The sequence below is a fragment of the Oncorhynchus keta genome, chromosome 18, assembly GCF_023373465.1.
Source record: "Oncorhynchus keta strain PuntledgeMale-10-30-2019 chromosome 18, Oket_V2, whole genome shotgun sequence".
NCBI lineage: Eukaryota > Metazoa > Chordata > Actinopteri > Salmoniformes > Salmonidae > Oncorhynchus > Oncorhynchus keta.
In genome coordinates, this window is record NC_068438.1 from 30,491,996 (window position 1) to 30,748,299 (window position 256,304).

The window sequence follows — 256,304 nt, forward strand, 5'->3', positions numbered from 1 at the left end:
TAGAAACAACATCCCCAGATAGGCCAGTAGTGTGAGAAACAACATCCCCCAGATAGGCCAGTAGTGTGAGAAACAACATCCCCAGATAGGCCAGTAGTGTGAGAAACAACATCCCCCAGATAGGCCAGTAGTGTGAGAAACAACATCCCCCAGATAGGCCAGTAGAAACAACATCCCCCAGATAGGCCAGTAGTGTGAGAAACAACATCCCCCAGATAGGCCAGTAGTGTGAGAAACAACATCCCCCAGATAGGCCAGTAGTGTGAGAAACAACATCCCCCAGATAGGCCAGTAGTGTGAGAAACAACATCCCCCAGATAGGCCAGTAGTGTGAGAAACAAATCCCCCAGATAGGCCATGAGAAACAACATCCCCCCAGATAGGCCAGTAGTGTGAGAAACAACATCCCCCAGATAGGCCAGTAGAAACAACATCCCCCAGATAGGCCAGTAAGAAACAACATCCCCCAGATAGGCCAGTAGTGTGAGAAACAACATCCCCAGATAGGCCAGTAGTGTGAGAAACAACATCCCCAGATAAACAACATCCCCCAGATAGGCCAGTAGTGTGAGAAACAACATCCCCCAGATAGGCCAGTAGTGTGAGAAACAACATCCCCCCCAGATAGGCCAGTAGTGTGAGAAACAACATCCCCCAGATAGGCCAGTAGTGTGAGAAACAACATCCTCCAGATAGGCCAGTAGTGTGAGAAACAACATCCCCCAGATAGGCCAGTAGTGTGAGAAACAACATCCCCCAGATAGGCCAGTAGTGTGAGAAACAACATCCCCAGATAGGCCAGTAGTGTGAGAAACAACATCCCCCCAGATAGGCCAGTAGTGTGAGAAACAACATCCCCCAGATAGGCCAGTAGTGTGAGAAACAACATCCTCCAGATAGGCCAGTAGTGTGAGAAACAACATCCCCCAGATAGGCCAGTAGTGTGAGAAACAAACAGATAGGCCATGAGAAACAACCCCAGATAGGCCAGTAGTGTGAAAGAAACAACAGTGTGGGAAACCCCCAGATAGGCCAGTAGTGTGAGAAACAACATCCCCCAGATAGGCCAGTAGTGTGAGAAACAACATCCCCCCAGATAGGCCAGTAGTGTGAGAAACAACATCCCCCAGATAGGCCAGTAGTGTGGAAACAACATCCCCCCAGATAGGCCAGTAGTGTGAGAAACAACATCCCCCAGATAGGCCAGTAGTGTGAGAAACAACATCCAGATAGGCCAGTAGTGTGAGAAACAACATCCCCCAGATAGGCCAGTAGTGTGAGAAACAACATCCCCCAGATAGGCCAGTAGTGTGAGAAACAACATCCCCCAGATAGGCCAGTAGTGAGAAACAACATCCTCCAGATAGGCCAGTAGTGTGAGAAACAACATCCCCCAGATAGGCCAGTAGTGTGAGAAACAACATCCCCCAGATAGGCCAGTAGTGTGAGAAACAACAATCCCCCATGAGAAACCCCCCAGATAGGCCAGTAGTGTGAGAAACAACATCCTCCAGATAGGCCAGTAGTGTGAGAAACAACATCCCCCCAGATAGGCCAGTAGTGTGAGAAACAACATCCCCCCAGATAGGCCAGTAGTGTGAAAGAAACAGAAGGCCATGAGAAACAACATCCCCCCAGATAGGCCAGTAGTGTGAGAAACAACATCCTCCAGATAGGCCAGTAGTGTGAGAAACAACATCCCCCAGATAGGCCAGTAGTGTGAGAAACAACATGAGAAACAACATCCCCCAGATAGGCCAGTAGTGTGAGAAACAACATCCCCCCAGATAGGCCAGTAGTGTGAGAAACAACATCCCCCAGATAGGCCAGTAGTGTGAGAAACAACATCCCCCAGATAGGCCAGTAGTGTGAGAAACAACATCCCCCCAGATAGGCCAGTAGTGTGAGAAACAACATCCCCCCCAGATAGGCCAGTAGTGTGAGAAACAACATCCTCCAGATAGGCCAGTAGTGTGAGAAACAACATCCCCCCAGATAGGCCAGATGAGGCCAGATAGGCCAGTGTGAGAAACAACATCCCCCCAGATAGGCCAGTAGTGTGAGAAACAACATCCTCCAGATAGGCCAGTAGTGTGAGAAACAACATCCCCCAGATAGGCCAGTAGTGTGAGAAACAACATCCCCCAGATAGGCCAGTAGTGTGAGAAACAACATCCCCCAGATAGGCCAGTAGTGTGAGAAACAACATCCCCCAGATAGGCCAGTAGTGTGAGAAACAACATCCCCCAGATAGGCCAGTAGTGTGAGAAACAACATCCCCCAGATAGGCCAGTAGTGTGAGAAACAACATCCCCCAGATAGGCCAGTAGTGTGAGAAACAACATCCTCCAGATAGGCCAGTAGTGTGGGAAACAACATCCCCCCCAGATAGGCCAGTAGTGTGAGAAACAACATCCCCCCAGATAGGCCAGTAGTGTGAGAAACAACATCCCCCAGATAGGCCAGTAGTGTGAGAAACAACATCCCCCCCAGATAGGCCAGTAGTGTGAGAAACTCAACATGCAAGCGGTCAGACAAGTGAAAATCATGGTCAGTAAAAGAAAACTTTAAGCTTGTCTCTCAATTTAAAAAATCGAGTCAATACTTTGCCCCTTGATAACCAGCACACTTCTGTATGTTGTAAAAGCATTACATGTTCGCTGCCCATATCATTGCATAGTGCAGAAAATACACAAAAGTTCAGGGGCCTTGCTTTAACAAGAGCCTCTCGGTGGATGCTGCTGTGTACCCAAGTGGCTTCTGGAGCAACTGCTTGCATGCGTGTTACCACTCCACTATGTCTCCCTGTCATGGCTTTTGCGCCATCAGTACAGATACCAACGCATCCTGACCACCAAAGTCCATTTGATGTCAGAAAGCTGTCCAGTACTTTAAAAATATCACTGGCTTGTATGCAAAGTAGTAATTGTTTCAAAACATCTCCTGCTATGTCACTGATGCGTCGTGAAACAGTGTTGTTTAATGAAGTTGTGTGTGTGTACAGTTTCTTTGGTCTTTTCCCCCAGCATTGTCCCAGCCATATCCGTGGCAGCAGGAAGAATGAATTCCTCCACAATAGTATGGGCTTGCCTGTCCTAGCCACTCGGTAGCTCACCATATAAGATGCTTCTAGCCCCTTCTTATGAATGGTACCTGATGCTTTTATACGTCTTACTACTCGAAAGTCGTCTTAATTCTCGCTCCATAAACTCCAGTGGCTTATTTTTCAATTTGGCATGTTTTGTTTCTAAATGTCTGTGCAAGAGTGAAAGTTTCATTGAATTGTGAGATAGTACGTTTGCACAATAAACACACTGTGGCTGAGGAAAGGCACTACTCCCAATGTAAGTGAAACGAGGCAGTGAAACGAGGCTACTCAGTTGAGAAAAAAAACTCACCCAAATGTGTAGCCCTGTTGGAAAATATAAATGGACTGTTTGAAAATGTGAAGGAAAAAAAAGGTGGATTTAAAAATATATATATATATAAGTAAAGAAAAGTATTGCGCGTACCCCAGTTTGGGAATACCTGCTCTAGGGTAAACCTTTTACTCTCTTTCTCACTCTGTTTGTTTTCAGTACTACCCAAACACTTGTTATAGGGAAATTACTTGTTCAAAAGAAAGATGAGGTTTTAATGAAATTCATTCACTTAAATCCATCAGTCGTGAGTGTGTATGTGGAGGGTGTCTAAAACGTCAGTGAGTAGCCCTTAATCATGCTATTTTCTCAATAGTCCTGTCTGCCGAATTCCCTGTTCAAGTCCACTAATCCATCCGGTGTGTGTGTGTGGTTGTCACGTTGTAGAAATTATTGGAGACAGGCGTAGGAATTCGTAATACGGGGGTTTAATACTCCACCCAAAATATACAACATGCCATAAAAGGCACAGGGACGAAGCCCAAAACAAACACATATTCAAAAACACAGGGATGTAACCCAAACAAAAGAGCCAGGTTAAACCTCTAATAAATACACAGGGATGTAACCCAAACAAAAGAGCCAGGTTAAACCTCTAATAAATACACAGGGATGTAACCCAAACAAAAGAGCCAGGTTAAACCTCTAATAAATACACAGGGATGTAACCCAAACAAAAGAGCCAGGTTAAAACTCTAATAAATACACAGGGATGTAACCCAAACAAAAGAGCCAGGTTAAACCTCTAATAAATACACAGGGATGTAACCCAAACAAAAGAGCCAGGTTAAACCTCTAATAAATACAGGGGATGTAACCCAAACAAAAGAGCCAGGTTAAACCTCTAATAAATACACAGGGATGTAACCCAAACAAAAGAGCCAGGTTAAACTTCTAATAAATACACAGGGATGTAACCCAAACAAAAGAGCCAGGTTAAACCTCTAATAAATACACAGGGATGTAACCCAAACAAAAGAGCCAGGTTAAACCTCTAATAAATACACAGGGATGTAACCCAAACAAAAGAGCCAGGTTAAACTTCTAATAAATACACAGGGATGTAACCCAAACAAAAGAGCCAGGTTAAACCTCTAATAAATACACAGGGATGTAACCCAAACAAAAGAGCCAGGTTAAACCTCTAATAAATACAGGGGATGAGACCCGTAATAAGAAGTGCACAATACACGCAGCACGCAAGCCACAACAACAACGCACAGCTACTCACAAGACCGACAGACATGGGAACAATAACCCACCAATCAATGGTGAACAGAGGACACATATATACAATTACTACTCAGGGGGACTGGGAACCGGGCGTGTGTATTGAGACAGTGCAGTGACGCCTAGAGGCCGGTGACGTAGACCTCCGGTACTGGTGCACAGAATGAGCAGCAGTACCGGGGGAATCCGTGACAGTGGTGTGTGTGCGTGGGCACGTGTGTGCATGTGTGAGTGACTTACCTCACTCGATTAGTGATATCTAATGCCTCATTGTTGTACACACAACAGCAGCACCCGGAAGATGGATACGACTATTTGTAGTTGTGCTGATTTCATGACTTAATATACAATAATTTCCCTCCACTTTCGAGTTACCAGTGCTCTATTATCTGTTGATGTTGTATAGATGTTCAGATGGTACCTGTGAGACCTGTGACAGTGGCGTTTAAATAGAATCCCTATCAAATCCCTCTCAAAGATACAGAAGAATCGATGGAAGTCTGTACCTGCTCATAACATACTGTAGCAACAGGGAGGATGTAAGAACAAGGTCTGCTAAGACAACCTCTAATAAGTTCTTGGGTGCCTCTTAGAAATGTCCTCTTAAAAGTCTAACTCCATCATGAAACTTCATTCCAGAGATAAGTACTCATCCATCCCTGAAAGAGATGGAAAGAGATAGAGAGAACCAGGTGCATTATAAACGTTAGACTCATTTTGACATTCACTCTCTCATCCTAGAGATGAGGGTTCCAGCTGTTCATGAGAGAGAGGGAGAGTGAGGGAGAGAGAGAGAGAGAGGGAGAGGGAGAGTGAGGGAGAGAAGGGAGAGAGAGGGAGAGTGAGGGAGAGAGAGAACCGGGTGCATTATAAACATTAGACTCATTTTGACATTCACTCTCTCATCCTAGTGATGAGGGTTCCAGCCGTTCATGAGAGAGAGGGAGAGTGAGGGAGAGAAGAGAGAGAGAGAGGGAGAGAAGAGAGAGGGAGAGGGAGAGAGGGAGAGGGAGGGAGAGAAGAGAGAGAGAGAGAACCGGGTGCATTATAAACTTAAGACTCATTTTGACATTCACTCTCTCATCCTAGAGATGAGGGCTTCCAGCCGTTCATGAGAGAGAGAGGGGGAGAGTGAGGGAGAGAAGAGAGATAGAGAGGGAGAGGGAGGGAGAGAAGAGAGATATAGAGGGAGAGTGAGGGAGATAAGAGAGATAGAGGGAGAGTGGGGGAGGGAAGAGAGATAGAGAGCACATGTCTGTCCCTGAGCGAGAAAGAGAAAACTTGAAAGACAGACAGCATAGACAAATAGCTGCTTTAGCTGCTTCATATGTAGGAATCACTAGAGAAATAGCTGCATTCACTGCTTTGCATGTAGGAATCACTATTCAATTGCCTCAGAGGAACTCTTTTGAAGTGTATGTCTGTCTCCTCCATGTGTAGAGATGACCGTCTGAGGGCTAAAGTGTTTTCCTGCTCCATAGAGATGAGAAGAACAGAGAGGTCTCTTCTGATTCTGCACTGCGCTACACAGAGCTGGAGGGATTTGAAAAAGAGAGAGAAAAAGTGAGAGAGAGAGAGAGCGCATTGAAATACTAGATAACAAATGACACTGGTGGCTGCTACATTTACGGGGCTTCTTTAATTTTTAAACACCCCCGTCTCGATAACGTTGCTCTCTAAGACCTCATCACTTTTATGGCTCTGGACTTCCTAGCCCTCATACTACCGACTGGGGTCATTTTGACCCAAAGGTGATTTATATCATTCTTCAAATTTTCATGACTTTGTCAATCAACTTGTTCTTAATAAATCTAATTGTTTAGTATTTCTGTATCAATATGGACTTTTTTTTAAAAAGTTGTTCATGGTCAATTTGACACAAGCCAAAAACATCTAATTCTGCTTATAGTAATTTGATAGATTGGATGTTTATTTGAATCCTGGTTTCTCTGGAGACATAATAACAAGTTATCCATACCACCAGAGTCTGGAGGGAGACCTGTATCAGATAGACAGGTCATCTGGAGAGATATAACTCCCCATGTACTCACCTACCACATATCATATGGCTTTGTAGAAAACCAAAATACCCGTATTTATGTGCATATAAAAATCTGACTATGGTGTATAAAGCCTGCTAACAATATAAATACCTGATACAACTGCAATATAGAACTCCGATACACTCTGAATCTACCCTGTATAATTGGTGTGTATTCTCTAAAAGGTAATAATTCTAGGGCAAATCTAAAAAGTATATTTGAATCCAGGTTTCTTTGGAGACATAGCATTAAGTTATCCATGCCATCAGAGGTATGAAGGGGGATCTGTGTCAGTGATTTTGACCAGATAGACAGATCACCTGCAGAGATGGCGCATCCTATGTATTTACCTATGGTTATAACTTGGTTATAAAAGTCAGTGTTATGAATACTTGGTAGAACTGTAATACAGAAACCAGCTACTCTCTGAATGGACACAGTACGGTATTGGTATGTATTCTCCAAATAGTTGTATTTATTTTACAGAAATGTTATATAAATACCGGAATTACTATAATATCCTCCAATATTCTATATGTGCAACTTGTTATGGTATATGGGTTGCTAAACCATTTGGTTTGAAATGACTTTGAGGATTTGGGCATGGTTTTTGAATCATCCTAGCAATGCTAATGCTGGCTGGGGGGTTAGTAAATAAAGAAAACTAAGCCATATTTTTGGTAATTGTCTCTCAAGATCAATGGATGAATCACTTTTTGTCAATACAGTTAGATATATTTCCAATTTCGGTGTACCACCCCTTTAAATGTCTTGCTTGTCCTATGTTGCTCTGCGTGTGCTCACTGCTCAATGATTGTCTATATTGTAATTGTTGTTAATAACCTGCCCAAGCCGGCTGGCTAATACCAGCACTTTTACTGAAACGTTGATTAATGTGCACTGTCCCTGTAAAAAATAAAATAAACTCAAACTCAAATGGCAGTCGTTTTCACCACATACATTTGTCAAAAAGACCAGCATCCTGGAGTCGCCTCTTCACTGTTGACATTGAGACTGGTGTTTTGCAGGGACTATTTATTGAAGCTGCCAGTTGAGAACTTGTTTCTCAAACTTGTTTCTCAGCGTTGTAGGAGATCTTCAGTTTTTTGCCAATTTCTCACATGGAGCAACCTTCATTTCTCAGAACTAATGATGTTTTGATAACAATTAAGTTGATATTTTGCTATGATTATTGGTCTTTCTAATAGATGACCCCAGTTGGTAATCCATGTATGTAAAATATGTTGATAATATGAGGGTTAAGTATGTTTGGGAAGCGATTGTCATTATAGATCAGTTTGTTTATGGCCTAAAACTTTATGTTTTGTTTGGTTCGGTTTCCAATATGCTCCATCATGTTGGTTTGTTTCTGCAGAGGTATGTTGGAGACCCTCAGTAGCCACAGTCATTACTCAGAAGGATTTATGAGTAAAAGGGATGCCTACCTGCCTACAGGAATATGAATGAGCTTCCTGTAAAGTATGCAGGAGTTTGTGGTAAATAATACTAGAGTTTACAAGTTTGGACACCAAGACAAACTCTCTCTCTCCCTCCCTCACACACGCACACACACACGCACACACACACACACACACACACACACACACACACACACACACACACACACACACACACACACACACACACACACACACACACACACACACACACACACACACACACACACACACACACACACACACACACACAAGTGGTATGGAATTATAGAACCTAAGTGGCATGGAATTATAGAACCTAAGTGGTATGGAATTATAGAACCAAAGTGGCATGGAATTATAGAACCTAAGTGGTATGGAATTATAGAACCTAAGTGGCATGGAATTATAGAACCTAAGTGGTATGGAATTATAGAACCTAAGTGGCATGGAATTATAGAACCTAAGTGGTATGGAATTATAGAACCTAAGTGGCATGGAATTATAGAACCTAAGTGGTATGGAATTATAGAACCTAAGTGGTATGGAATTATAGAACCTAAGTGGCATGGAATTATAGAACCTAAGTGGTATGGAAATATAGTACCTAAGTGGTATGTGGTATTATATGCAGCCAGTCACCCGTGATACAAGTCAGTTTTAAACACCATGTCTGAGATGACGTGGAAACCGGCCACTAGGGTAGGTTTCGGTCTTGCTTGGGACGGGGATAGGCATAAGCACGGCATGTTTGAATCCAGAGATGGAAAGTTGCTTTTGAGATTTTGGAGAATTTGAAGTTAATGCGACATTTGGAACAATTTCAAGAAACATGGATGAACAATTGTTAGTAGTTACTGTCTTGTCTCATCACTACAACTCCCATAAGGGCTCGGGGGAGACATGCATCCTCCGAAACACAACCCAACCCAACCAAGCCACACTGCTTCTTAACACAGCGTGCATCCAACCCGGAAGCCAGCCGCACCAATGTGTCAGAGCTGGTCAGTGTGCACTGCACCCTGCCCGCCACAGGAGTCACTAGTGCGCGATGAGACAAGGATATCCCTACCGGCCAAACCCTCCCTAACACGAACGATCCTAGGCCAATTGTGCATCTCCCCATGGTCCTCCAGGGCACGGCCGGCTGCGACAGAGCCTGGGCTCGAACCCAGAGTCTCTGGTGGCACAGCTAGCACTTCGATGCAGTGCCTTAGACCACTGCGCCACCCATGAATGTCTCATTTTGACGTGAGACTGTGAGAGCTGGTAGATTATATGTGAACGAATACCACTTTTTGCTAGTGAATATCTGTGTGAATTAAGCTTTGATTCTCAATTAAATAGAGTCCACATTATTCTCCATCCCAGCATACCACACACACACACACACACACACACACACACACACACACACACACACACACACACACACACACACACACACACACACACACACACACACACACACATACTGATATGACACACAGGGTAGTGAAGAACACAAATAAATTACTGACTCACAAGAGACACACACAGACTGAGAGACAGAGGAGTCAGAGGAGGAGCAGGGTAGTGAAGAACAACAAATAAATTAGGCTGACTCACAAGAGACCGAAAGAGAGAGACAGAGAGCTGAGGAGAAGGAGAAAAGAGAGAGACAGAGAGCTGAAGAGGAGAAAAGAAAGAAACAGAGAGCTGAATAGGAGAGAAGAGAGAGAGAATGCCACAAGAGAGAGACAGAGAGCTGAGGAGAAGGAGAAAAGAGAGAGACAGAGAGCTGAAGAGGAGAAAAGAAAGAAACAGAGAGCTGAATAGGAGAGAAGAGAGAGAGAATGCCACAAGAGAGAGACAGAGAGCTGAGGAGAAGGAGAAAAGAGAGAGACAGAGAGCTGAGGAGGAGAGAAGAGAGAGACAGAGAGCTGAGGAGAAGGAGAAAAGAGAGAGACAGGGAGCTGAGGAGGAGAGAAGAGAGAGAGAATACCAGAAGAGATCAGACTGGAGAACTGGACTGGATAGCAGAGATAGGACACACAAAAGCAAAGAGATGGAGGGAATGGGTCAGGGAGGGAAGGAAGTTGGCCTAATGGATAAAAGAGAGATGGAGGGAATGGGTCAGGGAGGGAAGGAAGTTGGCCTAATGGATAAAAGAGAGATGGAGAGAGTGAGTAAATGTTGCCACGAGCAGTGTTAAGTGTTGGTGGTTGCGTGGTTATTGTTGGATCCACAACATGAAATTAGTCAGCCACCTGTCTGGCACTCTTTAGAGGAAAAAGAATGAACCAGGGGGGACAAGGCCAACACAGGCACCGTCACAACCGAGCACGCTCAAAACCACTGTTCCTATAGAGTTTTCTAATTGGCAAATGTTTCCCAGAAATCATGGTGACAGAGTGTGTGTTGCCCTCATTTGCAGATCTAGGATCAGTTCACCATCCCCAAATCAGACCCTTAACTAATAAGGAGGAAATCAGAAAAACAGCATTTGATCAATATCCCACAGGGTTGGGGACAGGGTCAATTCCATTTCAATTCTAGTCAATTTTCAAAGAAAACCACATTACAATTACAATGACTAATTTTCTTTATTGAAGAGAATTGGAATTTCAGTGTACTTCCTGAATTGACTGGAATTGACCCCAAACCTGGTGTCCAAGGGCATCTCCATCTGACTCAGAAAGAGAAAATTGAGAGAAGTTTAAATTCGTATACAAGTTTGTTATCCTTTGCAGAAGAGGAAGTTCATTGACTTTAGATTAAAAGGAGAGAGGCAGACAGACCCATTAGTTTGGGGACATAAATGATCTTACATGTCAAAGTTACAAAAACATTCAACAAAGACCCATTGTGTACTCAACTGGATCATTCATGAATTCATTTTTATAACACACTGTAGAGAATACTGTTAATTCTGTCTCAGACTTAAGACCAAGCTTTGTTTGACATATCTTCTGTTGCTTTCTTTATCTTTGGGTATCCTGTGATGGGTACATTGTGTCTCACAACAGACAAATTCTCTCATGCCCTTTGTGCAGACTAAGCCATAGAGCAGCAACACAGGTTTTTATCTCTTCAATATCCATCTCATATGTGTTTCATCTATAAAACATAGTATGTGTGATTTGGATTTCTGTGACAATATACTTTTGAAATGAAAGATTGTTTGTCATTGTACCGCCCTCTCCTCACTGAACGCCATTGTCTACGGGCCAACCCCATTCTCTCTCCATAGATCCCATCAAGAGTTTTGTGATTTATGTCTTTAAAATGCAATTCATTATGAATCACTCTGTGTTTGGTTTAGCTTTTACCTTTACATAATATTGACCATAGGGTATTGAACCATTCACTTGAGCATTTTGCTTTAGTCTAACTTTGTAAGTGGAGTGAATGAGTCATTGGAAATAAACATGAAATTATTCAGTTAAACACACACACACAATTTACACCCCATACACACGCCCTCACACCCTAAGTAGAAAAGAGTAATTAACTATCAACAAGAACCCATTTCTAGGTAATAGCGGTGTAATGCTTTAGTTGTAATGTAACATTCTGCAGGTGTGTCCTCTCCTGGCCCATGGGGAGGCGCACAATTGGCCCATTGTCGTCCAGGTTAGGGAGGGTTTGGCCGGCAGGATGTCCTTGTCTCATCGCGCACTAGTGACTCCTGTGGCGGGCCGGGCGCAGTGCACGCTGACACGGTTGCCAGCTGTATGGTGTTCCTCCGATACATTGGTGCAGCTGGCTTCCGGATTGGATGGGCATTGTGTCAAGAAGCAGTGCGGCTTGGTTGGGAGGACACATTCCTCTCCAGAGGTTGGGAGGACACATTGTTTCGGAGGACACATTCCTCTCCAGAGTCCGTATGGGAGTTGCAGCGATGAGACAAGACTGTAACTACTACCAATTGGATACCACAAAATTGGGGTGAAAAAAGGGGTGAAAAAAAACAGAAATACCGTATTGTCAACGTGAGTATATGTAAGTATATAAGAGTACATAAGTATTCAAACCCTTTGCTTTGAGTCTTGAAATCGATCTCAGGTGCATCCTGTTTCCATTGATCGTCATTTATATGTTTCTACAACTTGATTGGAGTCCATCTGTGGTAAATTGAATTGATTGGACATGATTTGGAAAGGCACACACCTGTCTATATAAGGTCCCATGGGAGAAAGGCCTTGGTCAGGGTGACCAAGAACCCGATTGTCACTCTGACAGAGCTCCAGAGTTTCTCTCTGGAGATGGGAGAAACTTCCAGATGGTCAACCATCTCTGCAGCACTCCACAAATCAGGCCTTTATGGTAGAGTGGCCAGACGGAAGCCACTCCTCAGTAAAAGGCACATGACAGCCCACTTGGAGTTTGCCAAAAGGCACCTAAAGACTCTCAGACCATGAGAAACAAGATTTTTTTATTCACCTTTACTTAACTAGTCAAGTCAGTTAAGAACAAATTCTTATTTACAATGACGGCCTATCCGGCCAAACCCTAACCAAGACAATGCTGGGCCAATTGTGCACCGCCCTATGGGACTCCCAATCACGGACGGTTGTGATACAGCCTGGACTCTAACCAGGTCTGTAGTGACGCATCTAGCACTGAGATGCAGTGTCTTAATGCGCTGCGCCTCTTCATCTGGTCTGGTGAAACCAAGATTGAACTCTTTGGCCTGAATGCCATGTGTCACATCTAGAGGAAACATGGCCGTGGGGATGTTTTTCAGCGGCAGGGACTTCAACAAATTACTGAGTTAAGTGTCTGAATACTTATGTAAATGTGATATTTCTGTTTTTAATTTTGAATACATTTGCAAAATGTCTAAAAAACATTTTTTCCTTTGTCATTATGGGGTATTGTGTGTAGATTAATGAGGGGGGGTAAAACAATTTAATCAATTTTAGAATAAGGCAGTAACGAAACACAATTTTGAAAAAGTCAAGGGATCTTAATACTTTCCGAATGCATTGTATGTCTTGAAGGTGCTCAGAAATACGTAAAGTATGTTTCGTATGGCTCTGAGGCCAGGCTGCACTGGTACATGCTGGAACTATCAGGTGTTCTGAGTGTTTCTCCATAATCTCCGAAGTCTTCTCCTTCAAATGATACCATGCCTATGTATACCCATCTCATATTTGCTATGATCTTATCATTTACAGTTGTGTGTCCTTATAGGTAAAACGTCCTGGAGGCTATGAATGAATGAATGGATTAAGGATTTAGGATTGTGTTGGCAGTAACATTTCAGAGGAAGCTCTCACCAGAACATTGGATTCCTGAATAACTGAGTCAAATTCCAGGGTGTGGATTATTGTCCCTATGTTTTGTGTTCCCAATTTAAACGTTATAAGCATTTGAATGGAATCACCTGGCCATGCAATCCAATGACACATTATAAATGCTAAAAATAATGCTTACATAACATATTCGTTTTTTCTAAACAATAAATTATTGTGGGGTGGGGTTATTGAACTATAAAGGAAGAAACGAATAAGCTTTTAACAGAATGATTTCTATCTATCGCACGTGCTCTGCAATAAAAACGAAATAGTACATTAGGACACCCCTAGAACGGTATCTTCAGACACTCCCCTCGGAAGTTACCTGCCACTGAATCTAGTAATCTGCCCAATTAGCTGATTCGCTTTCCATACATCCACTTCTGTTGATCCTTCCCTTTATTTTGCCGAGCCCACTTTCAGACACTCCATGTATGACTCCACTGAATTGACATTCAATGTACCTGGAAAATAAAAAGTATTTCAAACCAGACACACCGGCATCTAAACAATTCAGAACAGCGTAGCAGAACAGAACAACAAAGTATCTTCCAACGTTATATTTGAATGACAAAACCTCAAGGTGCAAGATTTTGCTTAATTTAAGCAGAACCTTGAACTTTTGCAGTTCATAAAACTTCAGAGGACAGACTGTACCATTTGAACGCACAAGAGGGGCGTGTCGTACAACTCAAAGCCATACAAGTCCCGCCTCTGTGTGGATCCTGGAAGAGATTTGGGGATATAAAATGAAGGAACTCTGGCATGCAGCACTTTTGAGTTCATATTATGAAAGTCATCAGCTTCATGCAACATTAATTAGACTCATAGTGTATTCTAATCACTCGAAAACAAGCGAGAGCGTTTGTGTCTCACTGCAACCTCAAAATAATTCCTCACCCGGTCTCTTTGGCACTTCTGTCTGTAGCGCGAACCTCACAGCGCAGCCATGGCCGGCGACGATCAGCGGGCGCTACAGTATGAACAAACTTTGGTAAGTTAACTAGTTGACACTTCAACTTCACTTCGTTACAAAGCGATAGCGGTGTGTGTTGTCCGTCGTTGCCTGTTTTAACGTCAAGAACGGGTTCAAAGTCTTGGGCCCGCACATAGGGTAGCTGAGAAGCGCTCTAGACTAAGTTTGGTAAAATGAGAGGTCACGACATGCTTATGACAGGTTTATTATTTCACTCTGACAGTTGGTCAAAGAAAGAGTATTTTAAAACTGCATGTACATACAGTAAAGACCGTTCTTGTCAGGCGTTATTTTGAAATCACATCTGGATCTGGCCAGAACAATTCTCTCTCTCTCTCTCTCTCTCTCTCTCTCTCTCTCTCTCTCGCTCTCTCCATCGCCAACGCTTAATGCATAGGCTACACTAGGTGTACATAGTAGAAGTAGTAGCGATCTATTCCGTGCACGAGTAACTGTTGTTCTTATCTTCATACAAACAATACAGTAGTCAGTGCACCTATGTGCCTAGTGCGATTGTGTGCGTGTGTCTATGTGCCTAGTGCGATTGTGTGCGTGTGTCTATGTGCCTAGTCCGATTGTGTGCGTGTGTTGGTTGCCATCGACATGTTCGACCCAACAATGGGTACCTTTATTGTTTCGTGGTGGTGGTGGTGGTGGTGGATGGAGAGCCATATTGCAAGGAGATTAACATGTGAAATATGAATATATTAATTAATGATGACCTGTTCTAGGGAAGTGAGTGTCGATATAGTTTCGAATAGGTTATTTGACACGTTCTCCTCTGATAGGGGCTCAAAGGTTGGTTATCACCAGCACACCTGAGGCGAAATGTTTATTAATGGATGCTGCACATATCTGAGCCCTTTCACCACTTTGTTTAAGCTATATAACCAGTGGAGTGCTTTGCCTGGGTGCACTGCTTTGAATAGAAATCAAATGCATCCTTTGCTGCTGATTGGTATGGAAACCAACAACCCTTATTCGCACTGTGGACCACCTAGACCTATTATATGGCCCCGGATTGAATGAGTGAAGTGGATCGAGGGCAAAAAGTGGTTGTCAGCCATGCTTGATGATGTTTCCCGTGAAATGTAACCATAACAGCGCTAACATATATTTCGCATAAAAGCACTAACGGGTCATTTTTGACCCCAAAATGATAATGATTGTAAACAGACAGTCAGTCAATCAAGCAGTAACATTTTGTTTTATTAACCTTTTGTAACACAGGTAAATGGTTTAAATTTCCCCAAAATAAGCATTTATTTGAACATGTTCGCACTTTTATAGTCAACTTGTTGTGCTTCTGTGATACTCAAAGGCTGAAAAATGGTAAATAAAACTAATCTGACATACCGATATTTAGGCGCTGGTGCCATAAGACTTTTAGCTCCAACTTTGGAATGCAATGGGGTATCAACTCGTCAATTAATTGACAATTGAGATTTTTTAGGGACACGTATGCAGTAGGTGCGAAACCTGATTACGGCGTCCACTCATGGTGCTCAGAATGACATAAATCACATTTAAATTATGGTTATTCATCTTAACATGCAACTCGAGGATGCGACGCATGTGTCCTTCTTACCGAATTCCAATGCGCACGTTGAAGAAGTTAGAACAACTGCCACATTTACTTTTCCTCAGCCAACAAGACCAGTAACGAACAGCAAAATCGCTAGCCTACCTCAATCTAATATCCCCCATAGTAAAGTTGACCTATTCTATTGATCATCTTGTCGTTCTGTGCGAGAAAGACAGCCTATTCTAAACAGACTCTGGGAATGATAGATCCCAAAGTCATAAAACCAGTAGGCCTAGGCTACATGCGCACAACGCAGTAGGCTAAGCACAAATAGTAGTCTTAGGCTACATGCGCACAACGCAGTAGTCGTAGGCCACATGCGCACAACGCAGTAGTCTTAGGCTACATGCGCACAACGCAGTAGTCTGAGCACAAATGTTTTCGTTCCATAATGCAATTGGGGGGAAACTGTCAAAAGCACACATGCTAGCGGTTTCATGTGATAGAGATGAACATATCCATTATAAATGTAGAAATAGAGGAGATCTAAACATGCACCAACTAGCATGGGTTGCTAATATGACTAGGATTGTAACTTTGGCTACAGGACAATCAAACGAAGTTGGTTTGAAAACCAATGAGAGAAATAGGCTACTGGTTTCAATGGCATATGGAAGTCTCCACTTTGCCTCCACGTTTCTGTGGTCGGATTTGACTTTGAAGCATGCCAAGACATGCATCATAATATGAAGTAAAATGTTCAGGTTTAAAACAATTATGTTTTCAAAATGCATACTGCCTCCAGCTCATTGCAAAGTGGTGTGACGTGCTGAAGCCGAACTATCATTGCTTATATATACACTTGAGTGTTGAATGGGAAGCATGCTTCAATTACCAGTTGAGAAATAAAAATGGCTATTTTTAATCGTGGCCAACTGGCGATCAAAACTGTTTTTAACACCCTATCGCATTTATAATTGTTTTGTAGTGACTGGGCTTATAGATGCACGTTTCACAATGGACTATTTGAGAAGCTTTAGCTCTATCTGGCACATTTTTGGCTTATAGGTTCTGTGTTTGTATGCTTTGTTCGTGTGATAAACATAACGATCAACGAAAATACACACGCACCAATTTAATTATAGTAATTATGCAAATGTTGTATAGACCAACAAGCATGACCGGTCAATTATATTTACATCATCTGTTTTTCCCGTCAATGAATAGGCTGAAAAGCATTATTTTGCAATGGGTTTTATTTTCTTCAACAATTGGCTGGCGCCATTTTTATGTATCGGCTTAAAGAAAATTATCTGTCAAAAGCCGGCTATTACCGGCTAACGGAAGACCTGCAACTCAGTTCCAATTGCATTTGAAAGATGAGACTCTTGGTATGGTATGAAGACATCAACTGGAAGCTAAATGTGACCGACCGGCTCGATTCAGTCTTTTACTAGCAAAATGTGAAATTGTGTTTTTTTACATTGGATAAAAGTAGAGACTCAGCGCTAGAAAATGGTATATCATACACTACAGTTGAGGAACAATGGGAAAGTAATTCTGCTTTGAAAATGGATAAACTTGTAACCTCACTTTGACAAAATTGCCTTTGAATGTTTCGGGACACCTACTGGAGATCTCTTCTTTGTCAACACCCATTCATCATCGTTCACATCCTCTTAAGCTTTAGCCCCACCCATCTCTTTAAGGATTCGTATGTGAGGCTGAGGAGAAGGGTTGTTCCGAGCGTTCTGTCCTAACAGCAGTCAAGCACCCAAGCTAACATTGGCTAGCTTGCTAGCTACTTCCAGAAATAAATGCAGGAACAGCTCACACTGACCATTTTTACTTGCCCTAGCAGAGCTTGTTAGGCTGCTTTTATGTTATCCAGAGCTTTGGTGACTGCAACTGTGCTGCTGGCAACAATATAATTATGCTTTTCCCCCAACGTTTACTGACACCGGCCATATTCAACGGGTGTTGAGGGTTCATAAAGGAGTTATTCTGCGCTCTGGCACACTTAGACGAGAGTGCTCTGAAATCGGAGTAGATAGCCAGAGCGAATTTACCAGCTACATCTATCAACAGTTGCTGCAGTGACATCATGAACACTCTATTGAAATGGTTACTTGCATAGTGGAGTCTTTTGTTAAGACATGTAGCTAGCTAGCTAAACAATAAATCATAATCCCAAGTTATGACGTTACTACCCTGCATGAATAACCAAACAGGTTCCAATATTAGCTAGCTAACATTAGTCTATAACTAGCAAAGCAAATGGCTCTGAGATACAAACATTTTTACTACACAGATCATATGTGTAATGTTAGCTAGTGAGCCAGCCAGTTAGCTAGCTAGCTAACAATACACTTTAACCTGAAATGAAAACAACTTTCTGACCAAATTAGAAGCATGCAATATCTGAAAATTTAGCTAGCTAGACTATCTTACCTGTATACATGGATGGCTGCTTCTCCCTCTCTGTCACGGATGCCATGGCTTCCCTTAGTTTGAAGATGTAATCCGGAGACATGTGTTTTCTCCATTCCCTTAGCTCTCATACTCTAAATCCACGGATTTCAAAACGTGGTCCTCCAGAATGTGGAGAGCAACACTTATACAGTTCTACTATGTGATATCTTTAAAAAAAAGCAAAGTTAGAAAGGATTACTTACTCATACTGACCAGCTCAAATAGACAGAAGCGTGCTACATAGCAGAACAATCCGAACTCTCTCTGCATGTCCAGCCTATTCATTATCTCAGCCAATCATGGCTAGCAGGAAGGTTGCTGACTTTTTCTATAGCTAAACCAACTAGGCTCATAATTTAACAATTTCATTCGTATTTACAGATGGCATACAAGTTTGTTATTAAATAACATTAACATTCACATGTTCCAGAAGGCATTTCTACCCAAAAATGCATTTGACAAGAAAAATGTTTACGTTCAAATGGCTTTCCTGTGAAGTAGTGACGCGCGACATTACATTACATTACATTTAAGTCATTTAGCAGACGCTCTTATCCAGAGCGACTTACAACTTGGTGCATACACCTTATGACATCCAGTGGAACAGCCACTTTACAATAGTGCATCTAAATCTTTTTAGGGGGGGGGGGGTGAGAAGGATTACTTACCCTATCCTAGGTATTCCTTGAAGAGGTGGGGTTTCAGGTGTCTCCGGAAGGTGGTGATTGACTCCGCTGTCCTGGCGTCGTGAGGGAGTTTGTTCCACCATTGGGGGGCCAGAGCAGCGAACAGTTTTGACTGGGCTGAGCGGGAACTGTACTTCCTCAGTGGTAGGGAGGCGAGCAGGCCAAAGGTGGATGAACGCAGTGCCCTTGTTTGGGTGTAGGGCCTGATCAGAGCCTGGAGGTACTGAGGTGCCGTTCCCCTCACAGCTCCGTAGGCAAGCACCATGGTCTTGTAGCGGATGCGAGCTTCAACTGGAAGCCAGTGGAGAGAGCGGAGGAGCGGGGTGACGTGAGAGAACTTGGGAAGGTTGAACACCAGACGGGCTGCGGCGTTCTGGATGAGTTGTAGGGGTTTAATGGCACAGGCAGGGAGCCCAGCCAACAGCGAGTTGCAGTAATCAAGACGGGAGATGACAAGTGCCTGGATTAGGACCTGCGCCGCTTCCTGTGTGAGGCAGGGTCGTACTCTGCGGATGTTGTAGAGCATGAACCTACAGGAACGGGACACCGCCTTGATGTTAGTTGAGAACGACAGGGTGTTGTCCAGGATCACGCCAAGGTTCTTAGCGCTCTGGGAGGAGGACACAATGGAGTTGTCAACCGTGATGGCGAGATCATGGAACGGGCAGTCCTTCCCCGGGAGGAAGAGGAGCTCCGTCTTGCTGAGGTTCAGCTTGAGGTGGTGATCCGTCATCCACACTGATATGTCTGCCAGACATGCAGAGATGCGATTCGCCACCTGGTCATCAGAAGGGGGAAAGGAGAAGATTAATTGTGTGTCGTCTGCATAGCAATGATAGGAGAGACCATGTGAGGTTATGACAGAGCCAAGTGACTTGGTGTATAGCGAGAATAAGAGAGGGCCTAGAACAGAGCCCTGGGGGACACCAGTGGTGAGAGCGCGTGGTGAGGAGACAGATTCTTGCCACGCCACCTGGTAGGAGCGACCTGTCAGGTAGGACGCAATCCAAGCGTGGGCCGCGCCGGAGATGCCCAACTCGGAGAGGGTGGAGAGGAGGATCTGATGGTTCACAGTATCGAAGGCAGCCGATAGGTCTAGAAGGATGAGAGCAGAGGAGAGAGAGTTAGCTTTAGCAGTGCGGAGCGCCTCCGTGATGCAGAGAAGAGCAGTCTCAGTTGAATGACTAGTCTTGAAACCTGACTGATTTGGATCAAGAAGGTCATTCTGAGAGAGATAGCGGTAGAGCTGGCCAAGGACGGCACGCTCAAGAGTTTTGGAGAGAAAAGAGAGAAGGGATACTGGTCTGTAGTTGTTGACATCGGAGGGATCGAGTGTAGGTTTTTTCAGAAGGGGTGCAACTCTCGCTCTCTTGAAGACGGAAGGGACATATGTCTAGTTTCCTGAAACGAGTCACAAATATGAATTTACATTTGTATAGTGGCTGTCACGCCCGACAGGGGCCACATCTGTGGTCCATATCAACCTCTGTGCCAAATGTGGTGATTTTTATCACAGTTTACTATTGAGACCAGATTTTCAGTTTAGCCATGCACCACTAGTATTCAAAATACATATTTTTTTATTCCTCCATATTAACACAGAAATCACGGTAAATAGTTTTTGTTGTTGTTGTCTGTAACTAATTGCATGAGTGTCCTAACATTTCAGAAGGATAAAAATGGTTTTGAAATGGACATTTTTGACCCCTTGGGATAGAAATGTACCCCTGTCCGGGCTTTTAAGGTTAAAGTATCTCCGCTTAACTTTAAAGTATCTCGCTAATGTGTAGTGGGCTACACATTAGCGCAGATACTTTAAATCAACAAATAACAATGAAATGAAATATCCTTTATAAATAGCTAGTCATGTTAATTTTCCCTCATTAAAAACTCTTACATATCTGTCTAGGTTGGAACTGTTGCTGTTAAAATTCAATAAATAATTTTAATTCTGAATTGGAACAAATTGATTGATCATATCACACAGATGCATAACAGAACAGACACACAGGCTTTTTGATAGTGCAACCTTAAGTAACAGTACAGATGAAGATGAAAAATGATCAGGCTTACTGTACATCTCACTGTAGAAATTGTTGAAAGAAAGTCTAGATTGGAGCTGTGACTGTTAAAATTCAAGTCATAATTGTTTATTCTAAACTGAAATAAACGGATTGATCCAGGCTGTATCACATCCGGCCGTGACTGGGAGTCCCATAGGACGGCGCACAATTATCCCAGCGTCGTCCGGGTTTTGCCGGGGTAGGCCGTCACTGTAAATAATAATTTGTTCTTAACTGACTTGCCTAGTTAAATAAAGGTTACATTTAAATAAAAAAAACATATTTTTAAAAAACAATCACACGGATGTAGACCAGAAAACACACACAGTTCTAATGAGAGGTGTGTGGCTGGTTGAAGTTTTCAACAAGCAGGTCTGTTCTGGGCTCAGTTTTTGACAGTACAACACTGAGGTCAAGCTCAGCATTGACACTGTTTCTGGACTTGCTTTTTAAGTAATCCGGAGTTGAGAACCCTGACTCACATAGGTATGTGGTGCCAAACTGGATCAGAACATCTACTGCTTTCTCAGTCAGGCAGGAGACTGATTCCTGCTGTAGATGAGCAACCCAGATCTGTGTGTGTGTTGGCCTTTGGTTCCAAAATAGACTTGTTTTCAACAATAATTTCTACAGTAAGATGTACAGACAGTAGGCCTGATAATTTTTCATCTTCATCCGTACTGTTACTTGGGGTTGCACTAACAGTAGCTAGCTAACTTTCTTTGGCTAACAGTAACTATTAGCTGTGTACAAGGCCAGGGGATTGTTTTAAAGAGAAACTCACATCTTCTACTATGAGATACAGTACTCCCTTATTTCTGCTGATCATCACCTGTTATAAAATGACAACAATGCCTTGCTAGCTGACTTACTTTTCCACTGTCGAAGCACTGTTTCCTGAATCCCTTTTTCCTGAATCCCTGTTTCCTGAAGCCCTGTTTCCTGAAGCCCTGTTTCCTGAATCCCTGTTTCAAGAAGCCCTGTTTCCTGAAGCCCTGTTTCCTGAAGCCCTGTTTCCTGAAGCCCTGTTTCCTGAAGCCCTGTTTCCTGAATCCCTGTTTCCTGAAGCCCTGTTTCCTGAATCCCTGTTTCCTGAAGCCCTGCTTACTGAAGCCCTGTTTCCTGAAGCACTGTTTCATGAAGCCCTGTTTCCTGAATCCTTGTTTCCTGAATCCCTGTTTCCTGAAGCTCTGCTTCCTGAATCACTGTTACCTGAAGCATTCTGCCCTGTTCTGAAAGAACTACCTCTGTATACCACCATGCTCTGGATGTTCGGTCAGGACGTGTCGTTATATGTATTTGTTCGTTTTGATTGACTCATTACTCAGCACTTCCCCGCACAAAGCATATTGAGGGAGCTCCTCGTTAATTCTCAAAGGTTATATGAAAGCGAGAAACTTATCGGTGTATTGGCTTTTCATGACGATTGAACTCAGTCAGAACTTGTTGCTAGCATGAGTCCATTTGGCGAGTGGGAATGACAAGTCAGTGGCTGACAGCGCATCATCTGCTGTTGAACGACAGCGCTGCAGCGTGTGTCGTGGAGTGATCTTCAAGATAACTCCAGAAAACTAAATCTGGTAAACTGCGAAGCACACAGGCATCTCGCTCTCCCACTCGCACAGTTGCCAAACTGAGCAGAGAGGGCACTTATACATTTACTCTGACACTTCTCAACACACCATTAACAGGTGCGCGACCCAAACCCATACTTTAAGAAAGGCTGCTTTAAATGTAAAGGCCCATTGAAGTGTGCAAATGTAACTTCTGAAAAGAACAGTTGGGCCTGTTTTTCTTCGAATTAAAGTTTATTTTTACTGAGAACTTCCCCTCGCTGTTAAGCTGTGTGTGTGTGTGAATGTGAGGGAGATTACACAATGAGTTGCCCTCTGATTCAGCGCTGGGCACTCTGTCACCCTTGCGGGTCTCCAACAGGCTCTCTATGAGCTCCAATCTCTGAGGAGTCACTGAACCGATTCATTTTCCAGTCTCTCTGTCTCTGTCTCTCTCTCTCTCTCTCTTTTTTCTCACTGACTTCCTCTCTCTATTCCCCTGGTCTTTAGCTCCACCGTGACACTGTGCCTTTGTGCCACATTGGCAGCGGCTGTGGTTGTGTGGGCATCGTATGTGGGGTAGAACTGAAAGAGACTACTGTAGCTATATCAGAAAGACTAGTTCCACACCACCACACCACAACAAACAGCTATAAGAAACAAACCAGCTGTCCCACATGCAGTACCAGTCAAAAGTTTGGACACATCTACTCATTCAAGGGTTTTTCTTTATTTTCTACTATTTTCTGCATTGTAGAATAATAGTGAAGACATCAAAGTATGAAATAACACATATGGAATCATGTAGTAACCAACAGTGTTCAACAAATCTAAATATATTTTTGATTCTTCAAAGTAGCCACCCATTGCCTAGCTAACAGCTTTGCACACTCTTGGCATTCTCTCAACCAGCTTCTTGAGGAATGCTTTTCCAACAGTCTTGAAGCGGTTCCCACATATGCTGAGCACTTGTTGGCTGCTTTTTTTTCACTCTGCGGTCCAACTCATCCCAAACCATCTCAATTGGGTTGAGGTTGGGTGATTGTGGAGGCCAGGTCATCTGATGCAGCACTCTTCTTCTTGGTCAAATAGCCCTTACACAGCCTGGAGGTGTGTTGGGTCATTGTCCTGTTGAAAAACAAAGAATAGTCCCACTAAGGGCAAACCAGATAGCATGGCGTATCCCTGCAGAATAATGTGGTAGCCATGCTGGTTAAGTGTACATTTACATTACATTTAAGTCATTTAGCAGACGCTCTTATCCAGAGAATTCTAAATAAATCACTGACAGTGTCACGAGCAAAGCACCCCCACACAATCACACCTCCTCCTCCATACTTCACGTGGGAACCATAAATGCAGAGATCATCTGTTCACCTTCTCTTCGTCTCACAAAGACACGTCGTTTGGAACAAAAATCTCAAATTTGGACTCATCAGACCAAAGTACAGATTTCCACCAGTCAAATGCCCATTGCTCGTGTTTCTTGGCCCAAGCAAGTCTCTTATTCTTATTAGTGTCCTTTAGTAGTGGTTTCTTTGCAGCAATTCGACCATGAAGGTCTGATTCACACAGTCTCCTCTGACCAGTTGATGTTGAGATGTGACCTTTGTCTTAATGATGGACTCGTTTCTCTTTGCTTATTTAATCTGTTCTTGCCATAATATGGACTTGGTCTTTTACCAAATAGGGCTATCTTCTGTATACCACCCGTACCTTGTCACAACACAACTGATTGGCTCAAACGCATTAAGAAGGAAAGAAATTCCACAAATGAACAAGGCACACTTGTTAATTGAAATGCATTCCAGATGACTACCTCATGAAGCTGGTTGAGGGAATGCCAAGAGTGTGCAAAGCTGTCATCAAGGCAAAGGGTGGCTACTTTGAAGAATCTCAAATCTCAAATATATATTCTCCAATGTAGAAAATAGTACAAATAAAGAAAAATACTGTAATGTGTAGGTATGTCAACTTTTGACTGGCACTGTATATTGAGTATTGTATGTCAACTTTTGACTGGTACTGTACATTGAGTATTGTATGTCAACTTTTGACTGGTACTGTACATTGAGTATTGTATGTCAACTTTTGACTGGTACTGTACATTGAGTATTGTATGTCAACTTTTATGTAGTAAGACTGCTAATAAATGATTGTGAAGCAGCTATGATATAGATTCAATAAGGAATGCTTATGAAGACTATATGCGTGTTCTATATACGTTTTGGTGGGACCATCACCGACAGAAGAAAATGGTGATAAACAGCAAAGGTTGGCCCTCAGCTGTCTACCTCTCCATTTAGTGCATGGCATTCTGCCACACTTGTTTTTCACATTCCCCCCCTCTATCACCTTGTCTCTTTGAATTCCAGGTACCATCCCTCTCTATCCTCTTGTGACATCTCACACAGTCCACTCTCAATCTTCCTGACTCCTCTCAGTCATACAAATGCATGTGCGTGCACACACACACACACACACACACACACACACACACACACACACACACACACACACACACACACACACACACACACTCCTCTCTCTCTGTCTTGCTCTCACACTGTCACTTTCACAGCAGTTTCTTTGGCCCACTTTGACCTGCATCTTTTAATGTGACTATTGGCTAGCTCCAGCTCAGAGCCTATCCATAAAGAATAAGCGGAAGTCCAAGCGCTCCGGCGTTCGGGATGAACGGGACAAATGGGGCATTAGTGTGTTTAGCCCGCAGGAGACGCAATGTCCCTGGACATCCCTAAATGTTTGTTGTCCCTCTCCGACCCCCCCTCCCTCTCTGTCTGTTTTCCCACTGTATTCTTCGGATGTTCGCTATTCCGAAGTAGGCCACAGGGGACTACAGCGCTAGTGTTCTGAGGCCTGTGATTTTTTTATTTTGGAACGCTGTTACATTCTGCTCGTGTCATTACCCCTGCAACGCCCCCTCGTTCCCAGGAGTCTTAATTCATTGATTTTCCTGTTCTTTATTTCTCTCCTCCCTCGCTCCCTTCCTCTGTGTCCCTCGTTTACAGACAGCAGATTGTCAGGGCCTGTTCTCTCTGGCTGGGTTTAATGGCTTGTTGTTATTGTGGGGCTCATGGCTCGACCTGGCTAATGGGCTGTGGTTGGGAGTGTGTGTGTGGGTTGGTGAGAGAGTATACTCCTGTGTGTGTGTTCGTTCAGGTAATGAATCGTCACACAACCCTGATAGAGGCTTAGAGCCTGATGAGGTGTCTTTTTTTGTGTGCGTGTAGAGGAAATTGTTCAGTTTGTCAGATAAGAGCTCTTAGAGCTGATGGATAAGGCAGGACTGAGCCACAGGACAACCCTGGGCCACGCTGACTGATGTTTGATCTTTAGCGCTGAGCAATAGAGCTGTCGTATAGCTGTCGTATAATTGTCATAGCTATCACAAACTGACAGGCCATCTTGGAACTTTGCATGGCTGCAAATGTGGAGGAGGCGTGAGAGAGGTCATTGTGATTTGTACATGACTTAAATTTCATTAATTCAATGAAATAACTTCTATGCTCTCTTCGAGGCAAGCAACACTGAAGCATGCATGAGAGTATCAGGTGTTTTGGACGACTGTGTGACGACACGCTCACTGGACGACACGCTCCGTAGCTGATGGGAGTAAGACCTTTAAACAGGTAAACATGTACAAGGCCGCAGGACCAGACACATTACCCCGACGTGTACCCCCGAGCATGCGCTGACCAACTGGCAAGTGTCTTCTCTGACATTTTCAACCTCTCCCTGACTGAGTCTGTAATACCAACATGCTTCAAGCAAACCACCATAGTCCCTGTGCCCAGGAACACTAAGGTAACCTGCCTAAATCACAACCGACCCGTAGCACTCACTTCTGTAGCCCTGAAGTGATTTGAAAGGCTGGTCATGGCTCACATCAACACCATTATCCCAGAAACCCTAGACCTCACTCCAATTTGAATTCCACCCCAACAGATCAACAGATGATGCAATCTCTATTGCACTCCACACTGCCCTTTCCCACCTGGACAAAAGGAACACCTATGTGAGAACTCTATTAATTGACTACAGCAGACTCTGCGTTCAACACCACAGTGCCCTCAAAGCTCATCACTAAGCTAAGGACCCTGGGACTAAACACCTCCCTCTGCAACTGGACCCTGGACTTCCTGATGGGCCGCCCTCAGGTGGTAAGGGTAGGTAACAACACATCTGCCACGCTGATCCTCAAAACTGGGGCCCGTCAGGGGTGCGTGTGCAGTCCCCTCCTGTACTCCCTGTTCACTCATGACTGCAGGCACGACTCCAACACCATCATTAAGTTTGCTGACGACACAACAGTGGTAGGCCTGAACACCTACAACTATGAGACAGCCTATAAGAAGGAGGCAACAGACCTGTCCGTGTGGTGCCATGGTAATAACCTCTCCCTCAACATGATCAAGACAAAAGAGATGATTGTGGACTACAGGAAAAGGAGGACCGAGCACGCCCCATTCTCATCGAAGGGGCTGTAAAATGAAGCAGGTTGAGAGCTTCAAGTTCCTTGGTGTCCACATCACCAACAAACTGTCATGGTCCAAACACACCAAGACAATTGTGAAGAGTGCACCACATAGCCTATTCCCCCTCAGGAGACTGAACATATTTGGCATGGGTCCTCAGATCCTCAAAGTTCTACAGCTGCACCATCAAGAGCATCCAGACTGGTTGCATCACTGCCTGGTATGGCAACTGCTTGGACTCCGACCGCAGGGCAATACATAGGGTAGTGCGTACGGCCCAGTACAACACTGGGGCCAAGATTCCTACCATCCAGGACCTCTACAGTTGAAGTTGGAAGTTTACATACACCTTAGCCAAATACATTTAAACTCAGTTTTTCACAATTCCTGACATTTAGTCCTAGTAAAAATCCCTGTCTTAGGTCAGTTAGGACCACTTTATTTTAAGAATGTGAAATGTCAGAATAATAGTAGAGTGATTTATTTCAGCTGTTATTTATTTCATCACATTCCCAGTGGGTCATAAGTTTACATACACTCAATAAGTATTTGGTAGCATTGCATTTAAATAGTTTAATTTGGGCCAAACGTTTCGGGTAGCCTTCCACAAGCTACCCACAATAAGTTGGGTGAATGTTGGCCCATTCCTCCTGACAGAGCTGGGGTTGCTGAGTCAGGTTTGTAGGCCTCCTTGCTCGCAAATTTGTTTTCAGTTCTGCCCACACATTTTCTGTAGGATAGAGGTCAGGGCTTTGTGATGACCACTCCAATACCTTGACTTTGTTGTCCTTAAGCCATTTTGCCACAACTTTGGAAGTATGCTTGGGGTCATTGTCCATTTGGAAGACCCATTTTGCAACCAAGCTTTAACTTCCTGACTGATGTCTTGAGATGTTGCTTCAATATATCCACATCATTTTCCTGCCTCAATGACGCCATCTATTTTGTGAAGTGCACCAGTCCCTCTTGCAGCAATGCCCCCCCACAACATGATGCTCCCACCCCTGTGCTTCACGATTGGGATGGTGTTCTTCCGCTTGCAATCCTCCCCCTTTTTCCTCCAAACATAACGATGGTCGTTATGGCTAAACAGTTCTATTTTTGTTTCATCAGACCAGAGAACATTTCTCCAAAAAGTATGATCTTTGTCCCCATGTGCAGGTGCAAACCGTAGTCTGGCTTTTTTATGGCGGTTTTGGAGCAGTGGCTTCATCCTTGCTGAGCAGCCTTTCAGGTTATGTCGATATAGGACTCGTTTTACTGTGGATATAGATACTTTTGTGCCTGTTTCTTCCAGCATCTTCAGAAGGTCCTTTGCTGTTGTTCTGGGATTGATTTGCACTTTTCGCACCAAAGTACGTTCATCTCTAGGAAACAGAACGCATCTCCTTCCTAAGCGGTATGACGGCTGCGTTTTCCCATGGTGTTTATACTTGCGTACTATTGTTTGTACAGATGAACATGGTACTGTACCGGTCTTCTTCCTCCTCTGACAAGGAGTAGTGGGAAGGATCGCAGCGTGGTAAGTGTCCATATTTTTAACAAAGAAATTGAACACTGAACAAAAACAACAAAGTGAACTAACAAAACCGAAACAGTTCTGTCTGGTGCAGAATACAAACACGGAAAATAATCACCCACCACTCAAAAGTGAAACCAGGCTACCTAAGTATGGTTCTCAACCAGGGACAACGATTGACAGCTGCCTCTGATTGAGAACCGTACCAGGCCAAACACAGAAATCCCAAATTATAGAAAAAGGATAATAGACTGCCCACCCCAACTCACGCCCTGACCATACTAAAACAAGGACAAAACAAAGGAACTAAGGTCAGAATGTGACAGTACCCCCCCCCCCCAAAGGAGCGGACTCCGGCCGCCAAACCTAAACCTATAGGGGAGGGTCTGGGTGGGCGTCTGTCCGCGGTGGCGGCTCTGGCGTGGGACGTGGACCCCACTCCACCATAGTTTTTGTCCTCCTCTTCACCTGCCTCCGTGGCCTCTTTAGAGCGGCGACCTTCGGCGCTGACCTCGGACTGGGGACCCTAGCCCCGGGTCCCGAATGGACGGGAGATTCCGGCAGTACCGGACGGACGGGAGATTCCGGCAGCAGCGGACAGGCGGGAGACTCCGGCAGCTCCGGAGTGAAGGGCGAATCCGGCAGCGCCGGAGTGACGGGCGATTCTGGCAGCTCCTGGCTGACGGACGGCTCTGGCAGCTCTTGACTGACGGATGGCTCTGGCAGCTCCTGGCTGACGGGCGGCTCTGGCAGCTCTTGACTGACGGGCGGCTCTAGCAGCTCCTGACTGACGGATGGCTATGGCAGCTCCTGGCTGACGGACGGCTCTGGCAGCTCTTGGCTGACGGGCGGCTCTGGCAGCTCCTGACTGACGGATGGCTCTGGCATCTCCTGACTGACGGGCGGCTCTGGCAGCTCCTGACTGACGGACGGCTCTGGCAGCTCCTGACTGACGGGCGGCTCTGGCAGCTCCTGACTGACGGGCGGCTCTGGCAGCTCCAGCCTTCCTAGTCATAGACTGTTCTCTCTGCTATCGCACGGCAAGCGGTACCCGGAGCAGCAAGTCTAGGTTCAAAAGGCTTCTTAACATCTTCGACCCCCCCAAGCCATAAGACTCCTGAACAGATAATCAAATGGCTACCCAGACTATTTCAATCACATGTTTGTATCAAGCCCTTTTTCATCAGCTGATGTCACAAAGTGCTGTACAGAAGCCCAGCCTAAAACCCCAAACAGCAATCAATGCAGGTGTAGATGCACGGTGGCTAGGAAAAGCTCCCTAGAAAGGCCAGATCCTAGGAAGAAACCTAGAGAGGAACCAGGCTATGAGGGGTGGCCAGTCCTCTTCTGGCTGTGCCGGGTGAAGATTATAACAGAACATGGCCAAGATGTTCAAATGTTCATAGATGACCAGCAGGGTCAAATAATAATAATCACAGTGGTTTTTGAGGGTGCAACAGGAGTAAATATCAGTTGGCTTTTCATAGCCGATCACTCAGAGTATCTCTACCGCTCCTGCTGTCTCTAGAGAGTTGAAAACAGCAGGTCTGGGACAGGTAGCACGTTCAGTGAATATGTCAGGGTTCCATAGCCGCAGGCAGAACAGTTGAAACTGGAGCAGCAGCACGGCCAGGTGGACTGTGGACAGCAAGGAGTCATCTGGCCAGGTAGTCCAGCTAAATGGTCATAGGGGACAATTTTAATTGTCACTCCCCCTCTTTTACGCTGATGCTACTCTGTTTATTATCTACACATAGTCACTAACTCTAGCTACATGTACGTATTACCTCAATTACCTTGACTAACCGGTGCTCCCGCACATTGACTCTGTACCAGTACCCCCTCTTTAATTATTTGTTATTTATTTACTTATCTATATTTTACTTAACACTTATTTTTCTTCGCTGCATTGTTGGTTATGGGCTTGTAAGTAAGCATTTTACAGTAAGATATACACCTGTTGTATTCGGTGCATGTGACAAATAAAATGTGATTTGATTTATGTCTGGTGACAACCAAGGTCTATGTACATTCAGAATAAATCAAGAGATTGTTGATGTTTGTGTAAATATTATCATGATGACCCCATGGCTTTATAGGAAGTGAGCAGAACGAAGTGTCGAAATCTAGTGTGTGTGTGCGTGTCTGCGTGTGTGTGTCTGGCTGTGGAACAAGGTAATTTGTAACCGAGTGTTCTTTGCCTGCTGGTCCTTTCTTTGGTAATCTGGCTTTATGTAGCCGCCAGCTCGTTTGATGTCAGCTCCTACAGCCATAATGGAATTTTCCCTCTGTATCCCTTTTTCTTTGTCACTCTTCCCCTCTCTTTAACTATCACTACATCATTCCTTCTCATTAAATGATGGTTGTTTTGTCTTGTTGTCAACAGGGCACGTGTGTGTGTGTGTGTTTACTGCCAGGAGAAAGGGAACCTTGCATAAATGTGTTAATAAGGCAATAGAGGATTCCAGATAAGATCAAAAGCCAATCCAGCTTTACAAAAGGTGACCCTGTTTACAAATGAGCAGGGAATTTCCATGTAAAAGGACCCATGAGCACCAACTTGAAGTTCAGAGGAGCATGTCAAATGAAAGAAGTCTATTTTTGAGAAATTAAGGCGCATGTATCTTTTTTTTAAACCATTTCTAGGGTAGCACATTTTGGGGAATATTCAAAGGTGGAAACTTTCCATGGGAATTAACAGGAATATATGGGAATTAACGGGAATATATGGGAATTACCGGGAATATATGGGAATTAATGTAAATATATGCACATTAATATTAATACCGTTTAAATGTAGATGTTTTTTGCATTGGATATATTGACCATATCATATGGAGACAGAAACAAATATTTTACCTTATCATAAGTAGACATAATTGCAAATGATAAAATCCTTCCAATAGAAAAAAAACTTTAGTTACAAATTGAACTTTAATTAAGTGAGTTGACTCTTCACATTGGATGATTTCACTGAACAACAAAAGGGAATATTGAATGATCCCCAATGATCCATTGCATCTCCCAAAAACGTTTTCAACATACATCTGTAAAATGCTAGTCCAGGAACTAAAGCTTTGGTTGTCTTCCTCTCAGGTTCCATGTCTTCTCTCTGGACCTCCTCAATGTCCACCTCTTGAACATCAGACTCTGAGGCATCATCCTCACTGTCACTTTACAACCTTTTTGAGGATGGTTCGTTATCAGGCTCAAAAAGACAAAAATGTGCCTTTATAGCCAACCATTTTTCAACCCTTGTATTGGTCAGCCTGTTGCGTGCTTTGGTGTGTGTGTTGCCAAACAAGGACCAGTTGCACCCTGAGGCGGCTGATGTTGCTGGGATTTGGAGGATGATGGAGGCAACAGGGGAAAGAGCCTCAGATCCGCAAAGTCCCTTCCACCAGGTGGCTGATGAGATATGTTGGCACGACTGTCATATTGTATCTCCATCCCAAAGCCCTTGCTTGGAAGTGTACTTCGCCAGAACCTTGCCCTCATCCAGACCAAGGTGGCGAGACACAGTAGTGATGACACCATAGGCATTGCTGATCTCTGCACCAGACAGGATGCTCTTGCCAGCATACATACTCCTCTGCTTGGAGCAACAGTGAAGTGGGCAGGGCAGTACAGATTTCTTCTCTTACATCTGCAAGCAGATTCTGAACATCAGACAGGATGGCATTGTCTCCCTCAATCCGTGCAATGGCTACTGCTATAGGTTTCAGGAGTTTCAGGCTGCTTACCACTCTCCCAAAATACATCATCCAGGGGGATCCTCTTGATGGGGCTGTCCATATCGGCAGACTGTGATATGGCCATTTCTTGGAGAGACTCCTTCCCCTCCAGGAGACTGTCAAACATGATGACAACACCACCCCAACGGGTGTTGCTGGGCAGCTTCAATGTGGTGCTCTTATTTTTCTCACTTTGCTTGGTGAGGTAGAGTGCTGCTAAAACCCTTCACATACCTAACCATTTCCTTGGCTCTTTTGTAGAGTGTATCCATTGTTTTCAGTGTCATGATGTCCTTGAGGAGCAGACTCAATGCATGAGCAGCACAGCCAATGGGTGTGATGTGAGGGTAGGACTCGTCCACTTTAGACCAAGCAGCCTTTATGTTCGCAGCATTGTCTGTCACCAGTGCAAATACCTTCTGTGGTCCAAGGTCATTGATGACTGCCTTCACCTCATCTGCAATGTACAGACCGGTGTGTCTTTTGTCCCTTGTGTCTGTGCTCTTGTAGAATACTGGTTGAGGGGTGGAGATGATGTAGTTAATTATTCCTTGCCCACAAACATTTGACTACTCATCAGAGATGATTGCAATACAGTCTGCTTTCTCTATGATTTTCTTGATCTTCACTTGAACTCTGTTGAACTTTGCATCCAGCAAATTAGTAGATAAAGCATGTCTGGTTGGAGGGGTGTATGCTGGTCGAAGAACATTCAGAAATCTCTTCCAATACACATTGCCTGTGAGCATCAGAGGTGAACCAGTTGCATACAGTGGTTGCTCCACTAAAAGTTTTCAGATTATGCTACGGTATTTAGAGGTCATTTGTGACCTGATTCAGGAAACTAGGCATATGTCGCAAGTCATGACTTCACAGGAGAGCATTTTCAACCTAAAAAAATATATTTGATCAAAATGCGTTTTTTGGGGCAGAAATGCCTTCTCGAACTTGTGAACTTTCACGTGCCTTAATATCAATCTTGTATGTCATTGTTCTTGTTGTTTTCCAACAATTGTTTACAGACAGATTATTTCACTTATAATTCACTGTTTCACAATTCTAGTCGGTCAGAAGTTTAAATACACTAAGTTGACTGTCCCTTTTAACAGCTTGGAAAATTCCAGAAAATGATGTCAGGGCTTTAGAAGCTTCTGATAGGCTAATTGACATCATTTGAGTCAATTGGAGGTGTACCTGTGGATGTATTTCAAGGCCTATCTTCAAACTCAACTCCTCTTTGCTTGACATCATGGGAAAATCTAAAGAAATCAGCCAAGACCTCAGAAAAAAATTGTAGACCTCCACAAGTCTGGTTCATCCTTGGGAGCAATTTCCAAACACCTGAAGGTGCCACGTTCATCTGTACAAACAATAGTACGCAAGTATAAACACCATGGGACACGGAGCCGTCATATCGCTCAGGAAGGAGATGCGTTCTGTCTCCTCGAGATTAATGTACTTTGGTCCGAAAAGTGCAAATCAATCCCAGGACAACAGCAAAGGACCTTGTGAAGATGCTGGAGGAAACAGGTACAAAAGTATCTATATCCACAGTAAAACAAGTCCTATATTGTCGTAACCTGAAAGGCCACTCAGCAAGGAAGAAGCCACTGCTCCAAAACCGCCATAAAAAATCCAGACTACGGTTTGCAACTGCACATGGGGACAAAGATCATACTTTTTGGAGAAATGTCCTCTGGTCTGATGAAACAAAAATAGAACTGTTTAGCCATAATGACCATCGTTATTTTTGGAGGAAAAAGGGGGAGGCTTGCAAGCCGAAGAACACCATCCCAATCATGAAGCACGGTGGTGGCAGCATCATGCTGTGGGGGTGCTTTGCTGCAGGAGGGACTGGTGCACTTCACAAAATAGATGGCATCATGAGGACAGAAAATTATGTGGATATATTGAAGCAACATCTCAAGACATCAGTCAGGATGTTAAAGCTTGGTCGCAAATGGGTCTTCCAAATGGACAATGATGATGGACAATGACCCCATACTTCCAAAGTTGTGGTAAAATGGCTTAAGGACAACAAAGTCAAGGTATTGGAGTGGCCATCATAAAGCCCTGACCTCAACCTTATAAAAAAATTGTGGTCAGAACTACAGGTCGACCGATTATGATTTTTCGAACCACGAACATATCGACAACAGCCACCCTCGAAGCAGCGTTACCCATGCAGAGCAAGGGAAACAACCACAGGCCCAGAGCGAGTGACGTTTGAAACGCTATTAGTGCATGCTAACTAGCTAGCCATTTCACATTGGTTACACCAGCCTCATCTCAGGAGTTGATAGGCTTGAAGTCATAAACAGCGCAATGCTTGACGCACAACGAAGAGCTGCTGGCAAAACGCACAAAAGTGCTGTTTGAATGAATATTCTCTCGCCTGCTTCTGCCTACCACCGCTCAGTCAGATACTTAGATACTTGTATGCTCAGTCAGATTATATGCAACTAGGCCAATTGTGCGTCGCCCCACGGACCTCCCAGTTGCGACAGAGCCCAGGGTCTCTGGTGGCACAGCTGGCGCTGCAGTACAGCGCCCTTAACCACTGCGCCACCCGGGTGGCAATCTCCCCTTAATTTGAGATGTGAGAACACACGCGCTGATCTACAGATTTCTTGGTCCATAAACATGCAGTTAGATTGTTAGGTAGCTAAACCTATTTCCAACCTTTATTTTGGCATTTTATAACACTTTCCCTATTATGACAATCATCTAATCCGAATATCAACTTTCAATTTATGGATTCGATTGTGGCCGGTCAGATCTGCACACCAGTAAATAGCAAACGTTACAACGCAGGTCAGATGTTGCCAAAAAATTGATAATCTTCAAAATGATAACATGCAAATGTTAGCTAGCTACATTGACTATTAGCTCCTAGCTGATATCTCTTAGCACCATGTTTATTTAGCCAGCTAGCTAGCATAGTAGTTAATATACAGTAACTAGCTAGCTAACATCACAGATGAAAGGGTTATCGTAATCTTTGCGAGAAGGTCACATAGCCGTCTGCTTAGCTAGCTTGCTTATTGCATGTATGTCTGGGCACGTCCACGCATGCCTTATTTGTGAATTAACTAAACAAATATTTGCAACAGGAGTTTGATTTTGGTCACTGTCAATTAATAAATCTTTCAATACGGCACATTTCTGTTGGAGAATGAGCTAGCTTGCTGCTGCTGATTTTCCCAGCTTGACATTCTTCTGCATTGTGCAGTTCTCGTGGCTCAGGTGGTGATTGGAGGCTGGCATAGCAGCAGCTTTGCTATTGTCAAAGCCGATAGAGAAGGGGCGATAGACTAGAAAGGCCAGTATCGGCCCGATATATCGGCACAAACGATTATCGGTCGGTGTAATTGTTGACAAGGCTGTGTGCCTCACATTTGTTTAATAAATAGAGCACTCTAAAACACTCGCACAAAGATCAAAATAGAGACAGTGGTGGGGTGGGTGGAGGAAGATATAAGAATGTGTGTGTCGTAGAAGTTTGTTACTTGGAGAGGGCATTGTGTGAGGCTGGCCCTTCCTCTTCTTGTCCCAGTGACACCACAGTGTCAACTATCCTGTTGTCTATCTTTGGGCAAGTGTCACCCAAGTGTGTCACCAAGTCACACACACACACACACACACACACACACACACACACACACACACACACACACACACACACACACACACACACACACACACACACACACACACACACACACACACACACACACACACACACACACACACACACACACACACACACACACACAGCTTTGAGGATGTGACCCATCATCTATATCTCCCAGCAGTCCTGTGACCAAACAAATAAAAAGTCAGTGTTTCCATGCACAGCCCAGGAAGAACTAGCCTTCATTAATTGTGGAGCCATTTTGATATCACAAGAAAAAGGGTGTTGCTGACGCATGCCAGATCTTACAATGCCTGAATAGGTATTTTCCCTTTCATCTAACCACATCATATTATAGAAATCTAGTGCCCGACGGCACAACTATTGGTTGATATATGCAACGTCTGAGAAAGGGAACGCAACCAAACTTTTCAGTGAACAATTGTGAGATATTCACAGATGTCTTACTATGACATCATCATGGAATCCATGCAAGACATCACATATCTCTTTTTATGACATCTTCATGGAATCCATATAGATGCGATAAAGAGGTTAATGGAACTCGACCAAAACAATAGAAATGCCATGGAAACGTGTGGGGGGTTAAGATGCCTTGGGGGAAAGATCCCAAATCTCCTCATTGCCCTCCAGCAAAGTTAGTCTACATTTAGACTATTGTTTATGTGTATTTCACACTATGTTGAGTTTTTTTTTTAAACATTTGAGTAATTTAGCAGACACGCCAGAGTTACAGTAGCAAATGCATACGTTTTCGTACTGGTCGCCCGTGGGAGTCAAACCCACAACCTTGGCATTACAGGTGCCATGCTCTACCAACTGAGCCACACAGGAAAAGGTGAATACAGGGAACACAAATGATTAGAATCATTAGAGAATGCACTCTCAACTCTAATGTAATGATGTGCTCTCATCTTGGATTTGTAATAAAAGGATTCTAACTGCTGTTAGAGTCCAGGCTCAGGGTATCAGGTTAGAGTAGAGCAGGGGTGTAGTGCTGCCGAAGTGTCGGAGGGGCGGTGCTCCCTCACTTTTTCAGTTTGAGAATACACAGAGATGGAAAAACTACAGAATTTCTGGAATTAAATTTAAGTCTAATACATTCTAACCAGATAATATTTAATTAGCACAAAAATTCTATGAGAAATGATAGAATGACAAACCAAATAAATATGTATAGTAGCCTAAAGGGAGGTTGGTTTCTTCACTGTCATCGCTCTGGAAGTGACTACGTGTGTGCACTGCAGAGGCCTGTCGGATGCTTGACCACTTTGGCCAATAAGAACTTTGAACAAAAATCCAAATTCACTGTGTCTGCCTTGATGTTCATAAAACTCCATGGACCCCTTCTTGCACAGTGGAACCCAGAACCATATGTGACCATTTGGTTACAGCAACACCGCTCTGCCAAGGACACTCAAACTAGAGTGGCCACTGCAAAGCCCAAGGAGCCTGATCCTCTCTGGAAGTTGCTGTAGCCCTGCTTGGGGTATTTAACTTTCATTAGTTGAGACGCAGGGCCCACACCAAAAGCTGGATTTTATGGCTGTTTAAAAAATGAATTTCCTGAAATTCTACATGGTAATGAATTATGTTCACTACTTGGTCAATTGATATGATAGCATGTTTAATCTATGCACGTATATTCAATCAATTGATAGTTCACCTCTCTTTTATTTGATTCTGTAATAGGGTTATTGTAGAAGTTAAAGCTAAGCAAATCAAACTATGATACAGAGTGTGTTCGAATACTAACGTCTGTTTGGATATTTTAATATTTGAATAACTGTGCACATCCTTGGAATGTACATCTGAGTACAGTTTGCTGTGTGGTGTTAGGATGGCTAGGCTGTGAGTATAGTTTGCTGTGTGGCGTTAGGATGGATAGGCTGTGAGTACAGTTTGCTGTGTGGTGTTAGGATGGATAGGCTGTGAGTACAGTTTGCTGTGTGGTGTTAGGATGGATAGGCTGTGAGTACAGTTTGCTGTGTGGTGTTAGGATGGATAGGCTGTGAGTACAGTTTGCTGTGTGGTGTTAGGATGGATAGGCTGTGAGTACAGTTTGCTGTGTGGTGTTAGGATGGATAGGCTGTGAGTACAGTTTGCTGTGTGGCGTTAGGATGGATAGGCTGTGAGTACAGTTTGCTGTGTGGTGTTAGGATGGATAGGCTGTGAGTACAGTTTGCTGTGTGGTGTTAGGATGGATAGGCTGTGAGTACAGTTTGCTGTGTGGTGTTAGGATGGATAGGCTGTGAGTACAGTTTGCTGTGTGGTGTTAGGATGGATAGACTGTGAGTACAGTTTGCTGTGTGGTGTTAGGGTGGATAGGCTGTGAGTACAGTTTGCTGTGTGGTGTTAGGGTGGATAGGCTGTGAATACAGTTTGCTGTGTGGTGTTAGGATGGATAGGCTGTGAGTACAGTTTGCTGTGTGGTGTTAGGATGGATAGGCTGTGAGTACAGTTTGCTGTGTGGGGTTAGGATGGATAGGCTGTGAGTACAGTTTGCTGTGTGGTGTTAGGATGGATAGGCTGTGAGTACAGTTTGCTGTGTGGTGTTAGGATGGATAGGCTGTGAGTACAGTTTGCTGTGTGGTGTTAGGGTGGATAAGGCTGTGAGTACAGTTTGCTGTGTGGTGTTAGGATGGATAGGCTGTGAGTACAGTTTGCTGTGTGGTGTTAGGGTGGATAGACTGTGAGTACAGTTTGCTGTGTGGTGTTAGGATGGATAGGCTGTGAGTACAGTTTGCTGTGTGGTGTTAGGATGGATAGACTGTGAGTACAGTTTGCTGTGTGGTGTTAGGATGGATAGGCTGTGAGTACAGTTTGCTGTGTGGTGTTAGGATGGATAGACTGTGAGTGCAGGGCCGGCAGAACAGAGACTGTTTAATAGGATGCGGCTGGTGGGGAAAGAGATTAAGTTGGAGCGTTTGGCTATGAGTTAAAATGGGCCTGCAGCTACACGCACACACTCACGCACATACACACGCACACACACTAGCACACTCTTCTTTCATAAAACACAGTGTTTATTTGAAACCACAGTGTGTGTGTGTGTGTGTGTGTGTGTGTGTGTGTGTGTGTGTGTGTGTGTGTGTGTGTGTGTGTGTGTGTGTGTGTGTGTGTGTGTGTGTGTGTGTGTGTGTGTGTGTGTGTGTGTTTGTGTGTGTGTGTGTAGTTGATCTACATTAATGGACAAAAATGTTGTCAAGATATGAAGACTGCCACTGAACTCGGTCAGTATAGTGGCTGTGTGTTTTGGGGGTAACCGGTGAGTTTGCAGAATATTTTGGGGAGGGATGAGGTGTCCTGGTCAGGTCGGGATGTGGTCAAGAAAAACTTGTGACCCCAATTTTCATTGTTTCCTTTTGCCTTTGTTTTTATACTTCCAATCTCATGTACTGGATTTAGGCATCTCGCTCTTTCTCCCTCTTTCTCCCTCTTTCTCTCTCTTTCTCCCTCTTTCTCTCTCTTGCTCTCTCTTTCTCCCTCTTTCTCTCTCTTTCTCCCTCTTTCTCTCTCTCTCTTCCTCTTTCTCTCTCTTTCTCCCTCTTTCTCTCTCTTTCTCGCTCTTTCTCCCTCTTTCTCCCTCTTTCTCTCTCTTGCTCTCTCTTTCTCCCTCTTTCTCTCTCTTTCTCCCTCTTTCTCTCTCTTTCTCCCTCTTTCTCTCTCTTTCTCCCTCTTTCTCCCTCTTTCTCTCTCTTTCTCGCTCTTTCTCCCTCTTTCTCCCTCTTTCTCTCTCTTTCTCTCTCTTTCTCCCTCTTTCTCTCTCTTTCTCGCTCTTTCTCCCTCTTTCTCCCTCTTTCTCTCTCTTGCTCTCTCTTTCTCCCTCTTTCTCTCTCTTTCTCCCTCTTTCTCTCTCTTTCTCCCTCTTTCTCTCTCTTTCTCGCTCTTTCTCCCTCTTTCTCTCTCTTTCTCTCTCTTTCTTTCTCTTTCCTTTTTCTCCTCTTTTTCTCCCTCTTTCTCTCTCTTTCTCTCTCTTTCTCCTCTTTCTCCTCTTTCTCCTCTTTCTCCCTCTTTCTCTCTCTTTCTCCCTCTTTCTCCCTCTTTCTCCCTCTTTCTCCCTCTTTCTCTCTCTTTCTCGCTCTTTCTCCCTCTTTCTCCCTCTTTCTCTCTCTTGCTCTCTCTTTCTCCCTCTTTCTCTCTATTTCTCCCTCTTTCTCTCTCTTTCTCCCTCTTTCTCTCTCTTTCTCCCTCTTTCTCCCTCTTTCTCTCTCTTTCTCGCTCTTTCTCCCTCTTTCTCCCTCTTTCTCTCTCTTTCTCCCTCTTTCTCCCTCTTTCTCCCTCTTTCTCCCTCTTTCTCTCTCTTTCTCCCTCTTTCTCCCTCTTTTTTCCAATTTGAGTTTGTTTTCTCCTGTATTTTTTTCTCTCTCTGTGGATGAAAACAAATTGAACATTCCACTCCTTTGAGAACAGACTGTGTGGCTTTGAATGCCCCCTCTCTTTCCGACCACAACATACGATTACATGCACGCATACACACACACACACACACACTCACTCACGCAAACACAGACACACGCAAACACACATTCTCACACACACACACACACACTCACGCAAACACACATTCTCACACACACACACACACACACACACACACACACACACACACACACACACACACACACACACACACACACACACACACACACACACACACACACACACATTCTCACACACACACACACACACACACACACACACACACACACACACACACACACACACACACACACACACACACACACACACACACATTCTCTCTCACACACTCACACACACACACACACACACACACACACACACACACACACACACACACACACACACACACACACACACACACACACACACACACATTCTCTCTCACACACACACACACACACACACACACACACACACACACACACACACACACACACACACACACACACACACACACACACACACACACACACACACACACACACACACACACACGATTGCTCACGAGCACACGCATGCGCTAACACACATTCACACACATAGGATTGCTCACGTGCTCACACATAAGCCGAGGTCTACCCACACAGTGCTAGTTACAGTGGAGTGTGTGTGTGACTGGAGTGCTAACTGGTCTACTCTGGATTTGATCCAGTACTGACCCAACAATCACAAACTGGCCCCTCTCACTCTCCCCACCCCAGGCATGTGTGGGCCAGTAGGATGTCTTGGTAACTGCCTTTGGACTTTGTGCTATGATCCTGCTACTGAGGACTGCTCTGTACTGGGGACACTGTAAATGTGTGTGTGTGTGTGTGTGTGTGTGTGTGTGTGTGTGTGTGTGTGTGTGTGTGTGTGTGTGTGTGTGTGTGTGTGTGTGTGTGTGTCGCCATAACTCTTTCCCACAAATATAGAGAAGTACAGTCCGAATGGCTAAACATTGGAGTCACTTGTTGGCCCCCCAGATGGCCCTGTCTTTGTATGACGTAGCCCCATAAAGGCCCATGAAAGAAGATGGCTAATGGTACTCATTTCAATGATTACGATGGTGGTGTTGACAGTCATTCTACCCCCCCTGACAGACACATTGGCATAGGGTCACAGAATGAGCATAAAGAGTTTGGCTGGGTGACGTGGGCATAACCCCCTGTCTCCTGTTTCCAGTGGTATTGTCATGCTAACAGTGTTATCCTGTAGAGATCTGTGTTCTGTCTGTCCCTGGCTCACTGTCACTAACTGATGACACGGCTAAAGTGATATCATTCTATGTGTGAGGACACTGAGTGGCCTTTTGGTAACCATTGGCATGGAGGGTAAGGGGACGGTGGGTAGTGGGGGACAGGGTTGGCACTGGTTGCTTGTAGTGCTTTGAGAACACCATTCACCCAATCCAATACGTTCTTTATTTGTGGCTAGTCACTGACCAGTCCCTTTCATAGCAGATTGTTGATAATAGCCACCGTTGGCATTTGCCAATTAAGTGTTTGTGTGAATGGGACAGACAGGTTATCCATTTATCCAGTCATCCTTTCATTTCCCTCCCTCATCACTCATTTAACAGGGAAAGCATGTGAAGGGTCTAGGAGGGCAGAGGCTTGGGCACTGATGGCGTCACTGTGCCACCTGTAGACTGGCAGGCATTTCAACGCAGTGTGTGTGTGTTTCACACAGGAGTGTGTATCTGAGGAGAATCGCTGGCATTGTGTTCCAGAACAGTGGGTGCTACCTGATGCCACTCCACCCTCTTGCCTGCACTGACAAAGGGGGTAATGACAGGGGACAGTGGGGACACTGATACTAGGGACTGGAACTGGCCCCGTATTTTGGCCCCATAGTGTGGCCCCTGGGGTGGCTAGTAGGTGGATGATAATACACACTCACTCACGCCACTGCAGTCCCTCTTTGTTCTGTCTCTCTCTTTTTTACTCCCTCTCTAGTTCTCTCTCTCTCTAGTTCTCTCTAGTTCTCTCTCTCTAGTTCTCTCTAGTTCTCTCTAGTTCTCTCTCTCTAGTTCTCTCTAGTTCTCTCTAGTTCTCTCTAGTTCTCTCTCTCTAGTTCTCTCTAGTTCTCTCTAGTTCGCTCTCTCTCTCTAGTTCTCTCTCTCTCTAGTTCTCTCTAGTTCTCTCTCTCTCTAGTTCTCTCTAGTTCTCTCTCTCTCTAGTTCTCTCTCTCTTGTTCTCTCTAGTTCTCTCTAGTTCTCTCTCTCTCTAGTTCTCTCTCTCTAGTTCTCTCTAGTTCTCTCTCTTAGTTCTCTCTCTCTAGTTCTCTCTAGTTCTCTCTAGTTCTCTCTCTCTAGTTCTCTCTAGTTCTCTCTAGTTCTCTCTCTAGTTCTCTCTCTCTCTAGTTCTCTCTCTCTCTATTTCTCTCTAGTTCTCTCTAGTTATCTCGAGTTCTCTCTAGTTCTCTCTAGTTCTCTCTAGTTCTCTCTCTCTCTAGTTCTCTCTCTAGTTCTCTCTAGTTCTCTCGAGTTCTCTCTCTCTCTAGTTCTCTCTCTCTCTAGTTCTCTCTAGTTCTCTCTCTTAGTTCTCTCTCTAGTTCTCTCTAGTTATCTCGAGTTCTCTCTAGTTCTCTCTAGTTCTCTCGAGTTCTCTCGAGTTCTCTCTAGTTCTCTCTAGTTCTCTCTCTCTCTAGTTCTCTCTATCTCTAGTTCTCTCTAGTTCTCTCTCTAGTTCTCTCCCTCTCTAGTTCTCTCTAGTTCGCTCTAGTTCTCTCTCTCTCTAGTTCTCTCTCTCTCTAGTTCTCTCTCTCTCTCTAGTTCTCTCTCTCTCTAGTTCTCTCTAGTTCTCTCTCTCTCTAGTTCTCTCTCTCTAGTTCTCTCTAGTTCTCTCTCTCTCTAGTTCTCTCTAGTTCTCTCTCTCTCTAGTTCTCTCTCTCTCTAGTTCTCTCTCTCTCTAGTTCTCTCTAGTTCTCTCTCTCTCTAGTTCTCTCTCTCTAGTTCTCTCTAGTTCTCTCTCTCTCTAGTTCGCTCTCTCTCTAGTTCTCTCTAGTTCTCTCTCTTAGTTCTCTCTCTCTCTCTAGTTCTCTCTAGTTCTCTCTAGTTCTCTCTCTCTCTAGTTCTCTCTAGTTATCTCGAGTTCTCTCTAGTTCTCTCTAGTTCTCTCGAGTTCTCTCTAGTTCTCTCTAGTTCTCTCTAGTTCTCTCTCTCTCTCTAGTTCTCTCTAGCTCTAGTTCTCTCTAGTTCTCTCTCTAGTTCTATCCCTCTCTAGTTCTCTCTAGTTCTCTCTAGTTCTCTCTCTCTCTAGTTCTCTATCTCTAGTTCTCTCTCTCTCTCTAGTTCTCTCTCTCTCTAGTTCTCTCTAGTTCTCTCTCTCTCTAGTTCTCTCTCTCTAGTTCTCTCTAGTTCTCTCTAGTTCTCTCTCTCTCTAGTTCTCTCTAGTTCTCTCTAGTTCTCTCTCTCTCTAGTTCTCTCTAGTTCTCTCTCTCTAGTTCTCTCTCTCTCTAGTTCTCTCTAGTTCTCTCTAGTTCTCTCTCTCTAGTTCTCTCTAGTTCTCTCTAGTTCTCTCTCTCTAGTTCTCTCTAGTTCTCTCTAGTTCGCTCTCTCTCTCTAGTTCTCTCTCTCTCTAGTTCTCTCTAGTTCTCTCTCTCTCTAGTTCTCTCTAGTTCTCTCTCTCTCTAGTTCTCTCTCTCTTGTTCTCTCTAGTTCTCTCTAGTTCTCTCTCTCTCTAGTTCTCTCTCTCTAGTTCTCTCTAGTTCTCTCTCTTAGTTCTCTCTCTCTCTAGTTCTCTCTAGTTCTCTCTAGTTCTCTCTCTCTAGTTCTCTCTAGTTCTCTCTCTCTAGTTCTCTCTAGTTCTCTCTAGTTCTCTCTAGTTCTCTCTCTCTCTCTAGTTCTCTCTCTCTCTATTTCTCTCTAGTTCTCTCTAGTTCTCTCTAGTTATCTCGAGTTCTCTCTAGTTCTCTCTAGTTCTCTCTAGTTCTCTCTCTCTTTCTAGTTCTCTCTCTAGTTCTCTCTAGTTCTCTCTAGTTCTCTCTCTCTAGTTCTCTCTCTCTCTAGTTCTCTCTAGTTCTCTCTCTTAGTTCTCTCTCTCTAGTTCTCTCTAGTTATCTCGAGTTCTCTCTAGTTCTCTCGAGTTCTCTCGAGTTCTCTCTAGTTCTCTCTAGTTCTCTCTAGTTCTCTCTCTCTCTAGTTCTCTCTATCTCTAGTTCTCTCTAGTTCTCTCTCTAGTTCTCTCCCTCTCTAGTTCTCTCTAGTTCGCTCTAGTTCTCTCTCTCTCTCTAGTTCTCTCTCTCTCTAGTTCTCTCTCTCTCTCTAGTTCTCTCTCTCTCTAGTTCTCTCTAGTTCTCTCTCTCTCTAGTTCTCTCTCTCTAGTTCTCTCTAGTTCTCTCTCTCTAGTTCTCTCTAGTTCTCTCTCTCTCTAGTTCTCTCTCTCTCTAGTTCTCTCTCTCTCTAGTTCTCTCTAGTTCTCTCTCTCTCTAGTTCTCTCTCTCTAGTTCTCTCTAGTTCTCTCTCTCTCTAGTTCTCTCTCTCTCTAGTTCTCTCTAGTTCTCTCTCTTAGTTCTCTCTCTCTCTCTAGTTCTCTCTAGTTCTCTCTAGTTCTCTCTAGTTCTCTCTAGGTCTCTCTAGTTCTCTCTCTCTCTCTAGTTCTCTCTATCTCTAGTTCTCTCTAGTTCTCTCTCTCTCTAGTTCTCTCTCTCTAGTTCTCTCTAGTTCTCTCTCTCTCTAGTTCTCTCTAGTTCTCTCTCTCTCTAGTTCTCTCTCTCTCTAGTTCTCTCTCTCTCTAGTTCTCTCTAGTTCTCTCTCTCTCTAGTTCTCTCTCTCTAGTTCTTTCTAGTTCTCTCTCTCTCTCTCTAGTTCTCTCTAGTTCTCTCTCTCTCTCTAATTCTCTCTCTCTCTCTAGTTCTCTCTCTCTCTAGTCTCTCTCTCTCTCTCTCTAGTTATCTTTCTCTCTAGTTCTCTCTAGTTCTCTCTAGTTCTCTCTCTCTCTAGTTCTCTCTCTCTAGTTCTCTCTAGTTCTCTCTCTATTTCTCTCTCTATTTCTCTCTCTCTCTCTAGTTCTCTCTCTCTCTCTAGTTCTCTCTCTCTCTAGTTCTCTCTAGTTCTCTCTCTCTCTAGTTCTCTCTCTCTAGTTCTCTCTCTCTCTAGTTCTCTCTAGTTCTCTCTAGTTCTCTCTAGTTCTCTCTAGTTCTCTCTCTTAGTTATCTCTCTCTCTAGTTCTCTCTAGTTCTCTCTCTCTAGTTCTCTCTAGTTATCTAGAGTTCTCTCTAGTTCTCTCTAGTTCTCTCTAGTTCTCTCTCTCTCTCTCTAGTTCTCTCTAGTTCTCTCTCTCTCTAGTTCTCTCTCTCTCTAGTTCTCTCTAGTTCTCTCTCTCTAGTTCTCTATAGTTCTCTCTCTTCTCTAGTTCTCTCTCTCTCTCTAGTTCTCTCTAGTTCTCTCTCTCTCTAGTTCTCTCTCTCTCTAGTTCTCTCTAGTTCTCTCTAGTTCTCTCTCTAGTTCTCTTTCTCTCTAGTTCTCTCTAGTTCTCTCTCTCTCTAGTTCTCTCTAGTTCTCTCTAGTTCTCTCTAGTTCTCTCTCTCTCTCTCTAGTTCTCTCTATCTCTAGTTCTCTAGTTCTCGCTCTAGTTCTCTCCCTCTCTAGTTCTCTCTAGTTCTCTCTAGTTCTCTCTCTCTCTAGTTCTCTCTCTCTCTAGTTCTCTCTCTCTCTCTCTCTCTCTCTCTCTCTCTCTCTCTCTAAGTTCTCTCTAGTTCTCTCTCTCTCTAGTTCTCTCTCTCTCTACTTCTCTCTCTCTCTAGTTCTCTCTCTCTAGTTCTCTCTCTCTCTAGTTCTCTCTCTCTAGTTCTCTCTAGTTCTCTCTAGTTCTCTCTCTCTCTCTAGTTCTCTCTAGTTATCTCGAGTTCTCTCTAGTTCTCTCTCTCTCTCTAGTTCTCTCTATCTCTAGTTCTCTCTAGTTCTCTCTCTAGTTCTCTCCCTCTCTAGTTCTCTCTAGTTCTCTCTAGTTCTCACTCTCTCTCTAGTTCTCTCTCTCTCTAGTTCTCTCTCTCTCTAGTTCTCTCTCTCTCTAGTTCTCTCTCTCTCTAGTTCTCTGTTCTCTGTCTCTAGTTCTCTCTCTCTAGTTCTCTCTAGTTCTCTCTCTCTCTAGTTCTCTCTAGTTCTCTCTCTCTCTCTAGTTCTCTCTCTAGTTCTCTCTAGTTCTCTCTAGTTCTTTCTCGTTCTCTTTCTCTCTCGTTCTCTCTTGTTCTCTCTAGTTCACTCTCTCCCTCTCATTCTCTCTCTCTTTCGTTCTCATTCCCTCATATTCAGTCTGTTTGCAGCATAAATTGTGCAGGGTTTTTATAGCAGCAGGTGGGTGTATGTTGGTCTCTTGCTTTAGTGTGTGTTGTCAAATGCACTGGTGCTGTCAGAGGCTAGATACCGCATGAACACGTAGGAGGCATCTAAATCCCCTCTCCTCTTTTTCCTCCAACCTCTTTCTTTTTCTGTCTCTGTGTGTCTGTCTCTGCCAGTGTGTTTGTGAGCCAATACTAACTGACTCCCCAGGTGACATGACCAACCCAATAAACCGGAACAATCTGTCTGCAAACAATCTCCAGTTATCCATCAGGGGGGCAGAGACCAGTGTGTGTGTGCATGTGGTTGTTGCTGAACGAGTTTTGTGTGTGGTTTTTGTTTTGGTCTGTGTGTGATCTCTGATTTCACGTTTGAATGAGTTGAAAACAGATGGTGCTGCAGCATTTTTTACTCTATTCTAGTTCAAGTCGGATCAAGTCGGATCAATACGGACTATTTTAAGCCTCCTACTGGCCTCTGTCCCTTCCTCCCTCGCTTCCTCTCCCTCCCTCCCTCGCTCCCTCTCCCTTCCTCCCTCGCTCCCTCTCCCTTCCTCCCTCGCTCCCTCTCCCTTCCTCCCTCGCTCCCTCTCCCTTCCTCACTCCCTCCTGCTCTCCCTCTATCCCTAGCTCCCTTACTTCATCTATCCTTCCCTCACTGCCTCCCTCTCTTAACACAGTCTGGCCTGCCTGTCCTCCCACTCCCTGTGCACATGGAGCCCTCCCACATCGATCTCTCTCTAATAAGTTCTCCACCGCCTCAGCACTTCTGCAAGGGAGAGATAGATGGCGGGAGGGAGAATGACGGCGAGAGATAGAGGGAGAGAGACACGTTTTAGTGTTAGCTGCTGCTGCTGTTTGGTGCATAACACAGAGCTTATGGTTGATATTAGTTATTGGATGCACAAGTACACATGCACACAGACACACACACTTGACCGAGCACATGTTTGACCTTGAAAACCACCATCTTGCTTCTTCAGTGTAGGCTTTCCTCTGATGTGTGTTTTAATTGGAGAGAGGGATCGACAAAGTGCTCTCTCTCTCTCTCTCTCTCTCTCTCTCTCTCTCTCTCTCTCTCTCTTCCAATTCAAATGACTTTATTGGCATGGGAAACATATTTACATTGTCAAAGCAAGTGAAATAAATAATAAACAAAAGTGAAATAATCAAAAATTAGCAGTAAACATTACACTCACAGGTTTCAAAGGAGTAGACACGTTTCAGGTGTCATATTATGGCTATATACAGTGTTATAATGATGTATAAATAGTTAAAAAGTATAAAAAGGGAAAATAAATAGACATACCGTAAATATGGGTTGTATTTATAATGGTGTTTGTTATTAACTGGTTGCCCTTTTCTTGTGGCAACGGGTCATAAATCTTGCTGCTGTGATGGCACACTGTGGAATTTCACCCAATAGATATGGGAGTTTATCAAAATTATATTTGTTTTCTAAATCATTAAGTCTGTGTAATCTGAGGGAAATATGTGTCTCTAGTAATATGGTCATACATTTGGCAGGAGGTTAGGAAGTACAGCTCAGTTTCCACTAGAGGTCGACCGATTAATCGGAATGGCCGATTAATTAGGGCCAATTTGAAGTTTTCATAACAATCGGATAATCGGAAATCAGTATTTTTTGCGCCGATTTAAAATTAATATATATATAATTTTTAACATTTTTTATACCTTTATTTAACTAGGCAAGTCAGTTAAGAACACATTCTGATTTTCAATGACGGTCTAGGAACGGTGGGTTACCTGCCTCGTTCAGGGGCAGAACGACAGATTTTCACATTGTCAGCTCAGGGGATCCAATCTTGCAACCTTACAGTTAACTAGTCCAACGCAATAACGACCTGCCTCTTTCTCGTTGCACTCCACAAGGAGACTGCCTGTTACGCGAATGCAGTAAGCCAAGGTAAGTTGCTAGCTAGCATTAAACTTATCTTATAAAAGACAATCAATCATAATCACTAGTTTCCTGCACATGGTTGATGATATTACTAGATATTATCTAGCGTGTCCTGCGTTGCATGTAATCTGATTGAGCATACAAGCATACAAGTATCTAAGTATGTGACTGAGCGGTGGTAGGCAGAAGCAGGCAATTAAACATTCATTCAAACAGCACTTCAGTGCGTTTTGCCAGCAGCTCTTCGTTGTGCGTCAAGCATTGCTTGAGATGAGATGAGATGAGGCTGGTGTAACCGAAGTGAAATGGCTAGCTAGTTAGCGCGCCCAAATAGCGTTTCAAACGTCACTCGCTCTGAGCCTTCTAGTAGTTGTTCCCCTTGCTCTGCATGGGTAACGCTGCTTCGATGGTGGCTGTTGTCCTTGTGTTGCTGGTTCGAGCCCAGGGAGGAGCGAGGAAAGGGACGGAAGCTTTTCTGTTACACTGGCAATACTAAAGTTCCTATAAGAACATCCAATAGTCAAAGGTTAATGAAATACAAATGGTATAGAGAGAAATAGTCCTATAATAACTACAACCTAAAACTTCTTACCTGGGAATATTGAAGACTCATGTTAAAAGGAACCACCAGCTTTCATATGTTCTCATGTTCTGAGCAAGGAACTGAAACGTTAGCTTTCTTACATGTCACATTTTGCACTTTTACTTTCTTCTCCAACACTTTGTTTTTGCATTATTTAAACCAAATTGAACATGTTTCATTATTTTACTTGAGGCTAAATTGATTTTATTGATCTATTATATTAAGTTAAAATAAGTGTTCATTCAGTATTGTGGTAATTGTCATTATTACAAATAAAAAAATTGTTAAAAAAATCGTACAATTAATCGGTATCGGCTTTTTTGGTCCTCCAATAATCGGCGTTGTAAAATCATAATCGGCCGACCTCAAGTTTCCACCTCATTTGGGCAGTGTGGGCAGTGTGGGCAGTGTGCACATAACCAGTCTTCTCTTGAGAGCCAGGTCGGCCTCTCTCAATAGCAAGGGCATGCTCACTGAGTCTGGACATATTCAAAGATTTCCTTAAGTTTGGGTCAGTCACAGTGGTCAGGTATTCTGCCAAAGTGTATTATCTGTTTAGGGACGAATAGCATTCTAGTTTGCACATTTTTTGGGGTAATTATCTTTTTGTTTTCTCATGATTTGTTTGGGTCTGTTTGTGTTGCTGTCCTGGGGCTCTGTAGGGTCTGTTTGTATTTGTAAACAGAGTCCCAGGACCAGCTTTCTTAAGGAACTCTTCGCCAGACTCATCTCTTTGTAGGTGATGGATTTGTTATGGAAGGTTTGGGAATCGCTTCCTTTTAGGTGGTTGTAGAATTTAATGGCTCTGTTCTGGATTTTGTGATTTCGTGGGTATTGGCCTAATTCTGCTCTGCATGCATTAATTGTTTTTTTACGTTGTGCACTGGGGATATTTTTACAGAATTCTGCATGCAGAGTCTCAATTTGGTGTTTTTCCCATTTTGTGAATTCTTGGTTGGTGAGCAGATCCCAGACCTCACAACCATAAAGGGCAATGGGTTCTATAACTGATACAAGTATTTTTGCCAGATCCAAATTGGGATGTTAAATTTGATGCTTCTTTTGATGGCGTAGAAGGCCCTTCTTGCCTTGTCTCTCAGATCGTTCACAGCATTGTGGAAGTTACCTGTGGCGCTGATGTTTAGGCCGAGGTATGTATTGTTTTTTGTGTGCTCTATGACAAAGGTATCTAGATGGAATTTGTATTTGTGGTCCTGGCGACTGGACCTTTTTTCTAACACCGTCATTTTTGTCTTACTGAGATTTACTGTCAGGGCCCAGGTCTGCCAGAATCTGTGCAGACCTGATTTGATGTGCTGCTGTAGGGCCTCCTTGGTTGGTGACAGAAGCACCAGGTCATCAGCGAACAGTAGACATTTGACTTCAGATTCTAGTGGGTGAGGTGCTGCAGACTGTTCTAGTGCCTCGCCAATTCAAAGATATATATGTTGAAGAGGGTGGGACTCAAGCTGCATCCGTCTCACTCCATGTCCCTTTGGAAAGAAATGTGTGTTTTTGCCTATTTTAACCACACCCTTGTTGTTTGTGTAAATGGATTTTATAATGTTGTATATTTTTCCCCCAACACCACTTTCCATCAATTTGTATAGCAAACCCTCATGCCAAATTGAGTTAAAAGCTTTTTTGAAATCAACAAAGCAAGAGAAGACCTTTGTTTTGGTTTGTTTGTTTGTTTGTCAATTAGATAATGCAGGGTGAATACATGGTCTGTCGTACAGGAATTTGGTAACAAGACAATTTGACTTTTGCTCAGTACATTGTTTTCACAAATGTACAAGTCTACTGTTAATCATAATGCAGAGGATTTTCCCAAGGTTGCTGTTGACGCTTATCAACCTTGACGCAACTCAATCAATCAATCAAATTTTATTTATATAGCCCTTCGTACATCAGCTGATATCTCAAAGTGCTGTACAGAAACCCAGCCTAAAACCCCAAACAGCAAGCAATGCAGGTGTAGAAGCACGGTGGCTAGGAAAAACTCCCTAGAAAGGCCAAAACCTAGGAAGAAACCTAGAGAGGAACCAGGCTATGTGGGGTGGCCAGTCCTCTTCTGGCTGTGCCGGGTGGAGATTATAACAGAACATGGCCAAGATGTTCAAATGTTCATAAATGACCAGCATGGTTGAATAATAACAAGGCAGAACAGTTGAAACTGGAGCAGCAGCACAGTCAGGTGGACTGGGGACAGCAAGGAGTCATCATGTCAGGTCGTCCTGGGGCACGGTCCTTGGGCTCAGGTCCTCCGAGAGAGAGAGAGAAAGAAAGAGAGAATTAGAGAGAGCATATGTGGGGTGGCCAGTCCCACACACACACACACACACACACACACACACACACACACACACACACACACACACACACACACACACACACACACACACACACACACACACACACACACTGCACACTGATATGGACATTGGTCCCAGTATTGCATTCTTCATGTAGAGGGCAACAGCTAATATAGAGAAGACATCACTAATATCAGTGTTGCACACTTTCTCTCAGGTGAGGAGAAACAACATCCGTTGTTTTGAATGTTGTAAACAATGTGAATTTCTGTTACCTTTATCTGGTGGAGGTGATGTTAGAATGGCTGTTTTCTTTTAGCTGGGAGATCATTATATTGGCTGGTTAGATGGTGTCTAAACACACATGCTCTCTGCTCTGCTGAATCCAGCCACATTCCTTTACTGCTTCCTTCATACTCACTTTAGAGAGAATTTCATGGAGAACGAGTGAGATGGAGAGCAAGAAATGGAGGCAGTTTAGTTTATTAATTCCATCATAAAAATAAAAAAACACACAGAAAACTTAAAGCCATACATGCACATGAGTAACATCATGGAGCAAAACACAGGGACTTATTTCCATTACGGTCCTCTTGAGACAAGATGGCTGGGCAAGATCCAACACGGTTGAACACAGTAAGGCAGCGAGATAATCAAGTCTAGAAACCAAGAAGAACAACATCTATCTGATCAGTTACATTGTAGGGGACATTCATATTGGAACAGAAGCCATCAAACAGTGTTACTTTAGATTTAAAGCTGTCCAGAGAAGGTCGAGTGAGAGGGGGGAGATGGAGGTAGAGAGGGAAGCGTAGCTGAATGTGATAGTAGGGTGATTGATTAGCATTGATTGGTCCCTGGTGTTGATGATGTTGTTGATCACCGTCTCTCTGATACCCGTGTCACCACACGGTTAACATGACCAGAAGATTACGACACACGCTCACAAATGGGGGAGGGAGAATTCATGAAGGGAAGCTACAAGGGTGGAGAGACGGTCCTTCTGTAGCTCAGTTGGTAGAGCATGGCGCTTGTAACGCCAGGGTAGTGGGTTCGATTCCCGGGACCACCCATACGTAGAATGTATGCACACATGACTGTAAGTCGCTTTGGATAAAAGCGTCTGCTAAATGGCATATATTATTATTATTATATATAGAAAAAGGATGGAGGGAGGAATAGATCATTTGGGAGGAATGGGGTAGTGAGAGAGGGAGTAGGGAGGGAACGGGGTAGAGAAAAAGAGGGTGAAAGGAAGAGTGAGTTAGTAGAGTGGAGGAGTAGTTACTAGTTAGTTTTATTGGGTTCAAAGACTGCTGTCCTGTTTGTTAAACATATAGAATATAATGTTATCTCTCCCTGTCTAGAATTACCTCACAATCAATATTGGCCCTCGTAATATGTGAAACATTCACTCCCAGTCGAGGTGTGTGTGTGTGTGTGTGTGTGTGTGTGTGTGTGTGTGTGTGTGTGTGTGTGTGTGTGTGTGTGTGTGTGTGTGTGTGTGTGTGCTGCTCCAGTCCTCTGAGGTTAAGTGAGCTCCATTGATCTCCTGCAGTCCTCATTAGAAGTGTATTAATCCTCTGAGCCAGTAGAGATATTCTCTGCCGACCACAAAACAACTAACTCCATTACCACAGATTCAGTAGGTATTGGCAAGTGACTTGGAAATAACTTCAGTCCTGTTCTTTGAAGCCAGTCTCATTTATGTAATTTGTGTATATGAAATATCAAACTGTCGCTGCGACAAAACACTTGGTTAGTTAACTTTTTGGTGACATAACCCAGGAGGGATTTTATAATGTCCTCTATTTGAGAGTCATCAAGCGGCTGCTGGGACCAGACATCCTTTGATCAGTATCAGCCAGTATTAGTTACCAGAACCATGTAGGCTACTGTTTTATAACACGTTTTTTACGAGTCGAGGCAGCTATGAACGGTACAGAAGTGTGTGTGTGTGTGTGTGTGTGTGTGTGTGTGTGTGTGTGTGTGTGTGTGTGTGTGTGTGTGTGTGTGTGTGTGTGTGTGTGTGTGTGTGTGTGTGTGTGTGTGTGTGTGTGTGTGTGTGTGTGTGTGTGTGTGTGTGTGTGTGTGTGTGTGTAGCATGTCAGAAGACTGTGTGTATGGCAGACAGCATGAGGTAGTCTTGGGGTGTGTGTTCTCGTGTTCAGCATTAAGGTTGTGTGGTAAGATTTAGATTAGGTCTGTGACATTACGGTAATCTCTGAAACTGATGACAATCTCTAGAAGTGTTTTTAAAGTCTAGTATCCAGCATTGAGTTGTCTCTCTTACGTAACGTGTGTGTGTGTGTGTGTGTGTGTGTGTGTGTGTGTGTGTGTGTGTGTGTGTGTGTGTGTGTGTGTGTGTGTGTGTGTGTGTGTGTGTGTGTGTGTGTGTGTGTGTGTGTGTGTGTGTGTGCGCGCAGAGGCACCATGCTGCTGGAGTCAAATGTCATGTTATCGTTAGCTGCATGAGTGACCACAGCTGGTGAACTCTGACCCCCAGGCCAACCCCCACAGTTGCCCTTTAGAACAGCTGTAGCACCGATCTAAACCTTCACCATTATAAGTGGAGCCCATAAAGTGGCCCTAGGTCAATGTCTAGGTAACTTCATCCTTCTCCAGACCCCTCTGCCTGCAGCTGGAGGCCTGTCTGGGCCCGGCTTTAAAACAGTTCAAATGCGTCCTCTTGTCTCTGTAGTAATCACTGATCTGATTGGATATGTGAAACCTGTTGTTGAACCTTTCCTACCACCTACTGTTTTCCATTGTGTTAGATCAGGGTGGGGTTCAAGTAAGAGAGGAGGTTGGAAGGGATTTTTACAGGAACAGGGCCCAGCCACAGGAGGGTTGCCAGATCAGCAATTGATTGTGGTTGCCAGGTGTGTTAGTGTAGATTGTCTGGGTCGCCAGGTGTAGATCCCCCTGGCTTTGGTGTGCGGTCCTGAGAGGATATGAGACGAGAGCTGATCTTATTGACCACCTGGGGAGAGTTTTGGTCAGCTGCACTTCCCTGTGGACTGGACACACACAGTTTAACCATCAGATCCCTTCCCAGGCTCTGTGTATCCCAGCGATGTGCCAGTCTAATAAACAACAGCTTTCTCTGAGCTGAAGTTTTCATCCTCGTCAACACTCCAACACACTGAGTGATTTAGCTTGTGTTAGGAGATGTACTTCCTTAGCTTTATCACGAGAGATGAGATTTGAGTATTCATCCACATCATGAATGTGATCTTCGTCATTCCTTATACCATCATACCATCATCATTTTCTTTTCATCATTCAGACTTCCTCTATCACTACTCTTCTTCATTTTACATCTCTCTCTTTCCCTATCCCCTTCCCTCTCTCTAATCTCTGTCCAGTGGCTGCAGACTGCAGTGTGTTTGAGTTGTAAACTTGGTTGAGTTAATCTAATTTCATGTGATAAAGCTGAGAAGTTAATCTCCTAAAACAGCCTAAAAGTCATTCCCAGTGTGTGTGGACGTGTGGCTAGAGTTTCCGCAGGCCTTGAGAGGGACCGCAGGCCTTCTGACTGTGTGTTAGAGGCTTCAGATTGTACACACACACATTATTTGAGTCTTTGTCAGCGGACAATATTGTCAATAGCAGGGAAGTGAGGCACACATTTGTCTGTGCTGCATATCTCTTACTCAGCAATATTGCGAGCGAAGCCAGCTCTCTAATCCAGTAGAAAAACTCCTCATTCATTTCCTCATAGGCATCAGTTCAGATCTTAGACAACAGCATTATCTCCCCTAGCCACATACCTCAGCCCTGTGTCTGCTCTATAGTAAGGTGAGAGGGCATTTATTAAGATAATTGCCAAATTGGGTGTCGGGGGGGGGTTAGCTGATGGCTGCAAGTTTAGACACACACGCACACACACACACACACACACACACACACACACACACACACACACACACACACACACACACACACACACACACACACACACACACACACACACACACACACACACACACACACACACACACACACACACACACACACACACACACACTCGCTACAGTTAATTGGATATTGTCCCAGCCTTTATTCCATTACAGATATTGATACAGGCCTTTCTGGCACCTCCTGATTCTCCTCCTCCTCCTCTCTCTTTTCCATCCCTCCTTCTGTTCCCTCGCTCTCTCCCCGTGTCTGTTCTTTCTCATGCCCCCCTACTCGTCCCCTGTCCTCTTCCCCCTCTCTCAGTAGGTGTTGTCACAGCTGTAGGCTCAGTGAGTCACAGATGTCAGTGTTGAGGCTGCTGTGGACAGACTGTCCTGTCCCGTTCTCTACTGCACTGCAACCCCTGTAATACTGACACTCAGCTTTGTGTGTGTGTGTGTAATTCCCTGCTGGTACGGAGTGGTGCCGTGCTGATGCCTTGCCACCCTGCTACAGAGAGCACGTGTGTTAGAGGGGAACAGTGTAGTCCTCTATGCCCACTGCCCACATCCTCTCAGAGTTCTCAGCTCCAAGGACAGGCCCTTACTTTGTCATCTCATTCCTACTCTGTGTTTCTGGCAGGTCAGATTTGATGGCTTGAAAGAACCCCTATTCTGTCCTTTTGTGCAGATGTGAAGAGGGAGAGGGAGCAAAGAAGACTGGGATAGATAAAAGCCCAGTGGGGTGGACAGAGTGAGGGGAGAGCGTGCCAGAAGTGAAGAACGTGCCCAGGCAAATATGGGTTTTCCTAATGAGGCAGAGAGAAGGGGGCACCTGCTGCTAATTCCAATGCTGTCAAACACACACCTCCACAAGTTTCGCCTGCATCAGTTCCTCAGACAGACAGGCATTCATGGCATGTTCCTCCTCTTCTCTTTCTCTCCTTCCATCTCTCGATCTCTCGTTCCAGTAATCAGGCAGTGCCAAGCTGCCAGCTGCACATTGGCACAAGTGTCACGTTCAAACCAGTGGCTTCAGTGCCAGAGGGAGACACCAGGACAGGGCAGAGCACAGAGCGCTACCACACTCACCTGGTGTGTGTGTGTTTGTAGTGTAGGTGAAGGATCTATTTTCCTTTGTGTATTGTAGTGCGGTTGACAGTGGTGAGGCAGCAGGGCTGTACAGGGAGGGAACGGTACGACGGGGGTCGGTACGACGGGGGTCGGTACGACAGGGAATGGCATGACGATTCTGTCTGTGGGACTAATGTTGCACGGTATACCAAAACGTTGGTACTTTTTCGATACTAGAACATGAAAAACGATTCGGTACTAGCATTTGTTACTTTTGGTTCTTCTCTCAAATGTGTCTCGCACCATCTAAGGATTGAGAGGATCGAGTCTGTCTTGTTTAAATCTTCTCAAAGGGGCAGTAATAAGCTAGCCAGCTGACACCGCGCAAGCCACTATTTAAGAAGCAAGCAAGAGGAGAGAGAAAATGCAGACAGCATGGCTTCTGCAAAAGAAAACAGCATACCTCCACGCCCGCAGCTCGTTGACAAAACTGGCTGCAGGGGTGAACTATGGGAATACTTAGCTTGCAGAGCAGATGTGGGCATGTTATGATTTATGGTACCCTACCCTTCAAGAGGGCCACCATTGTTCCTGTTCCCAAGAAAGCTAAGGTAACTGAGCTAAACGACTACCGCCCCGTAGCACTCACTTCCGTCATCATGAAGTGCTTTGAGAGACTAGTCAAGGACCATATCAGCTCCACCCTACCTGACACCCTAGACCCACTCCAATGTGCTTACCGCCCAAATAGGTCCACAGACGATGCAATCGCAATCACACTGCACACTGCCCTAACCCATCTGGACAAGAGGAATACCTATGTGAGAATGCTGTTCATTGACTACAGCTCAGCATTTAACATCATAGTACCCTCCAAACTCGTCATCAAGCTCGAGACCCTGGGTCTCGACCCCGCCCTGTGCAACTGGGTACTGGACTTCATGACGGGCCGCCCCCAGGTGGTGAGAGGAGGTAACAACATCTCCACCCCGCTGATCCTCAACACTGGGGCCCCACAAGGGTGCGTTCTGAGCCCTCTCCTGTACTCCCTGTTCACCCACGACTGCGTGGCCACGCACGCCTCCAACTCAATCATCAAGTTTGCGGATGACACTACAGTGGTAGGCTTGATTACCAACAACGACGAGCCGGCCTACAGGGAGGAGGTGAGGGCCCTCGGAGTGTAGTGTCAGGAAAATAACCTCACACTCAACGTCAACAAAACTAAGGAGATGATTGTGGACTTCAGGAAACAGCAGAGGGAGCACCCCCCTATCCACATCGATGGGACAGTAGTGGAGAGGGTAGTAAGTATTAAGTTCCTCAGCGTACACATCACAGACAAACTGTATTGGTCCACCCACACAGACAGCATCGTGAAGAGGGCGCAGCAGCGCCTCTTCAATCTCAGGAGGCTGAAGAAATTTGGCTTGTCACCAAAAACACTCACAAATCTCTACAGATGCACAATCGAGAGCATCCTGTCAGGCTGTATCACCGCCTGGTACGGGAACTGCTCCGCCCACAACCGTATGGCTCTCCAGAGGGTAGTGAGGTCTGCACAACGCATCACCGGGGGCAAACAACCTGCCCTCCAGGACAGCTACACCACCCGATGTCACAGGAAGGCCATAAAGATCATCAAGGACAACAACCACCCGAGCCACTGCCTGTTCACCCCGCTATCATCCAGAAGGCGAGGTCAGTACAGGTGCATCAAAGCTGGGACCGAGAGACTGAAAAACAGCTTATATATCAAGGCCATCAGACTGTTAAACAGCCACCACTAAAATTGAGTGGCTGCTGCCAACACACTGACTCAACTCCAGCCACTTTAATAATGGTAATTGATGGAAATTGATGGAAAATATATCACTAGCCACTTTAAACAATGCCACTTAATATATGTTTACATAACCTACATTACTCATCTCATATGTATATACTGTACTCGATACCATCTATTGCATCTTGCCTATGCCGTTCTGTACCATCACTCATTCATATATCTTTATGTACATATTCTTTATCCCTTTACACTTGTGTGTATAAGGTAGTAGTTTTGGAATTGTTAGGTTAGATTACTTGTTGGTTATTACTGCATTGTCGGAACTAGAAGTACAAGCATTTAACTACACTCGCATTAACATCTGCTAACCATGTGTATGTGACAAATCAATTTGATTTGAAGAAGAAAAAAATCCTCAATTTTAATATAAGGCTATAACTTAAGAAAATGTGGTAAAGTGATGGTGTCTGAATACTTTCTGATTGCACTGTATATTCAGCATGACACTTCAGAAAACGGCTTCAGTGTTTTTTTCATAATTTCTGTTATTTAATATGCCGTTTTATTTTAGCAAGAAATTTAATATAGAATAGGAGATATTATATTTGTTATTTTAGTTGTTCTAGGAGTTATCAATATTAGAGGTCGACCGATTATGATTTTTCAACGCCGATGACGATTATTGAAGGACCAAAAAAGCCGATACCGATTAATCGGACGATTTAAAAATATATATTTTTTATTTATAATAATGACAATTACAACAATACTGAATGAACACTTATTTTAACTTAATATAATGCATCAATAAAATCAATTTAGCCTCAAGTAAATAATGAAACATGTTCAATTTGGTTTAAATAATGCAAAAACAAAGTGTTGGAGAAGAAAGTAAAAGTGCAATATGTGCCATGTAAGAAAGCTAACGTTTCAGTTCCTTGCTCAGAACATGAGAACATATGAAAGCTGGTGGTTCCTTTTAACATGAGTCTTCAATATTCCCAGGTAAGAAGTTTTAGGTTGTAGTTATTTTCGGAATTATAGGACTATTTCCCTCTATACCATTTGTATTTCATTAACCTTTGACTATTGGATTTTCTTATAGGCACTTTAGTATTGCCAGTGTAACAGTATAGCTTCCGTCCCTTTCCTCGCTCCTCCCTGGGCTCAAACCAGCAACACAAGGACAACAGCCACCATCGAAGCAGCGATGCAGAGCAAGAGGAACAACTACTAGAAGGCTCAGAGCGAGTGACGTTTGAAATGCTATTAGCGCGCGCTAACTAGCTAGCCATTTCACTTCGGTTACACCAGCCCCATCTTGGGAGTTGATAGGCTTGAAGTCATAAACAGCGCAATGCTTGACGCACAATGAAGAGCTGCTGGCAAAACGCACGGAAGTGCTGTTTGAATGAATGTTTACGCGCCTGCTTCTGCCTACCACCGCTCAGTCAGGTACTTAGATACTTGTATGCTTGTATGCTCAGTCAGATTATATGCAACGCAGGACACGCTAGATAATATCTAGTAATATCATCAACCATGTGTTGTTAACTAGTGATTATGATTGATTGTTTTTTATAAGATAAGTTTAATGCTAGCTAGCAACTTACCTTGGCTTACTGCATTCATGTAACAGGCAGTCTCCTTGTGGAGTGCAACGAGAGAGAGGCAAGTTGTTATTGCGTTGGACTAGTTAACTGTAAGATTGCAAGATTGTATCCCCCGAGCTGAGATGGTGAAAATCTGTCGTTCTGCCCCTGAATCAAATCAAATCAAATTTTATTTGTCACATACACATGGTTAGCAGATGTTAATGTGAGTGTAGCGAAATGCTTGTGCTTCTAGTTCTGACAATGCAGTGATAACCAACAAGTAATCTAACTAACAATTCCAAAACTACTGTCTTATACACAGTGTAAGGGGATAAAGAATATGTACATAAGGATATATGAATGAGTGATGGTACAGAGCAGCATACAGTAGATGGTATCGAGTACAGTATATACATATGAGATGAGTATGTAGACAAAGTAAACAAAGTGGCATAGTTAAAGTGGCTAGTGATACATGTATTACATAAGGATGCAATCGATGATGTAGAGTACAGTATATACGTATGCATATGAGATGAATAATGTAGGGTAAGTAACATTATATAAGGTAGCATTGTTTAAAGTGGCTAGTGATATATTTACATCATTTCCCATCAATTCCCATTATTAAAGTGGCTGGAGTTGAGTCAGTGTCAATGACAGTGTGTTGGCAGCAGCCACTCAATGTTAGTGGTGGCTGTTTAACAGTCTGATGGCCTTGAGATAGAAGCTGTTTTTCAGTCTCTCGGTCCCAGCTTTGATGCACCTGTACTGACCTCGCCTTCTGGATGATAGCGGGGTGAACAGGCAGTGGTTCGGGTGGTTGATGTCCTTGATGATCTTTATGGCCTTCCTGTAACATCGGGTGGTGTAGGTGTCCTGAACGAGGCAGTTAACCCACCGTTCCTAGGCCGTCATTAAAAAATAAGAATGTGTTCTTAACTGACTTGCCTAGTTAAATAAAGGTATATAAAAATATAAAAAAATATATTTTTTAAATTGGCAAATCGGCGCCCACAAATACCGATTTCCGATTGTTGTGAAAACTTGAAATCGTCCCTAATTGATCGACCATTCCGATGAATCGGTCGACCTCTAATCAACATATTGTTCAATGTTTAAACATTCTGTGACTTTAGATAATATCCTTTCTTTTTTTTGCCATGCTATCGTTTTGGTATTGAGTATCGTTTTGGTATTAAGTATTGTTTTGGTATTTAATATAGTTTTGTTATTGAGTATCATTTTGGTATTGAATATCGTTTTGGTATTGAGTATCGTTTTGGTATTGAATATCGTTTTGTTATTGAGTATAGTTTTGGTATTGAATATCGTTTTGTTATTGAGTATCATTTTGGTATTGAATATTGTTTCGGTATTGAGTATTGTTTCGGTATTGAATATCGTTTTGGTATTGAGTATCATTTTGGTATTGAATATCGTTTTGTTATTGAGTATAGTTTTGGTATTGAATATCGTTTTGTTATTGAGTATCATTTTGGTATTGAATATTGTTTCGGTATTGAGTATTGTTTCGGTATTGAGTATCGTTTCGGTATGGAGTAGTTAGCTGCACTCTGGTAGTTAGCAGACCCCTAGCAGCCCAATGTGCAGGTGTAAGACTTACATCATTAATCACTGATGTCCCAGTGTTAACACAGCTGCGCTCTTTCCCTCCCTTCCCTCCCTCCCTCCCTCCCTCCCTCCCTCCCTCCCTCCCTCCCTCCCTCCCTCCCTCCCTCCCTCCCTCCCTCCCTCCCTCCCCCCCTCCATCCCACTCATCCCTCTATCCTCCCTCTCTCCTTCCTCCCTCCCCATCCTCCCTCTCTCTCGCCTCTTCCTTTCTAATTGCCACATTTACATTTCGCTCACACAGCAGAAGTTCTGTACATTCTGCCAACTGCTCCAAACACTCTCTACACGTCTCTTCCTTCCGTTCTGTCTTCCCCTTTTCCTATCTAGTCCCATCCATCTATCAACCCGCCTCTGTTTTCACCCATACCTCCTGTTGAGCTTTCTCTCTCTCTCCCTCCTGTCTGCCCTTCCTCTGCACCACTCTTCCTTCCCTCACCACTGTTTTCACCCATACCTCCTGTTGAGCTTTCTCTCTCTCTCCCTCCTGTCTGCCCTTCCTCTGCACTGCTCTTCCTTCCCTCACCACTGTTTTCACCCATACCTCCTGTTGAGCTTTCTCTCTCTCTCCCTCCTGTCTGCCCTTCCTCTGCACCGCTCTTCCTTCCCTCACCACTGTTTTCACACACTAACCTCCTGTCATGCTATCACTCCTCCCACTCTCTTCCTTCTCTCGCCTCTTTTTTCTGTCCGTCCCTCTTGTCTTGTCTGTTTGTCCTGCTCGGTACCCATGTTGATGTGGCACACAGAGAGGGGCCCTTGGGTTGGCATGGTACCCTGGCACATGCTCCCAAACCTTCATTACAGCCCCCTGCGTTCTCCCCTTCCAATGAACACCTCTTCATTTACAGTACCTCTTCCTATCATCCATATTTTATTTCTCCCAATGTATCCCCCCTCTCTCAATGTACCCCCCCCCTCTCTCTCTCTCTCTCTCTCTCTCTCTCTCAATGTACCCCCCTCTCTCAATGTAACCCTCCTCTCCCTCAATGTAACCCCCCTCTGTCTCTCAATGTACCCCCTCTCTCTCTCAATGTACCCCTCCCTTTCTCTCTCTCAATGTACCCCCCTCTCTCTCTCTTTCTCCCTCATTCCCATGATAACATAGTGATCTTTTTGTATGGGTTCGAAGCTTGGTCGTTCCACACTGACTCAGTCTAGAGTGGGCTTCCTCTCCCTCTTTCACGATCCTCTCTTTCTCACTCTTTCTGTTATTCCTTCTCTCACATGCTCTACAGATTCTCATATATTTTATTATTCTATGTTTGCTTGCTCGCCATCTTTTTTTTTCTCTCCCTCTCCTAGACTCATGCAGCCCCACCCCCACCCCCACCTCCACCCCCACACTGTAACAGCAGGAACATGTGTTCTACTGAAATCCTCTACCTGTTATTGTGCAGTTGTATGTTATGTTAAGGAAGGTCGCTGATAGAGGAAAACATACATCTCAGACTCTCTTTCAGACTCACTTTACCTTCTCTCTTTCAATAGCCTGCATTTTTCTTGACTCTCTCTCTCCCAGATGAAAGAGAGCACACACTTATCGCTCATGTTGTCTCTTCAATCTTCTGTTCACTCACACAGTCTCACACTCATTAGCTGCAGTAAGCGATAGCGTGCTGGGTCAGTGCTGTGCTTGGTCTTTTAGGGTTGACCAGTTGAACCACGGCCAGCTCATTAGGTGCCCGCTGTGTGTGTGTGTTTAGGTCTCCAGTGCTGGCCCTGCATCCTAAGCCCCTCATTTGGGACCCCTCACTGGCACTGCCAGCCTTGTGCTGTTGGCACGTACCACACAGAGTTGCATGCAATGCAACACACACACATACCAAAGGGGTTATTTAAGGCCAAAGTGGCCTCACTGTACTTCTGTCAGTAACTTGACATACAGGGATGCAGGACTGGGACAGGACTGGGACAGGGACATGTCTGGGACAGGACTGGGACATGACTGGGACATGTCTGGGACATGATTGGGACATGTTCCGGGTAGCTTCAGAGAATAATATTGACGTATACGCTGATTCGGTGAGTGAGTTTATCAGGAAGTGCATTGGAGATGTTGTACCCACTGTGACTATTAAAACCTACCCTAAACAGAAACCGTGGATAGATGGCAGCATTCACGCAAAACTACATCACTGCCTGGTAAGGCAACTGTACCGCCCACAATCACAAGGCTCTCCAGAGTGTGGTGCGGTCTGCACAACGCATCACCGGGGGCAAACTACCTGCCCTCCAGGATACCTACAGTACCCGATGTCACAGAAAGGCCAAAAAGAGCATCAAGGACAACAACCACCCGAGCCACTGCCTGTTCACCCCGCTGTCATCCAGAAGGCGAGGTCAGTACAGGTGCATCAAAGCTGGAACCGAGAGACTGAAAAACAGCTTCTACCTCAAGGCCATCAGACTGTTAAACAGCCACCATTAACACAGAGAGGCTGCTGCCTACATACAGACTTGAAATCATTGGGCACTTTAATAAATGGATCACTAGTCACTTTAATAAGGCCACTTTAATAATGTTTACATATCGCTCATGTTTATAATGTATTTTATACCATCTATTGCATCTTGCCTATTCCACTCTGTCATTGCTCATCCATATATTTATATGTATATATTCTTATTCCATTCCTTTACTTAGATGTGTGTGTATTAGGTAGTTGTTGGGGAATTGTTATATTACTTGTTGATATTGCTGCACTGTCAGAACCAGAAGCACTAGCATTTCGCTACACTTGCAATAACATCTGCTAACCATGTGCATGTGACCAATAAAATTCTATTTGATTTGTGTAGAACATGGCTGGTAGCTCTTGGGTGGAGAGAGAAAGAGATTGTATCTCACCACAGCAGGTCAGGAACAAAGAGAAGAGACTGATTCTGAGACCCCTTTATATCATCTGAGTTGTTAAACATGATTTACCAATATGCAAGAGACTATAGTTAAGTTACAGGAATTGGTTGTCTGTTGTCTGTCAAAAGCAAATAGACTTAATATCATTGTAAAATGAACAATACATTATACAAGGCATAAACTTAAATAACAAGGCAATACTGACTTGAACAGAACATTAAGTATCTAAGCATGAGCAGAGCTGGACACAAGGATTCCGTGGCTTGTGCCATGGCTCAAAGCTCTTGGAGGAGAGAGAGTAAGAGTGTATCTCACCTCAGCAGGTCAGGAACAAAGAGAAAGACATTGAACCTGAGACCCCTTTATAACATCCGAGTTGTTTGGATTCAAAATCTTGAGTTGTTGACTGTTGATTGCTGTTGAGTTAACCTCCAATCAGACATCAGACCTACAGTATGTTATCACAACAGAACCTCTGCTAACCAGAGGTGTGACAGAATGGGGGATGGAGAGAGCAACACAGAGAAGGCTAAATTCCTGAGAATACAATAAACTCTGTTGCATACAGTTGAGTCACTTTGGGGGCTGGGGCGCCCTACAGCGGTGGAGGTGGGGATAAAAATGGGCCTCTCTATGGCTGCCTGAGACAACAGACAATTTTATCCTCGTCTTTTCCTCTCGGCGTCTCTATGGCCACATCTTAAAAGACTGTTATGGTCTCCTCTGAGTTGTCAGGACATGACAGACAGATGAAGGCTAGTGTCTGTGGTGGAATCAACCGCTCAGTTGTCCACTCTAACACACTAACAGGTCAGGGTCAGAGTTCAGAGGTCACAGAGAGAAGCAAATTCACACTCCTATTGACCCTGTTTGATTTGGTTGTTTGTGTTTGGTCAGGGATCAGTGTTCGTCTGATCCTTGTCAGACACTTGTTTGAAAGGTGAAGATAAGCTTCCATCAATCTGTGTTCATGTCTTATAATTTTCTTCTTCATATCTATATCTTCTTCAAATCTATATACATTTCTTACTGCCTCTGCCACTGTCCTGTGTCTCAAACATTGTTTGGACACAATGAGGCTTGGGCAGTATCCAGATTGGTTCCTTACCGACCTTGTGCCATACCAGGATATTCAGTAATATGGTACAGATCACAAGGGGCGCTGTTTTCAAACCCCACTGAAATAAGTTATCCAAAGGTTAGCAATGCTAACAAGTACATGTAAAATCCCATAGAGAATTCTAACTAAATGCTAACAAGCGCATTGCAAACATTTTGTACAGTTTCTGACCTAAACTATACAGGTAACTCAAAAATGCTAATCACATTTTGCGGCACACACAAACAAATATTAGCTAACTAGCTACTAAATTAGTATACTTTTAAGATATCTAGCTGGCAAACACTTGTGAATACCATACTGTAACTAGATTACCTGGCACGTGCTGCACAACAGCAACAACAAGGCTCCGGTCTCTTGTCGTTGTGTGCTTGTAAACAAACGCCATGTGACGTGACTAGGGACTACTGTAAGCATCATAATAATGTGTCAGGTAAAATGAAGAACGAAGTCTTCTTTTATCTCCTAACGTATTGCACAAATTGACTGCAGGTATTTACGTAATGTAGCTACAAACATTCACATTTTATTACAATTTTTTAAATAAATAGTTTCAACAGTATTGAATAACCATCCTGTGGCTTTTTCCACATACCCTAGTATACTGTGCAAGCCTAGACCCAGTTAGGCGTAATAACCTTGACCCAGGCCCAGACTCTGACCCAGGCCTTGTCCTGCCTCCTGTCCCATCTAACTCCTTGGTCAGGGGGGCGAGTCGAGCACATATCTTCAATTCATATGGGATCAATTAAACCAGCCAGGCATGCAGAGCCTAGTGCCTATTTCTGAGCTGACTATACTTGCCATAATGATAGGTTTTCAACTCACCATGCCTTTGTTCTGCAAGTGTGTATTTGTTTCTTCTTTGGTCTTCTTTGTACATTCCAGTTTGTTGAGGGGCGTCCACAGCCTCATATGTGAAAAGCTATTCCAGACATATTTCTTTCCGGGCCTCTTATTGCTTTTCTGCCGCGTTTTTGAAGTTCCTTTGCTTAAATAAAATGTTGGGCTGAAGATCGTCAATGTAGCCGCAGAGCGAGCTTGGAATCTTTTAATGGCGGTCAGTGTCTGAAGTCAAAAACCAAAATCTCTTCCACTCCTCACCCATTTCCCCTCTCTCCGTTCTCTTTTCTTTGATTGCTCTTGCATTCTTTCCAATCTTTCTCTTTCTCTCCTGCTACAACTCCTTCTCCTTGGATGTTCTCCTTATAGATCAGGTGCTTTGTAAATCAGTTAATGATTTTTCCAACAAGTAATGCGGTGGACTTGTAGTGTAGCACAGACGCACATACTGTACATACACACACACACACACACTGCTCCCCCATGTAGATTGTTCAATTCAACCTCTTATCCCTCCATTTCACCCCCTCTAAACTCCATCACCTCCTGACCCTGTACCATTACTGTATGTCTCGGTGCTGATCTGATAAGCCTGGGACAGGGCAGACCGTCTCAAACGGTCCCAACTGCTCCGCTGAGCAGAGGCACATGCTCTTATCTGTCAAACACAAATATACACTCTTGCACATACACACACATACGCATCAGACTAGCATACACACACATGTGCAGATTACACACATCAAACTACTGTAGTATTCAGGCATACACATACACAAACACATATTTTCTTCGACAGAGTACTCAGCTGCCTATCTGAACATCAAGCTACTGGACCTAATACACCATAGGTTATCTAACTTTAAATCTGTGTCTGGCTGTCTATCTTATCTTTCGATCTATACTATGTATCTCTTTCTATCACACTTTCGATGGCTATCGCTCGACCTTGCTAAAAGCTGCTTCCCTCTGTATCTGTCGCATGTCTTCCAGTTCTCTGTTCTTTTTCTCAGTTTCTCCCCCCATTTCACTCTTTCTTTCCTCCTCCCACTGTTTCTTAGACAGTGTCACATTCCCAAACTGAGTGTCTATAAATAGCTTGGTGGTATGGCTGAGTGTAGCTTGGTGCCAGCTGTGTTTACATGGGGCTAAAGGTGGCTAATGCTGGGTTCTACCTCCATCTCCACCCCCATCTTATCTCCATCTCCACCCCATCTCACCTCCATCTCTACCTCCATCACCTCTACCTCCATCCTTTCTATCTCCATCCTTTCTACATCCATCACTTCTACCTCCATCACCTCTACCTCCATCATCTCTACCTCCCTCAACTCTACCTCCCTCATCTATACCTCCCTCATCTCCGCCACCCTCATCTCTACCGCCCTAATTTCAAGCTCCCTCATCTCCACCTGCCTCATCTCTACCTCCCTCATCTCCACCTCCCTCATCTCCACCTCCCTCATCTCCACCTCCCTCATCTCATCCTCCCTCCCCCTCCATCTCTACCTGCCTCATATCTATCTACCTCCCTCATCTCCACCTCCCTCATCTCTCCCTCCCTCATCTCCACCTCCCTCATCTCTCCCTCCCTCATCTCCACCTCCCTCATCTCTACCTGCCTCATCTCCACCTCCCTCATCTCTCCATCCCTCATCTCTAGCTCCCTCATCTTCACCTCCCTCATCTCCACCTCCCTCATCTCCACCTCCCTCATATCCGCCTCCCTCATCTCCACCTCCCTCATATCCGCCTCCCTCATCTCCACCTCCATGTTTCCCTGTCATTTAAGGGTGGATGAGGATCAGCTAGTGCCCAGTGCTATCTCCGGCTATCTGTGTTTAGCCAACAAACACTGGGCTCACACTATAAGGGAGATATTTTTAGGAATGTTCTACCTGTTCAGAACATCCCTGTTCAGGAAGTAACTGTCCAACCCTTCTAGGAAAGCAGTTGCATACACTGTGTGAGATCCGGTGTATCTATGTCTTGGACTACTGCGTATGTATGCATGCATATTAGACTGGTGAACTGGTACTGATATTAGAATGGTGTGTGTGTGTACGTGTATGTGTGTTAATGGGTACAGGTAGTGGAAAATAAAGTAAATCAGTGAACGTGTGTGTTCATATTAGACTGGTGAACTGGTACTGAGTGCCTGTGTAAATTGGTGAATGTGTGTATGCTGCATAACTAATGTGTATTTGCTGCAGAAATGCCCTGTGATAAAGGCTGGTTCCAGCAGTGTGATATCTGTGATGTGACTGTTCAGACTGGTCAGTCAGTCTCTCTGGGCTGGGGTGGGGGAGTTTCCACTAGGTACAGAGCTAGGATCAGCTTACCCTCCCCAATCCTTATCTTTACCAAAATGTACCCAAAATCTGCCACTAGGGGCAACTTCACTCTACTCCCAGTCAGTCAGGAGGAAGTCCTTAGTGTTTCCTGTATGCCACACCACCCAGGGGATTGGGGTAGGACTGAGGTATGGATGCTAGCTGCTTCCTTTCTGCAGGAGATACTACTTCCTGCTGACTGTGTGTGTGTGTGTGTGGTCAGTCTGGCGGGTCAAGCCAATAGAAACAAATGGTCGTCCAGCTTACTGCCAAGAAGGGGGGTCAAAGTGTACCACAGGACAATGGAAAAATAAATCAATGATTGATATCTTATGCCCTTGCTTTGTGTAATGAGTTTGTGTGTGGGTGGGATAAGGGATGTTTTTATGGAGAATGAGATTAAAGTGAAGGTCCTCTTGTTACAGGAACCTGTGAACCTGTGTGTGTGTGTGTGTGTGTGTGTGCGAGAGATAATGTCTTTGTGTGAAGTGATTGATGTGGTGACCTGTAAGTGTGTTGTGTTCTGGTTGTGGATGAGTGAGTGTGTAAAGGTGAGGAGTGAGGGCGGTAGCTTCAGAAGCATGGCGGCAGACTCCGATGACCCCTGACCTCTTACCCCTAACCTGGGAGGAGGTCCAGTCAGTCAGGGAATAACACAAACACACAGTCAGCACAACTAGCTTGGCTTGCACACTCCCCAACCCTGTTTCGCTCTCTCCCTCCTGCTCTCATATATACAATCTGTCCTTAGGCCTGTTGTTCTGCCTGATACAGTCCTATACACTGTAGATAGGGCCTGTTGTTCTGCCTGATACAGTCCTATACACTGTAGATAGGGCCGGTTGTTCTGCCTGATACAGTCCTATACACTGTAGATAGGGCCTGTTGTTCTGGATACAGTCCTATACACTAGATAGGGCCTGTTGTTCTGCCTGATACAGTCCTATACACTGTAGATAGGGCCTGTTGTTCTGCCTGATACAGTCCTATACACTGTAGATAGGGCCTGTTGTTCTGCCTGATACAGTCCTATACACTGTAGATAGGGCCTGTTGGGTCCTATACACTGTAGATAGGGCCTGTTGTTCTGCCTGATACAGTCCTATACACTGTAGATAGGGCCTGTTGTTCTGCCTGATACAGTCCTATACACTGTAGATAGGGCCTGTTGTTCTGCCTGATACAGTCCTATACACTGTAGATAGGGCCTGTTGTTCTGCCTGATACAGTCCTATACACTGTAGATAGGGCCTGTTGTTCTGCCTGATACAGTCCTATACACTGTAGATAGGGCCTGTTGATTCTGCACTGTAGATACTGCCTGATACAGTCCTATACACTGTAGATAGGGCCTGTTGTTCTGCCTGATACAGTCCTATACACTGTAGATAGGGCCTGTTGTTCTGCCTGATACAGTCCTATACACTGTAGATAGGGCCTGTTGTTCTGGCTGATACAGTCCTATACACTGTAGATAGGGCCTGTTGTTCTGCCTGATACAGTCCTATACACTGTAGATAGGGCCGGTTGTTCTGCCTGATACAGTCCTATACACTGTAGATAGGGCCTGTTGTTCTGCCTGATACAGTCCTATACACTGTAGATAGGGCCTGTTGTTCTGCCTGATACAGTCCTATACACTGTAGATAGGGCCTGTTGTTCTGCCTGATACAGTCCTATACACTGTAGATAGGGCCTGTTGTTCTGCCTGATACAGTCCTATACACTGTAGATAGGGCCTGTTGTTCTACAGTCCTATACACCTGATACAGTCCTATACACTGTAGATAGGGCCTGTTGTTCTGCCTGATACAGTCCTATACACTGTAGATAGGGCCTGTTGTTCTGCCTGATACAGTCCTATACACTGTAGATAGGGCCTGTTGTTCTGCCTGATACAGTCCTATACACTGTAGATAGGGCCTGTTGTTCTGCCTGATACAGTCCTATACACTGTAGATAGGGCCTGTTGTTCTGCCTGATACAGTCCTATACACTGTAGATAGGGCCTGTTGTTCTGCCTGATACAGTCCTATACACTGTAGATAGGGCCTGTTGTTCTGCCTGATACAGTCCTATACACTGTAGATAGGGCCTGTTGTTCTGCCTGATACAGTTACACTGTAGATGTTGTTCTGCCTGATACAGTCCTATACACTGTAGATAGGGCCTGTTGTTCTGCCTACAGATACAGTCCTATACACTGTAGATAGGGCCTGTTGTTCTGCCTGATACAGTCCTATACACTGTAGATAGGGCCTGTTGTTCTGCCTGATACAGTCCTATACACTGTAGATAGGGCCTGTTGTTCTGCCTGATACAGTCCTATACACTGTAGATAGGGCCTGTTGTTCTGCCTGATACAGCTATACACTGTAGATAGGGCCTGTTGTTCTGCCTGATACAGTCCTATACACTGTAGATAGGGCCTGTTGTTCTGCCTGATACAGTCCTATACACTGTAGATAGGGCCTGTTGTTCTGCCTGATACAGTCCTATACACTGTAGATAGGGCCTGTTGTTCTGCCTGATACAGTCCTATACACTGTAGATAGGGCCTGTTGTTCTGCCTGATACAGTCCTATACACTGTAGATAGGGCCTGTTGTTCTGCCTGATACAGTCCTATACACTGTAGATAGGGCCTGTTGTTCTGCCTGATACAGTCCTATACACTGTAGATAGGGCCTGTTGTTCTGCCTGATAGTCTGATACAGTCCTATACACTGTAGATAGGGCCTGTTGTTCTGCCTGCCTGATACACTGTAGATAGTCCTATACACTGTAGATAGGGCCTGTTGTTCTGCCTGATACAGTCCTATACACTGTAGATAGGGCCTGTTGTTCTGCCTGATACAGTTCTGCCTGATACAGTCCTATACACTGTAGATAGGGCCTGTTGTTCTGCCTGATACAGTCCTATACACTGTAGATAGGGCCTGTTGTTCTGCCTGATACAGTCCTATACACAGGGCCTGTTGTTCTGCCTACAGTCCTATACACTGTAGATAGGGCCTGTTGTTCTGCCTGATACAGTCCTATACACTGTAGATAGGGCCTGTTGTTCTGCCTGATACAGTCCTATACACTGTAGATAGGGCCTGTTGTTCTGCCTGATACAGTCCTATACACTGTAGATAGGGCCTGTTGTTCTGCCTGATACAGTCCTATACACTGTAGATAGGGCCTGTTGTTCTGCCTGATACAGTCCTATACACTGTAGATAGGGCCTGGGCCTGTAGATGCCTGATACAGTCCTATACACTGTAGATAGGGCCGGTTGTTCTGCCTGATACAGTCCTATACACTGTAGATAGGGCCTGTTGTTCTGCCTGATACAGTCCTATACACTGTAGATAGGGCCTGTTGTTCTGCCTGATACAGTCCTATACACTGCAGATAGGGCCTGTTGTTCTGCCTGATACAGTCCTATACACTGTAGATAGGGCCTGTTGTTCTGCCTGATACAGTCCTATACACTGTAGATAGGGCCTGTTGTTCTGCCTGATACAGTCCTATACACTGTAGATAGGGCCTGTTGTTCTGCCTGATACAGTCCTATACACTGTCGATAGGGCCTGTTGTTCTGGCTGAATGTTGAACTTTTGTTGCTCACATATCCACAAAAATAGTTGGATTACATAATGAAAAAAGTTTGACTGCAGGATTTAATATGCAGCATTGATGCAATAATGTTGTCGGTCTGATCGAGGCCTTAGACTGCCATTACAATGTGCCAGTGTGACTCATTCTGTCTAGAACCTCTACAGTATGTGTAAGTAAACTAGTGTTGTAGTAAGTAGGCTAGTCTAGTGTGATACCCAGTACTTGTTGTAAGTACATGGCATGTTTTGTATATGTTTATGTGTGTGTTACCTACTCCTTAATAATCCTTTCTGTGTGTTCTTCCAGATGTATGGTCGCTACACACAGGAGCTGGGGGTGTATGCTAAAGAAGAGGCAGCTCGCCTGAGGGAAGAGGGGGGACGGAGGCGCTCGGTCACAGAACGCTCACGCTCCCTGGAACTCCTTGAGTACGACAAGGGCCGCTGCGCCAAGTGTCGCAGTGAGTACCGACCAACACTGACCACTGAAGCTGACCGGGTTGTAACCAGACCGTATTCTCTGACCAGGTCTTTCTCTGTTTCTTACTGTGAAACAAGTCTCACCTTTCCCAGATACAATGTTGTTACATTTTTACTAGGGTTACACATTTTGGGGACTATTCAGAGGTGGAAACATTCCGTGGGAATTAACGGGAATATATGGGAATTACCGGGAATATATGGGAATTAATGTAAATATATGCACATTAATATTAATACAGTTTAAATGTAGATGTTTTTTGCATTGGATATATTTACCATATCATATGGAGACAAATCTTTTACCTTATGATAAGTAGACATAATTGCAAATGATAAAATCCTTCCAATAGAATTTTTTAAAATTAAATTGTTTTACGAATTGAACTAATTAAATGAGTTGACTCTTCACATGGGATGATTTTACCGAACAACAAAAGAAAGGGAACATTGAATGATTCCCAATGATCCACCGCATCTTCCAAAAACGTTTTCAACATACATCTGTAAAATGATAGTCTAGCAACTAAAGCTTTGGTTGTCTTCCTCTCAAATCAAATCAAACCAAAATCAAATGACATTTTATAAGTCACATGCACCAAATACAACCTTACAGTGAAATACTTACTTACGAGCCCCTAACCAACAGTGCACTTTCAAAAATACAGATAAGAATAAGAGATAAAAGTAACAAGTAATTAAAGAGCCTCAGTAAAAAATAACAATATACAGTTGAAGTCGGAAGTCTACATACACCTTTGCCTCATACACCTCATTACGGCACACACCTGTCACCATCTTTACACGCACCTGCGTGTCGACTCACCTGGACTCCATCACTTCCCTGATTATCTTCCCTTTTATATACAGTTGAAATTGGAAGTTTACATACACCTTAGCTAAAAACATTTGAACTCAGTTTTTCACAATTCCTGACATTTAAACCTAGTAAAAATCCCCTGTCTTAGGTCAGTTAGGATCACCACTTTATTGTAAGAATGTGAAATGTCAGAATAATAGTAGAGAAAATTATTTATTTCAGATTTTATTTCTTTCATCACATTCCCAGTGGGTCAGAAGTTTACATACACTCAATTAGTATTTGGTAGCATTGCCTTTAAATTGTTTAACTTGAGTCAAATGTTTTGGGTAGCCTTCCACAAGCTTCCCACAATAAGTTGGGTGAATTTTGGTCCATTCCTCCTGATTTGGAACCGTGCTTCACGGTTAGGATGGTGTTATTCGGCTTGCAAGCGTCCCCCCTTTTCCTCCAAACATAACGATGGTCACTATGGCCAAACAGTTCTATTTTTGTTTCATCACCAAGGACATTTTTCCAAAAAGTACGATCTTTGTCCCCATGTGCAGTTGCAAACCGTAGTCTGGCATTTTTATGGTATTGGAGCAGTGGCTTCTTCCTTGCTGAGCGGCCTTTCAGGTTATGTCAATATAGGACTCATTTTACTCTGGATATAGATACTTTTGGGATTGATTTGCACTTTTCGCACCAAAGTACGTTCATCTCTAGGAGACAGAACGCGTCTCCTTCCTGAGCGGTGTGATGGCTGCATGGTCCCGTGGTGTTTATACTTGCGTACTATGGTTTGCACAGATGAACGTGGTACGTTCAGGCATTTGGAAATTGCTCCCAAGGATGAACCAGACTTGTGGAGGTCTACAATTCTTTTTCTGAGGTCTTGGCTGATTTCTTTTGATTTCCTCATGATGTCAAGCAAAGAGGCACTGAGTTTGAAGTACGGCCTTGAAATTCATCCACAGGTACACCTCCAATTGACTCCAAGCTGTTTAAAGGCACAATCAACTTAGTGTATGTAAACTTCTGACCCACTGGAATTGCGATACAGTGAAATGTAAGTGAAATAATCTGTCTGTAAACAATCGTTGTAAAAATTACTTGTGTCATGCTCAAAGTAGATGTCCTAACTGACTTGCTAAAACTATAGTTTGTTAACATGAAATTTGTGGAGTGAAATGTACGTACATTTCTGACTTCAACTGTATACAGGGGGGTGCCGGTACAGAGTCAATGTGCGGGGGCACCGGTTAGTTGAGGTAGTATGTACATGTAGGTAGAGTTAATTAAAGTGACTATGCATAGATGACATCAGAGAGTGGCAGTGGTGTGGAGAGGGGGGATGCAAACAATCAGGGTAGCCATTTGACTAGATGTTCAGGAGTCTTATGGCTTGGGGGTGGAAGCTGTTTTGGAAGCCTCTTGGACCTAGACTTGACGCACCACTACCACTTGCCGTGCAGTAGCAGAGAGAACAGTCTATGACTAGGGTGGCTAGAGTCTTTGACAATTTTTAGGGCCTTCCTCTGACACGCCTGCCATAGAGGTCCTGGATTGCAGGAAGCTTGGCCCCAGTGATGTACTGGGCCGTTCACACTACCCTCTGTAGTGCCATGCGGTCGGAGGCCGAGCAGTTGCCATACCAGGCAGTGATGTCACCCAGTCAGGATGCTCTCGATGGTGCAGCTGTAGAACCTTTAAGGATCTGAGGACCCAAATCTTTTCAGCCTCCTGAGGGGGAATAGGTTTTTTCATGCCCGCTTCACGACTGTCATGGTGTGCTTGGAACATGTTAGATTGTTGGTGATGTGGACGCTCTCAACCTGCTCCACTGCAGCCCCGTCGATGGGAATGGGGGCATGCTCGGTCCTCTTTTTCCTGTTGTCCACAATCATCTCCTTTGTCTTGATCACGTTGAGGGAGAGGTTGTTGTCCTGGCACCACACGGCCAGGTCTCTGACCTCCTCCCTATAGGCTGTCTCGTTGTTGTCGGTGATCAGGCCTACCACTGCTGTGTCATTGTCAAATTTAATGATGGTGTTGGAGTCCTGCCTGGCAGAGCAGTCATGAGTGAACAGAGTGTACAGGAGGGGGCTGAGCACGCACCCCTGAGGGGCCCTTGTGTCAATTTTCCAACCCTTGTATTGGTCAGCTTGTTGCGTGCTTTGGTGTATGTGTTCCCAAACAAGGACCTGTTGCTCTCTGAGGCAGCTGATGTTGGTGGGATTTGGAGGATGATGGAGGCAACAGGGGAAAGAGCCTCAGATCCGCAAAGTCCCTTCCACCAGGTGGCTGATGAGATATGTTGGCACGACTGCCATATTGCATCTCCATCCCAAAGCCCTTGCTTGGAAGTGTACTTCGCCAGACTGCCAACCAGGCCAAGGTGGTGAGACACGGTAGTGATGACACCATAGGCCTTTCTGATCTCTGCACCAGACAGGATGCTCTTGCCAGCATACTTGGGGTCCAACATGTATGCTGCGGTGTTTATGGGCTTCAGGAAGAAGTCTTCATGCTTTTTGATGTATTTCAGAACTGCAGTTTCCTCTGCTTGGAGCAACAGTGAAGTGGGCAGGGCAGTACAGATTTATTCTCTTACATCTGCAAGCAGAGTCTGAACATCAGACAGGATGGCATTGTCTCCCTCAATCAAGTAGCAATGGCTACTGCTATAGGTTTCAGGAGTTTCAGGCTGCTTACCACTCTATTCCAAAATACATCATCCAGGAGGATCCTCTTGATGGGACTGTCCATATCAGCAGACTGATTAGTCATTTCTTGGAGAGACTCCTTCCCCTCCAGGAGACTGTCAAACATGATGACAACACAACTCCAACAAGGTGTTGCTGGGCAGCTTCAATGTGGTGCTTTTATTCTTTTCACTTTGCTTGGTGAGGTAGAGTGCTGCTGTAACTTGACCCTTCACATGCCTAACCATTTCCTTGGCTCTTTTGTAGTGTTTTCAGTGTCATGATGTCCTTGAGGAGCAGATTCAATGCATGAGCAGCACAGCCAATGGGTGTGATGTGAGGGTAGGACTCCTCCACTTTAGACCAAGCAGCCTTCATGTTCGCAACATTTTCTGTCAGAAGTGCAAATACCTTCTGTGGTCCAAGGTCATCGATGACTGCCTTCAGCTCATCTGCAATGTAGAGACCAATATGTCTGTTGTCCCTTGTGTCTGTGCTCTTGTATAATACTGGTTGAGGGGTGGAGATGATGTAGTTATTATTATTATTGTCACGGTTTTCATGTGGTGAAGGAGAGTCGGACCAAACTGCAGCGCGTATATTGTCATCCATGTTTATTTACACAACGTAACACGAATCCAAAACACAAACTCTACAAAACAATAAACATAGTGAAAACCAAAACAGCCTTAACTGGTGCAAACTAACACAGACTAAGGACATCAAGACACTCAGGACAATCACCCACAATACAACCAAAGAATATGGCTGCCTAAATATGGCTCCCAATCAGAGACAACGATAAACACCTGCCTCTGATTGAGAACCACTTCAGACAGCCATAGACTCTCCTAGAACACCCCACTAAGCTACAATCCCACTAAGCTACACACCACATACAAAAACCCATGTCACACCCTGGCCTGACCAAATACATAAAGAAAAACACAAAATACTTCGACCAGGGCGTGACAATTATTCCTTGCCCACGAACATTCGACCACCCATCAGAGATAATTGCAATGAAGTCTGCTTTCTCTATGATTTGCTTGACCTTCACTTGAACTCTGTTGAACTTTGCATCCAGCAAATGAGTAGATAAAGCATGTCTGGTTGGAGGGGTGTATGCTGGGCAAAGAACATTCAGAAATCTCTTCCAATACACATTGCCTGTGAGCATCAGTGGTGAACCAGTTTCATACATTTACATTTACATTACATTTAAGTCATTTAGCAGACGCTCTTATCCAGAGCGACTTACAAATTGGTGCAAACACCTATGACACCTCATACACAGCTCTAACAAGACATTCATCTGCATTTCTCTGACTACGTTCCTCCAATGAGTCAAAACAAATTCTGATTCCAGAAGGACCATGAGATGTTGCTATCGATAAGGTGTCTGATTCATCATTTTCACCTCGAATAGAAGTAGAGGTTGCTTCTTGTGAGAGCTGAGCGAACTTTATGCACTTGGTCAGATGATTCTGCATCTTTGTTGTATTCTTCACTTATGATTTGGCACAGTATTTGCAAATTTACACAGCTTTTCCTTCTACATTAGCTGCAGTGAAATGTCCACACATCATGTGGCATTTTTTTTTAAATGGTTAAAAAAAACAAATATAATTCCATGGACAGATTAATGGTTAAGCAGTTAGATTAAACAACTTATTTGTAAGATAACTGTTTTAAAATGAAACATGTATGAAACAGCTGAATTAACACTCCTCAGTTAGAAGGCTCAAGCAAGCTAAAATCCACATGGTAGCAAAAACTAACCATTCATAAATGGTTAAGAAGTTAGAAATTATTTAAACGCACTACGCTCTAGGCACCCAGTATTGTAAACCAAATTTACCATGTAGTCCTTGGCTCAGACAGTGTAGTTGTGTGGGCTCAATAGCATCTCATTAGTGTGCAAGATCTTGAGAATCAGCTGTACATGTGATGGAAGAGTACACTGTGCATGCAGAGGGTTGCATTTCCATTGAATTGGGGATAATTTAACCAAAATATGCCACAAGACCTATAATTGCCTTATGTGTATCCCACGAAAAAAGGTTCACTGTTATAATCTGATGTTTTTGATTAATTTAAGCAAAATTCTTAAAATTCCCGGGTTTAACTTCCCATGAGAAATTTCTGTGAATTTACCGGAAAGATCCGACTGTTTGCAACCCTAATTGTTACCAACAAAAGACAACTGGAGAGCATTGTAAGAAGGGATTTGAGGAAAGAGCTTTGGAGTGCTTTTGCAGTCAGTGTATGAATGTCCATGTGTGTTTGCATGTACGTGTGTGTGTGTGTGTGTGTGTGTGTGTGTGTGTGTGTGTGTGTGTGTGTGTGTGTGTGTGTGTGTGTGTGTGTGAGTGTGAGTGTGTGTGTGTGTGTGTGTGTGTGTGTGTGTGTGAGTGTGAGTGTGAGTGTGAGTGTGAGTGTGAGCGAGAGCGAGAGCGAGAGCGAGAGCGAGAGCGAGAGCGAGAGCGTGTGCGTGTGTGTGTTGTTGATGGTGATAATAGTGGTTGTGTTTGGGTGACTGAAAGGGACATCTCCACTGTGTACAAGGACACTCTTTGTACTGGGACACCAAACAAGACGCCACAACAGTCTAAATGCTACAGGGGGTTTAACCGGGGGTCCGCGGAGGTACTGCAGGGGGTCTAGAAAGAAATGACACTACCAGTAAAACGTTTGGACACACCTATTCATTCAAGGGTTTTTCTTTATTTTTACTATTTTCTACATTGTAGAATAATTGTGAAAATATCAAAACTATGAAATAACACATATGGAATCATGTAACCAAAACAAAGTGTTAAACAAATCAAAATATATTTTGAGATTCTTCAAAGTAGCCACCCTTTGCCTTGATGACAGCTTTGCACACTGTGTTTTGGTTAACTTTCTAGCTAATAGGCTATGTTAGAGTTTACACTTCCTCTTCCAATTATAATGTAGGGAATTCAAAATAATGAAAAACTATCTACCAAATATATTCATCTCTGGGTCCCTGGTCAAGAAAAAGTTGAAGACCCCTGTAGGGCTGGGTGATATATCAAATTCATTTCAATGTACTGTATGTTTTAGCGTGAATTTCGAAATGCCTGTATCGCCAGAATCAAGTTTTATTTCTTCCGTTTTTATGAGAGTTTGTCCGTTTGTTCTCATGTTGTCTTTCTGGTCGGTTTCCTGTCCTCCTTCTGGGCTGGGTGCACCTTCCCACTCATACACCAAGTCCCTCCCCTTGCTGACATTTACAACAATGAACAAGAAAGACCACTTCTTTCTCTCTGACAAGCAGTTTAAACTCGCTATTTGCATTTGAGGTTTGGTCCATCAGAATTGGTCATATGAACACTGAAACACATTGAGACATTATTTTACTGTAATAGAAGACTTAACCTTTCTAACCATAACCTTTTTGTGTATCAACTCCCAAAATGTACAGAGAGCAGACCCTACTAAAGTGAGAGTATCGATGACAGTACCGCTAGCAGCATTTTAGCCACAGACTTAACTGTCTAGTGTGTGTTTTATAAATGTGCAATGAGCATAAAAATATGCATTTATATAATTAATTGGCATTTCAATCTGAGAAAAAAGCTTATTCTTATCCAGCGAGGCCACTTAATTTCAACATCTAGGCAAAGAGGACAGGTTAGTATGGTGTTTAAACAGTTGGAGACAGACAGGGTGTGTGCATAACAGTTCAACAGTTCTACCTTGTTAGCTAGCTAATGGATCCAAGTTGGCTAGACTTGAATATAAAGATTAGCTGGGTATTTCACTTGCACGTGGGCTTGTGCCTGAGATTGTTTGAGACCTGTGTTCATTTTCTATAATGCCTGCAACAAGAAGTTGGTCATTATTAGTGGGGATGTGCCTTGTGAATGGTTCTGGTAAATTTGTTTACAAAAAGGCTATTTTCATAGACTGGCATGCAAACTAGATCAGTGAAAGCAGGTTAAACTATTTTGAAAGATAATGACGTTATTAGTGAGTGAGTCTTATGGTAGTGGAAGACTTTAGCCTTTGTACAGTATAATTTCACAAGCACTGAATTCATTAGCTTATTGATGACTGTTTTGAAATGCAGTGTATTGATTTTTAATTGTGCAACAAAGCTTGTTTGGAGAAAACATAGAAACAAATGGAGATATACAATGAGTGTACAAAACATTATGAACTAATCTTTCCATGACATAGACTGACCAGGTGAATCCAGGTGAAGGCTAGGATCCCTTGCTGATGTCACTTGTTAAATCCACTTCAATCAGCGTAGATGAAGGGGAGGAGATTAAAGAAGGACTTTTAAGCCTTGAGACAATTGAGGCATTATGTATGTGCGCCATTCAGAGGAGGAATGGGCAAGACAAAATATTTAAGTGCCTTTGAACAGGGTATGGTAGTAGGTGCCAGGCGCACCAGTTTGTGTCAAGAACTGCAACGCTGCTGGGGTTTTTCACGCTCTACAGTTTCCCGTGTGTATCAAGAATGGTCCTCCACCCAAAGGACATCCAGCCAACTTGACACAACTGTGGGAAGCATTGGAGTCAACATGGGCCAGCATCACTGTGGAATGCTTTCAACACCCTGTAGAGTCCATGCCCCAATGAATTGAGGCTTTTCTGAGGGCAAAAGGGGATCAACTCAATTTTAGGATGAAGTTCTTAATGTTTTGTGCATGCAGTGCATACTGTGAATGAGTCATAAGTTAGAAAAAATGTAGATATGATTTATAGGCCATATCGCCCAGCCATAGACCCATGCTACAAGGGATTAGGTGTCACATGTTAAATTTGTTCCAGGTGATACATCTGTGACATTCAAATGCAGTTCATGTCTTTGGACAATCAGGTGTGTCTTGTGCATGTTCATGAGCTCAGGACTAATAGAGCAGGGCAGTTGACATGGAAATATTTGTTTACACTACACACATTACCAAAACAGCAGAAAACTCCTATTTGTGCATGTCAGAGTTCAGTCCCATATCCCAGCTCATTACATGTGAATGGAGGGCCCTCTACTGTTAATACCTGCTCATTGCAATTTGTTTCCCTTTCAAATCAAATCAAATCAAATTGTATTTGTCACATACACATGGTTAGCAGATGTTAATGCGAGTGTAGCGAAATGCTTGTGCTTCTAGTTCCGACAATGCAGTGATAACCAACAAGTAATCTAACTAACAATAAGGGGATAAAGAATATGTACGTACATAAGGATATATGAATGAGTGATGGTACAGGGCAGCATATAGTAGATGGTATCGAGTACAGTATATACATATGAGATGAGTATGTAGACAAAGTAAACAAAGTGGCATAGTTAAAGTGGCTAGTGATACATGTATTACATAAGGATGCAGTCGATGATATAGAGTACTGTATATACGTATGCATATGAGATTAATAATGTAGGGTAAGTAACATTATATAAGGTAGCATTGTTTAAAGTGTGTGTGTGTGTGTGTGTGTGTGTGTGTGTGTGTGTGTGTGTGTGTGTGTGTGTGTGTGTGTGTGTGTGTGTGTGTGTGTGTGTGTGTGTGTGTGTGTGTGTGTGTGTAAGGCTGAACATCTGAAATACTGCAAGAGAAGTTGAGGGAGATGTGTGTGTGCGGGTGTGCGTGCTTCTCAGCTCCCATCTCAGTGATTCGTTCCCGGTGTTGTGGCTGCATAGTGTTGACTCAGCCATAGCTATCTCTCACCCTCCCTTCAACCTCACACCCCTCTGTTTTGATCGGGGACATGATGCAACTGATGAATTCTTCATTCCCAGTTAACACCAGATATCTTCCATGTAGACTCTGACTTTTCCCCTGGAATGACAATAAGGGAACACACACACACACACACACACACACACACACACACACACACACACACACACACACACACACACACACACACACACACACACACACACACACACACACACACACACACACACACACACACACTGCTCTGTTCTGTGATGGAGGTAGGTGGTTTGTTCTGTCATTGTGTGTCAACACTCCACTCTAACGCGACAAAAGACACCTCTGCCTAGCTCGGCAGAATCTCTGTTTTCATTATTGCTTGCGTTCTCACAAGAACACATACACGCACACACATTTTCTTTCTAGGATACACACACTCTCTCTTCCTCACACACACACACACACACACACACGCGCGCGCACACACACACACACACACGAACACACACGCACGCACGCACGCACACACACACACACACGGATATAGATGTTGCTCATTGATTTCCTCCTGGTAAATTAAGCTGAATGTTGTAGCAGTGTCTCTCCCCTCATCACACTGTTCCATCCTAGTGCTCCTGGGAGGCATGTGTGTGTGTGTTGATGAGCTGCAGTGACGGGCCACTGTCTATGCGACAGCTCTATACTACAGATAGACAATTACACACACCGAGGCTATCTAGGGGAGAACGTTTGGTAATGACGTTTTTTAGAACAATGCAGCATGGATCATTTCTTCAAATGAGCATTATTTCAAGAGCACACTGAACCCCAGTCAATCAGATGTTACTTCTACATGGCACATTTTACAAGTACATTCTATCGCAAAAGGAGTCTTGCTATAATAAATGATAACTGTAGTGGAAGGGTTGCTATTGCATGGATATCCCAGCAGGGGGCAGAGTTGAGCTATAGAACCAGAGATAAAGAGCAGGAAGATGGAGAGAGGAACTTATGTTTGAAAAAGAGAAACGGAGGGAGAGTGAGGCTGAAATATATAGGCTGGTTCTGTGTTACATTACGTTACGAGCAATACAGGGTGAAATCTCAACCACAGAGGTTTGGTTACGGTCGCTAGGTTTGGTTACGATTGCTATTCTCTGGGTTTCTCTCTTTTGACATTATTAGGATAATTTGATAGTTTGATTTTGTCTTATTTGACTGTTTTACTAATAAAAAGTTCACAACAGATTTAATTCCGTTCATTATTTTAGGACATTTTGGAGATGTAATGAAAAGCGACAAGTTCGAGGCCATCCACTCCAGACTGAGGTTAAGAGAGGGAGATATTTCAATAGTGGTTACACAAGTATGTTCGGTGCACACTTTGTGTGTGTGCGTGTGAAATATTCAGAGACGAGTCCACTGGACTAACCTTCACAACACACACACTAGGAGAGTCAGAAACCTTCACTCTCTTTCACATATTTTCCTGGTGGAACACTCGGGACCCCATGCTGGGGGGTTTGGAAGGAGGGGGTCACAGGGATCTGTCTGTAGCCCAGTGTGTGTGGGGGGGTGACAGGCCTCAGGGTGCTGTCACTCACTCCTGCTGCTATTGATGTAACATGTTCCCAAGAGGGTACATCATGCTACGACACGCACACACACCATCTGCAGCTGTTTTTCTCAGAGGAATGACACTGTTCTGTCTTTCTCTACACATCTCCATCTCTCCTCTCCCCCCTCTCTCAATTCAAATTCAAGGGGCTTTATTGGCATGGGAAACATACAGTACCAGTCAAAAGTTTGGACACACCTACTCATTCAAGGGTTTTTCTTTATTTTGTCAATATTCTACATTGTAGAACAATAGTGAAGACATCAAAACTATGAAATAACACATATATAATCGTGTAGTAACCAAAAAAGTGTTAAACATATCAAAATATTGTCACGTTCTGACCATAGTTCTGGTATTTTATTCTTTATTTTAGTCTGGTCAGGGCGTGAGTTGGGGTTGGCAGTCTATGTTCGTTTTTCTATGATTTTCTATTTCTGTGTTTGGCCTGATATGGTTCTCAATCAGAGGCAGCTGTCAATCATTGTCCCTGTATGAGAACCATATTTAGGTAGCCTGTGGTCTATTGTGTTTTGTGGGTGGTTATTTTCAGTCTTTGTGTGTCTGCACCAGACAGAACTGTTTCGGTTGTTTCTTAGTTGTTTTTGTTATTCAGTGTTCAGTTTTGATTTATTAGATAAGATGAACACTAACCACGCTGCGTTTTGGTCCTCTCCTTCTTCCACCCAAGACGGCCGTTACAAAATATATTTTACATTTGAGATTCTTCAAAGTATCCACCCTTTGCCATGACTACAGATTTTCAAACTCTTGGCATTCTCTCAACCAGCTTCATGAGGTAGTCACCTGGAATGCATTTCAATTAACAGGTGTGCCTTGTTAATTTGTGGAATTGATTTTCTTCTTAATGCATTTGAGCCAATCAGTTGTGTTGTGACAAGGTAGGATTGATAGACAGGAGATATCCCTATTTGGTAAAAGTTGAAGTCCATATTATGGCAAGAACAGCTCAAATAAGCAAAGATAAACTAATAATAATAATAATATATGCCATTTAGCAGACGCTTTTATCCAAAGCGACTTACAGTCATGTGTGCATACATTCTACGTATGGGTGGTCCCGGGAATCGAACCCACTACCCTGGCGTTACAAGCACCATGCTCTACCAACTGAGCTACAGAAGGACCATCATTACTTTAAGACATGAAGGTCAATCAATGCGTAACATTTCAAGAACTGTCAAAGTTTCTTCAAGTGAAGTCGCAAAAACCATCAAGCGCTATGATGAAACTGGCTCTCATGAGGACTGCCACAGGAAATAATGACCCAAAACACACCTCCAGGCTGTGTAAAGGCTATTTGACCAAGAAGGGGAGTGATGGAGTGCTTCATTAGATGACTTGGCCTCCACAATCATCTGACCACAACCCAATTGAAATGGTTAGGGATGAGTTGGACTGTAGAGTGAACAAAAAGCAGCCAACAAGGGCTCAGCATATGTGGGAACTCCTGAAAGACTGTTAGAAAAGCATTTCAGGTGAAGCTGGTTGAGAGAATGCCAATAGTGTGCAAAGCTGACATTGAGGCAAAGGGTGGCTACTTTGAAGAATCTCAAATATAAAATATATATTTGTTTAACACTTTTGTGGTTACTACATTATTCCATATGTGTTATTTCATAGTTTTGATGTCTTCACTATCATTCTACCATGTAGAGAATAGTAAAAATCATGAAAAACCCTTGAATGAGTCGGTATGTCCAAACTTTTGACTGGTACTGTATGTTTACATTGCAAAAGCAAGTGAAATAGATAATAAACAAAAGTGAAATAAACAATAAACAATGAACAGTAAACATTATACTCACAAAAGTTCAAGACATTTTAGCTGTCATATTACATATATAGAGAGTGTTGTAACTATGTGCAAATAGTTCAACTACAAAAGGGAAAATAAATAAACATAAATATGGGTTGTATTTACAATGGTGTTTGTTCTTCATTGGTTGCCCTTTTCTTGTGGCAACAGTTCACAAATCTTGCGGCTGTGATAGCACACCGTGGTCTCTCTCTCTCTGCCCCATCTCGCTCTCGCTCTTCTCGCCCTTACTCTCCCCACTATCTCTCTCTCCCTACTGTCTCTCTCACTCTCTCCCCCTCTCTTTTTCTCTCCCTCTTTCTCTCCCCCTCCCTCTCTCTGCCCCCCCCTGTCTCTCTCACACTCCGTCTCCTTCTCTCTCACTCCTCTCCTCTGCCCTTTCTTTCCCCTTCTCTCTCTCTCAGACCCTCTCCCTTGCTCTCACCCCCTTCTCTCCCTCCTCTCTCTCTCCCTTCTCTCCCGCCTCTCTCTCTCTCTCTCTCTCTCTCTCTCTTTCTTTCTTTCTCTCTCTCTCCCCTATCTCTCTATCTGCCCCTCCCCCTCTATCCCACTCTCCCCCTCTCTCTTCCTCTCTCTCCCACTTTCGCTCTCTCGCTCTCACCCCCTTTTGCTCTCTCCCCTTTTTCTCTCGCTCTCTCTCCCCCTTTCACTCTTGCTCTCTCACCCCCTTTCGTTCTCACTCCCCTGTCTCTCTCTCTCTCGCTCCCCTTTCGCTCTCACTTTCTCCCCCTTTCACTCTTTCGATCTTTCTGTCTCCCCTTCTCTCTCTCTCTCTCGCTCCCCTTCTCTCTCCCCCTTTCGCTCTCGCTCTCTCTCCCCCTTTCGCTCTCACACTCTCCCCCTTTCGCTCTCACACTCTCCCCCTTTCGCTCTCTCCCCCTCTCTCTCCTTCCCTTCCTTCCATCTTACTTCTCTCTCCCACTTCACTCTCGCTTTCCCCCTACTCTCTCACTCTCCTACTCCCTATTTCTCTCCCGCCCTCCCTCTTCTCAGTGCCTAGGGGGGTCAGTATGTTATTTAATTGGTTCCAAGAACACACACACACACAGGCACACACAAGTTTTTCCCTGCAACAGGTATGATGTCAGTAGGAGCGTTGCATGGCGCCACACGTCACCATGGATACTAGCTGGCGCCAGCCCTCCTTCTCCCCGTCTCTCTGTGGTCATCCATCCATCCCTCCCTCAGTCCCCCCTCTTCTTACCATCCCTTGCTGCATTTCTTTGTCTGTCCTCTTTTTGTCTCCTTCTCTGGTCCATCTCCTCTGGGTGGTGTGGTGAAAGGCATTCTGGGATAGACTGGCTACTGAAGAGGCTGATGGGGCCTGGCAGGAGATGGACAAATGGGTTGTCATGGGAACAAACAATATGACATGGCTATGCTGCTGTCACATGTGGCACCACCTGCATCACATAGCATTGCCATGCCAACCCCAGATGAACTACGGAGGTTTTTGGCTAAAATGTCCTGGTACTGGGTAAAGTTTCTGATGCCATTGACCTTAACAAGGGCCACAGGACCAGTGGAAGCAAAACAGTCCCATAACATCAAAGATCCACCACCATATTTTACAGTAGGTATATGGTTTGTCATGGAATTATTGTAATCAAAAGGAGAGACTTTTAGAGTTCTTCAAAACAATAACACTTTATTGTTTAATTACTGCAGTAATGGAGCTGGTTGGTAATCACCCCTGGAGGTGATCACTGAGAACTCTAACGAGCGGATTTGAGCCACAGAATTTTATAGCAAAGTCCATCATCCTGGATGTTCATAACAAACAACAGATGTATGGAATGGGTCACAAGGTTACTAATAATTCACAGCAAACAGTATCTGCTGTAAATACTGTCCTCATTGTGTAGAGACCAGGGTCTGGCCCCCTAACTCTATACTGGAGCCATCTCCCCCTGGTACCCCAGTACAGAAACATTAACTCATGCTATGGAATGTGGCATCACCCAAAGACATCATAAATCTTCTGTCAGTGTTAAATCTCCCAGATGCCCACTTTCAGTTCACACAGACACAATAGCATTATAAGAACCCTCTATTATGTTGCATAAAACAACCACTTGATGCAATAACAACATTATAACATCATCTTGTAATTTCTGTTCTGACAGGTTATTTTCTGCGAATTATTCTTATTTTCAATGTGAAACTCACCGCCGGTGTGCATGGCCAAAGAGATGTATTTTCATGTCTTCAACAAATGTAAATGCCTGCAGTTTGATAAACGGCATTGGCATTTGGATTGGAACCTGTGCTATGGTCAGATGAAAATGGAGCTCTTTGGCTGTGCACACAAGTGGTGGGTTTGGCGTCTGATAAAAGGAGTACTTGTTCAATAATATTTCTCTTAGCAATTGTATTAGTATAAAATAATAGAATTTCCCAAATTTATTTTGCATACAATATAGCTCAGCATTTGTATTATTTATCTTAGACAGTATTTTTTTCTAATCTTTATCAAGGGTGCCAATCATTTTGGACCTGACTGTATGTGCGTGGTGAGAGAGAACCAATATTTTGCTCTGCTTTGACAGAATTCTCAGCTCTGCTAAACCATCGTCTCTCACCATCATTATGTCATCACCATCGACGATAGACGATACCATCACAATATCGCCCAACTCTAGAGTGTGTGTGTGTGTGTGTGTGTGTGTGTGTGTGTGTGTGTGTGTGTGTGTGTGTGTGTGTGTGTGTGTGTGTGTGTGTGTGTGTGTGTGTGTGTGTGTGTGTGTGTGTGTGTGTGTGTGTGTGTGTGTGTGTGTGTGTGTGTGTGTGTGTGGACAGTTACTTTCTAGTGTTCTAGGTGTAGTGTTTCTAAACACAAACACATGCTGTATTCAGTGGTGGAAAAAGTACCCAACTGTCATACTTGAGTAAAAGTAAAGATACCTTAATAGAAAATGACTCAAGTAAAAGTAAAAGTCATCCAGTAAAATTATACTTGACTAAAAGTCTAAAAGTATTTGGTTTAAAGTATACTTAAGTATCAAAAGTAAAAGTATACATCATTTCAAATTCCAATCCAGATGGCACCATTGTCTTGTTTTTTAAAATTTACGGAAAGCCAGGGGCACACTCCAACACTCAAACATAATTTACAAACAAAGCATTTGTGTTTAGTGAGTCCGCCAGATCAGAGGCAGTAGGGATGACCAGGGATGTTCGGTTGAATTTGACTATTTTCCTGTCCTGGGAAGCATTCAAAATGTAAAAAAGTACTTTCGGGTGTCAAGGAAAATGTACCGAGTAAAAAGTACAATATGTAGTGAAGTAAAAGTAGTCACAAATATAAATAGTAAAGTAAAATACAGATACCCCAAAAATCTACTGAAGTAGTACTTTAAAGTATTTTTTACTAAAGTACTGTACACCACTGGCTGTACTGTAGACAACCATCAAGTCCCAGAATTCCAGAGTTTCCACCTGATATTTCTCAGCACTGTTGACAAATGAAACTTCCTTTACCCTTATTTGAGGGCTTCTCTTTCTTTTAGGTCAACATGTTGTTGTTTTTCGCTCTCTAAAAACGGTCTCATAACTTTGAGTTGTTAATGCCAATGCTTAGTCAGTCATGCTCTTAAGACACCATGGTGTTTTGTCCATTTTTTAAATTCATACTACACACACACACACACGCACATGCACACACACACACACACACACACACACACACACACACACACACACACACACACACACACACACACACACACACACACACACACACACACACACACACACACACACACACACACACACACTTTCATGTGAAACACATAGCTGTGTCCTGTCAGTCTGTCGGATGCCATGCTGACGCATTGTGGGGGTGTGTGTACGTCATTCACATTCACCTGCTGGCCAAGTCAGGAACACACACAGGTAACCAAGGGGACTAGGGCCTGTGAATGAGGTGATCAATATTTGATTCAGTGCCACTGGAGCAGAGGTGTCTGCTGTGATATTCACCTGCTGTCGTAGCACAGTGTCCTATTGCCATACACTCACTGGCTGTGCAACTTAGCAACTCAAAAAGTGAACTGAGCCAAAACGGCCACCCCTATAGCTATAGACTGGTGGGTTACTTAGCAACTGGTGGGTTACTTTACAATCAAAGGATTGTTGACAACATGTAAACTATATTTCCTCTTCAAATCTTTATTGAAAACATAAATATATTTCTTCCCCGCCCTCCTTTCTTTTCCTCCCTTATTTTTTCTCTCCTTCCTTTCCCTCCCTCCTTTCTTTCCCTTTCCCTCCTTTCTTTTTCTTTCTCTCTCTCCCTCCTTTCTTTCTTCCCCCCTTCATTTCCTTCCCTCCCTCCCCCTTCTTCCTCTCCCTTCCTCCTTCATTTCCCTCCTTTCTTTCCCTACCTCCTTTATTTCATCCTCCTTCCTTTCCCTCCCTCCTTTCTTTCTTTCCCTCGCTTCTTTTTTTCTATCCCTTCCTCCTTTCTTTCCCCTCCTTTCTTTCTTTCTTTCTTTCTTTCTTTCTTTCTTTCTTTCTTTCTTTCTTTCTTTCTCTCATTCCTTTCTTTCACTCCTTAATTTCTTCCCAACCCCCTTTCTTTCCCTCCCTCCTTTATTTATTTTCTTTCTTTCTTTCCCTCCCTCCTTTATTTATTTTCTTTCTTTCTTTCCCTCCCTCATTTATTTTCTTTCATCCCTTCCTTTCCCCTTTCCCTCCTTTCTTTATTTTCCTCGTTCCTTTCCCTCCTTCCTTTCCCTCCCTCCCTTTCTTTCCCTCCCTCCCTCCCTCCCTCCCCCTCCCTCCCTCCCTCCCTCCCTCCCTCCCTCCCTCCCTTTCTTTCTATCCCTCCCTCCCTCCTTTCTTTCTTTCTTTCTTTCTTTCTTTCTTTCTTTCTTTCTTTCCCTCCTTTCTTTCCATCCCTCCCTCCTTTCTTTCTTTCCTTTCCCTCCTTTCTTTCTTTCTTTCTTTCTTTCTTTCCCTTGTTCCTTTCCATCCTTTCTTTCTTTCTTCTCTCCTTCTTTTCTTTCTCACCCTCCTTCATTTATTTCCAGCCCTCCCTCCCTCCTTCCTTTCCCTCCCTCCCTCCCTCCCTCCCTCCCTCCCTCCCTCCCTCCCTCCCTCCCTCCCTCCCTCCCTCCCTCCCTCCCTCCCTCCATCCTTTCATACCCCCCTCCTTTCTTACCCCCCTCCTTTCTTTCCATTCCTCCTTTCTTTCCCTTCTATCTTTCTTTCTTTCCCTCCCTTTTTTTCCCTCGTTCCTTTCCCTCCCTCCTTTATTTTTCCCTCCCTCCTTTCTTTCCTCCCCCCTCCCTTCTTTCCCTCCCTCCCTCTCTCCTCCCTCCTTTCCCTCCCCCTTTCTTCCTTCCCTCACCTCTCTCTACTAGTCTATGTTTATTCTCACCCCCTTACTCTCCTCAACTCTCCTGTCTTCACCCCACTGTTCTTCTCTGCTTTCCATCCTGTCTGTGATACATCTCTTCTCCCTCCTTCTCCCTCTCTCCTTATCAGATGAATATAATCTGTCTATTTCTTTCTGCAGAAGAGGAGAGAGGGAGTAGAGGAGAGCAACATGTTTGCTGACGGGAGGGTTGTTGATGCATTATTCTGTTTGTTCCTTCTCTCTCTGTCTCTCCCTCCATCCTTCACCCTGAGCCCCTGTTCCTGAGTTATTGCACTCTAATCACCAATGAGCTGAGAGCTTCACACACTGACTGGCCAAGCCACACACACACACACACACTTTCTCCTCATCTCAAACTTTCTGCTTTCCCACTGTAAAGATTGCTCCCACTCCTCCAACTCCCTGCCTGTCCTCTCCTCTCTATTATAAAGTTTGTTCAGTTTTGACATTACCAGTACACTAATATTATATAGTAGATGTACTGTGTGAATTGATTGAGCTAGTGTCCCGTAATGAGGTGTTTGTGTATGTGCACAGGACAGACGGAATACTATACAGGACAGACGGAATACTGAGTCTTGTGCTAAAGTTTTTTTTAAACCTGTGTGTGTGCATGCATGCATTATAATGTCCAGTGATTAGATTATTGAAGTTTTTTATTTTAATCATTTGTCATTATTATTGCTCTAGAACATGTTTCTATCCCTCTCTCCATCCCTCGCCTACATACACACACCTCTGTATGACTCATCCTGTGTGAGGGTGCTAGTGTGTGTGTGCTAGCGTGTGTTTCTGTCCCCACTTGTAGCATACAACCCTTAGTGTGTTTATGAGTTTGTGCTTTGCAGTGTCTTAATTGGGCACTCTCATTGTGAATAGCTTATATATAGAGTGTAGTTCTACTCTGCCATGACACAATATTGAACTCCCTCCCTCTCTTGCAGTATCGCTGATTTGCTTTCTCTCTTCTCCTTTCTCTCTACCTCTCCCTCTCTTGCGGTATTTCTCTCTCAATTCCTCTCTCTACCTCTTTCTATCACTCACTCCCTTCCTCTTTGTTCTCTCTTGCCATATTGCGCCTTTGTCTCCCCTCTTCTGATCCTCTCTCTTCTCTCCCTCTGTCTTTGTTTACATTTTAGTCATTTAGCAGATGCTCTTATCAAGAGCGAAATACAGTTAGTGCAAATCAAATCAAATTTTCTTTGTCACATACACATGTTTAGCAGATGTTAATGCGAGTGTAGCGAAATGCTTGTGCTTCTAGTTCTCGACAATATAGTAATAACCAACGAGTAAACTAACCTAACAATACCGCAACTACTACCTTATACACACAAGTGTAAAGGGATAAAGAATATGTACATAAAGATATATGAAAGGGTGATGGTACAGAACAGAATAGGCAAGATGCAGTAAATGGTATAGCATACAGTATATACAGTGGGGCAAAAAAGTATTTAGTCAGCCACCAATTGTGCAAGTTCTCCCACTTAAAAAGATGAGACAGGCCTGTAATTTTCATCATAGGTACACTTCAACTATGACAGACAAAATGAGAAAAAAAAATCATGAAAATCACATTGTAGGATTTTTTATGAATTTATTTGCAAATTATGGTGGAAAATAAGTATTTGGTCAATAACAAAAGTTTATCTCAATACTTTGTTACATACCCTTTGTTGGCAATGACAGAGGTCAAACGTTTTCTGTAAGTCTTCACAAGGTTTTCACACACTGTTGCTGGTATTTTGGCCCATTCCTCCAAGCAGATCTCCTCTAGAGCAGTGATGTTTTGGGGCTGTTGCTGGGCAACACGGACTTTCAACTCCCTCCAAAGATTTTCTATGGGGTTGAGATCTAGAGATTGGCTAGGCCACTTCAGGACCTTGAAATGCTTCTTACGAAGCCACTCCTTCGTTGCCCGGGCGGTGTGTTTGGAATCATTATCATGCTGAAAGACCCAGCCACGTTTCATCTTCAATGCCCTTGCTGATGGAAGGAGGTTTTCACTAAAAATCTCACGATACATGGCCCCATTCATTCTTTCCTTTACACGGATCAGTCGTCCTGGTCCCTTTGCAGAAAAACAGCCCCAAAGCATGATGTTTCCACCCCCATGCTTCACAGTAGGTATGGTGTTCTTTGGATGCAACTCAGCGTTCTTTGTCCTCCAAACACGACAAATTTAGTTTTTACCAAAAGGTTCTATTTTGGTTTCATCTTACCATATGACATTCTCCCAATCTTCTTCTGGATCATCCAAATGCTCTCTAGCAAGCTTCAGACGGGCCTGGACATGTACAGGCTTAAGCAGGGGGACACGTCTGGCACTGCAGGATTTGAGTCCCTGGCGGCGTAGTGTGTTACTGATGGTAGGCTTTGTTACTTTGGTCCCAGCTCTCTGCAGGTCATTCACTAGGTCCCCCCGTGTGGTTCTGGGATTTTTGCTCACCGTTCTTGTGATCATTTTGACCCCACGGGGTGAGATCTTGCATGGAGCACCTGATCGAGGGAGATTATCAGTGGTCTTGTATGTCTTCCATTTCCTAATAATTGCTCCCACAGTTGATTTCTTCAAACCAAGCTGCTTACCTATTGCAGATTCAGTCTTCCCAGCCTGGTGCAGGTCTACAATTTTGTTTCTGGTGTCCTTTGACAGCTCTTTGGTTTGGCCATAGTGGAGTTTAGAGTGTGACTGTTTGAGGTTGTGGACAGGTGTCTTTTGTACTGATAACAAGTTCAAACAGGTGCCATTAATACAGGTAACGAGTGGAGGACAGAGGAGCCTCTTAAAGAAGAAGTTACAGGCCTGTGAAAGCCAGAAATCTTGCTTGTTTGTAGGTGACCAAATACTTATTTTCCACCATAATTTGCAAATAAATTCATTAAAAATCCTACAATGTGATTTTCTTGATTTATTTTTCTAATTTTGTCTGTTATAGTTTAAGTGTACCTATGATGAAAATTACAGGCCTCTGTCATCTTTTTAAGTGGGAGAACTTGCATTGGTGGCTGACTAAATACTTTTTTGCCCCACTGTACATATGAGATGAGTAATGTAGGGTATATAAACATAAAGTGGCATAGTTTAAAGGATCAATTTTTCCATCAATTTCCATCAATTTCCATTATTAAAGTGGCTGGAGTTGAGTCAGTATGTTGGGAGCAGCCACTCAATGTTAGTGGTGGCTGTTTAACAGTCTGATGGCCTTGAGATAGAAGCTGTTTTTCAGTCTCTCGGTCCCTGCTGTGATGCGCCTGTACTGACCTCGCCTTCTGGATGATAGCGGGGTGACCAGGCAGTGGCTCGGGTGGTTGTTGTCCTTGATGATCTTTATGGCCTTCCTGTGACATCGGGTGGTGTAGGTGTCCTGGAGGGCAGGTAGTTTGCCCCCGGTGATGGGTTGTGCAGACCTCACTACCCTCTGGAGAGCCTCACAGTTGTGGGCGGAGCAGTTGCCGTACCATGCGGTGATACAGCCCGACACGATGCTCTCGATTGTGCATCTCTAGAAGTTTGTGAGTGCTTTTGGTGTCAAGCCAAATTTCTTCAGCCTCCTGAAGTTGAAGAGGCGCTGCTGCGCCTTCTTCACATGGCTGTCTGTGTGCGTGGACCAATTCAGTTTGTCCCTGATGTGTACGCAGAGGAACTTAAAACTTACTACCCTCTCCACTACTGTCCCGTCGATGTGGATAGGGGGGTGCTCCCTCTGCTGTTTCCTGAAGTCCACAATCATCTGCTTTGTTTTGTTGACGTTGAGTGTGAGGTTATTTTCCTGACACCACACTCAGAGGGCCCTCACCTCCTCCCTGTAGGCCGTCTCGTCGTTGTTGGTAATCAAGCCTACCACTGTAGTGTCATCCGCAAACTTGATGATTGAGTTGGAGGCGTGCATGGCCACGCAGTTGTGGGTGAACAGGGAGTACAGGAGAGGGCTCAGAACGCACCCCTGTGGGGCCCCAATGTTGAGGATCAGCGGGGTGGAATGTTGTTACCTACCCTCACCACCTGGGGGCAGCCCGTCAGGAAGTCCAGTACCCAGTTGCACAGGGCGGGGTCGAGACCCAGGGTCTCGAGCTTGATGACGAGTTTGGAGGGTACTATGATGTTAAATGCTGAGCTGTAGTCGATGAACAGCATTCTCACATAGGTATTCCTCTTGTCCAGATGGGTTAGGGCAGTGTGGTTGCGATTGCGTCGTCTGTGGACCTACTGGGGTGGTAAGAAAATTGGAGTGGGTCTAGGGTGTCAGGTAGGATGGAGGTGATATGGTCCTTGACTCGTCTCTCAAAGCACTTCATGATGACGGAAGTGAGTGCTACTGGGCGGTAGTCTTTTAGCTCAGTTACCTTAACTTTCTTGGGAACAGGAACAATGGTGGCCCTCTTGAAGCATGTGGGAACAGCAGACTGGGATAAGGATTGATTGAATATGTCCGTAAACACACCAGACAGCTGGTCTGCGGATGCTCTGAGGATGCAGCTGGGGATGCCATCTGGGCCTGCAGCCTTGCGATGGTTAACGCGTTTAAATGTTTTACTCACGTCGGCTGCAGTGAAGGAGAGTCCCCAGGTCTTAGTAGCGGGCCGTGTCAGTGGCACTGTATTGTCCTCAAAGCGATTAAAAAAGTTATTTAGTCTGTCTGGGAGCAAGACATCCTGGTCCGCGACGGGGCTGGTTTTCTTTTTGTAATCCGTGATTGACTGTAGACCCTGCCACATCCCTCTTGTGTCTGAGCCGTTGAATTGCGACTCTACTTTGTTTCTATACTGACACTAAGCTCGTTTGATTGCCTTGCGGAGGGAATAGCTACACTGTTTGTATTCGGTCATGTTTCCGATCACCTTGCCCTGGTTAAAAGCAGTGGTTCAGGCTTTCAGTTTCGCGCGAATGCTGCCCTCAATCCACGGTTTCTGGTTTGGGAATGTTTTAATAGTTGCTTTGGGTATAGCATCGCCGATGCACTTTCTAATGAACTCGCTCACCGAATCAGTGTATTCGTCAATGTTGTTGTTGGACGCAATGCGGAACATATCCACGTGATCGAAGCAGTCTTGAAGCGTAGAATCAGATTGGTCGGACCAGCATTGAACAGACCTGAGCGCGGGAGCTTCTTTTATTTTAGTTTCTGTCTGTATCTGCACAGTTAGTGCATTCATCTTTAGATGGTTAGGTGGGACAACCACATATCACAGTCATAGTAAGTAAATGTTTTCTCAATAAAGTAGCTATCAGCAGTCAGACCTAGTAAAGGAGAAAAGAGTCAAGTGTGAGCGTTAGTTTGGGGGGGGGGATGTGGGATTATTTGAGATACTCTTTGAAGAGGCAGAGTTTCAGATATTTTGGGGAGATGGGCAGGGATTCTGCTATCCTAGCTTCAAGCTGGTTCCACCATTGGGGTGTCAGGACCGAGAAGCGTTTGGACTGGGCTCTGCACTGGCTGCTCAGCAGTTTTAGAATTAATTTGCTCTATTGGTTTTTAAATCAATCTGAGTACCCCAATACATGTCAGACATGCTTTTAAGTTATGTACCCAGTATGTCCCTCAGGTCCTCTGGCACTGGCCTTTTAACTATCCCAAAGCCTAGGACCAAGAGGCATGGAGAGGCAGCCTTTAGTAATTATGCCATCAGCCTCTGGAATAGCCTGCCTGAGAACCTGATGGGGGCCGAAACTGTGGACATACAGGTATTTAAAAGTTGTTTATTTTCCTTGTATTTAATACTGAACAAAAATATAAATGGAACATGTAAAGTGTGGTCCCATGTTTCATGAGCTGAAATAAAAGACACCAGAAATGTGCCATATGTACAAAAACCTTATTTCTCTCATATTTTGTGCACAAATTAGTTTTACATCCCTGTTAGTGAGCATTTCTCCATTGCCCAGATAATCCATCCACCTGACTGGTCTGGTACATCAAGAAACTGATTAAACAGCATGGTCATTACACAGATGCACGTTGTGATGGGGACAATAAAAGGCCACTCTAAAACGTGCAGTTTTGTCACACAACACAATGCCACAGATGTCTCATGTTTTGAGGGAGCATGCAATTGGCGTGCTGACTGCAGGAATGTCCTCCAGAGCTGTAGCCAGAGAATTTACTGTTATTTTCTTTACCATAAGCCACCTCCAATGTTGTTTTAGAGAATTTGGCAGAACGTCCAACCAGCATCACAACCACACACCATGTGTAACCATGCCAGCCAAGGACCGCCAATTCCAGCTTCTTCACCTGCTGGATCATCTGAGACCAGCCACCCTGACAGCTGATTAAATTGGCGGTTTGCACACCCAAAGAAATCGTCTCAGGATAGCTCATGCTCCTCGTCCTCACCAGGGTCTTGACCTGACTGCAGTTCGGCGTCGTAACCAACTTCATTAGGCAAATGCTCACCTTTGATGGCCACTGGCATGCTGGAGAAGTGTGCCCTTCATGGATGAATCCCAGTTTCCCAGTTTCAACTGTACTGTAGGCGGTGGGCGAGCTGTTTGCTGATGTCAACGTTGCGAACTGAGTGCCCCATGGTGACGGTGGGGTTATGGTATGGGAAGGCATAAGCTATGGACAATGAACACAATTGCATTTTATCGATTTGAATGCACAGAGATACCGTGAGGAGATCCTGAGGCCCATTGTCGTGCCATTCATCCACCGCCATCACCTCATGTTTCAGCACGGCCCCATGTCGCAAAGATCTGTACACATTTCCTGGAAGCTGAAAATGTCCCAGCTTTTCCATGGCCTGCATATTCACCAGTCATGTCACCCATTTAGCATGTTTGGGATGCTCTGTATCGATGGGTACGATAGCGTGTTCCAGTTCCCGCAAATATCCAGCAACTTCGCACAGCCATTGAGAGGAGTGGGACAACATTTCCACAGGCCACAATCAACATCCTGATCAACTCTATGCAAAGGAGATGTGTCGTGCTGCGTGAGGTAAATGGTGGTCACACCAGATACTGACTGGTTTTCTGATCCACACCCCTACTTTGTTTTTAAGGTATCTGTGACCATTCCCAGTCATGTGAAATTAAATCCATAGATTAGGGCCTAACAGGGCGCAACTTTCACTGGGGACGGGGACGCATGAAATAACTTCTGTTTTATTTAACAGAAAAAAAGTATCTAACGTTAGCTAGTGTTTCATCCCCTCTCGACTGAAGTTCTGTCTGAAATTAATTAACTAGCTAGCTCGTAGCTACCACAGCCAGTTCAGCTCTAGCTATCTGTCAGGTAGCAGTGTCTAACAGCTGTTGTGTGTATGGAAATATTTTATACTCTTTGTTTTGTCCCGTTTCAATAGAAGTAATTTAACCTGGCTCATTTTCACCAGTTGATGGACCATTAGAGCTAGCTCAAGTTGGCTAACGTGAGATGTTTTTGTGTCCCAATCCCCGTCAGTATAGCAATGTAACTTTATTGATCGGTCAGTTTCCCTAGCAAATTCCCTACTTTTCACACTGACACGGTATAAACAGCTCTACAGGCTTCACTGCCATGGTGCACAATCAGTACACAACATTATGCTCATCATGTCTTAGCAGGATAAGATGGTGACAGGTGTCAAAGCAGGGTCAGACAGCCAGGGAAGACCAGTCTACAGAGCTCAGGTAAATCAGTGAATGGATATATAGTTCCATCTTGAGTTGATGGGTAGGCTACAGTCTGATTTGGGAATAATGGTAATTTCAATAATTGAACCATTTATTCTATTCCTGGATAATATAATGTATAACTGTATACCAAGGTAATTCTTCTCATGCCTCATCTGAGTAGGATCAGATGGTGTCAGGCAACCAGGGAAGACCAGTCTGACTGCACTGAGGTGAACCTTTTGCAGATGCAACACTTTATTCTCTCTCGTGCAGTAAACACTGGACAAGCCAGAAGCTTCAAAGGACATTTTTAAGACAGTCTGACAACCCTCCAAAGTTTAATTCCAAACTGTATAACGGGTGAATAGGCCTTTCCTAATGACACAAAACATGTAAAACAAAAAATGTGAGGAAGTCCTGGGAGACTGATGATGATGGTGAATGGAAACATTTACATTACATTTAAGTCATTTAGCAGACGCTCTAACAGATGTGTTTGAATGCTCTGTCATGTTCATATAATCTCAGACATAAATTACTGCAGTTTAAGACCATCCATAGAACATATTATATGCCAGCGAAACTGAATATCATTCACTCAGAAATGTTATTATTCTGCTGGAGGTGTAAAGCACAAAAGGGGACATATTTGCATATGTTGTGGTCTTGTGAAGGCTGGCTGAATTCTGGAAAAGAGTAAGTTCTTTTATCTCAGCATGTCTACAGGTTCTCCCTTCTCTCTGTTTTATCAGAGAAGAAACTGTGTAATCTAGCATTTTTAGTGGTTAAGAAATGAATTGTCATTAATTGGACGGTTTGTTATCCTCCCACAATGTCACAATGGATGGCAGAAATGTTAAGTTGTGTGTCACTAGATTTGATTTATTGCAAGATTGAGGGTATACTGCTCTACAACCAAAGTTGCACCCCTGTTGCCTAATGACATTATTTCAATTGACTGATTGATTTCCTTATAAACTCAGCAAAAAAAAGAAACGTCCCTTTTTCAGGACCTTGTCTTTCAAAGATCATTCGTAAAATTCCAAATAACTTCACAGATCTTCATTGTAAAGGGTTTAACACACCATTCTTGTTCAATGGACCATAAACAATTAATGAACATGCACCTGTGGAACGGTCGTTAAGAGACTAACAGCTTATAGATGGTAGGCAATTAAGGTCACAGTTATGAAAACTTAGGACACGAAAGAGGCCTTTCTACTGACACTGAAAAACACCAAAAGAAAGATGCCCAGGGTCCCTGCTCACCTGCGTAAACGTGCCTTAGGCATGCTGCAAGGACGCATGAGGACTGCAGATGTGGCCAGAGCAATAAATTGCAATGTCTATACTGTGAGACGCCTAAGACAGCGCTACAGGGAGACAGGACGGACAGCTGATCGTCCTCGCAGTGGCAGACCACGTGTAACAACACCTGCACAGGATCGGTACAATCAAACATCACACCCCGTGGGACAGGTACAGGATTGCAACAACAACTGCCCGAGTTACACCAGGAACGCGCAATCCCTCCATCAGTGCTCAGACTGTTCGCAATAGGCTGAGAGAGGCTGGACTTAGGGCTTTTATGCCTGTTGTAAGGCAGGTCCTCACCAGACATCACCGACAACAATGTCGCCTATGGGCACAAATCCACCGTTGCTGGCCCAGACAGGACTGGCAAAAAGTGCTCTTCGCTGACGAGTCGCAGTTTTGTCTCACCAGGGGTGATGGTTGGATTTGCGTTTATCATCGAAGGAATGAGCGTCACACTGAGGCCTGTACTCTGGAGTGGGATCGATTTGGTCAGTGTGATCGGTGTGTCACATCATCATCGGACTGAGCTTGTTGTCTTTGCAGGCAATCTCTGGGGACCAGAGGTGGCAGAACGGAATACTCGGATTGGGGTGTAGGGTTTGAGCAGAGCCTGAAGGTAGGGAGGGGCTTGCTGATCCGTAGGCAAGTGACATGGTCTTGTAGTGGCTACGCGCTCCGACTGGAAGCCAGTGGAGTGTGCGGAGGAGCAGGGTGACATGGGTGAATTTGGGAAGGTTGAACACCAGGCAGTCTGCAGCATTCTGTTTATTTAATTTCTCTGCCTCTGTTTCTCCTAACTTAGAGTGTAGCTCTACAATGCCTAGTCAGCCATTACGCAATATTGAACTACCTACCTCCCTCTCTCTTGCAGTATCTCTGATTTGCTTTCCCTCTCTTTTTCTCCCTCTCATCCTTTGTCTCTCCCTCTCTCGCTGTATTTCTCCCTCAATTTCTCTCTACCTCTTTCTCTCACTCTCTTTTTTCTCTTGCTGTATTGCTCCTTTGTCTCCTCTCTGCTTTATCCTCCTTTTCTCTCTCTCTCTCTCTCTCTCTCTCTCTCTCTCTCTCTCTCTCTCTCTCTCTCTCTCTCTCTCTCTCTCTCTCTCTCTCTCTCTCTCTCTCTCACTCTTGCAATATTGCTCCCTAAGCCCCCTCTCGCTACTCTTCCTCTCTCTTTTGTTAACTCAGTGTCACTTGTTTGTTCTGTCTTTGATTTCTTTGCCTCTGTTTCTCCTTGACCACTGACTCTCCTCTTAGGTCCCAGCCATCATGAAAGAGCCGTGGTGGATTTAATCAAAGACAGATACAGGTAACTGCCAAAATAAAGGAAACACCAACATAAAGTGTCTTAATAGGGCGTTGGGCCACCACGAGCCAGAACGGCTTCAATGCACCTTGGGATATATTCTACAATTGTCTGGAACTCTATTGGAGAGAAGAAGACACCATTCTTCCATGGGAAATTCCATAATTTGGTATTCTGTTACTGGTGGTGGAAAACGCTGTCTCAAGCACCACTCCAGAAACTCCCATAAATGTTCAATTGGGTTGAGATCTGGTGACTGAGAGGGCCATGGCATATACAATGCCTTGCGAAAGTATTCGGCCCCCTTGAACTTTGTGACCTTTTGCCACATTTCAGGCTTCAAACATGAAGATATAAAACGGTATTTTTTTGTGAAGAATGGGACACAATCATGAAGTGGAACGACATTTATTGGATATTTCTAACTTTTTTAACAAATCAAAAACTGAAAAATTGGGTGTGCAAAATTATTCAGCCCCCTTAAGTTAATACTTTGTAGCGCCACCTTTTGCTGTGATTACAGCTATAAGTCGCTTGGGGTATGTCTCTATCAGTTTTGCACATCGAGAGACTGAATTTTTCCCATTCCTCCTTGCAAAACAGCTCGAGCTCAGTGAGGTTGGATGGAGAGCATTTGTGAACAGCAGTTTTCAGTTCTTTCCACAGATTCTCGATTGGATTCAGGTCTGGACTTTGCCTTGGCCATTCTAACACCTGGATATGTTTATTTTTGAACCATTCCATTGTAGATTTTGCTTTATGTTTTGGATCATTGTCTTGTTGGAAGACAAATCTCCGTCCCACTCAGGTCTTTTGCAGACTCCATCAGGTTTTCTTCCAGAATGGTCCTGTATTTGGCTCCATCCATCTTCCCATCAATTTTAACCATCTTCCCTGTCCCTGCTGAAGAAAAGCAGGCCCAACCCATGATACTGCCACCACCATGTTTGACAGTGGGAATGGTGTGTTCAGGGTGATGAGCTGTGTTGCTTTTACGCCAAACATAACGTTTTGCATTGTTGCCAAAAAGTTCAATTTTGGTTTCATCTGACCAGAGCACTTTCTTCCACATGTTTGGTGTGTCTCCCAGGTGGCTTGTGGCAAACTTTAAACGACACTTTTTATGGATATCTTTAAGAAATGGCTTTCTTCTTGCCACTCTTCCATAAAGGCCAGATTTGTGCAATATACGACTGATTGTTGTCCTATGGACAGAGTCTCCCACCTCAGCTGTAGATCTCTGCAGTTCATCCAGAGTGATCATGGGCCTCTTGGCTGCATCTCTGATCAGTCTTCTCCTTGTATGAGCTGAAAGTTTAGAGGGACGGCCAGGTCTTGGTAGATTTGCAGTGGTCTGATACTCCTTCCATTTCAATATTATCGCTTGCACAGTGCTCCTTGGGATGTTTAAAGCTTGGGAAATATTTTTGTATCCAAATCCAGCTTTAAACTTCTTCACAACAGTATCTCGGACCTGCCTGGTGTGTTCCTTGTTCTTCATGATGCTCTCTGCGCTTTTAACGGACCTCTGAGACTATCACAGTGCAGGTGCATTTATACGGAGACTTGATTACACACAGGTGGATTGTATTTATCATCATTAGGTCAACATTGGATCATTCAGAGATCCTCACTGAACTTCTGGAGAGAGTTTGCTGCACTGAAAGTAAAGGGGCTGAATAATTTTGCACGCCCAATGTTACAGTTTTTGATTTGTTAAAAAAGTTTGAAATATCCAATAAATGTCGTTCCACTTCATGATTGTGTCCCACTTGTTGTTGATTCTTCACAAAAAAATACAGTTTTATATCTTTATGTTTTTGTTTATTTTATTTATTTATTTCACCTTTATTTAACCAGGTAGGCAAGTTGAGAACAAGTTCTCATTTACAATTTCGACCTGGCCAAGATAAAGCAAAGCAGTTCGACAGATACAACGACACAGAGTTACACATGGAGTAAAACAAACATACAGTCAATAATACAGTATAAACAAGTCTATATACAATATGAGCAAATTAGGTGAGAAGGGAGGTAAAGGCGAAAAAGGCCATGGTGGCAAAGTAAATACAATATAGCAAGTAAAACACTGGAATGGTAGTTTTGCAATGGAAGAATGTGCAAAGTAGAAATAAAAATAATGGGGTGCAAAGGAGCAAAATAAATCAATTAATTAAATACAGTTGGGAAAGAGGTAGTTGTTTGGGCTAAATTATAGGTGGGCTATGTACAGGTGCAGTAATCTGTAAGATGCTCTGACAGTTGGTGCTTAAAGCTAGTGAGGGAGATAAGCGTTTCCAGTTTCAGAGATTTTTGTAGTTCGTTCCAGTCATTGGCAGCAGAGAACTGGAAGGAGAGGCGGCCAAAGAAAGAATTGGTTTTGGGGGTGACTAGAGAGATATACCTGCTGGAGCGTGTGCTACAGGTGGGAGATGCTATGGTGACCAGCGAGCTGAGATAAGGGGGGACTTTACCTAGCAGGGTCTTGTAGATGACATGGAGCCAGTGGGTTTGGCGACGAGTATGAAGCGAGGGCCAGCCAACGAGAGCGTATAGGTCGCAATGGTGGGTAGTATATGGGGCTTTGGTGACAAAACGGATTGCACTGTGATAGACTGCATCCAATTTGTTGAGTAGGGTATTGGAGGCTATTTTGTAAATCGTCAAAGTCGAGGATTGGTAGGATGGTCAGTTTTACAAGGGTATGTTTGGCAGCATGAGTGAAGGATGCTTTGTTGCGAAATAGGAAGCCAATTCTAGATTTAACTTTGGATTGGAGATGTTTGATATGGGTCTGGAAGGAGAGTTTACAGTCTAACCAGACACCTAAGTATTTGTAGTTGTCCACGTATTCTAAGTCAGAGCCGTCCAGAGTAGTGATGTTGGACAGGCGGGTAGGTGCAGGTAGCGATCGGTTGAAGAGCATGCATTTAGTTTTACTTGTATTTAAGAGCAATTGGAGGCCACGGAAGGAGAGTTGTATGGCATTGAAGCTTGCCTGGAGGGTTGTTAACACAGTGTCCAAAGAAGGGCCGGAAGTATACAGAATGGTGTCATCTGCGTAGAGGTGGATCAGGGACTCACCAGCAGCAAGAGCGACCTCATTGATGTATACAGAGAAGAGAGTCGGTCCAAGAATTGAACCCTGTGGCACCCCCATAGAGACTGCCAGAGGTCCGGACAGCAGAGCCTCTGATTTGACACACTGAACTCTATCAGAGAAGTAGTTGGTGAACCAGGCGAGGCAATCATTTGAGAAACCAAGGCTGTCGAGTCTGCCGATGAGGATGTGGTGGTTGACAGAGTCGAAAGCCTTGGCCAGATCAATGAATACGGCTGCACAGTAATGTTTCTTATCGATGGCGGTTAAGATATCGTTTAGGACCTTGAGCATGGCTGAGGTGCACCCATGACCAGCTCTGAAACCAGATTGCATAGCAGAGAAGGTATGGTGAGATTCGAAATGGTCGGTAATCTGTTTGTTGACTTGGCTTTCGAAGACCTTAGAAAGGCATGGTAGGATAGATATAGGTCTGTAGCAGTTTGGGTCAAGAGTGTCCCCCCCTTTGAAGAGGGGGATGACCGCAGCTGCTTTCCAATCTTTGGGAATCTCAGACGACACGAAAGAGAGGTTAAACAGGCTAGTAATAGGGGTGGCAACAATTTCGGCAGATAATTTTAGAAAGAAATGGTCCAGATTGTCTAGCCCGGCTGATTTGTAGGGGTCCAGATTTTTCAGCTCTTTCAGAACATCAGCTGAATGGATTTGGGAGAAGGAGAAATGGGGAAGGCTTGGGCGAGTTGCTGTTGGGGGTGCAGTGCTGTTGACCGGGGTCGGAGTAGCCAGGTGGAAAGCATGGCCAGCCGTAGAAAAATGCTTATTGAAATTCTCAATTATGGTGGATTTATCAGTGGTGACAGTGTTTCCTATCTTCAGTGCAGTGGGCAGCTGGGAGGAGGTGTTCTTATTCTCCATGGACTTTACAGTGTCCCAGAACCTTTTTGAGTTAGTGTTGCAGGAAGCGAATTTCTGCTTGAAAAAGCTAGCCTTGGCTTTTCTAACTGCCTGTGTATAACGGTTTCTAGCTTCCCTGAACAGCTGCATATCACGGGGGCTGTTCGATGCTAATGCAGAACGCCATAGGATGTTTTTGTGTTGGTTAAGGGCAGTCAGGTCTGGGGAGAACCAAGGTCTATATCTGTTCCTGGTTATAAATTTCTTGAATGGGGCATGTTTATTTAAGACGGTTAGGAAGGCATTTAAAAAAATATCCAGGCATCCTCTACTGACGGGATGAGATCAATATCCTTCCAGGATACCCCGGCCAGGTCGATTAGAAAGGTCTGCTCGCTGAAGTGTTTCAGGGAGCGTTTTACAGTGATGAGTGGAGGTTGTTTGACCGCTGACCCATTACGGATGCAGGCAATGAGTCAGTGATCGCCAAGATCTTGGTTGAAGACAGCAGAGGTGTATTTGGAGGGGAAGTTGGTTAGGATGATATCTATGAGGGTGCCCGTGTTTAAGGCTTTGGGGGGGTACCTGGTAGGTTCATTGATAATTTGAGTGAGATTGAGGGCATCAAGTTTAGATTGTAGGATGGCTGGGGTGTTAAGCATGTTCCAGTTTAGGTCACCTAGCAGCACGAGCTCTGAAGATAGATGGGGGGCAATCAGTTCACATATGGTGTCCAGAGCACAGTTGGGGGCAGAGGGTGGTCTATAGCAGGGGGCAACGGTGAGAGACTTGTTTTTAGAGAGGTGGATTTTTAAAAGTAGAAGTTCAAATTGTTTGGGTACAGACCTGGATAGTAGGACAGAACTCTGCAGGCTATCTTTGCAGTAGATTGCAACACCGCCCCCTTTGGCAGTTCTATCTTGTCTGAAAATGTTGTAATTTGGAATTAAAATTTCAGAATTTTTGGTGGTCTTCCTAAGCCAGGATTCAGACACAGCTAGAACATCCGGGTTGGCAGAGTGTGCTAAAGCACATGTTTGAAGCCTGAAATGTGGCAAAAGGTCGCAAAGTTCAAGGGGGCCGAATACTTTCGCAAGGCACTGTAGTTTACACAATTTTCATGCTCATTTAACCATTCAGTGACCACTCGTGCCCTGTGGGTGGAGGCATTGTCATCGTATGGGGGCATAGCCGTTGTAGCCAAAATAATGGCCTGCCCGGCATTTGTATGCATGACCCAAAGCATGATGGGATGTTTATTGCTTAATTAACTCTGGAACCACACCTGTGTGGAAGCACCTGCTTTCAATATAATTTGTATTCATCAGTTACTCAAGTGTTTCCTTTATTTTGGAAGTTACCTGTATGTAGGGCCAGGGGTTCTTCCTGGTCACGTCATGGAAACACTCCAGAACCTAGTAATATGCTGAATGTTATTTAAACTGTGCATTGTATTGACATATAGTACCAGTCAAAAGTTAGGACACACCTACTCATTCAATGATTTTTCTTTATTTTTACTATTTTCTACATTGTAGAATAATAGTGAAGACATCAAAACTGTAATCATAACACATATAGAATCAAAAAAGTGTTAAGCAAAACAAAATATACTTTAGATTCTTCAAAGTAGCCACCCTTTGCCTTGATGAAAGCTTTGCACACTCTTGGCATTCTCTCAACCAGCTTGAAGGAGTTCCCACATATGCTGAGTACTTTTGGCTGCTTTTTCTTCACTCTACCAACTAATCCCAAACCATTGGGTTGAGGTCGGGTGATTGTGGCCAGGTCATCTGATGCAGAACTCCATCACTCTCCTTCTTGGTCAAATAGCCCTTACACAGCCTGGAGGTGTGTTGGGTCATTGTCCTGTTGAAAAACGAATTGTCCCACTAAGCGCAAACCAGGATTTTTATTTTTATTTATTTGACCTTTATTTTACTAGGCAAGTCAGTTAAGAACAAATTCTTATGGCGTATCGCTGCAGAATGGTGTGGTAGCCATGCTGGTTAAGTTATTTATTCTAAATAAATAATTGATAGTGTCACCAGCAAAGGACCCCCACACCACACCTGCAGAGATCATCCGTTCACCTACTCTGCATCTCACATAGCGTTGAAACCAAAAATATTACATTTTGACTCATTAGACTAAAGGACCAATTTCCATGTCCATTGCTCTTGTTTCTTGGCCCAAGCAAATATTTTCTACATATTGGTGTCCTTTAGTAGTGGTTTCTTTGCAGCAATTCAACCATGAAGACCTGATTCACAGTCTCCTCTGAAAAGTTGATGTTGAGATGTCTGTTACTTGAACTCGAGCATTTGTTTGTGCTGCAATTTCTGAGGCTGGTAACTCTACTGAACGTATCCTCTGCAGCAGAAGTAACTCTGGGTCTTCGTTTCCTGTGGCGGTCCTCATGAGAGCCAGTTTCATCATAGTGCTTGATAGTTTTTGCGACTAGACTTGAAAAAACGTTCAATATTTTCCGGATTGACTGACCTTCATGTCTTAAAGTAATGATGGATTGTCGTTTCTCTTTGTTTATTTGAGCTGTTCTTGACATAATATGGACTAGGTCTTTTACCAAATAGGGCTATCTTCTGTATACCACCCGTACCTTGTCACAACACAACTGATTGGCTCAAACGCATTAAGAAGGAAAGAAATTCCACAAATTAACTTTTAACAAGTCGAACCTGTTGTTTGAAATGCATTGCAGTTGACTACCTCATGAAGCTGGTTGAGAGAATGCCAAGAGTGTGCAAAGCTCTCATCCAGGCAAAGGGTCGCTACTTTGAAGAATCTCAAATATAAAATATAATTTGATTTGTTTAACACTTTTTTTGGTTACTACATGAGTTATGTGTTATATCATCGTTTTGATGTCTTCACTATTAGTAAATAGTACAAATGAAGAAAAACCCTTGAATGAGTAGGTGTCCAAACTTTTGACTGGTACTGTATGTACTGCACTGTGAGATATATGTCAATCCCACACACACACATCCATGGACACACAAACACCTTCTCTCACACACACACATACGTTCCCTACGTTCCCTAACTGTGTTGTGTGGTTTGTCCCCAGGGTCAGGGTATCCCTACACTCAGGCTCCACCCCGGGACTTTCTGTCTGGTAAACTCAAACAACCGTTATGATTATCATCACATCCTAACGTATTAAAACATTATTAAACAATAATAAGATGTACTGAACAGTATTAAACACATTCCTACCTTATTAATAACACCATCAATTAAACAACAACACCATCCGTCTGTCTCAGTGTGTGTGTGTGTGTGTGTGTGTGTGTGTGTGTGTGTGTGTGTGTGTGTGTGTGTGTGTGTGTGTGTGTGTGTGTGTGTGTGTGTGTGTGTGTGTGTGTGTGTGTGTGTGTGTGTGTGTGTGTGTGTGTGTGTGTACATGTTTTACTATACTTTTGAGTACCAGAAGTCCTCACAAGAATAGCAAACCAACTAAAATGAAGATAAGTCAGGACTGTGTGTCAGTAACAGGTTGAACTGGGACTGGCACAATTACTGTATAACCATTTAACCAATGGTTATGGATGAAGACCATCATAAGGATTAAATAACTGTCATAAATAACTGTCAAACTTTGTTGCCTCTTGCTGAAACAAGGGTAAGTGCTATCCGGGATTCTTGGGACGCCCCTACAGTGCCCTAAATCATAACCTTTACTTAACCCTAAGCTTAACCCTTACCTTAAATCTAACATCTTTCTGTAAATAGAATATTATAGAAGGGTCTAGACACTTTTTTGTGATTTCACTTGTTTTTGAGAAACTTACTGCAACCGGAGATTTTAATTTCCTCATCCGCATTGTGCTGGGGCTATGAGAAAACAGGAACAAATGCTCCAAAAACACCTGACTACATCATTTTAGAAACAGAAATGCTCTCACTGTAGTGATGCAGGTCTTTAGATGTGTTACACGTGAAATTGTGCAATTCTTAATTTGATCCGCAAAGATATTTTCTATTTTGTGCGACTCGATCCGTTTCCTTTATCCAGCTGTTCTGTTCTGTGTAAACTGCTGCTACAGGTCACTACCATAATAAAGGACACTTGGTGTCTTAATAGGGCGTTGGGCCAACACGAGTCGCCAGAACATGCCTTGGCATAGTCTACAAGTGTCTGGAAGTTCCTGTGTGGAAGCATCTGCTTTCAATATACTTTGTATCCCTCATTTACTCAAATGTTTCCTTTATTTTGGTAGTTACCTGTGGAATGGACAGAGGTATCGCTCTAGTTGCAACAAAATGGAATATAACGTTGCAGATAAAGTTCGGAATGACAATTTCATGTGTACAACATCTAAAGATCTGCATAATTTCTAAAAGGACTAAAATGTCAATGTCATTTATACACATTTTAAACACTTTTATTTATTTCACTATGTCTTTTGTAATTTTTGGGGGCCAAACGACATGTTGTGAAAAAAGACAATAGTTGGAAGAGTTGCAGTGTTAATTGATAATAATGCCATTGTTAATTATACTGAACAAAAATATAAACGCAACATGCAATAATTTCAATGATTTTACTGAGTTACACAGTTAATATAAGGAAATCCATCAATTGAAATAAATTCATTAATCCCTAATCTATGGATTTCACAAGACTAGTCAGGGGCGCAGCCATGGGTAGGCCTGGCACTCGAATGGGTGGGCCAATGCCCTCCCAGGCCCACCCTGGCAAGGCAGCCAGGCCCAGCCAATCTGAATTTGTTTTCCCCACAAAAGGGCTTTATTACAGACATAAATACTCATCAGTTTCATCAGCTGTTCGGGTGACTGGCCTCAGACGATCCCGCAGGTGAGGAAGAAGGATGTGGAGGTTCTCGGCTGGCATGGTTACAAGTGGTCTGCGGTTGTGAGGACGTTTGGACGTACTGCCAAATTCTCTAAAACGATGTTGGAGGTGGCTTATGGTAGAGAAAATAACATTAAATTTTCTGGCTACAGCTCTGGTGGACATTCCTGCAGTCAGCATGTCAATTGCACACTCCCTCAAAACTTGAGACATCTGTGGAATTGTGTTGTGTGACAATACTGCACATTTTAGAGTGGCCTTTTATTGTCCCCAACACAAGTTGCACCTGTGTAATGATCATTCTGTTTAATCATCTTCTTGGTATGCCACACCTGCCAGGTGGTTGGATTATCTTGGTGAAGGAAAAATGCTCACTAACGGGGATGTAAACAAATTTGTGAACCAAATTTGAGAGAAGCTTTTTGAACGAATGTAACTTTTCTGGGATCTTTTATTTCAGCTCATGAAACATGGGACCAGACTTTACATGTTACGTTTATATTGTTATTCACTATAGATGCTTTTTTAAAATTAATTTGTCTATTTTCTCTTTAACCATATGGTCTATCCACTAGAAACTCAAGGAGAATATGGACCCAGATATACAATATGTATACTAAAAATGAAGTTATTGAAGTATAAATTACAAAAGTTACCATAGATTCCAATAACTTTGGTAAATAAATGACTGGTAGATTTGCAACCTTAGCTATAACCCATCACCTCATCACCCAGCTACATACAGCTTATAGAGTAGTGTTTTTCTCAAGGGGGAGTAACTTTGTTCTGGTGAAGATGGAAAATTACTACTATCCTTCTTTCTCTCTACACACACACACACAAACACTAGCTACGCTGCCTGAAGTCATGCATTAATCAATGGTGTGTGTACTTGTGTGAGGGGAAAACGACAGCTCTTTTCTGCCCAGGGTTATTGTTCTAGACTAATAAAGAGAAATAAATGTAGCATTGGTATGGTCTGGAGAGAGACGGATGTCTTTGATTAAGCAGTGAGAACTGCAGTGTGACAGAGTGATCAATATACAGGCCAGTTCACCCTGCTTTAAGAACACTGGAATGATCCATGATCACTCACTATACACATACACACACTCTTATTAATGCCTTAATTAACAGGCCCTGACTGCCTGCTGTGTGTGTGGGTGTGTGCGTGCGCTGCTCCTCTATTTGGTCCTGAGGCAACTGTTACAGACCAGAGGTGGGTGTTTTTTTTTTATTTTTTTTTTTTATTTCACCTTTATTTAACCAGGTAGGCTAGTTGAGAACAGGTTCTCATTTGCAACTGCGACCTGGCCAAGATAAAGCATAGCAGTGTGAACAGACAACACAGAGTTACACATGGAGTAAACTTAACAAACTTAACAAAATTAACAAGTCAATAACACAGAGAAAAAAGGGGAGTCTATATACAATGTGTGCAAAAGGCATGAGGAGGTAGGCGAATAATTACAATATTGCAGATTAACACTGGAGTGATAAATGATCAGATGATCATGTACAGGTAGAGATATTGGTGTGCAAAAGAGCAGAAAAGTAAATAAATAAAAACTGTGGGGATGAGGTAGGTGAAAATGGGTGTGCTATTTACCAATAGATTATGTACAGCTGCAGCGATCGGTTAGCTGCTCAGCTAGCTGATGTTTGAAGTTGGTGAGGGAGATAAAAGTCTCCAACTTCAGCGATTTTTGCAATTCGTTCCAGTCACAGGCAGCAGAGTACTGGAACGAAAGGCGGGCGAATGAGGTGTTGGCTTTAGGGATGATCAATGAGATACACCTGCTGGAGTGCGTGCTACGGATGGGTGTTGCCATGGGTGCTGTAATGGGTGTACAGTTTATTCGAAAAGTTTCAGACCCGTTGACTTTCCAAATTTTGTTACGTTACAGCCTTATTCTAAAATGGATTAAATAGTTAGCCAATCTACACACAATACCCCATAATGACAAAGCAAAAACAAGTTCAGACATTTCTGCAAATGTAGAAAATAAAACTATCACATTTACATAAGTATTCAGACCCTTTACTCAGTACTTTGTTGAAGCACCTTTTGCAGCGATTACAGCCTTAAGTCTTCTTGGGTATGACGCTACAAGCTTGGCAAACCTGTATTTGGGGCGTTCCTCACATTCTTCTCTGCAGATCCTCAAGCTCTGTCAGGTTGGATGGGGAGCATCTCTGCACAGCCATTTTCAGGTCTCTCCAGAGATGTTCGATCGGATTCAAGTACGGGCTCTGGCTGCGCCACTCAAGGACATTTAGAGACTTGTCCAAAAGCCACTCCTGCGTTATCTTGGCTTTGTGCTTAGAGTCGTTGTCCTGTTGGAAGGTGAACCTTTGCTCCAGTCTGAGGTCCTGTGCGCTCTGGAGCAGGTTTTCATCAAGGATCTCACTGTACTTTGCTCCGTTCATCTTTCCCTCTCCTGACTTGTCTCACAGTCCCTGCCACTGAAAAACATCACCACAGCATGATGCTGCCACCACCATGCTTTACCGTAGGGATGGTACCAGGTTTCCTCCAGACGTGACGCTTGCCATTCAGGCCAAAGAGTTCAATCTTGATTTCATGAGAACAGACAATCTTGTTGCTCATGGTCTGAGAGTCTTTAGGTGGCCTTTGGCCAACTCCAAGCGGGCTGTCATGTGCCTTTTACTGAGGAGTGGCTTCTGTCTGGCCACTCTACCATAAAGGCCTGATTGGTGGAATGCTGCAGAGATGGTTGTCCATCTGGAAGGTTCTCCCATCTCCACAGAGGAACTCTGGAGATCTGTCAGAATGACCACCAGGGTTCTTGGTCACATCCCTGACCAAGGCCCTTCTCCCCTGATTGTTCAGTTTGGCCGGGCGGCCAGCTCTTGAAAGAGTCTTGGTGGTTCCAAACTTCTTCCATTTAATAATGATGGCTCCTTGCTGATGACTCCTTGCTGTCCTCCTGATGACTCCTTGCTGCCCCACTCCACCTGACTGTGCTGCTAATCCAGTTTCAACTGTTCTGCCTGTGGCTATGGAATCCTGATCCGTTCACCGGACGTGCTACCTGTCCCAGACCTGCTGTTTTCAACTCTCTAGAGACAGCAGGAGCGGTAAAGATACTCTGAATGATCGGCTATGAAAAGCCAACTGACATTTACTCCTGAGGTGCTGACCTGTTGCACCATCGACAACTACTGTGATTATTATTATTTGACCCTGCTGATCATCTATGAACATTTGAACATCTTGGCCATGTTCTGTTATAATCTCTACCTGGCACAGCCAGAAGAGGACTGACCATCCCTCAGAACCTGGTTCCTCTCTCGGATTCTTCCTCGGTTCTGGCCTTTCTAGGGAGTTTTTCCTAGCCACCGTGCTTGCTTGCTGTTTGGGGTTTTAGCCTGGGTTTCTGTACAGCACTCAGCTGATGTAAGAAAAACTTTATAAATAAATTTGATATGATTTTGATTTGATTTGATGGAGGCCACTGTGTTCTTGGGGACCTTCAATGTTGCAGAAATGTTTTGGTACCCTTCGCCAGATCTGTGCCTCAACACAATCCTGTCTCGGAGCTCTACGGAAAATTCCTTCAACCTCATGGCTTGGTTTTTGCTCTGACATGCACTGTCAACTGCGGGACCTTATATGGACATGTATGTGCCTTTCCAAATCATGTCCAATCAATTGAATTTACCACAGGTGGACTCCAATCAAGTTGTAGAAACATCTCAAGGATGATCAATGGAAACAGGATGCACTTGAGCTTAATTTCAAGTCTCATAGCAAAATGTCTGAGTACTTACAGTATAAAATAAGGTATTTCTGTTTTACATTTTTTTTTATACATTTGCAAACATACTAAAAACCTGTTTTCACTTTGTCATTATTGGGTATTGCGTGTAGATTAATGAGGAACAATTTGTATTTAATCATTTTTAGAATAAAGCTGTAACATAACAAAATGTGGAAAAGGGGAAGGGGGTCTGAATACTTTCCGAATTCACTGTAAGCCCATAGAAATAAGAATGAATAGATTGGGTATCCCATTTAAATCCATGATGACTTAACGGGTGGATTGGTGGCCATTGCAAGTGTACCCATAGCAGCAAAGCAGGAAGTAAAAGCAGGAAGAGTACCCATCAATCTGTGCTGTGATTTGTTGAATCAACTCAAATGACATTACAAAACGTACAACACAGCAACTTTAAGGCATGTTTTGTTATTTATTTTAACAAACAATCTACGACGAAGTTGACTCTTTTACAATGGGGGTCAATGGGAAAGAATGTTTGTTTTCCCCTATTTGTGGCCGTGGTCAACGGGAATTCCTTCTTATGACGTGAATATCGAGTCGGAGTATTGCATGAGCCACATCAGTTAACATCATTTTAGAGAACATTCTACCATGGAAATGATTGCTTCACGATACCAGGCAGCCATTACGAGTGTACCCATGAGTTTACCAGTCAAATTGCCAGGGTTAGAGGTTCCAAGCCCGTTCTATTTATTATATTTCTGTGTAAACCTGTGCTCTCATAATCTATTTTATATGTATTACACGTATCTATACAACTATTGGCATTAATATGTATGTGCATAATTGAGTGTCTACATAATGTGAAATGCCTACAGTATATATTTATGCACATTATAAATGTGTTACAAAATCATTGTGATGAAGTGTGTGTCAGCAGAATGGTTGAAACAGTGTGAAAAGTGTGTTGTGTAGCTGCAGTGAACTGCAGAGTGGAAGAGCTGAGTCTGCACCATGAGAGAGGGATGAATAGAGAGGGAGAGAGGGACCGGAAATGTAAAGGTTGAGAGTTAGACGGGGGGAGTGGGGGGGTTGGAAGGAGAGTGGGGTCAGGTAGAGAGGGGTAGTTTGAGAAAGAGAGCGGAAAGACCTGGGAGAGGGGGTCAGAGATTGAGGGGGAGTTTGAGAAAGAGAGGGAAAGAGAGGGAAAGACCTAGGAGAGGGGGTCAGGTAGAGAGGGGGGGTTTGAGAAAGAGAGGGAAAGAGAGCGGAAAGACCTGGGAGAGGGGGTCAGGGAGAGAGGGGGAGTTTGAGAAAGAGAGGGAAAGACCTAGGAGAGGGGGTCAGGGAGAGAGGGGGAGTTTGAGAAAGAGAGGGAAAGAGAGCGGAAAGACCTGGGAGAGGGGGGTCAGGGAGAGAGGGGGAGTTTGAGAAAGAGAGGGAAAGAGAGCGGAAAGACCTGGGAGAGGGGGGTCAGGGAGAGAGGGGGAGTTTGAGAAAGAGAGGGAAAGACCTAGGAGAGGGGGTCAGGGAGAGAGGGGGCGTTTGAGAAAGAGAGGGAAAGAGAGCGGAAAGACCTGGGAGAGGGGGTCAGGGAGAGAGGGGGAGTTTGAGAAAGAGAGGGAAAGAGAGGGGAAAGACCTGGGAGAGGGGGGTCAGGGAGAGAGGGGGAGTTTGAGAAAGAGAGGGAAAGACCTAGGAGAGGGGTCAGGGAGAGAGGGGAGTTTGAGAAAGAGAGGGAAAGAGAGCGGAAAGACCTGGGAGAGGGGGTCAGGGAGAGAGGGGGAGTTTGAGAAAGTGAGGGAAAGACCTAGGAGAGGGGGGTCAGGGAGAGAGGGGGCGTTTGAGAAAGAGAGCGGAAAGACCTGGGAGAGGGGGATCAGGGGAGATGGGGAGTTTGAGAAAGAGAGGGAAAGACCTAGGAGAGGGGGGTCAGGGAGAGAGGGGCGTTTGAGAAAGAGAGGGAAAGACCTAGGAGAGGGGGTCAGGGGAGAGAGGGGCGTTTGAGAAAGAGAGCGGAAAGACCTGGGAGAGGGGGTCAGGGAGAGAGGGGAGTTTGAGAAAGAGAGGGAAAGACCTAGGAGAGGGGGTCAGGGAGAGAGGGGAGTTTGAGAAAGAGAGGGAAAGACCTAGGAGAGGGGGGTCAGGGAGAGAGGGGCGTTTGAGAAAGAGAGCGGAAAGACCTGGGAGAGGGGGTCAGGGAGAGAGGGGGAGTTTGAGAAAGAGAGGGAAAGACCTAGGAGAGGGGGGTCAGGGAGAGAGGGGGCGTTTGAGAAAGAGAGGGAAAGACCTAGGAGAGGGGGGTCAGGGAGAGAGGGGGCGTTTGAGAAAGAGAGCGGAAAGACCTGGGAGAGGGGGGTCAGGGAGAGAGGGGGAGTTTGAGAAAGAGAGGGAAAGACCTAGGAGAGGGGGGTCAGGGAGAGAGGGGGAGTTTGAGAAAGAGAGGGAAAGACCTAGGAGAGGGGGGTCAGGGAGAGAGGGGTAGTTTGAGAAAGAGAGGGAAAGAGAGCGGAAAGACCTGGGAGAGGGGGGTCAGGGAGAGAGGGGGAGTTTGAGAAAGAGAGGGAAAGACCTAGGAGAGGGGGGTCAGGGCGAGAGGGGTAGTTTGAGAAAGAGAGGGAAAGAGAGCGGAAAGACCTGGGAGAGGGGGGTCAGGGGGAGGGTTAGTTTGAGAAAGAGAGGGAAAGACCTGGGAGAGGGGGGTCAGGTGGAGAGGGGTAGTTTGAGAAAGAGAGGGAAAGAGAGCGGAAAGACCTAGGAGAGGGGGTCAGGGAGAGAGGGGGAGTTTGAGAATGAGAGGGAAAGAGAGAGGGAGGGCTTGGGCGAGGAAAAATAAAGTCAGAAAAGAGGGGAGCACAGAAGGGGACGAAGGGAAAGAAATTGAACGAGAGAGGAAGAATGATAAAGAGAAGGGCAGATGAACAGTAAAGGTTGAAAAAAGAGGGGAGGAAGAGAGGGAGTGAAAGAAAGCAGCAGGTTTTTCTGCCCTTTGGTAAGCCAGGAAATGAAGCAGCAATCACAGCCTACTGCTCCCCTGTGTGTCACCATTCATTATTACCCTGGCTCTCTATCATCTCTCTCTCTTTCTGTCTCTCCATCACTCTCTTTCTCACCACTATCACTCCATTATTTTCTCCATCACTCCACCTTTCTCATCAGTCGCTCTATCATATCTCCTTCTCTCCAACTTTCGCTCTGCTTTTCTCTCACTCCTAACATTCTCTCTCCACCTTTCTTTCTCTCCTCACATTCTATCACTTACACACACTCACACTTTCCCACTTATGGTAATTATTCCTCATTGTGATCATGAATGGCACCATCTGGCCTTCTACAGTCAGAGTTGACTGTTGTTTTAATGGGTCACCTCTGGTGAGAGGTTTTAGTTACTGTAAGGGGAAGGGACATGTGATAAACATCATCATTGTTCTCATCATCATCATGATTAGCATCATCTTCATCCTTTCGTCCTCCCCAACATCATTATTGCCCTTACTAACCATCATCATCATGGCCCTCACTAACCATCATCATCATGGCCCTCACTAACCATCATCATCATGGCCCTCACTAACCATCATCATCATGGCCCTCACTAACCATCATCATCATGGCCCTCACTAACCATCATCATCATGGCCCTCACTAACCATCACCATCATGGCCCTCACTAACCATCATCATCATGGCCCTCACTAACCATCATCATCATGGCCCTCACTAACCATCATCATCATGGCCCTCACTAACCATCATCATCATGGCCCTCACTAACCATCATCATCATGGCCCTCATCATCAACCATCATCATCATGGCCCTTACTAACCATCATCATCATGGCCCTCACTAACCATCATCATCATGGCCCCTACTAACCATCATCATCATGGCCCCTCACTAACCATCATCATCATGGCCCTCACTAACCATCATCATCATGGCCCCTACTAACCATCATCATCATGGCCCCCTACTAACCATCATCATCATGGCCCTCACGAACCATCATCATCAAGGCCCTCACTAACCATCATCATCATGGCCCTCACTAACCATCATCATCATGGCCCTCACTAACCATCATCATCATGGTCCTTACTAACCATCATCATCATGGCCCTCACTAACCATCATCATCATGGCCCTTACTAACCATCATCATCATGGCCCTCACTAACCATCATCATCATGGCCCTCACTAACCATCATCATCATGGCCCTCACTAACCATCATCATCATGGCCCTCACGAACCATCATCATCATGGCCCTCACGAACCATCATTATCATGGCCCTCACTAACCATCATCATCATGGCCCCTACTAACCATCATCATCATGGCCCTCACTAACCATCATCATCATGGCCCTCACTAACCATCATCATCATGGCCCCTACTAACCATCATCATCATGGCCCTCACTAACCATCATCATCATGGCCCTCACTAACCATCATCATCATGGCCCTCACTAACCATCATCATCATGGCCCTTACTAACCATCATCATCATGGCCCTCACTAACCATCATCATCATGGCCCTCACGAACCATCATCATCATGGCCCTCACTAACCATCATCATCATGGCCCTCACGAACCATCATCATCATGGCCCTCACTAACCATCATCATCATGGCCCTCACTAACCATCATCATCATGGCCCTCACTAACCATCATCATCATGGCCCTCACTAACCATCATCATCATGGCCCTCACTAACCATCATCATCATGGCCCTCACGAACCATCATCATCATGGCCCTCACGAACCATCATCATCATGGCCCTCACTAACCATCATCATCATGGCCCCTACTAACCATCATCATCATGGCCCTCACTAACCATCATCATCATGGCCCTCACTAACCATCATCATGGCCCTTACTAACCATCATCATCATGGCCCTCACTAACCATCATCATCATGGCCCTCACTAACCATCATCATCATGGCCCTCACTAACCATCATCATCATGGCCCTTACTAACCATCATCATCATGGCCCTCACTAACCATCATCATCATGGCCCTCACTAACCATCATCATCATGGCCCCTACTAACCATCATCATCATGGCCCTCACTAACCATCATCATCATGGCCCTCACTAACCATCATCATCATGGCCCCTACTAACCATCATCATCATGGCCCTTACTAACCATCATCATCATGGCCCTCACTAACCATCATCATCATGGCCCTCACTAACCATCATCATCATGGCCCTCACTAACCATCATCATCATGGCCCTTACTAACCATCATCATCATGGCCCTCACTAACCATCATCATCATGGCCCTCACTAACCATCATCATCATGGCCCTTACTAACCATCATCATCATGGCCCTCACTAACCATCATCATCATGGCCCTCACTAACCATCATCATCATGGCCCTCACGAACCATCATCATCATGGCCCTCACGAACCATCATCATCATGGCCCCTACTAACCATCATCATCATGGCCCCTACTAACCATCATCATCATGGCCCTCACGAACCATCATCACTGCACTGCCATCATAATCAATTTTGTGATAAAAGAAACAAACAGTGGCATACTGGGCCAGAAGCTGTGTTCTAAAAGTAATCTGATTACGTAACGTGTTATGTAATCAGATACATTTTATGAGTAATGTAATAAAGTAACACGTTACTTTTTCAAATTGGGAAATATTATTACAGTTACTTTGTCAAACAACGTGTGTATTAGTTTCAGAATCATATCTCTACCAGGTGTGTGTTTCCACGAGCCGATCTTGACTTGTTTCTTCATTTAATTCTCAAGCAAGCGGAGAAAGGCTGTTTGGAAAAATGTCATGACAGCTGCTGTCCATATAGGACTTTCCCTTCTAGTGGCAAGTGTGCCCGCTATACAGCTCTAAGGGTCTGGGTACATGTGGTCTGCAATCAGAACTGGAGGCTCAAGAAAAAGATGTTGAATAAAAAGATCACGCAACAGATCAATGTACTGTCTACACTCATTTTATGAATTAGTTTTCATTAAATAGGTTTTATGTTTCAGATGACACTCAACCTTCACCTTCCGAGCCCTTTTGGGAGTTGCAGCGATGGGACAAGATCGAAATTGGGGAGAAAACTGTGTAAAATACAAAATCATAAATAATAATAATAAGAAGAAAGTTCTGATAGCTAAGGATTCCGCAATGGGGTTAGGTTTTTAGCTTGGGACCACAAGTTGTGTCCCGGATTCCTACAAAATAAAAACAGTTAATGGTTAGCCATCATGCTAACAGATCAAGATAACGCGAGCAGTGCTAGAGTCAAAACACCAGTGGTATTTGTGTCTACGTCTGGGCTCAAATGCGCTAGGTGCAAGATGATATCTACACAGGAGGAGGAACATACAGTTAAAGTCTGAAGTTTACATACACTTAAGTTGGAGTCATTAAAACTCATTTTTCAACCACTCCACAAATGTCTTGTTAACAAACTATAGTTTTGGCAAGTCGGTTATGACATCTACTTTGTGCATGACAAGTAATTTTTCCAACAATTGTTTACAGACAGATTATTTAACTTGTAATTCACTGTATCACAATTCCAGTTGGTCAGAAGTTTACATACAAGTTGACTTGGAAAATTCCAGAAAATGACGTTATGGCTTTAGAAGCTTCTGATAGGCTAATTGACATCATTTGAGTAAATTGGAGGTGAAGCTGTGGATGTATTTCAAGGCCTACCTTCAAACTCAGTGCCTCTTTGCTTGACATCATGGGAAAATCAAAAGAAATCAGCCAAGACCTCAGAAAAAAATTGTAGACCTCCACAAGTCTGGTTCATCAATTTCCAAATGCCTTAAGGTACCACGTTCATCTGTACAAACAATAGTACACAAGTATAAACACCATGGCACACCACACAGCCGTCATACCGCTCAGAAAGGAGACGCCTTCTGTCTCCTAGAGATGAACGTACTTTGGTGCGAAAAGTGCAAATCAATCCCAGAACAACAGCAAAGGACCTTGTGAAGATGCTCGAGGAAACAGGTACAAAAGTATCTATATCCACAGTAAAACTAGTCCTATATCTACATAACCTGAAAGGCCACTCAGCAAGGAAGAAGCCACTGCTCCAATACCACCATAAAAATGCCAGACTACGGTTTGCAACTGTACATGGGGACAAAGAGTGAACTTTTTGGAGAAATGTCCTCTGGTTGATGAAACAAAAATAGAACTGTTTGGCCATAATGACCATTGTTATGTTTGGAGGAAAAAGGGGGAGGCTTGCAAGCCAAAGATCACCATCCCAACCGTGAAGCACGAGGGTGGCAGCATCATGTTGTGGGTGTGCTTTGCTGCAGGAGGGACTGGTGCACTTCACAAAATAGATTGCATCATGAGGATGGATTTCTTTCATCACATTCCCAGTGGGTCAGAAGTGTACATACACTAAATTAGTATTTGGTAGCATTGCCTTTAAATTGTTTAACTTGGGTCAAACGTTTCAGGTAGCCTTCCACAAGCTTCCCACAATAAGTTGGGTGAATTTCACCCCATTTCCCCTGACAGAGCTGGTGTAACTGAGTCAGGTTTGTAGGCCTCCTTGCTCACACATGCTTTTTCAGTTCTGCCCACAAATGTTCTATGGAATTGAGGTAAGTGCCTTGTGATGAATTGGGCTTCAAGTATGGCAGGGTGAACCTCTCACTATACCGGTCCCATAATGCAAGAGGAAGGGAGAATGGGTGTAGGGTAGGAGTTACTGGTCGGAAGGTCAAACTGGTGGGAGAGAGCATTTGGCTGGTAAGGACAGTGAGGGGAGCGGCAGCAGAACTGAAGTTCTGAATGAACCGGTGATAGTAGTTGGAGAACCCAATGAAACAGAGTTCCTTAACGGTGGTGGTTTTGGGCCAGTTACTGACGGCGGTGACTTGGTTCTCATCCATGCTGAACCCTCCAGGAGTCAGTACGAAACCGAGGAACTTTGCCGAGGTTACATAGAGGTGCTCTTTTCAGTCTTCACATAAAGGTTATTGTCAAGGAGTCGTTGAAGAACCTTTTCCACATGCTGTATATGTTCCATCAGGGAGTGGAAGTCAATCAGGATGTAATCAATGTAGACGATGAGAAAGCAGTTGGATATCCTGGAAAAGCTTGTTCATAAAGGATTGGAAGACGGCGGGGGCGTTACTAAGGCCGTAGGGCATGACCAGGTATTCGTAGTGCCCTCGTGCAGTGATAAAGGCCGTCTTCCATTTGTCGCCTTCACGAATACAGACAAGGTTATATGCACTTAGTTTTGAAAAATATGTTGGAGTGGCCCACTTGTTCAAGGGTCGCTGGGATCAGAGGAATACGGTTCTTGGCCGTGACGTCATTCAGGGAATGGTAATCAATACAAGGATGGAGACTACCGTCCTTTTTTCCAATGAAGAAGCCTTACACAGCCAGGCAAGAAGAAGGACGAATGAAACCGTTTGAGTGTTTAATCATTGTAGTTCTCCATTGCCTCATTTTCCGGGATAGATAGGGGGTAAGCACAGTCCCCTGGGCGATGTGGTGGCAGAGTGGAGGCCTTGATTTTGCTAAAGCCATTGCTGTACTGGGCGTATTCAGATGGCATGATGGGTGGCACTGCAGAGGCAGAGTCCTCAATGATGGTGGCTCTGCAGGGAAGGCTGAGACAACTGGTGAAGCAGGTAGAAGATTACAAAGCGAGGGGTGTCCGAGGATGAGTGGCTGTTTGGGGAGTTCCATAAATTGAATGGAGTCTTCCACACCAAAACCAATCTGGACTCTTCCACACCAAAACCTATCCCAATGGCTGCCCATCCAGGGTGTTAATCCTTAAGGGAGTGGTGACAGGTGTTAGAACAATGTCAAGCTCTTGTACCAGCTGGTGATCGATAAAATTACCTGCTGCTCCCAAATCTATCAAGCCCTCTACATACTTAGTAACCCCCTTCACGGTTATCAATACTGGGATGGAGAATTGCTTCTGGGAGAAATCAATGAACAAAAATGAAAGACAGGGCTATGATCAAGAACACAAAGAAACAGGGCTACATTCAAGAACACAACGATACAGAACACAAGGTTGACTAAGAAAATAAATACAGAACCTCACAGTATTATGTCATGTATTGTTTCAAGTGGACCCCAGGAAGCGTAGCTGATGCTTTTGCTTCGGCTAATGGAGATCCTAATAAATGCCAAATATGGCTAATTAAGCAGCCCATATATAGCGCAGCACTTGTAGACTAGCACAGGAAAGCAGTGCCACAGACGAAAGTAGAAACAAGTGATCAAACCTGAGTTAGGCTACTTTATATCTTTGGTATAGCCTGCGAGGCTCGCCCTGCTCCCTCCGACAGTCAAACAAACTGAGATTTTGAGGGGGGTTTTCATTACAGTAACGCAAAGTAATATAACTAGTAATATAACTTGATGCTTTCCACACAAAGTAATATTGTAAAGTAACGCGTTACATTTGTTAAATGTAACGAGTAATATGTAACATATTGTTTTTACAAGTAGCTAATCCCAAAGACTGGTCAGGAGTTGCTCTTGGTCCTAGATCTGAGCAGGACAAACTCCACCCCTAGATCTGAGCAGGACAAACTCCACCCCTAGATCTGAGCAGGACAAACTCCTCCCCTAGATCTGAGCAGGACAAGCTCCTCCCCTAGATCTGAGCAGGACAAACTCCTCCCCTAGATCTGAGCAGGACAAACTCCACCTCTAGATCTGAGCATGACAAACTCCACCCCTAGATCTGAGCAGGACAAACTCCACCTCTAGATCTGAGCATGACAAACTCCACCCCTAGACCTGAGCAGGACAAACTCCTCCCCTAGATCTGAGCAGGACAAACTCCTCCCCTAGATCTGAGCAGGACAAACTCCTCCCCGAGATATGAGCAGGACAAACTCCACCTCTAGACCTGAGGAACAGGTCCCAGCTGTCCTCTTAGCAGGAATGGTGATATAAGGGTTGTTGCCATGACAACATAATGTCTTCATTCAAGATTATGTTGTGGTGGTATCTAACTCTGTGTGTGCGCGTGTGCATGCGTGTATGTGTCTGTGTCATTTTGGCCATGGATCAAAGCTCTCCACTTTGACTCGCACTGAGATAGAAAGAACAGGAGAAAAAAACAGTAAGCAAACAAGAGAGGAAAATAAAGACATAAAACATGAGTTCAGAAAGAGAAGGCAATTGGAATGTAACAGAGGCAGATTTGGTGAGTAGAGTTTAGAGGTAGAGATTTATCTGTTGGTCATGATGAGTGGCACCTGGTGAGAGTCCTCCCTCTACTCACCATCCATCTGTGTCATTTAATGTGTGTCAGCCATCAGTAGACCAGACAGACTTACCCTCAGGTATTCTTCCAACCCCCAGAGCTCCCCTGGCTCACTCACCCATTCACCCATCAGATGAATGGCTTGGCTGATAGCTGGGCTCAGGCTATAGGTGCTGACATACCTCCCCGGGAAGCTCTGGTTGCACCTGCTCTTAATACACGCTTTCCTAAACACACACACTTAGAGCAGAATGAGACCTCTGGGGGTTGGCTCCGGCTTTCAGGTCTTATGTCATCACCACCTGTCTTGCACTGAGCCCTAAAACAGAACAGGAGTTTTCACCTTCGTGTTTTAATCAGTTATCATCCTGTCATGCCAGTCTCCCTCATGGCTGGAGTTATTTCATAGCATTTCCCTTTACGACCGTAAACCCCCACTAGAGAAAGGGGTATAGAAGTAGGCAGCGAAGCGAGAAGGAGAGTTTGTGTCATAACGCCATTAACCAGCAATGAGACGTATCATAGAGTACGTTTTACATGCACTCTAATAATTCAATATTAAACGGATTATGGCAGTAGGCCGAGTATTGCAATAGTCATGTAAACACCTTACTCTGCTTATCTTAATCAGTGTACGGTCCAAATCGAAGTAAGCATACAGGATTTTTAGGGAAATGTATATTAATCTGCCTATCTACAATAATTGTATTATTGTGTGCATGTAACCATGCTCAGTGTGGTAAAGTCATAAGCTGGTAAGTCGTTCCCATATACTGGCTGGTGGCGTGATGGAGGAACACAACTAGGCGTTTACCCGAGAATCAGCCACAGCATTTATATCTAATTTACATAAACATCCTCCCATCCCTAAACATCTCAATAGCATAAGGAAGCCATCTATGGGAGATGTTCCTGTGAGAGAGTGAGGAGCAGGGAGGGAAAGGTTGTGTTAGTATACAGTTAAGGAGGGAAGGGTTGTGTTTATTAGGGGTTAGATTACAGTCAAGGAGGGAAAGGTTGTGTTTTATAGGGGTTAGACTACAGTCAAGGAGGGAACGGTTGTGGTTTATAGGGGTTAGATTACAGTCAAGGAGGGAAGCGTTGTGTTTTATAGGGGTTAGATTACAGTCAAGGAGGGAAAGGTTGTGTTTTATAGGGGTTAGACTACAGTCAAGGAGGGAACGGTTGTGGTTTATAGGGGTTAGATTACAGTCAAGGAGGGAAGGGTTGTGTTTTATAGGGGTTAGATTACAGTCAAGGAGGGAAGGGTTGTGTTTATAGGGGTTAGATTACAGTCAAGGAGGGAACGGTTGTGGTTTATAGGGGTTAGATTACAGTCAAGGAGGGAAAGGTTGTGTTTTATAGGGGTTAGACTACAGTCAAGGAGGGAACGGTTGTGGTTTATAGGGGTTAGATTACAGTCAAGGAGGGAAAGGTTGTGTTTTATAGGGGTTAGACTACAGTCAAGGAGGGAACGGTTGTGGTTTATAGGGGTTAGATTACAGTCAAGGAGGGAAGGGTTGTGTTTTATAGGGGTTAGATTACAGTCAAGGAGGGAAGGGTTGTGTTTATAGGGGTTAGATTACAGTCAAGGAGGGAACGGTTGTGGTTTATAGGGGTTAGATTACAGTCAAGGAGGGAAGGGTTGTGGTTTATAGGGGTTAGATTACAGTCAAGGAGGGAAGGGTTGTGTTTATAGGGGTTAGATTACAGTCAAGGAGGGAACGGTTGTGGTTTATAGTGGTTAGACTACAGTCAAGGAGGGAAGGGTTGTGGTTTATAGGGGTTAGATTACAGTCAAGGAGGGAACGGTTGTGTTTTATATGGGTTAGATTACAGTCAAGGAGGGAACGGTTGTGGTTTATAGTGGTTAGACTACAGTCAAGGAGGGAAGGGTTGTGGTTTATAGGGGTTTTACAGTCAAGGAGGGAACGGTTGTGGTTTATAGGGGTTAGATTACAGTCAAGGAGGGAACGGTTGTGTTTTATAGGGGTTAGATTACAGTCGAGGAGGGAACGGTTGTGTTTTATAGGGGTTAGATTACAGTCAAGGAGGGAAGGGTTGTGTTTTATAGGGGTTAGATTACAGTCGAGGAGGAACGGTTGTGTTTTATAGGGGTTACACTACAGTCAAGAAGGGAACGGTTGTGTTTTATAGGGGTTAGATTACAGTCAAGGAGGGAAGGGTTGTGTTTTATAGGGGTTAGATTACAGTCGGTTGTGTTTTATAGGGGAGATTACAGGAAGGGTTGTGTTTTATAGGGGTTAGATTACAGTCAAGGAGGGAAGGGTTGTGTTTTATAGGGGTTAGATTACAGTCAAGGAGGGAACGGTTGTGGTTTATAGGGGTTAGATTACAGTCAAGGAGGGAAAGGTTGTGTTTTATAGGGGTTAGACTACAGTCAAGGAGGAACGGTTGTGGTTTATAGGGGTTAGATTACAGTCAAGGAGGGAAAGGTTGTGTTTTATAGGGGTTAGACTACAGAGGAGGGAACGGTTGTGGTTTATAGGGGTTAGATTACAGTCAAGGAGGGAAGGGTTGTGTTTTATAGGGGTTAGATTACAGTCAAGGAGGGAAGGGTTGTGTTTATAGGGGTTAGATTACAGTCAAGGAGGGAACGGTTGTGGTTTATAGGGGTTAGATTACAGTCAAGGAGGGAAGGGTTGTGGTTTATAGGGGTTAGATTACAGTCAAGGAGGGAAGGGTTGTGTTTATAGGGGTTAGATTACAGTCAAGGAGGGAACGGTTGTGGTTTATAGTGGTTAGACTACAGTCAAGGAGGGAAGGGTTGTGGTTTATAGGGGTTAGATTACAGTCAAGGAGGGAACGGTTGTGTTTTATATGGGTTAGATTACAGTCAAGGAGGGAACGGTTGTGGTTTATAGTGGTTAGACTACAGTCAAGGAGGGAAGGGTTGTGGTTTATAGGGGTTAAATTACAGTCAAGGAGGGAACGGTTGTGGTTTATAGGGGTTAGATTACAGTCAAGGAGGGAACGGTTGTGTTTTATAGGGGTTAGATTACAGTCGAGGAGGGAACGGTTGTGTTTTATAGGGGTTAGATTACAGTCAAGGACGGAAGGGTTGTGTTTTATAGGGGTTAGATTACAGTCGAGGAGGGAACGGTTGTGTTTTATAGGGGTTACACTACAGTCAAGAAGGGAACGGTTGTGTTTTATAGGGGTTAGATTACAGTCAAGGAGGGAAGGGTTGTGTTTTATAGGGGTTAGATTACAGTCGAGGAGGGAACGGTTGTGTTTTATAGGGGTTAGATTACAGTCGAGGAGGGAACGGTTGTGTTTTATAGGGGTTACACTACAGTCAAGAAGGGAACGGTTGTGTTTTATAGGGGTTAGATTACAGTCAAGGAGGGAAGGGTTGTGTTTTATAGGGGTTAGATTACAGTCGAGGAGGGAACGGTTGTGTTTTATAGGGGTTAGATTACAGTCGAGGAGGGAACGGTTGTGTTTTATAGGGGTTACACTACAGTCAAGGAGGGAACGGTTGTGGTTTATAGGGGTTAGATTACAGTCAAGGAGGGAACGGTTGTGTTTTATAGGGGTTAGATTACAGTCGAGGAGGGAACGGTTGTGTTTTATATGGGTTACACTACAGTCAAGGAGGGAAGGACTGTGTTTTATAGGGGTTACACTAGAGTCAGTGTTTAAGAGTATGGACATAGCTGGGTCGTATCTGATGAATCTCTCCCTTTTTCTTCCTTCTCCTGTCCCCACTGTCTCCCTCGTGCACTTTCTCTTTGTCTCCTTCTCCCTCCCTCTCTTCCTCTCTCTCCTAGTTGATATGTAAAAGTTAAAGAGCTGAGCGGTGTGGTTTTCTATCCCGTTCTATCCTAATGCCATTTGCTGGTGGTGGTACACATAGCCAAGCAGGCCTAGCTAATTGTCCCTCTTTCTTATGTGTTTCCTTTTATGTGTTTCCTTTCTCTCACTTGTTCATCTTCACTCATTCATTCTCTCAGCCATTTAGAGTTTGGCACGGAAAGCGGATGCATTCTGTATCCAAGGCAACCTAAATTAGTCTCAGCAGGTATGTGGGTATTATTGCTAGAGGCAGAGAGAGGGAGAGAGAAAGCGTAAAAAAGAAGGCTAAAGGATAGTCCAGGAGAGACAGGAGAGGAGAAGGAGATGGAGGAGCAAAGAAACTAGGGACAGAGGAAGAAAAGGAAAAGAAAAGTGGAAAGAGAGAGAAAGCAAAGAAAGTTCCAGTAAGGAGAGGAAGACCAATACAAAGAGAAGAGATAGAAGGTAGAAAAGGAAAAAGAAGGATAAGAGTAATGAAAGAAGTTAAAGCCGTGGGTTGAAGAGTGATGAGAAAGAGAGATGGTAAGGATGGAAGGGTGGAAGACAGGATGGGGTGAATGAGAAATTGAAGAGAAGAGATGATAGGGATGGAGAGGAATGGCATGCAGGTTATTGCCTTCCGTAAAGAATGACGCTGGTAAGCTTTTTAATGTGTGTACTGTGTACCCAAGGAAAACCAGTGAGCCATAGCAGCACAGACGGAGCTAACCACATTACTGCTCAGAGACCAGATAAGATTACCTGCTGCTGGTTGAAACACACACTTTTATATGTACATGTACATGTATATGTTTGCATGTACATGCTCTCACACAAGCATAGAGACAGAGGCCTGTAGCCTAGCGGTTAAGAGCGTTGGGACAGAAACCGAAAGGTCGCTGGTTCGAATCCTGAGCCGACTAGAGGAAACATCTGTCGATGTTCCCTTGAGCAAGGCACTTAACCCTAATTGCTCTGGATGCTGACTAGAGAACAGAAGGGGCTCTTAGAATACAGCTGGGCTGTGGGTGAGATGATGCAACACACACAGTGTTTTACACTGCTTATATAAGTGTGTTAGACAGACAGACAGACAGACAGTGAAGGTGTTGATTGGAAAGTGTGTGCGTAGCCTAGCGTACTAAAAACATGCATGTTGCTCTGTCACCATTCCTGCCTCAGGACAATCTATTCCCTTATATGATCGTACACACAGGCTGTACTATACATGATGGGGAGAGCAATAATATTTTAGATGAGAAGGAAAAGAAAGGCAGGAAGAGAGAGGAAGAGGGGGATACTGAAAGAAGATTTTATTTCATACCTTTGTTTATTCTCCCTTTCTTCTGACATAATCTTGTAGTGTGGTAAAGTAGCATTAGTGTGGTTTAGTACATTGGTGAGATGAGAGGAGACAGAATTAGATGAGAGGGGAGCAGAGCAGTACTAGTGATAGGACAGTGTGGAGTGCCTGATGTGACACAGTCGTTAAAGTTGAGGACTAGAGGTGCCCCTGCTGCTAGACCTCTTCACTCTGAGAGGAGCAATGAGGTCAGGAGAGAGGGAGAGAGCGGAGGAAAATAGGGGAGGAACTGGTAGAGGAGGCAGTACAGTATGTGTGTGTGTGGGGGGTAGAAAGAGGAGAGGATTGGAGTAAACTCTGTGAATATAAAACCAGCCCCATTTAAAATGATACTAGAGGTGTCTGTGCAAAAGTTGACATCAACAAATGGGCAGTTGTGGGTGCAGGGGTTTACATTGTATGGTGGGTATGTGTAGTACTGACTCCAAGGTGGGTAATGTAGTTTTAACAATGCTAAACTTCTCTCCTCAGTCTGTAAGATGTGTTGGTTTGTTTGTTTTGTAGTTCTGACTGACTTGACTGACCAGTACTTTAGTAGTAACAGTGTTGTTGTTGTCTAACAGTGTGCACCTGTATCTCTCTTCCCTCCAGTCTGTACATTGCGCTGTCAGAAGTTCCTCATCTCTCGTGTTGGTGAAGACTGGATCTTCCTCATCCTTCTCGGTCTACTCATGGCTCTGGTCAGCTGGGTGGTTGACTTCGCTATCGCCATCTGTCTACAAGGTAAGGAGGAGGGAGTTGAAGGGAGGGAGTTGGGGAGGGAAGGTGAGGTAGACTTGGTCTAATGACGACTTTGGTCAGCTGTACACTCCGTTCCTTTGGCTGAATCTTTTCATCTGACATCTCTCCTGCATGCAGCTAAAGAAGACATGCCACACACCAGATAATCTCAGACACTGTGGTTTACTCACGTACATCCCTCCAACCAGGGTGTGTGTGTTCATAGTGAGCTGCAGTGCAGATTACTGTCCTCCTGAGCTGCATGCAGGTGTGTGTTTGTGTGTCTGATTAGCTTAAATCTTGTTTAATGTCATCTTTGCGCCATGAAACTGTGTGTGCGCATGTGTGTGTGTACGATTAGCTTAAATGTGGTTTAGTTTAATTTTTGCAGCGTGAAACTGTGTTTGTGTGCTGGTAGCATGTATGCTGGGTGTTCAGAAGGTGTGTGGGTGTCAATGTGCTTTATCTTCAGTCAAACACACATTTACACACATTGCTGTGGTTTGTGTGTGTGTCAGATGGTAGACTGCATGTGGAGAAAGTAGAGAGGGGAGAAGAGTGAGTCATCTAGAAGCAAGCCACCCATCCCCTATTTCTCCACACAGGCACATACACATTTTGATCTCTCCCTGTAATGAAGTCATTTTTAGGAGAAGAGTCCTGCGGGTTCTACTGTTGTCAGATATTTTGTCGCTGTACTCATGAGTAGGGTTGGGATTTGCCAGGAACCTCACGATACAATATTATCATGATACTTAGGTGCCGATAGGTATTGCGATTCTCATGTTTTATATATGTTTTTACAATTTATATATTGGATGGACATTTACTTTCTGATTGACACCAAGTTGATATTGGACTGTGTGTGTCCACAGCACAGAAGTGGATGTACGGAGGCCTGGAGAGTAATGTGTTTCTCCAATACCTGGCCTGGGTCACCTACCCTGTGGTGCTCATCACCTTCTCAGCTGGCTTCACACAGATACTGGCCCCACAGGCCGTAGGTAAGACATGCACACACACACACACACACACACACACACACACACACACACACACACACACACACACACACACACACACACACACACACACACACACACACACACACACACACACACACACACACACACACACACACGCACACACACATATTGACTGCACCATAGCACCATAACCCCCTCTCCCCCTCTAGGTTCAGGTATCCCAGAGATGAAGACCATTCTGAGGGGTGTAGTGCTGAAAGAATACCTCACCTTTAAAACCTTTGTGGCCAAAGTGATCGGCCTCACCTGTGCCCTGGGCAGTGGCATGCCTCTGGGAAAGGAGGTAACAGACACACTCAGTACAAAATATTCTCACTACACACACACCTCTGACGCGTACACACATACGCTGTTCTCACAGTCAGGCTTGTATGAGTTTGTCACATGTTGCTGCCAGTACTGTACAGTCTGTTCAACTAGTTATGCAGACACACACTCCATTTGACAGCCAGCAGATGCAATCTGGCTTGAAGGCTCCTAAAATCAATCAATATATCTGTGATTCATAGGACAAAGGGTTATCACAGTGAAACACAGAGACTGGCGCTGGCGTGGGGTTGTGGTGACACATGGACCAAGTATTTTAGGAAATCATTCATAAGACATTCTCTCTCCCTCTCTAGGGTCCGTTTGTTCACATTGCCAGTCTGTGTGCTGCACTCCTCAGCAAGTTCATGTCTCTGTTTGGTGGAATCTACGAGGTAAACCACAACTGGACAAGTGCACACACACACAAGTTACCACATTGTTATCAATATGATCTTTCAGAAGGAAACAGCACGCAGAAATATGTTGAACCATTTATTACGAAATGAATAATGCAAGTCTTGTCGATATAGGCTCTGCTACTTCAGGGTAGCTCAATGCCCAAGCAGTGTCAATATATACTGAACAAAAATATAAACGCAACATGTAAAGCGTTGGTCCCATGTTTCATGAGCTGAAATGAAATATCCCAGAAATGTTCCATACGCACAATAAGCGTATTTCTCTCACATTTTGTGCACAAATTTGTTTACATCGCTATTAGTACGAATAAATGAAAAAGTATGTACTTACTACTGTAGTTCGCTCGTGGAAAGAGTTCTGCTAAATGTCTAAAATTGAGAAAAAATATAAATGTATGCAACTCACTACTATAAGCAGCTCTGGATAAGAGTTCTGCTAAATGACTCAAATGTAAATGTGTTAGTGAGCATTTTTCCTTTGCCAAGATAATCAATCCACCTGACAGATGCTGATTAAACACCATCCTCATTACATAGGTGGACCTTGTGCTGGGGACAATAATAGGTTGTGATGGGGTGTGTTAACCGAGAGTACAGGCTCTGCTTGAAGCTAGCATAGGAACAAACAAAGTATATAGTAGTCACGAGACTAATCTGCTACATTTATCATCACATTTAAACCACAGTACCACCACATTACATCTTATGTAGCGATACAGAAATTTGTTCTTAACTGACTTGCCTAGTTAAATAAAGGTATACTAGCATACTAGCAGTAGCAGCAAGCAGCAGCAAGATATATGAGCAGAACCGGTCAGCTAAATAGACCTCCAAATAAGGCAGGCGTGATTGTTACTAGCATCTAATTGGTGCAATCTCAGCTGATGCGTCAACTGAGGCGGGCACTTGGATTCCCGTCTGAACTGCCTTTGCTTTATTAATCCGTTGCTTTCTTCTTTCAACACTATACTTGCCTCTGATATTTCACTTCGATAGCCTAACTTTTTCCCAGTACTCTCCCTTATGCACATCACATTTAAACCACAGTACCCCCACAGTACATCTTATCACTATATCTATCATCTACTGTAGCCACTGATCATGCAGTCAAACCAACTCCACTATGGTTGAGATGCCATAGTAATTCACTGAACAGGCTCATCTCTCCCTTAAGACAGAACTGTACTGTAGTTTAGCTATGTATTGAAAAGATTCCTTGTTTCTCTGAACTCCTAAATCAGGCCGATCAACATCTTTCTCTCCCTCTCCCTCCCTCTCACTCTACTCTCTCTGATGGGGGTAAAAGAAGCTGTGATAGCTCAGGGGAGCTGTGAGAAACACACACTTCTGATTCTCCAATCTGTTTGTTCCTCTTCCTAATCGACTGCTCCTGTCTGCGTCGGCTTAAACCCAGGCCTGTTAGTGGGCTAGCTCAGAGGAAAGACTTGACTTGGCGAAGAAGAGAGAAACATGTCACACATTGCCAGTTTAGAGAATGTTTTTTGTCTTGACTGTCCCGAAGGAGCACATGTCCAGAATGCATATGTATTTCTTTGCTTACACACACACACACACACACACACACACACACACACACACACACACACACACACACACACACACACACACACACACACACACACACACACACACACACACACACACACACACACACACACACACACACACACACAGTACGTATATTTACACAAGTAACATAATAAATATTTAAACTAGCATTTTATTTGCTAACTAATCAAAGACATCTCATGTGTAATCTCCCTAGCTATACTACAGGGAGCGATAAATAAATGTAGCGATACATAAATGAAGAAAAGTTTTGAAAGCAAGGGAGAGAGAGATGGAGGTAAAGATGGACAACCAGGCAAAAAGGAGTAGAGAGATAGAAAGTTGAAAGACTGTGTTTATTCCGCTTGGGCCTTAGGGGACAGAGGGAATGAGAGAGAGGGAATCTTTGATTCATCTCTCTGTACTCTGAAGATGAGAGTCCCTTGTTCCCTCTGTCAGTGTGTGTGTGTGTGAAGGGACGGGGGCAGGGGCAATGAAGAATCTTTGAAGCAAACCCCCAAGTCCCCTCAAGTGTGGAGAACTCCTTTGCTACATACCCCTGTGTCTGTCTGTCTGTCTGTCTGTCTGTCTGTCTGTCTGTCTGTCTGTCTGTCTGTCTGTCTGTCTGTCTGTCTGTCTGTCTGTCTCCCCTTAATCTTCTTGTCCTTCTCTCCCTCGGCTCCCTCTAGCCTCTTTCTCCTTCCCTTATCCTCTCTCTCTTTCTCCCTCCTCTCTGTATTGTATCTGTACTGTATACGAATATGGTGCATTTTATGGCATACTAATGACAAGTGTGTGTGTGTGGTGGTGTTTAGTACACATTCACACTCACCTCTCTGTTTCACTAACATGCTGCATAAAGGAGCCAAGCCTCATAGGAAACAAGGTAAAGCATGGCTGGAGATGAAGGGCAGAACATCCACCATAACTTCCTCCTCTCCAGAACTCCATATCCCATCTCTCTACCACCTATTTAAATGACATATCTGTAATCCATCTATAGTCCCATGCCATACTGTGTTTGCAGAAGTTTTATTACAGTCAACCGTACCATGTGGTTGTTTGGGCAGTGGCATATATCCAATCTCTCTGTGCCATCTACCAAAATAAAGCAATTTAATGTTTTCAAAACTGTTTTATGAAAGACGTGTTATATTTGCAGGAATGCTCTTCGAGATTTTGAGTGTTGAGAAAAGGAAACTATGATAGTTGAGAAACTATGAGAGCATGCTGCTTAGTTTTGGCACCAAAGCTTTAGTTTTTGTGATTCCACACAAATTACTCTTCCATCAATGCATTTGTTCATTAAAATATTACCTACAAAGTGATCATGTTTAGGAATAAACACATTAGCACTCAAGCTAAAGTGGAGAAGGGTTCTTCATATTTACTGGTCGGAGTAAGTGTGACAGGCAAACGGAGGCAAACATTTTAACTCAGCATTTCCCAAACCTGGTCCTGGGAACCCCAAGGGATGCATGTTTTGGTGTTTGCCCTAGCACTACACAGCTGAACCAAAACATGCATCCCTTGGGGTCCCCAGGACTGAGTTTGGGGAAATGCTGATTTAATGAAATGTATCCATTTGAATCTTCAAGAATTGTACTTATTAGTGCCTCATGAGCTTAGTTCAGTCCTTGCATACATAGCTCTGTCCATGAATTTGAGAGTGGATACATTTCTTCAGCCCTATCCCTCAGCTTCTTACTGAAACGGGTGGGAGGAGGCTTTGTTATTGTTTCATGGTGAAATGCGTTATGGGTAAAAAATTATTTGAACTCTTCATTTCATCCACAACAGCTCTGACAAGGGAACGTTGGGCTATACTTGCTGCTTTGCATGCTAATTGCTAACAGGCATTAGTGAGAGCTGTGTGTCTGTAAATGTAAATATGCCTCTCCGTATGTGTTTACAGAATGAGTCGAGGAACATTGAGATGTTGGCAGCTGCTTGTGCTGTGGGGGTCGGCTGCTGTTTCGCTGCCCCTATTGGAGGTGAGTGACACCAACATCCCACTGGACACAAACGCGTTGAATCAATGTTGTTTCAGTGTAATTTGTCAACGTATTCTGACAGGGAATCTATGCTGGATTTGAAAAAAGTCATCAACATAAACTGTTTTGTAACCAAATTTCAGCATATAGAAACCTTGTATAAAATGTGTTGAATTTGTACCTTTTAAAACAATGTCAGATCTTCGACATTATATCCACTATCAGGAAATAAAACAATAGGCTGGGCAGCACCTACTGTAGAATGTATCTATTTACAGCTACCCTTGGTCTCCCGTCCAGGGTTTTAACGTAGCCTAGCCCTTAGCTATGATAATTGTCACTGACTATTACCAATGTGTTATCCTGAGAATGATTCTTGAGAGATCTCCCCTTAAAAACGAAATAGATTCAATGTTGCTATCGAAGTCATTAAAAAGGATGGGTTTAACAGAGCAAATGAAATGTGACCATGCTATATCACTCTTATATCATCAGTGATGCTATTTAGGCCTATATAAACGTATAGCATTTTGCAAAGTCATCAACAGCTATTGTCTCAATTCAACCCAGGATTCAACAACAAATAGACTACATAGGCCTATGATTTCAATCTCTGGTTGATTTCAAATGTATTGAAATGTAGTGTTATTGAATAGTTAGGTTGTCAACTCAACCAAATATAATAATGTTTTATTATTATATTTGTATTGTACTTTTTATCCCTTTTTCGGGATATCCTTCGCTGCAACTCCTGTATCGACTCGGGAGAGGTGAAAGTCGAGAGCCATGCGTCCTTCAAAACATGACCCTGCCAAGCCGCACTGCTTCTTAACTCACTGCTCGCATAACCCGGAAACCAGCCGCCCCAATGTGTCGGAGGAAACACCGTACAACTGGCGACCGAAGTCAGCATGCATGCGCCCGGCCCACCACAAGGAGTCGCTAGAGAGGGGGATAAGGACATCGACATCGCGGCCGGCAAAACCCTCCCCTAACCCGGACGCCGCTTGGCCAATTGTGCACCGCCTCATTGGTCTCCCAGTTGCAGCCGGCTGCGACACAGCCTCGGATCGAACCCGGGTCTGCAGTGACGCCTCTAGCACTCCGGTGCTTTAGACCGCTGTGCCACTCGGGAGGCCCAAATATAAAAGTGTTGAAGGAGAGTTCCATCTGTGCCACTGACTTAGTCTGGCTTTAATTCCAGTTTGTCTACAAATCAACAATTGATATGTTGGATTCACATCTCCGTCTCAACCAAAAATCTACGTTAAAGAATAGGACTAAATCAAACATGAAAAGAGCATTTAAATTTTGGTTTGATTTGATTTAGTGAAAACACAATTGAATTTCAACTCACTTTTGGCAGTCTTTTTGACTTGGTAAATATATAGGTTGTGATCTCATTGATCAACGTCTCAACCAAATATTACGCAATTATTCACCTTGAAATTACGTAGTGTGCCCTGTGGGATAACACTCACTGACAGATACACTGGCTGGGTCAGAGATTGCAAGGTTTGCTCTTCCCCGTTCACATAGTCACTTTGATCATGTTCCTGTGTGTTCCTGAGAATTGTATTAATGTGTGTGTGTTTTGTAGGTGTGCTGTTCAGTATTGAGGTAACATCTACGTTCTTTGCGGTGAGGAATTACTGGAGAGGGTTCTTCGCTGCTACCTTCAGTGCCTTCATCTTCAGAGTCCTGGCTGTGTGGAATAAAGACGAGGGTAAGACCGGTCTACATGTATACTGAATGAAGATATAAACGCAACATGTAAAATGTTTGTTTCATGAGCTGAAATAAAATATCCCAGAAATGTTCCATATTTACAAAAAGCTTATTTCTCTCATATTTCGTGCACAAATTTGTTTACATCCCTGTTAGTGAGCATTTCTCCTTTGCCAAGATAATCCATCCACTTGACAGGTGTGGCATATCAAGAAGCTGATTAAATAGCATGATTATTACACAGGCACACCTTGTGCTCAGGACAATAAAAGGCCTCTCTAAAATGTGCAGTTTTGCCACAGATGCCTCAAGTTTTTTCCGGGAGCGTGCAATTGGCGTGCTGACTGCAGGAATGTCCACCAGAGCTTTTGCCAGAGAAATTAATGTTCATTTCTCTACCATTAGCCTCCTCCAATGTCGTTTTAGAGAATTTGGTAGTACTGTCAACCGGCCTCACAACTCCAAACCACGTGTAACCACGCCAGCCCAGGACCTCCACATAGTCTAAGACCAGTCACCCGGACTTCTGATGAAACTGGGTTTGCACAACTGAAGAATTTCTTCACAAACTGTAGAAACTGCTCACCTTCGATGGCCATTGGCACGCAAGAGAAGTGTCATGGTAATTCAAATTAATAATGATTAGAGACAAGGTCAATGCCCAATCAGGATATTACTTTTTTCAAAATGTATTAATTACATAAATTATTGCAGTAATGAAGCTGGTCGACCTACCACCAAGTAATATTAAACAAAACAGGTAAACATGTTCATTTCTCTCTCACAGAAGTGTACTGACTGGTTTTCTGATCCACACTCCTACCTTTTTTTAAGGTATCTGTGACCAACAGATGCATATCTGTATTCCCAGTCATGTGAAATCCATGATTAGGGGCTAATGAATTTATTTCAATTGACCGATTTCCCAATATTTATTTTTATTTTTTTATTGTACCTTATCACTAATCACATTAAACAAATAATAATCTTTCAGAAATGACTTTGTCAAAGCAACAGCATAACCAGGCTTTACAATAAGGGGGGAAACGGAGGGGTTAAGTGGGTTAAAATCTTCCTAGAAGTCAGAGGGTGCACAGAGGAACATGTTAAAATCTTCCTAGAAGTCAGAGGGTGCACAGAGGAACATGTTAAAATCTTCCTAGAAGTCAGAGGGTGCACAGAGGAACATGTTAAAATCTTCCTAGAAGTCAGAGGGTGCACAGAGGAACATGTTAAAATCTTCCTAGAAGTCAGAGGGTGCACAGAGGAACATGTTAAAATCTTCCTAGAAGTCAGAGGGTGCCAGAGGAACATGTTAAAATCTTCCTAGAAGTCAGAGGGTGCACAGAGGAACATGTTCAAATCTTCCTAGAAGTCAGAGGGTGCACAGAGGAACATGTTCAAATCTTCCTAGAAGTCAGAGGGTGCACAGAGGAACATGTTAAAATCTTCCTAGAAGTCAGAGTGTGCACAGAGGAACATGTTAAAATCTTCCTAGAAGTCAGAGGGTGCACAGAGGAACATGTTAAAATCAGAGGGTGCACAGAGGAACATGTTCAAATCTTCCTAGAAGTCAGAGGGTGCACAGAGGAACATTTTCAAATCTTCCTAGAAGTCAGAGGGTGCACAGAGGAACATGTTAAAATCTTCCTAGAAGTCAGAGGGTGCCAGAGGAACATGTTAAAATCTTCCTAGAAGTCAGAGGGTGCACAGAGGAACATGTTAAAATCTTCCTAGAAGTCAGAGGGTGCACAGAGGAACATGTTCAAATCTTCCTAGAAGTCAGAGGGTGCACAGAGGAACATGTTAAAATCTTCCTAGAAGTCAGAGGGTGCACAGAGGAACATGTTCAAATCTTCCTAGAAGTCAGAGGGTGCACAGAGGAACATGTTCAAATCTTCCTAGAAGTCAGAGGGTGCACAGAGGAACATTTTCAAATCTTCCTAGAAGTCAGAGGGTGCACATAGGAACATGTTCAAATCTTCCTAGAAGTCAGAGGGTGCACAGAGGAACATGTTCAAATCTTCCTAGAAGTCAGAGGGTGCACAGAGGAACATGTTCAAATCTTCCTAGAAGTCAGAGGGTGCACAGAGGAACATGTTCAAATCTTCCTAGAAGTCAGAGGGTGCACAGAGGAACATGTTCAAATCTTCCTAGAAGTCAGAGGGTGCACAGAGGAACATGTTAAAATCTTCCTAGAAGTCAGAGGGTGCACAGAGGAACATGTTAAAATCAGAGGGTGCACAGAGGAACATGTTAAAATCTTCCTAGAAGTCAGAGGGTGCACAGAGGAACATGTTAAAATCTTCCTAGAAGTCAGAGTGTGCACAGAGGAACATGTTAAAATCTTCCTAGAAGTCAGAGGGTGCACAGAGGAACATGTTAAAATCTTCCTAGAAGTCAGAGGTTGCACAGAGGAACATGTTAAAATCAGAGGGTACACAGAGGAACATGTTCAAATCTTCCTAGAAGTCAGAGGGTGCACAGAGGAACATTTTCAAATCTTCCTAGAAGTCAGAGGGTGCACATAGGAACATGTTCAAATCTTCCTAGAAGTCAGAGGGTGCACAGAGGAACATGTTAAAATCTTCCTAGAAGTCAGAGGGTGCACAGAGGAACATGTTCAAATCTTCCTAGAAGTCAGAGGGTGCACAGAGGAACATGTTCAAATCTTCCTAGAAGTCAGAGGGTGCACAGAGGAACATGTTAAAATCTTCCTAGAAGTCAGAGGGTGCACAGAGGAACATGTTAAAATCTTCCTAGAAGTCAGAGGGTGCACAGAGGAACATGTTAAAATCAGAGGGTGCACAGAGGAACATGTTAAAATCTTCCTAGAAGTCAGAGGGTGCACAGAGGAACATGTTAAAATCTTCCTAGAAGTCAGAGTGTGCACAGAGGAACATGTTAAAATCTTCCTAGAAGTCAGAGGGTGCACAGAGGAACATGTTAAAATCTTCCTAGAAGTCAGAGGTTGCACAGAGGAACATGTTAAAATCAGAGGGTACACAGAGGAACATGTTAAAATCTTCCTAGAAGTCAGAGGGTGCACAGAGGAACATGTTAAAATCTTCCTAGAAGTCAGAGGGTGCACAGAGGAACATGTTCAAATCTTCCTAGAAGTCAGAGGGTGCACAGAGGAACATGTTAAAATCTTCCTAGAAGTCAGAGGGTGCACAGAGGAACATGTTCAAATCTTCCTAGAAGTCAGAGGGTGCACATAGGAACATGTTCAAATCTTCCTAGAAGTCAGAGGGTGCACAGAGGAACATGTTAAAATCTTCCTAGAAGTCAGAGGGTGCACAGAGGAACATGTTAAAATCAGAGGGTGCACAGAGGAACATGTTAAAATCTTCCTAGAAGTCAGAGGGTGCACAGAGGAACATGTTAAAATCTTCCTAGAAGTCAGAGGGTGCACAGAGGAACATGTTAAAATCTTCCTAGAAGTCAGAGGTTGCACAGAGGAACATGTTAAAATCAGAGGGTACACAGAGGAACATGTTAAAATCTTCCTAGAAGTCAGAGGTTGCACAGAGGAACATGTTAAAATCAGAGGGTGCACAGAGGAACATGTTAAAATCAGAGGGTGCACAGAGAAACATGTTAAAATCTTCCTAGAAGTCAGAGGGTGCACAGAGGAACATGTTAAAATGCATAATTGTAGCACTTTAGCAAGTTTTTATTCATATAAAGAAATCAGATTTATTTAACTAAGCAGGTCAGTTAAAAGGAAATTCTTATTTACAATGGCACCACTATCCATGTGGTCTATATTAAAGGGCTCCTCATTAAATATTAAAAGGCTTTTAAAAATCAGTATTGGTGCACTATTTCATTTCAAATATCAACGGGATGCAATAGGCACTCATTTCGTGGAACAACCCATACTGTATATTGGCACATGTAATCATTGATGTAAGGTCTGTACTGTATATAGCCCCTTAAAAGCATTTTGATAATGATGAATCACTCTCTCTCCATCCCTCACTCCCTCCCTCCGTCCTACACAGAGACCATCACAGCTCTGTTTAAAACCCGTTTCCGTCTGGACTTCCCCTTTGACCTCCAGGAGCTCCCAGCCTTCGCTGTCATTGGGTGAGTCTAAGTTAAGTCTTCAATTAGCTTCAAGTCTTCAATTAGCTAGTGAGGTCTTCGTTGCCTCTGTTAGCGAGTGAGCTTTTCGTTGCCTCTGTTAGCCAGTGAGCCCTACGTTGCCTCTGTTAGCCAGTGAGCCCTACGTTGCCTCTGTTAGCCGGTGAGCCCTACGTTGCCTCTGTTAGCCAGTGAGCCCTACGTTGCCTCTGTTAGCCAGTGAGCCCTACGTTGCCTCTGTTAGCCAGTGAGCCCTACGTTGCCTCTGTTAGCCGGTGAGCCCTACGTTGCCTCTATTAGCCGGTGAGCCCTACGTTGCCTCTGTTAGCCAGTGAGCCCTACGTTGCCTCTGTTAGCCAGTGAGCCCTACGTTGCCTCTGTTAGCCAGTGAGCCCTACGTTGCCTCTGTTAGCGAGTGAGCTTTTCGTTGCCTCTGTAAGCCGGTGAGCCCTACGTTGCCTCTGTTAGCCAGTGAGCCCTACGTTGCCTCTGTTAGCGAGTGAGCTTTTCGTTGCCTCTGTTAGACAGTGAGCCCTACGTTGCCTCTGTTAGCCAGTGAGCCCTACGTTGCCTCTGTTAGCCGGTGAGCCCTACGTTGCCTCTGTTAGCCAGTGAGCCCTACGTTGCCTCTGTTAGCCAGTGAGCCCTACGTTGCCTCTGTTAGCCGGTGAGCCCTACGTTGCCTCTGTTAGCCGGTGAGCCCTACGTTGCCTCTGTTAGCCAGTGAGCCCTATGTTTCCTCTGTTAGCCAGTGAGCCCTACGTTGCCTCTGTTAGCCAGTGAGCCCTACGTTGCCTCTGTTAGCCAGTGAGCCCTACGTTGCCTCTGTTAGCCAGTGAACCCTACGTTGCCTCTGTTAGCCAGTGAGCGCTACGTTGCCTCTGTTAGCCAGTGAGCCCTACGTTGCCTCTGTTAGCCAGTGAGCGCTACGTTGCCTCTGTTAGCCAGTGAGCCCTACGTTGTCTCTGTTAGCCAGTGAGCGCTACGTTGCCTCTGTTAGCCAGTGAGCCCTACGTTGCCTCTGTTAGCCAGTGAGCGCTACGTTGCCTCTGTTAGCCAGTGAGCCCTACGTTGCCTCTGTTAGCCAGTGAGCGCTACGTTGCCTCTGTTAGCCAGTGAGCACTACGTTGCCTCTGTTAGCCAGTGAGCGCTACGTTGCCTCTGTTAGCCAGTGAGCGCTACGTTGTCTCTGTTAGCCAATGAGCCCTACGTTGCCTCTGTTAGCAGGTGAAAGCTGGTGTGAGTGTTCAGGAGGATAGCCTCCTGACGTTAGTCACCTAACATTGATTATTCAGCCAGCGAGGTGGTGCATTTAGGACATCTTATTTTAGCTTGCTGTTACCGTAGTAGCGTAGCCTCTGGGCTTACCACATAACTGAATTAGACCAGAGCCTCTCTCTCTCTCGTCTCTCTCTCTCTTTCTCCATCTCAGAAGAAAGAACAGCCATCTACTACTTAACTCTGCGTGTGCTCCCAAAGAGAAGAAAATCCCTAGTTTTTTCTCCTCTTTTCTCCTTTTTGTCTGGTGGATGTCCTCCCTCTCGTGATCTGAGCAGTGAAGCTTTAACTCATAATCTAACAAAACGCTCCCTCCGGTGAACAGCCGTCTTATTTCACGTTTAGAGAGAGAAAGAGTTTGTGTGTGTGTCTGTACGCAAGACCCTTTATGTGTGTAATTCAGTATCCTCTCCCTTCCCAATGCCTTGATGTCTTATGGGGAAAGTCGGTCAGTGTTTCAGTTAACTCGGACAGGGAGAGAGAGAGGGGGGAATTTGCCGTCTCTGCTACATGCTAGCTGGGGAAGACCTTTGTGTAGTAAACCCCTTCTAGCCAAACTTTCACTGGTACTCAGATGTGGTGTTCTGAGATATACATACGTGCACACGTGCACACACATACACACAAACCAGTGGAGGCTGCTGAGGGGAGGACGGCTCCCCTCAGCATGGCTGAGGCTGGAACGGAGAAAATGGAATGGCATCAAACCATGTATTTGATACCATTCCACTGATTCTGCTCCAGCCTTTACCACGAGCCTGTCCTCCCCAATTAACGTGCCACCAAGCTCCTGCGACACAAACACACACACACACACACACACACACACACACACACACACACACACACACACACACACACACACACACACACACACACACACACACACACACACACACACACACACACACACACACACACACACACACACACACACACACACACACACACACACTCACACACACACTTATACATACACACACACACACTTATACATACACACACACACACACGCACACACACGTTTCAGAGAATAGCTTTAAAACATGTAGAAATGATTCTCCCTCATCAATTCATCATTTATTCAGGAGTATTTGACAGAATTCATTATGCAGGAACATGAATTTATGAGCATTCATATACTTGGCTGTAGCTGAGGGGGAACTTTGGAAAGTACTTTTCAAAGGGCTTTGCTTGATTCTGGTGGCTGGAGAAACTGTCTCTTTTGCCTACTGACAGTTACACTAAGTGGACACATACTTGGTACTTACTTAAAGCACAAACATATATACATGTAAACCTGTCCCTCTCTCTTTCTCCACCTACATTTTCTTAATTTTATCTCCCTGTCCCTCTTCTCTCCATTGCCCCCAATTCCCTCCCATTCCTCTCTCAACCCTCCCTCCTCTACCCTCCTCCTCTCTCCTCAGTATTGCCAGTGGTTTTGGCGGTGCATTGTTTGTCTACCTGAACAGACTGATAGTCCAGTTCATCAGAAAACAGAAGACCATCAACAAGTTCCTCATGAAGAAGTAAGTCATGATGTCATCAATGTCAGACAGAAGCCCCTACTGGGTCCCAGATAGTCCCTGTATCCTAGTGTCCCACAAACACACTAGCGCACACATGCACGCACACACTAGCGCACAACTAGATAGATTACTCTGTGAAATCAGCTCTATTGATGCAGATCTCTCCACAGCAGAGAAAAATGAAGACATTCATCTTGACAAGTGTTTATTAATGAATGGTGTTTACTCATCTCCCTACCAGACTGATTAATGAACTATCCTCCGATTTCTAAATGAATGTAATGTTCTGTACATCACTCAGCCATGGGAAGGTTTTGGGGACAGTTTGGTTTTGAAGAGTAAACAGTAATGACTAAACACCCTTTTGCTTTCTCCTCCTCTCCCCCTTCTTCCATCGTGCCTCTTCTCTCAGGCGTCTGCTGTATCCAGCCCTGGTCACTCTGCTGGTGTCTACGCTAACATTTCCCCCCGGCTTCGGACAGTTCATGGCAGGCAAGGTTAGTTCCACTCAGTTTTTTAACTTCTTTACATAGAGGCAGAGTCCACCTCCCACCCTCTCCTCTTTCTGTCTCTGTAATGAGAGGGTGTCAGACTCTTGGTCTATTTCTGCTACAATAAGCTGTTGATTCTGTTGCTCCCTAAAGTCTAGCTACAGCATCACACACAACTACACACCGTCTTCTAGACCCCCACTCAGCTTCACAAGCCTTAAGCCAAACCACTTCAAATGATATCATCACATCCATTGCCTAAAGTGAAACCGCTTTCCATAATGGTCTTCCTAATAAAATGGATGTGTTGTACCCAATTTCAAATCACCTCCTAGCACCTACCCCGTGGCACTTCATGTAGATTGGGATAGCACTAATGTAATCGCTTCTCCTTTCCCTCTGAAAGGCTAGGATGAATTCTTGATGTGTTGCTTATACCTATCCAATCCTTTCAGATCTACTTAAATGCTTTGGGTTAGGAGCTAGGGACCAATATGGGATATATATTTTTTTTAAATGCCTGTTGACTTTAGCCCTCTGTCTGTCTGTTATGTTGTCACTTCCTGTTTCCCCCATGCAGCTGACCCAGAAGGAGTCCCTGGTGACGTTGCTAGACAACCGGACATGGGCCAAGCAGGGCATAGCCGAGGGGTTTGACTACATCGGCAACTCCCAGGCCTGGAATCACCCCCAGGTCAATGTCTTTGTCACCCTCGTCCTCTTCATCGTAATGAAGGTAGGCACACCATCATCATCATCATCATCATCATCATCATCATCATCATCATCCACTTTGTTCTCATCTCTCCTTTTCTTTATAATCACCTATTCTTTGTTTAATTCCCTGTTACTTTACTCCCTTCCCACTACATGTGGCTTGTCTCAATAGTCTGAAGTAACGTTCTTCCCATTGACATGACAGGTGAAGGTAATACAGCAGGATCCTGTCCATTCATTTAAATGAAACGAGAGGAGGCCGTTGTGGAGAATTTAGACCCAGCTCAGTGTTATATGAGGGTTAGGGTTTTGGAGTATTGAGACCCAGCCCAGTGTTAAATGAGGGTTAGGGTTATGGAGTATTGAGACCCAGCCCAGTGTTAAATGAGGGTTAGGCTTGTGGAGTATTGAGACTCATCCCAGTGTTATGAGGGTTAGGGTTATGGAGTATTGAGACCCAGCCCAGTGTTAAATGAGGGTTAGGCTTGTGGAGTATTGAGACTCATCCCAGTGTTATGAGGGTTAGGGTTATGGAGTATTGAGACCCAGCCCAGTGTTAAATGAGGGTTAGGCTTGTGGAGTATTGAGACCCAGCCCAGTGTTATGAGGGTTAGGGTTTTGGAGTATTGAGACCCAGCCCAGTGTAATATGAGGGCAGGTGATATTACCTTGTTGGGATTTGATTAGGTTTTCATGTAACCTTTGTGTAGGTTCTAGCAGCTCAAATGAAATGTCCCCTTTTAAAAGAGAACCGCAGAACTGCTGTTTGGTAATCTTGTTCACTCGCTGTGTTGTGTGTGTGTGAGAGAGACAATAGGCTGTGTAATGCAGTTAAAGTCCCTGGATAGAGAGAGAAACAAGGAACCACAGAGGGATAGAGAGACAAAAGTGGGTGGATAAAAGTTATATAAGCATTAGATATTGAGTGTGATGATCCTGCTGTAATGGAAGATAAATACTCTATACACTTTCTCTTTCTCTCCTTCGCTCTCTCGCTCATCCTAGCTCACTTTCTTTTTTTCCCTTCTGTACTTTATCTCAAATAATAAAGAAAATGTCATTATACTTTTTGGAACACAGTGAGACCAATCTACTCTACTCTTCTCACGCCCTTGGTTCTCTATGGTGTAGTAGGTCAGCGCGTGACTAGGGGGTGTTCTAGGTTATATGTTGGTGCTCTTGGTATGGTTCCCAATTAGAGGCAGCTGATGCAGCTGATGTTCGTTGTCTCTAATTGAGGATCATACTTAAGGGTTCCCTGTTCCCACCTGCTTTGTGGGATATTGTTTTTGAGTTAGTGCATGTTGCACCTCAGTACTGCACGGTCGTTGTTTGTTTCCTGGTTTGTTTTAAGTTTCACTAAAAATAAAGATGTGGAACTCCAATCACGCTGCGCCTTGGTTGGTCTCTCCACACGATCGTGACAACTCTAAATTACCCCTCTGATGGTACTGTTCCATCCTCCAACGTCACTCCCAACTTGGCCAGACCAGTTCCTCGGGGGGGACAGACAGACAGACTTTCTATGGATTGATTCTCTCTATGATATTACTCATAGGATGTCTTCTCTATTGCAGACTGACCGTTTTTAGCTATCACACTGCATTGAGACAACTTTTTGACCCCAATAGGTTTTTTGCAGTAGTTCTCCAGTCCTCTGTTGGAGGGTGGTGGCAGCCCAGTAATTGGAGTGGGAATAAGAGTAGGGCCTCCCCCTAGGGGCCCGGGCGATAGACTGTCCTCTGGTTCTGTCAAACACAAATTGTATAAAATGGCGCCAATGGATAGGGCTGCCGTGTTTCTAGCTCTTAGGAAACTTTTCAGTATTATGTTGTTTAATGTTTTATTATATTATTAGCCCAGGAAATGTTTTGTGTTATTACATACAGCCAGGAAGAACTTTTGCATATCAGAGTGGCGGTAACTCACCAGCATTACGACTAGGAATACGACTTTCCCGAATCAGATTCTTTGTTCGTTCCCCCAGGGCCATTGAACTCATTCCCGAGGCTGTTCCAGGTCACCGCCGGCGGAAAAGGGGGTACTAAGAGTGGATTTTTAGTTAGTATTTTTTTTTTACTTAGGAGACGCGCACACCACCCTCCGCTTCCCAGTATATTACTTGCTAATGTTCAATAATAATAATAAAGTTGACGAGGTCAGGGCGAGGATTTCCTTCCGGAGCGGCATGACTCTCTCGGGATATACTGTCTGAGTGCGTACAGCCAGTTGGGTTCTCAGTTCATCACGCAGACAGGAATAAATATCTCTACCCGAGATGTTTCATGATTAAACTACTCATGGTGTGATTGTAATAACATACAGGAACTCAAGTCCTTTTGTTCACCCGACCTAGAATACTTCTAAATCAAATGCCGACCATATTACCTCCCAAGAGAGTTCTCTTCAGGTTATAGTCACTCTTCAGGTTAAGACGTTTAAGCGTGTTAACCCTCGCAAGGCTGCCGGCCCAGACGGCAACCCTAGCCGCATCCTCAGAGCATGCGCAGACCAGTTGGCTGGAGTGTTTATGGACATATTCAATCTCTCCCTATCCTATTCTGTTGTCCCCACATGCTTCAAGATGTCCACCATTGTTCCTGTTCCCGAAAAAGCAAAGGTAATTGAACTAAATGACTATCACCCCATAGCACACACTTCTGTCATCATGAAGTGCTTTGAGAGACAAGTCAAGGATCTTATCGCCTACAACTTACCCGGCACCCTAGACCCACTTCAATTTGCTTTACCGCCCCAATAGATCCACAGACGATGCATTCGCCATCGCACTGCACACTGCCCTATCCCACCTGGACAAGAGGAATACCTATGTAAGAATGCTGTTCATTGACTACACCTCAGTCTTCCACACCATAGTACCCCCTTAAGCTCGGGGCCCTGGGCCTGAACCCCACCCTATGCAACTGGGTCCTGGACTTCCGGACGGGCTGCCTCCCAGTTGGTAAAAGTGGGCAACAACACCTCCACTGCACTGATCGTCAACACCACCCTCTCGAGAGCCCTGCATGGAGAGATTGAATATATCCATACAGTCTGAGATGCTGTCTGGGCCGGCAGCTTTGCAAGGGTTATTACCACACTTAAATATCAGCAGCATACCACCCTGCATACCACTGCTGGCTTGTTTCTGAAGCTAAGCAGGGTTGGTCCTGGTCAATTCCTGGATGGGAGACCAGATGCTGCTGGAAGTGGTGTTGGAGGGCCAGTAGGAGGCACTTTTTCCTCTGGTCTAAAAAATATCCCAATGCCCCAGGTCCTACACTGCCCTGTGTAGGGTGCCGTCTTTCGGATGGGACGTTAAACGGGTGTCCTGACTCTCTGAGGTCATTAAAGATCCCATGGCACTTATCGTAAGAGGAGGAGTGTTAACCCCGGTGTCCTGGCTAAATTCCCAATCTGGCCCTCAAACCATCACGGTCACCTAATAATCCCCAGTTTACAATTGGCTCATTCATCCCCCTCCTCTCCCCTGTAACTATTCCTCAGGTTGTTGCTGTAAATGAGAATGTGTTCTCAGTCAACTTACCTGGTAAAATAACGGATAACTAAAACATGTAAAAAAAATTGTACTTGTGTCGGCCATGGAGAACGAGAGCTCACAATGCTTGGCAGCGGCCCACGTCGGTGGCACTGTGTTATCCTCAAACCGGGTGAAGAAGTGTTTAGCTTGTCCGGGAGCAAGACATAGGTGTCCGGGTCATGGCTGGTTTTCCCTTTGTAATCCGTGATTGTCTGGAGTTCCTGCCACATACATCTTGTGTCTGAGCCGTTTAAAATGCGACTCCACTTTGTCTCTGTACTGACATTTTGCCTGTTTGATTGCCTTACGAAGGGCATAACTGGACTGTTTGTATTTGACCATATTCCTAGTCACCTTGCTGTGGTTAAATGCAGTGTTTCGTGCCTTGTACCCATCTCGGAAGCGAGAGTAACAATGGTCTAGAGTTTTTAAAGCGCGAGTACTGCAGGCAATATGTTGATAGAACATTGGTAGCATTTTCTTCAGATTTGCTTGTTAAAGTCCCTAGCTACAATAAAAGCGGTGTCAGATTATTCATTTTCCAGTTTGCACAAAGTCCAGTGCAGCTCCTTGGGAGCCATCGTGGCATTGGACTCGGTAGGAATATACACGGCTGTGATGATAACCAAAGAGAATTCTCTTGTGAGGTATTCTAGGTTCGGTGAACAAAAGGGCTTGAGTTTCTATACATTATCACAATCACACCTTGAGTATTTAATCATGATATATACACCTCCGCCTTTCTTCTTCCTGGAGAGTTCTTTATTCCTAGCTGTGCAATGAATAGCTGCCCTGCCTGCCGTCCCAGCCTACTGTATGGACGGGACAGTATATCCAGAGAGAGGTATGTTAATGTCTCTCTGGAAGAAGATTCTCACCCTGAGCTTGTCTACTTTATTGTCCAGGGACTGAACATTAGCGAGTAATATACTCAGAAGCTGTGTATGGGGTGCTAGCCTCCTGATTCGGACTACAAGTCCACTCAGAATACCTCTTCTTCACCGGCGGCATCTTGGAGCAGCCTCTGGGATAAGTTCAATCGCCTTGGAGGGTACGAACAAAGGATCCAATTCAGGAAAGTAGAAATTCTGGTCATAATGCTGGTGAGTTACCGCCGCTCTGATATCCCAAAGCTATTTCTGGCAGTATGTAATAATGCAAAAAATGTTCTGGGCTAATAATGTAAGAAATAACACCAGCAAAAAAAGACTCAAAAGTTTGTCTATCGGCGGCGACTTCTTGTGTGTGTGTTCTCCAGCTCTGCCTGGCTCTCTATAAACATTATAAACCTCTCCATTACCATAGAAACCTCCATCTCCCTTTTACAGGCCCACACTCACCTGTCGCCCACTTTTACTGTGTGTCTGTCTGTGCTTTTGCCTAGTGAGTGAGAGAAATGACAGATGAGAACAGAGTTAGAGAAGAGACATGGAGGAAGCAAGAGTCAAACGAAACTAGGAAAAGGGGTGTTTTAAAGGAATTATAAAGATGAGTATGAAGGAGATATAGGATAGGACTATCAATCAATCAATCAATCAAATTGTATTTATATAGCCCTTCGTACATCAGCTGATATCTCAAAGTGCTGTACAGAAACCCAGCCTAAAACCCCAAACAGCAAGCAATGCAGGTGTAGAAGCACGGTGGCTAGGAAAAACTCCCTAGAAAGGCCAAAACCTAGGAAGAAACCTAGAGAGGAACCAGGCTATGTGGGGTGGCCAGTCCTCTTCTGGCTGTGCCGGGTGGAGATTATAACAGAACATGGCCAAGATGTTCAAATGTTCATAAATGACCAGCATGGTCGAATAACAACAAGGCAGAACAGTTGAAACTGGAGCAGCAGCACAGTCAGGTGGACTGGGGACAGCAAGGAGTCATCATGTCAGGTCGTCCTGGGGCACGGTCCTTGGGCTCAGGTCCTCCGAGAGAGAGAAAGAAAGAGAGAATTAGAGAGAGCATATGTGGGGTGGCCAGTCCTCTTCTGGCTGTGCCGGGTGGAGATTATAACAGAACATGGCCAAGATGTTCAAATGTTCATAAATGACCAGCATGGTCAAATAATAGTAAGGCAGAACAGTTGAAACTGGAGACTATAGCTACTATGCATTAGACTGTTACAGTACAGTTACAGTAGGATGTTACAGGAGAATGTTACAGTAGGATGCTGATGCGGTGGGTGTTCCCGTTGTTTTGCAGTGATTGCATCAGCTATTTTATGACCATCTTCTGCTGTTATTCTGTAAAGGTTGTTGGTTCTGGCACAGAAGGTCAGTAAACAGGGATTCTGTGATTTGAGATTACATTGTGTGTTTGCGTGTGTGTGCATGTGTTTAGTAGTTGAAGTCCCCTCTTGCAGCATCCCAAGGTCCACCTGGTCTGAAAGTTATATCTGAGGTATAGTACTGTAGGTGATATTCCATGATGATACAGTAATAATGAAGCCATATCTGTCTGCTCATACCTGCGTGAGTCAGCAAGAGCATCGCCTAGGCAACCCTGTGGCAGGGAGGTAAGAACCCAGGGTGACTGTCACTGGGCAGGGAGGCCAACGTCACCACCGCCCGTCACCATGGGAATAGCTGCCCTGCCTGCTGTCCTAGCGACTGCCAATGAAGGGGAAGTGACGTCATCGCACGCTGCCTAAATTATTTTCCTCTCACCTGTGTGTGTGTGTGCGTGTGTGTGCGTGCAAGACAGAGGGGACTAATTACTAGAGCAGTAATAATGATTTTATATCAAACAAGGCAGTCAACAGAAACCAAGCCTGGTCTCCTCTCTTCTCATTAGAGACCAGAGAGAGAGGGATAGAAAGAAAGTGGTGGTATGGATGCAGATGAAAAAGGAGAGTGTTAGAAGAGAGAGCTGTGTTACTGTTAGGTAAGACAATTCAATTCTAGGGAACCCTGTAACCTTAAACTGAATAAGTGGATTGACATACAGCAGTGTCCACTCAATGCAATGCTGTGTGTGTGTCTTAAAGAAGTACAGAAAGGCACTACACACAAATACACACAGACAAATACTTATTTTTTTCGCTCTACTTTTCTCTACCTACACACTCACACTCCTCCAGGTGCCATCTTAGTTCATACCTCTGTAATAACCTTAAGCCCATGTTATGAGTTTCCAGATCCATTAAACCTCTCTCCCTTATTGAAGTTTGCCTGGCCAGACTGTGTGGTCACCTTTTTGAGAAGTTAGTTATTTCTGACCATTTCCATTATGGTGCATGGTAATTGACAGCATAACAGCTATTAGGTTAGACTATTACTTGTGTGTGTCATGCGTGTTGTGTCAAATGGCAGCCCGCCACACACATTCTTCTCTGCCATGCTCCATTTTCCATCAATGACTCCTGCTGTGTGTGTTTGTGCCATGACACAGGTGTGTGTATGACGCAGTAATCCCCAATGACATTCACATATGTGTGAATGACGCAGTAATCCTCTGTGTTTGTGTGTGTGTGTGTTTATGAGTGTGTGTGTGTTTGGATAGGTGTGAAAGCAGCGTAGGGTGTAGAGTTACTGACAGAGATCCATTAGATCACACTGGCAGCTGGGCTTAATTACTGCTAACTAGAGAGAGAGGGAGGGAGAAAGCGGAAAAGAAAGAGATGTGAATGGGGGAAATGGAAAGGAGAGAGAGATGAGTGTAATTAAGAGGTCTATTTAAACCTCCAAACCAGGCAGATAGTTGTTGAGAGGTTTATGTAATGGCCACGTCACACTTCCGTCCTCTCCTTGCAAAGACTGAATCCCTAGGGAGCTATGGCTTCCGGAGAGGAAGCTCTCTTTATTTAGCCTGTGTGAAAGTTGTGTAGGGGTGTTTGTATGTGTGGGGTTGTGGCTATATTGGAAAGGTGTGTGTGTGTGTGTGTGTGTGTGTGTGTGTGTGTGTGTGTGTGTGTGTGTGTGTGTGTGTGTGTGTGTGTGTGTGTGTGTGTGTGTGTGTGTGTGTGTGTGTGTGTGTGTGTGTGTGTGTGTGTGTGTGTGTGTGTGTGTGTCACCGATGACTAGGCTTGGTCAGTTCCAGAATTTCATACCGGCATACCGTTCCTCTGCCATCCCGGGATTTACGATATTACCGGCATAGCACACAGAGGGGCGCTAAAAACACACAAAAAGCCCATTGTGCATCTATTACTAGAATTCTAACAAAATGAGCACAGGTGCGAATGAACAAAGTTGTGATGCTGCTTTTCTAAAGGAAGAGCAACATGTGTACTTGGAGCAGAGGGGAGAAGAAAACAAATGCTAGCAGGAAGCAGGGGGAAAAAATGCCAGCTGTACAGAACTCATCCAGAACTCTTTCTGATGGCAAACATTTAGTGAATTGCATACAAGTGTAACTTAATCACCTCATGTACGCTGCAGAACGAAGACTCGCTGATAGATATAGAACACTACCACAGAGGGTTGGTGGCACCTTAATTGGGGAGGATGGGCTTGTTGTAATGGTTGAATCGGAATCAGTGGAATGGTATCAAATATATCAAACGCATTCATTCTGTTCCGGTCATTATTATGAGCCGTCCTCCCCTCAGCAGCCTCCACTGAACACTACTGCTTTCTCTGGTTGCGCTCTTTACAAACAAATGTGACTGGCGCAACTGTTCTAGGGAACTATGGTAAGCTTCATAATGTAAAATAATGTGACAGGTGAAATGAAGAACGCAATTTGCTTTATCTCCTAACGTATTGCACAATTAGCTACACATATTAAAATGTATTTAAAAACTTGAGGGAAAATGTTATATTGAGTCTGAGTCCTTAGTGGTGAATTTCCACAACAACTTTCAAAGAAATAGTTTTGACGGTATTCAAAAACCATCCCTTGAATTTTTCCAAATATCCCAGGATACAGTAAATAAAATAAAATAAAATAAAACATTATTTGCCACATTATTTGCCACATACAACAAGTGTAGACTTTATTGTGAAATGCTTACTTTACAAGCCTTTAACCAACAGTGCAGTTCGAGAAGATGACCCAAGCCTATGACTACTGACATTTCCTTTTGTTTGTCTCTAATTAGCCGCCTCTCCCGTCAGTGGCGACTGCATCTTCCAATCAGCTCGCTCATTATCCAGAGTTCAGTTCATTTCAGGGTTTTCATCAAATGAAGGCGGTGTGTGACAGTTCATTCTCACCCAGATGCGGACTGACGTTAGCTAGTTCGCGCCTGGGAAGAGATGAGTCTATCACAATGGAGTATTTTCTTTTATAGTGCAGAATAAAAGACAGTACTGATCAGAAGTCAGAGCAGCTGAGTTAAATGGAGGATTGTCCTGTTGGCTGACTGAAATGCCACACTGTTCCCTCTGTGACTTTGTATCTGTGTGTCTGTCTCAGTTCTGGATGTCTGCTCTGGCCACCACCATTCCTGTGCCATGTGGAGCCTTCATGCCCGTCTTCGTCATTGGTAAGAGAAGTGTGTGTGTGTGTTTCAGCAATAATGTTAACCCTGGGAACATGCTATGCTATGGAGTCTTGTGAGTGTCTGTGTATGTTACGCTCTCATTAAATGTGTGTGTGCGTGTGTGTGTGTGTGTGTGTGTGTGTGTGTGTGTGTGTGTGTGTGTGTGTGTGTGTGTGTGTGTGTGTGTGTGTGTGTGTGTGTGTGTGTGTGTGCGTGCGTGCGTGTGTGTGTGTGCGCGTGTGTGTGTCTGCGTGTGTGCGTGTGTGTGTGTGTGTGTGCGTGTACGTCTGCGTGTGTGTGTGTGTGCGTGTACGTCTGCGTGTGTGTGTGTGTGCTAGGGGCAGCGTTTGGCCGTCTGGTCGGGGAGAGCATGGCTGCCTGGTTCCCTGATGGCATCCACTCTGATGGCACCATCTACCCCATAGTGCCAGGAGGGTATGCCGTTGTGGGTGAGTTACTGTAGACACACAGACACACAAACAAAGACAAAGTTTGGTAAAGCTAGACAAGATTAACAATACCTATTCAAGACTAGACACATCTAGACACCATTATTGTAACAATTAGGAAATAGAAAGCCAGATAAAATAAGACACTGCTAGACCCAGTAGTAATATAAAGACATTTATGTCAAGGATAAAAACTAAATGATGCGCTTTAGAAGTCCCCTTTGGCAAGATGTCCTTTAATGTTGTTGCTATGAGTGATATTGCTGTTAGCGTTGTTGTTGACGGTTGTGCTGATTATGCTGTTGTTCAGTGTAGGGGTTGATGTCAACTGTGTTTGTGTCTAATGGGTGCTGATGTTGTTGAATCACCTCTAACTCAGCTTTCTGTCTCTCTGATGTTCCCTCTCTTTAATCTCAGCATGGCTACATTTACCCTCTCATTGTCTTTGTCTCTCAAATCAAATGAAATCGCGCTCTCTTTCCTCACTCCATCCTTATGTTAGGAATAATCAACCTTCTCTCCCTCCTCTATCACTGCTGCCCACTCTCTCCACTCCTTCTTCTTCCTCTCATTATATCCACTCACCTATTTTTCTTTGTTCAATAACGGTTACAAAATATTGAAGATGTTTAAAATGTTTAACTTTTTAAACTTTTTAATCTTTGACCTTGTGAGGTACAGTCATCTCGCCCATCCCTAATCCATCCCTCCCTTCCCCTCTCCTCCCTCCCTCCCCTCTCCTCCCTCCCTCCTTCCCTCCCTTCTCATCCCTCCCCCCCTTCGCCCCTCCTCACTTTGTTGTTCCAGTATTATTGATGAAGGCTCAGTAAAGAGTTGAGGGCATGAGATGTATTATTGAACTGATATTACTTTACTAATGTCAATGGACAGTAACCTTTATCTGTACCCATTCCTTCCTCTCCTGCTCTCTTCCTTTCTTCCTCTCATCCTCTCTCCTCTCCCCTCCCTTTCTCTCCTCATCTCCCAGGTGCGGCAGCCCTGTCTGGAGCGGTGACCCACACGGTATCGACAGCGGTCATTGTGTTTGAGCTGACGGGTCAGATCAGCCACATCCTGCCGGTGATGATAGCGGTAATACTGGCCAACGCCGTGGCCCAGTCCCTCCAGCCCTCGCTATATGACTCCATCATCAGGATCAAGAAACTACCCTACCTCCCTGAGCTGGGCTGGGGACACCACGAGTACGTAGGACTACACTTCTATCAATCTATCTACGTTAACTGTCTATCTTTGTTAACTATCAATCTATCTACGTTAACTATCTATCTATCTAAGTTAATAATATCTTCTTATGGATCAAATTCCGTTAGCGGGATCGTTTTGACAACATCCGGTGAAATGGCAGAGCTCCAAATTCAAATTAAATTATTAAAAATATTTAACTTTCATAAAATCACAAGTTCAATACAACAAAATGAAGCTTAACTTCTTGAAATAATGTCAGATTTCAAAAAGGCTTTACGGCGAAAGCAAACCATGCTATTATCTGAGGACAGCACCCCATCATACAAACACATGACAATCATATTTCAAACCGCCAGGCGCGATACAAAACTCAGAAATAACGATATAATTTATGCCTTACCTTTGAAGATCTTCTCCTGTTGGCACTCCAATATGTCCCAGAAACATCACAAATGGTCCTTTTGTTCAATTCATTCCGTCGTTATGTCCCCAAAATGTTCATTTATTTGGCGCGTTTGATTCAGAAAAACACCGGTTCCAACTCGCCCAACATGACTACAAATGATCTAATACGTTACCTGTAAACTTGGTCCAAATATTTCAAACAACTTTCCTAATCCAACTTTAGATATTTAAAATGTAAATAATCAATCAAATTTAAGACGGGATAAACTGTGTTCAATAGAGGATAAAATGAAAGTGGAGCGAGCTTCAGGTCGCGCGCCCCAAACAAAACAGTCCACTTGGCTCGACTCCCTGAAAGGAAAGGTTACTTCTTCATTTCTCAAAGGAAAAACATCAACCAATTTCTAAAGAATGTTGACATCTAGTGGAAGCCATAGGAACTGCAACCAGATGCCTCATAAATCTAGTATCCCATAGAAAATAATGGAAGACACAGTCATCTCAAAAAATAAAATTCCTGGATGGTTTGTCCTCGGAGTTTCGCCTGCCAAATTTTTTTTTTTTTTTTTTTTTTCAGGGTAAGTTTGGCGGCGTGAGTGAAGGAGGCTTTGTTGCGGAATATAAAGCCAACTCTAGATTTGATTTTAGATTGGAGATGTTTGATATGAGTCTGGAAGGAGAGTTTACAGTCTCGCCAGACACCTAGGTACTTATAGATGTCCACATATTCTAGGTCGGAACCATCCAGGGTGGTGATGCTAGTCAGGCAGGCAGCGAACGGTTGAAAAGCATGTATTTGGTTTTACTAGCGTTTAAGAGCAGTTGGAGGCCACGGAAGGAATGTTGTATGGCATTGAAGCTCGTTTGGAGGTTAGATAGCACAGTGTCCAAAGACGGGCATCATTGATATATACAGAGAAAAGAGTCGGCCTGAGAATTGAACCCTGTGGCAGCCCCATAGAGACTGCCAGAGGACCGGACAGCATGCCCTCCGATTTGACACACTGAACTATGTCTGCAAAGTAGTTGGTGAACCAGGCAAGGCAGTCATTAGAAAAACCGAGGCTACTGAGTCTGCCGATAAGAATATGGTGATTGACAGAGTCGAAAGCCTTGGCCAGGTCGATGAAGACTGCTGCACAGTACTGTCTTTTATCGATGGCGGTTCTGATATTGTTTAGTACCTTGAGCGTGGCTGAGGTGCACCCGTGACCGTCTCGGAAACCAGATTGCACAGCGGAGAAGGTACGTGGGATTCGAGATGGTCAGTGACTTGTTTGTTGACTTGGCTTTCGAAGACCTTAGATAGGCAGGGCAGGATGGATATAGGTCTGTAACTGTAAATAAGTTCTGTTATACTCGCAGACATGTTTTTAACAGTTTTAGAAACTTTAGAGTATTTCTATCGAGCATATCCTAGCTTCTGGGCCTGAGAAACAGGCAGTTTACTTTGGGCACGCTTTTCATCCGGATGTGAAAATAACACCCCCTAGCACAAAGACCCCTAGCCCAAATACCGCCCCCTAGCCCACTATCGAAATCAAATCAAATCAAATGTATTTATATAGCTCTTCGTACATCACCTGATATCTCAAAGTGCTGTACAGAAACCCAGCCTAAAATCCCAAACAGCAAGCAATGCAGGTGTAGAAGCACGGTGGCTAGGAAAAACTCCCTTGAAAGGCCAAAACCTAGGAAGAAACCTAGAGAGAAACCAGGCTATGAGGGGTGGCAAGTCCTCTTCTGGCTGTGCCGGGTGGAGATTATAACAGAACATGGCCAAGATGTTCAAATGTTCATAAATGAAAAGCAGGGTCAAATAATAATAATCACAGTAGTTGTCGAGGTTGCAGCAAGTCAGCACCTCAGGAGTAAATGTCAGTTGGCTTTTCATAGGCAATCATTAAGAGCTGTCTCTAGAGAGTTGAAAACAGCAAGGAGTCATCATGCCAGGTAGTCCTGAGGCATGGTCCTAGGGTCCTCCGAGAGAAAGAGAGAATTAGAGAGAGCGTACTTAAATTCACACAGGACACTGGATAAGACAGGAGAAGTACTCCAGATATAACAAACTGAACATAGTCCCCCGACACATAAACTACTGCAGCATAAATACTTGAGGCAGGAGGGGTCAGGAGACACTGTGGCCCCATCCAATGATACCCCCGGACAGGCCAAACAGTAAGTATATAACCCCACCCACTTTACCAAGCACAGCCCCCACACCACTAGAGGGATATCTTCAACCACCAACTTACCATCCTGAGACAAGGCCGAGTATAGCCCACAAAGATCTCCGCCACGGCACAACCCAAGGGGAGGCGCCTACTCAGACAGGAAGATCACGTCAGTGACTCAACCCACTCAAGTGACGCATCCCTCCCAGGGTCGGCATGAAAGAGCACCAGTAAGCCACTGACTCAGTGACTCAGCCCCTGTAATAGAGTTAGAGGCAGAGAATCCCAGTGGAGAGAGGGGAACCGGCCAGGCAGAGACAGCAAGGGCGGTTCGTTGCTCCAGAGCCTCTCCGTTCACCTTCACACTCATGGACCAGACAACACTCAATCATATGACCCACTTAAGAGATGAGTCTTCAATAAACACTTAAAGGTCGAGACGTAGTCTGCTTCTCTCACATGGGTAGGCAGACCATTCCATAAAAATTGAGCTCTATAGGAGAAAGCTCTGCCTCCAGCTGTTTGCTTAGAAATTCTACAGACAATTAGGAGGCATGCGTCTTGTGACCATATCGTCCGTGTAAGTATGTACGGCAGGACCAAATCAGAAAGATAGGTAGGAGCAAGCCCATGTAATGCTTTGTAGGTTAGCAGTAAAACCTTGACATCAGCACATGCCTTAACAGGAAGCCAGTGTAGGGAGGCTAGCACTGGAGTAATATGATCACATTTTTTGGTTCTCGTCAGGATTCTAGAAGCCGTATTTAGCACTAACTGAAGTTTATTTAGTGCTTTATCCGGGTAGCGGAAAGTTTATTTATCCCCCTTTGTTTCCTTCTGTCTTTTTCTCATTCTTTTTAAATCTCTTGGTGCCTCTTGCTGGGTTGAGGATGAGTGAGGGGACTAGTGGTTTCTCTTGCCAGGTTGGGGACTAGTGGTTTCTCTTGCTAGGTTGGGGACTAGTGAGGGGACTAGTGGTTTCTCTTGCAGGGTTGGGGACTAGTGGTTTCTCTTGCTAGGTTGGGGACTAGTGAGGGGACTAGTGGTTCCTCTTGCTAGGTTGGGGACTAGTGAGGGGACTAGTCGTTCCTCTTGAGTTGGTTGTTCTTGTTCTTTCTCTTTCTCTTTCTCTCTCTCTCTCTCTCTCTCTCTCTCTCTCTCTCTCTCTTTCTCTCTCTCTCTCTCACTTGTCTCTCTCTTTATCTCTCGCTCTCCTTCACACCACCCACTATGCTTTGAGTTCACCACAGGGGACAGAGCGGACCAGGAGTGTGTGTGCGTGTGTGCGTGTGTGCGTGTGTGTGTGTGTGTGTGTGTGTGTGTGTGTGTGTGTGTGTGTGTGTGTGTGTGTGTGTGTGTGTGTGTGTGTGTGTGTGTGTGTGTGTGTGTGTGTGTGTGTGTGTGTGTGTGTGTGTGTGTGTGTGTGTGCGAGCGCCCGTCTTAGACATTGTTATGTGAGCTTGTGTAGGTTGTGTTGTTTTTCATTGTGCTGTTACATAATTTCTCATTTACATGTAGATTATACAAAGTTACACAATGTGCAGGTGTGTACACACCTACACACTGACAGCAGGCACAAAAATGACAACGTAGACCAGTTTCCTCAGAGTTGTGAGAATGCAGGATGCTCTGTCACCTCTTCTGTTCATCTGTCATTAAAGGCCTGTTAGAGTATGGCTGACATTCAATATAACCTGAAGTAATGTATCTGTTCTGTTTCTGTTAACTATTGATCAACCACCCACACTCTAATGATCACACCTCTTAAGACCTGTTTCCATTTATACTGAAGTCAACCCAGGATGGGCTAGCCTTAGTTGGCTAGCTCGAATTGGGTTTCCACTGCTTCCAGAAATTATGTAATGTTGCTAGGTAGCTGTGACTGTGCAGCTGGCTTTGCTAATGTTGCTAGGTAGCTGTGACTGTGCAGCTGGCTTTGCTAATGTTGCTAGCTAGCTAGTAAGATGTTGAAAAGTTTTATTTACCCTCACCATGCTGTGTAATTAACGTTACCTGATACTCCTGCCACTGCCAGCCAGACCCAGAGCCATGTATTTAGCAAAGAATTTTAGCTTGCAGTCGGGAGGAACTATTAGATATAAAAGTAACGTCAACTCACCATCAATACGACCAGGAATACGACTTTCCCGAAGCGTATCCTCTGTTTTGCCCACCACCCAGGACAATGGATCGGATCCCAGCCGGCGAACCAAAACAACGACGCCGTAAAAGAGGCAGACGAAGCGGTCTTCTGGTCAGGCTCCGGAGACGGGCACATCGTGTACCGCTCCCGAGCATACTACTCACCAAATGTCCAGTCTCTTGACAAGAAGGTAGATGAAATCCGAGCAAGGGTAGCATTCCAGAGAGACATAAGAGACTGTAACGTTCTTTGCTTCACGGAAACACGGCTCATTTGAGACAAGCTATCGGAGTCGGTACAGCCAGCTGGTTTCTTCACGCATCACACCGACAGAAACAAGCATATTTCTGGTAAGAAGAAGGGCGGGGGGGTATGCCTTATGATTAACGAGGCGTGGTGTGATCATAACAACAAACACGAACTCAAGTCCTTCTGTTCACCTGACTTATAATTCCTCACAATCAAATGTGGACCGCATACCAAGAACATTATCTTCGATTATAATCACAGCCGCATATATTCCCCCCAAGCAGACACATTGATGGCCCTGAACAAACTTCATTTGACTCTATGTAAGCTGGAAACCACATATCCTGAGGTTGCATTCATTGTAGCTGGGGATTTTAACAAGGCCAATCTGAAAACAAGACTCCCTAAATTCTATCAACATATCGATTGTGCAACCAGGGCTGGTAAAACCCTGGATCATTGTTATTCTAACTTCCGCGACCCATGTAAGGCCCTCCCCACCCTCCCTTCGGAAAAGCTGACCACGACTCCATTTTATTGCTTCCAGTCTATAGACAGAGACTAAAACAGGAAGCTCCCGCACTCAGGTCTGTTCAACGCTGGTCCGACCAATCTGATTCCACGCTTCAAGATTGCTTCGATCACGTGGACTGGGATATGTTCCGCATTGCGTCACACAACAACATTGATGAATACGCTGATTCGGTGAGCGAGTTTATCAGCATGTGCATCGGCGATGTCGTACCCACAGCAACTATTAAAACATTCCCAAACCAGAAACCGTGGATTGAGGGCAGCATTCGCGCGAAACTGAAAGCGCGAACCACTGCTTTTAATCAGGGCAAGGTGACCGAAAACATTGACCGAATAGAAACAGTGTAGCTATTCCCTCCGCAAGGCAATCAAACAAGCTAAGCGTCAGTATAGAGACAAACTGGAGTCGCAATTCAACGGCTCACACACAAGAGGTATGTGGCAGTGTCTACAGTCAATCACGGATTACAAAAAGAAAACGAGCCACGTCGCGGACCAGGATGTCTTGCTCCCAGACAGACTAAACAACTTCTTTGCCCGCTTTGAGGACAATACAGTGCCACTGACATGGCCCACACCCAAAACCTGTGGACTCTCCTTCACTGCAGCCGACATGAGTAAAACATTTAAACGTGTTAACCCTCGCAAGGCTGCAGGCCCAGACGGCATCCCCAGCCGCATCCTCAGAGCATGCGTAACCCAGCTGGCTGGTGTGTTTACGGACATATTCAATTAATCCTTCTCCCAGTCTGCTGTCCCCACATGCTTCAAGAGGGCCACCATTGTTCCTGTTCCCAAGAAAGCTAAGGTAACTGAGCTAAATGACTCACTTCTGTCATCATGATGTACTTTGAGAGACTAGTCAAGGACCATATCACTTCCACCCTACCTGACACCCTAGACCCACCCTGTGTCTCGACCCCGCCCTGTGCAACTGGGTACTGGACTTCCTGACAGGCCGCCCCCAGGTGGAGAGGGTAGGTAACAACATCTCCATTCCGCTGATCCTCAACACTGGGACCCCACAAGGGTGCGTCCTGAGCCCTCTCCTGTACTCCCTGTTCACCCACGTCTGGCCATGCACGCCTCCAACTCAATCATCAAGTTTGCAGACGACACTACAGTGGTAGGCTTGATTACCAACAACGACAAGACGGCCTACAGGGAGGAGGTGATGTTGTTATGTTGTGTTGCTACCATGCTGTGTTGTTGTCTAGGTCTCTCTTTATGTAGTGTTGTGTTGTCTCTCTTTTTGTGATGTGTGTTTAGTCCTATATTTATATTGTTTTTATTTTTTTATTTTTAATCCCAGACCCCTGTTCCCGCAGGAGGCCTTTTGCCTTTTGGTAGGCCATCATTGTAAATAAGAATTTGTTCTTAACTGACTTGCCTTGTTAAATAAAGGTGAAATAAAATTAAAGCTAGCTAACCAATCAAACAGATGACAGGTTTGATTGTTTGAAGCTCGCCTTCAATACAACCTGGCCAGCTAAAATTCCTGCTAGCTAACGTTAGCTAGCTAGCTTGTTTCAACTCTAGGCTTTTAGGGTGGGTTTCTGTACAGCACTTCGTGACATCTAATGTAAAAAATAACTTTATAAATACATTTGATTTATTGATTTGGTAGCTAACGTTAGGTAGCAAGCAATAGATGGCTGACTGTTCTCATAAAAGTGTGTGTAGTGCATTAATGAATAAAGGATCCAGCTATGTTGGAAATTCATGTCATGTCTGACTACTGCAGTACTGCTTGTGATAGCTAACAGCAACAAGCCCAGACGAGCTAACTGGCAGTTGAACAGTAACTGCGTACCCAACCCGAATTCTAATCGAGCTGGTACCTGTTGTGAAACTGGGCTTCCCCGACCCAGTTTGTATTTGAGTCAACTCTAATTTGGCCCTAATTTTAAGTGCCAGTGCAAACGGGGCTTTAGTCTGAACACGGGAAGCATCTACCTGAGAGAGAGGTGTTACTTGTCATTTTTTACAAAACATAAAACCATTCAGGGATTTTATAATAGCATGGTAAATATATGTGTTATTGTATTGTTCCGGTTGCTGGTGGAGGGCTGAAGAGCACTCTACCTCTATCTATCTCTCTCTCTCTTTCTCGCTCTCTCTCACTCTTTCTTTTTCTCTCTTTCAATTTCGGTCTTGCTTTTTCTCTTTTTCTCTACCCCTCTCTCTACCTTTCTCTCTCTCTACCCTTCTCTCTCTTCCTCTCTACCCCTCTTGCTCTCTCTGACCCTCTCTGTCTCTACCCCTCACATACTCTCTCTCTCCTTCACATCATCCACTATGCTTCGATTTCACCACTGCGGATCTGGTGTGTGTGTGAGCACTAAGTACATTTGAGGCAGGGAGTTGAGTAGGATGAAGAGGGGAAATTAAATGAAAGAGTGCATGAAGTGTGGCCCCCAAGCTGTTTGTGTTCCTATTCATTCTGGTACCCATCCCACTTCCCACACAAACACACATTCAACCATGGGAATGCTTGTGTAACACTTGGGAAACACACATTCACAAACACACACTATGAGAAAAGCAGTGTCATGTTGGGGCGTGAATCTCCTTCTCTCACTCATTCCTGCACTCCTTCTCTTCTCTCTGCCCTTTTGACAAATCCATCTCCAGCTTTTGAGTGGTATTTAATTTCAAATCAAATTAAATCAAATGATATTGATCACATACACATATTTAGCAGATGTTTTTGTGGTCGTAGCAAAATGCTTGTGTTCCTCACTCAAACAACGCAGTAATATCTAACAATTCACAACGATACACACAAATCTAGAGTTAAGAAATATAGAAATATTAGGATGAGCAATGTCAGAGTGGTATTGATTATAATACAGTAGTAGAATAGAATACAGTATATATATATGAAATGAGTAAGGCAGTATGTAAACATTATCAAATCAAATAAAACTTTATTTGTCACATGCACCTAATATAACAAGTGTAGACCTTGAAATGTGTGAAGTGCTTACTTACAAGCTCTTAACCAACAGTGCAATTCCAGAAGAGTTATATTTACCAAATAAACTAAAGTTTAAAAAATCATAAAAGTAACACAATAAAATAACAATAACGAGGCTATATACAGGGGTACCAAGTCAGTGTGCGGGGGTACAGGTTAGTTGAGGTAATTTGTACATGTAGGTCTCGGTGAAATGACTATGCATAGATAATAAATAGCATGTAGCAGCAGTGTACAAAACAAATGGGGGGGTGTCAATGTAAATAGTCCGGTGGCCATTTGATCAATTGTTCAGCAGTCTTATGGCTTGGGGTTAGATGCTGTTTTGGAGCCTTTTGGACTTGGCGCTCCGGTAACGCTTGCCGTGCGGTAGCAGAGAAAACAGTTTATGACTTGTGTGACTGGAGACTCTGACAATTTTATGGGCTTTCCTCTGACGCCACCTATTATATAGGTCCTGGATGGCAGGAAGCTTGGCCCCAGTGATGTACTAGGCCGTATGCACTACCCTCTGTAGTGCCTCACGGTCAGATGCCATGCAGTTGCCATACCAGGCGGTGATGCAACAGGTCAGGATGCTCTCGATGGTGCAGCTGTAGAACTTTTTGAGGATCTGGGGACCCATGCCTAATCTTTTCAGTCTTCTGAGGGGGAAAAGGTTTTGTTGTGCCCTCTTCACGACTGTCTTGGTGTGTTTGGACCATGATAGTTCGTTGGTGATGTGAACACCAAGGAACTTGAAACTCTCGACCCGCTCCATTACAGACCCGTCGATGTTAATGGGGGCCTGTTCGGCCCGCCTTTTCCCGTAGTCCACGATCAGCTCCTTTGTCTTGCTCACATTGAGGGCAAGGTTGTTGTCCAGGGAACGACACTGCCAGTTCTCTGACCTCCTCCCTATAGGCTGTCTCATCGCTGTTGGTGATCAGGATTACCAGTGTTGTGTTGTCAGCAATCTTAATGATGGTGTTGGAGTCATGTTTGGCCACCCAGTTGTGGGTAAACAGGGAGTACAGGAGGGGACTAAGTACTCACCCCTGAGGGGCCCCAGTGTTGAGGATTAGCGTGGGAGACGTGTTGCTGCCTACCCTTACCACCTGGGGGCGACCTGTCATGATGTCCAGGATCCAGTTGCAGAGGGAGGTGTTTAGTCCCAGGGTCCTTAGCTTAGTGATGAGCTTCGTGGGTACTTTGGTGTTGAATGCTGAGCTGTAGTCAATGAATAGCATTCTCACATATGTGTTCCTTTTGTCCAGGTGGAAAAGGGCAGTGTGGAGTGGGATTGCGTCATCTGTGGATCTGTTGGGGCGGTATGCGAATTGGAGTGGGTCTAGGGTATCCGGGAGGATACTGTTGATGTGAGCTATGACCAGCCTTTCAAAGCACTTCATGGCTACCGACATGTGTGCTACGGGGCGGTAATTGTTTAGGCAGGTTACCTTTGCTTCCTTGGGCACAGGGACTATGGTGGTCTGCTTGAAACATGTAGGTATTACAGACTCGGTCAGGGAGAGGTTGAAAATGTCAGTGAAGGCACTTGCCACTGGGCAGCTCACGTCTGGGTTTCCCTTTGTAGTCCATAATAGTTTTTAAGCCCTGCCACATCCGACGAGCATCAGAGCCGGTGTAGTAGGAGTCAATCTTAATCCTGTATTGACGTTTTGATTGTTTGATGGTTCGTCTCAGGTCATAGCGGGATTTCTTATAAGCATCCGGATTAGTGTCCCGCTCCTTGAAAGCAGCAGCTCTAGCCTTTAGCTTGATGCAGATGTTGCCTTTAATCCATGGTTTCTGGTTGGGATATGTATGTACAGTCACTGTAGGGACAACGTTGTCGATGCACTTATTGATGAAGCTGATGACTGAGGTGGTATACTCCTCAATGCAATTGGATGAATCCCGGAACATATTCCAGTCTGTTCATTGCAAAACAGTCCTGTAGCGTAGCATCCGCGTCATCTTACCACTAAAGTGACTAGTGATCCATTATTAAAGTGACCAGTGATTCCATGTCTATGTATATAGGGAAGCAGAATCTAAGGAGCACGGTTGCGTAACCGTGTGGTAGCCAGCTAGTGATGGCTATTTAAAACTTGTTGGGGAAGTGCTCCCGCTGTGGGGATCAAATCAGCGGAAATTTCAAGTGCGCCACGTATAGTTTTTGATAAAACTCAAACGTTCATTAAAATACACATACAATGTACTGAATTAAAGCTACACTCGTTGTGAATCTAGCTACCGAGTCAGATTTGGAAAATACTTGAGAAGCTATTATCTGATAGCATGCACCCAAAAGTACTGGAAGTACTGGAGTACTTCATCTAAAACGACAGATTTTGCGGTAGCCGGTGCTACCCAAAACGCAGAAATAAAATATAAAACATTCATTACCTTTGACGAGCTTCTTTCTTGGCACTCCTAGATGTCCCATAAACATCATTTTGGGTCTTTTTTCAAATAATTCTGTCCATATATAGCCTAGATATCGATAAAAATAGCGTTTTTTAACGTAACGTCATTTTTTTAAATAAAAAAATTGACGATAAACTTTCACAAAACACTTCGAAATACTTTTGTAATGCAACTTTAGGTGTTAGTAAACGTTAAAAAGCGATCAAATTGATCACAAGGCGATGTGTATTCTATAGCTGTACGTCTGGAAATAATGTCCGGGTAAATCTCAACCAAAATATCCGGTCGGAGACCTGAAGAAATGGGCTGTCTCTTCTTCGTTTGACCAAGAAACAAAGCCTAGGCAAATGACAAGACTGTTGACATCGTGTGGAAGCTGTAGGAATTGCAATCTCGGCTCCAGGTAATTGGCTTTCCCATAGACAATACATGCAAGTGGCGCATGGATATATTTTTCCATTTTCAGTGATCAGATTTTCCTGCACTTTTCGATGAAACGGATGTTCTGTTATAGTCACAGCCGTGATTTAACCAGTTTTAGAAACGTCTGAGTGTTTTCTATCCACACATACTAATCATATGCATATACTATAGTCCTGGCATGAGTAGCAGGGCGCTGAAGTGTTGCGCGATTTTTTTTTAACAAAAACAAAATTCGCAGCCTCCTTAAGAGGTTTTAACAGTCTGATGGCTGTCCGGTTGCGGGCAATGCCGTTGCTGTACCAGGTGGTGATACAGCCATACATGATTCTCTCAATTGTGCATCTGTAAAAATCTGAGGGTTTTAGGGGCCATCCCCTGAGGTGGAAAAGACACTGTTGCGCCTTCTTCTCCATACTGTCTGTGTGGGTGGACAATTTCAGATCGTCAGTGATGTGTACGCTGAGGAACTTGAAGCTTCTCACCTGCGGTCCTGTCGATGTGGATAGGAGTTTGCTCTCTCTGCTGTTTCCTTAAGTCCACGATCAGCTACTTAATTTTGTTAAGGTTGAGGGAGAGATTATTTTCCCGAGGCACCACTCCGCCAGGGCCCTCACCTCCTCCCGGTAGGCTGTCTCATCATTGTTGGTAATCAGGCCTACAACTGTTGTGACGTCTGAAAACTTGATGATTGAGTTGGCATGAGTGGCCACGCAGTCATGGGTGAACAGGGAGACAGGAGGGGGCTGAGCACACACCCTTATGAGGCCCCTTTGTTGAGGATCAGCAAAGTGGTGTTGTTTCCTACCTTTACCACCTGGGGGCAGCCCGTCAGAAAGTACAGGACCCAGTTGCACAGGGCGGGGTTCAGATCCAGGGCCCAGAGCTCAATGATGAGCTTGGAGGGTATTATGGTGTGGAAGGCTAAGCTATAGTCAATAAACAGCATTCTACATAGGTATTCCTAGTGTCCAGGTGGGATAGGGCAGTGTGTAGTGTGATGGCGATTGCATCGACTGTGGATCTATTGGGGCTGTATGCAAATTGAAGTGGGTCTATGGTGTCAGGTAAGGTAGAAGTGATATGATCCTTAACTAGCCTCTCAAAGCCCTTCATGATGACAGAAGGGAGTGCTACGGGGCGATAGTCATTTAGTTCAGTTACCTTTGCTTTCTTGGGTTCAGGAACAATGGTTGACATTTTGAAGCAAGTGGGGACAGCAGACTGGGATAGGGAGACATTGAATATGTTGAACACTCCATCCAGCTGGACTGCACATACTCTGAGGACGCGACTAGGGATGCAGCCTTGCGAGGGTTAACGCATTTAAATGTCCTACTCACGTCAGCCGCAGAGAACGAGAGCCCACAGTCCTTGAGAGCGGGCAAAGAAGGTGTTAAGCTTGTCTGGGAGCAAGACATCGTTGTCAGCGACTTGGCTGGTTCTCCCTTTGTAATCTGTGGTTGTCTGTAGATCCTGTCACATACATCTCGTATCTGAGTCGTTGAATTGTGACTCCACTTTGTCTCTGTACTGACTTATTTCCTTTGATTGCCTTACTGAATTCCTTACTGAATAACTACACTGTTTGAATTCAACCATATTCCCAGTCACCTTGCCATGGTTTAATGCGGTGGTTTCCACTTTCAGTTTTGCGCAAATGCTGCCATCTATCCACGGTTTCTAGTCACATTAGGAACAACATCCACTATACACTTCCTTATGAACTCAGTTACCATGTCAATGTATACGTACGTCAATGTTATTCTCAGAGGCTACCCTGAACATATCCCAGTCTGGGTGATCAAAACAATCTTGAAGCATGGATTCTGATTGGTCAGACGAGAGTTGAATAGACCTCAGGCCAGGTACTTCCTTTTTGAATTTCTGCCTATAGGAAGGGATGAGTAAAATAAAGTGATGATCTGATTTGCCAAAGGGAGGACAATAATTTCCTTGTAGGTATCCCGGAAGTTGGGGTAGCAGTGGCTGAGTGTTTTAGCAGCACGAGAACTACAGTACAGTCAATGTGTTGATAGAACTTCAGCAGCGTTTTCCTCAAGTTTGCTTTGTTAAAATCCCTAGCTACAATATATGCGGCATCAGGATATGTGGTTTCCAGTTTGCACCAAGTCCAGTGGGCCGTCGTGGTATCGGCTTGATGGGGAATATACATGGCTGTGACTATAACCAAAGAGAATTCTCTTGGGAGGTAATACGATCGGCATTTGATTGTGAGGTATTCTAGGTCGGGTGAACAAAGGACTTGAGTTTCTGTACATTATCACAATCACACCATGAAACATACACTCCCGTCTTTCTTCTTCTCTGAGAATTCTTTATTCCTGTCTGCGCGATGTTCTGAGAACCCAGCGGGCTGTATGGACGGGGACAGTATATCCGGAGAGAGACAGGATTCCGTGATGCAGAGTATGTTACAGTCCCTGATGTCTCTCTGGAAGGAGATCCTCATCCTGAGCTCGTCTACTTTGCTGTCCAAAGACTGAACACTAGCGAGTAATATACACCTCCTGAGTCGGATTAGAAGTCCACTCCGAATACCACTTCTCCGCCGTCAGCGTCTTGGAGCAGCCTCTGGGATAACTTACATTGCCCTGAGTGGTACAAACAAAGGATCCAATTTGGGAAAGTCGTAATCCTGGTCATAATGCTGGTGAGTTACCGCCGCTCTGATATCCAAAAGTTAATCCTGGTCATAATGCTGGTGAGTTACCGCCGCTCTGATATCCAAAAGTTAATCCTGGTCATAATGCTGGTGAGTTACCGCCGCTCTGATATCCAAAAGTTAATCCTGGTCGTAATGCTGGTGAGTTACCGCCGCTCTGATATCCAAAAGTTATTTCTGGCTGTATGTAATAACACAAACTTTCTGGGCTTTAATGCGAGAAATAAAATACAAAAAACAAAATACTGCAAAGTTGCTAGAATTAGAGCCGCCATGTCTGTCGGCACCATCTAGCTGGTTGGAGAGCGAGGTGAGGCAACAATTACATGCACATCACTTTTTCTCTCTGTGTGTGTGTGTGTGTGTGTGTGTGTGTGTGTGTGTGTGTGTGTGTGTGTGTGTGTGTGTGTGTGTGTGTGTGTGTGTGTGTGTGTGTGTGTGTGTGTGTGTGTGTGTGTGTGTGTGTGTGTGTGTGTGGCAATGTGCCTACAGTCCACTGTACTCTGAAGTTATGAGACAGATACAGTAAGAGACAGGTTTCTGTTTGTTAGTTTCAGAACCATTGAAGTGCTCATTATATAAGGTCTGCTGTATAGAGGATTATTGTATTGGTTTAAAGCAGGGCTAGGCAACTAGATTCAAACGTGGGCCGATTTTTGTCGGAGCGGCTGGTCGTGGAGGCCGGAACTTAATTATAATAATTTGTGCACTGCACATTGACCACAACTAAGTCTAAAAAGGGATTGCATTTGAAAATAACAATAATTTCATACCTTATTTACATTGAGACACTATCACATATTACTTTTTTTATTTGTGGGAATACTTGGGAACTGATTCCCTGGTTTAAAGCTAAAGAGGGGGTTATTGTATTGGTGTACAGAAACCGGGCAGTACAGGTGTATGGGTTTTAGATCTTGTAGAGGGACAGAGGGGAAGGCCTGTGTCGGGGTTGGCACAGACAGAACTTGGCAGCGGAACCTAGTGCTGCTGTCGTGTCGGAGGTTGGCACGCTCAGCCTGTCTGGCAGGAAGGAAACCTGTCCAGTGTACTGTGTGGCCGGGGTAGAGGGGTAGAACCACAAATATTCTGAGGCAGAACCTGCTCTCTCACACAGTCACCTCCTATACAGTAGAACTATTACGTCTGGATGCAACCTCACCTCTGTAGCAATAAGTTCAGGACTGACTAGGATGTTGTTCCACAGTCACCTCTGAAAGGACAGAGGAATTGACAGATTACATTTTTTGGGGGGCTTAACTTTTCACTCCAATTTTCTAATAGTTATCACTCACTGACTGTATAGGTGGTGCTAATAACCCCTCCCTCTCTTCCGCTCCTCCCCTCATCACTTCTCTCTCCTATCGTCATTCAGGAAGTATAATATTCGTGTGGAGGACATCATGATCAGGGATGTGACCTACATCACCCTCAACTGCTGCTACAGAGACCTGCATGATGTACTGCTGGCTGGACACCTCAAGACCCTGGCCCTGCTCGAGTCCAGTGGTGAGACAAGCACATACTCATACTTTACAGACGCAGACACACACAAATTACACACACTACAGAACATTTTCCGTCAAATAAATACTCCCCCACACACACATTCAAGTTATATATTCTTATACAGTATGCCAAGTCTGTTGTAATTGTGTAGCGATGCCAAAGCAATTAGCTGGGGCAATTATTTTAAACAAACAAACACACCCCCCATACACACCCCGTTGTGTACACACACACACACACACACACACACACACACACACACACACACACACACACACACACACACACACACACACACACACACACACACACACACACACACACACACTCAAACACAGACGCCTGGCTGTTGTTAGTTAGATAACTTACCATGCAGAAACATGTGTTAGGAGTCCCTTGCACATTAACTACTGTTCTGGAAGACCTCTTTTTCTCCTCTCCTCCATCACATCTCCCCCTCCTCTCTCATTCTAATCTCCTGGCCCCTCTCTCTCTATTTCTCTTCTCTTCCATCATCCCTCTTCTTTTTATTCTCATCTGTCTCTCCTCTGCCTTTCATCCCATCATATCTGTCCTTTCTTCATCACCCCATTCCCTTCTTACTTGCACTCTCATCTCATATTTCTCTCCATCCATCTCTCCCTTGCTGCCCCTCACTTTCCCTGCTCTCTTTCTCTCTCCCCCTCCTTTTTTCTACCTCATCATCACCCCTTCTCACTCCCCCTTCCTCCCTTCTCTCTCTCCCTCTCTCTCCCTCTCTCTCCCCCACCCCTCAGAGTCGATGATCCTGCTGGGTTCTATTGAGCGTGCCCAGCTCCAGGCCCTCCTGTCCCTACAGCTGGGCCGGCCACGGAGACTGGAGTACCTGAGAGACCGGGCTACTGCTGAGAAGAAGCGCTTGTCGATGATCTCCCATCCGGGCAGCGAGGACGGCTCCCAGAGGGTTAACCAGGAGGTCCGGTTCCAGGTAAGTACAGTCTTAACAACCCACACCGAGCTAAACGTTACACTCTTTGAGGTCAGTCATGTCTGGAGTCCCCAGTACCACACCAAGCTAACAGTACACACTATGAGGTCAGTCATGTCTGGAGTCCCCAGTACCACACCAAGCTAACAGTACACACTATGAGGTCAGTCATGTCTGGAGTCCCCAGTACCACACCAAGCTAACAGTACACACTATGAGGTCAGTCATGTCTGGAGTCCCCAGTACCACACCAAGCTAACAGTACACACTATGAGGTCAGTCATGTCTGGAGTCCCCAGTACCACACCAAGCTAACAGTACACACTATGAGGTCAGTCATGTCTAGAGTCCCCAGTACCACACCAAGCTAACAGTACACACTATGAGGTCAGTCATGTCTGGAGTCCCCAGTACCACACCAAGCTAACAGTACACACTATGAGGTCAGTCATGTCTAGAGTCCCCAGTACCACACCAAGCTAACAGTACACACTATGAGGTCAGTCATGTCTAGAGTCCCCAGTACCACACCAAGCTAACAGTACACACTATGAGGTCAGTCATGTCTGGAATCCCCAGTACCACACCAAGCTAACAGTACACACTATGAGGTCAGTCATGTCTGGAGTCCCCAGTACCACACCAAGCTAACAGTACACACTATGAGGTCAGTCATGTCTGGAGTCCCCAGTACCACACCAAGCTAACAGTACACACTATGAGGTCAGTCATGTCTGGAATCCCCAGTACCACACCAAGCTAACAGTACACACTATGAGGTCAGTCATGTCTAGAGTCCCCAGTACCACACCAAGCTAACAGTACACACTATGAGGTCAGTCATGTCTAGAGTCCCCAGTACCACACCAAGCTAACAGTACACACTATGAGGTCAGTCATGTCTAGAGTCCCCAGTACCACACCAAGCTAACAGTACACACTATGAGGTCAGTCATGTCTGGAGTCCCCAGTACCACACCAAGCTAACAGTACACACTATGAGGTCAGTCATGTCTGGAGTCCCCAGTACCATCCCCAGTACCACACCAAGCTAACAGTACACACTATGAGGTCAGTCATGTCTGGAGTCCCCAGTACCACACCAAGCTAACAGTACACACTATGAGGTCAGTCATGTCTGGAGTCCCCAGTACCACACCAAGCTAACAGTACACACTATGAGGTCAGTCATGTCTAGAGTCCCCAGTACCACACCAAGCTAACAGTACACACTATGAGGTCAGTCATGTCTAGAGTCCCCAGTACCACACCAAGCTAACAGTACACACTATGAGGTCAGTCATGTCTAGAGTCCCCAGTACCACACCAAGCTAACAGTACACACTATGAGGTCAGTCATGTCTAGAGTCCCCAGTACCACACCAAGCTAACAGTACAGTACACTATGAGGTCAGTCATGTCTGGAGTCCCCAGTACCACACCAAGCTAACAGTACACACTATGAGGTCAGTCATGTCTGGAATCCCCAGTACCACACCAAGCTAACAGTACACACTATGAGGTCAGTCATGTCTGGAGTCCCCAGTACCACACCAAGCTAACAGTACACACTATGAGGTCAGTCATGTCTGGAGTCCCCAGTACCACACCAAGCTAACAGTACACACTATGAGGTCAGTCATGTCTGGAGTCCCCAGTACCACACCAAGCTAACAGTACACACTATGAGGTCAGTCATGTCTGGAATCCCCAGTACCACACCAAGCTAACAGTACACACTATGAGGTCAGTCATGTCTAGAGTCCCCAGTACCACACCAAGCTAACAGTACACACTATGAGGTCAGTCATGTCTGGAGTCCCCAGTACCACACCAAGCTAACAGTACACACTATGAGGTCAGTCATGTCTGGAGTCCCCAGTACCACACCAAGCTAACAGTACACTATGAGGTCAGTCATGTCTGAGTCCCCAGTACCACACCAAGCTAACAGTACACACTATGAGGTCAGTCATGTCTAGAGTCCCCAGTACCACACCAAGCTAACAGTACACACTATGAGGTCAGTCATGTCTAGAGTCCCCAGTACCACACCAAGCTAACAGTACACACTATGAGGTCAGTCATGTCTAGAGTCCCCAGTACCACACCAAGCTAACAGTACACACTATGAGGTCAGTCATGTCTGGAGTCCCCAGTACCACACCAAGCTAACAGTACACACTATGAGGTCAGTCATGTCTGGAGTCCCCAGTACTAACACACCAAGCTAACAGTACACACTATGAGGTCAGTCATGTCTGGAGTCCCCAGTACCACACCAAGCTAACAGTACACACTATGAGGTCAGTCATGTCTAGAGTCCCCAGTACCACACCAAGCTAACAGTACACACTATGAGGTCAGTCATGTCTAGAGTCCCCAGTACCACACCAAGCTAACAGTACACACTATGAGGTCAGTCATGTCTGGAATCCCCAGTACCACACCAAGCTAACAGTACACACTATGAGGTCAGTCATGTCTGGAGTCCCCAGTACCACACCAAGCTAACAGTACACACTATGAGGTCAGTCATGTCTAGAATCCCCAGTACCACACCAAGCTAACAGTACACACTATGAGGTCAGTCATGTCTAGAGTCCCCAGTACCACACCAAGCTAACAGTACACACTATGAGGTCAGTCATGTCTGGAGTCCCCAGTACCACACCAAGCTAACAGTACACACTATGAGGTCAGTCATGTCTGGAGTCCCCAGTACCACACCAAGCTAACAGTACACACTATGAGGTCAGTCATGTCTAGAGTCCCCAGTACCACACCAAGCTAACAGTACACACTATGAGGTCAGTCATGTCTAGAGTCCCCAGTACCACACCAACCAGTACACACTATGAGGTCAGTCAGAATCCCCAGTACCACACCAAGCTAACAGTACACACTATGAGGTCAGTCATGTCTGGAGTCCCCAGTACCACACCAAGCTAACAGTACACACTATGAGGTCAGTCATGTCTGGAGTCCCCAGTACCACACCAAGCTAACAGTACACACTATGAGGTCAGTCATGTCTGGAATCCCCAGTACCACACCAAGCTAACAGTACACACTATGAGGTCAGTCATGTCTGGAATCCCCAGTACCACACCAAGCTAACAGTACACACTATGAGGTCAGTCATGTCTAGAGTCCCCAGTACCACACCAAGCTAACAGTACACACTATGAGGTCAGTCATGTCTGGAGTCCCCAGTACCACACCAAGCTAACAGTACACCTATGAGGTCAGTCAACAGTACCACACCAAGCTAACAGTACACACTATGAGGTCAGTCATGTCTGGAGTCCCCAGTACCACACCAAGCTAACAGTACACACTATGAGGTCAGTCATGTCTGGAATCCCCAGTACCACACCAAGCTAACAGTACACACTATGAGGTCAGTCATGTCTGGAGTCCCCAGTACCACACCAAGCTAACAGTACACACTATGAGGTCAGTCATGTCTGGAATCCCCAGTACCACACCAAGCTAACAGTACACACTATGAGGTCAGTCATGTCTGGAATCCCCAGTACCACACCAAGCTAACAGTACACACTATGAGGTCAGTCATGTCTGGAATCCCCAGTACCACACCAAGCTAACAGTACACACTATGAGGTCAGTCATGTCTGGAGTCCCCAGTACCACACCAAGCTAACAGTACACACTATGAGGTCAGTCATGTCTGGAGTCCCCAGTACCACACCAAGCTAACAGTACACACTATGAGGTCAGTCATGTCTAGAGTCCCCAGTACCACACCAAGCTAACAGTACACACTATGAGGTCAGTCATGTCTGGAATCCCCAGTACCACACCAAGCTAACAGTACACACTATGAGGTCAGTCATGTCTAGAGTCCCCAGTACCACACCAAGCTAACAGTACACTATGAGGTCAGTCATGTCTAGAGTCCCCAGTACCACACCAAGCTAACAGTACACACTATGAGGTCAGTCATGTCTAGAGTCCCCAGTACCACACCAAGCTAACAGTACACACTATGAGGTCAGTCATGTCTGGTCCCCAGTACCACACCAAGCTAACAGTACACACTATGAGGTCAGTCATGTCTGGAATCCCCAGTACCACACCAAGCTAACAGTACACACTATGAGGTCAGTCATGTCTGGAATCCCCAGTACCACACCAAGCTAACAGTACACACTATGAGGTCAGTCATGTCTAGAGTCCCCAGTACCACACCAAGCTAACAGTACACACTATGAGGTCAGTCATGTCTGGAGTCCCCAGTACCACACCAAGCTAACAGTACACACTATGAGGTCAGTCATGTCTGGAATCCCCAGTACCACACCAAGCTAACAGTACACACTATGAGGTCAGTCATGTCTAGAGTCCCCAGTACCACACCAAGCTAACAGTACACACTATGAGGTCAGTCATGTCTGGAATCCCCAGTACCACACCAAGCTAACAGTACACACTATGAGGTCAGTCATGTCTGGAGTCCCCAGTACCACACCAAGCTAACAGTACACACTATGAGGTCAGTCATGTCTGGAGTCCCCAGTACCACACCAAGCTAACAGTACACACTATGAGGTCAGTCATGTCTGGAGTCCCCAGTACCACACCAAGCTAACAGTACACACTATGAGGTCAGTCATGTCTGGAGTCCCCAGTACCACACCAAGCTAACAGTACACACTATGAGGTCAGTCATGTCTGGAATCCCCAGTACCACACCAAGCTAACAGTACACACTATGAGGTCAGTCATGTCTGGAATCCCCAGTACCACACCAAGCTAACAGTACACACTATGAGGTCAGTCATGTCTGGAGTCCCCAGTACCACACCAAGCTAACAGTACACACTATGAGGTCAGTCATGTCTGGAGTCCCCAGTACCACACCAAGCTAACAGTACACACTATGAGGTCAGTCATGTCTAGAGTCCCCAGTACCACACCAAGCTAACAGTACACACTATGAGGTCAGTCATGTCTAGAGTCCCCAGTACCACACCAAGCTAACAGTACACACTATGAGGTCAGTCATGTCTGGAATCCCCAGTACCACACCAAGCTAACAGTACACACTATGAGGTCAGTCATGTCTGGAATCCCCAGTACCACACCAAGCTAACAGTACACATAACGCTGTATAAGTTTGGATTTTTACCCAAAACGTCTTGAAGACTGGATCAGTGGAGGAGGATAGGATACCAGGTCAGCTTAGAGACACAGGAGAACCAGAACTATAGCAAATACAGTGGTAGCTGGCTCCATCTGCTTCACTGGCTCCATTTGACAACCAATATGAGAAAAAAAATCAAATGATATAAAATCGTTCTAGTCCCATGGTTGATATGTGAGAGAAACAGTTTTAACAAGCCTTTATTGTCCCATCAATAATAGACAGAGTGAGCGAGAGGGAGTGAAAGAAGGAGAGAGAGACTGACAGAGAGAGAAACAGAAGGAGAGGCTGGGCTCCCGAGTGTCTCAGTGGTCTAAGGCATTGCATGTTAGTGCAAGAGGCATGACTACAGTCCCTGGTTCAAATGCAGGCTTTATCACATCCTGCAGTGATTGGGAGTCTCATATGGTGGCGCACAATTGGCACAGCGTCATCCGGGTTTGGCTGGGGTAGGCTGTCATTGAAAATAAGAATTTGTTCTTAAATGACTGAAAAACAAACAGAGGGACTGACAGAGAAGGAGAGTTAGAGAGAAACAAATGCTATTTGGCCCGAAATAGAGAGTACCCAGTAGCATAACACCTGACCACTGTGACTCAAACTTAAGGAAAGCTTTGACTATGTACAGACTCAGTGAGCATAGCCTTGCTATTGAGAAAGGCAGCTGTAGGCAGACCTGGCTCCTAAGATAAGACAGGCTATGTGCACACTGCCCACAAAATGAGGTAGAAACTGAGCTGCACTTCCTAACCTCCTGCCCAATGTATGACCATATTAGAGACAACTATTTCCCTCAGATTACACAGATCCACAAAGAATTTGAGAACAAACCCAATTTTGATAAACTCCCATGTCTACTGGGTGAAATACCACAGTGTGCCATCACAGCAGCAATATTTGTGACCTATTGCCACAACACTGTATGTAGACATTATAACATTTGAAATGTCTTTATTATTTTGGAACTTCTGTGAGTGTAATGTTTACTGTTCATTTTTATTGTTTATTTCACGTTTATTATCATACAGACATTCAACATTGGCAATGTTAAAATATGTTTCCCATGCCAATAAAGCCCTTGAATTGAATTGAACAGAGAGAGAGGGCCCGACGGAGAGAGAGACAGTAACAAAGGAGAGCGAGAGGGACCGACGGAAAGAGAGACAGTGACAAAGGAGAGCGAGAGGGACCGACGGAAAGAGAGACAGTAACAAAGGAGAGCGAGAGGGACCGACGGAAAGAGAGACAGTGACAAAGGAGAGCGAGAGGAACCGACGGAAAGAGAGACAGTGACAAAGGAGAGCGAGAGGGACCGACGGAAAGAGAGACAGTGACAAAGGAGAGCGAGAGGGACCGACGGAAAGAGAGACAGTGACAAAGGAGAGCGAGAGGAACCGACGGAAAGAGAGACAGTGACAAAGGAGAGCGAGAGGAACCGACGGAAAGAGAGACAGTGACAAAGGAGAGCGAGAGGGACCGACGGAAAGAGAGACAGTGACAAAGGAGAGCGAGAGGGACCGACGGAGAGAGAGACAGTGACAAAGGAGAGCGAGAGGGACCGACGGAAAGAGAGACAGTGACAAAGGAGAGCGAGAGGAACCGACGGAGAGAGAGACAGTGACAAAGGAGAGCGAGAGGAACCGACGGAAAGAGAGACAGTGACAAAGGAGAGCGAGAGGGACCGACGGAAAGAGAGACAGTGACAAAGGAGAGCGAGAGGGACCGACGGAAAGAGAGACAGTGACAAAGGAGAGCGAGAGGGACCGACGGAAAGAGAGACAGTGACAAAGGAGAGCGAGAGGGACCGACGGAAAGAGAGACAGTGACAAAGGAGAGTGAGAGGGACCGACGGAAAGAGAGACAGTGACAAAGGAGAGTGAGAGGGACCGACGGAAAGAGAGACAGTGACAAAGGAGAGTGAGAGGGACCGACGGAAAGAGAGACAGTGACAAAGGAGAGTGAGAGGAACCGACGGAAAGAGAGACAGTGACAAAGGAGAGTGAGAGGGACCGACGGAAAGAGAGACAGTGACAAAGGAGAGCGAGAGGAACCGACGGAAAGAGAGACAGTAACAAAGGAGAGCGAGAGGAACCGACGGAAAGAGAGACAGTGACAAAGGAGAGTGAGAGGGACCGACGGAAAGAGAGACAGTGACAAAGGAGAGTGAGAGGAACCGACGGAAAGAGAGACAGTGACAAAGGAGAGCGAGAGGAACCGACGGAAAGAGAGACAGTGACAAAGGAAAGCGAGAGGAACCGACGGAAAGAGAGACAGTGACAAAGGAGAGCGAGAGGAACCGACGGAAAGAGAGACAGTGACAAAGGAAAGCGAGAGGGACCGACGGAAAGTGAGACCTAGATGGAGATGTGTCTTAGGATGTGCAGTCAGTGCACACTTGTGTGTGTGCGCGCATGCAGTGTGTGTGTGTGTGTGTGTGTGTGTGTGTGTGTGTGTGTGTGTGTGTGTGTGTGTGTGTGTGTGTGTGTGTGTGTGTGTGTGTGTGTGTGTGTGTGTGTGTGTGAGCACTGGCACACACAGCTGAAATTGTGGTTTTGTGGTTGCCAATGTCTAGCTTTATTTTGAGGGCTAGCACTGCTGTATTCAGAATACTGATCTAGTTCCTCCTCCCTGCACCACTCCTGCACCCCGCCCCAGGCTAGTGGAGTGATACTCAGCCATTCACAGCAGGCCGGTGGGGGGAAGTGGAGGAGAGGAAGGGAGGGGGTGGCTGGGAAGAGGAGAAGAGGGGAAACAAGCGTTTATTTCAGCTTTTCCCCCCAGGACTTCCCTCCAGGACTCCCCCCGCCAGGATGCCTGGGTTTGGATTTTCATCACACTCGTTTGGCTCTCTCAGCGCTCTCACTCTCTCGCTCTCTCTGTTTCTCTCTTTGTTTTTCTCTCTGTCTAAAAACAAAAAAATCAAAATAAAAGCATTGTAAGTTTTAATTTTCCAAAGTTGGTGTGAGAGAGATGGAAAATGTATTGTTATCGATCAATAGTGACAAATGATAACTTAGATGGAAAGGTACTGAGGATGGTAGCTGACTCTATAGCCACTCCTATCTGTCATATCTTTAATCTGAGCCTAGAGGAAAGTCTTTGTCCTCAGGCCTGGAGGGAAGCCAAAGTCATTCCACTACCCAAGAGTGGTAAAGCAGCCTTTACTGGTTCTAACAGCAGACCAATCAGCTTGCTGCCAGCTCTTGGCAAAGTGTTGGATTTTTCTTTTGACCAAATACAATGCTATTCTTCTGTAAACAAATTAACATTAGACTTTCAGCATGCTTATAGAGAAGGGCACTCAACATGTACTGCATTGACACAAATTACTGATGATTGGTTGAAAGAAAGTGATAAGAAGATTGTGGGATCTGTACTGTTAGATTTCAGTGCAGCCTTTGATATTATTGACCATAACCTGTTGTTGAGAAAACGTATATGCTATAACTTTTCAACCTCTGTCATATCGTTGTTTCAGAGCTATCTATCTAATAGAACTCATAGGGTTTTTCTTTAATGGAAGCTTCTCTAATGTCAAACATGTAAAGTGTGGTGTACCGCAGGGCAGTTCTAGACCCTCTACTCTTTTCTATTTTACCAATGACCTGCCACTGGTATTAAACAAAGCATGTGTGTCCATGTATGATGATGATTCACCTCTGTATGCCTCAGCAACCGCAGCTAATGAAGTTACTGAAACCCTTAACAGAGTTGCAGTCAGTTTTGGAATGGGTGGCCAGTAATAAACTGGTCCTGAACATCTCTGAAACTAAGAGCATTGTATTTGGTACAAATCAAGTTCTAGTTCTAATCTGGTAATGAATTGTGCGGCTGTTGAGCAAGTTGAGGAGACTAAATTACTTGGTGTTACCTTAGATTGTAAACTGTCATGGTCAAAACATTGATTCAATAGTTGTAAAGATGGGGAGAGGTCTGTCCGTGATAACGAGATGCTCTGCATTTTTGACACAACACTCCACAAAGCAAATCCTACAGGCTCTAGTTTGATCTTATCTTGATTATTGTCCAGTCACATGGTCAAGTCATGCTAAGAAACACTTGGTAAAGCTGCAGCCAGAACAGAGCAGCATGTTGTGCTCTTTATTGTAATCAAAGCGCTAATATTAATACTATGCATGCCAGTCTCTCCTGGCTAAGAGTTTAGGAAATACTGACTGTATCACCTCTTATTTTTATGAAAAAGATGAAGGTGTTGGAAATTCCAAATTCTTTGCATAGTCAACTGCCATACACATTTACCACAGCAGTCATGCCATCAGGGGTCTTTTCACAGTCCCCAGGTCCAGAACAAATCCAAGGAAACGTACAGTATTATACAGAGCCATGATTACATGGAACTCTCTTCCATCTCATATAGTGCAAGTGGACAGCAAACATGGTTTCAAAAAAGCTGAATAAAGCAACACACCTCATGGCACATCATCTCTCCCCCATGTGCCATGTGACCTACTTGTTGTGTGTATGTACTGGACTACATGTTTTTAAATGTATGTAAATTGTAAAGTCTTTTGTCTGTAATGTATTTTTCGTGATGTGTCAGACCCCAGTAAGACTAGCTGTTGCTTTTGGCGCCGGCTAATGGGGATCGTAATAAAATAAAAAAGTATCTAATATATTTCTATCCTTATCTCCACTTTCTCCTACATATGTTCAGCTCTGGTGTTTCCTCCAATCTATTGACTTTTCTTCTCACTTTTTCATTCTGTCTCCTTCTTTAGCTCTCTCCATATTCTCACAATCTCATCTCATTCTCTCCCTCTCTTGCTTTTTCTATTCCTCCCTCCACCAGGCTGTGTGTGGGGGGTTGTAAGAGTTGGTGAGACAGGATAGAGAGCAACCCATTGGATTGATGAGTCAGGAGGAGAGTGAAAGACAATCAAATACAAATTAGATATAAAGAGGGGTGGGGAAAGGCATGGGTGAAGAGAGGAGGAGGAAGAGAGGGGGTGTGTGGGGGGTTGAATGTGTCAAGAACTGCAACGCTGCTGGGTAATTCACGCTCAACAGTTTCCTGCGTGTATCAAGAATGGTCTACCACCCAAAGGACATCCAGTGAACTTGACACAATTGTGGGAAGCATTGGAGTCCACATGGACCAGCAACATGGGCCAGCATCCCCTGCTCTGTCTCAGTGATGTGTGTGGAATGTGTAGAAGGGATGTAGGTACAACATGTACTGTACTATTGATTAAATTTATTCAGAGTGTATAGTAACGTGTGTGTGTGTGTGTGTGTGTGTGTGTGTGTGTGTGTGTGTGTGTGTGTGTGTGTGTGTGTGTGTGTGTGTGTGTGTGTGTGTGTGTGTGTGTGTGTGTGTGTGTGTGTGTGTGTGTGTGTGTGTGTGTGTGCGTGTATGTGTGTGTGTGTGTGTGTGTGTGTAGATCTCGACAGAGGAGTCTACCTTCAGTCCCACCCCTACCCCCTCTATGAAGCCACTGAAGCCAGCCCTGAAGAGACCCTCTGTGGTGGATCGCCCCACTGGGATACCCATACCCACAAGTAAGCACACACACACACACACACACACACACACACACACAAACCCCTAGAGTTGATTGATGCATTGGTGCGTCAATCTAAGTAACAATAACATAGTAGCATAGTAACATCAAAATGTGTCAGTTTAAGCTAGAGATATCTTTTCTTTTGCATTGGATGAGTCTCAATCCACCTCGTCCGCTCACATCGCACTTCCGCATCTACAGTTAAAGGTGGCAAAGCTAGAGCGGTGAAATTCGGTCTTCTCATGAAAACATCTGTAGCGTCTGAACAGTTTGACCTAAAAAACTATTATGACCACTCTATGGACAGGGGAGACTCTCACGAACATGAGGGTGGTAATCGTCTGAATTCGTTACAGTCCATGTGCCAGCTTCTGTTTGAAGCATCCGAACTGTTTGGGCTACAAACAAATGTGGAGAGGGGAGATTCTCACAAACGTGATGGTGTTCTCCGTTTAGCGCTACGACCCCCACAAGTGTCACGGGACTCGTCTGAAGGTAACTGATACCGGTTGTAAAAAAAAAAATAATAATATTTCGGTTGTTAAAAAAAAGTCTAAAGTTTGGACACACCTACTCATTCAAGGGTTTTTCTCTATTTTACTATTTTCTACATTGTAGAATAATAGTGAAGACATCAAAACTATGAAATAACACATCAAAATATATTTTATTTTTGAGATTCTTCAAAGTTGCCACCCTTTGCCTTGATGACAGCTTTGCAAGCCATTTGTGTGTTTCTCTGAGCTATAGTAGTAAAGGCCTAATTCAGTATTTGATCATATATTTTTATTTTTTCCTAAAGGGGTCCTAAAATTCAAATGCACATTGCTAGCTAAATGATCCATTGTATGACCACCCCCACCCCCTCCGTCCCCCCGTAACCCCCAATGACCTTTAAAAATTATTAAACAACTAAGTAATTTTTTATTTACTTTGAGCTGCTTCAATGGTCTCTCTCCTCTCTCTCTCTCTCTCTCTCTCTCTCTCTCTCTCTCTCTCTCTCTCTCTCTCTCTCTCTCTCTCTCTCTCTCTCTCTCTCTCTCTCTCTCTCTCTCTCTCTCTCTCTCTCTCTCTCTCTCTCTCTCTCTCTCGCTCTCTTTTCTCTCTCTCTCTCTCTCTCTCTCTCTCTCTCTCTCTCTCTCTCTCTCTCTCTCTCTCTCTCTCTCTCTCTCTCTCAGGTCCACAGGACCACTCTAGCAGCACCTTAAAGAATCTCTTCTGTGTCAACCCTGAGACAGAAGGCCTGGAGGTGAGACACCTGTTTTAAAACATTCACACACACACACACACACACACACTCCCCTTACCTCCTACAAGCTCTTCATAATCTCTCCTACAAGCTCAGAATCTCCCAACTCTCTCCTACACATAACCCATTCCTGTCCTGACTCTCCACTCTCTCTGAGTAACACCTCCACACCGCCACTTGGGTTGGGAGACTCAAGTGTCTCTTTCTGAGAGTGGTGGGGTGAGCGTTTGCCCAGCATTGCGGAGGCGTTGTGTTAATGTTGTTCTTGTCTTTGGCCACTGGAAGAACAAGAATGTCAACATCAACATAGAGGGCACTGCGACTCCTGAGTTTAGGAGTCCACCCAAGCGTGTCCGGATATCCGTCGTGGTAAGAACGCCGGGAATGCCTGCGGAAACTGCCCAGCAACTGGACAGCCATCCAATCAACCAATCGCCATCTACTGCAGTGCTAATCCATGCCGATGGACTGTGATCTGTGCCATCGAGCCAAAAGTGTTGAACGTCCTCCTCCCTGTCAGTGAACCATTACTGACCTCTGACCCCTAGTCCTCTTCTTCTGATTGGCTGTTAGAATGCAAACTGAATACAAACATTGTCAGAATGCAAACTGATTGGTCAAGAGGTCAGTAGGGGTCATGGAGAACTCGACCGCACCTATAGCTATGACACCCTAAACCCCAAAACACTACAAACCGGGTTTGTGGTCCAAACGTGGTCTTTCCTCAGTAAGGGTGGTGTGGTTAAGTTGTGGTTAACTTAAGGGATGTGGCGGTTCAACCAAAGCATGCTGCTACGCTGTCCATCATCAGCCATGTCATTAGAGGTGTCCAATCAGTGACCTTCTACTGGTTTGTGGGTGGGGCCTGTAGCGCTACAGTCCACCCCTCCACAGAACCAAACCCCTCCCACTTGTTCATCTGCTGTAGTTGTTCATACCATTTGTCATGAGGACACAAGTTATACTAGGGATAGAGGGAGGGGGAGAGGTTTGGATTGGAATGGGAGCGGGGTGGGGTGGGGTGGGGGTCGGTGGTATTTCATGACATGCGTGTGGCCCTGTGTTGTTTAGTTGGTAGAACATGGTGCTTCCACCGCCAGGGTTGAGGGTTTGATTCCCGGGACCACCCATACGTAAAATATATGCACGCATGACTAAGTCGATTTGGATAAAAGCGTCTGCTAAATGGCATATATTATTAACAGAAATCAAAGATGTATCCTGTTGGTAAGACAAGCAGTTCTAGTCCTCCTGTTCAATGACCAAGCAATTACAAATACAACCACCAAGGAAACCATAAACCAAAATACACTGTCCAATTACCAAAGCTGCTATGCTTTAACAGTGATGCATGTCCATCAATGAAACAACTGCCCAATTCTGAATTAATGATGATTGCAACATTTAAAACATGATGAAATGTTGCATGTACCCCTCTGACAAAATATAACATGCTAATTTTTGTTTTATTCATAAATAGTCAAGAGAACAGCAATCTGGAAATGTAATAGTGAAAGGTTTTAATGTCATTAAACATTGATAGCCTAAACCTAATGGTAGAATATTGATGCCCTGAATATTTTTGTGATGTAGAGTCATTAGTAATTATAAAGCTTTGATGAGCTAATTAGGCACAACTACCCTCTAGGTGTGTATGTATGTGTGTGTTTATGCTAGGGTGTTTGTTAGTGTTGATTATAGTTATTAGTATTCAGAGGGAGTGTGTGGTTACTCAGGATCCATTTGGCCAGACAGGCCCTAAACATAAATATGAACAAACAAATGTATTAAAATATTTACCCAAGACTTCTGACGACACTACAGTACACCCCCGCATCTTAAAGAAATGAAGTTATTACTTCTCTTTCTCCCCCTGAGCTGTAGTTCACAGCCCCCTTCTCTCTCCAAATTACTCTCATTTCCTCTCTTTTTATCTACCTCTCTGCGTCACTATTTCTCTCTTTCTTAACCTCCCCTTTTCATCCTTTCCCTACCTGATCCTCCTTTTTTCCCACCTCCTCCTCCTTCCCCCTCCGGTCTACCTTCTTTCCTGCCTTCCCTCTCTCTGGATCCAGTGTGAAATATTGATGCAGGGTAAATTACTTGAGTATTCCATCCCAGAGAAATGATCCTGGCCTTTCAGAGCTCAGTGTTTTCTCATTCTTTCTATCTTTCCTCTTAACGAGAGTAGACCAGACAACACGTCACTGAGCGGTTTCATGCCTTATTAATGGACGTGTTTGTCCAGATTTATTCTCCGCCTTTAGAATCACACTGGGAATGGCATTGTCAGCGAGTGTGTGTGTATGTTTGTTATATTCTGGGCTGGCCCTGAATTGAAGCTTGTTGAGTAGTTTGATGTGTGGGTTGCAGTGGACCAACACTGGGGTCAAGACACTAAGAGAAGGAGCAGAGGACTTTGATTAGATTAAGAGAGACACACACAGATGCAGAAATATAAATCAATAGATAGATCAAGATGAAGGAAGAGAGATGTCACCTGTTAAATCCACTTCAATCAGTGTAGATGAAATGGAGGAGACAATTGAGATTTTTAAGTCTTGAGACAATTGAGACATAGATTGTGTATGTGTGAAGTCAAAAGATTTAAGTGCCTTTGAACGGGATATGGTAGTCGGTGCCAGAGGCACCGGTTTGAATGTGTCAAGAACTGCAACGCTGCTGGGTTATTCACGCTCAACAGTTTCCTGTGTGTATCAAGAATGGTCTACCACCCAAAGGACATCCAGTGAACTTGACACAATTGTGGGAAGCATTGGAGTCCAGCAACATGGGCCAGCATCCCCTGCTCTGTCTCTCTCCCAAAAACACTCACTTCCACCACATGCAGGTGGTAGCTGTTCTATATCAAACAACTACATCTCTGTATTATACTGATTCTTCTACACACACACACACACACACACACACACACACACACACACACACACACACACACACACACACAAACACCTCTTTCATCTGTGCAGTGTCCTGATTTTGGAGAGGTGTACTGGTTTGACAGTAGCACTTTTATTTGAATGTACCATATGTATCTACTTAGAAAGTAATGGTAGTAACCAATGTGTTCAATTCTGCTAAATGTGTACCAGAAAAGTACCCATTGACCTCATGGGAGTAAGTAGCAGGTAAAAACTGGTGGAAACAGGACTGTAAAATGCAGTGCTAGCAGACTGTCAGTCCATGTTGGTGTCAGTGGTGATGGTGTTGTCAACTCCAGACACATCTGGCTTCTGGTTCTGGTTCTATAATTCTACAGTAGGGAGGTCACCTTGACCAGCCCGGCCCCACAGCATCTGTTGCCAGGGTTACAGGTAGGTCAGCCACTGCAGGCGGGTGGATAAATGAGCTCAGGGCTCCCATCACCCCCTAGGGCCTGAGGCTGGGAGAGGGATCAGGTGTGGAGGTAGACGGAGAGAAATGAATAAACACACACACACACACTTTTACACTAAAGTCACACATAAGCCCTATTCTCACGGGACTAGTATTACTATAGAACAGGGGTGTCAAACTCATTCCACGGAGGGCAGAGTGTCTGTTTTTTCCTTTCGTTTAAATCATCAATCGAGTACAAGGGTGAGACAAAAACTCACAAACACTCCCCCCCGTGGAATGAGTTTGAAACACGTGCTATAGAACATTGGTTATGTAATTACTACCCCAGCATGTCCATTTTTCCACTAGAAATTTTAAGATGGGCTAGGTATGGCCAAACTGCCCCTGTAATAATTTTCTTCCTCATTCAAAATCGACCGTTTTGACGGAAGCCTGGAGGCTCTTTTAGGCGTGAAAATACTTCCAATGTCCAGGGATAGCCTAATATTGGCCTGATGGCTTTCAGTTATGATGTCCAGGGATAGCCTACTATTGGCCTGATGGCTTTCAGTTATGATGTCCAGGGATAGCCTAATATTGGCCTGATGGCTTTCAGTTATGATGTCCAGGGATAGCCTCATATTGGCCTGATGGCCTTCAGTTATGATGTCCAGGGATAGCCTAATATTGGCCTGATGGCCTTCAGTTATGATGTCCAGGGATAGCCTAATATTGGCCTGATGGCCTTCAGTTATGATGTCCAGGGATAGCCTAATATTGGCCTGATGGCCTTCAGTTATGATGTCCAGGGATAGCCTAATATTGGCCTGATGGCTTTCAGTTATGATGTCCAGGGATAGCCTACTATTGGCATGATGGCCTTCAGTTATGATGTCCAGGGATAGCCTAATATTGGCCTGATGGCTTTCAGTTATGATGTCCAGGGATAGCCTACTATTGGCATGATGGCATTCAGTTATGATGTCCAGGGATAGCCTACTATTGGCCTGGTGGCTTTCAGTTATGATGTCCAGGGATAGCCTACTATTGGCCTGATGGCTTTCAGTTATGATGTCCAGGGATAGCCTACTATTGGCCTGATGGCTTTCAGTTATGATGTCCAGGGATAGCCTCATATTGGAATGATGGCCTTCAGTTATGATGTCCAGGGATAGCCTACTATTGGCATGATGGCCTTCAGTTATGATGTCCAGGGATAGCCTCATATTGGAATGATGGCCTTCAGTTATGATGTCCAGGGATAGCCTACTATTGGCCTGATGGCTTTCAGTTATGATGTCCAGGGATAGCCTCATATTGGAATGATGGCCTTCAGTTATGATGTCCAGGGATAGCCTAATATTGGCCTGATGGCTTTCAGTTATGATGTCCAGGGATAGCCTCATATTGGAATGATGGCCTTCAGTTATGATGTCCAGGGATAGCCTCATATTGGCATGATGGCCTTCAGTTATGATGTCCACGGATAGCCTACTATTGGCATGATGGCCTTCAGTTATGATGTCCAGGGATAGCCTACTATTGGCCTGATGGCTTTCAGTTATGATGTCCAGGGATAGCCTACTATTGGCCTGATGGCCTTCAGTTATGATGTCCAGGGATAGCCTACTATTGGCATGATGGCCTTCAGTTATGATGTCCAGGGATAGCCTACTATTGGCCTGATGGCTTTCAGTTATGATGTCCAGGGATAGCCTCATATTGGAATGATGGCCTTCAGTTATGATGTCCAGGGATAGCCTACTATTGGCCTGATGGCTTTCAGTTATGATGTCCAGGGATAGCCTCATATTGGAATGATGGCCTTCAGTTATGATGTCCAGGGATAGCCTAATATTGGCCTGATGGCTTTCAGTTATGATGTCAAGGGATAGCCTCATATTGGAATGATGGCCTTCAGTTATGATGTCCAGGGATAGCCTAATATTGGAATGATGGCCTTCAGTTATGATGTCCAGGGATAGCCTAATATTGGAATGATGGCCTTCAGTTATGATGTCCAGGGATAGCCTACTATTGGCCTGATGGCTTTCAGTTATGATGTCCAGGGATAGCCTCATATTGGAATGATGGCCTTCAGTTATGATGTCCAGGGATAGCCTACTATTGGCCTGATGGCTTTCAGTTATGATGTCCAGGGATAGCCTAATATTGGCCTGATGGCTTTCAGTTATGATGTCAAGGGATAGGCTCATATTGGAATGATGGCCTTCAGTTATGATGTCCAGGGATAGCCTCATATTGGAATGATGGCCTTCAGTTATGATGTCCAGGGATAGCCTCATATTGGCATGATGGCCTTCAGTTATGATGTCCACGGATAGCCTACTATTGGCATGATGGCCTTCAGTTATGATGTCCAGGGATAGCCTACTATTGGCCTGATGGCTTTCAGTTATGATGTCCAGGGATAGCCTACTATTGGCCTGATGGCCTTCAGTTATGATGTCCAGGGATAGCCTACTATTGGCATGATGGCCTTCAGTTATGATGTCCAGGGATAGCCTACTATTGGCCTGATGGCTTTCAGTTATGATGTCAAGGGATAGCCTCATATTGGAATGATGGCCTTCAGTTATGATGTCCAGGGATAGCCTAATATTGGCCTGATGGCTTTCAGTTATGATGTCCAGGGATAGCCTCATATTGGAATGATGGCCTTCAGTTATGATGTCCAGGGATAGCCTAATATTGGCCTGATGGCTTTCAGTTATGATGTCAAGGGATAGCCTCATATTGGAATGATGGCCTTCAGTTATGATGTCCAGGGATAGCCTAATATTGGAATGATGGCCTTCAGTTATGATGTCCAGGGATAGCCTAATATTGGAATGATGGCCTTCAGTTATGATGTCCAGGGATAGCCTACTATTGGCCTGATGGCTTTCAGTTATGATGTCCAGGGATAGCCTACTATTGGAATGATGGCCTTCAGTTATGATGTCCAGGGATAGCCTACTATTGGCCTGATGGCTTTCAGTTATGATGTCCAGGGATAGCCTCATATTGGAATGATGGCCTTCAGTTATGATGTCCAGGGATAGCCTACTATTGGCCTGATGGCTTTCAGTTATGATGTCCAGGGATAGCCTAATATTGGCCTGATGGCTTTCAGTTATGATGTCAGGGATAGCCTCATATTGGAATGATGGCCTTCAGTTATGATGTCCAGGGATAGCCTAATATTGGAATGATGGCTTCAGTTATGATGTCAGGGATAGCCTCATATTGGAATGATGGCCTTCAGGTTATGATAGCCAGGGATAGCCTCATATTGGCATGATGGCCTTCAGTTATGATGTCCACGGATAGCCTACTATTGGCATGATGGCCTTCAGTTATGATGTCCAGGGATAGCCTACTATTGGCCTGATGGCTTTCAGTTATGATGTCCAGGGATAGCCTACTATTGGCCTGATGGCCTTCAGTTATGATGTCCAGGGATAGCCTACTATTGGCATGATGGCCTTCAGTTATGATGTCCAGGGATAGCCTACTATTGGCCTGATGGCTTTCAGTTATGATGTCAGGGATAGCCTCATATTGGAATGATGGCCTTCAGTTATGATGTCCAGGGATAGCCTAATATTGGCCTGATGGCTTTCAGTTATGATGTCCAGGGATAGCCTCATATTGGAATGATGGCCTTCAGTTATGATGTCCAGGGATAGCCTAATATTGGCCTGATGGCTTTCAGTTATGATGTCCAGGGATAGCCTCATATTGGAATGATGGCCTTCAGTTATGATGTCCAGGGATAGCCTAATATTGGAATGATGGCCTTCAGTTATGATGTCCAGGGATAGCCTAATATTGGAATGATGGCCTTCAGTTATGATGTCCAGGGATAGCCTACTATTGGCCTGATGGCTTTCAGTTATGATGTCCAGGGATAGCCTACTATTGGAATGATGGCCTTCAGTTATGATGTCCAGGGATAGCCTACTATTGGCCTGATGGCTTTCAGTTATGATGTCCAGGGATAGCCTCATATTGGAATGATGGCCTTCAGTTATGATGTCCAGGGATAGCCTACTATTGGCCTGATGGCTTTCAGTTATGATGTCCAGGGATAGCCTAATATTGGAATGATGGCCTTCAGTTATGATGTCCAGGGATAGCCTACTATTGGCCTGATGGCTTTCAGTTATGATGTCCAGGGATAGCCTCATATTGGAATGATGGCCTTCAGTTATGATGTCCAGGGATAGCCTAATATTGGCCTGATGGCTTTCAGTTATGATGTCCAGGGATAGCCTAATATTGGCCTGATGGCCTTCAGTTATGATGTCCAGGGATTGCCTAATATTGGCCTGATGGCCTTCAGTTATGATGTCCAGGGATAGCCTAATATTGGCCTGATGGTTTTCAGTTATGATGTCCAGGGATAGCCTAATATTGGCCTGATGGCTTTCAGTTATGATGTCCAGGGATAGCCTCATATTGGAATGATGGCCTTCAGTTATGATGTCCAGGGATAGCCTACTATTGGCCTGATGGCTTTCAGTTATGATGTCCAGGGATAGCCTAATATTGGCCTGATGGCTTTCAGTTATGATGTCAAGGGATAGCCTCATATTGGAATGATGGCCTTCAGTTATGATGTCCAGGGATAGCCTAATATTGGAATGATGGCCTTCAGTTATGATGTCCAGGGATAGCCTCATATTGGAATGATGGCCTTCAGTTATGATGTCCAGGGATAGCCTCATATTGGCATGATGGCCTTCAGTTATGATGTCCAGGGATAGCCTACTATTGGCATGATGGCCTTCAGTTATGATGTCCAGGGATAGCCTACTATTGGCCTGATGGCTTTCAGTTATGATGTCCAGGGATAGCCTACTATTGGCCTGATGGCCTTCAGTTATGATGTCCAGGGATAGCCTACTATTGGCATGATGGCCTTCAGTTATGATGTCCAGGGATAGCCTACTATTGGCCTGATGGCTTTCAGTTATGATGTCAGGGATAGCCTCATATTGGAATGATGGCCTTCAGTTATGATGTCCAGGGATAGCCTAATATTGGCCTGATGGCTTTCAGTTATGATGTCCAGGGATAGCCTCATATTGGAATGATGGCCTTCAGTTATGATGTCCAGGGATAGCCTAATATTGGCCTGATGGCTTTCAGTTATGATGTCAGGGATAGCCTCATATTGGAATGATGGCCTTCAGTTATGATGTCCAGGGATAGCCTAATATTGGAATGATGGCCTTCAGTTATGATGTCCAGGGATAGCCTAATATTGGAATGATGGCCTTCAGTTATGATGTCCAGGGATAGCCTACTATTGGCCTGATGGCTTTCAGTTATGATGTCCAGGGATAGCCTACTATTGGAATGATGGCCTTCAGTTATGATGTCCAGGGATAGCCTACTATTGGCCTGATGGCTTTCAGTTATGATGTCCAGGGATAGCCTCATATTGGAATGATGGCCTTCAGTTATGATGTCCAGGGATAGCCTACTATTGGCCTGATGGCTTTCAGTTATGATGTCCAGGGATAGCCTAATATTGGAATGATGGCCTTCAGTTATGATGTCCAGGGATAGCCTAATATTGGAATGATGGCCTTCAGTTATGATGTCCAGGGATAGCCTAATATTGGAATGATGGCCTTCAGTTATGATGTCCAGGGATAGCCTACTATTGGCCTGATGGCTTTCAGTTATGATGCCAGGGATAGCCTCATATTGGAATGATGGCCTTCAGTTATGATGTCCAGGGATAGCCTCATATTGGAATGATGGCCTTCAGTTATGATGTCCAGGGATAGCCTAATATTGGCATGATGGCCTTCAGTTATGATGTCCAGGGATAGCCTACTATTGGCATGATGGCCTTCAGTTATGATGTCCAGGGATAGCCTACTATTGGCCTGATGGCTTTCAGTTATGATGTCCAGGGATAGCCTACTATTGGCCTGATGGCCTTCAGTTATGATGTCCAGGGATAGCCTACTATTGGCATGATGGCAGTTATGATGTCCAGGGATAGCCTACTATTGGCCTGATGGCTTTCAGTTATGATGTCAAGGGATAGCCTCATATTGGAATGATGGCCTTCAGTTATGATGTCCAGGGATAGCCTAATATTGGCCTGATGGCTTTCAGTTATGATGTCCAGGGATAGCCTCATATTGGAATGATGGCCTTCAGTTATGATGTCCAGGGATAGCCTAATATTGGCCTGATGGCTTTCAGTTATGATGTCAAGGGATAGCCTCATATTGGAATGATGGCCTTCAGTTATGATGTCCAGGGATAGCCTAATATTGGCCTGATGGCTTTCAGTTATGATGTCAGGGATAGCCTCATATTGGAATGATGGCCTTCAGTTATGATGTCCAGGGATAGCCTAATATTGGAATGATGGCCTTCAGTTATGATGTCCAGGGATAGCCTAATATTGGAATGATGGCCTTCAGTTATGATGTCCAGGGATAGCCTACTATTGGCCTGATGGCTTTCAGTTATGATGTCCAGGGATAGCCTACTATTGGCATGATGGCATTCAGTTATGATGTCCAGGGATAGCCTACTATTGGCCTGATGGCTTTCAGTTATGATGTCCAGGGATAGCCTCATATTGGAATGATGGCCTTCAGTTATGATGTCCAGGGATAGCCTACTATTGGCCTGATGGCTTTCAGTTATGATGTCCAGGGATAGCCTAATATTGGCCTGATGGCTTTCAGTTATGATGTCCAGGGATAGCCTCATATTGGAATGATGGCCTTCAGTTATGATGTCCAGGGATAGCCTAATATTGGAATGATGGCCTTCAGTTATGATGTCCAGGGATAGCCTCATATTGGAATGATGGCCTTCAGTTATGATGTCCAGGGATAGCCTCATATTGGAATGATGGCCTTCAGTTATGATGTCCAGGGATAGCCTACTATTGGCATGATGGCCTTCAGTTATGATGTCCAGGGATAGCCTACTATTGGCCTGATGGCTTTCAGTTATGATGTCAGGGATAGCCTCATATTGGAATGATGGCCTTCAGTTATGATGTCCAGGGATAGCCTCATATTGGAATGATGGCCTTCAGTTATGATGTCCAGGGATAGCCTCATATTGGCATGATGGCCTTCAGTTATGATGTCCAGGGATAGCCTCATATTGGAATGATGGCCTTCAGTTATGATGTCCAGGGATAGCCTCATATTGGCATGATGGCCTTCAGTTATGATGTCCAGGGATAGCCTACTATTGGCATGATGGCCTTCAGTTATGATGTCCAGGGATAGCCTACTATTGGCCTGATGGCTTTCAGTTATGATGTCCAGGGATAGCCTACTATTGGCCTGATGGCCTTCAGTTATGATGTCCAGGGATAGCCTACTATTGGCATGATGGCCTTCAGTTATGATGTCCAGGGATAGCCTACTATTGGCTGATGGCTTTCAGTTATGATGTCCAGGGATAGCCTCATATTGGAATGATGGCCTTCAGTTATGATGTCCAGGGATAGCCTAATATTGGCCTGATGGGTTATGATGCCAGGGATAGCCTAATATTGGAATGATGGCCTTCAGTTATGATGTCCAGGGATAGCCTAATATTGGCCTGATGGCTTTCAGTTATGATGAGGGATAGCCTCATATTGGAATGATGGCCTTCAGTTATGATGTCCAGGGATAGCCTAATATTGGAATGATGGCCTTCAGTTATGATGTCCAGGGATAGCCTAATATTGGAATGATGGCCTTCAGTTATGATGTCCAGGGATAGCCTACTATTGGCCTGATGGCTTTCAGTTATGATGTCCAGGGATAGCCTACTATTGGAATGATGGCCTTCAGTTATGATGTCCAGGGATAGCCTACTATTGGCCTGATGGCTTTCAGTTATGATGTCCAGGGATAGCCTCATATTGGAATGATGGCCTTCAGTTATGATGTCCAGGGATAGCCTACTATTGGCCTGATGGCTTTCAGTTATGATGTCCAGGGATAGCCTAATATTGGAATGATGGCCTTCAGTTATGATGTCCAGGGATAGCCTACTATTGGCCTGATGGCTTTCAGTTATGATGTCCAGGGATAGCCTCATATTGGAATGATGGCCTTCAGTTATGATGTCCAGGGATAGCCTAATATTGGCCTGATGGCTTTCAGTTATGATGTCCAGGGATAGCCTAATATTGGCCTGATGGCCTTCAATTATGATGTCCAGGGATTGCCTAATATTGGCCTGATGGCCTTGAGTTATGATGTCCAGGGATAGCCTAATATTGGCCTGATGGTTTTCAGTTATGATGTCCAGGGATAGCCTAATATTGGCCTGATGGCTTTCAGTTATGATGTCCAGGGATAGCCTCATATTGGAATGATGGCCTTCAGTTATGATGTCCAGGGATAGCCTACTATTGGCCTGATGGCTTTCAGTTATGATGTCCAGGGATAGCCTAATATTGGCCTGATGGCTTTCAGTTATGATGTCAAGGGATAGCCTCATATTGGAATGATGGCCTTCAGTTATGATGTCCAGGGATAGCCTAATATTGGAATGATGGCCTTCAGTTATGATGTCCAGGGATAGCCTCATATTGGAATGATGGCCTTCAGTTATGATGTCCAGGGATAGCCTCATATTGGCATGATGGCCTTCAGTTATGATGTCCACGGATAGCCTACTATTGGCATGATGGCCTTCAGTTATGATGTCCAGGGATAGCCTACTATTGGCCTGATGGCTTTCAGTTATGATGTCCAGGGATAGCCTACTATTGGCCTGATGGCCTTCAGTTATGATGTCCAGGGATAGCCTACTATTGGCATGATGGCCTTCAGTTATGATGTCCAGGGATAGCCTACTATTGGCCTGATGGCTTTCAGTTATGATGTCAAGGGATAGCCTCATATTGGAATGATGGCCTTCAGTTATGATGTCCAGGGATAGCCTAATATTGGCCTGATGGCTTTCAGTTATGATGTCCAGGGATAGCCTCATATTGGAATGATGGCCTTCAGTTATGATGTCCAGGGATAGCCTAATATTGGCCTGATGGCTTTCAGTTATGATGTCAAGGGATAGCCTCATATTGGAATGATGGCCTTCAGTTATGATGTCCAGGGATAGCCTAATATTGGAATGATGGCCTTCAGTTATGATGTCCAGGGATAGCCTAATATTGGAATGATGGCCTTCAGTTATGATGTCCAGGGATAGCCTACTATTGGCCTGATGGCTTTCAGTTATGATGTCCAGGGATAGCCTACTATTGGAATGATGGCCTTCAGTTATGATGTCCAGGGATAGCCTACTATTGGCCTGATGGCTTTCAGTTATGATGTCCAGGGATAGCCTCATATTGGAATGATGGCCTTCAGTTATGATGTCCAGGGATAGCCTACTATTGGCCTGATGGCTTTCAGTTATGATGTCCAGGGATAGCCTAATATTGGAATGATGGCCTTCAGTTATGATGTCCAGGGATAGCCTACTATTGGCCTGATGGCTTTCAGTTATGATGTCCAGGGATAGCCTCATATTGGAATGATGGCCTTCAGTTATGATGTCCAGGGATAGCCTAATATTGGCCTGATGGCTTTCAGTTATGATGTCCAGGGATAGCCTAATATTGGCCTGATGGCCTTCAGTTATGATGTCCAGGGATTGCCTAATATTGGCCTGATGGCCTTGAGTTATGATGTCCAGGGATAGCCTAATATTGGCCTGATGGTTTTCAGTTATGATGTCCAGGGATAGCCTCATATTGGAATGATGGCCTTCAGTTATGATGTCCAGGGATAGCCTACTATTGGCCTGATGGCTTTCAGTTATGATGTCCAGGGATAGCCTAATATTGGCCTGATGGCTTTCAGTTATGATGTCAAGGGATAGCCTCATATTGGAATGATGGCCTTCAGTTATGATGTCCAGGGATAGCCTAATATTGGAATGATGGCCTTCAGTTATGATGTCCAGGGATAGCCTCATATTGGAATGATGGCCTTCAGTTATGATGTCCAGGGATAGCCTCATATTGGCATGATGGCCTTCAGTTATGATGTCCACGGATAGCCTACTATTGGCATGATGGCCTTCAGTTATGATGTCTAGGGATAGCCTACTATTGGCCTGATGGCTTTCAGTTATGATGTCAAGGGATAGCCTCATATTGGAATGATGGCCTTCAGTTATGATGTCCAGGGATAGCCTAATATTGGAATGATGGCCTTCAGTTATGATGTCCAGGGATAGCCTCATATTGGAATGATGGCCTTCAGTTATGATGTCCAGGGATAGCCTCATATTGGCATGATGGCCTTCAGTTATGATGTCCACGGATAGCCTACTATTGGCATGATGGCCTTCAGTTATGATGTCCAGGGATAGCCTACTATTGGCCTGATGGCTTTCAGTTATGATGTCCAGGGATAGCCTACTATTGGCCTGATGGCCTTCAGTTATGATGTCCAGGGATAGCCTACTATTGGCATGATGGCCTTCAGTTATGATGTCCAGGGATAGCCTACTATTGGCCTGATGGCTTTCAGTTATGATGTCAAGGGATAGCCTCATATTGGAATGATGGCCTTCAGTTATGATGTCCAGGGATAGCCTAATATTGGCCTGGTGGCTTTCAGTTATGATGTCCAGGGATAGCCTCATATTGGAATGATGGCCTTCAGTTATGATGTCCAGGGATAGCCTAATATTGGCCTGATGGCTTTCAGTTATGATGTCAAGGGATAGCCTCATATTGGAATGATGGCCTTCAGTTATGATGTCCAGGGATAGCCTAATATTGGAATGATGGCCTTCAGTTATGATGTCCAGGGATAGCCTAATATTGGAATGATGGCCTTCAGTTATGATGTCCAGGGATAGCCTACTATTGGCCTGATGGCTTTCAGTTATGATGTCCAGGGATAGCCTCATATTGGAATGATGGCCTTCAGTTATGATGTCCAGGGATAGCCTACTATTGGCCTGATGGCTTTCAGTTATGATGTCCAGGGATAGCCTCATATTGGCATGATGGCCTTCAGTTATGATGTCCACGGATAGCCTACTATTGGCATGATGGCCTTCAGTTATGATGTCCAGGGATAGCCTACTATTGGCCTGATGGCTTTCAGTTATGATGTCCAGGGATAGCCTACTATTGGCCTGATGGCCTTCAGTTATGATGTCCAGGGATAGCCTACTATTGGCATGATGGCCTTCAGTTATGATGTCCAGGGATAGCCTACTATTGGCCTGATGGCTTTCAGTTATGATGTCAAGGGATAGCCTCATATTGGAATGATGGCCTTCAGTTATGATGTCCAGGGATAGCCTAATATTGGCCTGGTGGCTTTCAGTTATGATGTCCAGGGATAGCCTCATATTGGAATGATGGCCTTCAGTTATGATGTCCAGGGATAGCCTAATATTGGCCTGATGGCTTTCAGTTATGATGTCAAGGGATAGCCTCATATTGGAATGATGGCCTTCAGTTATGATGTCCAGGGATAGCCTAATATTGGAATGATGGCCTTCAGTTATGATGTCCAGGGATAGCCTAATATTGGAATGATGGCCTTCAGTTATGATGTCCAGGGATAGCCTACTATTGGCCTGATGGCTTTCAGTTATGATGTCCAGGGATAGCCTACTATTGGAATGATGGCCTTCAGTTATGATGTCCAGGGATAGCCTACTATTGGCCTGATGGCTTTCAGTTATGATGTCCAGGGATAGCCTCATATTGGAATGATGGCCTTCAGTTATGATGTCCAGGGATAGCCTACTATTGGCCTGATGGCTTTCAGTTATGATGTCCAGGGATAGCCTAATATTGGAATGATGGCCTTCAGTTTTGATGTCCAGGGATAGCCTACTATTGGCCTGATGGCTTTCAGTTATGATGTCCAGGGATAGCCTCATATTGGAATGATGGCCTTCAGTTATGATGTCCAGGGATAGCCTAATATTGGCCTGATGGCTTTCAGTTATGATGTCCAGGGATAGCCTAATATTGGCCTGATGGCCTTGAGTTATGATGTCCAGGGATAGCCTAATATTGGCCTGATGGTTTTCAGTTATGATGTCCAGGGATAGCCTAATATTGGCCTGATGGCTTTCAGTTAAGATGTCCAGGGATAGCCTCATATTGGAATGATGGCCTTCAGTTATGATGTCCAGGGATAGCCTACTATTGGCCTGATGGCTTTCAGTTATGATGTCCAGGGATAGCCTAATATTGGCCTGATGGCTTTCAGTTATGATGTCAAGGGATAGCCTCATATTGGAATGATGGCCTTCAGTTATGATGTCCAGGGATAGCCTAATATTGGAATGATGGCCTTCAGTTATGATGTCCAGGGATAGCCTCATATTGGAATGATGGCCTTCAGTTATGATGTCCAGGGATAGCCTCATATTGGCATGATGGCCTTCAGTTATGATGTCCACGGATAGCCTACTATTGGCATGATGGCCTTCAGTTATGATGTCCAGGGATAGCCTACTATTGGCCTGATGGCTTTCAGTTATGATGTCCAGGGATAGCCTACTATTGGCCTGATGGCCTTCAGTTATGATGTCCAGGGATAGCCTACTATTGGCATGATGGCCTTCAGTTATGATGTCCAGGGATAGCCTACTATTGGCCTGATGGCTTTCAGTTATGATGTCAAGGGATAGCCTCATATTGGAATGATGGCCTTCAGTTATGATGTCCAGGGATAGCCTAATATTGGCCTGATGGCTTTCAGTTATGATGTCCAGGGATAGCCTCATATTGGAATGATGGCCTTCAGTTATGATGTCCAGGGATAGCCTAATATTGGCCTGATGGCTTTCAGTTATGATGTCAAGGGATAGCCTCATATTGGAATGATGGCCTTCAGTTATGATGTCCAGGGATAGCCTAATATTGGAATGATGGCCTTCAGTTATGATGTCCAGGGATAGCCTAATATTGGAATGATGGCCTTCAGTTATGATGTCCAGGGATAGCCTACTATTGGCCTGATGGCTTTCAGTTATGATGTCCAGGGATAGCCTACTATTGGAATGATGGCCTTCAGTTATGATGTCCAGGGATAGCCTACTATTGGCCTGATGGCTTTCAGTTATGATGTCCAGGGATAGCCTCATATTGGAATGATGGCCTTCAGTTATGATGTCCAGGGATAGCCTACTATTGGCCTGATGGCTTTCAGTTATGATGTCCAGGGATAGCCTAATATTGGAATGATGGCCTTCAGTTATGATGTCCAGGGATAGCCTACTATTGGCCTGATGGCTTTCAGTTATGATGTCCAGGGATAGCCTCATATTGGAATGATGGCCTTCAGTTATGATGTCCAGGGATAGCCTAATATTGGCCTGATGGCTTTCAGTTATGATGTCCAGGGATAGCCTAATATTGGCCTGATGGCCTTCAGTTATGATGTCCAGGGATTGCCTAATATTGGCCTGATGGCCTTGAGTTATGATGTCCAGGGATAGCCTAATATTGGCCTGATGGTTTTCAGTTATGATGTCCAGGGATAGCCTCATATTGGCCTGATGGCCTTCAGTTATGATGTCCAGGGATTGCCTAATATTGGCCTGATGGCCTTGAGTTATGATGTCCAGGGATAGCCTAATATTGGCATGATGGCTTTCAGTTATGATGTCCAGGGATAGCCTAATATTGGTCTGATGGCTTTCAGTTATGATGTCCAGGGATAGCCTAATATTAGCCTAATATTTTCCTTCAGTTCGGAGAAAGTCAAACTAATAATGCATAACAATAAGAACCATGAACTGTAACCTATGCAGACATTTAATTAACTGACTGTCACGACTTCTGCCGAAGTCGTTGCCTCTCCTTGTTCGGGCGGTGCTCGGCGTTCGACGTCACCGGTCTTCTAGCCATCATTGATCCTTTTTTCATTTTCCATTGGTTTTGTCTTGTCTTCCCACACACCTGTTTTCAATCCCATTCATTACCTGTTGTGTATTTAACCCTCTGTTTCCCCCCATGTCTTTGTCAGAGATTGTTTATTGTCAGTGTAGTGTTGTTTCTTGTATAGGTGCGCGTCGGGTCTTCGTACCCATATTTTGTTTATGTTCTTTTCCTGTTTAGTGTTATGGAGCATGTTACTAGGACATTATTAAAAGACTCCATTTTACACTCCGTTTGACTCTCCTGCGCCTGACTTCCCTGCCACCTATACACATATGCCTGACACTGACATATTTGGCTAATAATCGGCACAATATTGTCCACGTCATCTTTTAAAAGAGAAGTATGGCTCTAGGAAAGTTGATATGTGACAACGGGTCATTCATCTGTATGCTACTTGCATAGCACTTTTTTTCAAGGATCAATTTGTTCCCATGTTCTAACCCAAACTGGGTGCAGCACCTGTTAAACTCTGTAATATCCCTCAAAACACAGGGATGACGAATCGCACGGGACTGGACCTGGGAGTTTCCCGGAAAACAGTATGTTTTTGGGATAATATTTGTATTTATTTAAATAGGCAAGTCAGTTAAGAACAAATTCTTATTTACCATGACAGCATATCCCAATTGTACATTACCCTATGGTACTCCCAATCACAGCCAGATGTGATGCAGCCTGGATTTGAACCAGGCTGTATGGCGATGCAGTGGCTTAGACCACTGCACCACCTAGGAGCTTAATAATCTTCCTGCCTAACAAAAATTACTGATGTGGCAGAAAATTACGGACGGGACGAAAATTATGGATGTGGTGATTTTGTTAATTATATAACCTGAGCTCCCCCAGAAAAAGTTTCCTGTCCAAATTGGGCTCTACACACACCTTTTGACATTGACCCACACACACACTAAAGTACCACTCATCACTGTAGAACTCTCTCAGGTTTTCAGGCCCGCCCGGCACATATCCAAACTGTGGCCATCATCACTCCATGGTCAAATCCTTCAGTGCCAATCATCCGATCTGTACTTCGAGACCTTGTGAAAAGCACTGTTTATGAATGAGACCTTGTGAAAAGCACTGTTTTGAATGAGACCTTGTGAAAAGCACTTTATGAATGAGACCTTGTGAAAAGCACTGTTTATGAATGAGACCTTGTGAAAAGCACTGTTTATGAATGAGACCTTGTGAAAAGCACTGTTTATGAATGAGACCTTGTGAAAAGCACTTTATGAATGAGACCTTGTGAAAAGCACTGTTTATGAATGAGACCTTGTGAAAAGCACTGTTTATGAATGAGACCTTGAGAAAAGCACTGTTTATGAATGAGACCTTGTGAAAAGCACTGTTTATGAATGAGACCTTGTGAAAAGCACTTTATGAATGAGACCTTGTGAAAAGCACTGTTTATGAATGAGACCTTGTGAAAAGCACTGTTTATGAATGAGACCTTGTGAAAAGCACTGTTTATGAATGAGACCTTGTGAAAAGCACTGTTTATGAATGAGACCTTGTGAAAAGCACTGTTTATGAATGAGACCTTGTGAAAAGCACTGTTTATGAATGAGACCTTGTGAAAAGCACTGTTTATGAATGAGACCTTGTGAAAAGCACTGTTTATGAATGCAAACCATTATTATCCCCATCTGTTTCAAGTACATTTTCAACCCCCACCATGGTCATCTGTGTAGTTATTAATTTAGTCTCTCTTGTCACATCTCTCCATCTGCCTTTTCATTTTGTCGCTATGTGGCCACGACATGGACAAGTGTTTTCTTTGTGGTATGAGTGTACTGTGTGTCATTGGGTTTGTATTTTAAGTTATTTACTGTCATTTAGACGTTGTACTTGTCTGTAGCGTTTGTGTGCGGCCGTGCACACAAGTCGTTTTGCTGTGTGTTTGCAATGTAAGTGTGTTGATCTGTTTCCTGTCCCTCTCCTCTCAGGATGACTTCGATGTGGATGATGACATGACCATCAGAGAGGTGAGACCCTACAACACACTTTCTCTCCCTCTTCCTCCCTTTTCTCTCAGGATGTATCAGTGCTGTCTATGTCTATGTTACGGTGTATTGATTGGTTATCAGGGGAATAATAAGTCACTGTGTATGAAGAGCTTTATCAACGCTGGAAACTCTATGGGCATCTATTATCACTGCACCAGAGACCACAGCCAGGCACTGTGTAGCCAAATAAAACAGGCAACAACCTAGCCTTAACCCTCTAAGGTCGATGTCCGCGCCCCAGTGGACATCTCATTAGTATAATACAAAAATACCCATAAAATATTGTCAGTTTAAGCTAGAGAGATCCGTTTTTTTTGCATTGGATGTGTGTCAATCCACTGCATTCGCCTATCTCGCCCTTCCACATCAGCGGTGAAAGGTGACAGAGCTAGAGCAGTGTTTGTCAGACCATGAGACATCCCGAAAATTGGTCTTCTCACATAATTGTCTGTAGCGTCCGAACGATATGACCCCTCTATGGAAAGAGGAGACTCTTCGACCCCCACAAGCGTCTTGGGACTAGTCGGTAGTCGGTACAGCCGATCTGCCAACTTCTGTCTGTAGTGTCCAAACATTTTGGGCTACACACTAATACCCCTCTGTGGAAAGGTGAGACTTTCACGAACATGTACATATTGTTTTGCTCATGGATGCCCACAGGGCTCACACCACTTGTGTGAAGGTCCCCCAGTACCAGTTGAAAAACCTTATGGAACTATATATGGAGACTCTTTAGTGCCAAAAATAAGGGGTTAAATACATATTAATAATAAATTGTTTCCGGATCTTTCTTACATCTATATATATAGGACTGACACTTCAGAACAATTTATTGGGGAGGGACTCTGTGTGTGTATACGGCGAATATATATGGTGCCCCGAAGCTCTGTCTAAAACACAAATATGTCTATATATAGGTGAGAGTGGTAGTATGAGACGGAGTCTACAACCCATACAAGTGGCTCAAGTAGTGCAGCTCATCCAGGATGGCACATCAATGCGAGCTGTGGCAAGAAGGTTTGCTGTGTCTGTCAGCGTAGTGTCCAGTGCATGGAGGCGTTACCAGGAGACAGGCCAGTACATCAGGAGATGTGGAGGAGGCCGTAGGAGGGCAACAACCCAGCAGCAGGACCGCTACCTCCGCCTTTGTGCAAGGAGGAGCAGGAGGAGCACTGCCAGAGCCCTGCAAAATGACCTCCAGCAGGCCACAAATGTGCATGTGTCTGCTCAAACGGTCAGAAACAGACTCCATGAGGGTGCACAGCCCTCCATGTGCTCGCCAGAGGTAGCCTGACTGCCATTAGGTACCGAGATGAGATCCTCAGACCCCTTGTGAGACCATATGCTGGTGCGGTTGGCCCTGGCTTCCTCCTAATGCAAGACAATGCTAGACCTCATGTGGCTGGAGTGTGTCAGCAGTTCCTGCAAGAGGAAGGCATTGATGCTATGGACTGGCCCGCCCGTTCCCCAGACCTGAATCCAATTGAGCACATCTGGGACATCATGTCTCGCTCCATCCACCAACAGACTGTCCAGGAGTTGGCGGATGCTTTAGTCCAGGTCTGGGAGGAGATCCCTCAGGAGACCATCCGCCACCTCATCAGGAGCACGCCCAGGCATTGTAGGGAGGTCATACAGGCACGTGGAGGCCACACACACTGCTGAGCCTCATTTTGACTTGTTTTAAGGACATTACATCAAAGTTGGATCAGCCTGTAGTGTGGTTTTCTACTTTAATTTTGAGTGTGACTCCAAATCCAGACCTCCATGGGTTGATAAATTTGATTTCCATTGGTAATTTTTGTGTGATTTTGTTGTCAGCACATTCAACTATGTAAAGAAAAAAGTATTTAATAAGAATATTTCATTCATTCAGATCTAGGATGTGTTATTTTAGTGTTCCCTTTATTTTTTTGAGCAGTGTATATACCAAAAAAGTGTTAAACAAATAAAAATAGATTTGAGATTCTTCAAAGTAGCCACACTTTGCATTGATGACAGCTTTGCACATTCTTGGCATTCTCTCAACAAGCTTCATGAGGTGGTCACTTGGAATGCATTTCAATTAACAGGTGTGCCTTCTTAAAAGTTCATTTATGGAATTTCTTTCCTTCTTAATGCATTTCAGCCAATCAATTGTGTGGTGACAAGGTAAAGGGGTATACAGAAGATAGCCCTATTTGGTAAAGACCAAGTCCATATTATGGCAAGAACAGCTCAAATAAGCAAAGAGAAACGACAGTCCATCATTAATTTAAGACATGAAGGTCAGTCAATATGGAACATTTCAAGAACTTTTAAAGTTTATTCAAGTTCAGTTGCAAAAACCATCAAGCGCTATGATGAAACTGCCTCTCATGAGGACGGCCACAGGAATAGAAGACCCAGAGTTACCTCTGCTGCAGATGATACGTTCATTAAGGTTATGTTGGGGAATCATCAGAATTGGTTGGTAACATAGGTAAGATGTTTTAGTGTTCATCATATGTTTGTAAGTTACTTCTCATCAGAATGTTATTTTTGTATAATACTGTGGCGGGGTTGCAGTATCTGTTCTATGTCAAGACTAAGTTGTTTGGGCCGGAGAGAGGGGAGAGGTCAAGTGTGTATCTCTTGGCTCCACAATGTCTGTGTGCCAGTCAGTGTGTCTCTGTGATCTTGTCAAGAGAGGATGGATTTCATATATGCCTGTTGATATGGAGGATTTGTTTATGGTTCTGAGTTTGAGAAAAGAGCATAGTTTAGGAGACACAGCTGAATGATAAATTATGCCTATGCTGTCTGGCTATGTGTGTCTTTTGCTATTAAAGGATCTCAGTTGCAATGTGTAAGGAACTCTCAGAGAATTCATCGATAGACACTGAATTGATCTGAGAGTCACAGGGTTGTGATAGAGCTCATATAATTAAAAATTGACTTTGTGATAACTAACTCTGACTTGTGTGTGGTTTGCTCTCATGATTTGGTAAATAGAGGAAATTTCCACGACAGTTACCAGACTCAACATCAACTATTCACAGGAGACTGTGTTTATCAGACCTTCATGGTTGAATATTTGCAAAGAAACCACTACTAAAGGACACCAATTAGAAGAAGAGACTTGCTTGGGCCAAGAAATACGAGCAATGGACATTAGTGGAACTTTGTCCTTTGGTCTAGAGTCCAAATTGGAGATTTTTGGTTCCAATCGCTGTGACTTTGTGAGACCCGGTGTGGGTTAATGGATGATCTCCAAATGTGTATTTCCCACCATAAACCATGGAGGAGGAGATGTAATGTTGTGGGGGTTCTTTGCTGGTGACACTGTCTGTGATTTGTTTAGAATTCGTGGGACTATCATTTATTTTTTTAACAGGACAGTGATCCAACACACCTCCAGCCTGTGTAAGGGCCATTTTACCAAGAAGAAGAGTGATGGAGTGCTGCATCAGATGACCTGGCCTCCACAATTCCCCGACCTCAACCAAGTGCGAACAAGTGCTCAGCATATGTGGGAACTCCTTCAAGACTGTTGGAAAAGCATTCCGCATGAAGCTGGTTGAGAGAATGCCAAGAGTGTGCAAAGCTGTCATCAAGGAAAAGGGTGGCTATTAGAAGATATTCCATTTTAAAAAATGGCCATTTCCAGCTACAATAGTCATTTACAACACTAACAATGTCTACACTGTATTTCTGATCAATTTGATGTTATTTTAATGGACAAAAATGTGCTTTCCTTTAAAAAACAAGGACATTTCTAAGTGACCCCAAACTTTTGAACAGTTGTGTATTTTGATTTGCTTAACACTTTTTTGCTTACTACAAAGTTCCATATGTGTTATTTCATTGTTTTGATGCCTTCACTATTATTCTACAATGTAGAAAATAGTACAAATAAAGAAAAAAACTTTTGACCGGTAGTGTGTGTACATATATATATATACATATTGTCTAATGAATGGGGTAGGATAGGGATTGAGATTAGTGTTGTGGTTTGCAAAGTGATTTGGTTGCTATTAGGATCTATTGGATTTTAGATTAAAGCTAAAATGCTTGGTGGTACGTCAATTTAAATAGTCTGAAATGTTTCCACTGATAAGGGCTTTAACTGTTTTATTCTCACCTTTGTTCTGAACATTATTCCATAATCTATAATCGTATTAATCTCACGTGCTACCCTTTCAACTGATACCATGCTTATGTTGCATATCACTCATATTTGCTAAGCTATTAGCATTTACATTTGATGAAGCCCATATTGTTAACAATCACTGGAGTTTAAGGCATTAAAAAGGAATGTTTTTATCTTTTGAAATATGAATGAATGCCTTACTGAATTAAAGATAAAAGCCATATCTGTTATTTTATCACCATGTATGTAAAGACCATTTAAGTATTCTATGTGTCTAATAGGGTTTGAGTACTTCCATAATGTTTCTCTCCACTCTCTTCTTCATTGGGTCTGCAGATTGCAGAGTGGGAGGAGAACCAGCTTGACGAGCAGGTGAACTTTGACAACTGCAAGATCGACCCTGCCCCCTTCCAACTGGTGGAGCGCACCTCACTGCATAAGGTCTGTCTGTCTGTCTGTTAATTATGCTGCTCAGTACAACCCCCTTTTGACTGTGTCCTCCATAATGTCCTCCATTCATAATGGTTTATTATGGTTTATTTGGTTTCATGCATGTTAACATTAGAAGCCTACTCTCTAAGTTTGTTTTACTCACTGCTTTAGCACACTCTGCCAACCCGGATGTCTTAGTCGTGTCTGAAAATTGGCTTAGGAAAACCACCAAAAACCTTGAAATCTCCATCGCTAATTTTAGCATTTTCCGTCAAGATAGTTGGTGTTGCAATCTACTGCAAATATAGCCTGCAGAGTTGTGTATTACTATCCAAGTCTGTACCCAAAAATTCAAGCTTCTACTTCTAAAAATTCACCTTTCCAGAAACAAGTCTCTCACTGTTGCCGCTTGCTATAGACCTCCCTCTGCCCCCAGCTGTGCCCTCGATACCATATGTGAATTGATTGCCCCTGTCGTGACGTTGTATTAGTTAATGTGACGACTGTTGTTCATCGAATGATTAAAAGTTTCTAATTGCGTGATTAACTGAATCAAGCAATTATTAACTCATTAACCTGGGGCGCCATGGGAAAACTAGTTTTTATTGAGTTTCTATTTCCCAAATCAACTCAAAGAATATCAGAATATCGATTTTACAACAGCCGCTAATTAACCAGTTACCTCTACAGTCTCGTTCTGAACTTCGTATAGCCCGTGAATCTGCACGGACCCGGGTCTCACCAATGAGTTCGTACCACACCAATCTTAGTTGAATATTTATTTACTAGAAAGCTAAAATGATGATAAAATATACACATAGACAAAACACATTATAGGCTATTGATTAGCACTTAGTATAACGGGCCAACACACTATGGTGGGTGTTAACCAAAATGGGGATTTCAAAGAGAGAGAGGAAAAATAAAGTACACAAGAGAAATATACATTTGGGTGAATTTGTCAGCTATGCTATTCTAACCCTAGCCTTGCCCCAAACTGCCGCTCTTATGGGTCAGTATATAATGATGTAATTACGTGGGGAAGATCTCAGAGGATTCTCTGTGTGGACTGTTCAGGGGACCGTTCAGGCTGCTCGATGACACACTTCTCCGGCGCACCTTTCTGGTCGTCCTCACGATGTCAGTGTCCTTTTGGCTTAGGAGTCTGTTCCCTCACCCTTGCTCTGGAAGGGGTCTTCTGAGGACAGACAGCTCTGTAGCTCAGAGCTCACAGCATAGGAATGAAACCATTTAGATACCACGATTCGCTGGGATTGGATGCTAGGGGGTCCGGCTTGAATTCATCCGCTTAGACACAGCTACTCATCCGTAGCTTGGGTAGAAAAATATTTATTTGTCTTCAAACTTGTGTTGCGTTCTGGGTTCGTTGACTTTTTAGACCTTGGCTGTAGCTTGGGTCACGTAGTCTCCTCTGTAAATTCTTTACTCACAGGTTTTATACCCTCGTGTCAGAAGTGGGTGTAACCGCCTTTAGGGCAATTCTCTGGGAGTACCTAGTTAAGAGGCATGGTCTAGATTTTACTCAAATCCAATTTTAGACAACTAACTTCACATTTCATCTTTACCAAAACATTCTCTTTGATTTGGACATTTTCCATACAACGTACAATGTATAAACATCAAACAAACACTAGGTAAACTGTTGACGTTACAATGTTTTCGCAATAACGTCATCTATTAACCTTTAATAACAAAACAAAAATGACATGCATTTTCATGTTCCATCTATCGTCATGACCACCATTGTGGCTGACGGAAACCATTGTTCCAAAGTCCCTTTATTTCATGTTTAATGTTCTGAGGCTGGTTCTCCATAGTAACAGGACAAAGGAATGTGTATGTGGCCTAAGATTTACCAGGGGCTTGAGGGGTCATAAAAACTCCACATCTTCAGACCCCTAGATTTCTCCTGCGAGCAGGCCTTTCTAATTGACCTGGCTGAGGTATCCCGGAATGACATTGACCTCATCCCGTCAGTAGATGATGCCTGGCTATACTTTAAAAGTGCCTTCCTCAACATCTTAAATAAGCATGCCCCATTCAAAAAATGTAGAACTAGGAATAGATATAGTCCTTGGTTCACTCCAGACCTGTCTGCCCTTGACCAGCACAAAAACATCCTGTGGCGTTCTGCATTAGCATCGAATAGCCCTCGTGATATGCAACTTTTCAGGGAAGTTAGGAACAAATATACACAGGCAGTTAGGAAAGCTAAGGCTAGCTTTTTCAAACAGAAATGTGCATCCTGTACCACTAACTCAAAAAAGTTCTGGGACACTGTAAAGTCCATGGAGAATAAAAGCACCTCCTCCCAGCTGCCCACTGCTCTGAGGCTAGGAAACACTGTCACCACCTATAAATCCACTATAATTGAGAATTTCAATAAGCATTTCTCTACGGCTGGCCATGCTTTCTACCTGGCTACCCCTACCCCGGTCAACTGCATGGCAAACCCTCCACAGCAACCCGCCAAAGCCCCCACCATTTCTCATTTACCCAAATCAAGATAGCTGATGTTCTGAAAGAGCTGCAAAATCTGGACCCCAACAAATAAGCCAGGCTAGACAATCTGGACCCTCTCTTTCTAAAATGATCTGCTGAAATTGTTGCAACTCTTATTACTAGCCTGTTCAACCTCTCTGAGATTCCCAAAGATTGGAAAGCTGCCGCGGTCATCCCCCTCTTCAAAGGGGGTGACACTCTAGACCCAAACTGCTACAGACCTATATCTATCCTACCCTGTCTTTCTAAGGTCTTCGAAAGCCAAGTTAACAAACAGATTATCGACCATTTCGAATCCCACCGTACCTTCTCCGCTATGCATTCTGGTTTTAGAGCTGGTCATGGGTGCACCTCAACCACGCTCAAGGTCCTAAACGACATCATAACCGCCATCGATTAAGGGACATTTCTGTGCAGCCGTATTCATCTACCTGGCCAAGGCTTTCGACTCTGCCAATCACCACATTCTTATTGGCAGACCCGACAGCCTTGGTTTCTCAAATGATTGCCTCGCCTGGTTTATCAACTACTTCTCTGATAGAGTTCAGTGTGTCAAATCGGAGGGCCTGTTGTCCGGACCTCTGGCTATCTCTATGGGGGTGCCACAGTGTTTAATCCTCGGGCCGACTCTCTTCTCTGTATACATCAATGATGTTGCTCTTCCTGCTGGTGATTCTCTGGTACACCATAACACAGAAGACACCATTCTATATACTTCTGGCCCCTGTTTGGACACTGTGTTAACTAACCTCCAGGCGAGCTTCAATGCCATACAACTCTCCTTCCGTGGTCTCCAACTGCTCTTAAACGCAGGGAAAACTAAATGCATGCTATTCAACCGATCCCTGCCCGCACCTGCTCGCCTGTCCAGCATCACTACTCTGGACGCAGAATACGTGGGCAACTACAAATACCTAGGTGTCTGGTTAGACTGTAAACTCTCCTTCCAGACTCACATTAAGCATCTTCAATCCAAAATTAAATCTATAATTGGCTTCCTATATCGTAAACAAAGCTGTTACGGTTTTCTTGCGGTGAAGGAGAGGAGGACCAAAATGCAGCGTGGTTATTTAGATTAATGTTTAATGAATAAGAACACAAACAGTACAAAAACAATAAACGTAACACGAAAACCTAAACAGCCTAATCTGGTGCAAACTAACACAGAGACAGGAACAATCACCCACAATACAACCAAAGAATATGGCTGCCTAAATATGGTTCCCAATCAGAGACAACGATAAACACCTGCCTCTGATTGAGAACCACTTAAGGCAACCATAGACTTTTCTAGACAACCCTACTATATCACAATCCCAATACCTACAAAAACAAACAAGACAAAACACACCACATATAAACCCATGTCACACCCTGGCCTAACCAAAATAATAAAGAAAACACAAAATACTAAGACCAGAGCGTGACAAAAGCATCCTTCACTCATGCTGCCAAACATACCCTCGTAAAACTAACCATCCTACCCGATCCTCGACTTCGGTGATGTCATCTATAAAATAGCCTCCAACACTCTACTCAACAAACTGGATGCAGTCTATCACAGTGCCAGCCGTTTTGTCACTACCCACCATTGCAACCTGTACACTCTCATTGGTTGGCCCTCGCTTCATACGCATCGCCAAACCCACTGGCTACAGGTTATCTACAAGTCTTTGCTATGTAAAGCCCCCCCTTATCTCAGCTCATTGGTCACCATAGCAGCACCCACTCGTAGCACGCGCTCCAGCAGATATATCTCACTGGTCACCCCCAAAGCCAACTCCTCCTTTGGTCGTCTTTCCTTCCAGTTCTATGCTGCCAATGACTGGAACAAACTGCAAAAATCTCTGGAGCTGGAGACTCATATCTCCCTCACAAACTGTCAGAGCAGCTCACAGATCACTGCACCTGTACATAGCCCATCTATCTACTCATCCCATCCCCATACAGTACTTATTTATTTATCTTTTTCCTTTGCGCCCCAGTATCTCTACTTGCACATTCATCTTCTGCACATCTACCATTCCAGTGTTTAATTGCTATATTGTAATTACTTTGCCAACATGGCCTCTTTATTGCCTTAACTCCCTTATCTTACCTCATTTGCACTCACTGTATATAGAGTTTTTGTTTTATTTTGTTCTACTGTGTTATTGACTATGTTTTGTTTACTCCATGTGTAACTCTGTGTTGTTGTATGTGTCGAATTACTATGCTTTATCTTGGCCAGGTCGCAGTTGCAAATGAGAACTTGTTCTCAACTAGCCTACCTGGTTAAATAAAGGTGAAATAAATCAAATTTAAATTTAAAAAATGCCCCACCCCCTCTTTTCCTCTCTTCTCCCATCCTCAACTCCCTGCTCTGTGTGTCTGCTGTTAAAACATTTAAGAGTGTGATTCTGTACCAATCCATCAAGCTCTCCTCTCTCTCAACCTTCCTCACCGCACACTGCCAACACCCAATACCACATACAGTCTCCCTCCACATATTAGTGTGTGCATCTAGAGCTGGGACGATAAACCAAAACCGACCATCTCGATCACTTATCGCAGGCATTTTGCTGATGTCGTTCATTACGATAAGTAGCCTATACTAGACAAATGTGAAGTTTGAAATGAAATAAGTTTGCTAATATGGGTGATTGTCAATGGGATAATTAATGGTAGTACAACCATCAAACTAGTCATTGGTACTTAAGTTGTTTTTTTGGGGTATCTGTACTTTACTTTACTAATTTATATTTTTGACAACTTTTACTTTTACTCCACTACATTCAATTGTGGTGAACGATCTTATAAACTCTTCTTTCTATTTAGTATTTTTGCATCAATTCAGATTTTGTTGTGTGTGTGTGTGTGTGTGTGTGTGTGTGTGTGTGTGTGTGTGTGTGTGTGTGTGTGTGTGTGTGTGTGTGTGTGTGTGTGTGTGTGTGTGTGTGTGTGTGTGCGTGCGTGCGTGCGTGCGTGCGTGCGTGCGTGCGCGCGCGTGCGTGCGTGTCTGGGGGATGTGTATTCCATGCTACTGTATGTTTGTGTTGTTTGTTTCCTGGTACATTGTAATGGAAAACTCCCATTGCATTAAATATTTAAATGACAATAAGGTAGTTCTATTCCCTGTGATTTGGGTTTAGGCTCAAGCTGCTGTATGTGTGGTTCACTTGACGTTCTAGCAGTTTATAGTATCAGTAGAATATTGTACCTTTCACAACAATCTAGCTCAGTGGTGCTCAAACACCTGATTACACTAATCAACGTGATTCCTTTTGATTACTTGCTGATTACTTCATTAGTTGAATGAGGAAGGAGCCTGCACACCATGCAGCTCTCCAATGACCACTAAGGTGACTGTTCTAATGCACTAACTGCGTTAGTTTAATAGCTGCTTAAAGATTTTCACAGGAGGCTATGTCTCTAAAGGAATGTCAAAAGGGAATCTATGGTTGGTTGTGTTCTAGCAGTTTACATTTACATTTACATTTAAGTCATTTAGCAGACGCTCTTATCCAGAGCGACTTACAAATTGGTGCATTCACCTTATGACATCCAGTGGAACAGCCACTTTACAATAGTGCATCTAAATCTTTTAGGGGGGTGAGGATTACTTATCCTATCCTAGGTATTCCTTAAAGAGGTGGGGTTTCAGGTGTCTCCGGAAGGTGGTGATTGACTCCGCTGTCCTGGCGTCGTGAGGGAGTTTGTTCCACCATTGGGGGGCCAGAGCAGCGAACAGTTTTGACTGGGCTGAGCGGGAACTGTACTTCCTCAGTGGTAGGGAGGCGAGCAGGCCAGAGGTGGATGAACGCAGTGCCCTTGTTTGGGTGTAGGGCCTGATCAGAGCCTGGAGGTACTGAGGTGCCGTTCCCCTCACAGCTCCGTAGGCAAGCACCATGGTCTTGTAGCGGATGCGAGCTTCAACTGGAAGCCAGTGGAGAGAGCGGAGGAGCGGGGTGACGTGAGAGAACTTGGGAAGGTTGAACACCAGACGGGCTGCGGCGTTCTGGATGAGTTGTAGGGGTTTAATGGCACAGGCAGGGAGCCCAGCCAACAGCGAGTTGCAGTAATCCAAACGGGAGATGACAAGTGCCTGGATTAGGACCTGCGCCGCTTCCTGTGTGAGGCAGGGTCGTACTCTGCGGATGTTGTAGAGCATGAACCTACAGGAACGGGCCACCGCCTTGATGTTAGTTGAGAACGACAGGGTGTTGTCCAGGATCACGCCAAGGTTCTTAGCGCTCTGGGAGGAGGACACAATGGAGTTGTCAACCGTGATGGCGAGATCATGGAACGGGCAGTCCTTCCCCGGGAGGAAGAGCAGCTCCGTCTTGCCGAGGTTCAGCTTGAGGTGGTGATCCGTCATCCACACTGATATGTCTGCCAGACATGCAGAGATGCGATTCGCCACCTGGTCATCAGACGGGGGAAAGGAGAAGATTAATTGTGTGTCGTCTGCATAGCAATGATAGGAGAGACCATGTGAGGTTATGACAGAGCCAAGTGACTTGGTGTATAGCGAGAATAGGAGAGAGCCTAGAACAGAGCCCTGGGGACACCAGTGGTGAGAGCGCGTGGTGAGGAGACAGATTCTCGCCACGCCACCTGGTAGGAGCGACCTGTCAGGTAGGACGCAATCCAAGCGTGGGCCGCGCCGGAGATGCCCAACTCGGAGAGGGTGGAGAGGAGGATCTGATGGTTCACAGTATCGAAGGCAGCCGATAGGTCTAGAAGGATGAGAGCAGAGGAGAGAGAGTTAGCTTTAGCGGTGCGGAGCGCCTCCGTGATACAGAGAAGAGCAGTCTCAGTTGAATGACTAGTCTTGAAACCTGACTGATTTGGATCAAGAAGGTCATTCTGAGAGAGATAGCGGGAGAGCTGGCCAAGGACGGCGCGTTCAAGAGTTTTGGAGAGAAAAGAAAGAAGGGATACTGGTCTGTAGTTGTTGACATCGGAGGGATCGAGTGTAGGTTTTTTCAGAAGGGGTGCAACTCTCGCTCTCTTGAAGACGGAAGGGACGTAGCCAGCGGTCAGGGATGAGTTGATGAGCGAGGTGAGGTAAGGGAGAAGGTCTCCGGAAATGGTCTGGAGAAGAGAGGAGGGGATAGGGTCAAGCGGGCAGGTTGTTGGGCGGCCGGCCGTCACAAGACGCGAGATTTCATCTGGAGAGAGAGGGGAGAAAGAGGTCAGAGCACAGGGTAAGGCAGTGTGAGCAGAACCAGCGGTGTCGTTTGACTTAGCAAACGAGGATCGGATGTCGTCTACCTTCTTTTCAAAATGGTTGACGAAGTCATCTGCAGAGAGGGAGGAGGGGGGGATGGGGGAGGAGGATTCAGTAGGGAGGAGAAGGTGGCAAAGAGCTTCCTAGGGTTAGAGGCAGATGCTTGGAATTTAGAGTGGTAGAAAGTGGCTTTAGCAGCAGAGACAGAGGAGGAAAATGTAGAGAGGAGGGAGTGAAAGGATGCCAGGTCCGCAGGGAGGCGAGTTTTCCTCCATTTCCGTTCGGCTGCCCGGAGCCCTGTTCTGTGAGCTCGCAATGAGTCGTCGAGCCACGGAGCGGGAGGGGAGGACCGAGCCGGCCTGGAGGATAGGGGACATAGAGAGTCAAAGGATGCAGAAAGGGAGGAGAGGAGGGTTGAGGAGGCAGAATCAGGAGATAGGTTGGAGAAGGTTTGAGCAGAGGGAAGAGATGATAGGATGGAAGAGGAGAGAGTAGCGGGGGAGAGAGAGCGAAGGTTGGGACGGCGCGATACCATCCGAGTAGTGGCAGTGTGGGAAGTGTTGGATGACAGCGAGAGGGAAAAGGATACAAGGTAGTGGTCGGAGACTTGGAGGGGAGTTGCAATGGGGTTAGTGGAAGAACAGCATCTAGTAAAGATGAGGTTGAGCGTATTGCCTGCCTTGTGAATAGGGGGAAGGTGAGAGGGTGAGGTCAAAGAGGAGAGGAGTGGAAAGAAGGAGGCAGAGAGGAATGAGTCAAAGGTAGACGTGGGGAGGTTAAAGTCGCCCAGAACTGTGAGAGGTGAGCCGTCCTCAGGAAAGGAGCTTATCAAGGCATCAAGCTCATTGATGAACTCTCCGAGGGAACCTGGAGGGCGATAAATGATAAGGATGTTAAGCTTGAAAGGGCTGGTAACTGTGACAGCATGGAATTCAAAGGAGGCGATAGACAGATGGGTAAGGGGAGAAAGAGAGAATGACCACTTGGGAGAGATGAGGATCCCGGTGCCACCACCCCAGTTTAAGGTGTTCGTTCCAAGTGTTCTAGATGTTGGTTCTAAATGTTGATTCTAACAGTTTTAGCTGTTGGTTCCGAGTGTTCTAAATATTGGTTCTAAGTGTGTTGTTCTTTTGTCCCCAGACCCACACCATCTTCTCTCTGCTTGGGTTGGACCATGCCTATGTCACCAGCATTGGACGACTCATCGGAGTGGTGTCCCTCAAAGAGGTGAGTGACACGGATCACCTGGAGTTGACCACATCAACATTACACTGTCCCATCATTATCATCACTTACAGCATCATGACAGCCACCATCATCATAACAATGTCCATCATCATCATCATCATCATCATCATCATCATCATCATCATCATCTTCCTCACTGTCACAATCATCTGCATAACGTAACATTATGACTATAACTACTGTTCCCTGAAGGAGGGGGGGTGTCGCACTCTTGAAACTTCGGTTGAAGGAACTAAAATCAGGCCTGACAAGGACAATGAAATCCGCGCCTCGCTGGTGATAAGTGTGAGGCTCGGATTCATTCCTTCAATTTAATACGGCTCTTCACCGATACCAGGAACATGTGGTGTGGGGCCAAATAGGTGTTGTACCTTGTTTCCCTCCTTCAGGGAACAGTAGTTATGGTGATAACCAATGTTCCTTCAAATTTTGGGGGTCACTGAGCAAATTTTAGATCTTGTGAACGGAAACTTGAACAGTGTGAGAATATTGTGCATCTTCCGGCGCACATTTACAGTGAACACTGAGGCTGTACCCTTACAGTTTTAGACAGTAGCCAATAAGATACTGTGGCTATTTGAGAATAGTGTAGGCCTACCAACAAAACCAATGGAGCAAATCACATAGCATTATCATATGGAAATAGCTTTTGATTTCTATGATACAGCCTACAGTAGCCTATATGTGGTGTTCAATGCAGAACTACATTGCATGAGACTTCTAAAAACGTTTTTACATTATGAAGGGCTTGACATTAATTCATTATTTTTAGTTGGCCTGTAACACCATGGGCCAAATAGGTGACTGTACATTTCATTGTATTGTGTTGTATGATGCAAAAAAACACTTTACAAAAAACAATGAATTATTATTACCATACATATAATTATTATTACCTTACTTTAACCCCTCTGCCTATTGGCTTATTTGCATATTCAAGCCTGCCTCTAAATATAACACCCCCCCCCTTTAATTAAGACGTAAGCTTTTTACCTGACTGTTTATTTAAAGACAGCTTTAAATGTGCTCTTGTTGGAAGCAGTAATTCCCCATTGCTGACCTATAAAACTTGTCTAATAACTCGCTAACTAGCAAAGAATGTCAACAAATGCGCACACGCGCGGCTCTGATATGAACAAAAACGCGCATTCACTAGCGGGGGATTGAAAATCTGCTAGTGGGCTACCGCTGCCCAAATAATTCTACTCCGTTGCGTTCGGTCTCTGCCCACAACAAAATCACAGACTCAATCTTGCAGAGTTAGATTTGTTTGGTTTGTTGCGTTGAAAAGGGGCTGATATAATTTTGATTTGTTCACAGAAAAAAATATCCATATAGTGCAAACTCAGGGAAATTTAATCTCTTGAGTCTCTGTGCGACATGGCATTTATGCTACGCAGCAGTCCTTGGAGGAAGTGCGCAACCGCTCACACCCGCAGTTTTGAGGGTACCTTGGTCATAACGTTACATAAGCTTTCAGTCAGTTAATTTCGGAACAACATACTGTGGAGAAATGGAATCCAGCCCCATCCGACCCCAACGGATTGCATTGGCCTTGTTAGCCGTGATTTTAGTTACTTCAACGGAGGTCATGAGAGTGCAACTCCCCTCATGGTACACTACAAAATTATGTGGACACCGGCTCTTCAACATCTCATTCCAAAATCACGAGCATTAATATGGAGTTGGTCCCCCCAATCCAGCCTCCTCTCAATTATGTAATTGTTTTAAATGTAACCTTTATTTAACTAGGCAATGACAGCTTACTGGGGAACAGTGGGTTAACTATCTTGTTCACGGGCCAAACAACATATTTTTTACCTTGTCAGCTCAGGGATTCAATCCAGCAACCTTTCGGTTACTGGTCCAACGCTCAAAACACTAGGCTACCTGCTGCCCCACTCTTCTGGGAAGGCTTTCCACTAGATGTTGGAACATTGCTGCGTGCACTTTCTTCCATTCAGCTGCGAGCATTAGTGAGGTTGGGCACTGATATTGGGCAATTCTGTATGGATCTCGCCTTGTGCACGGAGGCATTGTCATGCTGAAACAGGGAAGGGCCTTCCCCAAACTGTTGCCACAAAGTTGGAAGCACAGAATTGTTTTGAATGTCATTATATGCTGTAGCATTAACATTCCCCTTCACTGGATCTAAGGTGGCCTCGCCCAAACCATGAAAAACACTCCCAGACCATTATTCCTCTTCCACCAAACTTTACAGAAAGGCACTATGCATTGGGGCAGGTAGCGTTCTCCTGGCATCCACCAAACCCAGATTTGTCCGTCAGGACTGCCAAGTGGTAAAGCATGATTCATCACTCCAGAGAATGCGTTTCCACTGCTCCAGAGTCCAATGGCGGCGAGCTTTACACCACTCAAGCCGACGCTTGGCATTGCGCATGGTGATCTTAGGCTTGTGTGCGGCTGCTCGGCCATGGAAACCCATTTCATGAATCCCCGACCAACAGTTCTTGTGCTGACATTGCTTCCAGATTAAGTTTGGAACTCAGTAGTGTGTTGCAAGCGAGGACAGACGATTTTTACGTGCTACCACTTTGCTGCTGAGCCATTGTTGCTCCTAGACGTTTCCACTTCACAATAACAGCACTTACAGTTGACCAGGGCAGCTCTAGCAGGGCAGAAATTTGACGAACTGACTTGTTGGAAAGGTGGCATACTATGACGGTGCCACGTTGAAAGTCAATGGAGATTGCATGGCTGTGTGCTGGGTTTTATACACCTGTCAGCAACAGATGTGGCTGAAATAGCCGAATCCACTAATTTGAAGGGATGTCCACATACTTAAAGCCATGTAGTGTATGTTGTACTGAAGTTGACTGACTGAAAGGGAACCACCATCACACACACAGTCAGCATTAATGAGCTCGGCTCTTTCCGGCCCTTCAATTGGTGACAGACAGCGAGACAAATGACTGGTTAATGTTCCTTGCAGTCTCTCTTCTTTCTGCCTCTTGTTCTCTCTTTCTCTCTCTCTCTCTCTCTCTCTCTCTCTCTCTCTCTCTCTCTCTCTCTCTCACTCTCTCACTCTCTCGCTCTCCACAAACAAAACAGAAAGGAGCACTCTGTCTTTGTGAATTGGCTGTAAAACGGGAGATTGGTGCTAAGCACAGTGTTGTTCCTCTGGCTGACATTTAGCCCTTTTATTTGGTATTAGACAAGCAGACAAAAACAGCAGTGAGATGAGCCTCGCCTCCCCTCGTCTCAACTCTCCCCGCCTCTTGTCTCTGTCACACAGTACTACTGCATTCAGCCCTCCTTATGCCTCCTAATAACTGGATACACAGGGAGGGTGTGTGTGCAACCTGTGTCTCTGCTTAGAAACAGCTGTTTCCAAGACATCTGTCGTTGTTGGGGAAGGAGAGGGATGGAGTGTATGACATGATATCTGATCAGGGCTATTGTTTAGTCAAATACATGTTGAGTTTCATAACCATAAAATGTATCCACCTTTACTTTATTATAGGCTTCGGCAGTAACCTGATTGTCATACCGACCTTGTGCCATGCCGGGATATTCGGTAATACCCCACTGAGCCTTTGTAATCCGATGGGTTAGCAATGCTAACAAGTACATGTCAAATCCAATAGAGAATGCTAACGAGCGCATTGCAAACATTTTATAGTCCCTGAACTAAAGTATTTGCAGGACAGACCACCTAGCTCATTAAGTTATACAAGTAACAAAAAATGCTCTTCACCTTTTGCTGCACGCGCAAAACAAATACAGCAAGGTTGTTGATCCAGGAGGGGATTCTCTGCTCTTACCAAGAGAAGCTTGATTTTGGAAAAAGCTCACTGCGTAGCTAGATAGCTAACTAGCTACTTAGTTTGCAAACCAAATGCACACAAGCAAAGCATTTACCACATTTTAGACAGTTAACTTAATAGCTCTAAGATATCTAGCTGGCAAACATTTAGTTGTGAATTCCATACAGTACTAAATTGTACAGTACAAGACAAAGGAGATGATTGTGGACTACACTTCCCTAACACTGTCGCTGTACAAGGCTGTAGTGGAGCAGGTTGAGAGCTCCAAGTTCCTTGGTTTCCACATCACCAACAAACGAACATGGTCCAAGCATACCAAGACAGTCGTGAAGCAGGCACGACAAAACCTATTCCCCCTCAAATATTTGGCATGGGTCCTCAACCCGCTCCTACAGCTGCACCATCGAGAGCATCCTGACTGGTTGCATCACTGCCTGGTATGGCAACTGCTCGGCCTCCGACCGCAAGGCACTATAGAGGGTAGTGTGTAAGGCCCAATACATCACTGGGGCCAAGCTTCCTTCCACCCAGGAACACTATACCAACCAGGTGGTGTCAGAGGAAGGCCCTAAAAATCTTCAGACTCCAGCCACCCTAGTCATAGACTGTTCTCTCTGCTACCACACGGCAGGCGGTACCAGAACATCAAGTCTAGGTCCCAAAGGCTTCTAAACAGCTTCTACACCGAAGCCATAAGACTCCTGAACATCTAATCAAATGCTACCCAGACTACTTGCATTGACCCCTTTTACGTTGCTACTTTCTGTTATTATCTAAACATAGTCACTTTAACTCTACCTACATGTACATGTTACCCCAGTTACCTCGACTAACTGGTGCTCCCACACATTGACTCTGTACCAGTACCCCCTGTATATAGCCTCCACATCGACTCTGTACCAGTACCCCCTGTATATAGCCTCCACATTGACTCTGTACCAGTACCCCCTGTATATAGCCTCCACATTGACTCTGTACCAGTACCCCCTGTATATAGCCTCCACATTGACTCTGTACCAGTACCCCCTATATAGAGCCTCCACATTGACTCTGTACCGGTACCCCCTGTATATAGCCTCCACATTGACTCTGTACCAGTACCCCCTGTATATAGCCTCCACATTGACTCTGTACCAGTACCCCCTGTACATAGCCTCCACATTGACTCTGTACCGGTACACCCTGTATATAGCCTCCACATTGACTCTGTGCCAGTACCCCCTGTATATAGCCTCCACATTGACTCTGTACCAGTACCCCCTGTATATAGCCTCCACATTGACTCTGTACCAGTACCCCCTGTATATAGCCTCCACATTGACTCTGTACCGGTAACCCCTGTATATAGCCTCCACATTGACTCTGTACCGGTACCCCCTGTATATAGCCTCCACATTGACTCTGTACCGGTACCCCCTGTATATAGCCTCCACATTGACTCTGTACCAGTACCCCCTGTATATAGCCTCCACATTGACTCTGTACCAGTACCCCCTGTATATAGCCTCCACATTGACTCTGTACCAGTACCCCCTGTATATAGCCTCCACATTGACTCTGTACCAGTACCCCCTGTATATAGCCTCCACATTGACTCTGTACCAGTACCCCCTGTATATAGCCTCCACATTGACTCTGTACCAGTACCCCCTGTATATAGCCTCCACATTGACTCTGTACCAGTACCCCCTGTATATAGCCTCCACATTGACTCTGTACCGGTACCCCTGTATATAGCCTCCACATTGACTCTGTACCAGTACCCCCTGTATATAACCTCCACATTGACTCTGTACCAGTACCCCCTGTATATAGCCTCCACATTGACTCTGTACCAGTACCCCCTGTATATAGCCTCCACATTGACTCTGTACCGGTACCCCCTGTATATAGCCTCCACATTGACTCTGTACCAGTACCCCCTGTATATAGCCTCCACATTGACTCTGTACCAGTACCCCCTGTATATAGCCTCCACATTGACTCTGTACCAGTACCCCCTGTATATAGCCTCCACATTGACTCTGTACCAGTACCCCCTGTATATAGCCTCCACATTGACTCTGTACCGGTACCCCCTGTATATAGCCTCCACATTGACTCTGTACCAGTACCTCCTGTATATAGCCTCCACATTGACTCTGTACCGGTACCCCCTGTATATAGCCTCCACATTGACTCTGTACCAGTACCTCCTGTATATAGCCTCCATATTGACTCTGCACCGGTACCCCCTGTATATAGCCTCCACATTGACTCTGTACCAGTACCCCCTGTATATAGCCTCCACATTGACACTGTACCAGTACCCCCTGTATATAGCCTCCACATTGACACTGTACCAGTACCCCCTGTATATAGCCTCCACATTGACACTGTACCAGTACCCCCTGTATATAGCCTCCACATTGACACTGTACCAGTACCTCCTGTATATAGCCTCCACATTGACTCTGTACCAGTACCCCCTGTATATAGCCTCCACATTGACTCTGTACCAGTACCTCCTGTATATAGCCTCCACATTGACTCTGTACCAGTACCCCCTGTATATAGCCTCCACATTGACTCTGTACCAGTACCCCCTGTATATAGCCTCCACATTGACTCTGTACCAGTACCCCCTGTATATAGCCTCCACATTGACTCTGTACCAGTACCCCCTGTATATAGCCTCCACATTGACTCTGTACCAGTACCTCCTGTATATAGCCTCCACATTGACTCTGTACCAGTACCCCCTGTATATAGCCTCCACATTGACTCTGTACCAGTACCCCCTGTATATAGCCTCCACATTGACTCTGTACCAGTACCTCCTGTATATAGCCTCCACATTGACTCTGTACCAGTACCCCCTGTATATAGCCTCCACATTGACTCTGTACCAGTACCCCCTGTATATAGCCTCCACATTGACTCTGTACCAGTACCTCCTGTATATAGCCTCCACATTGACTCTGTACCAGTACCCCCTGTATATAGCCTCCACATTGACTCTGTACCAGTACCCCCTGTATATAGCCTCCACATTGACTCTGTACCAGTACCCCCTGTATAAAGCCTCGCTGTTGTTATTTACTGCTTCTCTTTATTGTTTTAGGTATTTTTCTTGAAACTGCATTGTTGCTTAAGGGCCTGTAAGAAAGCATTTCACTGTCAGGTCTAGACCTGTTGTATTCAGCGCATGTGACAAATAAAAATGTATTTGATTTGATTACCTGGCAAGTGCTGCTCAGTGAGTGACTCACAAGGCTCTGGTCTCTTGTCGCTGTGTGCTTGTAAACAAACGCCACGTGACATGTGACTGGAGACTACTGTAAGCTTCATAATAATGTGACAGGTAAAATGAAGAACTCAATCTACTTTATCTCTTAATGTATTGCACAAGTTGACTGCAGGTATTTACTTAAAGTAGCTACAAATATTCACATTTATTTAAAGAAATAGTTTAAACGATATTGACGGTATTGAATAAAAATCCCATGGCCATTTCCAAATACCTCGGTATATGGTATATGGCCCAAGTCTACTTTATTACCATGGTGCAGTAGCATAGCCACACTCCTTGTAGTATCACCTAGAAACACCATAGCAACCACCCTGTAATATCGCTATGGTTAAACCTCACCATTCTGCTTTGGTCTACACTTCCCTAACACTGGCGGAGTACAGATTTAACTGTCCTCTCTGGTACTAAGCCTTACTTAATTTCAATCCAAAATTGACTGTACTCCATAACTGTCACCCTTAGTCCCTAAGTGTCAGTGTACTGGCAAGGGGTCTGATTGGGCAAGTCTCTTGGCCTTTGTTGACTGATTCTTCCTGTATTATCCCTGTAGTTGCGGAAGGCCATCGAGGGCTCTGTGGCGGTAAAGGGGGTGAAGGTGCGCCCCCCTCTGTCCAGTTTCCGGGACAGCGGCACCAGCGGAACCAGCAGCAGCAATAGTGAGAACGAAGCCACAGAGCTCCACAAGCTGTGGGACCGTCACAAGTCCATGTCCCTCCCCCGGGAGCACCTGACCTCCGACTCTGATGAGAAGTCCCAGTGAGGGGGATGGGGACAGGGGGATGGGATGGTGACGGGTGTGTTGGAGGGTAGAGGAGTATGAGGAGCGTAGACCCCCCGCCCCACCTCAAAACCACAACCGATGCTGCAACCTCAGGGCTTGGATCAATACTAAATTCTGGAAAATAAAGTTCTCTCCTCCTCCTCTCCTAACCTTCCTTTCCATCCCTCTCTCCTTTACCCCTCATCCCAGTGGGCTTTAGGGCCCTGCACTTACTCAACTCTTGAGGCTGAGGGATGGACTCTGCTCTCGCCCCAACCAGAACAGAAGAAATCTGGGTGTTAGGGAGGGGAGAGGAGTGTCACTGCTTAACAAATGTGGTCAGAACAAAATGTATAGAATGTGGTTTGACTATAAAAGGGATTGCATTGTTATTCTTTTTTATAGCAACTTGGGTATTGGTGAGGAAATGTTCAAAGTTTGTTTTCATTTTGTGGACCTGTAAACATTTCTTTCTGACCAGTCTTCCATATACAGACGGTTCTACGGCTCTGTCCTATTTTGTTCCCGTCTGGTTGAGTGACCTGGAACTGGAAATAAGTATGGAGGTAGCCTAGCGTTTAGAGCGTTGGGCTAGTAACCGAAACGTTGCTGGTTCAAATACCTGAGTCGACAGGGTGAAACATCTGTCTGTGCCCTTGAGAAAGACACTTAACCCTACTTTTCTCCAGGGGTACTGTACTACTATGGCTGACCCAGTAAAACAACACATTTCACTCTACCTATCCAGTATATGGGACGATGCAACAGCTATATTTATGTTTTATTTTTTGTCCTTGCCTCTGTAGAAAGAACCACCTACTGTTCTGGTCTCACAAATTCTTCACCTCTCTCTCTCTCTCTCTCTCTCTCTCTCTCTCTCTCTCTCTCTCTCTCTCTCTCTCTCTCTCTCTCTCTCTCTCTCTCTCTCTCTCTCTCTCTCTCTCTCTCTCTCTCTCTCTCTCTCTCTCTCTCTCTCTCTCTCTCTCTCTCTCTCTCTCTCTCTCTCTCTCTCTCTCTCTCTCTACTTTTTTCTGGGTTGCATTTGTGAGTGAGTCTGGGTGAGAGAATAGTCTACTCTATGCAAACAGATGTGCAGCATGCATGTAGGAATTTTGTAGAATGGTGAACGCATGTGTGCTATTAACTCCTTTAAGAAAACACGGCTTCAAACACACGCACACACACATACACACACAGGTTTTAATAAGAGCCAGTCTGCACACTCCAAGAGAAGAGGGTTTTCTCTAAATATAGCTCTTAATAACCCTGACTGAGTGTGTTGGGCTAGGGAGGGAGGGAGGAAGAGAGGAAGAAGGAACGGGGGAAGAGAGAGTGAATGGACGGCTGAAAGATGACAGGATGAAAGCTTTTCAGTTATCTAATCTCCTGCTTTAGGGTGTTTTTCTTCAATCAAACCCAGGGTAGCTTTCTGGTTGGCCAACTTCACATCCCCGCTGTATATGCCTATTGTCCAGTAACACTATGGTGATCAGAGTAGGGTCAGACCCAGACCACATATAGCCAGTTTGATTAATGCTGTAAGGTAGCCAACTGACTAAAACTAGATATCTGAACTAACTGTCCAATGACAAACACTATAGCCCATGCATACTGACCAATAAGAAACCGTCAGCATTATAGATCAGTGTTCTATACATAACCAATGACAAAGCACTCCATTCCTACTACAGTATGACTTATCAATAGGCCTACTGATGTATAGCGCAGCCTAGAGAAGGTCTAGTTAGATGGTTAGGAGTCTGACCTCTGTGCTTTTTACTTATTCATGTATTTTCCTCACGACTGTCTCTGGCTTAATGTGCTGCATGGTTTCCTTAGTCATTTGAATGTATTTAACTTTTAATTATGTTTCGCTTGGTGATAGAAGCTCCATACTGCACAAGCCCAGTGTGCAGCTTCCAATCAGATCTCACACACTCCCTCACTGAATTGTGGGTCAATATATATATATATTTTGTTAGTATGGCCACTAATTTTCTTTCCGTCTTTCTTGCTCTTTCGCTCTCTCTCTCTGATGATTATCAGGCAGGGGTCATTTTGTGTCGTCTTTCTTTCTCTCTTCTTTGTAATGTTTGCACTGAAAGGCCTGATGCCTCTGAAAAGGACTGAGCAGAGTCACTTCCTGTGTCAGACACTCCTTCCACCTGCAGTTGTTGTTATTTTGATTTTACTGCTGTTTTCTGCCAGTGACGTCAAGATTTCTGCTCACATATGCAAGTCGAGTGCATCTGGCTGGTTATACACATTCAGGTGCCTTATTCAGTGCCACATTGAACAAAGTACACACACACACTGACATTTCAACCACCTGGATGTGTTATTGCATGAAAAGGTTTTATTTTCAGTGGTGAGTTATTGCCTTGTTCACTGCCACTGAAAATAAAAGACACGCACTAACCTCTTCAGACTGACATGCCCATCCTCACATGCAGGGACACTCACACACCTTGAGTGACAGCATGGCTTTGCATGAAGGAGTGCATGTGACTTTGAAGGCTGTGTTTTTATATTGTTAGAATTATGACCAGAAAAAGATAGAAAATATGAGGAGAAATATGCTCTTGTGTAAATCATTTTAATGGACAATGTCATGATGATGATGATGGCTATTTGTTGTTTTTATCCTCCTTTATTTGGTATTTTCTCATTGAATTCATTTGGATCTAGGTTTGATTGGCATCATGCATTCATACAATGAGCTTTATTCATGACTTATTTTGGGAAAGGGGACAGAGCTTTTTGGGGAGGCGTGAATTTAAAACTTTGCTATAGGTTTACAGATTTAATATATTTAACATATCATGGCTGTAATATATGATCATTACAATCTATCAAGTTGCTCTTCCTGCAACTCCTTTTGAGTTTTTGTTGCATATTGCTCTTCCATGTCTGATTGTTATTAAAAGGTCCAATGCTCAATGTTTTTCCAGCCTTGCAGCATGTCCCCAACATTTCTACATGGTTATATATGTCATTTGTATGATGCAAGTAACACTATAACACTAGCAGAATGAGACCCACTCTCTGAAGTAGCAGGAACATTTAAGGAATGTTAAAATCATTTTTAAAGGACCCATGGGTGTTCTAATGCCCTGTGGTCCGTATGACATCATCATTTCACAAGTGCCTACATCATCTCAGGCCTCTGCATGGTAACAGGAGTAGGATAGGTTCTCTCTGTAAATTAATGTGATACGTTTAAGGGATAGTAATGTCTACCCATGTCTCTGCATTTGATAGTAGTCATTCATACACACACACACTAAAGACGTATACACAGACAGAGGAGGAGGATAATGTGTCCGTGCAGTGTGCAATTATCCCTAATCACCACGGCAACTCGCTGTGTTCATTCCCCAAGCTAGCTGAAGGGACCAGTGAAAATACACACTTTTGATTTGCTTTAGTTTTCATTATTTTGTGTTTCTCTGAAGTCACTCTCCTTATTTTCCCTGTACTTTCTTTATGACATCTCATTTGCTACCAGATAGATATAGTAGGGCAGGTACATATTTATTAATAGGTTAATCAAAATAGAAGAAGAATCTGTGATTTGTTTTTTATTATTTCTATTTTAATGATTAGGTAATCAACTTGTGCAATAACGATTGTTCATCTCACTTTCTAACCAGATTTTAATCTATGACTTGACATGAATGCGAGAACCTTATTTTTGTAAAGAAATTGAAAACTGTAAAACAATATGTATGTATAAGAGGGAAACTAATGAACACACAGGTGTGCGTGTGTAGACCTAAGGAAAGAAGGATGGTGTGTGTGTGTGTGGGATGACACACACACAATGTCTGTTTGGTCCCAGGCCATTTCTGGATTCTGCTGCTTGTACTGTAGCTGTCTGACTCGGGACTGTATGATGTGTTAAAATCCCATTACGGAAACACATTGGGGTCAAACCAGACAGAGCTTAACAAGTCCAGTGCTATTTTTCACAAGAACAAATAAAACAATGTTTTGTATATCAGGGATGAATAAAGAGATTTTAACAAATGGCAGTCTGGAGTCTTGATCATGTCATGGCTATTCAAAGGAGAGGACCAAGGTGCAGAGTGGTGAGCATACATTATCTTTTAATGATCTAAATGACGCCCCACTAAACACTACAAAAACAAACCGTGAAGCTCAAAAGCAAAGTGCTCTAAACAGCGTCAACCTCCCACAAACACAGGTGGGGAAAAAGGGTACCTAAGTATGGTTCCCAATCAGAGACAACGATAGACAGCTGTCCCTGATTGAGAACCATACCCGGCCAAACACAATGAAATAGAAAACATAGAACACAAAACATAGAATGCCCACCCCAACTCACGCCCTGACCAAACCAAAATAGAGACATAAAAAGGATCTCTTAAGGTCAGGGCGTGACAGATCATCCTAAAATGTTCCTTTCTCTCACCCTTCTTTTTCTCTCATCCTCCTCTCCAGCAACTGTTTATTTTCTTTCAATTTTTTTCTATCGCTCTCTCCTTCTTTCCCTCTGGGGTGTTTTTGTCGTTAAAAACAAATCTGTTTTTCGGAGTGAAATACCATCTGTACTGAAATGGGCAGATAAATGCTTAATTATAGCTAAATGGGTTCATTCATTAAGTGGGCTTCTCTATCCCTTGGCGGACTTCAGGTGTGAAAAGAAACCTCTCTCCCTGTGGAGTCTATCATCTGTGTCTGTGTTCCAGACAGCTGTGCAGTAGAGTAGGATGTGTTTTAAACTGCCCTGTCTCTGCAGTTCCAGATGAGATTACAGTCCTGTCTCTGTCGCCTTTGTTCTGAATTATGTCCCAGTGTAATCTATAATTCCTGTAATCTGACCAACAGTCAACACTGCAATCTGAGATGAGACTCAACACTGCCCAATCCTGTTAGAGATTTTGATTATTCATGTCTGTCTGTATGTGTGTGAGAGAAACCAAGAGTAAGTGTATGTTGGAGAGAAAATGGCCCAATCTGTATTTTTTACCAATTTTCTGTAATTGAATACCATAAGAACAGTTTGTATTGCTTGATGGAGGTGTTAGTGCCGGGGCTAGTCCTTGATGGAGGTGTTAGTGCCGGGGCTAGTCCTTGATGGAGGTGTTAGTGCTGGTGCTAGTCCTTGATGGAGGTGTTAGTGCCGGGGCTAGTCCTTGATGGAGGTGCCGGTGCTAGTCCTTGATGGAGGTGTTAGTGCCAGTGCTAGTCCTTGATGGAGGTGGTGGTGCCGGTGATAGTCCTTGATGGAGGTGTTAGTGCCGGAGCTAGTCCTTGATGGAGGTGGTGGTGCCGGAGCTAGTCCTTGATGGAGGTGGTGGTGCCGGGGCTAGTCCTTGATGGAGGTGCCGGTGCTAGTCCTTGATGGAGGTGTTAGTGCCAGTGCTAGTCCTTGATGGAGGTGGTGGTGCCGGTGATAGTCCTTGATGGAGGTGTTAGTGCCGGAGCTAGTCCTTGATGGAGGTGGTGGTGCCGGGGCTAGTCCTTGATGGAGGTGTTAGTGCCGGAGCTAGTCCTTGATGGAGGTGGTGGTGCCGGGGCTAGTCCTTGATGGAGGTGCCGGTGCTAGTCCTTGATGGAGGTGGTGGTGCTGGTGCTAGTCCTTGATGGAGGTGCCGGTGCTAGTCCTTGATGGAGGTGGTGGTGCTAGTCCTTGATGGAGGTGTTGGTGCTGGTGCTAGTCCTTGATGGACGTGTTAGTGCCGGGGCTAGTCCTTGATGGAGGTGCCGGTGCTAGTCCTTGATGGAGGTGTTAGTGCCGGAGCTAGTCCTTGATGGAGGTGGTGGTGCCAGGGCTAGTCCTTGATGGAGGTGCCGGTGCTAGTCCTTGATGGAGGTGCCGGTGCTAGTCCTTGATGGAGGTGGTGGTGCTGGTGCTAGTCCTTGATGGAGGTGTTAGTGCCGGGGCTAGTCCTTGATGGAGGTGCCGGTGCTAGTCCTTGATGGAGGTGTTAGTGCCGGAGCTAGTCCTTGATGGAGGTGGTGGTGCCGGGGCTAGTCCTTGATGGAGGTGCCGGTGCTAGTCCTTGATGGAGGTGGTGGTGCCGAGGCTAGTCCTTGATGGAGGTGGTGGTGCCGGTGCTAGTCCTTGATGGAGGTGTTAGTGCTGGTGCTAGTCCTTGATGGAGGTGCCGGTGCTAGTCCTTGATGGGGGTGTTAGTGCCGGGGCTAGTCATTGATGGAGGTGGTGGTGCCGGGATAGTCCTTGATGGAGGTGTTAGTGCTGGTGCTAGTCCTTGATGGAGGTGCCAGTGCTAGTCCTTGATGGAGGTGGTGGTGCTAGTCCTTGATGGAGGTGTTAGTGCTGGTGCTAGTCCTTGATGGACGTGTTAGTGCCGGGGCTAGTCCTTGATGGAGGTGTCGGTGCTAGTCCTTGATGGAGGTGTTAGTGCCGGAGCTAGTCCTTGATGGAGGTGGTGGTGCCAGGGCTAGTCCTTGATGGAGGTGCCGGTGCTAGTCCTTGATGGAGGTGCCGATGCTAGTCCTTGATGGAGGTGGTGGTGCTGGTGCTAGTCCTTGATGGAGGTGTTAGTGCCGGGGCTAGTCCTTGATGGAGGTGCCGGTGCTAGTCCTTGATGGAGGTGGTGGTGCCGAGGTTAGTCCTTGATGGAGGTGGTGGTGCCGGTGCTAGTCCTTGATGGAGGTGTTGGAGTGCTGGTGCTAGTCCTTGATGGAGGTGGTGGTGCAAGTCCTTTTGATGTTTGGGGTTTTAGTGGGTTTCTGTACAGCACTTTGAGATATCATTGATGGATTTGATTTGATTTTATTTGATTTGCCTTGATGGAGGTGGTGCTAGTCCTTGATGGAGGTGCCGGTGCTAGTCCTTGATGGAGGTGGTGGTGCTAGTCCTTGATGGAGGTGGTGGTGCAAGTCCTTGATGGAGGTGGTGGTGCAAGTCCTTGATGGAGGTGGTGGTGCAAGTCCTTGATGGAGGTGGTGGTGCAAGTCCTTGATGGAGGTGGTGGTGCAAGTCCTTGAGGGAGGTGGTGGTGCAAGTCCTTGAGGGAGGTGGTGGTGCAAGTCCTTGAGGGAGGTGGTGGTGCAAGTCCTTGATGGAGGTGGTGGTGCAAGTCCTTGAGGGAGGTGGTGGTGCAAGTCCTTGAGGGAGGTGGTGGTGCAAGTCCTTGAGGGAGGTGGTGGTGCAAGTCCTTGATGGAGGTGGTGGTGCAAGTCCTTGATGGAGGTGGTGGTGCAAGTGAGGGAGGTGGTGGTGCAAGTCCTTGAGGGAGGTGGTGGTGCAAGTCCTTGAGGGAGGTGGTGGTGCAAGTCCTTGAGGGAGGTGGTGGTGCAAGTCCTTGAGGGAGGTGGTGGTGCAAGTCCTTGAGGGAGGTGGTGGTGCAAGTCCTTGAGGGAGGTGGTGGTGCAAGTCCTTGAGGGAGGTGGTGGTGCAAGTCCTTGAGGGAGGTGGTGGTGCAAGTCCTTGAGGGAGGTGGTGGTGCAAGTCCTTGAGGGAGGTGGTGGTGCAAGTCCTTGAGGGAGGTGGTGGTGCAAGTCCTTGATGGAGGTGGTGGTGCAAGTCCTTGAGGGAGGTGGTGGTGCAAGTCCTTGATGGAGGTGGTGGTGCAAGTCCTTGAGGGAGGTGGTGGTGCAAGTCCTTGAGGGAGGTGGTGGTGCAAGTCCTTGAGGGAGGTGGTGGTGCAAGTCCTTGAGGGAGGTGGTGGTGCAAGTCCTTGAGGGAGGTGGTGGTGCAAGTCCTTGAGGGAGGTGGTGGTGCAAGTCCTTGAGGGAGGTGGTGGTGCAAGTCCTTGAGGGAGGTGGTGGTGCAAGTCCTTGAGGGAGGTGGTGGTGCAAGTCCTTGAGGGAGGTGGTGGTGCAAGTCCTTGAGGGAGGTGGTGGTGCAAGTCCTTGAGACAGGTGGTGGTGCTAGTCCTTGATGGAGGTGGTGGTGCAAGTCCTTGAGGGAGGTGGTGGTGCTAGTCCTTGAGGGAGGTGGTGGTGCTAGTCCTTGAGGGAGGTGGTGGTGCAAGTCCTTGAGGGAGGTGGTGGTGCAAGTCCTTGAGGGAGGTGGTGGTGCAAGTCCTTGAGGGAGGTGGTGGTGCAAGTCCTTGAGGGAGGTGGTGGTGCTAGTCCTTGAGGGAGGTGGTGGTGCTAGTCCTTGAGGGAGGTGGTGGTGCCGGTGCCGTTCCTTGCTGGAACTGCTGTACACGTTCTCAACACAGCCACTTTGAGTTTCGTCTCCTGTCCCAGGCAATGTGGACTTCATATTGATTAATAATACACTAAGGTGTCACAGTAAAAGTCCTCCTCACCAGCTCGACAGAGAGTGAGGAGGAAACAAGGGGGGGATATTTTAACTGTGACTCATATTCAGACAGGCAGATAGATGAAATTGCTGCTAAAAAAGTTCAGACGGGTCTATGAAGAAAGTTTCCCTGAGCAAACTAAACTCGGTCTGACTTTCTCAGACCGGTCTGATACTCTGTGTGCATGTACGTGTGCGCGTGCTCAAAAGAGCGAGAAGCTAGGAGATGGAGAGAGGAGATGAAGGATGACAAGCATTAGATTTATTTTTGCTTCTCTTAAAATCTTGTCAGACCGATTATCATCCAGGATATTACTGGCTCTATGGCTTTGGACAAGTATTCATTGTTGTCAGGAAACGTGCAAGCAATAGCTGGTCACTTATTCATGAACAGAGCTCTCTCTCTCATCAGGTCTACCCAGTGGGTTCAGTATGGAGCTTTTTGGGGTGTTCTGTCTGTCAGTGTGCACTGTGTGTGTATGTAATAAACCAAACCCCATGTTTCTTACTTTAATATGGTGCATTGTTAATGATTCATTTTTTTGTGCATTTTCTTTATAAAGATCATACATTTATTCATTCAACAACAATCAACATCAACACCTAAACAAACAAGTAAAACATCTACTGAAATCAAATCATCCCATTTGGGAGCTTCAGCACCTCCATAGTGGAGGTCTTCCTGACTCTGGCCTCTAGCCTGCCCTCAGGGGTCAGCGTGCCACTGACCAACAGGGGGTCCATGTCCTCCAAGAGCATGGTCTTATGGGTAAACGTATCACTGACACTCCCAGGCATCCTTTACTGACGGGATGAGATCAATATCCTTCCAGGATACCCGGCCAGGTCGATTAGAAAGGCCTGCTCGCTAAAGTGTTTCAGGGAGCATTTGACAGTGATGAGTGGAGGTCGTTTGACCGCTGACCCATTACGGATGCAGGCAATGAGGCAGTGATCGCCAAGATCTTGGTTGAAAACAGCAGAGGTGTATTTAGAGGGCAAGTTGGTTAGGATGATATCTATGAGGGTGCCCGTGTTTACGGCTTTGGGGTGGTACCTGGTAGGTTAATTGATCATTTATGTGAGATTGAGGGCATCAAGCTTAGATTGTAGGATGGCTGGGTTGTTAACTTCTTGCGTCGAGCCAACCCGGATCCGGGATCATGACTACAGCCTCAAGCCCATTACCATAACGCAACGTTAACTATTCATGAAAATCGCAAATTAAATTAAATCAATATGCTAGCTCTGATGCTTAGCCTTTTGTTAACAACACTGTCATCTCAGATTTTCAAAAATATGCTTCTCTACCATAGCAAAACTAGCATTTAGCATTTAGCGTTAGCATTTTGCGTTAGCATTTAGCGTTAGCATCACCAGGCAACATTTTCACAAAAACCAGCAAAAACATTCAATAAATTATTTACCTTTGAAAAACTTTGGATGTTTTCAATGAGGAGACTCTCAGTTAGATAGCAAATGTTCAGTTTTCCTGAAAGATTACTTGTGCAGGAGAAATCGGTCCGTTTTCTGCGTCATGTTTGGCTACCAAAAAAAAAAGAAAAGTCAGTTATAAAAACGCCGAACTTTTTCCAAAATAACTCCATAATATCGACTGAAACATGGCAAACGTTGTTTAGAATCAATCCTCAAGGTGTTTTTCTACATATCTCTTCAATGATGTATCGTTCCTGGAAGTGTGCTTCTCCCTCTGTATCGCATGGTAAAATGAGTGCTACTGAGAATTGCGCACCAATTTAGACAAAGGACACCAGGCGGACACCTAGCAAATGTAGTCTCTTATGGCCAATCTTCCAATGATATGCCTACAAATACGTCACAATGCTGCAGACATCTTGGATGAACGGCAGAGAGCATAAGCTCGTTCACAGCACATTCACAGCCATATAAGGAGACGATAGTAAAACAGCTTCAAAAATTCAGCTCATTTCCTGTTTGATGTTTCATCTTGGTTTCGCCTGTAGCATCAATTCTGGGGCACTCACAGATAATATCTTTGCAGTTTTGAAAACGTCAGAGTGTTTTCTTTCCAAAGCTGCCAATTATATGCATAGTCGAGCATCTTTTCGTGACAAAATATCTTGTTTAAAACGGGAACGTTTTTTAATCCAAAAATTAAAAGAGCGCCCCCTATATCGAAGAAGTTAACTTGGTACGCCCAGAGAATTGCCCTAAAGGCGGTTACGCCCACTTCTGACCCAAGGGTATAAAACCTGTGAGTATAGAATTTACGACAAGAATACGTGACCCCAGCTGCAGCAGGGTCTGAAAAGTCAAACAACACAGAACGCAACGCAAGTTAGAGGACAAAGAAATCCTTTTCTACCCAAGCTACGGATGAGTAGCTGTGTCTAAGGGGGTGAATTCAAGTCGAACCACCTAGCCTCCATCTCCCATCGAATCTTGGTACCTAAAGGGTTTCATTCCTATGCTGTGAGTTCTGAGCTACAGAGCGGTCTGTCCTCAGAAGACCCCTTCCAGAGAAAGGGGTGAGGGAACAGACTCCTAGGCCAAAAGGGACATTGACACCGGGAGGGCGAGCAGGGAGGTGCACAGGAGAAGTGCGTCATCGAACAGCTGAACGGTCCATGCAGAGAATCCCCGGAGATCATCACCACGTAATTACATCATTATATTCTTACCCATAGAGCGGCAGTTTGAGGCAAGGCTAGGGTTAGAATAGCATTGCTGACAAATTCACCCAAATGTATATTTGTCTTGTGTACTCCTTTTTCTCTCTCTTTTGTTGAGAGTGTGTTGGCCCGTTATACTAAGTTCTAATCAATAGCCTATAATGTGTTTTGTTTATGTGTATCTTTTATCATCATTTTAGCTTTTTATTAAATAAATATTAAATTAAGATTGGTGTGGTGCGAATTCATTAGTGGGACATTTACATTACATTTACATTTAAGTCATTTAGCAGACGCTCTTATCCAGAGCGACTTACAAATTGGTGCATTCACCTTATGACATCCAGTGGAACAGCCACTTTACAATAGTGCATCTAAATCTTTTAAGGGGGGGGGGTGAGAAGGATTACTTTATCCTATCCTAGGTATTCCTTAAAGAGGTGGGGTTTCAGGTGTCTCCGGAAGGTGGTGATTGACTCCGCTGTCCTGGCGTCGTGAGGGAGTTTGTTCCACCATTGGGGGGCCAGAGCAGCGAACAGTTTTGACTGGGCTGAGCGGGAACTGTACTTCCTCAGTGGTAGGGAGGCGAGCAGGCCAGAGGTGGATGAACGCAGTGCCCTTGTTTGGGTGTAGGGCCTGATCAGAGCCTGGAGGTACTGAGGTGCCGTTCCCCTCACAGCTCCGTAGGCAAGCACCATGGTCTTGTAGCGGATGCGAGCTTCAACTGGAAGCCAGTGGAGAGAGTGGAGGAGCGGGGTGACGTGAGAGAACTTGGGAAGGTTGAACACCAGACGGGCTGCGGCGTTCTGGATGAGTTGTAGGGGTTTAATGGCACAGGCAGGGAGCCCAGCCAACAGCGAGTTGCAGTAATCCAGACGGGAGATGACAAGTGCCTGGATTAGGACCTGCGCCGCTTCCTGTGTGAGGCAGGGTCGTACTCTGCGGATGTTGTAGAGCATGAACCTACAGGAACGGGCCACCGCCTTGATGTTAGTTGAGAACGACAGGGTGTTGTCCAGGATCACGCCAAGGTTCTTAGCGCTCTGGGAGGAGGACACAATGGAGTTGTCAACCGTGATGGCGAGATCATGGAACGGGCAGTCCTTCCCGGGAGGAAGAGCAGCTCCGTCTTGCCGAGGTTCAGCTTGAGGTGGTGATCCGTCATCCACACTGATATGTCTGCCAGACATGCAGAGATGCGATTCGCCACCTGGTCATCAGAGGGGGAAAGGAGAATATTAATTGTGTGTCGTCTGCATAGCAATGATAGGAGAGACCATGTGAGGTTATGACAGAGCCAAGTGACTTGGTGTATAGCGAGAATAGGAGAGGGCCTAGAACAGAGCCCTGGGGGACACCAGTGGTGAGCGCGTGGTGAGGAGACAGATTCTCGCCACGCCACCTGGTAGGAGCGACCTGTCAGGTAGGACGCAATCCAAGCGTGGGCCGTGCCGGAGATGCCCAACTCGGAGAGGGTGGAGAGGAGGATCTGATGGTTCACAGTATCGAAGGCAGCCGATAGGTCTAGAAGGATGAGAGCAGAGGAGAGAGAGTTAGCTTTAGCAGTGTGGAGCGCCTCCGTGATACAGAGAAGAGCAGTCTCAGTTGAATGACTAGTCTTGAAACCTGACTGATTTGGATCAAGAAGGTCATTCTGAGAGAGATAGCGGGAGAGCTTGCCAAGGACGGCACGTTCAAGAGTTTTGGAGAGAAAAGAAAGAAGGGATACTGGTCTGTAGTTGTTGACATCGGGAGGGATCGAGTGTAGGTTTTTTCAGAAGGGGTGAAACTCTCGCTCTCTTGAAGACGGAAGGGACGTAGCCAGTGGTCAGGGATGAGTTGATGTGCGAGGTGAGGTAAGGGAGAAGGTCTCCGGAAATGGTCTGGAGAAGAGAGGAGGGGATAGGGTCGAGCGGGCAGGTTGTTGGGCGGCCGGCCGTCACAAGACGCGAGATTTCATCTGGAGAGAGAGGGGAGAAAGAGGTCAGAGCACAGGGTAGGGCAGTGTGAGCAGAACCAGCGGTGTCGTTTGACTTAGCAAACGAGGATCGGATGTCGTCGACCTTCTTTTCAAAATGGTTGACGAAGTCATCTGCAGAGAGGGAGGAGGGGGGGGAGGGGGAGGAGGATTCAGGAGGGAGGAGAAGGTGGCAAAGAGCTTCCTAGGGTTAGAGGCAGATGCTTGGAATTTAGAGTGACCAGGGTCCGTGCAGTCGCAAGGGCTATACGACATTCAGATTATGACACTGATAGAGGAAACTGGTTAATTAGTGGCTGTGGTAAAATCGATATTCTGATATTCTTTGAGTTAATTTGGGAAATAGAAACTCAATAAAAACTAGTTTTCCCATGGTGCCCCAGGTTAATGAGTTAATAATAGCTTGATTCAGTTAATCACATAATTAGAAACTTATAATCATTCGATGAGCAACAGTCGTCACATTAACCAATACAACGTCACGACAGCATATTGACATTAAGGAGAGGCATGCTTAGTTGAGTGATCATAAGGGTGAGGTTGATTGGGGTCACGACGATTCAGACAGCTAGCCGGGCCATCAGTAGCAAGCTAGCATAGGATGGAGGTCTGTTTTTAGCCACCTTGTGCGTTTCCGTCGGTAGATTAGTGGGGTTCTGTGTGGTAGAGGGGATCGATCCAATTGGCAAAATAGATATAGTTATAGTGACCCAAGAAAAATTGTCCGATAGACCTATTCAGGTAGCAGCCGATAAGACAGGCCTTCAGAACATCCTGAATTCTTTGGGGAATGGAAATGTTGCTCAATTAGTATCAAAACATTCCCCACACAATTACACCACTGCCACTGGCCTGTATCTTTGACACCAAGCAGAATGGGGATGTTTTTCCACAACTCAGTTGTTCAGTTTTGGTTCCGCTTCTTCTTGTTTTTAGCTGATAGGAGTGGAACCCAGTGTGGTCGTCTGCTACAATAGCCCATCCATAACGACGACCGATGAGTTGTGCATTCCCGAGATGCCGTTCTGCACACCACTGTTGTACTTTGCCGTTTGTGGCCTGCCTGTAAGCTTGCACGATTCTTGTCATTCTCCTTCGACCTCTCATCAACAAGCTGTTTTTCACTCACAGGACTGCCGCTGACTGGAAGTGTTTTGTTTGTCGCATCATTCTCAGTAAACCCTAGACACTGTTGTGGAACCAGCGTGCCTGGAACTGACGATCATACCACGCTCAAAGTCGCTTAGGTCACTAGTTTTGCTCATTCTAACTTTTGATTCAAACAGTAACTGAATGCTTCGATGCCTGTCTGCCTGCTTTGTATAGCAAGCTTTGGACACGTGACTCACTGTCTCTCAGAGTGAACCATTTTCATGAAGGGGGTGGTGTACCTAATAAACTGGCCACTGGATGTATGTCTATTATAGTGTATGTCTGAGGTTGGTTGCAGCTGTCATTTGCCTTTTGCAAATTTCCCGATAAATCCAGATAAAAAACGTACAGTTTGGAAAGCAAATTCTGTCATTACTAAATTATTTCATTGGTCCTCAACTTGTGACTCAGACACTTCATTCAGGATAAATGGAGTTAGCCCTGAGTTATGCCGCGTTCAAAACAACTGGGAACTCAAAAACTGTTTTACTCCAACTGGGAAATATAGTTTAGAACCGTCATTCAACTTGGAATTCCTATTCGGAAACTCTGGCATCTTTCTAGAGCTCCGCCTCGAAGCAGGTTAGTTCTGAACGGTTTGCTGCCATAGAAATGTACTTGGCCAAAAAGTGAGCCATTTTCTTATGACTGGTTATCTCGAGTTGACAAATGTAACCTCGCTAACTCCTCAAACCTGCTACGTAGCACAAACTCGAGCCCCTTTTATAGCCGGTGCTAACCTTTGTCCCGATTGTGTCCACATGCTGATTGTGCCCACATTTGCAGACAGGTGTAGATGATCAAAATACACATTATGATCTGATTGTGATCAGATCTTCCTGCCCACCTGAAGGAAGTAGTCCGGCACACATTGTGTCTGGATACCTCACATGTGTAAATGGATCTGGACAGTGAAACTGTTTAAATCATCCTTATTCTGCCTAAAATCACTGATCTATGACATCAACATGTATTAAAATAAATGTTGAAAAATTTTAAGAATATCTGTCAAATAATTTTCGTACAGGGAGTGACCAGTAAATCTGGTCACAATGTGGACACAGTGGATGAATAAGAGACACATTTGAATACCATGTGTAGATGCATATCTAAAAATGTGGGCACAATCAGAATGTGGACCAGATCAGGAGACAGGACCCATTTTAGCGCCAGGTATAAACAAGGCTAAAATTTCAGTTCACTTGTGGTTACAGTTGATTAATACAGTATTACGAAGATTTTGTCAGTAGAGATCGGACCAAGCCTCTCTGTCATATAAATGTTGATACCAAAGACTTACTCATAAATGTTAAGTATTTTTTTTCTATAAACTTTTTCTTTAAAAACTTGAATGTATTTTATATGTTAGACATAGAACGATGTGAAAGTAAGCACATTCATATTTGTTGATATATTTCACAATATTGTTTAATATTAATTTTGATTTGGGTTATTAGACACCCAGTAGCGTCACACAGTCCATAAACACATACTTAAAGCGATCGTTATAATTTTATGAAGTGGTGAGAAACACAGAGTCTCATAGACACTCCATATTGTATGTTTATGGCTCTGAGGGAGCTCCTTTAGTTTTATATTCCCTCTCTGGCATTTTAGCACCTATGAGAGTTTCCCTGTCTCGACACTGTCCAACACACAGGCCCCTCTTATTGCCTTTTAGAGCACTTTAGCAAAGACACTGGGGATGGGCTGGAGCCACAATGTCAGTTCATACACTCTGACAGTGAGACTTTACAGTAGACATCTCCCACTGTTATGGTTCATTATCTTGTTTGAGATATTGCTTTTTGTACCGGTATACATGTAAGCCACCATCTCTAGCACCTTCTGAGTCGTTTCACAAATACTTATTGATATTTTAAATAGCAATTGTGCACCAATATTGAATTTTCAAAGCCTGTTATCAGTTTCCTATAATATAAATCAAATGGAAAATGTAATAAATGACAAATTTTATATAAATAAAGATTTGCTAAAGTGCCAAAAATCAGTATATTGACATGTCCCACTTCATGTTTTTCTGACTTCTAGGAAGATTTTAACCCACTTCCCCTACGTCTTCCCCATCTTTGTAAAGCTCTTGTTGTTCTGTTGCTTTGACAAAGTCATTTCTTAAGATTATTATTTTATTTTGTGTAATTAGTGATTCATTTACATGTGTCCTTCATTTAAAGGACAAGTTCACTTTTTTTAAAGTAATTGCATGTTATAATTGTTTTCAGACAGGTTTTTTTGTGATTTCACTTGGTTTTGAGAAACTTAACCCAGCAGTAATAGACGTCCTCCGACTCGTTCTGCAGTACGGGGTAAGATGAGTGTGATCATGCCCATGTAGTTTCCGTGCATACGCTCTGTGTGTTTTTGGAGCCTTTGTTCCTGTTTCATCCGTGCTCCCATACTTCAGAACGAGCCTGGGGAAGTGTATCGCTGGTGGGGTAAGTTTCTCAAAAGCAAGTGAAATTGCAAAACAAGTGTCTGTACACTTCTCAAAAATGCCATTTAATTAAAACATGTAGATTTGGTTAAAAAAAAGTGATGTTAACCTTTAAAAAGGTGTACAGCAATTTTGAGAACAAACAGAAACACAGGCACCGTTCAATCGATCTTGGAAAAAAGAGAGGACTTGACCACTGCGCACATAAAAGTGACAGGATTTTTTAAGTGACTGGGAGCTTACCGCGTGCTCAAACTCTCGCGAGCGGGCGATTCTCACAATGAGAAGCCCCATTGAAAGCTGAGATCACGCTGAACACGTGGAGACTGTTCCTGGCGCTGTAACTGTTTGGGGAGGGTGTTTGCGATGACGTCAAAGGTGGGCCAACTTTTCAGATGAGAAGAGAGTTTGGGAGAATGCATATTTTGAGAGTTCTGCTTTACATAGAGACAAAATTTAAACGGTTTTAAAAGCTTTAGAGTGTTTTCTATTCAATAATATTTTTTATTTGCATATATTAGCAACTTTTGACAAAAAATAATTATGTTTACTATGGGCACGCAATTACTCCAGCGGGGGCAGTAGACAGCCAGGTCAAGCCTACTACTTCAACAACTCTGGTTTTAATATGGTAAAACAAATCAGAGTGTAAATGCAGGCGAGATGGTTCTACTCTTTTTGTGATAGAAAACTGAGCGTGTTGAACATAACTAGTCAAACCAGTTACCCATTGATTGATGGTTTAGACATTTTTTAACAAGTTATATTTTGTAGGTTAAGCTTACAACTCAATTGCCATTCTCTGTTGTCCCTCAAGTGATTTTTTTACCTAGTCAGCTCGGGATTCAAACCAGCGACCTTTCGTTTACTGTCCCAATGCTCTTAATCGCTCATAACCACTAGGCTACCTGTCACTACCTTTCACCTAAGGTGTAGGAGCCTGGCCCTGGGTAGCTCTCGCTCAATTTAACCACCGCATACCGTTGTTATTCTACCCAAACCCCCCACTCACCTGGGTACCCGTAGGAGTCCTTGTGGTGTCCGCTGAAGGGGGGCCAGACAGTGGGGATACATCCCCCTCCTCTCCAAACAGGCTTTGAGGGTCCCACCACTGCTGCCTCCAGGAAGGGCTCAAACCGCCGCCCCACCACCAGACCTCTCTGACCGGTACGTGCTGGAACTGCTGTAGCGGGATGATGAGCAGTACGAGGAAGAGGACATCGGCAAGTCGGTGGATGAAAAGCTGGTCAGAGCCATGGTGAGAAGTGGTGTCTAAAACACACACACACTCTGAAACTACAACTCACTCAGTGAGGTTCTTTTACGACTAAGTTCTTGACAAAGCTGGTGGCACTGTTATCATTTAGAATCAGCCCAGACACACTTCAGAAGTCAGTCATTTATTTTTTCCACTACACACACACACTGACATTGAGCTCTCTGCTGTCTGTCTGGGTGTAATTTAACGAATGCCCAAAGCATTCTGGTAAAGAGAAGTGCTGTGGCCCCAACGTCTTTTCTCCTTACAAGGTGGTGTGTCCAGCAATGGTGCCAGGAATAAGTGTAAAATAAATAAGAAGTGAATCCCTCCAAACTCACACACAACCCTAAATGACATAGAGATTAGTCAGCCAAGGGGTGCACTCAGAGATGTTTTAGCTATGCGGTCAGAGATAACAGAATGAGAACAACAGTTTGAACCGGTTGCGACAGAGCCTGAGTACCTTGTTTTTTTATGTATTATTTCTTACATTGTTTGCCCAGAAAATCTCAAGTGTTATTACATACAGCCTGGAAGAACTACTGGATATAAAAGCAATGTCAACTTACCAACATTATGACCAGGAATATGACTTTTCTGAAGCAGATAGTTTGTTCGGACCTGAGATCTTATCCCAGAGGCCGACCCAAAACAACGCGGTCGCCGAAGGAGAGGCAGAAGGAGCGGCTTACTGGTCAAATCAAATCAAATCAAATCAAATGTATTTATATAGCCCTTCGTACATCAGCTGATATCTCAAAGTGCTGTACAGAAACCCAGCCTAAAACCCCAAACAGCAAACAATGCAGGTGTAAAAGCACGGTGGCTAGGAAAAACTCCCTAGAAAGGCCAAAACCTAGGAAGAAACCTAGAGAGGAACCGGGCTATGTGGGGTGGCCAGTCCTCTTCTGGCTGTGCCGGGTAGAGATTATAACAGAACATGACCAAGATGTTCAAATGTTCATAAATGACCAGCATGGTCGAATAATAATAAGGCAGAACAGCAGCACAGTCTGGAGCAGCAGCACAGTCAGGTGGACTGGTCACATTTAGAAGGCGAGCACACCATCCACCGCTTCTGAGCATATTACTTGCCGATGTCCAATCTCTAGATAACAAGGTGGACGAAATTAGGGCACGAGTTGCCTTCCAGAGACATCAGAGATTGTAACATTCTCTGTTTCACGGAAACATGGCTCACTTGGGATATGTTGTCAGAGTCGGTACAGCCACCTGGTTTCTTCACACATCACGCCGATAGAAACAAACATCTCTCTGGTAAGAAGAAGGAATGGGGTGTATCCCTTATGATTAACAACTCATGGTGTAATCATAACAACATTCAGGAACTCAAGTTCTTTTGTTCACTTGACCTACAATTCCTTGCAATCAAATGCAGTCCGCATTATCTACCAAGAGAATTCTCTTTGATTATAGTCACAGCTGTGTATATCCTCCCAAGCAGATACCTCGATGGCCCTGAAAGAACTTCGCTGGATTATGTAAACTGGAAACCATGTATCCTGAGGCTCCATTTATTGTAGCTGGGGATTTTAACAAAGCTAATCTGAGAACAAGGCTTCCTAAATTCTATCAGCATATTGAATGCGCGGCACGAGCCGGTAGCTTTCTGGACCATTGCTACTCTTAACTTCCGCAATGCATACAAAGCCCTTCCCCGCCCTCCCTTCGGCAAATCTGATCATGACTCCATTTTGTGGCTCCCAGCCTATAGACAGAAACTAAAACACGAAACGCCTGTGCTCAGGTCTATCCAACACTGGTCTGACCAATCAGATTCCATGCTTCAAGATTGCTTTGATCACGTGGACTGGGATATGTTCCAGGTAGCCGCAGACAACAACATTGACGTATACACTGACTCGGTGAGCAAGTTTGTTAGCAAGTGCATCTGTGATGTTGTACCCACTGTGACTATTAAAACCGTCCCTAAACAGAAACCGTGGATTGATGGCAGCATTCGCGCAAAACTGAATGCGCAAACCACCGCTTTTAAATCATGGCTAGGCAACTGGAATCATGACCGAATACAAACAGTGTAACTATTCCCTCTGCAAGGCAATCAAACAAGCAAAGTGTCAGTATAGAGACAAAGTAAAGTCGCAATTCAACAGCTCAAACACAATACGTATGTGGCAGGGTCTACAGTCAATCACGGATTACAAAAAGAAAACCGGACATCGACGTCTTGCTCCCAGACAAATTAAACAACGTCTTTGCTCGCTTTGAGGACAATACAGTGCCACTGACAGAGCCCGCTACCAAAGCTTTGAGAGACTAGTCAAGCATCATATCACCTCCACCCTACCTGTCACCCTAGACCCAATTTGCTTACCTCCCCAATAGGTCCACAGACGATGCAATCACCATCACACTGCACACAGCCCTATCCCATCTGGACAAGGGGAGTACCTATGTAAGAATGCTGTTCATTGACTACAGCTCAGCATTTAACACCATAGTACCCTCCAAACTCGTCATTAAGCTTGAGACCCTGGGTCTCGACCCCGCCCTGTGCAATTGGGTCCTAGACTTCCTGCGGGCCGCCCCCAGGTGGTGAGGGTAAGAAACCATATCTCCACCCCTCAACACTGGGGCCCCACAAGGGTGCATTCTCAGCCCTCTCCTGTACTCCCTGTTCACCCATGACTGCGTGGCCATGCACGCCTCCAACTCACTCAATGTCAACAAAACAAAGGAGATGATCGTGGACTTCAGGAAATAGCAGAGGGAGACGGGACACTAGTGGAGAAGGTGGAAAGTTTTAAGCTCCTCGACGTACACTTCACAGACAAACTGAAATGGTCCACCCACACAGACAGCGTGGTGAAGAAGGCGCAACAACACCTCTTCAACCTCAGGAGGCAGAAGTAATTTAGCTTGTCAACTAAAACGCTGACTAACTTTTATATATGCACAATCAAGAGCATCCTGTTGGGCTGTATCATCGCCTGGTACGGCAACTGCTCCGCCCACAACTGTAAGGCTCTCCAGAGGGTAGTGAGGTCTTCACAATGCATCATCGGGGTCAAACTACCTGCCCTCCAGGACACCTACAGCACCCGATGTCACAGGAAGGCCAAAAAGATCATCAAGGACAACAACCACCCGAGCCACTGCCTGTTCACACCACTATCATCCAGAAGGCGAGGTCAGTACAGGGGCATCAAAGCTGGGACCAAGAGACTGACAAACAGCTTATCTCTAACATAGAGAGGCTGCTGCCAACATACAGGCAAAAATTTGTGGCCACTAAATTTAATAAATGGATTTAATAAAGGTATCACTAGTCACTTTAAATAACGGCACTTTAATAATGTCTACAAATCCTACATTACCTATCTCATATGTATATACTGTATTCTATAGCGTATATACATATGGTATAGAATATGCATCTGGCCTATGCCCCACGGCCATCGCTCATCCATATATTTATATGTGCATATTCTTATTCATCCCTTTACATTTGTGTGGATAAGGTAGTGTTTGTGAATTTGTTAGATTACTTGTTAGATATTACTGCACTGTCGGAACTAGTTGCTACACTCACATTAACATCTGCTAACCATGTGTATGTGACCAATAAAATTTGATTTGATGACACTGGGCCAAAAGGGACTCCAGATCACAGCTGGTTGTGATACAGCCTGGGATCGAACCAGGGTCTGTAGTGACGCCTCTAGCATTGAGATGCAGTGCCTTAGACCGCTGCGCCACTTGGGAGCCCCAGAGACTATAATGATGTGTAATGAGCTGAGATAATGGAAAAGCACATTAACAAATCAAATACATTCAAGCAGCTTCTTGGAATCCAATGTGATTGTTCAGTTCTTTCCACAAACTCTACAACTTAATTCATCTTCCTTTTTTACCCATATTTCCCTCCTTCGAGTCAGGAAATCACACAATTATACCAAGTAAGAATTTCATTTTTTTTGCAAAGAACATTAAGGATAATTTATTAAGAACTTCAAATTCTGCCAGGTGCAGCAAACAAAAGCCAGTCCAGTTCATTTTTTAAAATCAAGTGGCAATATTCAAAGTAGTACATTCAACCAAAAGAATGAGAGGAAATTAATAAAAAGAAATGAGAGAATGTTGATAAAAGATCTCTGAGGGATTAGAGGTGTGTGTGTGTGTGTGTGTGTGTGTGTGTGTGTGTGTGTGTGTGTGTGTGTGTGTGTGTGTGTGTGTGTGTGTGTGTGTGTGTGTGTGTGTGTGTGTGTGTGTGTGTGTGTGTGTGTGTGTGGAAGATTCACAGATACCAGTAAGAGGGGCAACAGGCAGAAGTGACATGGTACTCTGGTTCTTATAGTTGTAGGCTTTGTTTCATGGTTATCTTGCTGTGGGAGACTGAGTGCTCTTGGTATATTGTATCTTTCTCACATATAAAGTTGTTGCATTCAGACAAGGGAATTACAGCAGAGTCTGTGTGTATACAAGTGTGTTTTAATGTGTGTCTGTGTATGTGTGTGTTTTTAGATGCATGTGTGTGTGTGTTTAGATGTGTGTTTGTGTGTGCACCAGAGCCACGACATTACCTTGGTGTCACCTCACCGCCCAGCACATAGGGAATTGTGTGTAGTTTTAATTAAGCACTGCTGTGGCGGTAGAGGCTAATGTGGGTTAAACACAGCCCAATTCTGCTCTCCCAGCTTACTCTCTAATCTGTGAAGATTACACTATAGCTCTCCAATGAGACGTTTACAGCAGTCTGCTGTTGCCTCCTAGTTCTGTATGCAGGGCCTGTAGTGTCTAGATGTTCAACAGAAAGCCTGTAGTGTCTAGACGTTCAACAGAAAGCCTGTAGTGTCTAGATGTTCAACAGAAAGCCTGTAGTGTCTAGACGTTCAACAGAAAGCCTGTAGTGTCTAGATGTTCAACAGAAAGCCTGTAGTGTCTAGACGTTCAACAGAAAGCCTGTAGTGTCTAGATGTTCACCTTATGGGTGTGGGGTGCTGAGGCAGTGACTCTCTCAAGCTCCAAGAGGAAGCTAGGCTAGGGCGATGGGACCACTGCAGGTTGAATATCCATATTCTACAGTGCATATCCACTCCTCCCACTCTCCACTGCCACCGTCTGTCAGAGGTTTTGATGTCTTTTTTTTCTAACGCCGCTTTCCCGGCTGTTTCTATTACACACAGAACGTCACACACACGCACAACCACACACAGAGAATCTGGAGCAGAAGTGAGAGCCTCTTGCTGTGATAAGTGCCCAATGTCAGTGCTGGCCTGGAGCAACAGGCCACACATAGAACATGTGGCCTCTCTCTCTCTCTCTACAAACACACACAGGACATGCCTCGATTTCAAATCCATCTGTGCCGCACTAGGATAGAGACACTAATTTCCATTGGTTGGCGCAGTATAAATCATAGGACATTGATCCAATCACAGGACAGTGGCGCCACCCCATTACTTCACCCGCCTCTTATAGCAACCACTAGCAGCTTTTTGAGGCAGTTAACCTCAAAATACTCAAATTAGGTCAGAAGGGGAAGGAGAGACAGCAAAGATAGAGACACACGGCAGGAGAGGATAAAAGAAAGGAGACATCTCCTATTGCTCTACGTGTCCATCAGTTGTTTTTCATCATCGCTGGCTAATTGCCTGTCGACAAAGGTAGCACTCAGCCCTGCTGTCCCCCAGTTACATAAGAAATGGCTCCTGTGGATAAGGACAGGGGAGGAAGTAAGTAAGGAAGGAAGGAAGTAAGTAAGTAAGTAAGTAAGTAAGTAAGTAAGTAAGTAAGTAAGTAAGTAAGTAAGTAAGTAAGTAAGTAAGTAAGTAAGGAAGGAAGGAAGGAAGGAAGGAAGGAAGGAAGGAAGGAAGGAAGGAAGGAAGGAAGGAAGGAAGGAAGGAAGGAAGGAAGGAAGGAAGGAAGGAGAGATAGAAGGAGAGATAGAAGGAGAGGGAAACAGACTGAAATGGTGAAAGTGGGAGACAGGAGATGCAGGAGACAAAGGGACAGAGACAGAAAGGAGAAGGGGTTGAGAAATGAGACAGACTGAGACAGAGAGGGAGAGTGTGTGTGACAGCTGTGTGTGAACGAGATGCCCGGAACCAAGGTGCCCGTCACACACCACCAGGGGGGCACTTTCAGTGAGTGCGCCATGCAGCCAGACTTGGGGGACAGAAAACAATGCAACACACGTCACTGCATCAGGACAAAATCACAACCTTGTCGGGCCGCAAACATCCCCTCTCTGTAATGTCAGTGAAAGGACAGTGAGGCAGTGTCCCTTCAACTAGATAATACTCAAACTCTCCAATCCTCTAAACACCAGGATCTAACCTTCCACAAGTCTAGTTTCACTTTTAACCCTTGACCTTGTCAAAGAGGAGGTCCCCTACCATACGAGCAACTTTGTACAGCTGTAATTGAGGCAGGTAGACAAACAGTGCTCTGCTCACTGTTCCATTAAGTTAATTGAGTTGCTGAGAAACTCGTACTCCAAATAATCTCGTTGACCATGATAAATGGATGCACAGAACACTGCATTAGAATAGACAGCATTACCAGACGCATTCTAGAAAAACCACCTAGCTGTTGTAGTGTCTTTCTACATACTGTGAATTGTTCTGTGTAGAACCATAATGTAAATGTCAGCATGTTGTGGATGTCAAGTGGATCTATAGCTCTGGCTCAGTGGTGGGTTAACGTTTGTCATTGGACAGAATGAATGGAACTGACCTGACCGTCTGGCCAATCAGAACACAGGAGGTCAAAGGTTATAAATGAATGCACAGGCGTAATGGTTCCCCCTGAGTTTAATTTGTGTCTCAGACTCGTTCAGTCCACTAGTTGTTAGAGGTGTCATTATCAAATAATTCAGTTGTTTTGTTTCAAATCATGGTGCTAAAATGTATGACGCCTCCTCTACTTTTAAACATCTCTCTGTCAAAAAACAGTTTTAGTTTCCAAAAAGCGAGATCGGTAATTGGTCTGATGTCCTTTCCAAAAGCACCATGTAGGCCGAGCCTTATACCTCCAGTCAGAACACTGCTACACTGCTACACTGTTTAAAGGGAATCGCTGCATTAGGGTTTTTGGAGCAGACACACAAATGCAAGCTTGATGACCATGTATTATTTTAACACACACACACACACACGCACACACGCACACACACACAGAGGCTTTCCTGAACAATCAGTGAGAGTTGAAGAGGTGGGCTGAGCACTAATTCTGTGCTTTAATCGGGAATACATTTCCTTACACGCACGCGCACACACCCACACACACACACAGTAGTTCGCTGAGATAGAGGATGAGTGAGCAGTGGCTTGTTGTGTAGGGCTGGGATATACTGGCGCTCTGAACCAATGGGACTTCCTGAGTTGTATGAGTGACAGTCACTCTGACCGAACCAATTTAAAGGTTCCTCAGATCACCATGGCAATGGAATGATTTCGATTTATTTACAAAAAATGCCCTTTTCCTGACATCGTCTGAAAAAGAATGGAAATAAACGTGGAATTTTGCTTTAGGAGCAGCTATGACAGGAAAGAAAGAAGTCCGATATAATTACAAAGACAAGAAAACATTTCCATTGAGGATCATGTCAATAACAAACTGTATCACAGTATCCCCTTTCCAAGTAAAATAAAACCATTTTTGTTCACATTTGTATTTTTTTCCCAGTATACTATATCACACAGTGATAACAAAGAAAGGAGAAATCTACAGCCACGTTAGCTTCGTGCAAAAAACACATACACTGGCACGCCGCATCGGCAAAGATTAAAGCAAAAACAATGCATACAAAAATATAGAAAATCTCCAATGCAACTCCTCACTGAAAACTAGCTTTCTGTCTTTGAACAACAATTGCTCCACCAAACAGCATCTCTTTCACCAAATGGTCACTTCTGGAACATTCTATTTGTGTTTTTGTCTTTGAAGGCCTAGACCTTTGGCCTTCCATATAGGAAACCATAGAACCAAAAACAAAATCCGGTAGCTATAGTATGTCATTATGACGGTTAGTCATAATGATATTCAGAATAATTATAATAACATGTTGAATGATAGAAAACTAGTACAATAAAAGCATATCAAATACATATTTCCTGTCACTTTTAAGACATTCCAGCATTTGCTCATAACTGTTGGTGACAGGTTACATACGGTAGTTTGGCATACTCAGCAAGCCATGCCCAGAAGGATGCTAGGGGTCGTGCTCCCCTGTTCAGACGTTGCATGCATCATCCAATGGTTGTGTGCCACATCATCGACTGTGCCGTCAGACACCAGATTGGTGTAGCATATGATGTGGTTAGCTGATACGTAAAATAACTATCCAGATTTAGGAAGATCTGGCACCCGTCAGCAACGCCTGGGCAGAGGAACACGGCTTACATCTCTTGCAAAAGAGAGGAGGGGTTTCAGGTTTCAGGATGCAGTGGAACCTGTCCACCAATGGGATACATTGTATCTGGGTGGTGGCGGGGGAAGGGTGGGGTTATACAGAACAGCCCAAACTGCAAACCGACGTGCTCAAGACCAGGTCAGCACACAAGTTCAGTTCAGCACTTGCAAACACATGCAAAGATATTTCATAGTTTTAAGATTCAGTCTTTTTTAGTTTTTAGCAGTCTCTCGCTTTCTTGTTGTGTGTGGGTGGAGCACTAAACCCCACTGGCCAATCCATGGGCTTCTTACTGAAACCACAGACCAATTGTTGGTCTTCTTATTGAAGGCTGTGACAGCCAGTCCAGCTGTCCTGCTTCACATTGATAGAAAAGATTGTTTGGACGCCTCAAGACAAAAATATATTGATACATATCAAATGGTCAGGGGGCAGGCGGGTAGGGGATCGACATGATGCCATAAGGCCAGGACAGAGGGGTTACACAGCAGTAAGAGTTCAAGTCATGAAAAAAACATGCAGACAGGTTTAAACATGTCAGAGGCCATGTGAGGGACGGAGAGATGGACAGGCTTAACATATCAGAGGCCATGTGAGGGACGGAGAGATGGACAGGCTTAACATATCAGAGGCCATGTGAGGGACGGAGAGATGGACAGGCTTAACATATCAGAGGCCATGTGAGGGACGGAGAGATGGACAGGCTTAACATATCAGAGGCCATGTGAGGGACGGAGAGATGGACAGGCTTAACATATCAGAGGCCATGTGAGGGACGGAGAGATGGACAGGCTTAACATATCAGAGGCCATGTGAGGGACGGAGAGATGGACAGGCTTAACATATCAGAGGCCATGTGAGGGACGGAGAGATGGACAGGCTTAACATATCAGAGGCCATGTGAGGGACGGAGAGATGGACAGGCTTAACATATGAGGGACGGAGAGATGGACAGGCTTAACATATCAGAGGCCATGTGAGGGACGGAGAGATGGACAGGCTTAACATATCAGAGGCCATGTGAGGGACGGAGAGATGGACAGGCTTAACATATCAGAGGCCATGTGAGGGACGGAGAGATGGACAGAGAAACAATGGATGAAACAAAAATCAATGACATTGGTTTCCCTGCTCTCTCTCCCTCTCCTCCTCCTCCTTTTCCTCCTCTTCATCCTCGTCCAGAGACACCACCCCGGAGGAGGCTACGTCTGAGACCTTCCTGTGGGTGGCATAATCAGGTGGGTACACCTCGCCATCTCCTTCTCCCTGGCACACGGTGCCCTCGTAGTCTTTGCAGGGCGTATCGTCGTCCTCCCCGGGTGACAGGTAGGTCTCGGAGTAGGTCACAGAGTAGCAGGGCGATTCCTCCCCCCCTGGCCGGCCCCTCGCACCCCCCAGGATGTTGAAGTCCCCTCCCCCTCTAACCCCCTGCTCCACCCTCTGGAGGCGGGCCAACAGCAGCTCCTCTCCCCCTTGCAGGGCCGAGAGGATCTTGGCAGCCAGCTCGGCGGCGTTACCGTAGTTGTTGCCGCAGTGATGGGTGAGATCTCGCAGTAAGGGGTGTTGCTCGTCCAGGCTGCAGAGGCTGGAGCAGATGGTGTCTGTGGAAGTGGGCGAGGGCCTGTCTCCTCTACCTGCTCCCTCGCAGCACGGCCCCCGCAGACCCAGGTGCTGACACACCTGACTGTGAAGAAGGTCCCTCAGGTAGGGGGGCACCTCTGAGGGGGTTCAGAGAGGGGGAGAGAGGGGGAGAAGAGAGACAGTGAGTGTACTGAATGACCCTGCCTATTGTCTTACCATGCCTGATGAGGTCAGGTCACGTGGTCAGGAAAAACTAGGAGCCCTACTGATGAGAGAGCAGTGTATTGTTATGGAATGACAGCAGACACGTTAAGTAGTCAAACTGACTTATCAGGCTATATCTGGAAAGGGTGGAGGTTATAGGATGTAAGCTGATCCTAGAACTGTGCCTTTGGGGCAACTTCTCACCCATATAGTGTTACGGAATAAAATACGTAATACTAAATTAAAATAAATTACATTATCAAGTAAAACAAAGCAGTCATATTTGGTGCAGTGGAGTAAGCAATCGGCATAAAAGCATTGGCATCCCCACAATAGTACACACAAACATTCACAAACACACACACACTAAATGTATAGTCCACTCACACAACCAACAAACTCAACCCCCCCCCTTGTCTGCAGCAAAGGAATCAAATTAAACTTGCATGTGGGATATCAAATTGCGCCGGGGAACAACCTTTTTTGTGAGAGAATGAAAGTAGGGCACTGGGACAATCAGAGTTTCAGACAGATTCATCACCACACAGTTAGAGGAGACAGGGAGGTGGGGGGATGGGGAGAAAGGATGTGCAAGACCTGGAGTAGGGGGTAGGAACAAATGAAGGTATTAGAAGGGAGGACCATGTATTCTTCAGTGATACTCCAGTTGTAATAGGTAGTATTGGCTCAAGTTTGAAAGTTTAAAAAGTTGGTATCGTATTGGAGGTGGTCTGATTATGATATTTAGAGTGTGTGTGTGTGTGTGTGTGTGTGTGTGTGTGTGTGTGTGTGTGTGTGTGTGTGTGTGTGTGTGTGTGTGTGTGTGTGTGTGTGTGTGTGTGTGTGTGTGTGTGTGTGTGTGTGTGTGTGTGTGTACAGTACCCGTGCTTTGTGTTGTGGGCTCGTTGGCAGGAATGAAGTCCTCATCATAAGAGTCGTCATTAGAGTCATCTCCATCCACAGACGACCAGGCTCTCAGCTTAGCCTCCGCTATGGCAAACTGCTCCGCCACACCTGAAACACACATTTGTTAGACATCATATTCACCAACATTTAATACACACACACATTCACACACAGGTCAGACATCGAGCCCTGTCCCTGGGTGCCCATCATGACGCAGGCATACACTTTTTGATTGATAGGTCGTTTCTGTGGAAGAGTACAGGGATAGACTGACATCACAGCAAGGTTCTAAACCGGAGTGGTCGTAGATCTTACAAACATACAAACATGTCACCTGGGTATATATTCAAACACTGCAGATAATTCACACACACAAATCACAGGTACAGCGCATTCGGAAGGTATTCAGATCCTTTGACTTTTTCCACATTTTGTTACTTTACAGCCTTATTCTAAAATTGATTTGAACACATTTTTTCCTCATTAATCTACACACAATACCACATAATAACAAGGAGAGAACAGGTTTTTAGACATTTTTGCAAATGTATTACAAATAAAAACAGATACCTTATTCAGACCCTATGCTATGAGCCTTGAAATTGAGCTCAGGTGCATCCTGTTTCCATTGATCATCCTTGAGATGTTTGTAAATTGTGGTAAATTCAACTGATTGGACATTATTTAGAAAGGCATACACCTGTCTATATAAGGTCCCACAGTTGACAGTGTATGTCAGAGAAAAAAACAAGGAATTGTCCATAGAGCACCGAAACAGGATTGTGTTGAGGCACAGATCTGGGGAAAGGTACCAAAACAATTCTGCATTGAATGGAAGTTAAATGGAAGAAGTTTGGAACCACCAAGACTCCTGCTAGAGCTGGCCCACCCAGCCGAAATGAGCAATCGGGGGAGAAGGGCCTTGGTCAGGGAGGTGACCAAGAAACCAATGGTCATTCTGACAGAACTCCAGAGTTCCTCTATGGAGATGGGAAAACATTCCAGAAAAACAACCGCCTCTTCAGCACTCCACCAATCAGGCCTTTGTGGTAGAGCGGCCAGACGGAAGCCACTCATCAGTAAAAGGCACATGACAGCCCACTTGGAGTTTGCCAAAAGGCACCTAAAGGACTCTGGCCATGAGAACCAAGATTCTCTGGTCTGATGAAACCAAGATTGAACTCTTTGGCCTGAATGCCAAGTGTCACATCTGGAGGAGACCTGGCCCCATCCCTACGGTGAAGCATGGTGGTGGCAGCGTCATGCTGTGGGGATGTTTGTCAGTGGCAGGGACTGGGAGACAAGTCAATATCGAGGGAAAGATGAACGGAACAAAGTACAGAGAGACCATGATGAAAACCTGCTCCAGTGCACTCAAGACCACAGAATGGAGCGAAGGTTCACCTTCCAAAAGGACAACGACCCTAAGCACGCAGCCAAAACAATGCAGGAGTGGCTTCGGGACAAATCTTTGGTTGTCCTTGAATGGCCCAGCCAGAGCCCGGACTTGAACCCGATCGAACATCTCTGGAGAGACCTGTGCAGCAATGCTACCCATCCACCCTGACAAAACTTGAGAGGATCTGCAGAGAAGAATGTGAGAAACTCCTCAAATACAGGTGTGCCAAGCTTATAGCGTCAATATTAAATAGAATGAGGCTGTAATCACTGCCAAAGGTGCTTCAACAAAGTACTGAATACTTATGTAAATATAATATGAGTTTTGTATTTTAAATAAATTTGCACAAAAAAAGTCAAACCTGTTTTAACTATGTCATTATGGGGTATTGTGTGTTGATGGATGAGGGAAAATCGTTTAAATCCATTTTAGAATAAGGTTGTAATGTAACAAAATGTAGAAAAAGTCAAGGGGTCTGAATACTTTCCGAATGCACTGTAACACAAACAGAAATGTGAGATTGGCCTCCCGAGTAGCGCAGTAGTCTAAAGCACTGCGTCGCAGTGCTAGTTGTGCCACTAGAGATTCTGGATTCAAATCCGCAGCCGGCCGCGACCAAGAGACCCATGGGGCCCACTGGCCCAACATCGTCCGGGTTAAGGGAGGGTTTGGCCAGCAGGGATGTCCTTGTCATCGCGCACTAGCGACTCCTGTGGCGGGCTGGGTGCAGTGAACGCTGACACAGTCACCAGGTGTACAGTGTTTCCTCCGACACATTGGTGTGGCTTGGTGTGTCAAGAAGCAGTGTGGCTTGGTTGGGTTGTGTTTCAGAGGACGCACGGCTCTCGACCTTCGCTTCCGTACGGGAGTTGCAGCGATGAGACAAAACTGTAAATACCAATTGGATACCACAAAATTGGGGAGTAAAGGGTAGCAGGTAGCCCAGCAGGGTATGGCAGGTAGCCAAGCTGGGTGGCAGGCAGCCCAGCTGGGTGGCAGGTAGCCCAGCGGGGTGTGGCAGGTAGCCCAGCGGGGTGTGGCAGGGAGCCTAGTGGTTAGAGCGTTGGGCCAGTAACTGAATGGTCGCTAGTTTGACTCTTCGTGCCGACAAGGTGAAAAATCTGCTGATGTTTCCTTGAGCAAGGCACTTAACTCTAATTGTTAATAATGACCACTCTCTGAGGGTGTCTCAGGGAGAGTTGGGATATGCAAAAAACATTTCCAATTCACACATATATTAATACACACATGTACATGAAATAACACAAATAAAAACACACAGGGGACATGGTGATCGTGGGTTTCTCTGTGGCTGAGGTGACTCGGCATGTGACAGAGCCAGCGTT

The 256,304-nt window shown here is 44.6% G+C and overlaps 2 protein-coding genes and 1 long non-coding RNA gene across 10 annotated transcripts in view; 1 reads left to right on the forward strand and 2 right to left on the reverse strand.

Annotated features, from left to right (window-relative positions):
- The first annotated feature begins 14,126 nt into the window (after window positions 1-14,126).
- On the forward strand, window positions 14,127-228,759 carry LOC118371086 (chloride channel protein 2-like). 3 transcript variants are annotated; one of them, XM_052467885.1, is made up of 25 exons: window positions 14,127-14,403; window positions 72,710-72,863; window positions 108,207-108,254; window positions 129,749-129,880; window positions 130,753-130,881; window positions 131,073-131,206; window positions 131,547-131,624; window positions 135,136-135,214; window positions 136,815-136,940; window positions 140,950-141,034; window positions 143,740-143,841; window positions 144,254-144,338; window positions 144,913-145,068; window positions 153,943-154,012; window positions 154,348-154,458; window positions 155,447-155,660; window positions 171,043-171,176; window positions 171,953-172,143; window positions 182,716-182,833; window positions 184,017-184,087; window positions 184,373-184,456; window positions 203,300-203,338; window positions 207,807-207,911; window positions 216,778-216,864; window positions 224,516-228,759. In XM_052467885.1, the coding sequence occupies exons 1-25, from the start codon at window positions 14,359-14,361 to the stop codon at window positions 224,723-224,725; spliced, it is 2,787 nt and encodes a 928-aa protein (XP_052323845.1). In that variant the 5' UTR covers window positions 14,127-14,358; the 3' UTR covers window positions 224,726-228,759. The 3 variants fall into 3 exon arrangements, with proteins under 3 accessions (XP_052323845.1, XP_052323847.1, XP_052323846.1); XM_052467887.1 differs by lacking the exon at window positions 184,373-184,456 and having other exon boundaries at window positions 14,128-14,403; XM_052467886.1 differs by lacking the exon at window positions 108,207-108,254 and having other exon boundaries at window positions 14,128-14,403.
- LOC127908732 (uncharacterized) lies at window positions 221,990-224,500 on the reverse strand. Of its 2 annotated transcripts, none has more exons than XR_008068189.1 (3): window positions 223,685-224,500; window positions 222,451-222,787; window positions 221,990-222,373 (listed from the first exon to the last, which is right to left on the reverse strand). It is a non-coding gene; the product is annotated as an uncharacterized LOC127908732 (long non-coding RNA). The 2 variants fall into 2 exon arrangements; XR_008068188.1 differs by having other exon boundaries at window positions 223,646-224,500.
- Window positions 228,760-251,803: 23,044 nt separating the features above from the next.
- The window catches only part of fam131ab (family with sequence similarity 131 member Ab), a 26,427-nt gene continuing 21,926 nt past the window's right edge, over window positions 251,804-256,304 (reverse strand). For all 5 annotated transcript variants that reach the window (XM_052467889.1, XM_052467893.1, XM_052467891.1 and 2 more), the window contains 2 exons: window positions 253,536-253,667; window positions 251,804-252,586 (listed from right to left, as the gene is read on the reverse strand). In XM_052467889.1, the coding sequence (XP_052323849.1) occupies window positions 251,979-252,586; window positions 253,536-253,667 (740 nt within the window). In that variant the 3' untranslated portion in view covers window positions 251,804-251,978. The remainder of the gene's footprint in view (window positions 252,587-253,535; window positions 253,668-256,304) is intronic.

What these genes read in the sequence shown, in the direction of transcription:
- LOC118371086 (XM_052467885.1), top strand. Translation starts at nt 14,359, where the DNA reads ATGGCCGGCGACGATCAGCGGGCGCTACAGTATGAACAAACTTTG. An exon ending in ACTGGCCCCACAGGCCGTAG is followed by an intron (nt 130,882 to 131,072) that starts GTAAGACATGCA and finishes CTCCCCCTCTAG; the next exon opens with GTTCAGGTATCCCAGAGATG. An exon ending in GGCCCTGCTCGAGTCCAGTG is followed by an intron (nt 171,177 to 171,952) that starts GTGAGACAAGCA and finishes CCCACCCCTCAG; the next exon opens with AGTCGATGATCCTGCTGGGT.